Below are 288,358 nucleotides of genomic sequence, written 5' to 3' on the forward strand. Positions count from 1 at the left end.
TTTACCCAAACCTCCCACAATCCAAAGTTCCGACGGTGAGGAGAATCGGATAAATACCCCCTGTCCTGTCCCACTTCTAGTTTCATCATCATTATATTGTGGTAGCGCCTGGGGGCCTCAACCACGTCCGGGCTCTGTTGCACTTGGTGCTGTACACACACAGAGTGGGAGACAGCCCCTGCCCCAAACCGCTTGCATTCTGAACAGTTGAGACAAAACAGGTGGATGAAACAAGCAAGTGGATGAGAGATGGAGACATATTTACAGGATGGATTGCTTCCAAAGGAGCAATTACTGGCATCCTTATTAACTCTCCGACATGGCTATGGAAGAGGTTTTCGTTCTCCTTTGATGAGGATTTATAAGAACCATAATTCATTCCAAAATGAAACCTGTAGCAGGAGGAGCAAGGGACGGTGAAGGACTTTGTGTTGGGTCCTCCTTGGCAGGAAGGAGAGCAGTTGCAGCAGGAAGCCTCCAACAGGGTGAGGTTCTGTGAAGAGGAAAGATGCTTATACAACCCAATCCAAAGTCCACTGAAAGTTGATGAGAGTCTCTCCATTGATTTCACTGGGCTTTGGATCAGGCCCTTTGCCCTTATGAAATGGAGAAAACCCACCCCCACTCTGGGACAGATCCAGCCGTCTGTGTGGACAGATGCATTCCAAATGCTTTCTTCCAAGTAGGTTCTTCACTGAATGCTAAGACGCTATTGTCTTATTACTTCAAAGGGAAATCTCATGAACTGACGGTAAACGAAAGAAAGGCCCAGTTTCATTTCAGAGCCCTTGGAAACTTGGACACACTGACCAGAACAGTGGTCACATTACACTGTCTAATGTGCTCTGAGGATTGCGACTGTCAGTCTACAGGAAAGCGTGCAAAACAGCACCTGCAGGGTTGCTGGGAACACAAGCAACACAGGTGCCACACAAGCAAGAGAGTTTATGGAATTGCTGGAAATGTGAGGACTGTGCAAAACAACAGCACCTATAGGACAGCAGTAAACGTAGGTGCTGGGTAAGCAGCTACCCCTATAAAACTCCAGACAATTCTTGCAAAAGGTCTGCAGTTTAAATGGGGGGGGGGCCCTCTTGGATTTCCACCACCAGCCTCCCGCAAGCTCTGGAGCAGAAGCCACTCCATAACAAAACTGTGGGAAAAAGCTGCATTAGAATCAATAGCCTCATGAATAGATAAAGAGAACACTCCTCTGTCACCAAGCAAACAGTTCCTTCAAAGAATAATAATACAGCCCAGGGATGTTTAACCTTTAATAGCAGCCTGCAAGCTGATTAACGTTTTCCAAGCTAATCAAACACTTTGGGAGTTAGCTACTGTAGCAGCACTTTAATCTGAAAGTAGTGAAGCACTCTGTCCTTCAGCCAAGGAGGTTGGAGCTGGGAGGTGTAACACATTTGCTACTTGCTTGGGACTCACTCTCTGGGTATGGAAGGGAAGGAAAACCAAGTGACTGAGGAAGTGCCTTCCTGTGGTGGGGAATATGACTGCAATCAGTGTAGGAGAATGCCAATAACTCTCCCTCCTAGAGAGTACAGGGAGGGCCTCCTTGTAGCTGCACAGGGGAGGCCAAGATTGCACAGCTTCGCTGTGGGAGGAAGCAGAACAGGAGTGTCCGGCCAGCCTGAGAGCACTAAAAAAAGATTAATACTTCCAGGAAGGAAACGAGGGGAGAGCATTTTAATTTCTGCCCTTGTGGATAAAGGGAAATAATTTCAGCCTAGACCGGGAGCAGGGCCACCAAGAGTGGGTTCAGGCCCTGGTGAAAAAAAATTTTCAGGCCCCCCCAGCAAGGGCAGACCGGCTAAACAGGGCCGATGAAGCCGGGCCCTGGGCCCCTTCCAGAATGCTGGGCCCAGGTAATTTGTGCCGGCTTTCCCTCGCCCTCATCGGCTCTGCCAGGGAGTTCCTAGAGAGAAGCCAGGGCACCAGAATAAGCATGACCCAGTACCCCTCCACTGATCTAACTGGGCTTCTTTCCTCCCCACCCTCGCAGGCTGTGCATTTGTGAATATGGGAGATAAGAGAGGTCTACTGTGTGTCATGTGATCCTGACCAGATTGCTGCTCTCACAACATGCTGGAAGCTGGTGCTCACTCTCATAACAAGGGCCAGGGGAAAGCAAAGATTCACTTTCAGGCTCCAGTTCTGCTGTGAATTACACTGGTGTAAATAAGGAATAACTCTCCTAATTTCAGTGTAGTTCCACTGGGTTTGCACCAGTATAATTCAGAGCAGAACTGAGTCCTCCTCAGAAGGGAGTTTTTGCAGGGGGTTAATGTTCTCTTTTTAATTCTCAAACAGGTAACATTGTGAAACACAGAGATAGGAGGTGGAGAAGCGAGTCTGCAAAAGCAGTCAGGGGCATGTGGTGTGAGAGACGAAGGGAGCGATGAGAAGGTTCAATTTGAGAGCAGAGAAGGGCAGAGAGACTGATGGTACAGAGAAGGGCTACTAGGATGATCCGAGGAATGGAAAACCTGTCCTATGAAAGGACACTCAAAGAGCTTGGCTTGTTTAGCCTAACCAAAAGAAGGCTGAGGGGAGATATGATTGCTCTCTATAAATATATCAGAGGGATAAATACAAAGGAGGGAGAGGAATTATTTAAGCTCAGTACCAATGTGGACACAAGAACAAATGGATATAAACTGGCAGTCAGGAAGTGTAGACTTGAAATTAGATGAAGGTTTCTAATCGTCAAAGGAATGAAGTTCTGGAATAATCTTCCAAGGGGAGCAGTGGAGGCAAAAGACATATCTCACTTTAAGACTAAGCTTGATACGTTTATGGAAGGGATAGTATGATGGGATAGCCTAATTTTGGCAATTAACTAATCTTTGACTATTAGCGGTAAATATGCCTAATGGCCTGTAATGGGACACTAGATGGGGTGGGATCTAAGTTACTACAGAGAATTCTTTCCTGGGTGTCTGGCTGGTGAGTCTTGCCCACATGCTCAGGGTTTAGCTGATTGCCATATTTGGGGTCAGGAAGGAATTTTCCTCCAGGTCAGATTGGCGGAGGCCCTGGGGGATTTTTGCCTTCCGCTGCAGCATGGGGCACGGGTCACTTGCTGGAGGATTCTCTGCACCTTGAAGTCTTTAAACCACAATTTGAGGACTTCAATAGCTCAGACATAGGTTAGGGGTTTGTTACAGTAGTGGGTGGGTTAGATTCTGTGGCCTGCGTTGTGCAGGAGGTGAGACTAGAAGATCATAATGGTCCCTTCTGACCCTAAAGTCTATGAGTCTATGAAGCCCTGGTTCCTCTGGGGCCTGCAGAGGAGCCAATGAAAAATCTGTCCTTTATCCACCAGGTTATAGCTAAGATCAGGCTTGGCAGAATTCAATTTTTTTTATATATATATAATTTTGACAGATAATATGGATGTTTATTTTTAAGCATGTTTTTTATCTATTTAAATGTTCACAGTTGCTCAAAGTTATGGGTTATAAGCATTTTCATCAATTTAAATTTTCAAAGTTGTGGGAAATTTTTTTTTGGGGGGGGGAGACAACAATGATTTAATGAGTAGACATTGAGATTCCAAAAGTTAACACTTTATAACCATTAATGCACAAATTGTCAACATCACATGTCAAAAAATATACAAAGTAAATATCCTTAAATCAAACTCTAGTAAGCTCTCAAGCAGCATTTCCCTTACTTTGCCTATCTATAAATTTATATTTTCATCTATGGAAATATGTTTTCATTGGTTTGTGTGCATACGGTGAAATTGATGTTTACTGACATTTACAGATAAAAAACTAATCTTTCCAAGTCTGTATAAGATACACAAGGATAAATACAGACATTTCACACACAACTGTGTGCCACATTGTAGCTTAGCAAGTAAAATCATCTTTTTTTTTGGAACAAAAACTGGCAGCACTGCTTCAGCCAAATGGAATTCCCACTTCCTGCCCCCTCCCACAGAAAGAAAAGAAAAATCTTCCTGAGACATATTTTTGAACAGCACCAACAACAATATTCAACATCTGTCTCTCTGGCCTCTTTAAAAGAGATGTTTGGTGAAGCACTCTACAAGGAGACAGTCAGAACTCCTGGGTACTAGGGTGCAGTATGATACTACTAGGGTATTAGTAAGTATGGTGCAGAAGTGCCTGGGTATGATGGAGGAGCAGGGTACTGTGGTACTAGTATACAGAATTGTAGTACTAGGATGCAGCATAATACTAAAGTACTAGGGTACAACACCCTACAAGGAGGCAGTCAGAGTGCCTCGGTACTATGGAGGAGCAAGGTACTGTGGTACTAGGTTGTGTGGTACTAGGGTACAACATGGTATTAGGGTATATTCCAATGCAGCACGGTACCACGGTACAAAACCCTACAGGGAGGCGGTCAGAGTGCCTCAGTACTATGGAGGAGCACGATACTGTGGTACTAGTATACAGAATTGTAGTACTAGGATGCAGCATAGTACTAAAGTACTAGGGTACAACACCCTACAAGGAGGCAGTCAGAGTGCCTCGGTACTATGGAGGAGCAAGGTACTGTGGTACTAGGTTGTGTGGTACTAGGGTACAACATGGTATTAGGGTATATTCCAATGCAGCACGGTACCACGGTACAAAACCCTACAGGGAGGCGGTCAGAGTGCCTCAGTACTATGGAGGAGCAGGATACTGTGGTACTAGATTGCGTGGTACTAGGGTACAGCATGGTATTAGGGTACTACAATGTAGCATGGTACCACGGTACAACACCCTACAGGGAGGCAGTCAGAGTGTGTGGGTACTATGGAGGAGCAGGGTACTGTGGTACTAGGTTGCATGGTACTAGGGTACAGCATGGTATTAGGGTACTACAGTGTAGCATGGTACCACGGTACAACACCCTACAGGGAGGCAGTCAGTGTGTGGGTACTATGGAGGAGCAAGGTACTAGGTTACAGCATGGAAGTAGGGTAGTATAGTGCAGCATGGTACCACAGTACAACACCCTACAGGGAGGCGGTCAGAGTGCCTCGGTACTATGCCTGACTGCCACAGACATTTTCTGTTTTATGGATGTGGCTAATTTAACCTGCTCAAGATGAAGAGGAAGCTAGTGTCAAAGCCAGAAGTTCCTCGCTTCTTGGCATTTCCTCATATCTTTAGACAACACCTCCCCACTCCGCTCTCTCCGCAGACTCTTAACTCATGTTCCTTTGTCGGCATGAAAAGCAATGGCATTCTAGTAAGGCTAACCTGGGAGGGACGTCACTTACATCTGTTTGTGGGAGAATTAAAGCTCACACACTGCCAGGACTCTGACCCGAGTCAGACTATAACATTTCTGCATCTTGTTCTTTCCCTTGCCCTCCCAGAGAGTTCAGAGTCCTGTTGTAATATCTAAAATAACATGATTTAAATGCAAAACAAATATATGCTGGTTACTGCCTGCTTGGCACTTCAGATCCTTTTTACACTGGCTATCAGCTGATCTGCGACATAGCTGCACTCTGGAACATGAAGACGGGCCCAATTCTCAGTTATGCCAATTACAGCACTCTGGCAGTGTGCCTTAAAGTGACACTCCTTGACATAGCTAGAATAGTGCAAAGGAGTCTTAGTGTAAATAAAAATCAGGTCCAATGTCTCTATCACTGATCATGAGGTTTTTTTCATTGATGTCCCCATCTGAGACAATGCTGGTAACTACAGTATATGTTTTCTTACACTGCCCCGCAACTGACCTCAGCAATGAATGGCTGGTATTGATAACACTGGGAGCATCATGGCCTCTAATGAGTACCAACTTCCTAATCTCACTGAATTATGAATGACTATTTGAGAATAACACTGCTTGGAATCATGTTACTTAGGATCTCGGGTCATATACATTGCAGTTAAATAATATGGGCCATATGGCATCTTGCCATCTAAAATATTCATTAAGGGCATAAGTGACATGTAATATGTTATTGACTCCTGCATGTTTAAATCCTATCCAGTGAAATCTGCACTAAAGATCTCCCTTAATAGGTAACCTCCTCTCGTAAGGCACTACCCCCAGGGATCCTCCGAATGTACTGGAGTACAATTCTGCCCACCTTTATTTGGGCCTGGGGAAGGCCTCCATGAAAGAAGTGATTTTTGTTGGTCCCTGGAATGATCACTTAAGAAAAGTGGCACTGTATTCATCATCCCCTTTCACTCTGCTTTCCAGCCAGTCCTTTCCAATAACCACTCACTCAATATTTTATAAACACGACAGCCATAATGTTGCACTTTCCTCCCCAGCAGTTTTCAGTTCACTAGGCTACCTTTCCAAGACTGTGACACAGTTCTAATATTAATAATAATAATAATTATTATTATTATTATTACCATTTGTAATGTGATAACACCTAGCAGCCCCAAGCAAGATTGGCATTCCATCATGCCAGGTGCTGTACACATACAAATACAGTCCCTGGCCCAAAGAACTTCCAGTCTAAGAGCATGGGAAAATTATTCCAGATTAAAGTAGGGTCTGACTTTAAAGGGAATCACTATTCCAGAATTACCCCACGTGTTCTAGAATAAGAGTGTTTTTTTCCAAATTAGCTTAAGCCATGTCTCTTGAGTCCCAGTCCGGCACTCTATCAGTTAGATCACACTATTAACTATTATTATATATCAGTGTATATCACCTTTCACAAGCCTCAGAGCATTTTATATAACAAACTATGCACATATACAGGGATCATTGCATTCACTGCTGAAATGCCGTTGCGTGGTATGTTGCAGCTATTTAACTACACAGAAACTAGCCAGCTGTTCAGAACAGGCTGTGGAAAAGGCTTCCATATCCAGTTAAGAGTGCAGGGGGGAATTAGAATGGCTGAATGTAATTTCCAGAAACTAGAGCCAGGACCATGAGTTTAACACACCAGCCCCTAGGCTTCCAGGGGAGCCTTTACTGACCATAAATGGTCAAGGTTTCTTATCTTGTCTCATCCTAATGACAGCATCCCCAGCAACACAATGCCCCTAACACCACACTGGGCTATTAGTTCAGAAGAAAGGGCACCACTTATTGTGTCCACAGCCCCTCTCACTGCAATCCAGGCCCGCCTTGGATGCCTCCCATTCGGATACTTAGCATTCCTAACGATGTTCAGTTTGTGCAGTCTGACAGGATCAGAACACAAGATGGCATGGCTTTGGCTGAGCTACTGCTTAACACTCTGTCTGGCATGACATCACGCAGCTGGGATAAAGCCAGTCACCAGCCTGGGCCCCTACAATCATGGGCATGATAACAGAGAGGTTGACTTCTTTTCTCAGGCCCTAAATCGGAGAAGTCGCTGCTGAGTGATATAAATATGAAGGTGTGTTCATGTAGTCAGACCCAGCATCATTTCTCCAGCTATTGTCCATGCTGCCCATTTTTCCTCTTTCAGCAGAGCTCTTTTGTTCCGTCTCAGATCTGGCAGCTCTTTGATGCTGTTACTAGTAACACCTTAGAGGGGAAAAAGATATGTGTGGGCTTGCACTGGTGTGTGAGGTTTGAAATTTGGGTCTTATTTGTGTCTCCAACAACACTGATATGGCTTGTGTGAACAAGAGCTGAATTGCTCGCTGTTCTGCTGGGAGATTACGAGCACTTCCACTGACAAATCAGAATGGGTGAAGAGATTGTTGAACACCATATCTGTGTAATATGTCAGAACTTTTGCAGTGCCCCTCTGCATATCAATGCAGCTGCTGTGCAGAGTCACGGCCGATGTTCCCTTTTTTCAATAGCTAGGGAACAAAACTAATCCTATTTCTTTTAAGAAATATTTCCTATTATGACAGGGTGAGAATTCATATCACCAGATTCCTCAGTGTAGCGCACCTGCTTTGTACCACATTACCAGTGCATTCTAGCCCTAAAATTGCCGTATATGGCCCTGGGAGAATCACCCCAGTGTAAGGGATATCCTCTATTGAGGCTTCTATGCCCACACACACACACTACGGCTGGCAGAGAGGGCATGCCCAGAGGCAAGGCAGTGTGGCTCCAATGTCCCTTTGTTGCACCAATCCTCAGCTGGGATTTTGGCCCTTTGTGGCTGCTAGCAGCTAGTGAACGTTAAAACACAGCTTAGCACAAGTGGGGCTGGTTCTGCATACAGCAGCCCCAAGGGCTTTACATCACCTTTGCACATTTCCCTTCAACCTGTGCTGAATGCAGGTCAGCCAGACCTAAAACCTGGCATAGCGCATGTGTTCATAGGCCTAATGATAACACTTGGCACTTTCAAAGTGTAGCATGGTTTATCGAAAGACTAGAAAGCACTTTACAATGGTGGGTAGGTATTATTATAATTGATTGACAGGTGTAGTAATTAGACACCAAGAGCTAGGTGACTTACCCAGGGTCAAACGGTGAGTCAGTGGCACAGCTAAGTTTTGTCTCCATTAGAAAGGATATAGCGATATGAGCAAACTCTCCTAGTACAGATGCAACTTATATGGCAAATGACTGCTGTTGCTCGTATAGCTCATACCAGTTCTCCTAATGAAATGAAGGACTATTTTGCTGGTATAACTGTATCTACCAGGATTTTTAAATGTATGGCTACTGTGGTCAGCGGTGTGATATTTTCAGGTCCCCAGGGCTTCTGGGCTCTTCAGACCTGCCATTAGTCTGCCATGCGGGTGGCCAGTGAGCCAGCAGGAAACTCGGTGGGTTTGCAATGTAAAGCTGCATGGCAGATAGGGTTCTGTCAGAACTTCATCAAAATCAAATCTTTTCCACAAACCATTTCAATGTCAAGAAATCAGCAAATTACAACCAAAAAATATTTCATTAAAATTTTTCCAATCAGATCTAGTGCAGACAAAGCCTTGGTATGAGAAGACAACTCTCCTGATCTAGCTACTAGACAACACTGTCTTCAACACCCCGCTGCATTGTCTCTCAGTTCATCAACTGAAGGTCTTTTAAATCAAGTGATGCCAAAGCACATTTAACAGAGCAATTTTGAAATACTGTAAATTGTGGCCTGAGGGTAGGTCTGTCTTTTCAGTGACTATGAGGTGACTCTGATGAGTTTATGTTTTGTTTTATTTGCTGTGGCACAAAAGTAGTAATATACAAGATTTGATGGAAACATCTTGTGGGAGTTGATCATTCAAAAACTGAGTCTGCACTATCTTTACTAGTGTAGTATGCATGCTCGGCTGTGTTTTATGAATGGGCCTATCACAACATGCCTGCGTGCACAGATATCTTCTATTTAGTTAGTATATTTCAACCCAAAGGGTTTTAGAGACAGCATGTGCATAGATCACTTCACCCATTACTAAAATGTCACTACCTCTGGGATGGTGTGTGCCAGCACTGCTAGGGAGGAAGCGAAATGTAGAATGATTTATTGTGATGGGGCTTAACCCCCATCACCTGCAAGGCTAGCAAATGCACCCAGTTAATCATGCTCTGAACCTGGGGAGGTGAATAGCTAATTGGTTCCTGGCCATAATAGGTAGATTGAAGGAGCTCAATTGACATACCTACACACTCTCTCTCTTATCCACTCCCACCGCTCAGGAGGTAGATCCTTCTGGCTAAGAGAAATCCAGAGTGAGGGTTAGTGTTTAACAGGAGAATAAAGAGGAAAGCACGCTACAAGGGCAAGGTAGGCTACTGAAGAGGAAATCCTGAGATAGGGATTTTGCAAGTAGAAAGAGAAGACCTCAGTTGCCCAAGGGGGCAGAAGCATTATTCAGATTTGTTTCGTCTTGTTCATGATACGCCAGAAGGGATTTGAACTCTGTGACTGGACCACAGGGCTGAGACACCAAAGGTCTGGAGCCAGAGGCAAACAGGCAGCAGAGGCCATGGAACTGAAGATACTGTGACACTGCACCTGGACAGTAGGAAGTGCTCCAAGGGGGAGTGTGCCCCACCATATGTTGGTATTAGCAATGGGACCGAGAGGACCCCTCTTGACTAACTACTTTTAAAGATGAGTGACAGATGGACAGACTACGGCTTTTTCCGCCCCCTCTGGGGAATGTGAAGGATGTAGCCTTCATGCGGGCAGCCCAACAGGAGCAGACACATTCTATTTTGTTGCCTCTATTACAAGGGCTGCAACAATAGCAAGAGCCTCAACAGGCTCAGCAAGAACATCTCCTGCCATGCCTAGAGAAGCTGATCCCAGGGACCTGGATAGTTTTGGGAAGGGGAAAAAAAAATTCTGCTAGACCAGTACCCGGCCTGGCAAAATTGGGCCCAAGTGACGACCCGAAAGCATTTTTGTGTACTTTTAAGAAGGTAGCAACTGCAGCAGGAAGGGCTGAATACTCTTGGGCAGCTTGAGTGGCCCCATTCCTGTCAGGAAAAGCTCAAGCTTCCCCTATGCGGGGACTATCTGGGGCCAATCCACGCCCGGTCTAGGTTGAGGGCTGCCTTAAATTGCATCCTTGCTGCAATGGCCCCTGTGGAACAGAATCACCAAGGTCCAAGATTGCTTCAGCTCCTTCCAAGTCCGCCCGCTGCTGACATACAGCCTGGAAGGAGCTTCTCGTGATGAGCACAGGAGCTGCTTACATCAGTGGTATTCCCCAGAGGAGAGGCCTTTTTGCCTTCTTTATGGGTCCTCAAAGGGGCTAATGGGTAATACCGATTCCAGCTATATAAGTGAACTAGTGTGTGGGGAGAAAATGGGATTATCAAACCAGGCATGTTCTCACTGGAGTCAAACAGCAAAACTCCAATTGGCTTCAGCGGGACACGATCAAGTTTGAAGCCCATTAAAAAACAATAAAAGCACCTATGTCACAGGGTGGGCCGGCCATTTAAGGGAACTGGGCTCAGCCTGACCTATGTCCAGTTATCTGGCCCCAGGTGATGGATTTGGGATTGGGCCACTGGCTGAGTCAGGTGATCAGAATCACCTAGTATGTGGGAGGCTGTTCGTTGGAGGGATTATCCCATAGGAGAGAGCCTGTTCTGTCACTAAGGAGAAAAAAGATCCCACAGAATCAGAAGGAACCAGCAGAGGGTCTCTCCACCCAAGCCAGATGAAAAGACCTGCAGCTTGCTCCAGCCAGTGAGTGGCAGGAGCAGAAGCCTGAAGAGGAAGAGGCTTAAGGAAACTCCAGGCAGCAGGAGCTGGGCTTTGGGAAAAGCTATTGAGCCCAGCAAGGAGCTGAAGAAAACATGGAGTCAGGGAAAGACTTGTTTTGATTTAAATTGACATTTGAGCTATGATGTTGTAATAACCCAGTGTTATTGGTCTCCCAGGGTGTCACTATTGGGAATTCCAAGAGGGGAGAACTGAAGTAGTGAAAGGGTCTGATGCCAGATTGCATGATCCTTTTACAACCTAATATAAATGCTAACTTATCACTATAACCTACACACACATCATTAATACATGGATGTAACAAGCAGCTGTGCATAGCATTCCATAGGTCACAGATTTAAGTGGACATAAGTAGACATTCAGCCAAATATCCACTTCAGTGCTCACATGGCCATTCTTGTCAATAATACTTTTCTATACGATAGACTCTAATAGCATGCCAGGAGCCACTACAAGCTGATCAGATCAATACATACACATATTGTAAGCTCCTTAAATATGTAATGCCTCTTTGAATTTAAAAGTCCTTGAGGGATTTCATTTTAATTAGAGAGATACTTAAGGTGTCCATACTCAACATTTAATCTGTCCTAAAAATATACATTTAAAAAAATGAATTCCAATGATACACAGACTCCACCACACTAAGAAGGCTGCAGAATTGTTCAGATCTTAGCCTTTGCCAACAGCAAACCCAAGGCCTGACTGAAGTCAAGAGTGGGGTTTCCCCAATGCAGCTGAGAGCAGAGTTCGAGCCATATTTATTTCCCTCTTGGCACCTTTAACACTGGCCAGAAAAATGTATAATGATCATCATACTTCTAACCCCACCCTCCTCTTGACTTGGCTTGATCTCTTGTTGAAGGCACAGCAGCATGAAAAGTGACGCACGTATTCTCAAGGCAAAACAGACAAAGAATTGACTGAAATTATTCACTCATCTCCCATGTAAATACAGAGCAGCTGTTCAGCTGATACTGGAAAACCGGCCGCATTCTGTTTTTATTGTTGGTGATATAGCTGAGGCTAACTCTGCATAAGATGGGATCTGTTCAAAGCATCTGAATACGAGTTCTCTGGCATTGGATCTAATCCTGCGCACACACACATCGGGGTGAAATTCACCCCTGTACAGACCACCAGCTGTCAAAATAAGCCATAAATGGGCCTTAACTGGTGCATGGACATTGTGCTAGCCCGCTGGACAGGCTGAATTTTGCTTCCCGTCAGTATCTTCACTCATGTGAGTAGTCCAACCAAAGTTTAGAGCCACCTCAAAATTGTGCTGATCTGGCCCACTTCTAGGGTAAATATATGGCTTGCACAAATGTGGTTTTTGTATTGACTTCCACAGCCCTTTCAACAAGATGGCACAGTGCACATAAGGTAGGGTTAAGTCTGCGACTGGCTGTATCCCCCTCTAATGCCTCAATCTCAACTCTTTCACTCCACAATCATCTATTCATTATGTTTTGAAAGCGGAGTCCATAATACCATCGGCCCTTTTACCAAGTCCATCCCAGTTCTAGAGGTATTGCCGACTCTAGCACTTTAAGAATAAGAAATCACTCTAGAACCAGTAATCTCTCTAAAACCAGTATTAACTTTTTTAATCAATCCAGTATTTTTCTCTAAACAAAACAAACTTTTACAAAAACTAAAGAAAGAAATAGGCGGAGGAAAAACTAACATTTGATGCCTGATTTTAATCAAACATGTTACTTGCTATAAAGACTTACAATTTTCTTCCAATATAGAAAGCAGCACCACCTGCAAAGTGACACCGTCATCTGATGAGATCACAACCCTTCGAGCTATGCTCATGGCTTACATGATGTTGTCTGACCCCCTTGAGGTAAGTGTATTGCCATATAGATCACAGCCAGCTGTGCAATATATTTCCTCTCACTCTGTCTCCTGCATGCAATGAAACATTTCAGGGCTTGAGTTATTGTGTAATAATTCATGCCTGGATGCCATAAATGGCACTCAATCTTCAGTCTCTTGCCTAGTAATTCACAACCCACCCAGGTGTGAATTACTAGACAAAGTCCAGTCACTTTCTTCAGTCTGAGAGTTATTATTTAATCACTGGAATATGGGGAGGAGGTGTAAGGAATTCATTCCACAGCAAGCAACAGAGTAGACGTTTACAGTATATAAAATACATATATTGCCAGAGTTTATGAGTTTAAGTCCACGTAACACCTGCTTAGAATATGTGATAAGGAAATAGTATTAGGAGGGCAGATATACCCTGGATTGCCTCTGATTAGCAAAATACATCCAAAAAGCAGCACTACAATGGCTTGAAATCCATTTGTTTGTCTGTTGCTGTCTACCTGAATGTTTGCATTGCAGCCTCCGCTGTGAATGTCTGACACATCTCTCATTGTCACTGAGACACAGAGAGGTTAACTGACATGCCCAAGATCACACATTATTGGCAGAGCTGTGAATAGAATCCAGGAGTCCTGACTCCCAGTTCTCTGTTTAACCACCAGACCTGCACAATGGGTTGAAAGGATTTCTTTGGCATAAAAAAGTAATTATAGATTTGATAGGCCCTGACACAACAGCTGCTCTTAGGAGCTATCTTAAAAGTTCCTTTCAGTGTAGCTGGTAAGAAGGGGTCTGAATTCTGGTCACTAGAACAGATATTCTCTATCCGTTCAAAGCCCACTCTCATGGTGATTTTGTTTTGCTTTGCAAGGCAGTGACCTCTCCTCCCATTCCCTCAATTTGTGTTTCATCAGCAACTCTTATCAAAGATGATTTTGTTTTCCTCCAAGTCATTGATAAAGATGTTAAACAGCGGGAAACCACTGGAAACAGACCAACGTGATGACAATTCCCCATTTACAGTTACATTGTGAGACCTATCAGTTGGCCAGTTATTTAAGTGAACATGCATCACGTTCATTTTATATTGCTCTAGTTTTTTAATTAAAATGTTGTGCAATACCAACCCCTTGCAAGACCAACCCAAAAAGAAGTATTATCATGACTGAGAAAGATGAAAGAGATACTGTCTAGACAAAAATCATCTGCACAATTTTCTCTTTCACATTGTAAAGAGGCTATAAAGGGGGTGCAACCTGAAAGGGTTCCCCAGGTGGTGCAGAATCAGCATAAAATCTCTCTGCCAACCCCCAGTGTATCAGGTACACTCAGAGCACGGTTAACTGCAAGAACAGCATCTTGGGAGTCATGCTCCATCTGAGAACACTGAGTCTGCTGCAACAAATGCCAGGGACTGGGCCAGGAATAGGAGAAATGCAAAGGATATGTAGAGCCACCTCTCCCACATCATTTTCATTTTTAAATATCTAATTACTTTTCACCGAATACTTTTACTTTTTTGCCTTTAATTTGGCTTGGATTGTAAAAATAAGCTGATCAGCTTCACTTGTTTCAAGAAGAGCTCTGTGGAGCTTGAAATCGTATCTCTTTCACCAACAGAAGTTGGTCCAAATAAAAGATTCTCACCCATTTTTGTTTCTAGTCATTTTTGCTTCTTTTACTCTCAAGCACTTTGTATAATCCTATTGTGTTTGTGTTTCTAACACTATAGTCAAATGTTTATGTAATTTTTTTTAATGAAAAATTAGTTTTAAATTCATTTCGTCCCATGTACACACTTTTATTTGAAAAACAACATAAATTGGAGGCTTAAAATAGTTGGGTTTCTCTTTTGAATATTGTAATGAATTGGTTAGTGTATATGTACCATTGGCCTCTACAGTAGAACATCAGAACTACTACTCACTTCTGCCATTGGCCTTATTCTGCTAACAACTAATAGAGGTTTGGATTTGGTTGGCTTTTGGAGCAGAAAGATCTGAGTTCTATCCTTGCTGCCATTGTGAAGAACAAAGATGCACAACCCTGGGACCCCATGAAGCCCTAGCTGGCAAATGATTTGATGCAACATTAATATTTAAAGACACACAAACAAGAGAAGGAACAGGGAATAAAAACAGTCTGCAAAGAAACATACCAAACACAGGGCAAGGAAACTAGTAGAACACAGAGAGAATTCACTTAATATCGCTATGTCCCTTAACACTTTGAAGAGCCTATCCACGGTTATCATGATTTCCAAACGTGGGCCCATTATTTTAAATATCACGGCAAATCAAAGCTATGCAGTGACACAGGTTTTCATATCCCCTGGTCTAGGGACACCACACTACCCTAAAGCATACCATATAAGCCGCTATCCAAGCCAGTTCATATGGACAAATTTAAAATGCTCTCTCTGGACTTTGCTTTTCTCCCTTGCTGATTCAATTTGAGAGTGTTTATTAACTGTTAAAACTTATTTAGCATTTTGTCCTTGCTCACTTCTTTCTTATGCACCTCTTTGTCAGGATGCCATCATTTTCTCTGGGTTTAATTATAATTAATTTAGAGGGAGATAATGAAATTGGGAACAGAACCCAGGTTGTCAGTATCCCTGGGCTAGTGTTCTGTTAATGAAGTGAGCTAAAGGAGCAACTCCAACAAAGCTTAGAGCCCACAGTTAGACCTCTGGAGTAAATTACCCACAATTCCTTGGCAAATCCATAGGAAGGCTACTTAGCAGGACATATGCTGCACATCCTAAGGCATTGGAATAAATCAAAAGATAAAAAGCCAACTAAAGAAAATGAGCAGAAAATAAAATATCAGAGGAAAGGGAAACAGCAAAAATAAAGGGGAAAGGCAGAGCAAATCAAACCACACAATCAAACAACTTGGACCTGCAAATTGTCCCCTACAAAAGACCCAGGGTACAGTACATTCCAACAAGTGTCAGAATTAAACATTAATTTAAATTAAAAGTTGCAGCAAATACATGTTTCTGAGTGTATTCTTCTATCCAGAAAGTCAAGACAGTGGCATAGGCCCTGCTCTACCCTGTAACTTAATTGAGCAGAGAGGCCAGGCAGGGGATGCAGGAGGGGGAAGTAAGAGCACCATCCCTTTTCTCATTCAGCCCCCTGAAAGCCCTCTGCTGAAGCTCTGCAGGGATTTGGGAAGTAGGTATCGGCAAAGTTGCTATCTATGGTATTCCCCCTTCCCTAAGTTTCAGATACCTGCACCTATGTGAATGCTGCTGGAAGCCGCATTGACTGTGACTCAAAGTGAAAACAAATGAAACAGGCTGTTACAATATTTAATAAAATCAGGATGTGGGGAGAAAGAGATTGCAGAACCTTTCATGAATATAAATATTTTCATGGAAATAAAGTTCAATGAAAACAAATATTTGTAAAATGTAAAACTTTTCCTTCCTAAGTTCAGCTAGGGTGACCAGACAGCAAGTGTGAAAAATAGGAACAGGGGGTGGAGGGTAATAGGAGCCTATTTAAGAAAAAGACCCAAAAATCAGGACTGTCCCCATAAAATCAGTACATCTGGTCACCTTAAGTTCAACCCTCTTCTCACTCCACCCCACCCCAAATCTCCCCCCAGAACACAACATTCTGCTAGTGAAGTGATTTTCAATCTTTTTTCATTTGTGGACCCCCAAAAAATTTTGAATGGCGATGTGGACCCCTTTGGAAAGCTCAGTCTACAGAACCCCAGGTGTTCACAGACTACAGGTTGAAAACTACAGTGCTAGTGCCTGGAAGCTAGAAAAAGACAGTGAAAACGACCAGTCTACTTTCACCATCATGCCCAATGAAGTGCAAAATGTAAACAGTATGAATTGTGAAAAGTAAGTTTGACTCTTGTTTTTAAAAAGTGTTTTACTCATTTATTAGTAATATAAAGATACATTTTAAAATATTATTTTACTGTAATGGTACAACTAGTTACAGAAAAAATACTATAGTAATATTGTTTTCAGAAATTTAACATTTGTACTTTTGCAGAGCGTATAATCCACTGGTTCTCCAACTTTTGTACTGGTGACCTCTTTCATATAGCAAGCCTCTGAATGCAACCCCCTTTATAAATTTAAAACACTTTTTAATATATTTAACACCATTATAAATGCTGGAGGCCAAGCGGGGTTTGGGGTGAAGGCTGACAGCTCATGACCCCCCCCCCCACATAATAACTTTGCGACACTCTGAGGGGTCCCGACCCCCAGTTTGAGAACCCCTAGTATAATCCTTCTTGCAGTTCTCCCTTTAATTTGACAAGTCTAGATGCTGACTTAAAAACTGAATGATGTCACATGCTTACTAGTAATGAAATCAGAAGCCATCCAGAATTAAATAAGCTTCTGAAGAGAATCTGTTCAGAGAAGCAGTCTCATTTATACATTGAGCCAGCTGTGTTTAGAAATTCTGCAAGGAACAGTGCTGAGACATAACAACAAGCTAGAAGGTTTCAATTAGCATTGCCACCCATTTTGCACATAGTGTATACTCCCCTGAATGAATCCTCCAGTCCCACATCTCAAAAAAATTATTTTCAAAATCTTTTGAGTCTTGTTTTCTAATTATGAGCCTGCCTCTCATTTGTGGCTTTTTATACTACATTTTAAGGGGTCTGAATTTCCTTCTTAAGTTTGGAGAACCATCAAGCACTGCTATATTTGATAGCGTTACGGCCACAATCTGACATAGCCAAAAATTGGAATGTTTGTTCCGTAATACCCCTAGTGGATTTAGGCATGAGGGAATAACATGATGGCCTAACTAGCAGTATGATTCAAGGCACAAATGCAAGCAATATTGATCCAAACCTCCCAGACCCCACACCCTCCCCTGCACCCCAATCTCCGGCCCCAGCCTGGAGCCCCCTTCTGAACCAAACTCCCTCCCAGAGCCCACACCTCTCACCCTCTCCTGCACCCCAAGACTCTGCACCAACCCAGAGCTCCCTCCTGCACCCAAACTCCCTCCCAGACCCCGCACCTCCTCCTGCATCCTCAGTTTTTGCACAAATTATTTTATTACGTGGCACAGCAGTGGAGGGGTAGAATTTAAAATTTTAATTTAATAGAAATGTGCGGCCAGTGATGACTTACCAAAATTTGTGGAGTGTCCTCTCTGCGAAAATTACTGCCCACCCCTGAGCTAAGAGAATTCAGAAAGTACTTGAAAAGGTCAGGAGTGCAACATGCAAAACAGGGAAGACGTTTGAAGGGGGGGAAAGGAGGGCCTAGGGAACTGCTAAAGACTTACCTATTTTTCCTGCTGTACTTGGGAGGGCCAGGAGCAGCCGATGGAGCATTTAGGACAAATTTTACTCCAATACCTTTCGGTGTTGCTCAGGTGAGGTACCCTCAGACATTTCCAACATTGGTTTGTGTGGTTAATATTGGTTTTGCTGTTCAATATTTTAAATATGAAGGCTTTGCATTATATCACCCTCATTCTCGAAAGCAAAACCTCTCCTTCTGCAACTGTGATTCTTATTGCTACATTAGGGGAATGCTGTAGATAACATTGTGCTTGTCATTCTGTTTCCGGTAATTTATTTTCTACAAAGTTAATATTTTTAATGACTCTCTCTGTGTGTTTTACCAGAAATCCAAAAAAGTGATTCTCACTTGGTAAACAAATATTCTGTAGCATTTCTATTTGTATTTAAAGTACTGTATCTGTTGATAACACTTACCAAGATTTAGAAGTGTAAAAAGAAAGAAAACATTCACACATTCAAATATTTCAATAAAGAGACACTTCATAAAGGTAATTAAGTCAGTCTTCTAACATAGTTCTAAGGATTAACATCACATAAAAGAAAGAGGACAAAATTAAGTGAGAATGTCTTACCAAACCAAGCAGACTCACCGTTTTTAATGATGCCTTATAGAGCTTCTTACAGCAATTCAACAAGCTTTTGATAATAAAGTCTAATTTCCAGGCAAATGATGTGGGACGTATCTGTGCTAGCAAAGTGAGTATTTTGTTTTAAACTTAAAATATAGAAAATATTTCAAGTAATCTGACATAATTAATCAGCTGTGAACATTATCCCTGCATTTTAAAAATGCACTTACTCAACAACCACACAGTTCAGATGATGCACACTACCTTGCATCTGACAAAGTGAGTATTCACCCGTGAAAGCTCATGCTCCAATACGCTTGTTGGTCTCTAAGGTGCCACAGAACTCTTTGCCGCTTTTACAGACTAACACAATTACCCCTCTGATACTTTTCATGAAACACTATTGTACCAAAATGAGAGTTTCCACACCGCCCTTTGCACCAGTTTAAATATATTGGTTTACGTCAATTCAAGCTAAATTAGTGCAACTTTCTAAAGTAGACAAGCCCTTGATTTGAACCCAAGACTTTACTAATTCCCAGAACTGAAGTGAGACACTATTCTTGCTCCCTCGCTAGTTTATATTTTGATGTCACTAGAATTATTAAATCATAAACATAAGAAATGGAAATAATCATATACTTAGACAAACTGTAGGAAGCGTTTTCATATAACTCCTTTAATTAATTAATAGCAAACTTTAAAAAAAATAGCAAAAAAGATCAATTTTAAAGTCTTTAGAGAAAAACAGTACTGTATTTTAACCTACAAGGGAAAAATAAAAGAAATTTAGAATAGTCAAATTGGCATGGTATGACAATACACTGAAAATAGTTTCCTAATGGTAAATCATCATGATTGCTGTTTTCTTACAAAAACACATATTTTTAATTAACACATGAAAAAATAATGAGGCATAGCAGATAAAGGACACTGCTAAAGATGCTAGGCAACATTTTCAAAAGCATCTAAGCAACTTGGATGCCTAAGGGCTTCTTTATACACAAAAGTTGTACCACTTTAACTTTACCTTGATAGTTAAAGTGGTACAGCTCTCCATCTCCCCAGCGTTGGGGCGGTTATACTGGTATAATTATAGATGGTAAGGGAAGAGGAATAAGCAATACCCATATAAGGCACCTTTATACTGATATATTTGCATCCGCACAAGGAGTTGTACTTCTATAACCACTTCAGTAAAAAATTGCATCCCTAACTGAAATAGTTATACCAGTACAAACAGTGTGTAGACCAAGCCAAAGTCCCATTTTCAAAAGTGACTTTGATACTTCAGAGACTATGTCCCACTGACTTTAGGTGCTAAGACCCAGAAATCAAGTAAGGAGCTAAATACTTCTGCGGATTAGAGCCTAAGAGCCTACCTTACTTTTGAAAATGGGACGTAGGCATAAAACAAACAAACAAGGGAAATGCAACCTAGATGGAACTACTATAAGGTGGATGCATAACTGGTGGGAATACCATTCTCCAAGAATAGTTATCAGTGGTTCACAGTCATGCTGAAGGACATAACGAGTGAGGTACCACAGGGATCAGTTCTGGATCTGGTTCTGTTCAATATCTTCATCAATGATTTAGATAATGGCATAGAGAGTACACTTACAAAGTTTGTGGACGATACCAACCTGGGAAGGGTTGCAACTGCTTTGGAGGATAGGGTTATAATTCAAAATTATCTGGACAACCTGGAGAAATGGTCTGAAGTAAACAGGATGAAATTCAATAAGGATAAATGCAAAGTACTCCACTTAGGAAGGACCAATCAGTTGCACACATACAAAATGGGAAATGACTGCCTAGGGAGGAGTACTGCAGAAAGGGATCTGGGGGTCATAGTGGATCACAAGCTAAATATGAGTCAACTGTGTAACACTCTGGCAAAAAAAGCAAACAAAAATTATTAAAGATCTAGACAACATTGCCTATGAAGGAAAATTGAAAAAATTGAATTTGTTTAGCCTAGAAAACAAGACTCAGAGGAAACATGATAATAGTTTTCAAGTACATAAAAGGTTGTTATAGGGAGGAGGGAGAAAAATTGTTGTTCTTAACCTCTGAGGATAGAATAAGAAGCAATGAACTTAAATTGCAGCAAGGGGGTGGGGGGTTAGGCTGGACATTGTGAAAAACTTCCTCTTAGGGTGGTTAAGCACTGGAATAAATTGCCTAGGAAGGTTGTGGAATCTCCATTACTGGAGATTTTTAAGAGCAGGTTAGGCAAACACCTGTCAGGGATGGTCTAGATAATACTTAGTCCTGACATGAGTGCAGGAGACTGGACTAGATGACTTCTTGAGATCCCTTCCAGTCCTACGATTCTATGAGTCATTCAGGCCTTTTTGTAAATTTTATTCACTACCTTCAGAAAACACATGTATTCCTGTCTAGGCTTAAACATCAGAGAGGCAATTGCCTGCTAAAATAGCATGTGATTTTAAAAATTACATGTTCCATTGATCTAATTACAGTAGTAAACAGCAGTTTAACGGAAGTCCCCAGAACAACAACATTCTACCCTCTTGCCAATATGTATGGACATGACATGTACCAGAAAAAATACACTAGAATGTAGGAAACAACCTGCAAATGCAAAACACAATTCAATAACCTAAAAGTCACTGTATTTCTTACTTTTCTTGCTTTCCAATCTATTTCCTTTCCAATATTTTCCCTTCCTATGTCTACGTTGTTTTTTTTCTCTTATGTCGCTTGTATTCTCGAATCATGCATGGCAGTGATTGCATCTTCCCCTTCCTATCTCCCTGCTTCCTTATGTTGTTCTCTTGTTATGCACCAGAGTGAAATCTACAAAGATGCATATTAGGCTCACCGAATAAATGAATGGAAGAACTACACAAGGAGAAAAATAGGTCTGATCACTGCATTGGTGATCGTCTTTAAATGCATATTTTTAAAAGAAATTGCTGGAACTGAATTAGGTGCCCCATTCTGAAGATTTCATGCAGAAATAGGGCACAATGAAAAGTACCTAGTGATTCTAACAACAGAACATCAAGCCCTGACTTACCATGCCTAACACTGAAAGCATAAAAAATACAAGGAGTCCTTGTGGCACCTTAGAGACTAACACATTTGTTTGTGCATAAGCTTTTGTGGGCTATAACCCACTTCATGACATGCATGGAGTGGAAATATACAGTAGGCAGGTATAAATACACAGCACATGAAAAGATGGGAGTTGACTTACTAAGTGTGGGGTCAGTGCTAACAAGGCCAATTCAATTAGGGTGGATGTGGCCCATTTCCAACAGTTGACAAGGGGTGAATACCAAGGGATGGGGGGGAAAAACGTAATGACCCACCCATTCCAAGTCTTTATTCTGGCCTACTTTGATGATGTAAAGTTTGCAAATTAATTCCAGCTCTGCAGTTTCTCATTGAAGTCTGTTTTTGAAGTTTTTTTTGTTGAAGAATTGCCACTTTTAAGTCTGCTGAGTGTCCAGGGAGATTGAAATGCTCTTCTACTGGCTTTTGAATGTTACAATTCTTGATGTCTGATTTGCGTCCATTTATTCTTTTGCCTAGAAACTCCCCAGTTTGTCCAACACACATGGCAGAAGGGCATGGCTGGCACATATATCACATTGGTAGATGTGCAGGTGAACGAGCCTCTGATGGTGTGGCTAATGTGATTAGATCCTGTAATGGTGTCCCTTGAATAGATACACGGACACAGATGGCAACAGGGTTTGTTGCAGGGATTGGTTCCTGGGTTAGTGCAAGCATAGGAATTCACTAGCATAATACAGATATATAACTTGTTTTTCATCAATTGACAAGCTAAATCTTTGACAGCATTAAGATATCTTAATGTTAAACCACATGACTGACTTTATGTATTGGTACCGAAGTGGAGAAGAGCAACTTAGAAACAAGTAAGAAAGATACATCATCTTTCCCCACTGTGATCTAACCAATGTGTAATGAACATCAACTGCTTACACTGGGATGGAAGATATGTAAATTAGAAATGGCAGGACAAATTACAAGCACTGCCAGGAGTATAAAAGTTACAAAAGGAGGAAGGAGGTAAATTGTTCTCATTAACCTCTGAGGATAGGACTAGAAGCAATGGGCTTAAATTGTAGCAAGGGCGGTTTAGGTTGGACATTAAGAAAAACTTCCTGTCAGGATACTTAAGTACTGGAATAAATTGCCTAGTGACATTGTGGAATCTCCATCATTGGAGATTTTTAAGAGCAGGTTAGACAAACACTTGTCAGATATGGTCTAGATCAGAGGCTCTGGACCAGGGGTTTGCAGCCCCCTGGAGGGCCATGAGCAGGTTTCAGGGGGCCCTCCAAAATTAACCAGAGAGCAGGGTTGGCATTAGAATGGTGGGGGCGCAGGGCAGAAAGCTGAAGCCTGAGCCCAGCCATGCAAGGCTAAAGCAGAAGCCCGAGCAACTTCACTTCATGGGGACCGGAGCAGTTGCCCTGCTTGCTGTCCCTTAACACCATGTAAAAAATACACCACTGAGCAACGTAAGTTTCCCCAGCACAAGTGGTAGCATGCATGTCAGAGGGTGAGCTCCTGTCTGTCAACATAGCTACTGCCGCTCATTGATATGGTTTTATTACATCAGCAGGAGCACTCTCTCCCATCAGCACAGAACAGCTATACAAGCAATCTTACCGCAGCACCAGAAAGAGTTCTCTTCTGCCACTGCAGGCCTGGGGGTGTCACACATCCAGCTCAGATAGAGAGGAGTATCGCCCACCATGTGAGTTTATAGTGAGTGCCACTGTAAACTCACTAGTGTAGACACGGCCGAAGTACACGCCGACCTGTGCCACGACTCGCCCTGAGCTTGCATGTCAAGGCACTTCCATAAAACAGACAACAACGGACAGTCATACTTGCAAGCAGCTTGAAGAGCCACTGGGGCAGCTGAACTTCCCCCTCATATGTCCCAGAGGCAGAAGGCCCCGTGGACAGGCCCACCTCGCCCTGCCCAGAGACCCCTCTGGGGCAGCTCTGCTACTCGGGCAATGAGAGAGGTGACCCCCAACAAGCGCCGCTGCTGACTGGGCTCCAGCTCTGCTACCCCCTTCGCCTGGAGCTGGACACTACCCACAACGCAGCAACCACCCGCCCGTCTAGAACTCCCTGCACGCCCCAGGAGAGCCCGCGAATCCACACCCCAGCCCAGCACACGCCTAAGGCCTACCCCACCATGCCCCGCTGCATTGTGGGATATAACGCCTCTCCTTGGCGCCAACCGCCCCCCACGCGGTGTATGGTGGGATATACCCCCCCCCACCCAAGCCGGATCTTCTTTGCGTGGACTCCTCACCAGATCTGTGACGGCCCGAGGCCTGCCGCGGCTGAAGGGAACTTTTTCGAGCGTGGCGAACGTTTTTTCCTAGGTTATACGATTCATTACACGGGGTGGTTTCTTGAGACTGAGAAATGCGCTGCCGGCATTAATAGGGCTTCAAAACCGAGGCTGCTACGGGTTGGACTCCTTTTCTTCAGCCGCGCATGCGCTCTGGAGGTGGAACGATACCGAGCTGTTCGCCAACTAACACTGGGTAGTGGCGGTCGGGAGGGTGGGTCAGCGCTGCGTGGGGGGTGTGCTAGAATCCATGCGCCGGCGGGGCCGCGCGAGGGAAGCGGCAGTCGCCATTTTGAAGCGGTTGTAGGGAGGCGGCGTGTGTAGCTGCTCCCGCGTGCCCGGCCCGTTCCCACCGCTTACTTCCCCGTTCACTCTCCTAGCTTCGGCTCATCACCGCCGCAGCCATTGCCGACCCTGCCATGTCCGGAGGGGGCGTGATCCGCGGCCCAGCCGGTAACAACGACTGCCGCATCTACGTGGGGAACCTGCCGCCCGACATCCGCACCAAGGACATCGAGGACGTGTTCTACAAGTACGGGGCCATCCGCGACATCGACCTCAAGAACCGCCGCGGCGGGCCGCCCTTCGCCTTCGTGGAGTTCGAGGACCCCAGGTGAGCCCCGCCCTGTGCCCTGGGGCCGTTCATGGCGCCGAGACCCAGGACTCCCCGTGGGCCGCACCTCCAGGATGCATCTTCCGACGCCGCACGGCGGGCCGGCCTCAGGCCCGAATGGGCCCTGCTGAGTCCCAGGGGGCTTCCCGCCGGGGAACCGCTTCGTTGCCGAGATATCGCTACATCCCCTCCCCCGGGAGCGGGGGCTGCTTCCCTGTCGAGGCACCGCTACAGCCCGTGCCACCCCCGGGACTCGCCGTGCTCCTGCTGGAGGGCCCGGGGACAGCGCTTCCTCCCCGTCTCTGCCTAGACCTTTCTCCAGCGGCCTGGGCGGGCACCGCCCGGCCTTCACTTGGGCGTGCTCTGCCCTCCGGTCACTACCCACCGGGCCCCCGCTGTCTGCGCCTGCCCGCCCAGGGGGGTGAGCTGAGCTCCCTGGGGCTGGGTGTCAGCTGTTGGGCGCGGGGCGGGGCTGGACGGTGCCTGCTGGCTGTGTTAGGGCGGGAAAATGGCTGCAAGGGAACAAAGGGAGGGAGGTGCGTTGTCCGGCCTGTGCCTCTGCAGTCTGGCGTGGCTGGGCCTTTGCTCATTCTCTCTTCTCGTGCAGGGATGCGGAGGATGCGGTGTACGGAAGGGATGGGTACGATTACGATGGATATCGTCTGAGGGTGGAGTTTCCCCGAAGTGGCAGAGGCACCGGCAGAGGAGGTGGCGGAGGTGGAGGTGGTGGGGCCCCCAGGGGCAGGTATGGCCCCCCGTCCCGACGGTCTGAGTACCGAGTGATAGTTTCTGGTAAGTTGTTTAATACTGTTAGTTTGCTCAAGATAATGAGATTGATTCCTATCAGTTCCAGTGTGGCATGTTTTCAGTCATTCCTTAATAGCAGAGGATGCTACATTTTTCAGTTAGCCATACTGTATTTCATACTGTGTATTTTTTCTTAGCATTGTGCTGTGCAGCTTCTACCTTTTAAGAAGCATAATAGTAATGTTTTTGTGTAGTCTGCATGTTATATGGGTTTCTGCTGGAAGACATTCTCTCAACTCCAGTAGGCAATTCCTTTAGCAGGCAGTGGGGGGTGATGCATTGTAAATGGAAAGTAAATAATGAAAATTTGCATTTGAAGTGATCTGTAACCTGCTTTTTTTCAGGACTGCCTCCAAGTGGAAGTTGGCAGGATTTAAAGGATCACATGCGTGAAGCAGGTGATGTATGTTATGCTGATGTTTTCCGAGATGGAACTGGTGTCGTGGAGTTTGTACGGAAAGAAGATATGACCTACGCAGTGCGAAAACTGGATAACACTAAATTTAGATCTCATGAGGTAGGTTTCATGCTTTTTGGGGGGCCAGAATTGGATACACGGGGCTTAACAATAGGATGTAAAGGTAAGGACACACAGTCTCTATTATACTAACATGCAGGTAGAGCTGAGTCTTTTATAATAAGATTCTCATTTAAAGATTTGAGATCTGTGTCTGTGCTTTTATATCAATGTAATCAGTATCAGCATGCCTGAAAAGATAGCTAAAAACCTTAGACCTTTCAATCGAAAGTTCTGTCTATTTAATAGGGAGAAACTGCCTACATCCGTGTTAAAGTTGATGGCCCAAGAAGTCCAAGCTATGGAAGATCTCGGTCACGCAGCCGTAGTCGTAGCAGAAGCCGTAGTCGAAGCAACAGCAGAAGCCGCAGTTATTCCCCAAGAAGAAGCAGAGGATCTCCACGCTACTCTCCCCGTCACAGCAGATCTCGTTCTCGTACATAAATGATTAGGGATGCTCACTTTTTGTAGAACCCCATGTTGTACACAGTTTTCCTTTACTCAGTACAGTCTTTAATTTTTTAATTCAAACTGTTTTATTCAAATTGGCTGAAGTGTTGAATTGCATTCTTGTGTAATATCCCTAGTGAGTATTTGCTCCTTAACATCAACATTCCCCTCATGTCTTTGGTAAATTGTATTTTAATTGATGTTATTGCCAGGATTGTTTAAATTTAGTTAAAGTTAACTACCCACACTCTGCAGACTGTGGTATTGCTGTGTCAATGTCTCCGTGTTCAGCTATGGTTTATACCAGCTGGGGATGTTGGGATGTTTGTGGTTAACTTGTTTCTTCTGGGGGATCTTATATTTTATCTTGCCTTTTCATGTGTCTTTCTGTAGACATATCTGAAGAGATGGATTAAGAATGCTTTGGATTAAAGGATTGTGGAGCACATGTCAATCATTTTAGGATTGTCAAAAGGAGGATTGAGGAGGATCAGATCAATAATGGAGGCAATGGTATGACTCCAAGTGCTATTGTCACAGATGAAATTGGCAGTATTGACCTTATACCATGGTTAAACAAGTTTATACATACACTTTATCTTGTAACTTTTACAGACACGTTTTAGTTATTGTAGACTACAATTGCTCTTTTCTTTAAAACCATGTTGGCAATTGTGGCTAAATTACATGCTTTTGTATCTCTTCCATTCTAGATTTAAAAAAAAAATCAGAGAGGGTGGGGTATACTGGTTCGGTTTGTCATGCTGCATTCGGTTACAAATGTTAATATTATGTAGTGCTGATACATTTGTAGATGCAGGGTATCTTCAAACCAGATAGAGTATGATATCAATACTGCTAAAATCTGCATGTCCTCTGTGTGACTGATACAGCGTTGCTATTACATTTTTTTAAGTATCAGAATGAGAACAAAATATAGAAAATTTAGCTGGGAATAATTCCTTAAATCTCAACCCTTCCCCTTCAGACTAATTCACAGTTGACTCACTAATATGTTTGAAAACTTCAGTTAGTTAATTTTGTTACCTTTCAGATGGGAATACTAGCTTTAGTTTAGACATATAGTAGGTGGATAGCTTTAGTGATAAACTTTTCCAATATCATACAAAAATTTTTTGCAACCACAAAACCTGTAATACATCTTACAAGCAGTGAATATGTTGGCCTTATCAGTTGACATATGTAAATATTACAATGTTTTCTCCAAATAATTAATATTCCTAAAATTTATCTGAGCATCACCATTCAAAAGTTTGTTTTGGGGAACTGATAGTTATTAATGTACATCCTTATTAATTGATGGCAAACATAACTAATCATTCCCCAGAATCCTATTTTTTCATTACAGTATCTAACTTTTTGCCTCCTCTTTTTTGGTTTTGCTGGTTATAAAGGTTTGGATTGGAGAGGGCTCACTGGATCCCAATCCTTGGAGCTGGATCATTGGATTCAAATCATAATGTGGATAGGATAGGGAGGCTGAATTACAAGGATTCATGGAGCGGGATCAGATTACCAGGAACATAGGAGTGGATTCCTGCCCCAACCAAACCGCATTCGTGTGGATTTTTTTATTCAACTCAATTGGCTATTCCAAAGATTTTTTTTCCTATTTTTGACGATTGGAGCCCTTAAGATGCACGATGGATTTTTTTTTTTCATTTTTTTGGTAAAAGGAGCAAAGCGAGGACCTGGAGAGGTACGCTGGAGCAATCTCCTTGGAAGGATTCAGCACGAGTAGATGGTAAACATTAAAGGGGAAAAGGGGGGTTTGTTTAAAAAAAAATCAGTCATTTCTCTAAATTTAAAGATAAATTGGAGTTAAAGATTAAGTAGGTTTTCAATTGGCTTGCTGCCTTTTTTTCTTTGACAAATAAAATTTTAAAAAAAATTGCATGGTTGTTCTCATTTGTCAAATGTAAGAATCTTAAGGTGGTCATCAACGTCCTGCCACAATGAACTGCAATAAGATTAAAGGTTACACTCAACAGTATTCAGACAGAAGGGTTTTTATTTTGCGTTCCATAAAGATCCATTTTTTACACCAACACTTAATGTTAATCGTTGAGGTTTTAAGCAGGTCACTTGTTTTCGACTTTTAGGATTATATAGAGGATTTCTTAATTTGAAGAGAATACTGTGACGTATATTTTATAGGAAATGTTTTGATCAGTCACTCTTAACAGTGATCAAGCTCACTGAAATTTTTTTCTTTCAAAACCAAGACAAACAAGGTTGGAATGGTATGGTAAGATTTTTAATCTTAAACTGTTGTATTTGTTCTTGCTATTGTAATCTGATAGTTTATTGCATCTAAAGCATCAGTCTCTTGCAAAATGGACATAGATTAGTTATTGAGGGTATACAGGAAAAAAGCACATGTTTTTAGCCAAGTTAACAAAACTTCTTAGCAACATCTTTTTAAAGACAAAAGATGTAGGGAACGTCTTTTAGGGGACCATGCTATAAAAAGTGAGCTTGGTTGTAATCCTGATGAAAGTAAATAACTATATATGGTAGGAGGGATTAAAATATGCTTCAGACTGTTAAAATGCTAAGTAGTTTAGATAATTGGGGAATTACAAACATTGTTGGATTTCATATATAATTAATATGCGCAAAGATTAAATATTATAGGTTGTCAAGAAGAAATCCCAAAAGGATTAAACTTGTAATTAAACTGTGATTGTATTATAGGCTGTTGAGTAATAACAACACCTGGGTCTATTGTTTAGCTCTAGGCTAAGTCCTTTTGATTGCCAAGATGTGTCATTGTAGAACACACACTTTGGAGTATCTGAATGTGACATTAAACTTCTTAAAATGCCTATAAAACATAGCCATATATCATCAGAACTAGCTCACAGCCAAATTTTTCTCCTTTTAAAACTTGCTATCACTTAAATTTAAATATAACTACACTATCAATAAAATCACTATATAAAAACCATTGTGAAGTGGAGTGTTGAGTAAGCAAAAGCAGGAGTGCAATATGTAAGATGTAATTACTGAGTAAAGATCATAATGCTTACAGGATTATGGTTAAATAAGGTGCCAGAATAGATCTGTGTAGTCTGATTTATAGCCATTGCACAGATAGTTTTCATAAGACACTAACAAGAGAGCTGTCATACTATTAGTTTTAAACAGACTAATTGTGTAAATATGTTAAGATTTGATTCCCTTCAGAGGTGGTTGTAGGTTGTTTCCAGATGCAGGGAGGGCTAGCATCCAGACTCGAGTGATCAAGAGGATAAGTACATTGCATTTCAAGGTGAGAATCTAGATTTTTATTCCATGAAATAGATTTGTGGGCACTGTTCTACTATGAAATTACTGGCATGAATGACATTACTTTGTAAAATGTAATGTGTGCTCTTCACAAATGTGGCACAATTTATATTGCATAAATGAGACTGGAGTCTCGCTAACAGATACTATTGTAGAGCTTATCAGTGACAATGAGTAAAAGCATCCATGTGGGAGGGGGCTATAAATAATTCAAGTAGAAAGCATATCACAGTTGTGGATTTAAAACTTTGTATAGTAATCCTATAGTGGGGTGCAAGAAAGAGCAACATTACAAGTAGTTTTCATATATTTCTAAAGGAAGGTGGGGGAGCAGGGATGTTTCTAGTGGAAGTATGGAATGATGGCAGCCCAAGAATGCTGTCATGATGTGTAATACAACCCATTGTGCTTTAGCAGAGCTTCATGCTAGTGAAAGGCATGAGGGTAATCCTGGTAGGGAAGCTGACATTTTTAAAGGACTATTTGAGAAAAAAAAATGCCAAGTTGAAAGTGACCTGACTTGCACCTCCCAGCAGTCTGAAAATTTGACAGGTAAGCAACATGCCTGTAAATAGATATACAGGAAGTTTTACAACTGCTTCATGTGCACTTAAGCTATAGATGTTTAATGTTAAATACTTGAAAATCATTTGCTTCCAGGGTTCTCTCAAAGTGGTTTGCAACCAAAGTACACTTAGCCCTAGTGAAAGACAGCCACCATGGAATGGAGGGCAGATGTGTACTGGCACCCTGTCTGCCAGGAGGAGGAGGAGGACTTACTGGCCTGTCAGCCTAATGTAAACACCTACTCTAAAAAATACATATATTGCCATGGGCTTTTTAATGTCCACGTGAAGCAGACAGTTCTTTCCTTAAAGAATCGCTCAACAGCGTACTTCTAAAACGTTGGAGGATGTTACCTCTTGTAGTTTAAACAGAACAGCAGCAGCCATTTTTTTCATATGTAAACCTAAATAGAAAGAAATGGAATAATTCAGAAGATGTTTCTTTCTTTCCTGCTGACTGCTGAGGAGAGATGATTCAATGGATTGGGTACAGGACATGGCAACTGGTGTTACCTATCCCTGTGTCTTCCATAAGTTTCCTGTGTGGTAATGGGCAAGTCATTTTAATTTCCATTTTCTTTGTAACATGGAGACAATATGTACCTCATTACAGTGTTGAGGCACTGATGTTTGTGAAGCACTTTGAGATCCTGAAATAAAATTGTTGTGCAAAATGCTCTTTTCTTTCAATATTTCAAAAAAGGATGTTTTCCAATCTCTTCTGCAATTTTTAGCCAAAATACACTACTACTGGACTACAGTGGGTTACTGACCTACAATTAGAGAAGGGTTTAAACTGTTTGACGGAGCTAGGAAAAGTGTTATATAGACGTGGTCTGTGTGAGTCTCTCCTCTCATGTCTCCATCTGTCTCCTTGCAAGCCGTTGTCTTTGTATCATGTCTCTTTGGCACCATTGTTACCTTGACTGGAGGAGCCATGTAGACACCTGAACTATCAATAGGGTAAGGTTACACAAGTTGTGGCAGCTGGAGTATGCTCACCTTTTGGCTTTCCTTGAGATCACATGCTTTGTGTTAAACCATGTGACTCTTGGACTTTCTAAAATTCAGGGTGAAGTTTCCTGCTGTGCCTTGGGTATACATATGCTCCAAAGGTAATAGAAGAATAAAGTTTTTAAATTAATATGAAGATTTAAACAATCTGTTTTTATGGGGGAGGGAAATGTAACTTAAAGCTGCCCATATAGTTTTGTTTTTCATAGGAAGGACAACCACTCCTGTGCTTCCATTGGGGAAACATGCCATCACTTTAACATCAGTTATAAATCTCATCTTCCCCTTTTTATGATATGATGGTCGTGCAAGGAAAAATTCACTGAGTTTGAGCATTTTTCTCTCCCAGCAGTGCATGCTAGAGTTTAGAATATGCTATTTTTCTGCTTTCCTGCGTGTGAATCTTTTCAGATATCAAAAGTAGCAGCATCACAATCTCAGTGATGGATATCACTGATGGATATTTTATTTTCTCTCAATACATAGTTTCTGGGTTTTATCCCTGGTTTTTGCAGCTGCTTGTTTGTAATAGAATACATTGTGACAGTACATTATGTACAGAGTTGTGCTGTGGGAGGAGGGGAGATTAAAAAAATCTGTCATTTTTTGAAAAAAATGGGGTTGATACTACTGCAATGTGGACCCTACGGCTGGCTGGCTGGCTGGCTGGAAAATGTGGTGTCATCCCTCTCTCTTCTCTCCCCCCACCCCCAACACTAGATGGAAAAAATTAGCTCCTTTGAAAAATGTAGTATTGAGAACTTTATGAATCTTTGACAAACTTCCTCATTTTGGTTTGAAACTGAACATTTTAGCTATAGTGCCTCATGAATTTGCCGTTTAGGTGCCTAATATCCTCTGAGCTGGGCATTCTCTAGCCAGACATAACTGGAGATATACCTATCTCCTAGAGCTGGAAGGGAGCTTGAAAGGTCATTGAGTCCAGCCCCCTACCTTCATTAGCAGGCCCAAGTACTGATTTTTGCCCCAGAGCCATAAGTGGCTCTCTCAAGGATTGAACTCGCAACCCTGGGTTTAGTAGGCCAATGCTCAAACCACTGAGCTATCTGCCTGCCCCACCCTTGTGAGGCACCGGGGCTGCCCCTCATGCTGACCACAGTGGTGCATCATGAGAATCCCTACCTGAGGTGCATCAACAGAGTTGTAGACTGTGTGGTGGGGAACCTGACCCATAAAGGAAAATGGAGGCATGAGGCACCATGACAGCATTTGCCATTAAAAATTCTTGAGACTTCGAGTGTTTTTTCTAAGAAAGTCCAAATTTCCTCTGGAAAGCCCTTCTGGAGGAAAAAATAATTGAATCCACCAAAATTGTCAAGTAATTCACAGTGAGCCCTATCTAAAAGCATTATGCTGTTCAATGCAAACTATTTTTTTATCTAACATGGTGAGATCACACTTTAAAGTTTCTAATTCTGGTTGTGCCAAACAAACACTTGGGTGGACTTGCCAAATGAACTGATCTGCTACTCTGATGTATCTGATACATAGAACAGCCCCAATGACTACAGTTAAAGCAACAAGGAAATCCATGATCCCCAAGTCTCTTGTATTATAACAATCAAAGATTAGACCTCTTTTTAAAATGATTAATAAAATACTGGTACCCCAGTTCTCCTTTCTGATGTGTTAACTAGAAAAGCCACATGACTCAGAATGGAGCCCTATCCTTTTACATGCTGTTTGTATTCTGTAGTATTTTTGCTCACTGATAGGATTTTGGTTGACTCCATTTCTTGTAGTAGAACATCCAAGTGTTGGTTGCTACTGGGAACATTAAAGTCTTTGACTTTCATAAGGCGTTTTATCATGAATACTTCATCAGTTGATTTCGCCCTCCCCCTCTCAAATTTGCATTCCTCAATTGTCTGATTTCCTGCAATTTAATTTACATCTCAGTGCAGGGTTAGGTGGTGGTGGTAAATATTTCATGCCCCCCTATTTGCCCCAACTTAGTTATTTCCCTCTTCCATAAGTTTTTGTCTTGATCAAATTTATCCACTCTCTAATAAATCTGAAACTAAATGGTTTTTCACTATTGCTAATATGATTATTGGTTTTGAATCCTTTGGGAAAATACCAAACTAATTTACTATATCACTCCATCTTGCTTGATAATAGCTTGTTTAGACTTGTCACTTGCAAACTGTGGCTATGTCATAGAATGATTTGATATTTGTAATGTCCACTGTATTCAGTGCAGAACAACATCCCTAGTTATATCTAAATTGCGTAGTGTAATTAAAACAGTGTTTGGTATTGTAGCTTTACCTTTTAACTAACAACTATGAAAATATTATAAAATATGCACTTCCAACCAAACATACGTTCGTTCCAGTTAATGTACAACCTAAATCAACTTCAATTTTAAACATATTTTAAGTTGACAGTAACTGTGTACAGTTATGAATGAATTAGTTGAAGGCCAAGTTCTGTGCATGTGAACCAACTAATTTTGCAACATTCCCTCTTAAATAGGTATCCTAATTCATAGATGAGGAACAGAATAGATTTAGTGACTTGCTTCTTACGCCAACACTGCAGAATTGGTTTGAAACTAGACAAGAAGTCTGAGTTACGGTATGTCATTACTCAATGCGCTATCTAACCACTACTCAAAGCAGTGTTAAATGTTTGAAACATCTTTAGTGCACAGAATCACAGCAGTGGCACTAACATATAGTTATTAAAAATTTGAAATGCACACAGTTTGCATGAATAATTACCCCTCCATTTTAATACTCTTACCATGTCCTTTAACCCACTTCTGTATTGGCAAGTGGTTTAGCTAAATCTCCAAAAGTTTCCTGACATCCAGTCCAGTAACGATCTGGTAGACCTAATTGTTTTGAGTTTCAAGATTTTTGGCTCGTCTCTATTTAATTGTAATAGTTACAGTCTTGCAACATAGTTTTCTGTAACTCTAAGCATCTTCTTTCTATCAAATGACATGATTGAACTTTGTCCATTATTGATCACCTAGGTCAAATATTAAATCACAAAACAGGCACCATTAAAAAGATAAGCGCACACTGCTGTCACAGGGTGGATTTTAACCTGTGTCCTTTTATCTCCGATGTTTCCCTATTATAGCTGTGGATATCTGTACATTCTCTTGAAAAATGATGCAGTGTCTGCTCAATTCTTTTTAAAGGACAAGTTGGACTATGTAATCTCAGTAAGTGCATTTTGAGCCTTTATCACAAGTCTGACAAGTGTCTGTCACAGTTTTATATGAATTAAAATTAATTCCACATAGATGCCTCAGTGTTAATGTAAATAGAATAACTTGGCAAAAGAGGACAATGAGGAATACATTTTAGAAACAGGGCTTCAGGTTTTGTGTCTCGCAACACATCCCTGTAAATTGCACGTTTGTTTACTATGACCTCACTCCCTTTTGCATGTTGCTAGAATGGTGTATGTTGTTGAGAATGTGGGGAAGAGTGTTTTATAAGGCTCTGAGTTTTGGATTATGGGCTACACACTTTGATTATAATCTCAGCCCTGCTTCTGACTCAGTGTGGCCTTGTGTAGTCCTTCAGAATCATGCATGCTTCCTGCTAATAGCTGTGTACAGGCTCATGATTAACCCTACAGGCTGCTAGACACATTAATGGACAAATATGTATTATTCTGAAGAAAATCCCTTCATAAATGCCAACAAAAGATTATTTTCTTTCTGAGGGCTTTTTTCTTTAAAGAGAAAAAAAAACAAAATGAGCAGTTACAGTTCAGGAAGGATAGAAAAAACAAAATCCTCTTTTGACAGTAGAGCCATCTAGTGGGCAAGATCGGTGACATGCAAATAACTTTAAAAAAAGGTGTGTGGGTTGTCTGTGTTTGCTGTTGTGATGTAAAAAGACAACTTGAACTTGTTAGTGTTCTGTTTGTTTTATTACATTCTCTAAAATAAGAATGTGTGGGAAAACTCAGGTTGATGGTAAACTGTCATACTGTAATGGAAAGGTGAGTGTCTGAAATCTTAACAGTATGCAGCCTGTCAGCCCAGTGTATGTTTGTTCAGGAGTTAAACAGATGTTAACAAAAACATCAATTTTAACAGTCAGCCTAAAATCCTCCCCACAACCTCTCAGTTTTCATTCTGTTATGTCACTTTACTTGTTCTTAAGTTGTTGTTTGAGTTTTCCAGGGTAGACAAGAAATGACTAATGTGTTAAAAAAAAAAAAAAAAAAAAAAAGTGGCTGTCTGGTGGGGGAAGACTTCCTTTATTAAAAACTTTCTAAATCTAAAAAGAAGAAAAAACTGACCAGAAGTATGTTTTACAACCTTCTCTAGGCAGAAGATATATTGGGAAAACAGCTACATGTTGTAATAAACATAACATACCTATATAATACATAAAGGTTTATTTGGCTTGTATGTCCATAGAGCAGGTGCTGTATCCATTAAATACTTTTACATCTGTCTTGTAGTTTACCTCTAATAGCTACAGCAATTCCTCTGCTATTAAATAAAATGTTATCAGAAACTCCGCATTTATAATTCACTAAGAAAATACAATCTATCTGACCTTTAGAGACTACTTGTTCACTAAGGAACCAACTGGATTTATATAGGTATTTGTTCAGTGAGGTAATGCAGTATGGCTATTTTTTCTAAATACCCAATAACAGCTTTTACACCAGAGGTTCCCAGAACTCTTCTGTAGAATACTTGCTGGTGGTTTGCAGACTGTTGCCTGGTCACACGGTGCTGGCTCTCCTTATTACTAGCTGAGCACAGAATAGGGCTGGGGTTCTCAAACCCACTTCTACCAACAAAAATAACTACATTTCCCCAGATGGGGGACTGAAGCTGGAACCCAAGAGCTTCAGCCCCAGGTGGTGGGCTTTGGCCCGGGTCATTGAGCTTGGGCATCAGCTTGGCTTTGAGTTCTGGGCACCAGAAAGTCTAAGCCAGCCCCGGTGACCCCTTTAAAATGGTATCATAACCCACAATTGGAGAACTACTGGATTAGGGAATGAAATGAACAGGCAAAGAAAACAATGCCACTAACTCTTTCAAAAAGAACAAATGCATACTTGCATTAGAGCTTTGAAAAATTCTAAGGCCTCAGCTAAACTTTTTTTTTACTTTTATACAATGATGGTTAAGGATGGGGTGACTTTTTCCCCCCCTACCTCTACACTTGTACGGCTGTAGTGCAAACACTTTATGAGCGCAAATATGCTCATGTTGGTGCAACTTACTCTTCTTCCCATATAAGAATATAGTACTCCAATCTGAACTCATTTACACTGGTATAACTATTCACACATAAGCTGGCCTGACATAAGTAATTGAACAGGGAGGCTGTGGGGAAGAGGTCTGAGGGGGAACCACACCGTCTTACTAGTGAGGGAGTGGGTGTACTGCTTTAGCTGTACCACCGCAGCTAAAGTGATGCAACTTTTCTCTGTAGAGAGATAATTCATGATTGGAAGGGAGATCATGACATCACAAATGGGAGGGGAAGCTCTAAGAAGGGGAGCAGGTCCTGTTAATTGTGAATGAGGTTGGTGATTCACTAGACACTACTAACATGGTCTATGCCAGGGGTTCTCAAACAGGGTCAGGACCCCTCGGGACCATGAGGTTATTACATAGGGGGTCAGGAGCTGTCAACCTCCACCCCAAACCCCGCTTCCTTTCAGCATTTATAATGGTGTTACATATATTAAATGTGTTTAATTTATTGGGGGGGTTGCACTCAGAGGCTTGCAATGTGAAAGGGGTCATTAGTAAAAAAGGTTTGAGATCCACTGGTCTATGCTGTAAAGAATGTATCATCGTCCGGTCAGCTTCCTACTGTCTTCTGCTCAATGAATTGGAAACTCTGCTACTATTTATCCCAAGAACCCTATGAGGTACTTAGTTTAGTATTATTTTTACTGTGCAGCGGGGGGAAGAGGCTGATTTGTGTGAGTGTCTGTGGAAGAGCAGAGAATAGAACACACATCTCACTGAGGCTGGTGCTCTAAGGGCGTGACCACACTTTTAGCACATGGTTAACCTTCCACATCTACTACAAACCATTCCCCACCCACTGAAGAGAGGTTGGCCTGAGATTAGTGAAGGAGAAATAGTGCCAGGCAAAGCCTTGTTTTTTTATCAATGATTGTGATAAATTTGTGATGCTTCTTAACCAGTGGAACAAACTAGCAAAGGAGCTGGAAGATTCTCCATTCCTTGAAGTCTTCAAATCAAGACTGGATACCTTTCTGAAAGATAACAGTTTTTTCCGACACAAATTACAAGGCTCAATCCAGGAATAACCATGAAATTCTGTGACCTGTGTTATACCAGTCAGATTGAGTGAATTATGAATGAAACAACTGTAAATGTGAGTTTTTAATTAATGGAACAGATGCACAAAGCAAAGAAGAGGCTTTTTTCCCCCAAAGTTGCAGAAATACAGTTCTGTAGTATTGTACTGTCATAGTTCCAGACCATTTCACTAAACCCTATTAAAAAAGCAGGTGATCCTTAGTTCAAAAAACTTAAAATCCAAGTATAGCACTAGAACAAGTGTTCTTGGGAGTGTTACAGGGCCACAGGAAAGTGCTGTTCTCCCATTTATTATGTTTTCAATTGTGCACACATGCTGCTAGAAAGATAATGATTTGTTACCCATTACTTAGGGAAGCTGATGTATATCTGCTTCCCCTAAAGCAAGTACATTCAATGGCAGTCTGCTAAAAATTATAAAAGGAGTCTTGTCCACTCAGTAGCCATTTGGAAAAATAAGATGATTAAAGTGATGGTGCAATTTTTAGAACCTGCAAACAATCTATTAGTATCACTATATGACACATCCAGGGGGAGAGGATACAATGGAGAAATGAACAATTTATATATTTCAGTTATCGCTCAAAGTGTAGTAGAAAGGTCAATATCATCCCCCTTTATACAGATGAGGAAAGGGAGGTGCAGAAATCCAACATGATTTACCCCCATCGCAGTCACTGACAGTTCTGTCCTCTCTTGTTCAGTGGACCATGCTCCCTTTCAGATGTATCATATGACATACAACAGGAAATAGAAGTGCACCTCTCAACTAATTTAGGCCTCCAATTCATGGGTTAAAAATTGATGGTGATTTATTTTTAATATTTAAACATTTGACTACACTGTTAAAAACAATAGTATTGTATCGTGTAGCACTCAAACTGTAAGTTCAAAATTTGACACAAAAGAAGCCAGCCCAATCATGTTTTTGTAAGAGGGAATAAAGGTGACATTACGGGAAAGAATTCTCCCCATGAGTAAGGAATAACTCTCAAGTGTTACAAGCAGTAAAAAGTAAAGGGAGGAGGAGGAGGGAGGTATAAACAAGCCCTGGGAGGCTTGTGAGGAGGAGGGCCATGGAGTGAAAAGAGACAAAGCTGAGATTCACAAGGACATCAAAGGCAAGAGAAGATTAGTGAGGATGGCTAGAATTCCACTGGAAACAGGAAAGGGTTTCTGTAGCAGGTGTGAGAAAGTGAACTGAGAAAACCAGACAATAGAAGTCAGTGCAGCTATGGAGGCTGCTCTACACCATGAAATAGAATGAAAAACATGATCTATAAAACAGTCTTTCTACCTCCTGTCTCTCTCATTAGACACAGACAAACAGACTCATTGAACATGCAAGAGACCTTTAGAAGCCTTGTCAGCTTTCCATTCCTCTGCGTAGGATTATACATACTGTAGGATCCCCAGAAGTTAAGTGATGGAACAACAAACTCTGTAATATATCTATAATATATAAAATCATCCATCTCCCTACAAGTGAAGAATGCAGTCCACTGAGATTTACAGATATTAGACTGAACATATATTTGATTGTCCTGCCATTAATAAAAGTACAAAAGGGAATTATGATGTTTAAGTTTAGGAAAACTGCATATGTATTAAATGTAAATTGAGTAAAACTTTGCACATACAGCCCTTTTCTTAAAGCAGATTTAAAAACTAGTCAGTTCTACCAGTTTCTTTTCCCATTTTACATATGGGGAAACAAGCATGGAGAACTTACGTGACTTACTCAAAATCCCAGAGCCTGACTGTGGCAGAATACGGAAGAGAACCTGGGTGTCAAGCCCCATCTTATGTTCTAACCTCTAGATAGCACACTTTACCAGCCTCACTAGTATGTACTTGGAATGGAAAGACTGAGGACTGTAACAAATGTGATGGAAGGCAATCACTCAGACTGAGCATTCATGGGTCTAGAATGAGTCAGCAACCTTTCAGAAGTGGGGTGCTGAGTCTTCATTTATTCACTCTGATTTAAGGTTTCGCATGCCAGTAATACATTTTAACGTTTTTAGAAGGTCTCTTTCTATGTCTATAATATATAACTAAACTATTGTTGTATGTAAAGTAAATAGGGTTTTAAAAATGTCTAAGAAGCTTCATTTAAAATTAAATTAAAATGCAGAGCCCCCTGGACCGGTGGCCAGGACCCGGGCAGTGTGAGTCCCACTGAAAATCAGCTCGCGTGCCGCCTTTGGCATGTGTGCCAGAGGTTGCCTACCCCTGGTCTAGAAAGAGACATGGGTTGATTTCTATGGTTTTGGTCAGAAACCTCATAACTTTTTCCTACTGTGTCATAAGGTAGCCTCATTCAGATTCAAGGGGTCATAATATTTCCAACTACTAGTGTCTATTGTTGGTTTAGGGACTTTGGATCAGATTTACAAAGGTAATTAGGTGTCTAAAGATGCAGCTAGGTGCCTAGTGGGATTTTCAAGAAGAACCTATTTGCATCTTTAGGTGCCCAAATACCTTTATAAATCTGGTCCTTTAGTAATATTCCCTGGCAGTAACCATCTTGGGAATGAGAAACAGTGCTTTCATCATATCTCTGTGCAGAAGGTAACTCATACTGGTGCTGAAAAGACCAAGTTGAGCATGCACACAGAAAAATTGACATAATCAGCGCTTACAGGAGGGGACTGTAGACTGACTGAAAAGATAAGTTTTAAGGCTGGTGAAGTAGAAGTATGCAGAAGTTAAGTAACTTGTCCAAGATCACAAAGTGAGAAAAGAACCTCAAAGTCCTGACACCTCAGTCCTCTGCTCTTATTGTTGGGCCACCCTATAATAGGTTTTGCAGCTACCAAGTAAATGAACTATCGTTTCCCTGCCAACAAATGTCAATCTTTTAGCAAGAATATTCCGAACTGTGGTGAAACTATGGTTTCAATTAGTAATATACATACAATTACCCAGGGTGATTGATTTTCCCAGTGCTGGTCATTATACACTCCTGATTATTGCTCTCTTAATCACAATAATAATCCTATTTTCTTTTCAACAGTTCCTCTTGCTGTCTCCATTTTGTATGTCCATACTGCATTTCCCACATTCCTTTTCCCCATTTCCCCTCCCCCAATGCACATGCATCCACCTCAAGCTTGTCTTTGAGGAGTTCAGAAAAGCAAAAAGTCAAGAAGCTCTTTCAAAAATCCCTACCGAGTCTTGTTAATGAAGCTTCTTTTCTCTGAGTAGCTTCTTGCCGCTTCTTCCTTGATTTCAATAATGCTTAACCAGAGTAATTCAACCAACTTTGCTGGTAATTTCCTGCATCCTGTTTTCCTGTTGAAAAGTGGAATGATGTTCCAGACATCCTAATTATAAAGAAAAGATGAAGTTCTCCACAGAGCTTTCAAAAACATCAGCCTTCCTGTGATAATCGTGTGGCTGCATTTTTTTGTTAGCAGGATCTCCTAGAGACCTTGAGCCACTGGAAAGAAGAGAAATGCAGTGTACAAATGATGCCTTCATTCCCTCCAGGGAGAAACACTTTAGCTGATTGATTGTAGGAGTTGTGTTTCATGGTATCAGAGACAATGATTGCTATGCGTACAACTGGGCAACTGTCAGATTCTTTTTTGAGGAGCTAGAGCCTTTGTATCTTTGGCACCCTCCCTCTTATTATCCTCTTTTACAGGCAAGCACACCTTTCCTTTTAGCTATCATCTCTCCTAGTCAAGGAGGATTCAAGGGTCACCCTTTGGAGCATGTCCGATATGCTTATTAATTGGCTTGGACTTGCAATCCTGTAGTGTAGAGCAGTGGTTTTCAAACTGTGGGTCCCGACCCAGAACTGGGTCATGGAATGGAAGGCACTGGGTCACGGTGCCTCTGGTCAGCACTGCCGACCAGGGCCGTTAAAAGTACTGTCGGTGGTGCTGCCCAGCTAAAGCCGGCTAGTTCCTACCTGTTCTGACACCGCGCTGCACCCCGGAAGCGGCCAGCAGCAGATCTGGCTCTTAGGCGGAGGGGCCATGGACCTAGGAGCCGGATCTGCTGCTGGCCACTTCCGGGGTGCAGCGTGGTCCATGGTGCCAGGACAAGCAGGAAGCCTGCCTTAGCACCCCCGCTGTGCCGCTGACCAGGAACCGCCTGAGGTAAGCCTGCGCCCTTACCTCCTGCCCCAGCCCAGAGCCTCTTCCTACACCCCAAACCCTTCATCTCTGGCCTCACCCCAGAACCTGCACCCCCAGCCCAGAGCCCTGACCCCCTCCTGCACCCCAACCCCCTGCCCCAGCCCAGAGCTCGCTCCCACACCCTGAACCCCTCATTGCTGGCCCCACCATACAGCCCTCACCCCCACACCCCAGCCCTCTGCCCCAGCCCTGAACCCCTCCCACACTGCAAACCCGTCATCCCCAGTTTAGTTGGGTCATGGGCATCACCAATTTTCTTCAACTGGGTCTCCAGAAAAAAAGTTTGAAAACCACTGCTGTGGAGGACATTTTACTTGACCCCAGGTGATGTCCTGGAAGATGAAGAGGGAGAGAGAGCATTTAGCATGTTTATATTCTATATAGCAGTGGTTCTTGGGCTGCTTGCGGCCCAATCAGCACACAGCTGCAGCCCATGTGGCAGCCTCAGGGTCACGCAGATAGTATATATATTGTGTGGATGGGGCCCACATAACACATAGAGAGATGTATATGAGGCCCACAATGGTAAATAGGTTGAGAACCGCTGCTGGCATAACAGCAGATATTATCCATTAGAATCACTAGTACTTTCTTCAAAACTTATGTTGCTGTTCTTGTCCCAATAAGTTCCTGCAATAATAAGTCCTCACCTTGCTCTTAAAAATATTTCCTTTTATCCATTATTAAATGTGTCTCCTTTTAACTTCACTGAATAATTGGAAAAGGAGAGACCAGATTGCAAAGAAGAAAATAAATAAAGCATGGAATTAAGAATACAACTAAAGGAAACTGCTCACTGAGAACGAATTCTTAGGAACGTATTCTCAACTTATGTATACACTCAAGGGCTCTTCACTCCCCTGAAGCTGTGAAATTCAAAGCGCGCTGTGTCTCTATGGGAGCAGAGCATAAACAGAAAGGGACTCCTCTAAAGTAAAACATTTGACAACATTTTCCTAGCATTTCAAGCACGTACTCGTGAGATGAAATCATGGCTGTGCACCTCAGCAAACAGTTTTATGTTTAGTTAAAATATTGCATCTTTGAAATACCTTGAGAACAAATGTATACAAGACCTTATAAAGACTTTAGCCCACTACTAGCTTGCTCAGAAGGCGTGGGCAGCTCATAATCTCTCTATCCCAGTTATCCCAGCTGTAACATGGGGATAATAATCCTTATATGCTTTCATAAAGTGCTTTGAGATGTGCTCTAAAAAGATATAAAATACAATTATCACTCAAGTCCTGCTTGCCACCCTAATATAATTGATGTTTCTGTTAAAATAACTGTCATTAGTAGGCTTCTGAGTTAACATCCAATTGAGTGGACGGGGCAGGTCACACATCTACGTTATTTTTGGTTTCTGTCTGTATGCTCAGACAGCACTGTGTAATGGTGGCACTTCAAACACAACCATTGTTAACTGTTTCCTGACTGATAAATAAACCAGATATTTAGATTACATGCGGAATGAGACAAGATTGCCAATACTTATTTCCTCTCTCTGTGTCTCCCAGGGCATGCTTATTAACTGAGACAAGTAAGCATGAATAATGTGGGTTTGTTTCCTGCACAAACTTGCAGTCTCTGATAACGACTTAAAACTGTGAGAATGTTTGCAGTGCAATGGCATTAGGGATTTGGAAAATCCTTAAGTTCCTGATCTTTGGGCAGGCTGGCCAAAACCAAGTTCATCAGAGAGCAAGGCTGGAAAAAAGGAAACCATCCCTCTCGTGAACCTTGGTCCTGTGGGCTGCTGAGCACCTTTGGTGAGGTCTTAAACACCTGCAATTCCCACTGACAGCAATGGGAGTGGAAGGCACTCAACACCCTCAAGATCCGATCCTTAGGCTGTAGAAATTTACCAGACAGTTCTGACATTGGTTCAGATGAACCACTAGCACAGGGGTGGTCAACCTATGGCTCCGGAGCCACATGCGGCTCTTCAGAAGTTCACATGAGGCTCCTTGTACAGGCATGGACTCAGGGCTGGAGCTACAGGCGCCAACTTTCCACTGCTCAGTCCCTGGCTCTGCCACAGGCCCTGCCCCCATTCCACCCCTTCCCTTCGCTGCATTCCTCAACCTCCTCCCTAGAGCCTCCTGCAGGCCATGAAACAGTTCAGATCAGGAGGTGCGGGGAGGGAGTGGGAGGTGCTGATCAGAGGGGCTGCTGGTGGGTGGGAGACACTGAGAGCCGAGGGGGCGGGGGGAACCAATGGAGCGGCTGCTGACATATTACTGTGGCTCTTTGGCAATGTACATTGGTAAATTCTGGCTCCTTCTCAGGCTCAGGTTGGCCACCTCTGCACTAGCATGTCTGGCTTGGGTTGCCAGTTTCAGTTAAAACTGTTGGAGAGTAAGTCAAAATGAAACAGTAGTAAAAATGGGTCTGGCCATCAAAGCCTTGTCTTCATCATTGCCACTCTCCCCAGCTTTAACACTAATTCAATGTTTGAACCGGTAGAAGTTTTGGAGAAAGGCCTTAGACAATATCTAACCTGTGGAGCATTGCTCATGAGTGTCCCATGGGAGGCTGCAAATGATCTCTATGCAGCTGTCTCTGCAGTATCAGCAATCTATGACAAAGGGGACTGGGTTACTGGGGCCAATGGTGATGACCGGCTTATGCTGCAGGGGCATCTTGTAATATTAATCTTTGATTCACACTGGCACATGTGTTACAGATAGAGCAGACTGATTGCCTCAGGATAGTCCTGAGAGCACTGGATGGTATTTTATTCATTCCAACATTGCAGATGCCCGTGAAGTATGGGGAAGAGGGTAAGATTTGGGGTTTGTTTTTTGGAGGGGAGGGCGGGTTAAGAAGAAATTATCTTGGAAGCTCTACATCTCTTGTATTGAAGAATAGCAGGATAATTGGTGGTACTATCACAATTTTAGGGTAAGTGAGGTGTATAGAATCAATACCATAATATTTGAAGTTACCTATGGCATAGGTCTGTTAGAAGCAGAACTGCTTTCATCAGTATAATAATAATACCTTGCTTTTATATGAGAGACAAGGTGGCTGAAGTGGTATCTTTTATTGTACCAACTTCTGTTGGTAAAAGAGGCGAGTTTTCAAGCTCCACAAAGCTCTTCTTCAGTAGATCTCAAAGCATTTTAACAGCAGAGCAGTGTCATTATCCCTATTTTATAGATCAGGAAACTGAGTCACAGATAGGTGAGTTACCTGAAGTCTGTTTCGCCTGGGGCATATATTTTAATTTTTTTTTAAATGGCTTTTTAGACTTCTAGTTGTGCTATGGGTAAAGGAAATTCCCAGATGTTCAACAGAGACACCCCTTTTATAAATGGATCTCCTACAAGCCCTTTCTCCCTACAGGTTTTCCCACAATGCTGAGGTTCACCCTGTCCCAAAGACAGGCTTCTCCTTCTACAGCTCTGAAGTGACTACAGCTTTTTGGGTCTGTCTGAGGTAAGTGAGAATTTTGTTGCTCCTGTTCCTATTGCCTTGCGAGGTTCTAGACATGCCATGTCAAGGGGAAAAAATAACTCATGGCCTGCATTTATTTTGCTCTTTTATTATTTATTAAGAATGATTCATGTCCTTGTTTGAAAAGAAGTGTTTCTTCCTCTTTGTTTTTAACCAAAGGAAATAGCAGCAGGAATCTCAAGTCTGATCTTTGTGTTTGTCAGGATTTCTTGGATGAATCAGCACTCGTAGCTTTCTCAGTCTTTAATTGAAGAAGTAAGGTGTTGAACCCTTAAAAAAGAGAGCTTTTCTAAGTGCTTTAGTAACAGGTGTTAGCAATCAGTAACAAAAAAAAAATTACAAATAGTCTGAATAGCAATGACTTCCCCCTCTCAATTAATCAAGTTTTATTTATATATGATTTTTGACATCTTCATTCTGTGATTCTAGGAGTTTTTCATTAGTCCAGGGTAGGTAACACCTGAATTTACAATGCAGGAAGAATTTCTTCTCTTCTGTCCCCACCCCCGCCTCCCTTTTAAAAGAAATCAAGGCCTAAATCCCCTTTTCCCCTTCTGGGGGTCACCTTTGCTAAACCCTAGAGTGTTGGGAAGCACTATTCAAAGGGGTCTACAAATTGTCTGAGCTCAGGTGCTGACATTTATTGTAACTTAGTATAGTGGGAAATTGGGCAACATTGTGTAATATGTTTCTATAAGTCACTTGTAGAGAAAGCAGGGTGATGTTTTCTGGGAAGCAGGGTCTAGATTATTTAACTGAACACTTCATTTAAAAAAATAAATGAAGAGGAGATGGGGAAGCAGACTCATTTCTCCTGGTCTGCTAAACTCAGGGAAAGGGGATAAATGGTATCTAAATTTGAACCACCAATGGTCTTTGCTGCTGTTCAGTATTAAATTATACTTGTATCCAGAAGCCCTGTTGTGGGATGCGCTGTACAAAGAAAGCGACAGTCACTGGCCCAAGGAGACTACAATATAAGAAGATAATTGACAGGAAGAGGAGGAAATGGGATACACTTAAAATATTTGCCTGCACTTTAAAAATCAGATGTCGCTTGTGTATATGTATTATAAATAAGTTTAGCTGACACTTTGTCAAGCTGCTCCTCAGCTTAGCCCTCACTAAGGGCTTCGCTTCACTGCAAAGTTAATTCGAGTTATCCACGCCCAAGTGAACTCCAGTGAGAGCAGCCATGCTGCAAAATAATCCTCAAACTGCACAGGGTGATTGTGTTCGCAGCTGACAAGCTGTGCTAACTCAAACTGCAGCCTGTACCTATTGACCGACCAGCAAGCTTCAATTAAAAGCACCACCATAATGGAGTTAAGGGTTTGTGTGTGGTTGGGACTGGAGTTATAACTCAAGTTAATTCTGCAGTGAAGAAGAGCAGTAGTTGGATGATTACCCACTTGTCTGGGTGGTAGATAGATGTGCTGTACAAAGAAGAGATGGTCACTGTCCCAAGGAGACTACAATATAAGAAGATAATTGATGTGAAGAGTAGAGAATGGGATACACAAAATAGATTTCTTGCAGGCACTGTGACAAAGGTGGGACTTGAGGAACGGGTACCAGCCTTATCTCTCAGTCCAGACATGGACATGTTTGGCCTTATGAAGACCTAAACTTGACCACTGAGGGTTTGCAAACCCTCTGCTGCTGTCTCTTATTATTGTGTGTAACCCTAATCCCTATGCATGGGAGAGGTGAAGGTGGTGATCAGGGCTAACTGGTGGTTTTGCAGTTACATGAGGCCAAGCGTATCATCTCCGGCACCCTGCGTCCCGACTCCAGTCCCATGGCTCCCAGTTCTGAGCAATATCGCTTCTCCTCATATCAGACGAGAGGTTACCACTGGCAAGTCACTGGAGAAAGTCTGCACCAACTCCAGTCTGCTGCTGCACAATGACCTTTTTAAACCACCAGCTACACATTTGCTGTCACGTCGCCCATCCGCCATGCCAGGATGTTAGGGTGGAAACACTCTGGCGAGAGGAATGGATCTGTTATAATCCCCAACCAGTCCCTTGTCGCCGATCCCACAATCTGCCCGCCTGGTTTTAACCAGACCCGTCACCAGTGGTCCCTGTTAAACAGGTTCCAGACTGAACAAGGTCTCTGTGCAGCCAACCAGTGTCGCTGGGGCCTTCGTGACAAAGCTTTGTGTAGCCACGGCACAATACAGACGATGATGCACTTTGTCGAGGAGTATCTGCTGACTAGGTCCAGCGGTGGCCTAGAAGAACTGCATCACACCACTGAAGATGCCATCGCTTGGCCAGATGACTATGCCCACACTAAATAAATAAAATCAGGGCTAACAAGGTGTTGGCAATTTATAATTTCAATTCCTGTAACTGGCTGGCTGAATCGCTCAAATGTTTCACATTTTGCATAGTAGAAGTGTTGTGTGAGCCGTTTGACAACAAAGAGCTGTTTATGGTTTCTCATGCGGATTCTCTTCCCATTTGGGTGAAATCTCTCCCTTCCCTTCACAGCTCCGTCTATCCTCTGACTGTAGGGTAGAACCTGAAGGAAAGCAGTGTAAATCTATTGAATATCTTACCTGAAAATTTTAATTAGGGAACATAAAGGCTAGATTGGGATAGTTCCCTTGAGGTTTGCACTATTTATAAATAATCCTAAACCATACAAACACTTCAGTCTATTTCAGTCTATAAATAAAACAATAATCTTACACCTCCATTCGTCTGTGAAACAGCCAACAAAGAAATTTAGCTGAATTTTAGCACATATGAAGAGGTGTTACCAAACACCACAGCACAGGAAAGCAAAGTTAAATTGGTCTTTATTTCAAAATTGAGCATTTGCACTGTTCCTTAATTAATACGCAGCCCAATACACACCCTCTGCTTTCAACTTACGTCCATTCAATTAGCACCCTATTAAGATGCACACTTGACACTGCTCTTTCAGTCAACTGCTGTATTCTGCCTTTTGCTTCTTTATATGTACTCTGACCCTCGCTGTCTGTAATCAAATAAGGAAAAAAGCATCTGGGGAAAATATCCAGCCTGCTAAAACAGTCAAAGAAATTGGGATGTTAGAGCAAGTTTTCCTCACCGGGAAAAAAATTAATGACACAGCCCTGTAGTGAATATTCTTCTTTGTCACACCTTGTACATGGATGCTTAGCATTTTGAACGAGGTTGCAATGTAGCCATAAGGTAGCACATACATTGCCTAACATGTAATAAAGAACCCAAACTATGGATTCATGCACACTCATTTCAGATGTCAATCTAAATTATCTTCAAATTGAATTATTTTATTTACTCCCCACTTGCAGATCACTTATGAAAACATTAAACAGAGCAGGGCCCAACATTGATCCCTGCAGCACTTTGCTGGACATGCAGCTTGATAGTATCGTTTCTTACCATAGCTTTTTGTTCAGTTCTCCTGCTTTTTCAGCCCCTTTATTTATATCTACATTGGTCCAGTAAGGATCAGATAGATTGTATTGACAGCCTGCCAACTCATTTTGATCCTGACATGCAAGACTCCAGTTTGTCCACTCTTGGACCTTTCTAAGCGGAAATGGGTTATTGTAAAAAGCTTTATGATTATGAGTTAACCTGGCTGAGAGGGTAGTTGGTTGACCTGAATAAGAACTTCAAAGTCACTTTCACTTGTCACCTACAGCCAAACTTGATCTTGGATCTCCAGTTTTAGGATTGTATCAAGTTATCCACAATCACAAAAGTATGTGCATCCATTGCACAGTCTATCTATCCATTGCACAAATTGGAATGATTGGCAGTTTCTTTTAAAAAGAGCCTCAAGAACCAAGGGCTACTGCTGCTCAGAACTGAGGTCCATCGGCAACACTGTGAAACTTGCAGAGCACCTGTCTCTATACTGCTCTTACAGGAGGGGAATCTCCTTGGAGCTGGGTGGGGAGTGCAGGAGTGCCACTGTCATACAAAGGAAAGGCCCGTGTAGCACCCTAGAGCTGAATTATGAGCAGGAACTGCTGAGTTATTCAGCACTGCAAGTCTACAGATGATGGGAGAGGTATCTATTATCAGAAGGGTAGCGGTGTTAATCTGTATCCACAAAAGCAACGAGGAGTCTGGTGGCACCTTAAAGACTAACAGATTTATTTGGGCATAAGCTTTCATGGGTAAAAAAAAAAAAATCTTCAGATGCATGGCGTGTCTATAAGGCTTTTTTGGAGCAGGGAGAAATCCCTCTCCACACTTTTAAAGGAACCACCTTCAAACTGTTATTAGCTGCTATAAACAGGAGCTTTGACTAAACTAAGAAAGGAGAAATTCTCGAATTCATCATTAAATCTCCTGTCCCACGAGTGTCCAAATTCCCCACTGGCGACGAATGGCACAAGGCATGAGCTGGCACTGATTAGCCGCGCTCTGTGTACTGAACTGCTGCCCATAGGATAAAGCACTTGGCACACAGAAGACTGAACCTTCCAGTGCAGAACCTGTATTTGCACAGTGCCTTGTGTGCACTCCCATAAACAAACGGTAAATTGTCTGTCATGAAAGGCTGTATTGTGATCCAAAACCCTGAAATTAGGACATCACAAGGGCCTGAAAGCTGAACAAACGAGGGGAACATTTTTAGTCACACCGTTTCAAATGTTTTGACCTATTTAACGCCTGGCTAAGGAACGGGCTGGAGAAAGGAAGCCGTTGAGATCTAGCGCTAGAAAGAAGGAACTATTTTAAAAACGGGACACCCTGTCCCCTCCAATGAAGGTGAGAGAGTTTACAGTCTAAATTGGAGAGCTGTAAATAACCCACCAGCAAAATTCGGGAAGATCAGCTACAACACTGGTATTTTGGGAAGATTTTTTAAACTGAATTCAGAAGAAAAGCCATGCTTTCTACATACACCGAAAAGAAACGAGGGCGCCCGTGCCGCTTAAAATAACCCCGGGCAGATGCTAGTTAATGCTCCGTGTAGCCACGTTTCACGACTCAGACGTGTCTGCTGCTCGACACTCCCTTGTGATGGCTCGGTGGCTTCAGCCGGTGGCGTGCTCGGGCGGCTTTCGGAGCGTCTGGCTCCTCTTCTGAATGGCCGGGCTGTATTTCCCCCCCCCACACACACACACGCAAAGGAAACCCAAGAGCCCCCACAGCGGCCCTGCCCGTGCTCCCGTGTGAAGTCAGGCTCCGCGGTGGGACCGGGCTGCAGGGGGAGATGCACACACCCATTGTTCGCGCTCTCTTCCTTCTCGGAGCGCTCGGGTGCCATGTGGAACCTGCAATGCCCGCCGAGCAGGGCTGCGGTATTTTCCGTCCTCCCCCCAGCCCCCCTCACTCAAAGCAGCACATCCCTAGCGGGCTGCCGGCAAGGAGCAGCGGCTGCAGCCGCCGCCTAAGGGAGCATCATCTCCACTGCTACATCAGCATCCCCTTTCGGGTGCAACTGACTGAAAGGAGGGGTGTTTGTGTGTGTAAGACAATCAGTGCGTGCGTGCGTGTGTGTGTGGTGTGTGTGTGTAAGACAATCAGTGCGTGCGTGTGTGTAAGACACAATCAGTGCAGCACAATGAGAGACGCGAAGGAGGAAACGCAGCGGGCTGGCAAGCTGCGGCTGCCTGGATTGCTGTTTTGTTTTAGTTTCTTCCACTCCCCCCCCCCCCACCTTCAAGCTATAATTCTCTGGCTTGTGTTTAACCCTGAAGGGGGAGGGAGCAGAGGAGGGGAGCATTTGTAGGAAAGATTGGATGTGAGTCAGTCAGGTTAAAAATAAAGGGCGCTGTTAAATGTCTCATGGAAACACACATTGCAAAATAATCCTCGTAATTCAAGGGCACAAGAGCATAGATGCTGGAACCAGGGGTGCTGCCCCTTGCTTGAAGTGGTTTCCATCATATCCAGGGTTTACAGTTTGGTTTAATGGTGCTCAGCACCCCTCCACTGTACAAATTGGTCCAGCCCCCAGGGAAACCTCCCTGTAAATAAGTGAGGAGGGGGCAGGTCAGATGGAGGACACGAGAGGAAGAAATCTTACCCCACAAAGCCCAGTAGCAATAGTATGACCAGGGCCTGCTTCTCCCCAGTCAAAGGCAGGGTAGCAGATCTATGGGATGTGCATGCTGCTGCTTTATTTCAGCAGGGATGATGTGTAAACATGTAGATCTCTACTAAGGGAGGGGGTGAGAGGAAAAGAACTTGTGTGCTCAGTTTGTTTGTTTTTTTAAAGGGGGGGGCATTAATTAAAAATGGCCTTTCTAGCTCCCGGGCATATTTGACTTTCCTGAGTGGTGCATCTAATGGTTTAAAAGGCTAGGTGTGAAAATGAGCATTCACTTGGCATTTTGTGTTCCGTAAACAAGGCTGTTTAGCACAAACCAGCCAGAGAAGATCAAGTCAGCCACATCTTGACAAAAAAGCTGTTCTGTAAGAGTCCATAGTGGGCTACTCTTTAGTGCCTTGAATTTTCAAAATGCACACCAGGCTTTTAAATGTAACAATGAAAAAATGCACCTCTCTAGCACTTTCTGTCCAAGGATAATGAAGTGTTACAGCAGTGGTCAACCCAAAGTGGTGAAAAGTGAGTCAAGTCCCCAATATCAAGAGACTGGCTTTAAAAATCATGTTGTTTTTTTAAATAATGAATGCTGGCTTCTTTTTATTTGCCTTCCAGTTTTGAGCCTTTTAGGGTTAATGTTTTAATGCTTTTCTCCGCAACCATATGGTCTAGGAACGATTTTTACATAAGAATCTATGCTTTCATTAAATCAATTGACTCCAGGAGCTGGGTCTTTAAGAACAACCACAAATATTACCAGATTTTGTGATAAAATTGCAAGACTGAATCAGCAAAATTAGTTACAGCTCACCATGTTTGCATAAATTGGGGAAATATTTCCATTTTACAGAGGGCAGAGAAACAGCATACTATAGAAACTAGGTGATTTGCGCAAGGTCCCACAAATCAATAATGGTAGAGATGGGAACAGAGCCTGGATCTCCCTCAGTCTAAGGACTTCTTATCCTTTCTAGATCCCCTCCCCTCCCCTACTGTGAACAGTGAAACATTAGCAGTGAAGTAATACTGTCAGGGAAGTCTGTTTGTATTTGGATTAAACGTATGTAACTTAATTTTTATGAGAAAAAAAAAATTTCAATGTGTGTGTGTGTGCTGGTGAGGGAATAGCATGGAAAACCTACTATGCTGGGCCTCTTGAGCCCTCCTTACTGAGGCCAAGCTCCCAAGGAATTAGTGATAACAAGCCTGCATTTTTTATACACCCACTGTGGTCTCCCTTCCTAAAGCATGAATGCAAGAAGCTGATGGATCTTGTACTCATTGTGCACCCAAGACTCCAAGTCACTGGGATCTTGGCCTGAATAAAGAGGACTGACTAGGGCTAACCCAGGAGGGTTTTTGCAACTCAATTCCCAGCTTTATTGGGAAACTGCCTTGTTCTGTAAAAAGCCACATGCAGTGGGTATCCTTTAAAAAAATCCATTTGCTGTGCTTCAGTATTTGACTTTACCACTGTATTTGTGGTATTTCCTGCACTTAATGGGAAAACACTGTAAATGTACAACAGCCATCTGTGATGTCTATAACGGTGCCGACTGTACACTTTCAGTGCTGTTATTTAGAGAAGGAACATGCATACAAATAAGAGCAACTAAAGTAAGTAAAGGCAGAGAGCATTAAGCTCTGTGCAACAGTTAGGTTCCAAACCTACTAACGCTTACATGTGTACTTAATGTGACTGCTCATGCATTTAAAGATGAACACATAGTTAAGTGGTTGTGGGACTGTGGCATTAATTTGCATCTAGATGATGCATTAGAGATGCCTTGGCTACAAATGAGCCTCGTAAGTTAAGTGCTTTAATACATATATCAAGAAAATATAAATCTCATGGGAGGGGAGTGCATTTTAGATAATCCAGAAAAATGGCACTGGAAAACAGATACGGGGCACAACCCTGTTTTAAAATAGCATTAGACCACCTACCTTTTGAGGAAATAAAGGACTAGCTTTGCAAAGGTGTGGTCATCCTAAGAAAATGCTTGGGGTGGAAGTTGGGAAGAAAAGAGGGGACTAGGAATGGAAATATAGAACCCTTGCAGTCATGATGGAGATTGTAGCAACTGCAGAGGTAAAAGTTAAAGGGGGATTTCAAGCCAACCCCAGTGGCTGTACCTATGCAGCTATCTGAAAAATGCATGTTGAAGTTTGTTTGAGCAACACAACCCACAATGTTCTATTAGTGGCACCACAGCATACATGTGTGTGTCAGATGATAACCAATTGAACGATTATTGCAGAAATACCGACCCAAGACTGTTAGTTTGATGTGGGACTTTGTGATGCTAACAACACAAAATAAGAGATAGTCCTCGAAATAAGCCACAGGTGGCCTCAGTAGATAAGAGGGAGCATTGGTTGATGAAGTGACGCTGAACTAAAAGTGTAGCCCTTTTAAAAAATTATTATTTTTTCCAGGTTTTGAATAGAAACAAACATGATACTGCATCAACAGGCCAGTCTGGACATTGTTGGGGGGAAAACACCCATAACTGTTGGTGTCATCCCTCCATTTGTGATTATATGCAGGTTTCACATGGAAACAGGTACACCTTGCACAATTTCCATCATTTGGGATAAAATGGTCTGCCGTTTTGCCCAGGGTTGTATATATTCCCCCCTCCCGCTGCTTCTCTATTTTCAAAGGGATTTTACTTCAGAGTTCACACATCTTTTTAAAGATGCTGACATCATGCATGGGAAGCGCGTGCTGCAGAATCTCCACCTGCTGGTGCAGGTGCTGCAGGGAGGAGGAGGAGGAGGAGGTTCTCCCCCCCAAAAAAAACTTTTAAATGTTCCTAATTAATTATGGATATTTTGTATTGTTTCCCTCCGATCTATTTATGGTAGCGGGGGGGAGGAGGGGGAAGACTGGGTTTTTTGAGCGGGGGAGAGGAGAGGATGTTCCTGCCCCCTCCCCATATGCCGAGGGGAGGGGGGGGACAGGAGTTGACCAGCCCTGGACACTCTCCTCTCTCTCCTCCATCTTCTCTCCCGAGCTCAGCTTCCCCAGCTTGGGACGGTCCCATTGGTAGGGCCGCGGGGGGGACGGGCCAGGCTCTGGGCGCTACTGGGCTCCGGCAAGCGGCTGGAGGCGGCGTCCCTCCCCGGAGGCCCGCGAGCCGAGCAGGGTGGATTCACCTCCGCCAGCGGCGGGGCGCCCGCGCTCCTCGGCAGGGCTGAGGCGGGCGGCGCCCCCCGCTCCCGCCCCCCCCGCTCCCGCAGTGGTGCGGCCCGGAGGTTAGCGGAAGCGGCCGCTCGGCGCTGCCATGTTGAGCTGCCGCCGCCGCCGCCGCTTTGTTGTCGGCTCCATGTAGCTGGGGCCCGGGAGAGGGAGGGGGGATCGAGCCGGAGCCGCCGCCGCAGACCAGGCCGCCGAGGCCCGGGAGTCCCCGCCATGGAGGCCAACTGGACCGCGTTCCTCTTTCAGGTGAGGCCGCGGGGAGGCCGGACCCCCCCTTCCCTCACCGGCCGGGGCCACTCCGTCCCCGGGCAGCGGCCGCAGCGCAGCGCGCGGTTTCCAGCTAGGCCAGCGGGCTGTCAGTCAGCGCGCCCGCCCGGCCTCCTGCCCCCCCCTCCGGGCTGGCGGGGGAAGGGGGAGCCGCGGGGGGAGAGGGGATCCCGCGTTATAGCGCTGTGCTGGGCCGGCTATAGCGCGCCTGGCTGAGCAGCGGCAGGGGATTCACGGGGACGGAGCCGTGGGGGGCTTCTCAAATTTTATTTTGTTGCCAAAAAAAATTGTTGCCCTCCCAATTTATTTATTTTTTTTTAATAAAAATGTTTTGTCGATTTTTTTAACCCTTTTATTGCAAATCATCATCATAATAATTGTGGGGTTCCCCGCCCCCCCAAAAAGCCCCACCTCGATGGAGCAAACACTGTGCATGTGAGAGAATAAATTAATCCCTCTTGAAACAGCCGGCCTCGGTGACTGATGAGGGATGTTGTCTTAATTTAAAATAGGATTTAATTTAAAACAGGGGGCGGGAGATGGATTTTCCTAAGAACTGAGTACTACAGAGACAAGTAAGAAAAACCACAGAAGGGGAGAGTAATCCCTCCACTTGCAAACTGAGTCACTGTTTTTGTCTGTATTCAAGACAGCCCTAATGCTCAAAAATACAATACAAAGTTTGTACAATACCAAAAAGGAAACTGTAAAATACCCAAAACTCTCTTGCCCTCGTGTTTGTGAACTATAACCTGGATCCTTCAACTCACTGGCTTGTTCTCTAAAACCTTCTACCACTTTGTAGCTTGACAATGTGAAATATGTAATTGCAACCCTCCCCCCTCTCAGGAGGGCAAAAAAAAAAAAGCCACACACATCACCTTGTGCAAAGAGGATTATTTTACCTTGAAAACTACAAACCTGGACCTCTTGCTTACTCCTTGTCCTGGCTGGCTTTTTTAAAACAAGAAAAACATGACATTTGCTTGAAAACCTGAATGGAATGAATAAATCTGTAAAGCGAATGCTATGTTTCTTTTTAAAGGAAAAATAATAGTCTTGCAGGGACTAAGAGATGAGTCACTCACTTGGGTGCTCTGCCTCTGAAAACACGCTTAGAATGTTCTCTTAAGAAGAAAACAAATCTAACAGTCTGAGCTATTGCAAATTCAAACTCTATATACAAACTCTATTTCATATTAAATATTTTATATTCATTTGTACACCAGATATATGGAACTATATTTTATAGTTTCATAGGTGCCAGTGATGACATGCGCAGTTTGGATAAGGATATATAATTTTTCTCACTCTAGTGGGCAGTTGTGATTTGAACATAAATAAACTTCTTAGTAAAGTTCCCTCATTATAGGGACACCTCCCTTTCTTGAGTTAGCAGTTATTCTGCCTCCCCTCAATACACTGCACTCCCCCTTTCTATATATTTTAAGAACAACTATTCTTAGTGTGGAGTCTTACAGTTTTTTGACGGCTCTGTCTTTTCACAGATATTAGGCATCAGTATTCAGTTGCTTCGTTGTGTTTTTTTGTTGTTAAGTGCAATGTACTTTTGAAATACTGACATCAAACTTTTTTTAGTTTGTTTTTGTGGTAGGTATTTCTTCATTTGATTAAGGATTCAGCAGTTTACTTTCTCAAAAATATAATTAATGGTGCATAACTAGTAAGCATCTTCATAAAGATGTGACATGGAAATTCCCTCCTCTTCCATCCTTCCAGATTATAAAACTTTAAAACCTTGTAATGACTGTTTAGTAGGTCTCGAGTCATTTTTGATAAAACAAATGCTTTACAATACTGTTTATCCTAATGTACCTAAACATAGTGGTGATTTGGTGAAGTTATAGGTAGTATCTTGTTACTGCCTCATCCACCTCATCCGACCAAACAAGAACAAATCATTAGTAGGCTCATAATTTAAAAATCCATTTCACAAATCTGCACCTTTATTTTTGTTTGGTAACTGTTAAATATCACATACTGTGCTGATAATATAGAGAGGCAATGTTTACTTCACATGGCTTTCAATTGTGACATCTGTAGAGGAATTTTTAAAAATAATTAAAAGGAATATTTAAAACCCTGTGTGGATAACTGTAATTCTTAGCCAGTTGGTGTTGGGGAAATAATTAAATGTCTTAATTTTAGTTTTAATGGCAATTAATGTGTTCAGTGAATTTTTATCCTCCTTCCTAATAAAGATATTGGTCATGTTAGGTGTTACCTTGATTAATTTTACCTTTTGAAATATAGATTATACTGAATAAGCAACTTTGGTTCATTTATTTTTTTATTAGTGTTCTAGCACATGCATATTTGAAAACCACTTTGTACCTGCCTGGAAAGTGAAAGTTGTATCTGTTAACGTTAGGAGAAATCATCCCTCAACAGGGCATTCAAGATATGACTCACTGATGCTAATTTGCTGTTCTGACGTGAAGGCTCCAGTGCAAAAATCTCTTAGCCCTCTGGCACTGGAAGTTCACAATGCCACAGCCTATCACCTTGGGTCATGAATACAGTTTTTTTTAATTTTGTTTGCTATCCCTCCTGGAATGAAATTTTGTTTAGTGAGAGAAATACTATGTTTTGCATGGAAGACCTTTTTCCAGGCAATCAAAACATCACAATGTTGACTTTACATTAATGCTACATCAAGTAAAACAGTGAATAAAAACAACTTGCAAAAGGTAGGCAGCAGGTTTGCTGTTTCACTTGTGTGCATTCCCTCCTATAAACATGCAAGGGGAAAAAATACAGCCTGATCCCTCTTAGAAAGCTCTAATATAGAGGATCCGTGGAAACTGAGGTATGCTGCTTGTTGCAGACAGGTTTTGTTAAAAAGGTAATATTGGTAATAATCGGTTGGAGTATCTGAGAGCCAGGTAAGCAGCTCTATATAAGAGATGGTTTCATAGCAGACAGCCTTATGATATACATTGTTCATGTCAGACATTTATATTGGTACAACAGAATAATTGTATTATCTTGCAGTGCTAATGGTTCTTTAAGGCTTAAAAATGTCCTTAGAACTGTATAAGTTTGAACCTTGTCCAAAGGATTTGGACTCCCTATTATCCGATCTGCTAGCTCTCCCTTTGAAATTGTATATCTTGAGCTATCTTAGGATATTAACCACTTGTATTCTGTGTGAAAATAAATTTAGTATGGCCTGACTGGAAAAGGCTCTGAACAGAAAGCTCCAATTAAGTGTCATCTGATTCTGTTGACCGAGATTTTTAAATCTTGTGCAAAGGCAACTGGAAAAAAAATAATTAAAATTGTATGTTATTAGTACATGAAATGTTCTTGTTTTTATATTGTATCCATTTTGGCATCTGTATGTATTACACATCAGCAAGCATCAGTTTATAAAACAGGAGAAAGTAAAACAATACAAAATATCGCTTAGGTCATGCAAAAGCTTGATGGGAGAAATGAGCCTCATGCTGTGCTCTAAGTCAGTGGCTGTCAACCTTTCCAGACTACTGTACCCCTTTCAGGAGTCTGATTTGTTTTGCAAACCCCTAAGTTTCACCTCAGTTAAAAACTACTTGCTTACAAAATCAGATATAAAAATGCAGAAGTGTCACAGCACACTATTACTGAAAAATTGCTTACTTTCTCATTTTTACCAGATAATTATAAAATAAATAAATTGGACTAAAAATATTGTACTTGCAGTTCAGTGTATAGCATATGGAGCAGAATAAACAAGACTTTGTCTTTATGAAATCTTAGCCTGAACTGACTTCACTAGTGCTTTTTGTGTAGCCTGTTACAAAACTCGGCAAATATCTACCCACAGGAGTACATGTACCCCTGGTTGGGAACCAGTGCTCTGTTAGCAAACTCAGGCTCTGAGGGAGTTCCACACTTGCACCATTTGCCAAGAATGCCCTTTCTCCCATCTTCAAGAATGCGTGTTTAGGGTTTGTTAACTGAGGCACGTTGGTATGTCCACACTTAGCCCAACATATTTGTTGCATCCAAAGTTTCTGAATAGACCTAAAAAGTACAGGAACGTGGACCAGTTACCCTAACTGCTTGTTGTAATCAAAGCAAGTAATGCCGTGGACTTTCACACGGAACAGCTTGAGCTAAGCTGTGAACTAGTCTCCCACCAAATAGTATGGGAGTGTTGCAAAGCAGGCATTCTCATCCACATGGGCTAAGACTTGTGTGCACTTTCAACCCATCTTCAAAGAACACTATTATGGTCTGAAGCTTCAGGGTTTGTGAATATGGCAAGACAAAGTGAGTACATAAGCACCCTGAATGAGTGAATGATTGTAGTGTTGCATGGAAGTCTTAAAACTCCTACTTAGATGTACTTAATATTGTAATCATTGCTTCTGATCATTGATGCGCTGTAGGGGCAAAAGAAAAAAGGATTGGATGCCACCAAAATAGAAAGTCACAGATTTCTTCTGTAAATAAAGTCTTCAAAGGGCTTTAAGCAATTGGCTATTGGGTAAAGCTGAAAGGGTATGAATTTGAATATGCTTAATAATGGTACAATCCTGATTCAAAATTAAAGCTGACAGTCCTGTAGGCTCCAAATCATTACCTACTTTTAGTCAACCTGCAAATCCCAAATGTGGGAAGACCATGTAAAATGAGGTACATATCACTTAATAAAGGAAAGCACAGAGGAGTAGTCTTGGAAAGATGTGGCATTAATAGAAATACAAGTTTAAATAGAATTGGTTTCATGCCATAGGCCTGTTCCGTTGCACTGCTGTAACTAAATTGATTTTTTAACTGATCTAGTTATACTGGTGCAAAGCCCTACTATAGCTACCCTTTTAAAACTGGTTTAAATCACGCTTATACTTATTTGGCTTAATGTTACTTTAAGCTAAATAATGTTAAGCATGGTTTAAACCAGTTTGAGTGTCTTTAGTAGGGCATTACACCAGTTTAAGTAGGTCCGTTTTTAAATTTAATTACAGAAGTACACGTTGTCCAATATAAATACCCAGCACCATCTCTGCTACCAGCCTCAGGTAGGAGAGGGTACTGGAAGTAGAAGGATGTCCATTGTGGTCTGATAGAGGTTTTTCTAGTGCTACTCTCAGAGATGCAGCAATCCAGGTTTGTCAGCATTTATCAGTTTAATTGTTGTTTTTTTTTTTTTAAAGAATAACTTCTGCTGTAAGTCTGTGCTCCAGAAATCACCAGATTCCTACCAGTGCTTATTGACTAGCCCCCTCTCTTTTGTGAAAGATTTGGTGATAAAGAGAAAGAAACTTGTCTTTATTCTCATGTTTCCATAAACAAGAGCACCGTAGAGCAATCTTAGTCATTATGTTAATGCCATAGGAACCATAAATATATAACTCTAAATCTAGAGTGTAACAGTCTTGAAACAAATTATTTAAATGCAGTCCAGCATTGACAAAGTAGTGCAAAGAGAGGATTCAAGTAAGATGCCTCATTTCTCCTCGGTTCACTGTGGCTGCAATTGTAATTTTTACAGGATTTTTTAAATGTAACCATCCATCAGGCTAATGTTAACACTGGTCTGCGGCACATTGGTCAACCCCTCGGTGCATCCATAATCTGCCGTCACAGATCTGGTAATTCTCCATATGATCCACTTTTATATAGGGAGTGTCATTGATGATAGAAATCAAGCAATCTGTTAAAAGGCCTGACGAATACCTGGTGATTTGCCATAAGAAATGTTGCCCTCAGGATATTAAAAAATTGTTTCATGTGATTGTACTGCAGAGACTGTGCACAGCACATGGATTTAAATGTAAGTGGTTTTCCAATCAGGAAACCATTGCAGGACTTATATAATTTCTTGTACTTGTTAGTCCAGTGACTTTTTGGTCTAAGATTTGCTTTCCTTTGCCTGTAAATGTTCTCAGCATGTCAGAGTGAGCGCCCACCAACAGAAATTCTGAAGTGTGAATGTTTGATTTTAGGCACATGAAGCCTCACATCACCAACAGCAGGCAGCACAGAACAGTTTGCTGCCCCTCCTGAGCTCTGCTGTTGAGCCACCTGATCAGAAGCCGATTCTACCCTTACCAATAACCCAGAAACCTCAGCCTGCACCAGAAACATTAAAAGATGCTATTGTTGGGATTAAAAAGGAAAAACCTAAAACCTCCTTCGTATGCACCTACTGCAGCAAAGCTTTCAGGGATAGCTACCATTTGAGGCGCCATGAGTCCTGCCACACGGGGATAAAGTTAGTGTCACGGCCAAAGAAAACTCCCACCACAATGGTGCCCCTAATCTCAACTATTGCTGGCGACAACAGCCGAACTTCATTGGTTTCAACTATCGCAGGCATCCTGTCAACGGTCACTACATCTTCCTCTGCGACCAACCCCAGCAGTAGTGCTGGTGCAACAGCCATGGCTGTGACTCAGACAGTGAAGAAGCCCAGTAAGCCTGTTAAGAAGAACCATGCTTGTGAGATGTGCGGAAAAGCCTTCCGGGATGTGTACCACCTCAACCGGCATAAGCTATCCCACTCAGATGAAAAACCTTTTGAATGTCCAATTTGTAATCAGCGCTTCAAGAGGAAGGACCGCATGACCTATCACGTGAGGTCTCATGAAGGTGGCATCACCAAACCATACACCTGTGGTGTTTGTGGAAAAGGCTTCTCGAGGTACCATGTAGAAAATCCCAGGCGAGCTCAAGTATTGGCTTTTCGTAATCAAGAAGGGTTAAACTATCATAGCAAGGGGCTAGGAGAACCAGACATCTTAGAAGATTGGTGAGGGGATAAAGAGCCTTGTTTACTTAGGGTGTGGGTCTCAATCTAAGACTATTTGATCATGACTAAAAGCTGTCACTGTTTTATGGTTATTCAATGTTCTGAAATGACCTGATGGCCTCAGTCCAGGTCACAGTGGAAAGGTGTCCACATCACCGTTGGTGCTAGCTGGACCCCTTGTTAGTTGTCTTTGTAGGGGTCAAAGATTGAATGGGGCATGGAGACTGATCTGTCATCTTGCCTTTAACATAACCCCTTCCAGCTTGAGATTCATTGGCAGAGCAATGTGGGGGAACTTGCATTGCTGCTGGCTGTGCTGTATCTGTTCTGTGACTAGAGCAAATGGCAATCTCTAGAACTGTTAATGCATCTCCTTTTTACAAGTACTAAAAATTCACTAACTGTAGCATTTCCAGGTGTATAATACACATTGCTGAGTTTTAAACTTTGCTGGCTGGGTCCTAGCGTAACAATTTTGCGTTATTCTAGCAGCGGGTTGTTTTATAGGTAAGGGGAGTTTGGGGTTGTTGTTTTTTTTTTGTGCTTGAAAGGGAGGTGGGCTGCAAATGGCAATCAATGCAATGTTCACTGCTGCTCACTGAAGAATCCTTGCTGTCTATTTGTAACGGTACATGTTCTGTTCTGTACCTCTGTTCTTTCACAGGCCCGATCACTTAAGCTGTCATGTCAAACACGTTCACTCGACAGAGAGACCCTTCAAATGCCAAGTAAGGGTTAACATGATTTATTAGCATAAGTTTTATTGTGCAGTTAGTCATTGTCAACTGAGTATTCCACCAAGGACTGGGTTGATTTACCTGGTTCCCTTGAATGCAAGGTTTGGAATATGGCTCTGTCTACGCTACTTGTAGTTAGTGTTGTAGTTAGGATACCAGTGTGGAAGCAGCTTAAGAGGATGATGTGCCTACCATTTGTAAGATTAGAGGCTTATTTGCTATTCCCCAAACCCTATTGTTCAAGTCAATTTTGCCTTTAAAAACAGTGTGACTAAATCCTCAAATTGACATTGATTGCTGAAGTGATGTGTAGGATTTGTTTAGCAATGCTTATGAAAATAAAATAAGAGTATTTTTGCTTGAAATCGAAAGCAAATTGTCATGGCGAAAGTAAGTTGGAGATTAAAAACAAGAGGCAGAACTTGACAAGTGTTGAACAATCAACTATTCTATGGTTTCGCTTGGAATCATCCATGCACGTTCCAACCTGTCTCTAGTGACTCATCATATTATAAGTAAATGCTTTGAATTAAAAGAATAGCTCTAAAGAAATGCTTTGTTTTCCCTTTCCTGATTTTTGGATTGGAACTAAACTAACTGAGTAATACAAAAATCATAACCAGAATATACAGAGAACTCTGTATAAGAGACCTCCCTTGTCTACTGTAGGTATTTATAAACCATCTATCACTTAGGTATGCAAGACAATCTTATTTTAAGAAATTGCTCCAAAGTAGGCCCAGCAGTATAGAGTATTCTTCTGTTCCACACTTATCAGAAGACCATTTCCATTAAGCAATTAGATTATATTCTGTCTCTAAAGTGGTAGCTTGGGATAGGCTTCACTGTAAATCCATGTAAAATCAAAACATTGTCAACATGCCTAAGGTACGGTAGCACCTAGAAAATAAAATATACTTTTAAATGGGCCATGTGGTCCCCAGTGGAATAAGATGATCTACACTTAAAAAATGCTGTTGTCCTTCATGTAGACATGCACTGCTGCCTTTGCCACCAAAGACAGACTGCGGACACACATGGTGCGTCATGAAGGAAAGGTATCGTGTAATATCTGTGGTAAACTTCTGAGTGCAGCGTATATCACCAGCCACTTAAAGACACATGGGCAGAGCCAAAGTATCAACTGTAATACCTGTAAACAAGGCATCAGTAAAAGTAGGTGAACATTTTAAAAACACCTCAGTAAATATGTGTTCTAAACATTTTGCAACATGAGTTGCCTTTGATTTTCTTCAAATGTAAAATACACCCTTGACTTAGTTTAGGTGTTTGCACCTATCAGAAAATAGATCCTTGAAAATGGATTCTTCATGAAACCCCAACTTCTTGAGCTGAAGTTTCTGTGGAACTGGTCTGGAACTAGGAGTTTTGTTTTCTCTCTTAGAGGAATGCCCTGAAGTGAGAGAAAATAGTTTTTCATTTTTAAGTATGAAGATCCTCATATCTTTGTCTTTCAACTTATGAGTACAATTGGATACACCCTGAACTACCCTAACCGCAAAATTAAAAAAAAAAAAAAGCAGACGGGGGAAGTGTCCAGGAGTTTAAATCAGTAACAGAACGTGTGTAGATTTAAAAATGACACATTTGCCTTTTATAGCAAAATATTTGAAAACTTGGCAAGTCTTCTGTTCAGGATTTTGAGCTTGATCTAAAGCTCAGTGAAGCCAAAGACTCCCACTGATTTCCATGAGCTTTGGATCAAGGCTGTCAGTGTTTTTTCCTTGAAGCATTGGACAAAACAAGCACTTCAAGTAAAACATTTTTCTGCATTGCCTGATGCGTTTTGGGCATTGGTGGTATTTGGCTTGTGCGGTACAGGAGGTCAGACCAGACGATTGTAATTCTGGCATTAAAGTTTGTGAATATCCTCAGCAGAAATGTTGAATCCTGAACTTTGGAGTGGCAAGTAAGTGAAGGAGAGACAGGCTTGCTCTCTCAAAAGTATTTGAAATTTAAATCTATGCATCGTGTTGGTGATTTAGGCTGGGATTTTCAAAGGAGTCTCATGAAGTTGGGTGTCTAACCCCTTTAGGTTCTTTTGAAAATTCCATCCGTAAAACATTCAAACAGTATTTTGCCTTTTAGTTCATATTTAATGTGTTCTTTTATTCCAAGAAGTTTGAGGACAGTTGGAATATCTAGTAAGCTTGACAAATATTTACTGAATTGGATGTGGAAAATAAAATGTGAATTGTTTTTGGAGTAGGGGTTGTTGGAGTCTGTCCTTGTTCCCACAGTACCAACTACTCTGCCTTTCATTGTTAGTTCAGTGACCCTAAACAGCTCATGGAAGGTATTATGGGACTCACAAAAGGTAGAGATGAAAGTGGCAGGAGCAGCAATTGTGGCCGGGGAGTAAATAGCTATTTTCTGATGTGAAGGTGAACTAAAAATGTTTTTTAATTTTGATTTCAAGAAGGAATGAGAGGTGTCTTTTTAAGTAATTAGTGCTGTGTTTTCACATAGCTTGACTCAGCTGCCTCCTTGATATCACTGGAAATTTGATCTCTATAAGTACCATAGAAGCCATTCCATTTTAAAGTCCTGTATTTCATTCTTTGTTTATCATCCATGAGATGTCACTCACTCTGAAAGAGAAATCAGGCAGTTCATAGCTTGCACTTCTCTAGATCTTAGAGAGGTAATTTTACTGAAATACAGCACTAATTAAATGTTTTTAAACACTCCTATCTTTCTCTTTTCAAGATTCTGAACATGTTTTTAACTTAAACAAAAGCCTTCATCCTTTCAGTAGAAAGGAGCATACATTTCCAAGGTGAATTTGTGTATGTTTTTACTTGACTGGCGTAGCATGCATGAGTGAGGAGACCAGCAACCAGAAGCAGCAGCAGCAGCAGCAGCAACAACAACATGTAACAAACTGGCCTGGAAAGCAGGTAGAGACACTGAGATTATGGGAAGAAGCAGTCAAAGCAAGGAAGAAAGGTAAAACAAAAAAACATAATCTATGATTGATTTACATGTTGTTTTTTTAAAACTAATCTGTTTTACAAAAAGAAAAGTGTTATAGAGAATGTGAAATGGCAAAAATTGACATGAAAATTAATTCTTGGTCGTAAAAATAAAAGCTAAAAAAAATCTGTGATAACCTTACGTAACACTCACTTCTCAAATGATCTTCTCTACTTATCTTCAATCAGATTCTGCCCTTGAATGTGCACATAAGCCTCCTTTTGCAGTTAATGGGAGCTGTGCCTGTACTCAAAGGCAGAGTTTGGCCTTTGATTTCTGTGTGATTTCTGGACCTTCTTTAAAACATCAACCAGTTGTTAGATCTCAGACATAGACATTTTTTTTGTAGACATCAGTTTCTATTTAACACTTTTTTTTTTCATATCCCCTCTTCTTTCCCATTTTATTTAATTCATTTGTACCCATCGCATAACTGTATTTGTCCAAAGTCTGGTGAAATTCATACTCTTTTTCCATTGCTTGGTGTCCTCCTTCTAATTACAAAATTAACTAGATTAGTCACTATTGCCAAGATACTGCTCACCTCTACCTATCCTATTGTATTCAAAGTTGAATAGTGCCCTTTTGTTGTTTAATGTGCCTGCTGTGTAAGGAATAGATTGCTTCAGTTTAGTGTCTCATTTGGAGTGTGGTTTGAAATCTCCAGTTACCTCTAGTTTATTCTTTTCACAACCCTTTGGTTTCTAATTTCTGTCATGTGTTTCCCTCTGATTAAATGGTTTATAGTTAATTCGTGCTGTCCATTTATTCATTTTAATTAACTCTTAATTTTGAACAATAAATATTTCTCCACCCATCTTTCCCCTCAAGCGCCTCACAATTCCTCCATATTCTATCAGTTATTCCAGTCCTCTTTTTCTGTACAAGGCAGCTATCTCCCTTTGATTGCTGCTGCCACAAAGATTTTTCTGATTCAATGATAGGTTGTTTAGGAACAGCCTAACCTTTTTTCTTATAAACAGTGATAACTTAAAACTATTAGAGTTTACCTGGTTAGTGCTCCAATGCTATGGGGATGAAAGACTTAGGAAAACCAAAGGGAGGCTTGTTCTGCTCATTCTCTTCTATGCCTTGTTTCTACTTCTTTCTTTCTTACCATATGTATCTGTCAAAGTGCTTTTTACAAAAACAATTATATTAAAAAGAGGGAGGGTGGGGTGAGGGTGGGAAAGTATTGTGCCAAGTTTTTCAATAAGAGTCAAACTGATACTGTTTAGTGAAAACTGTGGTGCCTGAAGAGCCCCCCTGATCTGTGGGGAGAGGATGGGAGGGTGTTATAGCTAAAGAAATCACTCTGTTTGGAAGACAAAACTAGACCAGTCAGTTCCATTCTTGTTCATGGTCCTTTTCATGCTGGTTCTCATTAATTAGCACCAAATGTTGTTGATTTTGCAATACCACGGGAATTTTTAAATTGAACAGTTTATTTAATTTCAGGTATTTGTTGTTATAATTGTGTTAAATCCCCCCAGACACTTTTTTTTTCCCCTCCGAACCTGATTATTGACCCTGAACAATCAACAGTGACCCTCAAATGGGGCTAATGTAAACGAAAACACTCTCTGAATACATTTGAATAGCCTGCACGGCAAGGGTGGACTCTTGGCTCTTAGTTTACTTCTTGAAATGTGGATATATAGACTGAGCTTAGTGTCCTACTCTACAAATGTGAAACAAGACACATTTTAAAAAATGCCATAACATTGATACGGAATATATTTTTTCGGTTTCTTTAGCAGTTATCCCTTTCTTTTATCCGCGTCCACCAACCCGCTTCTGTTTTTGGAGCGTTGTTCTATGGCTAACCAGCAGGTGGTGCTGATATCTATGTGGAGTCATCTGCCTCTTCCATGAGCCTTGCTGTATCTTTCCACAAAGTGTCCAGCCCTTGCTGGGACCCAACTAGGAACAGACCCAGGATCCTCCATCTCAGTGCAGGGTCCTCTTGGTTCTTGCCTGTTCAGCCATAGTCTCTGTTGCGAAACAAAGTAAAATATTGGTGTAGAATTGTAGTTAATGTAAAAGCTGAGGAGATAATGGGGGTTATAAGATCTACTGACTGGGTATACTTGAAAATTGCTAAGATAAACCTTACCACGATCAGTGGAAACAATTTAATGGAAATAATTAAGACTGAAATAAGCAGGTAAACATTGAAATTAGCTTTGCTTATCAGTCCCTAATAATGACTTTTTAAAACCTTCACAGAATGTCAGTTCACCTTTGAGAAGGGCTATAGAGTACGTACCATTCGGTATGTACACTTCTTCTCTACTTATAATGTTCCTCTTGAGAGGATTTTTCTGATTGTACAATACTGTTTTTTGTGAACATCAAAACCCTCTTTATAAGACAACCTCACTTGACTTCTCAGGAAAGAATTTTGAATTCAAATGAGCTGCATGAAAGTTATATTTATTGTAGGCTGTAGACTGTTAACAGTTAAGTTTACTAATATTTTCTGAAGAAAATTATTCCAGAACTTGTTCTTGGTTTTTTTTTAATCTTGTCCATGTTTTTTTATGTGTTTAAAACTTTTTGTCTTTTTATGTCTCATTTTTAGAAAGCTGCTAACTTGTGCCCAAACCTCCACTGCTGCTACTACGCCTGTGACTCTTACTACTCCATTCAATATAACGTCCTCTGTGGCTTCTGGGACTATCACAAACCCAGTCACAGTGGCAGCTGCAATGAGCATGAGAAGTCCAGTAAATGTATCAAGTGCAGTTAATATATCCAGTCCGATGAACCTAGGGCATCCTGTAACTATAACAAGTCCATTATCCATGACATCTCCATTAACGCTCACAACACCGGTCAATTTACCTACCCCAGTAACTGCTCCAGTGAATATAGCGCATCCAGTCACTATAACATCGCCTATGAATCTCCAAACACCAATGACGTTAGCAGGTCCATTAAATATAGCAATGAGACCGGTAGAGAGCATGCCTTTCCTGCCTCAAGCCTTGCCCACATCTCCTCCTTGGTAAAGAATCTAAACAGTATTAAAGGGGATTAAAACTGAATCCTTACCAGCAGGTTTTTTAGTTAATAATAATAATAATAATAATAATAATAGTGATGTTAATAATATAATAATAAAGTCAAACTAAATAACTGGCTTAACATGCACCAGTTAAAGACCCTAATAGCATCTTTCCCTGTTGATTTGGCTCATCTTGTTCAAACTAGAGTTTTGTAATTTATCACTTTGTTTAAAGCAAGTTTTACTGTTAGCTGACGATGATGATGTTGAAATAGAAAGGTGGTTACTTGCCACAGTTAAACACCAGTCATTAAAAATCAGCATTACTGTTTTATCCCAGAAATTATAGACTAGGAAATGATTTTAATCCAAACACTAGCAAAGACCCCTCCATATGCTTGACAGGGTGGATGGCTAATTTTAACTTGCCAGTTCTAAATCCACTGATTCAGAGCTAGTGTAGTATCTTTGTCTGTGTTAATGTTTTTTATGAGTAAATGCATTACAATGTTGTCATTTTTAATGCATTTTGGAGAAAAATATGCATTTTACCTTTGGGAATATGGTAATTTCAGGCAGCATTCCCTATGGGAAAGGTGATACCAGCTCTGATATGCAAAGCATATGATAACTTAACTTATCATTCTAACTTCAACATATAATAGGGATTGTGACCTGATATTTGGAGATGTAAATATTAGCAACATATTACCCTAAGGAAATGTAGCATTGTAGTCAACATTTTTTTTAAACTGTTAATGTTTGGTAAGAAACAGCCATGGCTGACAGAAGAGGAGTTGAAATGTCTGTAAACATGGTCTCTAAACAGTCAAAACCCCATGGGACTCTTATCTAGGAGCAAAAGGAACGCTTTGAATCTTATTAAAATATTGCTTTAAGCAGGAAGACTCTGGAAGCGCTGGGGTGTGATGTATATGCCCTCTCTCTCCCAATCAGAACCTGTTGATGTTGCAGCAGGGGACAGATGTGTTAGTTGTTCGCTAGAAGTTTTTGTCTTATATTAAATTGTATACAGTTTTTATTCTAACCACTAACTAGGTAGGATGCCCCTTCAGGACAAGCCAAGAGCGTCTTTAATTTCTCCCGTATTTCTTAATCAAGTGTCGTGCAGATCTGTTCAACTTTGTAAATATTTTCAAACATCATCATTTTTACTTTATTCTTCTATTGTGTTAACACATTTCTATCAATTTGTGGTGTTTGTGGCGTGTCTAGCCCAGAAGTACTCCACAAATGGCTACACATGTTAAAACTACATGTGCTTTTTATTTCTTAGACTGTTTATCTGTACATAAAATAGAAAGCAAAATATAGGGAAACAGATATACTTTTTAGACTATCATGTCACATATTCACATTTTTAAAACTTTGTTTAAAAAAGACACCCTAAAACCAAGACTCTACATTTAAAAAAAAAAAATTAAAAAGTTGTTTTAATCTTAATGAAGTTGAAAGCAATGGAGATTAGTGTGTACACATCTTACAGAATCTTAGCAGGATTGACTAGTGAAAATGGGTTGCTTCCGTTGATACCCTGCCAGGTCAGTAGAAGCAGCAAGTACCAGACTTCTAGGTCAGGGGACAGGTATCTGTTTCATTATGCGAAATCGTTCTAGGGGCTTGGACTACATAGTAAAACAAAAAAATAGAACTTAGTGTAAAATAATTTTATAAATGATCTTTTGTACTTTAGGACATCAAATTGTACAACTTTTGTATATATAAAAGCTTAGGAACTTTCTGTTTAGCAGGAAGGAAACACATTCCTACACTTTTAATGTATATGTTTGTTATAATGTCCATGTAAACATATGCCCTATGTTTGTGCCTTTTAATTAGTTTGTCTCAATAAACAAAAATGTAGAGAAGAATATGTAGCTATGACTTTGTTACCACTGTTTTTACTCCGACAGTACAAAGATCTTTGTTTTCCACAGTAGAGCATTGCATGCAGACAGCTACATGAGTTAAACTGATGTGGCCAAAGGGAGGCATGTAATCAAATGCAGCCCAGCAAATCGGAGCAGCCCAATCATGATCAGGCATTGCATGCTGGGATATGTAGTCTCCAAGCCCTAAACCTCTGTATTACCGATGAAAGTGATATCAACTTGCACCATTTTTACAAACTAGGTACAGCCTTCTAGCACCTGGCAAGCTGCTTCTATGACTCTCAGTTGGGTGAAGTTTGGGTGTCCCTGAGCTTAAAAAAATAAAAGCATTAAACAATATGGAAATGTGTACTAAAATGGTTATGAATTAATTATATAATAAACAACTGTGAGACTTCATTGTATGTTGTCAATTAAGGTAATATTCAGAGTGAATCTTTCAGTCCGCTTCTGTGCTCTGACGTTCACATTTCAGTTCTTACAGAAGAACAAACTCATTAAACACATATAAGGAAATTCCCCATTGTGCTAGAGAATGGATGTTTCTTGAATAATTCTGAAACCACTAACCATACTGCTCTTAGCAGAAAGTACAACAAACAAGGCAAAGGGTATTGTCTTTCCCTTTTTATTTTAATTGGCCCAGCTCAAAGTTACCTGATTTACATCTAAAAGGCTGCATTAACTAATCTTCAACCTGTCTCATTCTTAACTGGTTAAACCATTTAATTTTTACTGAATGCAAATTGTTCTCCTAAGGCGTGCTCCTCAGCTGTCCCTATTCTGACAATTTTACTTGTATGGCCATCTCACAGAATATTTCAAACTACTTTTGATAAAGTTAACTAATTACACTTCATGTATTGCATCCTACCTTTAACCAAATTAGTTTATCTAAAGTATAGAAAGATAACAAGGTCAGCCACTGTAAAGATGTGATGTACTAGGGCCATTTCAGTGCTGGTCTAACTTTATTTTAAATGACAAAGGCACAGTGGAAACTGTTAATCTGGAGCAGCCATCTAGATTTGTTCTCGAGTTTAAAATTTCTACAGTTTATATTTAGACTAGTTAGGAATTGTTATGCTAAATAATGCCCTTGGGTAATCTAAGCCAATATCTTGTTTCTAAAGTAGTTAGCACTCCCCATGCCTCAGAGGAAGGTGCAAGAACTATGCAGTAGGCTGATAGGGGATAATCTGCCTCCTAATTGTGATTGTGGGTATGTTTACTACCCGCTGCAGCAATCGGTTTATCAGGGATCGATATACTGCATCTCATCTAGACATGACATATCGATTCCCCGAACGTGCTCCTGTTGACTCCAGAACTCCACCAGAGCAAACGGTGGTAGCGGAGTCGATGGGGAGCCGCGGCTGTCGATCCCGCACCATGAGGATGGGAGGTAAGTCGAAATAAGATACTTCAACTTCAGCTACGCTATTCACATAGGTGAAGCTGCGTATCTTACATTGATCCCAGCCCATAGTGTAGACCAGGCCTGTGAGAGATTGACTAACTCTGAAGCATGAGGTTTTTTTTAGCCCTTGCAAACTCTTTTGGTGAAATCCAGGCTCCACTGAAGTCAGTGTTAAAACTCCAATTGACTTCAGTGGGGCCAGGATTTCACTTTATTTGCATTAAATACTGTCCTAACTATGGATATTCTTATCAGTATAAACATCCAGTCCTTTGAATCTTGCTAAATTCTGGGCCTTGGTGCCATTCTCTTGTTCACCTTGACAGTTTATGCCTATTAATGCAACCCACTGAAAGTGATGTCACCTGAGTTCTTTCAGGGTCTGTCCCCCTGGTTCATCACCAGATATGACAGATAGATGTCTTATTTTTTAGAATGAATAATACATGGATGATAATGTCAGAGGGAACATGTTAAAGGGTTGGATTTCATAAGCACTTGGCAGTGAGCTAATGGCTTTTAGTGACTAAAACTCTCTTCAATTGAATTCTCAGAATACCTTCTCCCAGAATTCAGATCTAATCAGTGACCTGCCAAATCCTCTGAATGCAAGAAGGGCTAAGGTGTTACTAGGGTCACCTGTGATTTTAGAAGCTATGTTAAGTGACAGTAAAGTAAATATTTATGGCAGAGGCTATCAATGGGAATCGGCTAAACCAGCATGCCTTGGGACTTGGTCCTGTTTTCTTGTTCATTCAGAACTCCTATAGACTTCAATGGCAGTTTTGGGTAAGCAGATAATTTAGGATTTGGCCTTTCTGTAGAACAATACCTGCTACTACAAGTAATCAGCGTGGTATTTTTTTTGTTTTAATAGGGTGTGGATCATTCTACCTAGGTGTAAATAGGTAAACGGATCTTATACTTTATACACTGACTAAAGTCAGCTTGAAGTAATTGTGGGGCAAAGATGGATAAGTTAAATCCTGCTCACTTTGAGTCACATGAGCAAAGTGAACAGAATTAGCCATTGATTTTTGTTAAAAAGTGTAATTCTGACTCATCTGCGTGTACCAGTATTCTCTTCAATCAAGGAGTAGCTAAGACAGAACTGGAACAATACTCCCAGTGTAGTGCTATTAATAACAAAACAAAATCATCAGTGGTTTGTTACCTGACTCTAGAAATACATTATTTGTATAATGTCATATGTTTAATATGTGCTCAGTAATAGATAAGATATTGTGTCTGTGCCAAAGAACTTAAAATCCATTGGCACAACTGGCACAAGACAGCAACCCAGCAAAATAACATAGCTAGCAACAGCACTTTCTATACTTGGAATCTTCCTGATGATCTATCTTTAAGCACACTGTTTTTCTATAGCATCTTCCATCCCAATATCTCAAAAGTCCTTACTCATTAATTAAGCACCATAGCCTCATGCAAACATGAGCTGGTAGTACCCCTTTTTACAGATGGAAAATGAAGGCACAGAGAAGCAAGTTGACTTGGCAAGGTTCACACTGTGCCAAAACTGTAAAAGACTTTGAACAAATAACAGTCTCAAAAGCATGAAAACCCACTAACTGAAAAGAATGTGATTTGCTCTGCGTGCAAATTGTGACTTTGCAATTTAGTGGACGTTATTCCTCAAAAAATACACTCTCTCTGCAGTTCAGTTGTCAGTGCACCATTTAGGCTCTGTAAGGCCAGATGAGGATGGATGGTGAAGTACAACATTTCAGGTGTGGAGCAATTCTAGGAAGGAGGGCAGTTTGCTGAGAACTTGAACTGACTTCTGCATTTTCTTCAACTAGTGCATTTGCAAAGATAGTGTGATCATAAAAGAACAGCTGAACACATCCTTAAATACCTCAGTGCCTGGAAGACTCCAGTTCTAATCTTGGCTCTGAACACGTGGGGCAAGTTACTTCATCTGTCTGCACCTGTCTCCCTATCTGTAGAAAGGGGATAATATTAGTCTCTAGGGCTGGTTAAAATTGGGAATGCTGCTCTGCAGTAAATAAATACACATTTTTCATGAACTGATGTTTGAGTGATGTAACGTTTTTAATACCACAATTTGCTTTTTCAGTTAAATTATTTGAAATTAAAGGGAAAAAGGAAACCTCAATCCAAAATGTTAATTTGTATTTGTTTAAATTCCATTGAGTTTGAATCATAATGTTTTTCATTTTGGATAATTTTATCAACAATTCTGAAATGTTTGAATAATATTATAAAGTGCATATAAATCAGAGCCACATTTAATTTAAAAAAAATAATGATCAGTCCTATTACCTTACTCCCAAAAGTTCAATGAAGGCTGGTTAAAGGGGCTGATTTCCCCCCTCTATGTAGCCAATGTAATGTCATGGCACTTGAGTGATATCCCCCCAGTTTACACTAGTGTACAAGAGGAGTAGCAAACAGAATGCTTCTGAAGTGCTTGCATTGTGTAGCAGTATTAGTCCCCAGACATTAGTGAGACAAGGTGGATGAGGCAATCTCTTATTGGATCAACTTCTGTTAGTGAGGAACAAGACTTCATAGATTCTAAGGCCAGAAGGGACCATTGTCATCCTGTCTGACCTATACAGCAAAGGCCATGGAACTTCCCCACAATAATTCCTAGAGCAGATCTTTTAGAAAAACATCCAAGCTTAATTTAAAATTTGTCAGTGATGGAGAATCCACCACAACGCTGACAAATTGTTCCAATTGTTTTGGGCTTACACCGATCTGAAGAAGAGCTCTGTTTATGCTCAAAAGCTTATTTATTTCATCAACAGAAGTTGGTCCAATAAAAGATATTCCCTCGCCCACTTTGTCTCCCTAAAGTTCTTAAAAGATAGAAGGTGGGGAACACTGTGTTAAAGACAGTAAAACATTAGGGCCTCAGTCTGCAAACACAGACAACTTTACTCATGTGAGTAGTACCATTAAATTCAATGAGATTATTCATGTAGGTAAAGATACTTTGGTGCTTAAGTATTTGCAACACTGGGACCTTGGATTGTAATCATTCTGATGTGAAAATAAGGACAGAGACTGTGTCTTCTTTTATGTTTAGCACAATGAGGGTCTGATCCTAGTTGGGGCTTCTAGCACTATTGAAATGATGAATAATGAATTGAAGCAATAACAACCCAAGAAACAATGAAGAGAATCAATATTTTAATGCTAATTTGCTTGGTGTGTCAAGGTCTGAAGTCATAAAATATGTTGGCGCTACCAGAGGAAATAAGGGTACAGACATGAGAGATATTTTATACCTGATCAGTCTAACAAAAAACAGTTTTCAGTATTTTTCCTCTCCCTGGATTAAAAAAATATTTTTCTGTCTCTGCAGTACAGATCAAATAACATTTGGCCAATACTGAACATATAAAAAGGAGCTCTTTAAACAGAGTAATTTATTTTTCTTTTACAATAAATATTTTTACAAGTGTGGCAAAGAAGAAACCTTCATTATATTTGTGTTTTTGTTAACAGGGTTTTATTCTAAAAAACCAAAAACAACTTTAGCCATTAGAATCAAGGCAGAGGGTGAGTTGCCCATTGATTTCAATGGGAGGTAGATATTAAAATACCTTTGAGAGCTGGGTCCTAGTGATTGGAAACTACTGAACTCTCAGTTCTCTGGGAAAAGGACTTTATGGAATACACATCAGCAAGCACGTTAGTGGTGCTAATGATAACAGAACAGGTGATTAGGAGTCAGGACTCCTGAGTTCTGTTTCCAAATTCCAAATTGATTTGCTCTGTGATTTTAAGGACAAGTTACTTAGAGCCAGATATTTAAAATCACTCAGGGCCTCATTTTCAAGTGCTCAGCACCCGCAATTGGAACTAGATTTTAAAAAGAAGTGCTCCCATATCAGTTCCTAAAAAAATGGCCTGATTTAAACAAAATCTTAGCACCCAATAGGCAGAACTGTTGAAAATCTGCCCACTTATTTTGATGTCTAAATAGCAGCTGAGCTCGCTTGAAAAATCTGACCTTAGTTTTCGGTGCTGAACCCTTCTGAAAACTCTGACATTCAAAAATGGACCTACTACCCACTGCCTGGAAATATTGTAAGAATACTCCCTCGCTTCCCTGTCTGTAGAAGTAAAAACTGAACAGTTAGTAAAGGCCTGAGTTTGATAAGGGACCTGCATTTGCAGAGAGGGGAGAATGGAGGGGGTTTGCTCAGCACTTTCTGAAAATCAGACTCCTGTAAGGTCTTAAGTTGGACACTTAAGATCACTAATCTCTTTGTTGATGTAGGACTCTATTTTTAACCCTAATACACCTCTACCCCGATATAACGCTGTCCTCAGGAGCCAAAAAATCTTACTGCATTATCAGTGAAACCGTATTATATTTAACTTGCTTTGATCCACCGGAGCACACAGCCCCCCCCAGAGTGCTGCTTTACCACCTTATATCAGAATTCGTATTATATCAAGGTAGTGGTGTATTAGCCATTTCAGATTGTAAAAAATGTTTAACCAGTTTATTAAAATGTAATATTTGGAGGGAAATATGTGGTCAGTGTAATCTTTAGAGTACATCTTGCTTTGTAAGGAATATGTGATTTTTTTCAGAGAGAAAATAATACCCCAGTTACAGCTCATTGTAGAGTCCTGCCCGAATCCTTGACAGCTGTTATATAAAATCATACACATTCCATGTTTAATATGTGAGCTCCCTTTTCAAACCATTGTCCTATTAGTTTGATCTGTTTAGATTAAAATGCACTCACAGAATTCCTTAGAGTTTTATATTTCTCACTCCCATCATTGTAAGTGCTCAGTGTCATTAACAGCTAATCCTAGTGCAACAGGGACACTGATGCACACAGCAACAGTATAATATTACTAGCATAAAGTTCCATCAGGCAGTTCCAGAGCAGCAAACGAGGTCAGCCAATGGCTTACTGCAAATTCATTAAAATGTCAAAGATAGTGCTCAAGTTGGTCTGCGTTTAACTTCGTAAAGTTAAATATTTGCAGCAACATGTACCTGAAATTTTTAAAAGTTTTAAAAGTTATAGAAACACTCTCACTCTCACTAACGTAATTGATGCCTATTCTCAAGCACTCACAGTCAGAGCATTATGTATTTTTATCCAGGCTACAGTTTGCTTAGCTGCTAAACAAAGGTGAAAAATCGCACTGGGGTGAAAGTGACCTCTGTGCAAAGGGCCATGATATAAGAGCTTTGTGTCCTTACATTCCCAAGGTAGGACTAATCAGTGCATAGACTCTGTGTTGGTCTCTCTGCACAAGGATGAATTTCACCTACCAGACCAATGCACTGCTTAGGACCTTATAAAATCTGCTTCCAGAAGGGGGGTTAATGCAGAGAAATTACCCCAAACCTGCCTTTCATTTGATGGTGGGATTCTGACAAGATGCTCTTGGGAGCCCCTTGAGATACCCTTCAGTACTGGTATGGAACTAATATTATTATTAATCATCAGGTTTATTACAGTAATGGCTAAGGGCCAGCCAAGGACCAGGCTCCGTGCTGGGCACTGTACAAACACAGAATAATAGGCTTTCTGTTATAACCAGGTGCTCAGACACTTTGATGATGGGAACCATATAAGAATCTTCATAGATAGCTAATTTGGTACCTCAGTGTCTGTTTCAGTGCCACCTGCCCAGATGCAGTGCTAATGGGCACATGACCAAATTATTCAGGGCCAGCTCCAGCTCCCATTAATGACAATGGCAGTTTGCCACAAAATAGAAATAAAAAGTATATCATTGCTTTCTGTCACTTATTCTTTCCACATACATATAATGCACAATGACTCTTTAAGAATATATATCACAAAACCATTCCTGCCTCCATCTTTGTAACTTATTTGTAAAGTTACTAGTCAACATGTCCAGCCTTGATTGATACACAGGGTCATGTACAATCTTTGGCTGTCCCATGCACATCTACTGCTAGGCAACAGGATCAAGGATGCTATAAGGATAAGACACACATACACACTTTGTAAAGGCACTCTTCCAAGTTAAGTTATTTTAATATAGACCAGGATATTATCTTATAAAGTTAATCATAGTAAAAACATAGTAAATTTCTGCAATTATATCCTGCAACCGTTGTCCCTTATGCTATAAGCATGGGCTAAGCAGGGACAAAGAAGTGTCATACTTGGATGTGAGACCTTTAAGGAACTACTAGATGCTGCAGGAAGTAGTCTTGATGACTCAGTAGCTGGGGCACTCTGCCCCTGAATCATTGCTAAGCAAATGTTCCAGCACAGGTCATTGAAGAGCTTTATCTCTAGATGTGAAACCAAGGTCTTAACCACTTGTCATTAAGGATGTAATTCTGTCCTTTGGTAAAGAGAACAAGTTGTGTATATTTGACTTAAAGTTTCCCCTGTAATTTGTTAGAAAAGATCACTTCCTGTCATAAACTGTTATGTGATGTTGATCGGAGCTGTCAAAAACACTGCCAAGTTACACACCAGCAATGACACCTTTTTATATGTGGTTGAAGTGATCCTTTATTATAGACTGCATCTCACATTAAGCCCTTAGGGTGAGGGGGAGGAACTGTCCTCCTCTTTATTCTGTATCCACACCATGTTGGTGCTCAGGAAAGCTAGTTGCATTTGTAAAGGGGATGTCTATAAATTAGGTAACACTTCTTTGGTGATTTTCAAGACCCCTCTTTAATACTGAAACAAACATGCAAAAGTAAGGACCCTCCTCCCCTAATACCTTATGTAATTTACAGACAATCCCAAAGTGTGTTTGGGAGCCTTCAGGACTATGCTATGCCAACATAAGCTCATTCCTAGAATGTTGTTGGGACAAATTCTACTAAAGGCCTTAGTCCCTACCTATTGCTATGGTAACTGACAACCTAGAATTTACCTGACCCTTCTAGAGAAGCTTCTGCAGTGGATTCCATAGTCTCTTCAGCATTAGCACCACAGTACATGGTGGAGCATTACTCCAAGCAGCAACCCGGCACTCTAAATATTGGGCCATGGGGCACCACCATAATGTAAATATTTACACCTCTGCTTCTTAAAAGGTATGTTCCACATTTGGGATAGGCCAAATGTAAATGCTCTTCTCACCCTAATCACTAGCTACATTGTGCACATTATTTTAAATTCTCTGGCCCTTTCTAGTCCCTTTAGCTTCTGTTTCCTGCCACTGCACCTAAAGGTCACTATCAAGAAAGGAAACAGTTCTCTCCTGGTGGAATCCTATTGCAGTGGTTCTCAACTGTACCCACACTGGGATCCTCCCCCATTCCCTTTTCCAGAGGGGGTCTCACCACTCTGGTGAACCCCTCACACTTTGCCGTGCAGAAGGCTGTGCAGTCCTGAATCTCTGAAGCCTGGCTGAGAACCCTCGTCAATTTCAGGGGCCTGCTTTGGGGATGCATTTGGCTCATTGGGTTTTTCCCTAAGTAACCATGGTACAGTGACGTCCCATGCAAGACAAATACTTGCTCTCAGGTAGGGGGTGAGACAACAGTTGGTGCCTGAATTTTAATCAAGACACTAACTCGACTCTGTGACCTTGGGCAAGTTGCTTAACCTCTGCCTCCTTCAGTTCCCCCCTCTGTGCCTGGGGGAGGGGAGTTAATTCCCTGCCCCAGGGCTAGAGACCCGGCACTGGGTGCTGCATTGGTGCCACAAAGACTCGCCTGAGGGAATCCCAGGGCTCTGGCCCATGGGTGCTGCGCCTGTCTCCCCATCCCCGGCTAGCTCGGTCCCACCGGCGGGCCGGGCACGAGGAGCTCCTTTGCACTCCAGGCAGCCGGCCGGCTCGCGTTTCCCTCCCGTGCTGGAGCTTGAGCAGAGCCCCGGCCATTTCCGAGGCGCCCCCGCCCCATTCTCCCCCACCCGCAGCCTGCGAGCTGCGCCGGCGGCTGCGTGAGGGGAGCTCGGAGCCGAACTCCCGGGGAGCTCGCGAGCGCGCGCGCGCCTGTCCGCCCCCCCCCCCCAGCCTCAACGGCTCCCGGGGCAGCGCCCGCCCCCTCCGCCCCCTCCCGCTGCGGGCGGCGCGGAGCCCGCCTCTGCCCCAGCGCCCTCGCCAGCAGCGCGGGAGCAGCCGCCGCGGCAGCCGGGTAAGGAAGCGGCAGGAATTGTCCGTCCCGTGCCGGTGGCGGGGCGGGGTCTTCGGAGCTGCCTTTGTGCGGCCGGGGCAGCCCCGGCTGGACCCGGATCCGGACCCCGCGCGGCGGGGCAGTGCCCAGGCAAGGCTCCCGCGGGTGGAGCCGGGCAGAGGCCCTCACCGGGCTGGATTTTCCTGAGGGGGGTTTTCCAGGCTATCCCGCCGGGGTGGGGGAGGGGACTTCGTTCCATGCTAGGGCGCTGGGGCACCCAAACCGTCCTACGGATCGCGGGCTCCGTCCCCGGCCACATCCCCCGCTCAGCTGGATCCATGTGAGAGCGTTTCCTCCTCCTTCCCCTAGGCTCCCTCTGGGGTGGGGGTGTGCCGTGGGGCCGCCAGCGCTGGGAGAGGGGGGTCTGCGAGTGAACCCCGCGGCTCTTGGTCACTCTGTTTCCAAGCAGAAGAATCCCCCCACCCCCAAATCTCCACCCTCCTTCCCTGGAGCCTTGCTAAGGTTAGCCCGGCTTTATTCACAGGTTGTTGTTAAGCGGTGTTTCTCCTTTCCCATAGCCCTCTTCCTTTGTGTTGTTTCAAAACGTTGTTGTTGTTGTTGTTGTTTTGCAAAGATACCCAAAAAAAAAGTTGAATGGCTGGAAATCAAGTCCAAAAACCTGTAACAGGATTTGGTGTTTTGTCTAGGTAGGCTGTATAGTTTTATAACCTGGGCTGTTTGTTTTAATAGATGGCAGAAGAGGAATGAGGCATGTTTATGGAGGGGAAAAAGTTGTTGTGGAATTGTTGATATGTCTTAAAGGCTTAAGTCCATTAAAATCAACTGATCAAAAAATCTGTCCATTTTCTATCACCTGGGACCAATACTTTACTAATGGGATTTATGGACGATTGCCCTTTAGTAAATACAGGAGTTCAAACAGGTACCCAATGGCAAACTGACTTTTATTCATGTTTATTTTGTTTGTTTTAGAGCTGTACTTTTATGGCCCAAATAGTTTCTAATTGTCTGAATCACCCTAAGCCAATCAGAATGCTGTGTTTTGGTACTGGTATCATAGTGCTGTTGCACATTTGGCTATCAGACAAAGTGACACACCGTTAGCCATATGTTAGGTGGAATATCAATAAAGTAATTGCTGTAAGATAAATGTATGCCACTCTAAAAATATATGCTCGAGTTGCTGTCAAATGCTTTTGATGAGTGACTTTGTTTTTGCCATGGTGTTTATTGAGTGATATGAAACCATTATTCTGCAATGTAGTTATATTCCATAGACCTATCTCAATGAAATTGCTCTCATTCAGTCAGGTCACCAGATGGTTGACCTATATATATCTGGATTCAAAACCGAAATTTCAGCAACTAAAATGTGAGGTATTCAGGAAAAAAAATGACAGTGGAAGTCTTGCAGTAGATATCTGAACATAGTTTTTTCATAGAACTGACTTAACTCTTAGCTCCAGTTCACTCCAGCTAAATTTCCATTTTGTACATTGCAATGTACTGAAACTATTTGGGACTTGGACAGAAGTTGAAGATGGAAAAGAACTAAAATATTATGTTAATTTGTCTACCCTTCACTGCATAGGATTGTTTTCCTATGGTATCTTACCTAGAGGCTTCAAGATTTGTTTTCAGACCCCTCCCCCCATTTGAGTAGTTACACTGAGGCCAGGGGACTGTTCACATGACTAAGGCACACAGGATAGAGTCCTAGATCTTAGACTTGTGGGTGTAATTTTTAATATGCACTTGTGGGAAAGGTTTCTTTTTGACAGGCTGAGCCACAGGAGTCTGTCTAATCTCTCAGATGATCAAAATTTACCTTTCTTTATAGATATAAAAAGTGCTGATGGTGTACCTAGGACCATACCAAACACAATGTAGAGGTAGTTTCTACTTGGAAGGAGCTAACAGTCTAACAAGAGAATTAAGATAGATAGGGTGAACTGAGCAGCTCAGAAGGGCTTAAGAATGGCTAGGATGTTTATATCCTGCAGTGGTTTACAGTAAGCTGTGGTGTTTGGGACTGGCACACTAATTATTCTTGGCACTCACCACATTGCTGTTTGTTATTTCAAGCAGTTAGTGCCCCCTACATGTTTGCGTTCATTTATTTTTGCATGATATAAAACAAAATAAAAACAACACCATGGCAGTAGTGAAAGTAAATGCTTCTGTGATAGTAAGCCGACTCTGGGCATGGTCTGTATCTTCCTCTGTATTTGGACAGAACTTGGCACAGTGGGGCCCTGATCCTGAGTAGGGCCTTCTGGTGGTACTCTAATATAATTAATAATTTTATGCATCTGGAGATTGGCTGCTGCTTCTCAGCTCCTCCAGGATGTGCAATTGCAAAGCATGTGCCACCTTCTAGTACCCATTCCTCTCCCAGAAACATATTCTCACTGATGGAGGTGCTATGCATACTACATATAGCTATATACAGCTATCTTGGTGGTGGTACTTGGGCCAGCTCCCACCAGATTCCACTACCACCTTCCTGCAGGGAGTGCAGGCATTGGTTGCTGAAACACTGTAGTGACAGAACACAGTATAAATGTAGACTAGGAGGTAGGAAGTCTTCTTGCAGCCAACCACACACTGTCTCCTGCTGTAGCTGGCTCCTTCCTCTTTGACAAGGAGCATGTGAGGGGACAGGGTCTGGGGTCTAGGTCATTTCAGGGGGTGTTGCTTTTAATTGCCCCCAGTTTCGTCCCTTTGTGTCTCTTACTACAGGGGAGCTCTATCTGCAGAACTGAGAATGTTATTTGCTCATCTTTAATTTGAATAGAACATCCTAGCAGTTGTGGTGAGACCTTAAAAGGGATCATCTCTAATGCTAGGAAGTGGGAATGAAGCACTTCCCAATAACAGTCACTGGGAGTGCTGTCCTCCCCAGCTTTCTCACGTTCTTAGGGTGCAAATGTTTGGAGATAGAAAAATCCTCTAATTGTAGGCAGAGCTGGTAATGCTGTCTTCTGTTAAGGTTGCTTGACATTTCCCATTACCATACCCTGTTTTCAGTTACATATAGCTTTTCCAAAGTTTAACTGTTTGTGCTAAAATTGTACACGTTGGGTGCCTGCCTCTGGCTCATTTGTTTTTAGAAAATTTCAGTCACAACGGTACAGCTATTTCCAAGAATGAGGCAAACCACATATTTTCCCTTAGCTTATGTTAAAAAAAAAAATCTGGAGATCTTTTCTTTGAACAGCTCTAAGGTTCCGATACTTTGGAGCAGCAAGCTTGAAATTTAGCAGGGGTGTTGACCTTTGTATAGGGATGTGCCTTTTGCCATCTCTGTGAAAATCCACCCAAATTTGACCACGTTCCCCCACAGAGACTTCTTTGATGTTAGCAGCTAAAATCACAGACGATTCCATCCTCACTGAGCCTCTTGCAGCTTCTATGTGTGACTGTGCATGCATCATCTCCAGAGAGTGTCTGAACATGCTCCAGCCTTTAAGGTTTACAGGCAAAGCCAGGCTTTCCCTGTAATGGCTGGGGCTGGATGGGCTGGCCCCGGGAACTGAGGGCAAGGAGCCTGTCTCTCCTGTGCCCTCTCTGACACTTAGGCATGTGGAGAAGGAAGCTGTGTGAGTCAAATGCAAAGGAGACAAAAGCCCTACTAGTGAGGAAGGAAAGGAGTTGATTGGGATAAGGAGTTCTGGGACTGGAGAATTGGTGAGAGAAACTGGGCAGGGTGAAAGGGAGGCTGGAATTGGGAGCTAGGAAGGAAAGACTGGGACTGTGATCCAGTGAGGGAAATGGGGAGGAGAGGTTTTCAGTGCTTGCAGCTGTCTGAGAAAAATGTGAGAGAGCTGTCGCAATCTGGGAGCAGTAGCTTTGCTAAAACAGACTTAAAGTGCACGCCTCAGCCACCTATAGCTTGAATCTTAATAGTTTTTGTAGGTTTTTTTTTGTTTTTGGCCAGGTCTTTGACTCTTTGTGACCCCCTCCCCACCCACCACGCTCACTCTTTAAACACTGCAGGACTGAGAACCTCTTGGCTGGTGGTAACATTGAGATCAGACAATTAGCTGGAGCGGAGGGGGAGGAGAAGAGACTGGGACTAGGAACCATTAAGGGAGGCATGGATGGGGGGAAATCTGACAAGGAGTTGGGCTGTGCGGTGAGAACTGGGACTGGCTGGGCAGAGAGGCTGGGACATGGAGCCAGGGAAAGGGAAGCTGGGGAGGGCATTGAGAGGGAGACTGTTATTAGATGAGGAACCCAGGACAGAAGACTAGAAGCCTTAGGGGTTGAGAGGAGATAAGCGACAATAGGATAAGGAACGGGTGGGGTGGGGGGTGGGGATTGTGACTAGCTGGGCAGGGAGCCTGAGACTGGGATTGAGTAGGCAAGGAGCCAGGGGTGGGAAAGAGACAGGACTGGAATGGGCAGCTTGGCTGGGTAGAAGAGTTTAAGCTTGTGGGGGAATGAACAGAAGAGTATCTGCTTTCTATTACATTCCCCTCCAGAGTCCAGAATGGAACCTAAGACTCCTGAGTCTCGCCAGACCTCTGCTGTCAGCAAATATCTGAGAAACCCACTGGCAAAATGTGTATCTCCTCTCCCACTAATTCTGGCCCACACAGAGGACGATTACCTACAACTGCTATCAGTTACTCCATTAGCTCAAGTGGCAGAAGTCTATGGAGTGGATCTAAAGGTTCTAACCCTGATGGTGACCCATGTCGGTGTTATATTTATGGCTTTTGCGTTTCTTAAAAATCTAGTAATTGACACACACACACACAAGAACCTGTATTAAAAGAACATTATTAAGGTTCCAAAGTCAAGCATTCAAAAGTTAAGAAATGGCAGAATTAAGTTCTCCCCTTGTGCATATACATTATGATACAGTCTTTAATCACATGATCACATACTATTTTGTCCACAGTCTCTTAACACAGTATTGTGTGGAATACATACATTCATTACAGTGAAAAGGTCAATTTATGCAGCATATAGCTCTGCTGTAAACAGCATGCAATCTAAATAGGCAAGACAAAGGGCTAGAGGGATAACAGAGGCACAGGGTGGGGGACTGACTTGCCCAACTACGGTCGCACAGTAAGTGAGTGGCAGGACTGATTCCCAATCCATTGCCCTAACTACTGGGTCACATTGCCTCTCTTTTATATAAATATGGTTGCTGGAGTAGGAGGCCAGCACAGGCTAAACCATTTGCTCCTGCTTTGAGAGAGTGAAGCGCTGTGCACTCTGTGTGACGATCTTGTGTTGACTTCCCGTGCTGTTGGCATAGGGTGTTAAAAATGAGTTGGGCTAACTTGTTGCGGAATGTAATTAATTGGTTGTGTGAGACTAGCTGCACCTCTGTCCCCTTCCTAGTTATCTCCGAGCACACCCTCTGTGGTCTCAGATTTCCTGCCGTTACCTATCTCAGGGTGGAGTTGTGCAAACAGAATCATCATCAAGCGGCTGATGCTCAGTGGTCACCCTTTCAAGATCTTCAGCAAGACGGCTGTAGTGCAGTACATGTTCTTTAACAGAGAGGATGTGCTGTGGTTTAAGCCGGTGGAGCTGAGGACCAAGTGGGGCCGCAGAGGACACATCACAGAGCCGCTAAGGATTCATGGTCACGTGAAGTGTCATTTTGATGGGCAGCTGAAATCCCAGGACACAGTGCTGCTGAATCTGTACAAGCGCGTCTTCCCTAAATGGACTTATGACCCACATGTGCTGGAGCCGGTACCGTGGGTGAGGAACGAACAGCAGCTCCCCGTGCAGGAGATGGAATAACCCTCCAGGCCTAGCGTATCTGCTGTGGTTTGCACCTCCTGCACCCCACATGGGTGCTTGGCTGTTCCAAGCCTCGTGAGAAGTAGGGAGAACAGCCCTGGACTTGTTAGTGCGGTGCCATTCCTGGGGTTTGTGTCCAGCATTCATGCTGGCTGCAGCAGCATTAGATCTGGCTCACAACTGCCTATGCCCTGGCCTCCAATGTCAGTTTATTGCAATGGTAATATATCTTCACCTCAATGAAAAAAAAAATTCTTTAATTCCTAGACTGGGCCCTGCCTTACAGTATACTGTGTATTCACTGCTTGTACCCTGCAGGTCCAACTGAGTTTGGGCACCTGCAGTTCTTCCCTTTGGGAGTCTCTGACCAGTGGCATACAGTGGCCAGACAGTCTCCTTAAACCAAAGCACAGTTTATTTTAGCAGTTAGAGAGAGAGGATTTTAAAACAACAGTTTACATGCATGTCTATCGTACTTAGAGCCATACCATCTCCTGATGGCAAAGTAGGCAGGCCTAGCTTCTCCAGACACCCCAGCAAAGTCCTATGTCTCACTCTGGTTTCCACGGAAGGTTCCTTTTAAACCCTGCTATAGTTCTTTTGTGTTCCTTGGCTCTGTCCTTATGGTGCAAGCCAGTCCTGGAGGTTAGCTGGAGAGGAGGCAAAAATCATCAAAGCTAATAGTCCTGGCATTGTTCCTTAACAGCTCTTAAATGTTTGCTGAGAGGTGGCTATCCTGAGCCATTCTTATCCTTCTGTTTGCCTGTTTTCCTAGACAGGCCTGCATTGCGGTAACCCAGTAGATTCATATAATAAACACTCCAGTAACCAGGCCAATATACAGCATTCATAAACTACAGAGCAACTCCAAATTCATCACATAGGGATAAATGGAGGATAAGAGGAGTCTTAGGAAATCCTTTTAATTTTTATTTTTTTGAGGGTGTTTAAATTAAAACATTGTACAGGTTTGGGGTTTTTCTCTCTAATAATCCAAGTTGGTACAACCTGTCATTATTTAAAACAATAATTCTTTGAGAGGGACAGTAGGACTGAGCATGCTCATTAAGATCTGTAACCCTTCCTATTGATTTTCATTCTGTCAGAACATACACTGTGCTCAGTGTCTCATACCTCTTGCTCTAACCTGGTTTGTGCTTTTATTGGCCCAATATCCAGAGGGTCTTGATGCTTATTTTAAGCATATTGTTGAGTTGCCAATCAATTATCTCCCAGGCTTTGCTTTTAAATCAGGGTTCACAGAAGTGTCTTTGGGGCAACAATTGGCACTGCAAAGAAGTATGAGCTAGCTGGTTAGTTTGTATTGGTTCTAATTACTGCTTTCTCGTGCTATTGTTGTGTAGCAGGTCAGTATAAACGATCAATTATACACAAACTTGTCTACGCAATTCTCTTAGTCGAAGCTTTTGAAACGTGCTGGCATGGAGACTTGAATTGTGTGTCTCAGGCCTGGAAACATATGCCATAGAGATTCTGTGCTGTACCATGACTTCAGTGGTCTCTCTTGCTGTGTCTGTAGTACAGCATTTTGGAGTTGCCAGCACCTCCCACTCTTGCGGTACCCCACTTGGAAGACCTTCAGGATCGGGGGTGCAGTGTACCACCCTGGGAGAAGCCGGGAGAACAAATTGTGATAGAGTCACAGTTCCATCCTTGCTGTCCCCTTGCTGTGGGAGGGAGGAAGTAATTTCACCCCTTTTCATGGAAGGGTTTGCTCCCTGCTGTGTGCCCAGGCAGCTCCTTTGGCCAGTGAGCGGAGGAGGAGCTGGAGCCAGGCTCCTTCCATTCCCTGCCCACTTACAGTGGGAGCATCAGACAAGTAGCCTCTATTCTCCTTCTCCCCACCCACATGGCCAGAGTGTCAACCTCAGCAGACCTCACTCCTTGCCTGCCTGAATAGGGACTGTGACACTCTATTCTGTAGAGATTGAGGAGTTTCCAGTTTCATGCTAAGGCTGTATCTACACTGCGAGCTAGCAATGTGATTTGTGGCTTGCATAGACGTACCTGAGCTAGCTCTCATGGAGCTAGTGAGCTACAGATAGTAATGTAGCTGCAGTATGGGTTAGCTGTGCTGAGTATGGACCCACGGGTTTGTACTTGGGGCATCTAGACTGTGCTGCCACTGCCCTTGCTGTCATGGCATGAGTACGCCTACATGGGCTGGATATCATATCCCTAGCTCATAGAGACATAGCTTAAGTGTGTTAAGGCCTGATACAATAGGAGATGAGATCCAATTGCAAGATCAGGCTCGTAATGAGCATTCCAGTAATGCTTCCAGTCCTGTACCTACTCTGTGCATGGAATACTCATGGAGCTAAGCATAAGAGTTGCCTGAGGAGTGGCTGCAGAATTGGGGCTGTAGTATCAATAAATAAAGCTTTTCATGCGTAACCGTTCTCCTCAATGGATTAAGGGCAGATTTCAAAGGGTATACGGTTATGTATAGGATCCTACCAAATTCACAGTCCATTTTGGTCAATCTCACGTAATAGGATATTAAAAATAATAAATTTTATGATTTCAGCTATTTAAATCTGAAATTTCACAGTGTTGTAATTGTAGGGGTCCTGACCCAAAAAGAGGTTGTAGGGGGCCTGCAAGGATTTTGTAGGGGGGGATTGTGGTACTGCTACCCTTATTTCTGTGCTGCTGCTGGCGGTGATGCTGCCTTCAGTGCTGGGCAGCTGGAGAGCGGTGGCTGCTGGCCAGGAGCCCAGCTCTGAATGCAGAGCCACTGCCAGCAGCAGCACAGAAGTAAGGATAGCATGGTATGGTATTACCACCCTGACTTCTGAGCTGCTGCATACAGAGCTGGGCCCTCAGTCAGTAGCTGCCACTTTCTGGCCACCCAGCTCTGAAGGCAGCAATGCAGAAGTAAGGGGGGTGTGGTGTGGTATGGAATGGTATTGCCTCCCTTCCTTCTGCCCTACGGCTAGTGGAGTGCTGCCTTCAGAGCTGGGTGCCCGGCCAACAGCCACTGCTTTCCAGCTGCCCAGCTCTGAAGGTAGCACAGAAGTAAGGGTGGCAATACTGCAACCCCCCTAAAATAACCTTGTGACCTCTCTGCAACTCCCTTTTGGGTCAGGACCCCCAATTTGAGAAATACTGGTCTCCCCTGTGAAATCTGTATAGTATAGGGCTAAAAGCATACAAAAGTCCATATTTCATGGGTGGAGACCAGATTTCACGGTCCGTGACATGTTTTTCGTGGCCATGAATTTGGTAGGGCCCTAGTTATATGGATAGAATTATTTTTCTGGTAGTTTCTCAGCGTGCTGTGAAGTCTTTATGTTGTGAACACAGTTCTGTTATTTTACTGGGATTTAAGAGAATAATGCATTTTAAACCAATGAAATCTTAGTTACGAACATCACGGAGTTTAGCTTAAAAAATGTGACATGGATCCTTTGCATGCCAAAGTATTTGTGGTTAACCCTTGAGCTCTGGAACTATTTCCATTTTAAAAAGGTCTTGGACTTGATATAGAACAACATAATTAAAAGATTTTTTGGAGATGACATACTCATGAAACTGACCAGCAAATCATTGCAATGATGTTTGTCTTTATTTCCCCCTAAACTGGCCCCATTTATGTTTTTGGCTCTCAGCAAAAAATTTTACCAGCAGTTTAGCCAGCTGATAAACTACCTCTAAGAAAATGTTTCAAAAAATGTCCATGACCAGTTGGGTGCATGCATTGCATAGCTAAGTTTTTTTTTGTTTTTTTTAAATATCCACTTTAAAAAAAGAGAGCATGCAAAATTACAAGTCCTTCTAACAATGAAAATACAGCATTCTGCTGTTACCAATAAAATCAGAGTAGGTGGTAAATATGCCTCCTGCTGCTCCTGGGTAAATTGAAAAAGTACAATACTTAAAACAGTCTGGGTTTGCCACTGGGACGTGCTGAGCATCCTCCAAGATGCTCAATGCCATGTATGTTAGCGAGGATTGAGGATAGTCAACACCTCAGAGGATCAGCCCACAAATAACTGTTTTCTGCCCTTCTTACGTATCTGTTCATTGCTAGTTTAGCAAAATAGGATATGGCTATTTTGAAAAGATAGCTCTGGCTATTCAGTGTATCCCCCACTGAAAATAAGGCTTCGTCTTTACTGCCAAAAAATAAGTTACTTTTATGTGCATTTGCTATATCTCTATAAAATCCTACTGGAGACAAGATGCAGCTCCACCTGTGGTTAACTTCACCCAGCTACCCTGTGATAAAAATGTTCATGCCTTGTTTCCCCACGGATTTTAAAGTGGGATGAGCTATCATGCATTTGCTAACTTGTGGTAAAAATGCACCTTTTTCAGCCACGACAACAAAGGTTAGTTTCAATGGTACACATTAATTTCTCTAAATAGTCCATATGAGTAATAGAACCTGAAATTGGCTCCTGACTCCTTTATGATTCCTCTCTAATCTAAACTATCTAGGTGCTATTATGGCCTGCATTACCATAGTATTTGAGTGCCCCAGAAGTATTCCTTCTCACAGCCCACTGCAGTGAAAGTGACAGCACCCAGAAGGTGTTAGATGCCTTATAGCAGGGATTCTCAAACTGGGGGTCGGAACCCCTCAGGAGTCACGAGGGTATTATGGGGGGGGGGTTGCAAGCTGTCAGCCTCCACCCCAAACCCCACTTTGCATCCAGCATTTATAATGGTGTTAAATCAAAAACACATTTTTATATATTTATAAGGGGGTTGCACTTAGAAGCTTGCTATGTGAAAGGTGTCACCTGTACTGCCTTATAGAATATAAAATGGATCAGTTCCCATCTAGGTCAATTTATATTGAATTAAGAGTAAAATCTGTGTTCCATGACCTAAATGGAATGCACTGCTGCTTAAACCCCCTTCAGTGCTTATGTGAGCTATACCTGCTGATGCCAGTAAGTGAATTCTTCTGGTGACTTGTGTGCATGTGTGTGTTTGTGTGTAAGATGAAGCCAGTGCTTCTGCAGTATCAAATCTGTAAGCCCCAAACCTTTCACTGAACAGCTTGTGTGTTTTGTTCAAAGCCTCAATTCTGTTTTGCAGATTTTTAAAATAATTTTAGTGTTCCTTGCATGGTGTAAGACCCAAGTTTGATGCCAAAATATTTTGCTGGTTGCTTTCTGCTCAGAAAGATTATACAAGGTTATCTAGTCCAGGGGAGCTCTCGAGGTTCCTTCCAGTCCTACACTTCTATAAAAGTGGAGGGAATTCAGAGAAGAGCAATAGAGATCATTAAGGCTAGGAAGCATGAACTGAGGAAAGTTTGACAGGAGGGTAAATGTGTTACTTGGCCAAATGATAATTAAAGCACTCATTGTGTTTGGAAATGGACTGATGGCCCTTGACAGTGGCTATTAACAATAGGGTTCCCTGAATCAGTGCTGAAAATGGTTTGCAGAAAGCTTTAGTAGGGTTCCAATGAGCTACTATTGTGCTTTCTCCAGCTATGTTGGTCTTAAATCTGCTAGGAGTGGTTTCACAGGATCTATTGCTGACAGTTGTCATCAGTCAACCAGTTTCCTAGTTAAGAGTTAGTTTTTTTGAGGGGGACATGGAGTGTTATAGTAAGTCTCTTAAAGGTGTCTTAGATGAGGGGAATTGTTTAGAATGGCAATGGGGGTAGTGGGATGGAGTTAAGAAAAGGAAAATTTAGGTTGAATCAGTGGATTGTGGCATAATCTATCAGGGGAAGTAGTGGAAACCATGTAGTTAGTGTCAGTTAAAAATGCAATTGGACAAAAAAACTAGGAAATCCACTGAGAGGGACAATCCTAGCTTGCCCTGGGGTGGCACAGGAAATGGATTAGTTAACCTAATGGAGGTAAGTTTAAACTACAAGCGCTACAGCAACACAGCTGTGCCCCTGTAATGCGATAATATAGACTGTTGCTACAGCGATAGAAGGGGTTTTCCACTGCTGTAGTAAATCTGCTCCTTAAGAGGTGGTAGCCAGGTTGGTAGACTGAGCTGCATCTACCGCAGGGGTTAGGTTGACCTAACTATGTCACACAGGGCACAACATTTTTCACAGCGCTGAGGGATGTAGCTAGGGCTATCTAAGTTTTAGGTTTTGACCAGGCATAGTTCTTCTCCTTCAGTAAGTCCTGTGATCTACAAATCAAAAAATCTCCCCTGTAGTTTCACAAAGGAATCCAGCCATTGTCTCCAGCTGACATCCACAGCTCCAGTCCCCAAGGTAAACAGGACACCAAATCACATGAGCACACTGCAGTCGCTGTGTAACGGTTTCTTGGCTTCCCCAGGCAATGAGAAGCAAGCTTGCTGTCATCTGTGGGATGCTTGTTTCTGCATGGAGTCCTGACTGATGGGGGATGCTTCACCTTTTTATGGTTCTCCTCTTCCCCACACAAATGCCCAGAGGCAGCACAAGTATTTCAGATGGCCTTTGCCTTGGGGATGGATGTCTCCAATCTGCTAGCTATACGAGATGTCAGCTTAGTGTTTGGCCTGTAGTAATTTATCTCTCTCACTCACACACACACACACAAGCTGTCAATGAGAGTTAAGAATAATCTTCAGAGTGGTAGCCATGTTAGTCTGTATCAGCAAAAACAACAAAGATTCCTTGTGGCACCTTAGAGACTAACCAATGTATTTGGACATAAGCTTTCGTGGGCTAAAACCCACTTCATCAGATACATGAAATGGAAAATACCGTAGGCAGGTATACCAAGAGGGGGTCAGTGAGGCCAACGAGTCTGAGTCCGACTCCAGTGAGAAACTGCAGAACTGGAATTAATTTGCAAACTGAACACCATCAAATTAGGCCTGAATAAAGAATGGGAGTGGATGGGTCACTACAAAAACTAATTTCCCTCTGCTGATACTTGCATCTTCTTGTCAGCTGTTTGAAATAGACCATCATGATTGCATTGGTTTCATTAGCACTACAAAAGTGATTTTCTCTCCCTTGGTTTTCACCCCTTCTTGTCAGCTGTTGAGAATAGGCCACTTCCACCTTAATTGAATTGACTCGTTACCACTGACCCCCCACTTGCTAAGGCAACTCCCATCTTTTCATGTGCTGTGTATTTATACCTGCCTACTGTATTTTCTACTCCATGTATCTGATGAAGTGGGTTTTAGCCCATGAAAGCTTATCCCCAAATACATTTGTTAGTCTCTTAAGAATAATCTTGAGGAAGCAAAAGACTTCTGGAAGGACTTTGTCTTCACTAGGATTTAAACGTGTCTTGTTAGAGTTAGCGGACATGTTCTAAGACTTTGTCTAGGCAAGGATAAAAAATATGTTGTTAGGATGTGTTAGTGAATGACTTGTCTATGTGGGTAAGTGACACCAGTTTAACTTAAATCAGTTAAAATGGTGCAGATTTTGTGTGGACATTGTGATTTCATTGTAGCTTCAACCTGCCCTTAAGCATAAGTGATTAAAGGCCAGTTTATACTGAAATAAGGCCTATGGTGTAGATTTGCAAAGGCACTTAAGAATGCAGATGGGGTCAGGTTAGGTGCCTTAACTCCCAGTGAATTCAATGGGATTTAGGTGCCTAAAACATATAAGCAAATTATGAATCCCACTAGGTGGCTATAGTTATTTATCTTTGTAAATCTGCCTGCAGGCACTTAAAAATTATGACTCAGTGGAAGTCAGTGGGACTAAGGCTTGGTCTACACGTAAATTAATGTCAGCATAACTATGTTGGTCAGGGGTGTGAAAAAACCACCCTGACCAACATAGCCCACAAAATCCCCAGTGTAGATATAGCTATGTCAATGGAAGAGGCCTTCTGTTGAAATAGCTAACCTAGTTGGGGAAAGTGGTGTTCCTATGCCACTGGAAAACCTGCTTCCATTGATGTTGGTTGTCTCTCCACTTTGAGGCTATGCCAACAAAAGTGAGTTAAGCTAAACAGGAACAAGGCACTTTTGTTCTGGTATAAGAATGTCCACACATGGAGTTATACAGACACTGCTGTTGTGCTTTAAGTTCTCACCCTACTTGGACAGCTTGAGATAGCACGGAATAAACCTGATGGCACAGGAGGTCCCACTCAGTGCTGTGTCCTGTGTTTCTATGTTAACTTCCAAGTGTATTCAAGCCCTTTGTCGAGACCAAACTTAAATGAATAGAGAAGTTGGGTTTTGGGGGGAGGGGTGAAGTAAAAAGAGAATGGAAACAGTACTGTAAATAAAGGGAAATGAAAATACAGTGATTGTTACCTGCTTCTTCTCCAGTGCTCAGACTTTCCGTATTTCTTCTCCCCGCGCACCCACACGTCTTCCCATATCTGAGGCTGCTCCATCAGCAAACATTGGCCTTAAGAAAAATAATTCTCTCACCATCTTCTTTGCAATCAATGAGTAAATATCACACTGCTACACCCCTCTCACTTTTTCAATATTTCACAGGGATTAGATGGAGATTTTGGACTTTCTTGTATTCTGTTTAGAGTCTCATGAGTCACATTGTGCTCATCACTGCTTTATTGAGTAATGTGGGGGGCTGAGGTTAGGCTCCTTCATCCAGATTTAGGCACCTAAAGCATAGCTTCATTGTCAGTGGTGCTGACAACACACAGGCCTCACTGGCCACGTGAGGTGTCTAAATTTGGATTTAGGAGCTTGATTCCGGCCCCCAGATGTGATGATGGCATCTTTGGCGATTGCAGAGGGTGCTGAATATGTAAGCCCTTCAATCTATCACTTCAGAGCACAGACTGTGTGAGCTTTTGCAGGCCTCACTCCTGATCTGGAGGAGGGGTGAGTGAAGATTTCCGTCTCTGTCCTGTTCAGTCCTTCTTTGTCTCCCTTCAGAATTTGCCAGGCGTGCTGCATCCATTTTGGTGGCTTTATTATGCACGCCTCCCTACTAAGGTTGGGACTCGAGACCATCCATTTGTCTTAAGTAGGTGACCAACGTCCATCAGAGGGATGACAGTGTTCTGTCACTACCACCTTGAACAGCATTTCAAACAGTAACCTCAAGGGTGGGTGAAATGGTTCAAAAGATCCAGAAGTTACTAGAGCTCAGCTGCATTTGGGTGCCCTGAGTAACACTTCTCACATATGTTTCCAATTAGGGTAAAATATCCTAATCAGGTTAAGTGCCTCATGTTGTGAAAATATTGAGCGAGGCGAAGACAGATGTAAAGATTCTGCAAAGGCAATTTGGGGGGCTTGAGCTGCACAAAGAATTGATTCATTGTATTCTCTCCTAAGGGAGACAGAGAAAATTTAGTCAATAAAATCTGACATTTCTTTGTGTCCACAGCTCTGAACACTTCTGTAATGGCTGCAGATATTTACACTGTCTTTTCAGCCAGATGCCTTTGATGGCTGCTTTTATCTTACAGATCTGCAGAATGTCTTAAATCCAAAGTAATTTAAAGGCCTCACATCACTAGTGATTCTGGTTTTTTGGTTTTTTTTTAAACTGGGATTGACCGTTAGCTTCATGCCTTCTCCTGAGCTCATATCAAGCAGTAACGTAACTAGTTCTGCCTGCTCAAATCTCAGCAATGTTTAATTTAAATCTAATTAGCTGAGCATGTGGTCAGGTTGTCATAGTATGCGCCGATGATCTTATGTCAGTGCGTGTGGAATTCTGCAGTAACTTAAGGCTTCTTAATGTGGCAGGTAGTTTGAATGTGCTACAGGAATGATAGCTATTAATTTATACAGTTTGGAACATACTTTGTATTTTATTAAAATGTTAAGATCAAGCCTCCCCCCTCCTAAAAAATGGCATCAGTATTAAGAGCTTCTCTATATACACAAGTTGTACCTCTTTAACTATCCTAGGATAGTTAATATGGTACAACAACCCCTCATATAGACACAGTTATACTGGTATATAAGAGCTTATACTGATATAGCTATTCCCACAGGGAAGGGAAATAAAGGTATGAAGAACCTTTTATACTGGTATAACTGTGTCCACACTAGGGATTGTACTGCTATAACTGGTATAACTATGTGTTACCAATATAATCAGAAACTGAAATAGCTGTACTGGTACAAAATCTCTCCAGACCAGGGCTAAAATATATAATGTAACAAATAACAAAACTTCCCTAATTTATGCTGATTGTAGCAAGGGCCTTTTATGAAAGAATTTTAGTATTTGTACTGACAATGTGTATTTATTTCAGCTTATATAGTTCACCTGTCATTCAACCTTGAGCATGTCACTTCTTGCCTAAGTGCCTTTATTTTCCCTCTCACCATTTGTCTTGTCAGGGTAGGCAAGCCCTTGCCCTTGGAACACCTAGGCTATGTGCTCACTATGAAGAGGTGTGTTTTCACATGGAGATAGCAGTCCCGTTATGAAACCCTAGTGGAGACAAAGCACAAATAGATTTTTACCTCAGTGTTGTTAGACGAGATCGACCCTATGTACCATGTGGGGCTTACCTATTTGTATCTCTACCCCTGCAGTAGCAAGGATTGACCCCTGTACTGCTCTTGTACATGGCAGGTTCTCTTTGGCTTGCAGGAGGAGTGGAAAGTAATTGACCAGGGTCATGTCAGATCATTGCTGTTACTGAGGGGTTATGTGTAGAAGCAGCAGCAAAAGCATGATCCCTTCCCATGAGGCCTTTCCAGAGGGAAAATAGCTCAAAACAGCAATTCCTATGCCCATTTTGAAAAACCCTCCTATTTTCCTATTGTCTTCACCTGATTTGCTGCATCTTCCATGGGAGCCAGCCATTAGATGTGTGTCTCACCTCTTCTGACCTGCAGAAAATGTGAACCATTGACCTATAGTTGAAAGGTTCTGTGTCCCATTACTGATTGTCTCAAGCCATCTGCCATTCCCTACCAAAAAAGATCAAGCTATAGCGAAGGCCTGTCTACTGTGCCCCACAGTTCAGATGATGGGGCTGTGACTAGCCGTGTGCACCAAAGTGCTGTGCTGTAACTCCCCACTGTGGATGCTGCGGGTGTAAACCAAAAGGTTCCTAGTTTGCGTTAACGTAGGACTGCATTAATGCGAACAGGGAACCTTTTATTTTGTGCCCGCAACGTCGAGGTGGGGGAGTTACAGCAGTGCGCACCAGTTTTTCACACCCGTGTAATCTCAACTATGAAGCAGCATAGATATAGTCTAGATGCAGTTCCAGCATCCCCTCTCCCTCCTTTTCTCATTGGTCAGACATTCCATCATGAAATTCAAACTGCTATACTTTGCTGCATGGATTTATATAACTGGAAAACAAAAATGATAAAGCATTATGAGGACATCCTCTCATCAGTTAGATCAGCCTTCATCTAGCCTAGTATCTAGTGCCTTTACATTTCAAAGGCTTTCTCTAAGCAAAGCATTAAGAATTGGTAATGAAAACTAGATAAAAAAGTGTTTGTTCCTGCCAAATGGTATTGTTCACAGATTTATGTAAAAATTCTTGCCAGGTGGGAGGACAGGTATTTTTGATAGCTGAGCATCAGAGATCCTTAAATGTTCCTCAAAAGTTGTAGGGTGTTACGATAAAGGTAACTGGTCCAATTCATAGTTTGGGGGTGGGGGCAGAGGTGGGAAGGGGGTATATATAGCTCTTACTGAAGGGTGCTTATCATCTATGATGGGATCAAAGAGCCTGATCCAAAGCCCATTGAGGTCAATGGAAAGACTCCTGTTGACTTCCGTGGGTACGTTGGATTGGTCCCTGAATGCATTCCAGCATTTTACGTGGAGGAAAAAAGGCCATTGAAAGCTCTGCTAATTACCTATAAAATTGTGGGGCTGTTGCTTGATTTTGTGCTTGTGCTTTAGGGGACATTAATCCTCTTTGGAAAATCAGCTGCATTTTTTTTTCCAGCAGGTGAACTTTAGAAAATATGCTCTTCAACTGGCAGCAAAGGCCTGGCATGGATTTTTTTTTCTTTTCCCTTTAATCAAACGTTATATTGATGCATTACAGAAGAGGGATTTAGTGTTTCAACATTTGTCCTTGCAGTAATTCAAGCTGAGGGGTGCTTTGTGGCAAAGCTGGTTGCCATGGTGAGTCTTTGCTTCAGCAGCGTAAACATTCAGACTAAAAGGAGCCTTGTCTCTAGTAGTGAACTATTCCATGCTCTCTCCAACCCACAGTCAGCTCGAACTGCATATAGGTAACTAAGACTTTTAGCTGGCTAAAGGCCTTTAAAGTCATAGGTTGCTGTTTAAGGGGTTCTTGTGCATTTTTGAAGCCTGATCCTTAAAGAAAAGTCCTCTAGAATTTAATAGGGATGAAACTGAATTGAATTTTATTAAGAATTTCTACAGTTCTGTAGAAATTACTCTGAAACCCTACAGGCCTAGATTATCTAACATTAGGCTTCCATATTTGACAAAGTTCTTATCTAGGCATCCAAGTAAACAGCCTAATTTTCAAATGGGCAGAATGCTTGGCAGCTTCTCTTAAGTCAGTCCTTCTGAAAATCTGCCTTCTTGCTTAGGTGCCTAGATATGGATTTAGCCAAACTTCAGGTGCCCAAGGCGCTTTTATTTATTTATTTATTTATTTATTTTATTTTATTTTTGGAACAAAAACAATAACCTAAAGGACTTGGACATCTCCCTTCAATTCCTTTGGAAAAAAACCATTAAACAAACCCAACTCTGCCATAGAATTTAATAGAAAATGAGGTCCTTTCTGCAGGATTTTTAAAAAACATCCTTTTTTTTTTTTACAGCACAGTTTGAGTGCTCTGTTAAGTTTGGATTTATTTGGATAGAATTTATGGAAAGGTGATCTTTTTCTGGCAAGTTAAATGACTTTTTTCTGAAAGCTATTGATGTTAAGAGCTTCTAGGACATTGGATTAGGAAGTATCTTTATTTCATACTGTCTCTATTTATTTGTTTTGATTGATGAACTTCTCAATAGGTGCCCATCACATGATATTGACTCCCATTATGCACATTGTTACATAATATCAGGGACTGCTGATCCCAGTTGAAAAAACAGATAAATACCCACCAGCAAGCATAATTATAAAATAATACTTCTCCATTCCCACTCAGCAAATGTATTAATTCCCTCAGCCCTCCTTGTGGGTCTTTTGCTCTTTACACTACAGATTTAATATGAAGGAACTACAGGAGCCCAATAGCATCCACATAACCATATTTACTGAATATACACAACATGAAAGAATTAGGTAATATAACTGTGGGAAATGGTTTTTCCTTTCTGTGAGAAATTTTGAAATTTTTCCCATCCCAAATTGAGACAAAAAGTCAATCTTGAGAATTTTCACAAGTGGAAAATCTGAATTTTTTTTGGATTGGGTCAATTAAAGCATTTTGCATTCAACCTTTTAAACATTTATTTTTATTTTTTATTTTTACTATAAATCAACTTAAATTTCAGAGCAACTTTTAATTTTGTACCAAGAAATAAAACTTTAAAAAAAAAATCCAAACAGGATGTGTTGACCATTTGAACATAAGAATGGCCATAGTGCGTCAGACCAAAGGTCCATCTAGCCCAGTATTCTGTCTTCTGACAGCGGCCAATGCCAGGAGCCCCAGAGGGAATGAACAGAACAGGCAATCATCACCAAGTGATCCATCCCCTGCCACCCATTCCCAGCCTCTCGCAACCAGAGGCCAGGAACACCATCCCTGCCCATCTTGGCTGACCGTTGCTAACCTTTTTCTTCTAAAAATTTTTTGAAATGGGAAATTTTAAACCTGCCCTGTGAACAGTTTTGGTTTTGATGAATTAACATTTTCTGACAAAAAACCCATTTTGTTAAAACAAATTCTCAACTAGCTCTACTAGCTACATAGACAAACTATTGCTTTGACTGGATTTTGTTAGCTTCTAAAATAGAACACGGTGAATAGCACTATAGGGCTCACTATTTAAAGGGATATTACCTGTTCTTATACACTACATTCCTTCCTGTAAACTTGCCAAAGACATTGCAAAACGCAATTTGAGAATCTGATGCTCTTGTTGGGAGAGGAGCTCTGTTTCCCTGTTGCCTTGATGAGTATATTGTTGGGTGCCTTGGATTTTAAAATATTTTATCAAAACAGTTTAACTTTTAAAAACAAAATCCTGCTAATAAACACAGTTTTAATTGTTTGCTTTGGACACATTTCTCCTTCTAGTGCCAATAGCATCAGTGGAAGACGAGTGCTCCAATAACATTTTGTTTTGAAAAAGATACATTTAGAAATGAGCTACAAACCATCCAATTGGCTGAATATTATTAGTGACTTATCTGTGTATTTACATAATATTGCATTATTTTTGGGTGACCCAGATCTCTGATTATTGATATGTTGGCATGGAATTTGCCAGTGTGTGATTCTAACTTGATTTTCTTTTAACTTGATGAGACCTAACATCCCATAGGGAGCTGCATTTCCTACTCTCCTTTATATGTTCTGATGTTGAAAGAAAAAGCAGAATTCTGGATTCAGGCCTTATTGTTGGAAATTTCTACAATTCTGTCAGTTAAATGAGGTATTTACATGGCTCCCTCACTGCAGTATCTGAGCATCTTATGCACATTTATGAAAATATCCATGCAACACCCCAGTATGCCCCAAAAAACCCAAGGCACAATTAGGTTATGTAAATATTTCTGCAGATTCCTACAGAGCTTCAAGTCCCTGGCAAGTTGTCATTAGGCTCTTGAGGTCTCAAAGATCAGAGCACAGGCTCTGACATGGTAACAGAATCCTAATTATACATATAAAATGATGGGGTCTAAATTAACTATTACCACTCAAGAAAAAGATCTTGGAGTCATAGTGGATAGTTATCTGAAAATGCACTCAGTGTGCAGCAGAAGTCAAAAAAGCAAACAGAATGTTGGGAATCTTTAAGAAAGGGATAGATAATAAGACAGAAAATATCATATTGCCTCTATATAAATCCATGGTACGCCCACATCTTGAATACTGCATGCAGATGTGGTTACCCCATCTCAAAAAAAGATAAACTGGAATTGGAAAATGTTCAGAAAAGGGCAACAAAAATGATTAGGGGTATGAAACAACTGCCATGAGAGGAGAGATTAATAAGACTGGGACTTTTCAGCTTGGAAAAAAGACGACTAAGGGGGGGGAATATGATAGAGGTCTATAAAATTTTGACTGGTGTGGAGAAAGTAAATAAGGAAGTGTTATTTACTCCTTCTCATAAAACAAGAACTCGGGGTCACCAAATGAAATTAATAGGCAGCAGGTTTAAAACAAACAAAAGGAAGTATTTTTTCACACTGTACACAGCCAAGCTATGGAACTCCTTGCTGGAGGATGTTGTGAAGGCCAAGACTATAACAGGGCTCAAAAAAGAACTAGATAAGTTCATGGAGGATAGGCCCATCAATGGCGTTTCTAGCCCCTGTTTGCCATGGAATGGGAATGGACTACAGGGGATGGATCAATTGATGATTACCTGTTCTGTTCATTCCCTCTGGGGCACCTGGCATTGGTCACTGTCGGAAGGCAGAACACTGGGCTAGATGGATCTTTGGTCTGACCCAGTATGGCCATTCTTATGTTTTCCCTTCTCCCCCAGTTGGGAGCAATGCTGATGATCCTTAGGGTTCCAGCTACCTGGTATGGGGAGCTAATGTTTGATTTATGCAGTTGTTTGAAATGGTCTTTATTGAGCTTTGCAAGCAGTGAAAAAGAAAATGGGTCAAAAACGCACAAATGGAAGTAGTGATATTTACAGCACATTTGTGAGTCATGGGTGGTGATTGAATGGTTTTAAGACTGAGTACAGGTTGAAGGGGAAGTGATTTGCCCAAGGTCACACAGGAAGCTGGTGGCAGTCAAGGCTGGAACACAGGTTTCCTTACTGCCAGCCTCCTGTGGTCAATCTGCTAGACCACATCTGCCCAGAAAACCGCCCTAACTGCCTTGTGCTTACTAGAGGCTAATCAACAGTGGGTAGTAGATGGCTCTGGGCCATAACTGTGCCTCAGGCCTCAGTTGTCTATACAGACTGTAGTAAGAGGAAGACACAAACATTGGAGAACTTGAATATTTCCTTCCATAAGTGTCACAGTGTAAGAGACAATGTGTGGCCAGACTGCGGGGCATAAGAGAGAGATTAGAGCAGTGTGCTGTACATAAAAAGGCTCTAGGGATGTAGCAGTAAGAGGACAGGGCTACATCGATGGGGAAGGCTGCGTAGATGGGGAAAGTCAGTTCCCGGCATTGCAAGGAAGAGTCAAATGAACCAGAGCTTTCCCCAGCCACCTGGAGTTCAGTTTCTATGATGTGCCAAGTGATCTCAACCCCAAAGGACTTCATTGTTAGTTGAGGCTGTTCAGCACCTTGCAGAGTGGGGCCAGATGAAGGTACCAAAACACACTTTCAGAAGTGCTGCCTGCAGGAGAAAAGATGGATTTCCTGAATAAAAGGTTAGAGAGAGACTGGGTTTTCTCTGTTTTCTTATAGTTCTTATCAGCCTTATTGTCCTTTCACATTCCCTCTTTGATTTCTTGCTAGCTACAACTTTGTTTTACTAGATGTTCTTTTCTTAATGCACATTTAAAAATCTAATTAATATGCTTTACACTGAATGTTCTGAGAGCATTATGAATGTCTTGGAGGTTCTTGAACAAAAGTAATCTTTGTGTTAGGGATTTTGTCCTCGGGTCATCTCATCTTTTTGAGACATGCGAGCATCTTTGAAATGCGGGGCAAGAAGCAGAGTTTTCAAAGAATACACATTCTTCTATGTGTCTGCTTTGAACAACACATTTTCCCACATGAATAATGAAGCTCAATATTTTCCAGTGCTCAGATTGCATGTGAAACATAAGAATTAGGGTAGGATTGGCAAAACACAAGCAATTTAGGAGCACAGATCTCACTGAAGATCAATGGGGTAGATTTTCAAAGGCACAAAAGGGAGTTAGGCACCTAGCTGACACTTGTCTTTGAAAATCTCACCCAAAAGGGTGCGATTTTCAAAAGTCCCCAAGTCCCATGGACACAAAACCCAGTGGGATTTGTGCTTCTAGATCACCAGGGTGCTTTTGGAAGGTGACTCCAACATTCAATCTGAGATCAAGATACAGGAGTTTCATAGAAAACAGATGCCTGCTACACTTGTGTTTTGTTTTGCTCAGCCTGATTTTTCACCTTTATAAATGTTCTCCCTGTTTATCAAATGTAGGCTATCTCAGTGATGTTTCCACAGGGTTTAAAACATTGAAGACATCCTCCAAGTCATTGGTTTCAATGACCCGGGGGTACTGTACTACTTCACCCTTCCATAACACCTTTCAGCTGAGCAACTTAAACCCCCGATAGACATGGTGAATAGATCCTCACCATCACTCAGTGAGGTAGGCCACGATAATTATTTCTGTTGTGCTCATAGGGAAATGGAGGCACCAAGAGGCTGAGTGCAGTGCCCAGGATCACATAGGATTCCTGCCATTTTATAGTTGCAGAGCACTGTTCATCCCCAAGTCTCCCTAAGTGCTTCCCAAACCATGGGTAAAATTCACCCCTGCACAGAGGGCCCACAGAAGCCTACGCATTACTTAGGTCCCATCTCTTTGGAGAAGTTCGTTGGTTGAAAATCTCTCAGTATTGAGAGCAAATGCATGGGGATTGAATACAGGAGCCCTGAGTTGAAGTCTAGTGCTCAGACCCCCAAACCACGCTTCTCATTCCTACATTCCCTCACAACAGCTTCTTCCCTTTCAAGAGTGCTCCCAAGCCTACCTTCCCTTGGAACTCTTCCAGATTCCAGCTAGTTTCTCCTTCCTGAGCTTTGAAGTCTCAGGTGCTGCGTGTGAAGTGGATCAGCACCTGCCCTCGGCGAGGGAGGAGAGCAAGTGTTTCAGGGAAGTCCAAAGTGTCCAGGTCAGTGTTTGGAGAAGCTGCGTCTTGTTGGCATCACCCTGTTTCTTTCGTGAGTTGACTCTGGTATGGACTTGTGTGTGTGTGTGTGTGTGTGTGAAAGTGATATTTTCAGTGCTTGAAAACTCATGAGAAGCTTTTTCTTCCCTCTCTTGTATGCAAGTGTCATAAACTTCTAGCGAATTTCGGTTCTACCAGTTTATCTGCTGGGCTTGTAGGTGTATTGAAATTGAGCAAGGACTTGGCTGTGTAAATAATGGAGTATTTCAGTTTTTTATAAGCAGTCATTCACGTGGTAATTTTATTGATTGTTTTTCCATTCTCCTCCTAATTAGGTTTCTCAGCAACAAACAGTTTTATTTAAATCAAAACAGATCCTTAAAAAACAACAACATTGCAAATCTTAATCTGAGCACTGGTGAAAAGTGTCAGGTGAACGGCCCTGGAGGGTAAAATCCTACTTATCAGGAGAAGAGGGGTCTGTAAGTTTGGCCCCTGAAATTGCCCTGCTATTAGGTGCATCCAGGCAATTCAGTCTACATTTGGTCTTTGGCCTCTGTGCTGACAGTGCCAAGTCAGTGAGGTTGGGGAGCAGTTCACGCCAGTTGAGATGATGGTTTATGTGGTGTGGACATTTATCCACTGGGAGCCAAACTGAAATGGCCAAAGTCATTTTGCCTAGCTCACTGACCTGGCTGGATTTGAGCCAGTGACCTAGAGGTGAAAGACACACAGAGCCAGATCCTCCAGGGTAATTAGGCATTTAACTCTCATTAAAACCATTGAGATTTAGGAGCCTAAATTCCATGAGGAGCTGGGCCACACACTGTCTCTCATTCTAGGTCAGGCACGAGTTATTGGGCTAGCTGCAGGAATTACTAGATGAAATTGTATGGCCCATGTTACACAGGAGGTTTTACTAGGTAATCTTATGGTCCCTTCTGCCCTTAAAATCTGAGAGTTCCATTCAGTGCTGTAGGTACTTTTCATGTATTCTTTTCACTTGCTCCTTGTGATAATCGGGGCAGCGGGGTGGGCACCCAAAGTACTGCTGGAGGGTCAGATAAGCCAACGGATTCCTAAAATGCAACTGCTGGCCTCTCTCTCTCTGTAAGCACAAGGTGAGGGCTAAGGTGACAGATAAACTGCAGCCTTTCATCCCTCTGCCTCAGAATACTTTCTCTTCCTTTATCTGGGAGATTACAAGCCCCAGCAGGTATTAGCACTGTGTTTATTTGCCATCTACAAAAACATTCTCAACTCTCTGTCCTTAGGCGCAGCCTTCCAGCATCTGGCAAGTTGCCATCACACCGCTCAGTGTCACATTTTGATGTAAAAGTCCCTAGGATCTTTTTTTGTCAAAGCTGTAAAGCTTTGACCACCAAGATAATTTCATTGGGCATGAAAAGAACTGGGGGAGGGAGAGATTCTATGCATCCTTGGCCCAAATGCAGTCAGAAATGAAGTTCTTGCAAACCCCTCAGAGTGTTGCTGGCTAGTTATAGCATGTGTTAATTATAGCTCCCACTGCTGAGAGATTGGGATTGGGTGGAGAAGCTGAGTGTCTAGAAAAGCACTCAGGGCCTGCCTTTTTCCAGAGGTGCACTTCAGCTGCAGTTGAGTGCCCTGCACCTTTGACAAGCAGCAAGCCCAGAACATCTAAACAAGAGAGGGGGAAGGGAGAGAGAGAGGCGGATTCTAAAAAGAACCGCCTTTAAAGTGATATTATTTGTTAATTAATTTTCGTCCTTGCTAGTGTCCTGGCTTTGCTGCTAACTAGCAGTGAATGGTAATAGAAAGTCATGGGGAGAGAAGCCAGTTTCCCATCCCAGTGCTGAATGATATGAGGGTCAGCGTGGAAATGCCCAATAATGGGGCTTTCTCGCTTTAGACTTGCCTGTTAAGGATAAGGTTGTGGGGCTTCTCCCAGGGCTGCTCCTTAATTTCCCCTGCGGCTAACTCCTTCTCAGTCTGCTTGAGAGAGAAGGTGGGGGGAGAGGACAGTGCTGGATGTTGACAGAAGTGTTGGCAGATACCTTGGGTTAGCAAAATGGACCCAAGCCACAGAACCTGGACCCAGGTCCAAGATCAGATAGTGGGACCCCACCACCATATCATTCGGGAGGTTTGGAAACCCAGCTTTTTCTGTGTGGCTTGATCTAGCCCTTCAGAAATGTCCACTAGAACAGCAAGATGAACTTTATCTGCCTAGTTCTTCCTGTTGTCTCTCTCTCTCCTCATTGCGTTTTGTCAGCTGCTGAAGAAGGCAAGGAGCTGATTCCTTGAGAGTCAATGTATTGGATGCTCCAGTAAACTAGAGAGGAAGCTAATCCCTCCCACTGTGTCACATCCACCCCGACTGCTCTGTTTTAGCATCTTCTGGGCAATTAACATGCTATGCTGGCCATTAGACATAATCTGAGCCTGGGCTAGGAGCCAGGAATGCCTGAATTTCAGTCTCTGGTCCAGTACTGGCTCTCACTGTGACCTTGCACAGGTCACTTAGCCCCCAGTTTCCCAACTATACAATGGGGATAATTGCCTCTGTGTTACGACGGTTAATATTTATAAATGTTGCAACTTTCCCCATGTAGGGATCATCAGCAGGGTTTGAACTGAGAAACTTCAGCATCAAACCAGAGATCTTGGCCATTTGATCCTAAGAAGTAACTCCATCAGCGGGGAGCAGTAGCAGGCAGTTATCCTCTGTGGATCAGCTACCAAGGGGAAGGAATGTAAAACACACTGAACAATGGGTAACATTAAGTTATTACATAGTAGTTAAAAATGAATGTCTTTGGGTACCATAACTTTTCCTTGTTCCCTGTATCCAGCTTATAGGCACACCTGTATCAGGGCAGTTAAGATGCAAATCAAAGAGCGCAGATTACGAGGAGGCTGTCCAGAGTTCTAATCAAAGAATGAATTACAAGCTCTGACATGCAGTCTTTTTAACTAACATCTTGCATGCCCAAGCCACAGCAAACCTGGCCTTCTTTTAATTGCACCATGGATGCTGATTCAGACTGGGTTGAATTTGTTCTTAGCTCTTATAGATGACTGACTTGTATTACTCTTGTTTACAGTGTGTATACCCACACAGAAAGGGTGCTTTGAACTCATACACTTTATGCAGATAAAATGTCTTTTGACATTGATGGGAGCTCTACTTGAACAGGGAATATGGGATCATGCCTTTATTCTTGGTTTATGTTTTTTTTTATATCTTGTAACATTGGTATTTTTTTAAAGTCCCAACTCCTGGAGACATGGGATTGTGTAAAGAATCTCAGGTTACATTTAAAAAAATCAATTTCTAGCCCTGATATTTGCTGTGAAAGACTCAGAAATGTGACCCCTAAAGGTTCAAACACCGGAAGGGTTTTTGGGGTAAAGAAACTCAAATTTGTTGTTTTTTAATTTAACCTTATGCCATTCTCATGATTTTTTGGGGACCCAACACAACTTTTGAACATTTGGGGCTGGCAGTACTGCAAGAGCTATTTCAAAACAACTGCTTTCTCATGCTGGTCCCTCTCATCACTAAGCTGAGTTTTGTTCTCTGAACTCCTGGATGATTTTGGTACCAGTTCTTATACAAGTGAGGGTCTCACCACTCTGGCTACAGAGTTTTAGAGCTGCTGAACATCCACAGCTCCAGCTGAAGCCAATGGGATCGTCAGGGAGTCTGCAATTCAGGCTCCTAGTGCAAGCAAAGCCAGGGTTTGGGGCCTGCAAAGCCCACTGCACAGGTCTTCTCTCTCACCCCATCATGAATCTGGAGACCTACCATTGTCAAGGGTAAATTTCAGCTTTCATTTAACAATGGCAGTAGATCTTGGGCCCTTCTCACTAAGATCATAGTGCTAGAAATGGCAAAACTAATGGCTGGTGAAAGTGTCCATAAGCTGGATACAGGAAACAAGGGAAAAGCATGGTACCCCCAGTCACAGGTAATTTTGTCTGTTTTAACCCCGCCACTCCAGGTTGGCCTTTGGGACTTGTGAAATCCATAGATTCCTTAATTTCTGAAGAAAGGTTCAACATCTGACAGTTAGGTCTAGGGGCTAATGCAGCATGGTCTACCATCGATATTAGGAGAGCTGTTGCAAGTTTCCTCCTTGCAGCTGAACTTAGACTGTCAGGGTTGGAAGAGACCTCAGGAGGTCATCTAGTCCAACCCCCTGCTCAACACAGGACCAATCCCCAACTAAATCCCCAAATGGCCCCCTCAAGGGTTAAACTTATAACTCTGGGTTTAGCAGGCCAATGCTCAAACCGCTGAGCTATCCCTCCCCCCTATTGAGCTATCCCTACTCTGCTAGGCATTTAGTATGGCCTCTAGCCACAAAAGGGCAGCACAACAGCAGGGGAGACAGTGATACCGAATGGACAATGTGTAGTACTTGAAAGCAAGGAACTCCTAGGTTCTGCTCCTAGCTCTGACACAGATAACTTTATTGGAATTAGTCATATCGCTTAATCTTTCTGTTGTAATGGCTACAATACTGCTTGACTATCTCACTCGCTGGGGGTGTGTGTGCTGAAATTAATTGGATATAAAGATTGCTCTAAGTGCTAAAATGCACCAGAGAGCACACAGAAACATCCAGAGATGGGTGACCTCATGGCCCCCAGACATCTAGCTTATATGGACAATTGTCTCTAGACAGAAATACTTGTAATGCTGGCAGCTATGCATGTACCTCTGCAATTGCAGCTGGACTCCGCTTTTCCTGCAGTGAGAAGTTGGGTAAGACTACCTGATGCGTGCACACTTTTAATGTGGCTTGAACCAGGTAATCATAGGGTAAGATTTTCAAAAGCACTCAGTGTTGGCCAGACTGTAGTTCTATAGAAGTCAGTCAGAGCAGAGTTAGACCAGTGCTTAGTGTGTTTGCCTCTAGAGTCTAGTGGACAAGAACTGGCTGTTGTCTGGTGGAAATGGGTAGGAAATCATTTTGTAGGCCTGAGCACAACTGCTAGAGCCAGCTGTGAGGCAGGCTGGTGAAGTTAGCTTCCCCATCCCTCTCTAGCAATGCAATGCTTTGCTAAGCTACCTCCTGCGCTGTCAGTGCTGAGCAGACACTGCCAAGAGTGCTGAGCTGTGTGCTATGTTTGAAATGTACTCCCCTATCCACTCTGGGCTAGAGCCACCTACGCCGTTTGGATCCAGTAGTGCAGATCACCTCACTCTCCTGTCTCCAGCTATTCTGCAATATTTCAATCACCCTCGTTCATTTGCTCAGAGAAACAGTAAGCGCTCAGGGCAAATGGAAGCAGGGGAAGGATGGATATGATGAGTTAAGGGCTATGCGTGTGTGAGCTCTGCAGTTGCCTCTAGAATTTCTGACGCTTTAATAAAAGTTGGATTAGAATCTTAGTCGCAGTGCTGAACACTGTGTGTTTGCCTGTGTGTCATTTTGCTTCTGTCAGGGACTCTTTCCTCATGTGGGTTTTCCCCTTATGTTAGTGGTCTACCTGTTGCGGCGATTTGACGCAGATGCACTGTCGCTTAGCCACAACAGGAAGAGCATGTGGCAGTGAAGAGCTGCAGCAGCTCAATTGCTTTTTCGCGCTGTGGTGCAGAAGTTGGCGAGAGAAGAGCTGAGCCTCTGACTCACCTAGCATGGCACTTGTTTTGGGCAGTGTGAATGATGAGAGAAACAGCCTTCTCTTCCTGAGACGAATGTAATCTGCAGAGGCTGGGTGTGAGTAGCTGTGTGAGCTGGTGGGCTGAACCACCAGCTGGGGAAGGGGAAATTGTGCTCCAAGCAATGGCACCACTTCATTCCCTTTGCTCAGGATTTTTCTGGACTTTAGAAAAAGATTCAGAACAAAGTGTCCCACCTGGTGTTGCAGCCCTTTAGAGCCTTGTCTGGCCCTTGTTTCCAGCCTCTCACAGCCCTCAGGTTTCTTCACAGTCCTTATAACACTTCTTCCAGGGCTTCCTGGCTGAATTTTCATTCCAGCCAGGTCCTGCTTCCTGCCCTCACAGATGTTGAGAGTGCTTTCCCTGACTCTGGGTACCTCCCATCTGCTGCTGTGCCCAGGAGGCCAGAAGCTTTGTGTGGTTCCCTCTAGGGCAGTGGTTCCCAAACTGGGGTTCATGAAATGTTACAGGGGGTTCTCGGGAAAATATTCTCTAATGGCTGACAGAGCTGTCCCTAGGGACCCTGGGCAGCACAGGGCCAGCAGCCTGGGGCCCCTGGACTTCCAAGAGCTGAGCAGATCAAAGCAAGCATATCTATCACACTGAGGAGATTTAAACTTCAAGACTCTTTATAAGAAATGGAAAAGGAGATGGATATTTTTTGCTGTTTTTAAAATTAAATAGGCAGCTAATATTGTTTTAAAAATTATTATGAAGGACAAGTTTAAGCTTTGTTGTAATGTGTGTTGTTTGCCTAGACTGCTCAGGACCTGAAAGCTTGTGTAGGAGGAACTCTTTGAGTTGTCTTCTTAAATAGCTTCATGCTGTTTCACATCTGGTGCTCCTTGATGAAACATACAAGCCTTGTTGTATAACAGGTTTATTCAAAGTGATACAAGCTACAAAAGTGAGATCTTGGAAGAGTGTTGCCGTTTTCATAATGTAATTAAAATACTGTAATGATAAATAATAATAAATAGTGTGTAATAAGCATGTCATAAAAACAAATTTTATATTTCCAAGATCTCTGCTTTTATAATATATACTCAGGTAAAGGAGAAAATCCCTGGAAATATTCATTTTTAGGAGGGGGTTCGTGAGACGTGACATTCTAGTGAAAGGGGTTCACAGATTGTTAAAGTTTGGGAACCACTGCTCTAGGGCACGTGACTGGGAGCAGGCATGGGAGCTGCAACTACAGCTCCAGTTTCAAAGGGCTGCAAAAGATGTACTGAGATGCACACATGCTCCAAGGCCCTGTTACGAGTCCTTATTCCATTAATTTCAGTGGGAGTCCCAAGCATGAAGCCACTGCAGAATTGGACCCAGAGAAAGTCAGACTTCTCAGCTGGGTAAATACAAGACCACTCCTGTAAGTCTTTGGGAAGCATATTGGCTTGAAGTAGGATTTCTGTTTAGAGGTGAGATTTCCACTTGGTGATTATGCTATCTGTATGCTGGGACTGTATGTTCAAGGTGAAGGCTTTGCTGCAAATTTATCTTGGCTATACTTGTTGAAGGCAGTGCCCTTACATTGTTATGGGGAAGGGGTGTCCACACTAAAGTCCATGCTACAGTTCAATGTGGGCAATGGCATTTTGCTTGCTCAAAATAGTCTCCTTTCTAATTTCAACTGGAGAAGCATATCAGTATTTTTCCGCTTCTCTGTGGGCTATTAAACAGCTGCCATTTTCCACCCCAGAAGTGGCTGCACTTCATGGCAAGTGAGTGAATGCTGTATAGCGCATACAGTCTGTAAATTGCCTGGGATCCTTCTGGATTAAAGGTGCTGGGCAAACATAAATTTATTATCTTTGATGCAGTTTATCGTGTAGGAATTCTTCTCACATATCTTCCCCCAGACTGTCTTTGCATCTCATTCTAGCCCAGTCATCATGGAATTAATGTTATTTATTTGGGGAGAGGCCTGGGTAGGTAATTCATGTAGGTGGCCAGTATTTTAAATTCCAAGGGCAGACGGCACAATGCAGGAGCATTCCACTTCGTTCTAATCTTGTTGCCTGATGAACTTGCAGAGACAGCAGCTGCATGACGATGTCTCTTCACCAGCATGCTGCTTGCCTACCAGCTCATTACTTTCTTGGTACTTGCTATGCTGCTCTTTGCCCTAAGAGAGCCCAATTCAGCAGTTATCTGAAACTCCATCCCAGTGCTGTTCAATTTGTCGTGCTTAAAGCAGTCTATGTATGCTGGAGAGTTTGAGCCACCAATGTGCAATAACTTCTTTGTGCTGACTTAAACATAGCTTATGTTAGCTGGTTAATTCATAAAGGCCACTGCACTCTTAATCTCTTTGGTTCTTGCTTGTTTTTAAATATTGCATGGCATGTATGGATAAGAACATAACATAAGAATGGCCATACTGGGTCAGACCAAAGGTCCATCCAGCCCAGTATCCTGTCTACTGACAGTGACCGATGCCAGGTGTCCCAGAGGGTGTGAACCTAACAGGTAATGATCAGGTGATCTCTCTCCTGCCATCCATCTCCACCCTCTGACGAACAGAGACTAGGGACATCTTTCCTTACCCATCCTGGCTAATAGCCATTAATGGACTTAACCTCCATGAATTTATCTAGTTCTCTTTTAAACCCTGTTATAGTCCTAGCCTTCACAACCTCCTCAGGCAAGGAGTTCCACAGGTTGACTATGCGCTGTGTGAAGAACTATCAGAGGGGTAGCCATGTTAGCCTGGATCTGTAAAAGCAGCAAAGAGGCCTGTGGCACCTTACAGACTAACAGACGTATTGGAGCATGAACTTTCATGGGTGAATACCCACTTCATCGGATGCATGTGTACCTCTATCATATCCCCCCTTAGTCTCCCCTTTTCCAAGCTGAAAAGTCCTATTTCTGTTCTGTAGAATAATTCCAGTACGGAAATATCATTGAGATAAAAGGCTCCTTGCAGGGAGTTTTGTGTTAAGTTTTGCTCAGATATATGTGAGACATCCAGGTTTAGCAGTTAAGAGCAGGGCATTGGGAATCTTCTCCCATCTCTTCCTCCGTTTCCTGTTCCTAGTTTGATTGTGAGCTTTTTGGGGCAAGGACTGTCTTTTTGTTAATGCATTTGTAGAGCACCTCGCACAATGGGACCCTGGTCCCTGAGGGCCTACAGCAATATAAATAATTACATACTAATAACAGTTATTAGCTTGGCCACTGATTGTCAGTGTTCTCTGTACAACCCTGGGGAAAGTAGTCTTTGGGGTAAAGCTGTAGAGCTGCTCTTTACTGCCCCAGGGCCAGGAGATGCATGTTTGAGTCCCAGTCCTGTTCCCCCTGCAGGAAGCATGCTTTACTCCTAGGGAAAAGTCAGTAGTGATCCAGGTCTTGATGCAGTATATGACCTGCTTATGGGGTTATTGCATGGAGAAAAAGCAATGCAAAGCTCTGTGCTTAAGGTGATTTATACGAAGTACAGCTGTGTGGTCTTTGGAAGCAAGCAACCAAGTACAGAATGACAGCATTTCCTGAGCAAGGCTATAAAACAGCTTATTGGTACCAGAGCTTTTTCCAACTGGGATGGTCTGTTGTGTGACAAACAAAACTACTTGATGGGGTTTTGGTTTGCAGTGAGGAAGGGCAAGGTACATGCCAAATTGTTATACCTTAACCACAAACCCCTTAGAGATGAACTCGCCTACCGTAGCTTAGGGGCAAAGCAGCTGGGCTGTAGCAGTGGGAGTTTTGTTAGCTTGTCTCATTCCTGATTAGTAAAGCACCAGTGCCATGGCCAGTCCTGAGCAATCGACTGCCAGCCTTGTAAACCAATATAGCTGGAGAGTATCTCTGAACAGTATATTGTATTTAGTTGTCCATATGTATGGCTATAAAGAGAGTGCCTGCTTGCCAAAAACAGGGGAAATGGAAAACACTCTTATTTCCCTTGCTGAACTTGAACTCTTTTGTGTCTGGGAATTTCCTAATGCAGCACTTTGCAAAGAGTTACCTACCCCATCTACATACTGTCTGTCTATCTGGGGTATTCCTGTGGCCCCATCACTGGGCATTTGAGTCTTTAATGTATTTATTCAGACAACACCCTGTGAGATAGGACAGTGCTGTTATCGCCATTTTACAGATGGGGAACTGAGGCACAGCAAGACCCAGGGTATGTTCTCACCACAGAGTTACTTCAGGTGATTGGCACTGGGTACCAGCTTGAATGTAAGCGGTGCTTAGGCTTTAGCCTATAGCCCAGGATGGGGGTTGTGTTTCAAGCACCACCACATTTGAGTGAGAGAGTTTGTGTGTGTGTGGGAGCCAGGTTAGGGGCAACACCTGAGAGAGCCCCCGTTAACAGCAGTGAAGACAAGCCCCCCATGACTCATGCAGGGTTACTCAGGAAACCTGTGACAAAGTAGACCAGAACCCAGCTTCCCAAAGTCCTAGGTTAGTGCCATACACCTAGACCATCCTTCCACCACATGTAGATTCGTAGATTCCAAAGCCAGAAGTGACCACTATTACTCTGTCCTCCTGTTTAACACAGGCCACAGAACTTCCCGCAGAATAATTCCTAGAGCAGATCTGTTAGAAAAACATCCAACCTTCATTTAATAATTGTTAGTGATGGAGAAGCCAACACAACCCTTGGGAAATTGTTCCAACGGTTAATTGCTCACTGTTAAAAATTTATGCCTTACTTCCAGCCTGAGTTTGTCTACCTTTAACTTCCAGCTATTGGATCGTGTTATACCTTTGTCTGCTAGATTGAAGAGCCCATTATTAAATATTTATTCCTTGTGTAGATACTTATAGACTGTAATCAAGTCACTTCTTAACCTTCTCTTTGTTAAGCTAAATAGTTTGCGCTCTTTGACTCTGTCACTCTAGGGCATGTTGTCTAATTTTTTAATCATTCTTGTGGCTCTTCTCTAAACCCTCTCCAATTTATCAACATCTTGAATTGTGGGTGCCAGAACTGCACACCGTATTCCAGCGGTGGTTGCACCAGTGCCAAATACAGAGGTAAAATAAGCTCTCTGCTCCTACTTGACATTCATCAGTTTACACATCCAAGGATAACATTAGCTCCTTTGGCCCCAGCTTACACACAACACAGAAAATAATGGTGTCTCTGACCTGAAGAGTTCACAATACTCAGTTTTCCCCCAAGGGCTGCTGCTAGCAACAGAGCACAACTGGCACTTGCACCTGAAATCAGTTTTGCCCAAGTATGCCTTCCAAAACAAATGCAGAGTGCCCTCTATGTGGGATGCGGGGGGAGAATCTATAGCGGTTGACTGTGTTATCTGAAGCTGTGCTGCTTATGGTAAAAATCTGGATGCATATCCAGTATTTTCATGAGCAACTATAGTAGGAGTAGAAAACTGTTGATGAAAGATGATGGAGATTAATTGCTTGCTCCTTCAGGGCTTGTCTACATCAGAAAGTTGCAGCGCTGGTGAGGGAGTTACAGCGCTGCAACTTTGAAGGTGTACACATCTGCAGGGCACCACCAGCGCTGCAACTCCCTGTTTGCAGCGCTGGCCGTACTCCCGTTTTGTCTCGGGTGTAGAGGATCCAGCGCTGGTGATCCAGCGCTGGTAATCCAATGTAGACAGTTACCAGCGCTTTTCTTGACCTCCGTGGAAGGAGGAAGCCTCTGGTAATCAAGCTGGTTTCCTTTCCCGGTTTGCTCTCTCGGTCCCGGAGCCAGCCAGCAAACCGCAGGGAAGGAGACCTGCTTGCTCGGGGTTCCGGGACCGAGAGAGCAAACCGGGAAAGGAAACCAGCTTCGCCGCGGTTTGCTCTCTCGGTCCCGGAACCCCGAGCAAGCAGGTCTCCTTCCCTGCGGTTTGCTGGCTGGCTCCGGGACCGAGAGAGCAAACCGCGGCGTTCCCGGTTTGCTCTCTCGGTCCCGGAACCCCGAGCAAACAGGTCTCCTTCCCTGCGGTTTGCTGGGTGGCTCCGGGACCGAGAGAGCAAACCGCGGCGTTCCCGGTTTGCTCTCTCGGTCCCGGAACCCCGAGCAAGCAGGTCTCCTTCCCTACGGTTTGCTGGCTGGCTCCGGGACCGAGAGAGCAAACCGCGGGGAAGCTGGTTTCCTTTCCCGGTTTGCTCTCTCCTCCCGGAACCCCCCTTGAAGCCGCCCAACAGCGCTGCAGTGTGGCCACATCTAACACCACTTGCAGCGCTGGTTGCTGTAAGTGTGGCCACTCTGCAGCGCTGGCCCTATACAGCTGTACTAATACAGCTGTAACAACCAGCGCTGCAAAATTTTAGATGTAGACATGGCCTCAGTGTAAACCTCCAACTAGACAGGTCCCCTGGGCATGCAACTCACATTGTAATCATCAGGTAGTCTACATGCTGATGACTTGCTGATCAGGCTAATGTCTCCTGCATTGCAACAGGAGCCCTGGATGCAACTCTAGCATTGACTATGTGTGTTTACATTCGCTAATACAATCCCCCTGGCTTCAGATGAAGTCTGGATGCGGGAGCTGGTATGGGGAAGAGTGAAGGACTAATTGTTGTGCTTTGTTTCTTTTGAGACAGAATATTAGACAATAGCCACACTATGCAGCTTTTAAGAGACATGGCTGTGTTGCTGCAGCCATGCTGTTAAAAGGCGCACAGTGTAGCCGCGGTTTGTCGGCTCGCCTGATGACAAAAAACTTCCACCGTCAACAAGTGGCATTAGCTTTGTCAACTGTTCACACCGGTGCTTGTCATCGGTAAAACTTTTGTCTTTGGTGTGTGTGTGTGTGTTTTAACACCTCTGAAAGACAGAAATTTTGTCCTTGAGTTGCCAGTGTAGACATAACCTCTTAGAGATTCCTTGGGGTGGGGTGGAGTGGAGGGGGGAGATGATATGGGTGGGGTGTAAGAGAAGATGAAACTGAAGGGTGGTAGTTTGGGAACAAACAAAAAGAAAACTCTGCTTCCAGCGTGTAGTTCCTGTGGCGTTCCCTGCTGTTGAGGTTTGTGGAGTCAGACTCTGTGGCCAGATTTTATAAAAGGGCTTGGATAACTTCATAATAATGATTGTGCAAACTGAGACAATGACACAGATAACCGAATCCAGTGCTTCTGTATGATGCTCAGGGGTCAAAAAAGGAGCTTTCCCTCCACCTACATCATTATGCAGCTGGGTCTGTGCATTATGTTTGTCTTCCTCTGAAACATTAGGGAGCTGATTCTCATTTCTCTTGCGCTGTTGTAGCTCACTTGACTTTGGTGGAGATGCACCTGGTTGACTCCAATGTGAGATCAGAATCAGGCCTATGGTCTTAGCTACTGCCAGAGGTGGGGTATTGGGACTGTCTATAAACTGATTATGAAGTTAAGGTCCACCCCATGATCTCAGACAGCATGGCTCTGATTCAGTTAAGTATGTTTTAAACTCCCAGTGGGATTAAAGTATGTGCTGAAGTGCTTTGCTCAATTTAGGCCATACTGCTAGAAAATTGTCCTCCTGATAGACAGTAATTGACCTCACAATGAAAAGACTCACCTTGTTTTGGTTATGGGGCAGAACTGCACTCTCTTTTATACCTTAAGCATAGAAACACCGAGTGGGGTCTGTAGTTTTAATCTCTTCAGATTAGAAACATGTAGGATTGGAACAGTATCTTCATATGTATTTGTACAGTGCTTCGCACTACAGGGCCCTGATCTTGACTGGGGCCCTTGAGTGTTACCATATCAACATGTAAGAGCAATCTGTAGCAGTGCTTCTCAAAGCTGGTCCGCTGCTTGTTCAGGAAAAGCCCCGGACGGTTCGGGCTGGTTTGTTTACCTGCCACGTCCGCAGGTTTGGCCGATCACGACTCCTACTGGCTGCAGTTCGCTGCTCCAGGCCAATGGGGGCTGCGGGAAGGGGGGCCAGCACATCCCTCAGCCTTTGCCACTTTCCGCAGCCCTCATTGGCCTGGAGCGGCGAACCGTGGCCAGTGGGAGCTGCGATCGGCCGAACCTGTGGACGTGGCAGGTAAACAAACCGACCCGGACCGCCAGGGGCTTTCCCTGAACAAGCGGAGGCCTGACTTTGAGAAGCACTGATCTATAGCATAAAATCTCCCCTAAACTCTAATGGTGTTTGTGTCCGGACGTTGCCCTTTACAGGATCAGGCCATCATGTCTTAAACCTGCAGGCCTTGGTGGCTGTGCTATTTGGGGCCCTGGGATGAGGACATCTCCCTGCAGCATGAGCTCGCTCCATCCATCCATCCATCCTTTAAAAGACTACTGAAAAGGCGGCTCTCTCTTTTAGGACTTATCTTCGCTGGTGGATTGCCACATGTTTTAGCCTTAGTGTTTTCATTAACTCAACCCCTTTCCACACACAAACCCATCGGTCATCATGTGCAGTGATGAGAATGCGATGAGTTAGCTGGCATGATGAGAGCATAGGGTAAGCTCTTTGGGGCAGGGTGCATCTTTTTGCTTTGTGTTTGTACAGTACCTAGCACCGTGGGGTCCCGGCCCATGAATAGAACTTCCAGAACTACCTCAATACAAAGAATAATATAGGGCATACTGAAAGCAAGCTTGCTTGGTCAGCTGCTAATGCAAGCTTTCCAGTGTGGACACAGGTTAGTGCTGCAACACAACAGTCGAGGGCTGGTCAAGCCTGATCCTACAGGGGGACTGAATGCTCTCAACTCCCAGTGGCTTGTGGCTCAGCTGCAATAAGATTACAGCAGAGCCATAATAATGGTATATAATGTTGTTGCTGCTGAACTGTGCTGCACTTTTACCACTGGGAAAGTCAGCACAGATTAATTTGATTAAGAAATTAAAATAAACACCAACTTCTGAATGAATCTGAGCCCAATCCCTGTTTCCTGGGTGGGATGAGAGTAACAGCCATATCTTGTCCTCTGCCTCCTCCCGCCCCAGGCTTTATTTATGGTGGGAAGAAAAAGCAATTCTGTAACTTTCATGCTCCCCATAGTATATTTATTTGAGCTCCAAGGCAAATGAGTGGGAGTGCTGCCCCTTTAATTAATGTTCCCTTTGGAGACAGCTGGTGCAATTCCTTTCCTTTTAAGTCCACTTTCATTTGCACATGGCTTAGTGACCTGCCATTCTTGCAAACATGGAGGCTCTCGGGAAGGCAGAGTTCCCGCCTCCCACATAGCATAGGGTTCCGCTTGTATTTCTATTTATCAGCATCCATGTGACAAGTAATGAGGAGCACTCTCCTTTTGATAAGGGATCTCAGAGGGATTGCAGGCCTGGGGAGCCACAGCTGTCTTCTCGCAGAAAGCAGAGTAGCTTATTACTAAATATTCCATGATTTCATTTGTTTCCTCTGTTACTTGAAGCCTATTAAAGTCTAATGGGTTTCAATTTGGACATCAGAAAATATAGTCAGAATAGGAGAGACTTTTTTACAGTTGCAATAAATTTGGTAGGGAAACTGCATTCATTTTTAATACACACTTTCCTTGAATACAGAGCAATTCCCAGTCATTTTCTATCCTTTCAGTGTGTGGAAAGAGCTTAGTTGTTTCTGCCTTCTTTGATATGGTACTCCACCCATCCCCCTTTTTTCAGCATGTCAGGAAAACTTTTTCTCACTCTAAAAACTCCGCAGAAAATGGGCTGTTTGCTTTTGTGCACTGGATTTTCAATAATGACTGAGAACTGAAGCAATTTTTTTAAGAGAATGACTTTGAAGAAGCAGAGTCAAATCCTCACAAAGGCCACAGTGTCTCACCCAGAAATTTGTTTGTTTTTCTTTCCTGACAAATGTGCATTTTCTTTTTGGCAAAGATAATTTTATAGAGATTATTTGCAGTCATTTGTACTGCTGTCCCCAAAAATCATCACTTGAGGGGGCTGGGTGCAATATCATGGCTTAAAATATCAAGATTTTTTTTTTTTTTTTTTTTTGGAAAGTCATGATATTTTTGAATTCTCTTTATTTTTGTGTTGGAGCCCTGAGGAGTCATGGTTTTAAGTAAAAGGGTGGAATTGATTAGTTTAAGCAGGAGACACTAGTAGTGATGAGAGGAAGGATGGTCTAGGGCAGGGGTTCTCAAACTTCATTGCACCGTGATCCTCTTCTGACAACAAAGTTACTACATGACCCCAGTGTAATGTGGGAGAGAGAGGAGGCTGGAGCATCAGCCCCACTACCCTGGGTGGAGGTGGAGCTTGGGCTTCAGCTTCAGCCCTGGGTCCCAGCAAGTCTGATGCTGGCCCTGGTGACCCCATTAAAATGGGGTTTGGACTGCTGGTCTAGGGGTTAGGGCAGTAACCTATTAGCCTGGGACTTAGGTGACCCAGGGGTCAGTTCTCTGTACTAACAGACTTCCTGTGTGATCTTGGACAAGTCACTTAGTCTCTGTGCCTCAGTTCCCCCTCTCTACAATGGAAATAATAGCCCTGCCCTGCCGTCAGAGGGGTGTTGTGAGGATAAATCCATGAAGGTTATGAGGTTGCTCAGATACTGTGGTAATGGGGGCCAGATAAGTTCCTAGATACTAGATTAGTTATAGGTCTGTTTATAAAATGCTGACAGGTATAGAGAAGATAAAGTGGATGCCTCTCTTTTTATAATAGGAGAACAAGGGGACACTCAATTCAAATAAAAAGGCAACAAATGTCAAGCTCTTTTTACATCATGCCTAATTAACCAGTGGAACTCACTCCTTCAAGATGCCATTGAGGCAAGGAGCCTAGTAGGACTTAAAAAAATATTAGACATTCATATGAAAAATAAGAATATCCTCAATATTAGGGTGGCTACAGGTTTACATGGGATACCAAATCCTAATGCTTCAGGAAATAAACTAATCACTAAGTGCTTGGGGTTAGGAATTTTTTTCCCCCCATGACTGGGGTATTGCAAAATACTCTGTTTATGGGGAGTCTTACATCTCTACTGAAGCATCTGGTACTGTCTACTGTCGGTCACAGGATACCAGAATAGATGGATCATTAGTCCGTTCTCGCATAGCAGTTTCCCATCTTCCAGCCTCCAGAGTGGTATATAGTAAAATTGGTCTGAAGCGGTGTTACGTCTGTTTTCCTGCAGTAGTTTAGAGCACATGAGTGTTTTTTAAGCCTAATGCAGCATCTCACAGTGACAGTGTTTTTGCCCCTGCAATAAACTGTTATGCACAATTCTCCAATGCTGAGGCAAAGGACCAAAATCTCAGATTTGAGCCTTTGCTGCTGAAAGATTAGGCAAGGCTGAGTTACTGGAACCTGGCATGTGTGTATAGAAACTTTTGCTTAAGCCAATCCACCTGAATTTAAATTCTGGATCTTGCAAACTTCAGATGATGTGTAGAAAGAGAATCCTTTCTCAGAGAATAAAATTCTTCTCTCTGTTCAATGGCAATCAGAGAATGTCGATAACTGTAGCCTCTACAGAGTGGGCTATGGGGCCATTTTGTCTTTTTATAATACACCTCTACCTCAATATAACGTGACACGATATAACACAAATTCAGATATAATGCGGTAAAGCAGTGTTCCGAGGGGGTGGGGCTGCGCGGTCCTGCAGATTAAAGCAAGTTCAATATAACGCGGTAAGATTTTTTTGGCTCCTGAGGACAACGTTATCTCAGGGTAGAGGTGTATTCCTTTTTAGTGCATGTTATCCTCTTTGCATATACAAAGCAAAGAAATACTGTGAAATTCACACCAGGGCCCTGTAAAAACTCTGTATATTAAGGACCTGAGCCAAAGCTTATTGAAGTCAATGGAAAGATTCACATTGACTCTTAGGGGTGTTGGAACAGGGCATAAGGCCCAAATCCTCAAAGGTGTTTCAGTGTCAGACTCCTACTGAAATCACTGAAGTCAATGGGAGTTAAGTATCTAAATGTCTTTGAAGATCTGGACCCAAGTCCTTTAGAGCCTTTTGTGGGCTCTTTTGCACTAGGGTGAAATTCACCATCAAACTCAGAAAAATCTAAAAACGTCTTTGAATCCCCACATTGAGTGGCAATGTGTATGAGATGAATGTATCTATTCTTCATTGTCCTTCGATCTTGCCACAAAAGCTGTTGGCTCCAAGAGGACATGAAGGAAGTAGGATGAAGACAGAAAAAGAAAGAGAACAAAGGGAGAATGTAAAAAGGATGGATGTCTGGGATCTTCCCTTTTGGTACCTGGGAGGACACTGTAGTTTCCCTTTCTCATCTGTTGTAGTTCTAGCTGAAAAATAGGCCGTTTCATAATCTGGTCTCCAACTCAGCAAAAACAACCTGCAGATGGAAATTGGGCATCTTCCAATAAAAGCTGAGCAGATTCTTCAGAGGTTGCAGCCACTTATGCCATCCACTCAGCCAATGCTAATTGACAGTAGTTGCCACATGTATATTTACTGCCTCTATTTTCAAATATTGAAATAATTATCTTATGTCAACCAAACCATGTGTGTATCTGCATAATTTGTTGCTAGCCAAGTACATGTGGAATGGCAGAAAGTGGTGCCCTTAAAATAACTTTGTTTTGCAATGTAATATGCTCATCTTTATCTGACATCTTTTCTTCAGTTAGAAGGTAGTTTTAATACTAACCTGCTTTTTAGCTGCTGTGTTCTTGCATTTGCAAATAGATTTTATTATTCCAAGGGGCTGCCTCTGTATCTGTTAATATTCCCCGTTTAAGCAAAGCCCAGCCAGGACACATAGTTAAATGGGTGTCTGTGCCAGCTGTGTCTGTCTGTCTCTGAGATGCTGCTGCCTGTGCTCCTGGCGTTTCCTTTCAGCTCTATATCTGGTGTTATTGCTAGAAAATGAGCTCTGACTTCGGGAAATGATATTTCTTCTTTCTGTCTGACAGCTTGTCAATTTCTCATTTGCTACTCTGTCCTCTTGGAAGGCCACACTGAGGCAGGGATAGAAAGCAGGCCTTTATTAACTAAGGCAAATGGATGCATTTAAGTGTGTGTTTAGTTATACATACCTGTTTTAAAGGTTCTTTTGCTGTCCAGTCACATGAAAGCAAATTTTTAACTGACTAGAAATAAGAAAATAGTTAGATCGTCTCTGGAGAATGAAGCACGTCCCATCTGTTAGGTAAGTTGCAGTGATATTCAGTCTTGAAGCAGATTTTAACATTTTACCTAATTATAGAGTCAATTATAACTATCTTCTTTTTCTCAATATTTTTATGCAGCAGTTTACAGTTGACGTAAATGTAACATCCCCAGAATATGTAAATATCCTTCAGAACATTTAAGGTGTGGTGTGCTGAATTGCATTCTCATTCTTGATCAGGCATAGCAGCATCTTCAGACCTTATTTTTCTTCATTCTTATGTCAAAGCTAGAGGTACCTGGATATTTCTGGCTCTCTGTTATTAGGTGGAATTACTTCTGAAGCTTGCATTTCTTAAAATTAGATCAAGCAGTGAAATCCAACTTTTTGAACTGGTTCACTCCCTGCAAACCATGTCCCAGAATGCTTTGTGGGGCTATAAAACTTGGTTAGAAAGTGAGTGATGAGAAAACAAAGCAAGAGCAGGTACAGGGAAGTGATAGAAACTGTTTTCACAGGGGATTTGAAATGAGATGGAGAGTTGATGGGAAAAGCTGTTGCACCAAGAGTATCCAGATTGTGTGAAGGGACAGAGTGGAAATGAGCGAGACAAATGGGGAGATCAGAGAGGGGAATATAGAAATACTTATGTGGACTGGATCTTGCAATGGAGGAAGTGGTGTCAGTGGAGTGTGGGGGATAATGCAGTTGTGCTGTTTACATGGTTGTGGAGGCAAGCTGCAGCATACTCTATTTGCTGGACTGTAGAGCTGGGATTTAAGGAAACAATAGAGGAGTGGCATTGCAGGTTTGGATGAAGTATCAGGGAGTAGCCGTGTTAGTCTGGATCTGTAAAAGCAGCAAAGAGTCCTGTTGCACCTTATAGACTAACAGACGTTTTGGAGCATGAGCTTTCGTGGGTGAATACCCACTTCGTCAGATGCAAGGCAACGCAGGTTTGGATGAAGATTGCAGTGGAATTAAGGGAGTGACATACCTGGATAACAATGCAATGCATAGGTGAATGAATACCATTCTAGTTAAGATTTCTGTGGCAGTCCTACAAACGGCAATATTCTCTTAGAAATGCAGATGTAGCAGTGGTTTTGTTATCCTGTAGTGATTAAGTCCATTATACTAGCACCCTTTGGAGTCGTTGCCCAGGTCGAGGAGACAGATGTGCTCATGAACTCCCCTAATATACATTTGGGACTTGTTCTCCATTTAACAGGATTTCTTCCCTCTAAGATTTTAGGGAAAGATGGGGACAAGCCTCCCAATGGTACAAGTGCAGCCCAGGTGGTATAAATTTATAAGCTTAACAAAAATGCAGTTAATTTATTTTGTTATTAGTTATGATTAAGATCAAGATTGGAGAGAGGAGGGCAGAAAAGGGAATGGATAAGAATGCATGTTTGCTTTCCCGTCCCTCAACTGTCTAAGGCGGTCCCATGGTACTCATTTGGCATCCTTGCACATAGATACAACTTATATCATGCTGTCCCTTATGCATGGGAGGAGCTCCCTGTAAACACCCGCAGAGCCACCTCATTGTCTTTCTATAAATCCCTCCTTAAAACTGACCTCTGCTGTGATGCCTACAGAAAGCTCAGCTGCTGATATTCTGGGAACACAGCCTATAATGCTGACCAATATTGTCTCGTCGTTTCCTTGTGCTCTCCCTCTGTTTGTTGTATTGACCTATTATATCTCATCTTATACTCTTAACTATAAGTTCTTTGGGGCTGGGACCATCTTTTTGTTCTGTGTATGTACAGTGTCTGGCACAATGGATCATCTAGACACTACTACAATACAGACACATCTCTACCCCGATATAACGCAGTCCGCGGGAGCCAAAAATCCCTACCGCATTATAGGTGATACCCCTTTATATCGGGGTAGTAGCAGCAGGCCTCCAGCGGTGATTTAAAGGGCCTGTGGCTCCCCACAGCAGACAGAGCTCTGAGCCCTTTAAAGCACCCTCAGAACCCTGCTGCCAGAGCCCCGGGGTAGCAGTGGCAGGGCTCCAGTGGTGATTTAAAGAGCTCCAGGCTCCGGCTGCTGCGGGGAGCCTGGGCCCTTTAAATCGCCGGCCAAGCCCCGCTGCCGCACTTCCGGGGTAATAGTGGCAGGGCTCTAGTGGTGATTTATAGGGCCCAGGGCTCCCCGCAGCAGCCAGAGCCCTGGGCCCTATAAATCGCCTCCCGAGCCCCGCTGATGGAGCCCCGAGGCTTACTGCGCTATATGCGAACCCGTGTTATATCTGGTCTCATTATATTGGGGTAGAGGTGTAGTAATTAATCATGTCAACATTTAGGTCTGTTCTAAATTGTGAACTACCATTGGCGGACAATTGACTTTGCTCTGGGTTGGCCAAAATATCTGGACTGCGATGCATTGTGAATTATATGTGGACATTAATTATGCTAATTAAAAATTAATTGGAAGCATAATGGGGTTTTGGGGAAGACCTTATCCTTACTCAGTGGCTGACCATAATAAATCAGCACAGGAGGTGGTGGAGGCAGCAGCAGCATTATTGTTTGTTTGTGTCTAGGCTGAACCCAGAGCTTTCAGGCGTCTGTCGAAATGAGACGATGGAAGGAAGCCATCAGCTTCTCTTGCCATTGAGAAATCTTATAATCTTCTAGCCTTAATCCCATCTATGTGGGGTCGGCTCATCGTGTCCTTCTCCATTCTAGTCTGTCTTGAAGCAGTTCCTCGTAAACTCCTCGCTAATCACATCATTTGTATGATAGTTTTAGGTCTTCCAACCCTTCTCTTACCCTCCAATTCTAAATTTAACACCCTGTTTCCTATATATTCTTCTGACCATCTCTTCATGTGTCGAAATCATGTAATCCTGGACCCTTCAACTTTTCTATAATTAGTACCATCTTCAGATATGCCCTAATGTATTGTACCAGTTCTTTTTTTGCAATTTGTCCAAGCTGTGCTTCCAAGTTTGAAAAGGGTTTTAGAACCTATTTGAACATCACACTGACTTTAAATCCAGTTTAATCTCTCCATGTATTTTCCATGTAAAATTCTTGTCTGTTGTGTCGGGATGCCAACAGAAACAGCAAACTTTAAACTACAATTTTTAGTGAACTGTAGCTTTATCCTCTAAGAGCCCAAATGTACCAGAAGATGTAATATCCCTTTTTTTTCAAGGTTCATTGGAAACATTTCTGTTGTTTCCCTGGAGGATGGATATCTGACACACTAGTGTTAATTAAATATCCATCACCAGGAAGTTTAGTTTTCCAAGGAGCTTCTCCTTCACTGAGCCATGTCACACTGTGTGAGGGCGAATAAAAGAGGAGGGCTATTTTAAATAAGATGCTGTGTCACTGCGTAGCAAGAATACAACACACACTTACTGTAGCTGTACCTAGATGTCAGTTCAATGCATTCACTGGATTTTGCATGTGTGCCAATCAAATGCCTATTGGCTTTGAGACTGAATTACTCCATTTTTTTCTATCTGCGGTTTCAAGTGATACTAACTTATAAGTGTGATCCTTGCAAGCTAAGTAGGGCCATGTCAGGTTTGTATTTAGATGGACGATCTGTACAGGAAACACCTAAAGGCTGCAGAAGTGGTGTTGGTGACACACTGTTAATCTCCAGGTCATACCTAAACAGTGCCCCCGCAAGTGGATTAAGAAGTGCTGTACTGCTGGAGGTGTCCTCTTTCAGATGGGCCTTAAAGGTGAATTGCTAGTGTCTTTTTTTTTAAATTGGGTTTATGCCATCTTTTGTTTGTTCATGATGTATAAAGAAGTCCTGAACGATGGGAGGGAAAGGAAGGGGTGGAGTTTTTGTTCTAAGAAAGTATTTCTTTCTCTTCCTCCCCTCACCCTTCTTGTGGTTTCCTTTAGAAATACCAGGAATATCAAGCCCGAACTTGAACATCTATGCTGCTGTTTTATAGCCCCGCAGCCCGAACCCAAGTCAGCTGAGATCGCCAGCTGTGGGCATTTTACTGCATAGTAGACCATACCCTTAGACATGGTGCAGCCATGTGGGCGAGAGACTTGATTTTTGTTTTAAAGCCTAGAATCTGGAGCACAGAATGGCATCCTTGGCTGCACATCCACTTATCTTCTCTCACATATTACTCAGCCCAATCCCTGCTGCACCTTCACCTCACCAAAGAAATCTCCAAACTGCAAATATGATGACAAAAATGCAGGATCTGAAAGATATTTAACATTCAAACTTCACCACCACCTGTGTTGATTTGTGTGGCCCCCCCCCTCTTCGAACAGGAGGGAGTTGTGCTTTCTAAACAAAAATGGTTTATGCAGTACACATGGCCAGAAAACCAAAATTGTTCTCTTCGCCTGCGGTTTCAGTGACCCAAACTAAGCCGTTGCAACACTCTGCCCAGTGATTACCTTTAAATCTTTTTATCAGATCTTAATGGACAGGGGTGTGTCCCGGTAAATAATTTACAATACCCATGAGTGTGGTTTTTACTCTACTAATTTTGTTTCCATAGAAACGTGTGCAATCTTTCTGCTCTATGTTGCCTTAGGCAAATCAGTAATGATTTTTTGCACATTAAGCAGAAGGCCCTTACACTCTGAAGGCAGGAGAACAACAGTCAGAGATGTTTGTAATTGCAAACCATTTAGGTGCTGCAGCATAATACATGGTGTCTTTCCTGTGCTGATGGCTTTAAGACTACATCTTAGTACTTGTTGTGTGGTGGTAAATGTGTGTGAGGGTTTTTGTGTAAGGTGCCAGGGCCTGTTAAAATTGTTGGTGTATTTACATGTGTGTTTTGAATATTTTTGTCCATGCCAACCAGCGCAGCAGCCCTGCTGGCATGTTAGTTTGAAACAGCAACATGCTTCATTATAGGCTCAACTCGTGCTAAACAGCTTGCGGGAGGCGCCTGAGTGCCATCAGCTCCCAGTGAAGTATAGGATTGAGCCCCATGTCTGTTTGCCAAGCCGTGCCCATGTGTATTTGGGGTTTTTTTGTTTGTTTTTGGGTTTGATTTAGATAACTTCAGATTAAGGAAATGACATATAAAGAAAGAAAAAATATAAAGTCTTTAATCCCATGTCTGCACTTAAAAGGTTTGCTGCTGTAACTATCCTCACAAAATGTCCTAGAACAGGTGCCAATATAGCTAGTACCAGCTCCCTGAGTGAAGTAAACTATACCAGCAAAATCACTTTTTTGCCAGTATAACTGCATCTCCCCTGGGGCTTTTGTCAAAGTATCTATATTGGCACAAGCTGCATCTCTAGCTGATGTTATGATGCCAGCAAAACCTGTTAGCGTAGACCAGACCTAATGTTCTGGATCTGATTGAAACCCAAGAGAGCAGGTGGAAAACCTCCTGCATGTTAAAAGGAGCAGTGCAGAGTAAAAACGATGACATTCCCTTTTGGTTATGCAGCTACATGTGCTGTAAGGCCCAGCATGAGAAGCTGCAGTTCTTCGATAAAATAGGCACTCTGATACAGTAGGGATGGGTGCCAATCTGAAGGAGCATAGAAATGTTAACAAGAGTTCAGTTACCCAGAGTTAACTTCTGTGCTGTCACCCACCTGGCCATGACTTATTTTGAGCGTGGTCCTCTCCGAACTCAAACCAGAATGGTTCTTTATGTTTCAAACAGGTTTGACAAATTTTAACTTGTAATTATACCAACCAGGGGAAAATAGTCTCTTGTGCTTCCTGATTGTTGTTGTTATAGCTCAATGGTTTGAGCATTGGCCTGCTGAATCCAGGGTTGTGAGTTCAATCCTTGAGGGGGCAATTTAGGGATCGGGGGCAAAAATCCATCAGGGATGGTCCTGCTAGTGAAAGCAGGGGGCTGGACTTGATGACCTTTCAAGGTCCCTTCCAGTTGTATGAGATAGTTATATCTCCATATATCATCATTTGGACGTGTTCTCGCAAAATCACCTCATCTTTGTTATTTTGAAGGCAAGGAGGACGTGATCCTGCAAAGCGGTGAGCGTTCACAGCTCCATTGATTTCAGCAAGAGTTGCAGTGTAAGCCAAGTAATTCCTTATTTACCTGCTCAACGAAAAACTACAGGGAAACAGTCCTTTACCCTCTAGATCCGGTAAGTCACTTCCATCTCCAGTTTCTGAGGCTCTTGATTTGAAATGGCAAATTAATATTTGAGAATCAGCCAGGATAATTAGCCCTAGAAGAGTCTGGTTGTTAAGTATTAAAGATTTCCCTTGCCCCCCACAGTGGATTATCTTTCATTTTCTCCTACAGTTTAGCAGTTGCTGACCAAGTCTGTATTTATTCTGACCTTCATTATTGGCTCCCAAGAGTGGCTGATTACCTCTGTCTCTAAAGAATGATTTTATTTTACTACACATGGCTTCCTATTACTTTTGTCTTTGGAAACAGTGAGGGTTTATGCTGGAACGTAGCACAAAAGAAGAGGGATATGTATTTAAAGATGGGCTTGTGTGACATGTGGCACAGGGACTTTACATTACAACTGCAGCTGAGTTTCCCCAAATAGGAACTAGCTTTAAGTACTTGGTTATACAACTGCCTGCAAGCCACTTGCTTTGCAGTGTAGTGTGTCTGAGTAAAAGCCACAGCATATGTGGGTCTTTATACTGAGCTCAACCCTGAACACTGATGAATATGAAGCGTTAGCGTGATTCAGATGTTAGACAGTGGTGTCTGAATCTAGTTGAAACTAAACAAACAATTCTTTGAGAACTGGTGGAATATAATGTACAGAGAAAGGTCCAATCAGCAAATGGCTGCAGCATCTTATTTATTGTTTGTATGACTTAGGAATAATGATGGAATAGTAGCTGAATGCCAAGGAATAGGAGGAGATTTTGCACTTATCTGGAAGGATTTAAAGTATTATGTGAGGCTGAGTCCTTTCAATACATCTAAGGGTTTTTTAAGGCTGACAAACTCCCTTATATGGATGGTGTTATACCTGGCTGACAGATTGGTAAACTGAGGTACATTTAAATGACTTGCCTACGGTCTTGCAGTGAGGCGGAGTCAGGAATAAAATCCAGGAGTCTAGACTTGCAATCCAGTGCTCTAGCCTCGAGATGACACTCTGCCCTAGGGATGCTGGAAGGTGTTGCTGCTGTGTGGTGTGCCATGTGGATCTGCAATCTGTCTCACTACCTGCTCTGCATTGCATGTTACTTTGCTAACTAGATTGCATGGTAAGAAATCTGACTTCTGGAATCTTAGGCAAATGGTTCAGTGACTGCTTTCCCTTCAGCAAAGAATGCCTGCTCACCCCTTAGAAAAGCGATATGTTAGGTATAAGATACAATGGAGATAATACCCCCATAGTATTTTTCATAGACCCGGAGGTTTTCCCAGTTGTCTTCGTCCAGAATTTTCTCTTCCTGCTTCCCCGACTGAGTGCTGCCTCAGAGGTGGATGTGTTTCAGTGGTGCTCTGTGTGTGGATAGTTTATGAAACACTGTGGGAACCTTTAGGAAGAGATTCCCTATGTCCATAGAAAATGCTATTGCTGCAGGGTAATTGCTTATGACAGAAATGGTGGTTTCCCAATTTTGAATCTTGAATGCCCCTTTGGACTCTTCTGGGCTCAGAGAAGGATTTTTATAAGTGAGCCTGCAGATGTGAATGGAAGAGTAAGCTGCAGTAAGAAAGCATTCTAGAGCAGCATGTGACATAAGAGCAATAACTGGCTTTGAAGTGATTACAAAAAACATGATCACTGTTTTGACTGTGCATGCCACACTCATAGGAACATAGGGTTCCTATACTATATCACACCAGCTGTACATCTCGTCTTAGTATCTTGTTTCTAACAGAGGCCAGTGTAAGCTGCTTCAGAGGACAATGCAAGAAATCCTGCAGTAGTCAGCTGTGGGATAACTTGCCCATGTGGAAAGTTTCTTCCTGACCTCTATGAATTTAGAAATTGGCTTATGCCCTGCAGCAGTATGGTTCATCTCCCTTCCAAAACTCTTGTGTTATGTTTTTGTTTTTTCTTTTAAATCCCTAATAGAACCACTCTGGATATTCTTGTTATCCATATAACATCCTATGTTTTTCTGAACCTCACTAATCTCCTGGTCTCAAAAGACGTCTTGTGGCAAAGAGTCCAACCGGTTAATTGTGCATTGAGTCTCCTCCTCCCCCAGTATTTATCAACTAACTCCCAACTGTGGCAGAATCTCAACAGATTTGCATATAAGGTGGTTTTTGTTGTTTTTTAGTCAACCAGCTATGACATTGCTTTGCGGTGCAGAAGAATCCTAGTTCCCCAAAATGACTCTTGGGAGATACTTTATACAGAACAGTATCTAAGTCTCCTTATTGTAAATTGTAATGAAATTTGTCTCCTGCTTTGAGGCCTTTGGGCTCACAGAAATGTGTGCCTACCACACTGATATAGTAATTAACCATCGCCTATATGTGGTATTTATAATTTACCGATCATATATATTTAAAATTTACTACTTCACACCTGCATAGCTTTTCATACAAGTGATTCAAGTGTTACCAATGCTGCACAACACCCCATAAGAGAAGTGGTCTACATTTCACAGTTAGGTAAACTGAGTCATAGGCCTCAATTCCGCAAACTATGTGAGCCGTGTTTAAAACTTTAAGTCAGTGGGATTTAAGAACATGGTTAAGTGATTTGCTAGCTTTCCCAAGGTCACACAATGAGTTAGTGGGAGAGTTGGGAATAGAGTCCAGGAGCCCTGACTCCCAATCCCCCTTGCTCTAACCACTGGACAACAATCCATACCTTATTATAAAAAGCAAAGATACTTTAAACATTCTGCTGGATTGTACCTCTGGTTCTCTGGGGGTTTTTAAGCAGCATTTTATGGATAAATATCACTTAAAAACTGATTGTTGTGTGCATGTTTTGTAGATTTTTTTTTTAAACAAAAATATTTGTTGTTTAATTTTTAAAGTAGCATAACCAGCTGTTCCATAGAGACTGACATCAGAAGTAACCACAGACTGAGAGCAATAACCAATTCACTAGCTGGTAGTGGAAGGGGGCACATAAAAAGCCAAGATGCTATATTAAATACACATTGTAGCCAGATTAGTAATATTGACCCAGCTGTTTTCCTTGTTTTGAATGGTTATTTCCTTGGATTAGAGTAAAACAGTAGTCATGGGCACAAAAGCCTCACGCACAGCGGAGACGTCAAAACGAAAGAAATACTAATAATAAAGAGCAAGGCTGGTCTAGTGGTTAAAGCCCTGGACTGTGACTTGGGACACCGGGGTTTAATTCTCAGCAATGCCACAAACTCTGAGTGACTTTGGGCAAGTCACTTAATGCCTCTGCCTCAGTCCCCACTGTGTAAAAGAGGGATAATTATTCTTCCTTTTGCTGTTTGTGTCTTGTCTGTTCAGATTATAAACTCTCTGAGACAGGGACTGTATCTTCTATGTATATGTGCACCCAGGACAATGGGACCCTGGTCTCAATTGGGGACTCAAGGTACTACTGTAATACAAATAATAAACCAGTCATAAATAATATAGGATAGATAGAGGAAGTAAAGATTAGGCAATTAAAAAAGGGCCTGATTACCCCCTTCTGAGGGAAAACCTACTGGAGGAGTCTGGAGGGGGAGAACAGGGGGGAATCTACATAAAGTTTCCCTTGCAGAGATATGCTGTATGAGGGTGGGGGGCAGGGGTTGTGCACTCCATTGAGGTTGTTCTGTCCAGACTCCAACAGTCAGTGGTTGCCCCAAAGACTCTCCGTCATGGAATTGGTGAGGAATTAATTTTCTTTCCTCCCTGATCCCTGCAGTGTGGATGAAGGGACAATATTAATTTCCTCCCACCCGCCCTGCTTCTGGCTACCTATTGCCCCGGGGTCCTTACACAAGCTCCACTGAGGAGTAGGGGGGCCTCTGAGAGGTCTCAGCAAAAGCTTAGGAGAATGTTGCAGTGGTGGTGGATGAATTGCCCCATCTGTGCAAGAGCAGTGTGGCCCATCTATGGACCAAGGGAAATATGAATGAGTCATCCCTGAATTCTTACCCTGAATTAATTATTTCTCTGCATGATCTTAATTGAGGGCTTAATACTGCAGGGTTCTGTAGTGGGAATTAAGGTCACTCGGTACCTTGCAGGATGGGGTCCAGGACTGGTAGTTACTTTGGGTTTGGTTTTGCTTATAACCCCACTGAAGTTACCCTGGCATAAGATCAACACTGGGTCCTGTCTGAACATAGTTATTAACGTAAATAAACAAAAGGGGCCATATGGGCTGGTGCTCAGCATCAGTGTGTCTTGGAGGTATTTGGAAAGCTGTGCAACCTCTGCCTGCTATCAAATTTCAAAGACCTCCTGTGAGGGGTAGAGGGGAGGGGCGTGAGAATCCACAGCACAAAAAGCACACACTTGAGGAAGTTAAACGAACAACTAAAAACTGTGCCAGGAAAGGAGGGTCACTGGGATGGGAATGGTCAATATTTAGTAGCCTTTGATTGTGGCCAAGAGTGACAGCATGTTATGTTTGTGTAAATCAGTCAGGACTGCTGTCCACTAAGAAGCTTATAGTGGATTGTTAGTGACTCACCTTAGTGTCATTGGTTTTTGTCAAGAACATGACTTAAAGGCTGCTTTTGAAGAAAAGGCATTTCTCCTCTGCTGTCCCATCTCCCTTTTGTGAGGAAGGATGTGCTGGGGAAAAGGGAGATTTTCAAGCATTGTAGGATAGGAATGAGTCCTTGAAAATCCTAGTCCCTTTCAATTAAATTGCTTCAGCTAATGCTTAACTAGAAGGACAAGGTGTCTCATTAAATTTCTATGCTTTGCAGTTAATAAGCGTTCTGCTTGTAATTTGGAAATGCTTGCTTCCTGCTGATTTTGACTCCATAAGGCAATGGCTCTGGAGAAACAAGTGTGCACGTGCCTTGGGAAGGAATAGCCGCTCCAGCTGTCTGTTACATTTAATGTTCCAGCTGTGCCCTTCAGTTCAGTGGCATATTTAGGAAATTTGTACAGAAATGACCAGGCCTAAGCAATGTTACCCAAGGATTTATATGGCTGGGGATTGGCTGGTTTTGATCACATGCTCCTGCATTTAACTGCTTGCCTGCTGCACTCTTTGCATCATGCTGCACATCTGGATTGTTGGTTTGGTTTGCCCTCTGTGCTGACGTGGAATGTACAGTACATTGAGTTCTACTGTTGTGCGTTCCGTGTTTCAGGCTGTGTTGAGGGCCAATGCAAAGCCCATTGAGCAGCATGGTAAGGATCCTATTGATTTCAGTAGGCTCTAGATCAGACCCTGATGAAGCACCTTTCCTCCAAGGACGTTTTACTAAAGCATGCATTAAACCTTACAGCACCCCATCAGGTGTGTACATACTATTTCTCCCATGTTACAGATGGGTAACTGAGGCCTTGGCTACACTTGAGAGTTACAGCGCTGGTGGTGGCTTTACAGCGCTGTAACTTACTCCCCGTCCACACTGGCAAGGCACATACAGCGCTGTATCTCCCTGGCTACAGCGCTGGTTGTACTCCACCTCCAGGAGAGGAATAAAGAGAACAGTGCTGGTGCTGCAGCGCTGGGATGCCAGTGTAAACAGTGATTAATGTTACTATGCTGTAACTGACCTCCGGAAGCTTCCCATAATGCTTTTAAGTAAAGATAACACTCTTTGTTTTGTTGTGATGCCTCTGTTTGTTTTGTTGTGAACTTGGGGCTCCCAGAGCTGCTTATCTAAAAAACAAACACAGCTCCTGTTTGCAGTGAATGAGCAGAAGCAGGCAGGGGGATACCTTTGGAATGTCCACAGCTAGTGTTTGCTTGAGGAGAGAAGCAAGGTGGGGGGTCTGTTTTGGAGCAGCTGCTTATCTGGTCTGTGAGGAAAAAAACAGAGGGCTATTTGCATTTAGTGAATAAGAGAGGGGTGGGGGAAGGGGTCGGAACTTGCAAGGCAGAGAGCTGACAGTGTCGGCTCCAAAAATCCACTCTCTCTGTCTCCCCCACGCGCCCTGTCACGCTCCACCCCACCCCCCTCTTTTGAAAAGCATGTTGCAGCCACTTGAACGCTGGGATAGCTGCCTATAATGCACCACTCCTAACACCGCTGCAAATTCTGCAAATGTGGCCACGACAGTGCGCTGGTAGCTGTCAGTGTGCCACACTGCAGTGCTTTTCCTATACAGCTGTACGAAGACAGCTGTAACTCCCAGTGCTGTACAGCTGCAAGTGTAGCCATGCCCTGAGGCACAGTGAGGTTAAGTAACTTAGCCAGCAGGTTGGTAGTACATCCGAGAATAGAAACAGCAGCCCTGATTCCCAGTCTTGTCCTATCCCCCCGAGGGCACTTCTTCCTGCTCTTCTCATGCAGACAGACGCTGTCCTGTGCACATCCCCCAGTGCCTCTGGGAATACTAACTGTCCCACAAGTGTTAACAGTCAGGAGTGCTACCTGCTCCTGCTGTTGCCAGGGGGGTTAAAAAAAAAGACAGCTGCAAAGCTAAGCGTAGAAGCAAAGCAAGAAAAAAGGGGGCAAGGCTGCCTCCTGGTGGGCTCACTGGAGCACTGCGGTGAATCATCCCTTTGGCCTGATACAGCACTTGGTATACCATGACTGGGAGGAAGTGGTAAAGGCACTTTGGCCGCTAGGCCCTAACAGCTCAAACATCCAGTGGGCCCCAATAACTACTTCAATGACTACCTCCCTGCCTTGCTCCTCTCCATCTGTCCTTCCAGCTGCCACAGAGCTTTCCCCTTCCTGTTCGTCACTGACCCCCAGAGCAGGGCAGCATATTCCCCACAGCAGTTAGGAGAATGCTGCTGGAAGGCATATTAATCAGGGTCCTGGACTAGCACATGTGCTGCTACTGTCTACTGAGTGGAATGTCAGCCCGGCCAAGGGCATGTGATCATGCTATGGCCCTCTATGGGGCGGCTATGCCTCCAAAGTGAATGTGGCATACTGGTGGCTAACAGAAATCTTGCTTGTGGTTAAGTAAGAGTCATGTTTTTTCCTGGAGGGGAAGTTCCCAAGTTCTGTTCCCCTGCTGCTGTGTTAGGTGACTGTGGCACAGCTGGCCACTAAACTATCTTTGTAGGTGGCTGTTTTTGAAGCGCACTGGTGCTGGAGTCTCTTTAGGTTCTGATTTAAAGAGAGCGTGGGAATTCAGTCATCTTAGTGCCCATGTCACAGCTGCCTGTTCCATGTGGTGCAGTTCTCAAGGGTGCTATAGAAAAGAGAAGAATACAATGAAAGAGGGTGCGTGTGTGTGTACCACTACTGCCCACTGTGCAGGATGCATTTAGGACTTCTCAGCTGTGTATCATAGGCCCTATACTGCTAACAGTTGAAAGATTCCCATTATCCTTACACTACAGTATTCTACAGTAATGTTCCAAAACGCTACCCTACAGCAATGTACTGTAGCAATCTGTGTGATCACTGTACCATTGCTACAGTATTGTTTTTTGTAGGATTAGCTCCACAGGCATGGACCTGTTTTTGGGGAGAGGAGTATCAGCGTTCCACCCCATGCTGCCCTCCTGCTGTGGCGCATAGGGACAATTATGTGGGGCGACTGCTATTTTTGGGAGTTGGCTAAAAAGATAGAAGATCACCTTCTGTGTTGAAAGGTAAGAGTCTCAGTAGTTGGTGAGCAGTGCAGGGCAGAGCTGCAGGCTGCAATTAACAGCAAGCTCTGTTTCAGGTTAGCTTGAAGCAAACCTGATAAAGCAAAAGTCAGATAATTTAATCACTAAATGTAAGGTTTCTTTGCTTTGATTAGAAGAATGATGCCACATCTGTGAAGTTCCTTGCAGACCAGAAATTTCTTGTGGTAGAGCTCTTTGGCTTGTTCTGCATTTCTGTCATCTTTTCCTCATATGTGGTGTTCAATGCGCTCCATGTTTATTTGACTTGTAAAATAGGCTGGAAACTTAAACTGATTTCAGATGGCGGCAAATGCATTTTGATGTCAACAAGGAAAGCCAGAGGAGGAAAGGTCTCTCTTCAGTCACCTGGCAGAAGGATTTTGTATCTGCATCTTTGCTTAAGGTAGCCTCTTGCATTTAATTTATTTTACATTGACACAAGTTAGATTTTTACAGAGATTCATTTAAATTATACAAAGGGATACGGGGTTACTCTTATCATTCACAGTTGCTTGACCTATTTTTTTTTTAAACCCCTTCTTGGAAACCTCATTTCATGTTTGAATTCCCTCAACTATTTTAGGAATGTCGGCCTACCAAGATCAAATGACCTTTGATGAAACACATGCAAAGCAGCCTTACAGGGCAAGGAACTTTTTGATTAAGTACCTGTGCTATCTCATTAATATAGACTTAATTTAGAACTAGGGCTGCAACTCTACCATGGCAAATATGTGTGAAAACCATAGATTAGTCATGGTAAAAGTACCAAAGGCCAGATATTTTGTGGTGGTTAATCACCTTTGCTTATGGGATCAGTCTACCTTTAAATGTAATTTCTTTTAGAGCAGGATGTGTGGTGTTTTTTTTGTAGGGGTGGTTTGTGGACCAAATTTGGTCCTGGTATAAGCAGGATGCAATTCCCCACTTGGACATCTATGTATCCTCTTCCCCCGATATGATACCAAAGCCCTAATCCTGTAGTCAACTCCATGCAGGGCTCTGTGCGCTTGTGGCACCTCATTACAGAAACAGGGCCGAAGTTTCCAAGCCTGGGTGATGGGGAAGATAGGAAAATTTCCAAGTCATAGAGAGAAGGAGGACTTAGGGTGGGGGAAGGTGAGTTTAGTTTAGCATTATGCTTTAGTTGGATTTGGCTCAGTGACTTTTAATTGAGCTAAATTGCTTTATAAACCTACTGGGTGCAGTGCAGAGCTGACATCTGTTCATCCCACAATGGTCTGCCATAAATCTGTCTCTGAAAAACTGAGTGGTTTAATTGGGAAGAATTGGAGACAACTTTATGAGTGACAAATGCCTGGGATGGAGCAGCATCTTCAGTGGTACTCATTATTTTTGTTGCCACAATCACTCTTTTCATTTATAATTTAATTTAATGCCAGAGATCCCAAACTAGAATAATCTTGTTGGGCAAAATTCCTTGGTCTGTAGCTGTTGAAATATCTGATATCAGGTGAATCCAGGACTTGAGAGGAAGAGAAGGAAACTTTTTTTGTTTGTGAGGTCAAAAATATAAACAAGTTGCTACATTTCCTAATATAGAGAGACATATCTAACGCTTGAGGCCGGAATTTCCAAAGGAGCCTGCGGTGGATTTGGCATCACTTGAAGTCTTTAAATCAAGACTGTATCTCTTTTAAAAAGATATGTTATAGTTCAAAGCGTGGTTATTGGGATGGATGCCAAAACTGTTAGCAGAAGTTCTTTGGCCTGTGTTATGCATATACTTGGCAGAATTAGATTTTAATTTTTTAAAATTATTTTGACAGGTATTAGAGATGTTTATTTGAGGGAAATTTATGCAATTGGGTAGGCAGTCATTTAGTGAGAGTAGACATTGAGAGTCAAAAAAGTTAAAACTTTATAAACGAAGCACAAATTGTCAACATCACACATTAAAATATACCAAGTAAATACAGTATCCTTAAATCAGCATATCATACTTGTTTTTAATGTTCATTTGCTAGTCCATTTGTAATAAGTCCAAAGTCTAAATTACTGAATTTTGACTCTAAGTTCTCAAGCAGCATTTTTCTTTGCCTGTCTGTAAATTTTGATTGTCATGGATAGAAATATTTTTTTGTTGGTGTGTGTATGTATTGTGAAATCAATGTTTACTGACATTTAGCAATAAAAATATTATCCTTTTGAAGCCTAATTATGCTGGAGGTCAGACTAGATGATGATGATGTCCTTTGAGGCCGTAGAATCTTTTAATCTGTAAAGGCTTTAAATACTCAAATTTCACTGGAAGTTGGGTGCCTACCACCCTCAGACCCCTTTTAAAAAAAAAATCCTGCCTTCTCTTTTAAAAATCGATGTATAAAATATATTAAATACCCTCTTGCAACACCACTTGTTATGTAGGTAAGATTAGTGAGCCAAAGACCTCTGAACTATTGTTACAAAGATACAGCTGGTGAGGGGGGGTGTGCCCGCATGTGTGCACATGTACTGCCCTCTCCTGGTTGGAACTGAAACTTCACAACTGTGTCATAGGCCCTGAATCACTAAAAATTATAGGAGAGTCTACTTTTTCCTCAAGTGTTTTGGGAACCAGAAGCATCTAAGTTCTTTCTGTGCTGTTACCATGATGTGCTGAGTGGTGGTAAGGTGTGGCATAGAGACAACTGTGAAGGCTTAGGTATCTGTGTATCTGTTACAGTGTCATAATGGGTAGAGAAGAGCAGGGCACAAGAGCAAACACTGGGAAGGGGATGCTTCTCATGGAGGAACTTAGTATTTTTACTCAGAGAGCAAAGAATAAGTGATTTCCCCCATTTTGGTCATCTCTTCACTCTGGCAAAGGTTTCAGAGCTAGGAATGAAGAGTTAACAGGATTTGGCAATAGTCTAGATTGGGGGAGGTGGAGAGAGATGAGTATAACATGCCAAGTTTGCATGCCTGGGTGATGTGCAGGGCAGAGAGATTTCCAGAAGGGACAGAGAGGGGTGGGCTTGGGGAGGTTAGCTTTCACCACCTGGAATTTGTGCTGGCAGCAGGATGCACAGGAGGAAATGTGAAGGAAAAGCGCTAGGGATGAGACTCTGTCTAGGAGAGGAAAAGGCTTGCGGTAGAGCACAGAAATAGTAATAGAAGTCATGAGAACTAGTGTGGCCCCGCCAGCAGCAAGGCAGGAAGAAAGGAGGGAAGGGACTAGAGACAGAACCTCAGGAGCACTAGTGATATTCTTTGGAGTTTAATGTATTGATCTGGGATTTTAAAAGGGCAACCTAACACGCTACAGTGTAAGGCAAAACCTCTCCCTATCCTCCCAAACAATCCCCTAAAATGTAATGAGAACTATGCTTAATTAAATTGGGTTTGGGCTTTTATTTAAGGAAAATCAGCTCCCTGCCCCAGAACTAGTGTCAAAGCCACATTTGCTTTGTAATATGTCAAGTTAGTGTCTGATTTCACTCCCAACCCGTTTTTTTAGGCTTAAAAGTGTGTTAGTGTTCACATCTGAATGATGACAGAACTGTAGGATCCTCCTTCCACTTGAACTGCTTTTACATTGAGCCCATGTTCCTATCACAGATCTGTGCTACCTGACCCCATCCCAATGGCTTGCTGGAGAATGTTAGGTGCTTTCGAACCCGCTGTCCAAGAGGTGTGCCACATTGCTGGCATTCTTCTGTTGCCTAGTGCTAAGATAAGTACAGTCGGTATTGTTGGGCCTGCTGATGACTCCATACCACTAGGTTTCAGCAGAGGCTGAGGGTCGAGAAAATCTGTTCTGTGTACTTCTTGTATTCAAACTTTCAAGCAACAGATTGCCTGCTCCAGTGCTGGGAGCTAACACTAACGTAATTAACATCACAGCATTGTTTTTGTTTTATAAACACAGCCATTCTAATTGGACGGAAGTGTGGGTAGGAGAGCCCTTTCTAATTGCTGATTAGGAACATATTGGGAAAAGTGCAGAGGCGGGAACCTAACAAAAGTTGAGTTGCCTGTTGCCGTGCTCAGTGATGTCTGCCGGCTGCTCAGATTTCTAATACTACTTGGCACTTTACATATTGTCTCTTGATCTTCAGAACACTTTCAGCACCTGCACCCTCTGAAGCAGGCAAGTGGGATTAGATGGGTAAACTGAGGCAGACAAGTTCAGTGCCTTGCCCACAATGACAGAGGAAGCCAGTGCTAGAGCTGAGATTAGAACCAGCTCCCAACCCTATGGTCCAGTCACTACAGCTTTACAAATTATTCTGTTTTATATGTTCCCCCATTACTGTAGTATCTGAGTGCCTTTCATGTGTATTTAAGATAACACCTTTTAATGTATTTGTCCTTACAACATCTCTGTGAGGGAGGGCAGTGCTACCCACCCCATTTACAGATGGGAAACTGAGGCAAAGAGAAACTTCAGTGACTTTCCCATCATCAAACAGGAAGTCTGTGGCAGCGCATGGAATTTAACCCAGGTCTCCAGAGCTTAATTTGTGCCACAGCTTGCCAGGGCTCAACCCTGGCATCTCTAGGCTTGGCAGTCCATAGCCTCAGCACCTCTGGCCTTGGTGCATAAGTTTATGAATATAAAAAGTTGATTGAGCCCCGGCACCTCTTAAATTACAAATTAAGTCTGCAGGTCTCCCAAGTCCAAGACTGGTGCCCTGACCGCTTGCCCATCCTTCCTCTCTGTTAGCGTGGTTACAATGATAATAAATTTGCATCTCTGCAGAAATCACTGGAGTGCTGCATGTTTTCTTTCCTTGTGTTTACGTTGCAGTAGCATTCAGAAGTCTCGAGCCAGGAGTGGGGCCCCATTGCACTGGGACACTGTGCAAATATACAATAGATAAGACCATCTCCGCTGCATAGCTGAAGAGGAGGGTGTAGAATAGAGAGGGAAGGGTTACGGGTAGACGCACATGGGGTTATGTAGACCGTTAATTGCCTCCTTCCTAGCCATTTCAATCAGGCAGTTTGCTGTAGGTCTTCTGGTATGGACAAGTCTTGTCCTGAATGGACACTACTAGAACTCCCCTGCAAGCGTGGGAATGTCCCCGCCAGCATGACCTCGTGCGCATACTGTGCGGAGGACGCCATTTAGCTCTACCAAATGGTGCTCCCCAGGCAGCGTCATGCTGTGCGGAGAACACCATTTTGATAACAAAATGGCATCCTCCATACTGCCAAAGTGCTGGTATGCTGTTCCAGCGTGCTCTGGCCCCACTGCAGCATGGCCTTAGGAGGGCAGGGTTGTCGTTGTGCTGAAATTGCCTGAGAATAGGTAAGTCTCAGACAGCAAAGGCAAAATGTGGAGGGGGCAGGTTGGAAGAAGATGAGGAGGAGATGATGGCAGAAACATCTAATAGAAGCTGGTCTCATTGGCACTGAGGGAAGGAGGTTTCATTTAGCAGGGAGTGATGCAGCAGGCAGGCAGAGTTGTAGGAAAGAGATCTTTATCGAGCATGCACGGGGGCCTGTGTTAAATGCGAGGGGTGCATTTGTTTGGTAGTAGCAAGACACTGAACTTGGGTTGGGAGCTGGTTCTAATCTCAGCTCTGGCACTGGCTTCCTTTGTCACTGTGGGCAAGGCCTTACCTTGCAACCCTGAGCCCCTGGTGTCACACCCAGCTAGGTTCCTTCTGAAATCTGATCCTCTTTCCCCATTGCCATTCATCGTACTACAGTGACTCCTCACTTAGTCGTCCCAGTTAACGTTTTTATATTGCTGATCAATTAGAGAACATGCTTGTTTAAAGTTGTGTAATGCTCTCTTCTAACGTCGTTTGGAGCCACCTGCTTTGTCTACTGCTTGCAGGAAGACCAGCCCCTTGCAGCTAGCTGCTGGGGGCTTGGAACCGATGTGGACCGGCAGCCTCCTATCAGCTCCCTGTGCAGCAGCTGCCTGCAGTTCAGCTGTCCCCCCCCACTGCCATGTGCTGCTCCTGCCCTCTGCCTTGGAGCTGCTCCCCGAGACTCCTGCTTGCTGTGGGGAGGGGGGGAGGGCAAGAAGAGGGGGGCTAATGTCAGGGTGTCCCCCTCCCTTCAACTCCTGCACCCCACTTACCCCATCTTCCATAGAGCAGGGGGGACAGACCAGGATTCAGGGAGCTTGCAGCAGCTGCCTGTCAGCAAGCTGATCTAATTAACAAGGCAGTGTACTTAGGGGAAATGTGTATATCTCCCTCCATTCCTGCTGCCTTGTGTAGAGAGAGAATTAACCCATGAGGGCTCAACCAATTGCTAGTTCATCATTTAGCAGTAAAGGAAATATCCCACCCTCTGACTCCTCCACCTCAATCAAGCTTCACAATCATCATCACATTTCCACCACATGTGTCTGAGGAAGTGGGTATTCACCCATGGAAGCTTATGCTCCAATACTTCTGTTAGTCTATGAGGTGCCCCAGGATTCTTTGTTGCTTTTTACAGATCCAGACTAACACGGCTACCCTTCTGATACTAATCATCATCACTGTGTACCAGTATTAAATTGTTTGTTTAAAACTTATACTGTGTGTGTGTGTGTGTGTGTGTGTGTGTGTGTGTGTGTGTGTGTGTGTGTGTGTGTGTGTGTGTGTGTGTGTGTGTGTGTGTGTGTGTGTGTGTGTGTGTGTGTGTCTGTCTATCTAAAATATTTATATATCTTTTGTCTGGTGCAAATTTTTTCCCCTGGAACCTAACCCCCTCATTTACATTAATTCTTATGGGGAAAGTGGATTCGCTTAACATAGTTTCGCTTAAAGTTGCATTTTTCAGGAACATAACTACAATGTTAAGTGAGGAGTTACTGCATAAAGGGGTGAACAATGGCATGGAGAAGTGTGGGGTGAGTAAGGAGGAGCTAAGTTGTGAAGGGCATTGGAGATACAAAGCAAGGAGGCACTGTGTTCGGAGATTTGGATTAAATTCCTAGTTCTGCCACAGATGTGCTCAGTGACCTGGTGCACGTAGCTTGCTCTGCCTGAGTTTTCCATCTGTAAAAAGAGGTAATGATACCTCATTTCTCCCATCCTGTGTTTGTCTTATCTATTTAGACTGTAAGCTCTTCAGGGCAGCAACTGTCTCTTGCTTTGTACTAGGCGCTATACATATGTAATAAGGCCCTAATCTTGGCTGAGACCTCTAGGCATTACTTTAATACACATAATAGTAAAAGTTTGCATTGTTTGCAGAGCAGAAGTCAGGGGAAGGAGACATGACCATAGCAGCAATACAAACCTTTGGGAATTTAAGGGCCAGATTTTATAGGTATTTAGGTTCCTAACTCATGGAATTGAGGCATCTAGATACTTTAAAAAATAAGGCCATATGTACTTAGTGAGACAAATCTGTTTCTGCAGGGTCTGAAACGCACAAAAAACAAGCCAAGGTGGTGAACAGAGTGGCTTGCTAATCTCTCGGTTATGGTTTCCCCTGTGCACTCAGGTATAAGATGTGATAAAGTAAATAAATTAAAAGCTGATTTCATGTTAGGAGGTTTTTTTGCCCCACAGTGGTACAGCCAGTATTCTTATTTTACTCCATGTCTGGCAGACATCCAGCAAATAGCATTCTGTATCTCTGACTACATCGTTTCTATAAGCTCTTCCTCCAAAAGGGGTGAAAGACCATAGGAGAGGGTGTGTGAGGACTCACAGTTCTTCACACCCACCCCCTTCCTGCTGGAGAACTAAGATCCCTGTCCAGCATTCCCCGTTAAATTAATTTCTACTCTCATTGCTTCCTGCTGCTGCCATGTCCAGTTCGTTTTCATTCGGAATGAGGAGGTGGGAGAAATCAGAACTGTTAAACTCAATAAATGAAGATCTCCTCACTTGGTTTGGACCTGTTCTTGCTGCCACAGTGATTCTGAGCGGGTGTGGAGCAAGGGGCTGAGCTCTTCCTGGCTATCCATGGAGATCAGGGGGCTTTGGTCAATAACGAGTACTTTCAGATGCTTCCTGGATTTTGACTTTGCTGGAGCAGAATGTGCAGGTTATTTTATTTTCCCTGCTAATGACATCTGGGGATTGTGGTGTGAAGTGAGGTGCTCTCAACATTAATGTAGGGAGGAAGGCATGTCAGGTGAATGCTTAAGAGAGAATGAGAGAGAGAGAATGGAGCAATGTGTGGATGGAATGCCTCATTTGGCTTTGTGTGCATGTATGTGAGAGAAAATGGAGATATTGGTATAGAATAGTGAGGGCTCATCATCTCTTTCTTCTTTGAGTCCTCCTGGACTGTGTTTTCCCTCTGCTTTAGTCAGCCTCACACTCCTGGTTGTGCCTTTATACATGATGAAATCAAAGGAGAAGAATGGTCTTGTGGATAAAGTATTGTCTGGAGACTGGAGAGATCTAGGTTCAATATCCAGCTGTACCACAGACTCCTCCTGTAACCATGGGCCAGTCAATTTGTCTGTGCCTCTGTCCCCAGGATAATACTTTCCTTCTCCCCCCCTATGTCTGTCATATCCCTTTAGGTGGCTCATGCCCTGAAGAGCTTACAGTCCCTTTGTGCAGAGCCCATCAGAATGGAGCCCCAATCTGGTTTGGGGTGTAGGTGCTCTTTTAACGCTCAGAATAAATCCTGCCAGCCTGGTTTGTGTATTAATGTAATTTTTTTATTTACACATACCTTAAACTGTGTTTTGCTTAATGCTTGCAACTTTTCCTGTATGATCGTTCTGCTGAAATCATAGAGCAAATTTAGTCATGGTTAATTTGGAATTCCTGGTGGTCCTGGTAGGGATCTACTAGTGTTAGGACTTTTGGGTATGTGAAATATCAAGAGAGATCAGGATCTTTGTTGTACTGAGAGTAAATTGGGTACTTTCTGAAGGCATGCTGATAGCTCCCTTACCACTCAGGCTGGAAGATGCAGCCCTCACACATTTTCCTATAAGCAGCTGTATGCAGATTTATGTTGTGATGCAAGCTGTATTTCACTTCATTCTGGTACACATTCTAAATCTGTTTGCTTGTCTCCTTAATCTCTCCCACTCAGAAACACACACGCACTCCATTGACCAGAATTGCTTTACAGCTTTCAATAATCATCTGTATTTTCTCCTTTGCCCTGGTCTGAGCTTTACATGATAAGTTCTGGTAAGATTTTGTAATTTATTTTTTGCAAAGGCGTGTGCACGATATGGATTCTTGAACAGGGCATCCTTTCACTTTTATCATGATTGCTTTTTACTTTTAAAAAGGGCTTAAACCCTGCACTTTTAATATATGATGGAAAGAGCATTAACAGAGATCCTCTTGTACTTATTTTGTTTCCATGAAAAAGGATTTGATAGAAGCAATTTTCCCAGGGTGCAAAACCTGTATTTGTGCATGCACGCTGTTACTTTTCAGTTTCACCTCAGAACAGAGGATATTTTAGAAAGATTAATGGGATACAAAGGCTAGATCCTCTGCTTTACTCCCATGAAATGTAAATTTTTAATTTGGTAGAGGAAAGTGCTATAATTTTTGTTTACAATCATTTAGTTTTTAAACCTAATTTTAATTGTGTTATGAATGCTGCTGTGCTAAAACTTGCAGCTGCTGAGCAGCTACATTTCGGTACTGTTAGTTCCTTCATAAGAAAACCATTTTATAAGGGTCTGGGAGATGGGAGAGCATTCTAATCAGTTTAGCCTAAGCTGTTTTTTATCATCATCAATGATTTGCATATCCAGTCTAAAGAGAGGTTGTCTGATAGTTTACACCCAAATTGTAGATTGTCAAACTTAAAAAAAAAACCAAAAAACACAACCATCTTATTCATGGAAATGTTTTCAGAATTTTATTTAAATTAAGATTAAATGTTTTAAACAGATATTTCTAAAAAGATGCTCTATTAGAACTACAAGTTATTGGGTGCAATGCAGGTATTACTGGGTAAAATCTCTGGCCTACCAAATTCATGATCATGAAAAATATGAAATATAGTATCTCCCCATGAAATCTGGTCTTTTGTGTGCTTTTACCTTATACTATACAGATTTCACGGGGGGAGACCAGTGTTTCTCAAATTGGGGGTCCTGACACAAAAGGGAGTTGCAAGAGGGTCACAAGGTTATTTTAGGGGGGTTGTGGTATTTCCACCCTTACTTCTGCGCTGCCTTCAGAGCTGGGTAGCCAGAGAGCGGCAGCTGTTGACCAGGTGCCCAGCTCTGAAGGCAGCGTGGACGCCAGCATCAGTGCAGAAGTAAGGGTAGCAGTACCGCAACCTTGTGACCACCCTACAATTCCTTTTTGGGTCAGGACCCCTACAATTACTATACCCTGAAATTTCAGATTCAAATAGCTGAAATCATGAAATTTACAATTTTTAAAATCCTCTGACCATGAAATTGACCAAAATGGGCTGTGAATTTGATAGGGCCCTATCTATGATGCACAGATGGTCACTATAGATCATCATCATGTTCCCCTCTGGCCTTAAAATCTATGAAAACAGGGAGAAGGAATTTTTGGTTTGGGTTTAAATACAGAGTTTTACAGCCCAACCATTGTGCTACTGCATGCGGTGAGGCAGACCATATTAAAGTGGAGCGGACAGGTCTATCTTCTTTGTCCAGGGTGAGAGGGATACAGAAAGGAAACAAATGATGAAAAGAAAATTAGATGTATGTTTTAATACAAAAAAATTCCGTAGAATAGGCAAATATTTTTAATTGGCCAGTGTCTCTTCAAGAATATTCTTGTATTCTGGACTTTTCTTCCTTCCGTGGTTGCTTTTCATTCTGCCACAAAGACAAGGGATGTACAATTAGGCCCAGATCTGGAATTATGCACGTGAGTACTCCCATTACATTCACAGGCATAAATCTGTGTAGGATTGAGGCCTTTGTTAAGAACTCCTTTGCTTCTGGCCCTGTTCATCCATCATTATTTACATTCCTCCATGCCCCTGCCTGACTGGATATATAAACATGGGATCAGTTAGACCTTGCTTTTTGGTCCTAGAATGAAATGGAATATAAATGGGACTAGAAGCTCATTGTTGCTAGGTGAACTGAATGTTTCCTAAATGCTGTGTGTGAGCACTCCATACCAGCCATATGTTGTCCTAGCCTGCAAAGGATCCTTGAAAGCATATCTTCAGATGTGCCTCAGTAACACCATCCCAACCTTTATGCAGCACAGGCAGCTTGTCAAAGGTGGCAGTGGGCATGACCTGTCACCCGTGCATCTGCAGTGCATCTGTAAGTAAGGACTGCAGAGATACTGAGGATCGATTGATTCTCTGGTCCTATTCAACATCTACATGCAGCCACTAGATGACTAGTCAGAGGACATAGATTCAAGCACCAGCAATATGCAGGTGACATACAGCTCTATCCTTCACCACATACAACTATACAAATGCCCCCCAGGTGGCCCAGTGCTTGTGAGATCAGCTCATGGATGAAGAACAGTTCAGGTTCACCTTCAGCCAGCAAGACAGAGGCGATGCTGGTGGGCAGAGGAAAGGACTTTGAAGAGTTTTCAGCCATGATGCAGTCTCCTGTGGTTGAAGGCACCCATAATTGGTCAGTTCAGTATATAGCTTAGGATTGCTCCTGAATTCCTTGCTGAAACTAATCTCTTAATAGCAGCACCCACAAGTTCTGCTTTTTGCCATCCCCCGTTGGCTAGGGAACTCCATCCCATCCTAGTTAACAATGACTTGGCATTAGTTATACATGCTTTGTCATCTCCCGCAATGCAGTATATTTGGGCATGAAGCCATCAGCCCTTAGGAAACGTCAGGTCGTATGGAACACTACAGCATGTATCCCCAGCAATGTGGACTGTCACAAACCCATCAAACCTGCCTTCTGCTCTCTACGCTGGCTTCCCATGGAATACTGAATCAAGTTCATGCACTTGGTCCTTTACCCTGGGCCCAGTCCATTGAAAATATCTAAAAGACTGCCTAAAGCTCCAGAATAAGGACAGGGGTCAGCAGCTCCACTCCTCCAGCACCATGGAACTTCCTACCAGAAGGGTAAAACTCATCTGTGCAGGAGACACAGCTTACTTGAGGGCAGATCTGGCACTGTGGAACAAACTCCTCCAATTACTTGGGGCCATCACAAAGTTCCCCATCTTCTGCTCCAGGTGCAAGGTGAATATCTCTGACTGAGCTTTTCTAACACACACACACACACACACACACACACACACACACACACACACACACACACACACACACACACACACACACACACACACACACACACACACACACACACACACACACACACACACACACACACACACACAGCAGCTTGGACATTTGAAAAACAAATTCCAAAACTCTACCCAAAACAAAGCACTACGCTGCACACACAGTTCTCCCCACAGGGGGAGAGTGAGAACAAATCACGTTCAACAGATGTTAGTCATGTTGCTTATGCAAGGTGTTCAGATATCTTGGTGATGAGGGCAGTATAAGAACCCATGTAGAATAAAATAGAACCACAATCTTCTCAGGCCATATACACTCAAGCCATACATCTACATGGTTTTGGACGATCCCGATCCTTCTAGCACTATGACCTGCTTCCTTGCTGCTCTGCCAAAGACAGTGTGCTGTTGAGCCTTCCGATAGGGTTCAGAGAACATCTAGGCAGAGTTGTTTCTCAGCATTTACTTACCCTGTCTTTTCTATCCTCCACTCTGTAAAGTTGCTTTTGGTCATGGCTCCTCTCTCCTTTCATATGACCATTCCCACGTTTTCCATAGTGCATGGAAAACTTGTATCTGCTATGCTACTGAGTGGAGCAAGAATGGAATATCCTGTAGTACCCATCGCCCTGATGATACCCCCTCTGCTGAGAGCCTTGTCAAGATCCACAGTGGTAATCAACCATATTGCCACTTACTGAGATAGAAACAACCGAGCTTCCTGTGCTCCTGGGTACTGTTAGGGCTCTGTACCATTTATGGTGGGCCTCTGTTCTGTGCTGACTTTATTTAATTATATGGTGACTGCAGAGTGTGTTCGATAGTGAGGTCTTAATTCCACCTCTTCTTCAGGGGGTAGATGAGGGCTAAAAGTAGTTTAAAAGCTGCTGGTGTCTGATGGCCCAGAGAGACTAGTGGATGACGAAACAGCAGTAGGAGGACTCTGTGAGCAGGGGGAATCTGCATCCTCCTCCATGCTACAGAGGAGAACTCAGCAGCAGGTTAATATGGTTCACTTCAGTAGGTGAGCACATGGGTGAACCAGGGATTATAGTAAGTGGATCTCTGTATAGAGACAATTTAGTTATGGAACTGTTACACCTGTTCGTTTTTTTTCTCTGTGTAAATCTCAGGCAGCCATTTTGTGTTCACTTCAGTGCAGGAAGGACATGTGCTGTGTCCTCTCTTCTGGAGACTTTACTTTTGTTCTGTCTTATCTGGTTATCGTTTGATCTGAAACGAGTCATTCCAGCTGATGGCTCTTTGTGTACGGCTAACCATAACTGTGTTTAGTGCAGATCCAGGCAATTACAAAATGGTTCTCAGGAGTGCAGCTGGGGATGGGGTTACTCCAAAACTCTTGTATTTTCTGACGATTGTGTGATTAAAATTGTAGCCTCAATGTTATGCTAATGAACGTTTTTTGCACTTGATATAAAATCTAAGATACAATTCCTAATAAGATGCTACTTGGCTTGTACACTTTCTTTTGGATGGGATCAAATCAAAGCCTAACAATTCCCTGTCCTTAGAGGTCCAAACTGGGCAGATTACTCCAAAGCAGGCTGCCGAAAGACTGTTAAATGTTGCAAATTATGGATATGTCTCCCTCTTTGTAGGGGAAAAAAACCTGTCGTCTTGCTGTCATTGCAAAGAGTCTGTTTTAGCTCCTACACTGGTGGAGTATAATGTGTTTGGGAAGCCTGTTATTACTTATCCCCTTAACTGCTTAATGTGTCAGAAAGTAGCCGTATCCTAGTCTGCACCAGACAAATTTATGTTTGCAGACATCTGTGCAAGCAACATCGTACATCTCAGATGCTATAATTAAAATGACCCTTGTGTTCTCCCACCCTTTAAACATTGGGATGTGATGATCTGTCTTTCGTTCCCTTTTAATTGCTGAAGGAGTAGGGATTGGAGGGAGAATTTTTTTAAAGCATTGAATGAGGCGTACATGCCACTTGCACTGCTCCTTCCTATTGGGAAGTAGCGTAGTTTAACGGTTAGAGCATGGGACTGGAATTCAGCGTTGGGCTGTGTTTCTGACTTGCTGTGTGACCTTGATGACATATCATTTCACCTCTCTCTACCTGTAAAATGTGGATAACATCTGCCTCTAAAGGAGGCTAAATTAATGTTTGCAGAAAATGCTTTGAAATCCTACAGTGCCATAAGTGCAAAGCACTATTACATTATTATAAAGAATACAGGAGAACATGATGGTTAAATACACATTAATGAAAGCTCAGAGCTGCTGCGTCATTGATTCAGGGCCTCAGATGCAAAGATAAGCAGGATGCATGTTCCTTTTCGACGTGGAGAAGAGTGTGTTATGTTACTGATGGAACAGACTCTCCTGTGACTTATTTAGGAAATTCCTATCTGTAAAATTCAATGTTTCACTTGGGAAACCACAGACAAGTCTCAACGCTGCTGATTTGAGTCAAATAGCCTGTCTTCACTAGAGAAATAAGTAGCGTTTAACACAGAGTTGTACTACAGTGAATATCTAATGTGTTGTAAAGACTTTACAAATGATCATGCCAAACACAGCAAAACATTTAGAGGAGGAGAAAAAATCTATTGCTTGGTTGGGAAGATATTGAATGTTGCCAAACTGTGGCACAAATAGTATATTGGGGTGCGGTGGGGGGTAAGGAGAGAATTTCCCTGGCTTTCCTGCTAAAAATAAATCCCAACGTCTCATAAGGGGAGCAGTTGTAATAAATTGGAAAATATTGGCGATGGGCCTGATCCAAACCCCATTGAAGTCAACAAGGCTCTTTCCACTGACATTGTATCAACTCTTAGAATATTCCAGTGTAGCAGTAAGGGTCTGATCCTGGAAATGCCCTCAACTCCTACAGAGAAAAGATCAGCTACTTTGGGTTAGCAATGTAACTCGCAAAACTTGTGGGTGATATATAATTCAGCACAGAACAAAAAAAGTCTACGTGTGCCTGGATAAGGCTCATGAAATGGATGTTGTCCCAGTAACTAACCCGTTACATTTGTAAATAGCACAGTTGCTGTTGGAACGTATTTGCGGAGATAACTTACAAGTATAGTATGGCAGTAGAAGAGGGAAAAAGACTGGCCTCATTTCGCTGAGTTTAAGTGATTCCATCTGTTGTCTGAACTGCAGCAGATGCTTGGGACTGGAATGTTCTTATTTGCCCTTAAAGCCAAGATTTCCCTGTGTTTGGAGGCCCATAAACAGTTGGTCGCACCTCTGTTACAGCTGTTCCCTTGCTTCATCTAGGCTACTACACCCTGTTGTCCCCTCTCTCCCCCACAAGCTGAGTGACTGTTTTTCCAGGGTGAAATTACCAGCTTAGCAGACCAGCCAAGATCATTAACTGCTCACGTATGGCATTCTGGACATCTGAAATCTTGATTTTGGAGAGATTCATGTACGCACAACTTGGAAGCTTTAAGCATTGTGTTTGGCCTCTTCCTTTCATCACACCAATTTCCAGTCCACCAAGGGGTAACTTCTGAGGCCTTTCTGATAATTAATCACATTTACCCTAGTCTGGAGCTGACATTTGAAATATTGTGTCTGTCCCTTTTTGTTCTTTATGGAATTCTGATTTATCCTTAAATGGACAACTGGAAGTTCTAGGGTCAGCCTCCTCCTTCAAATGGAGTCAGGTGTTGAAGATCTAATCCTAGGAGGTATTAGCCAACCTCATCTCCCACAGATAAAGTTCAGCTATGTAGAGTCAATATCACTCTGTCACACACTGGATAAATTCACAGCTCTGCAGTGTAATTGCACAGCTCAAATAACAACGTGTATGTGGAGAACATGTGCCTTCAAACCAAGGAAGTCTTATCTGTCTTCCATTTAGCATCAGTAATTAAGGGCTTCTTTATGGTTCAGTCAGTCATGCTCTTGGCTCCATTTCAGAATGCTTTGGGTTTGAGTTCTGCACCAGGACTCTACAATCCAATACTCGCTCTGCAAGGCATTAGTAGAAGAGAGCCCTTTGCTGTTCCATGAGGTCTTTGCATTTGTTTCCATGAGGTCTCTCACCTTGTTCGTCTTTCTGATTTATCACAAACTCCTCCACCCTCCCAGATCCATAATAGATGTATCAGAATTTTAAAACCAAAACATGAGAGGCAGGAGGCTGACTTTGAAAATTCTGATCCATATCTAAGTTTCCTTCAAAGCTGGGGTATGTTTGCCAATGGCTTCAAGCTATTAGGAAATCCATTCAAGACAGTTGAAATATCAGATATATGGAAGATCAAACAGCGGCCTAGAGATGAGTGCTTTTCAATTGCCAATCAGGTCCAAGGATGATGTCTTGAAGGCCCCGTCTGAATAGCAAAACCAGCCACATCTGTATGTGGACTGTGAAAAATGATCACGGTTCAGCTGTGTTAGAATGATACATCTGCTGATGCATGGGCCTTTAGTCTTGTTATTGAGACAGTGAAAGATCTAGCCTATTTCTGTGTCAATACTAGACATTGTTTCTAAAAACATCCAACTGTTCTTGTGCTCTTCCCCTCTTCCATCACAGTAGTGAGGAGTCTGCAGTCAGAAAGTAACTGTTAATGTTATTGAAAATGCATAAAGCAGGAAAGAATCCAGCTCATTCTCCTTCAGCTATGTTGGCTCTTCAGGACTCAAAGGAGTAAACAGTAGCTCCAATCATGGACCCTTGTGGTAGGTCCTCTATAACAGACTTTGCCAGTGAAGCTAGAAAAGAGGATTCCCAGACACCACCTCTGTAGCATAAAAAGGGACCATGGCTGTGTAAACCTTTTACTAATTGCAGTTTAAAATATTCTGTTTGGCCAGCCTAGCAGCCTGGGTTTCTTTTGCCAGATGTGTGAAACATGGTGCATAGCACTATCAGACACAGAGATCTGGGCTCACTGAATCTGCTGAGAGCAGGGGGAAAAAACCCAAGCATATTTGTTGAGTATGCTTTTATTAATCTCACATGAAGATAAAGGATCCTCTCCTCCGCACCCCCCACCCCCGGGCTTTCTTGGTAAACTCTGCCTTTTCAGTTTAACAAATTATCTCCAACTCAGTTGTGTTTTTGCCAACATCTCTGTGGAGTGCCAGTTGTTACTGCCAATGCATAGTGTGTCCTCTCTAAGGAAGACTGTGACTGGAGACTTGAGTATAAACTAACAGAGAACCAGTAAATATGGCCTCTGTGAGGCAGGACCGGAGAATAGAACCAGGACTTCTGTGTTCCATTTCCAGCTGTGTCTTCCTGTGTGACATCCCGCAAACTGCTTAACTTCTCCGAGCCATGGTTCACCAGTGTGTAAAATGGTTATTAAAATACTTCAGAGGGTTGTTGGAATACTCAGTTAATGTTTGCACATTGCTTCAAAATCCCTTGCTGAAAGGGGCAACAGAAATTAAGTGCTATTAACACGCTTAAATTTTCTTTAATTGCTCTTCCCAATTCCAGGTCTCTCTGCAAAAACATACACTAGGTGAATTTATCGGTGGATTACTCTGATCAGTTTCTAAGCCCTACTTTGTGGTGACAGTGAGAACATCTTTTGCTTGGCATGTTGGTCAGTAATACACAGCGAGGTAGCATGTTACTTGATGGGCACAGTGGGCCAAATTGTGCCATCAGTTAAATGTGTGCAACTCTGCTGTCATCAGGCAGAGGGTAAATGAGACCACAGTACACTAGCTGGGCGTTTTTATTCATACCAAAGAGGAATGCCAGTTTTCCACTTGCAGTTACTTAGAATTTTGCTGCCTGCGGAAGCTCAGCCCCAGTGTCAATTTCAAATATATTAAAGCTATTGTTTAAAATCAAATTTACACAAGTTAGGAAGGAAGGTACTGTACATCTGGGGTCAGGCTTGAGTTATGAGAGGTTACAGGTGTCAGGTATAAGTTTCACAAGATACACACATAGCATATAACCAGCATAGACCCAGATTGGGGTGCGGGAGCTTTTAAAGTGTCCGTAAATAAGTGATCTCTGGTAAACCACCCATTAGTACTATTTAAGTACTCCAAACACTGGTAGGGTGGTCTAATCAGATCTCTTCTGCTGCAACGCAATCCATGCTGTGTTCTGTGGAATGCAGCTTGAAAAGTGATGTCTAAGTGCTGGAGTTTTTGACTGTACTAATGATCGGATAAGCAGACCCTGGGTAAAATAAGTCAGCCCTTTTTTACAGTGAAAAAGCAATTATTGTGTGTACGTATATGTGTCTGTTACTTTTTTCTTTTTTTAAGGCTCAGTTTAATTTCATCAACAGAACATAAAACACCTAGCAATTTAAAAAAATACTTTTTCTTCATGCTGCTATTGGTGGATTTGCCTCACAGTGTGTACTATTGTTAAAATTAATTTTACAGGCAAATATAAAGACTAAGGGATATCTTGCAAATATCTGTAAGTGGTATGTAGAGTTAAAAGAAGCTTATATCTAGAAATGAACCCGCACAACCTGAAAAAACCCCAACTGGTACAGAAATTCAGCAGCGTCTTTTTAGCACCACAGGTCCCCAGGAACATATCGCCTTGGCACTCAGCTTGCTGCACTGGTTCTCCATTCAATGCAGAATCCAAATTGAAGTCTCTGCTTTGGTATGTATAGCCCTTTGTGGCACTGGGTCTAGCAGCATCAGAGAACTCCCTTCCATCCATGACTTGCCATGACAGCTGCATTCCCCTGGAACAGTGAAGTTGCCTACCAAGAGAGGGAGACTTAGGAGTTTTGGAGGAAGAACTTTCAGAGCAGCTGGACCTAGACTGTGGAACTCCCTCCCACAAGAGATAAGAAGAGGCACAGAATGAAGCACTCACAGAATTAAGTGAAAAACTCATTCATATTTCTTTGACTTCAGTAACTTCTACTCCCACATGTATATTATATACACACTTGTATATGTAGAAGTGTATGTATATAAATTATGAAAAATGATGATATTGTTAGTTCTGTTTTTAAATACTATCTATCTGAAGGTCTCCCATTACCATAGTATCTGAGTACCTCACAATCCTTAATGTGGTCATCCTCGCAGCACCCTTGTGAGGCATGGACTTGTTTGGAAGACATTTGGATAATCCAGCAACAGAGCCACATAAATACCCAGATAGATGATTAAAATTGTAGTGCTTTGTGAGCTAGATGCAAGCACATGTTCTTTGACACAAGCAGAACCTCATGCCTCCCAAGCAGCCTGTCAGTCTATCAGGCAGATGTGTGTTTGGGCATTTTCTAGAATAACTTATCCCCCCACTCCCCCTTACGGATTTTCTGCATGAAAGTTCTTATATAAGAGCAAATTATTATTATTTATTATTGCAGCTAGAACTCCTATGGGTATTATGCAGTTGGTTGGATTGTAGAATAACAGCATTAGGAAATGATTGTGTTGACTCTGCTCGGTTTGAATATGCAGGTATTAAAAGAGAGAGTTTCTTTCCTGTGTTGTGATATAATGATAACTTACTTCCGGGTTCTACATCAACACCAGTTCCACACGGGAAGGCAATAGCGACATCTTGTCAACCTGTGGTAGTGAATTTGGTCTCACAAAAGCAAGAGGGGCAAACAAAATGTGCTGGGTTGTCATGATCCTTAGCCCTATTCTTGAACCAGAGATCATGCATTGTCTGCTTGCTAGAACGATTTACATGTTGGGTTTTAAAACCAATGAAGTGCTGAGGAAAGGATAGTAGGTTTTATCTTGTTAATACAGAGATGCTGTCCTCTCCCCCTTGCTCTCCTGAGTGTTAAAATGACCCCCTAGAACAAAGTGCATGAAAATGTTTGAGAGATCTAACACTGCTGTGATTTCACAATTTGAACAGCACTTGCAATATAAATCTTGAGGATCATAATATTGCGTTGTGCTATATAACAAGCTTGAGAATGGAGGATGCTCTCTATTTGCATTATAATGAACCATTCTCTTCCAAGGGGTGTCAAAAACAATTGAATTAGCTAATGAGATTTTACTTGAACCATCTGCCAGTCCCCTTCCCTTTCCTTGGGTAGAATGCAGTGCTGTGACAAATAAATGGACCTGTTTTGAAGGAATTGTAATTTTCTGTATTCCTTTGATCAGTGTGATACTTGCTGTAATATCACTCCACAGGTTTTTTGTACAGGGAGAGCTGGAGCTAAAAGGAGCTGATATGGTTGTGACCTGTCATGTGTGTAGCTGTGGATGTCTAGTAGTGTCAGCTCCAAGCATTCAGAAAATCATGAGATAGGCTTAAAAGTCATGAGGGGGTTTAAAAAAAAAAATCAAAAGTGGATTCTATTTTTGTTTGTCCTCTTTATTTATTGAGGATCAGGCTTGCAAACTGCGCTGTGCAGCCAGGAGGGGGAAAAACTGACACAGTTTCATCTTTCCTATTTTAAATTGGTTCCAGGAACTGGAGCTATAGGAAGAATGCCAGGTTAGAGAGTAGCCTAGCAAGATACAGGGGAAGCAAAAGGCATCAGGTCTCTATTTTGGCATTTTACTGAAAGCTTTATCTTCTGGAGTCATATGGTATTATGTGAGGTGATAAATAATAGGATAATTCTTTTCTGGGAGCAAGGGGCAAATGAAAAACAGAGGCAGGCTCTGAGCAGCCATGGACAGAAGCAGAGACTGAACTCTGAGGTAGGGTGTGCGCGCGTGCGCGTGCGCATACATACACACACACACATACCCCTGAGTACTATATGCTGCCTTCCTGTAATCTATATAATAGGATTCCAGGATTGCCACTCTGTATGTCATTGTAGAATCTCTGCTAAGTCAGTGTGAAGCAATAGAAATAGCTGCAAGCGTGGCTGAGAGCTCTTTTTGTTCAAAATATCACCAGGTTCAGTCATCATTGGGATTCACAGTCTGTTACTCAGTTTTTAAGTTCTAAGCTGTTTTGACTTTATGGATTACACCCATGTGGTATATAGCTACAGTAAGGCGTGTATCTTTGCCAGGCCAAAAGTCTTAGACCATTGTGTTAACAGAAGTAACTTAACCAATCACCATCCTTACTCTACAACTGTCTTGCATGCAACAATTTCAATGATTATATGAAGGAGGCTGCACAAAGGATGGATTTCTTGACCCAGCCGCCACCCCTGTGCTAGTCTTTTTAAGGTCCAGGACTCCACTATTTGTCACCTGGTCTAAATGCAAACATAACTTAGATTTGACACTTCTCATGGAAAGGGTGGATGCTGACCAGCATTCTGCCCTCCAGGAGGCTCGCTGCCCAGCCCCTCCCGAAGTCCCTAAAGGCATACACATTGATGTCCAGGGACTTACGCTTGGCCTGCTGTACCTGGTTGAATGTTGCCCTTAATGTATAGTTTAAGAACATGAGGTCTGACTTGGATCTCACTGAGACCAGTGTAAATCAGGTTGACTTCCCCTGAAGTCAACATGTATGTGAAAGGAGAAATTGGCTCAGAGCCTTGTCTTAAGAAGCAAGTGCAGCATTTAGATGTTACTTGGCTTTTGAGGCAATACTGGTCTAGCTTGGAAAAAAACAGGCAAGTATTAAAAAGGGGTGAGGCTCCTTTGGTTCTTGTTCCTCTGCTCTCTGGGGTGCGGGACAGGAGACTAGGGACCTTATATGCCCCTCTTTGGGCCACATTGGCTGGTGTGGTGTAGTGTTGCTTTTGTGGTTTCTTTTTGCTGGCAGAGTAGTGTGCAGGGGCTTCCATCCCCTCTGGAGCTCTGGGCACACCCCCTTCATGCTACGATGCAGTTTGAAGCGCATCCAGCTACTCAACCAAAAGTGGGTGGAGTGAGGGTTCAAAGGGTATGGGACAGTAGGAGAAGTTTGTTGAGAGCAGGCTAATTTGGAGGCTTTTGAAGCTTGGGGCTATTGTCTGTTGCTTTGCCCCTACACTTTGAGGTGACAGAACAGTTCCTTGTGCTCTAGGATTTGCTGCTCCAATGCTTAGAGCAGAAGACTTGGAGACAGGGCCCTTGTCTCTGCCACTGACTCACCATGTGGCCTTGGGCAAGTTGATTAACCTTTCTTAGTCTCAGTTTCCCCACCTGTGAATGGCTGTAAGAACATGAACTTCATGAGTTAATCGCTGTTTGTAAAGCACTCTGAGATAGTTGGATGAAATACTCTATGGAACTACAAAGTATTATTATTGGGCTGAGTTCATTCCTGGAGTAACCCCTTTGACTCCAATGGTAAATTCTATCCCATTAAGTCTAATCAGGGTACCCTCCTTCACCAAGTTAATGAAACCTTATGTAAAAACCCTCACAGGTTTATTTTCTTTCCTGATCCAAAGTTATTTCCATGGGTTTGTTTTGCTGCATTAAGTGCTGTTTGGGGGATTTTGGGAGAAGAGAGGTTTTTTCCCAATGTTTCACAGATTTTTCTCGTACCATTCTGCCCAGCTGTTCAACCCTATTGTCATGTGAACCTGAGCTGAGATGTGTCCTGCCCCCTTAACGCGGCGCTGTCTTTGTGCACTCCATTTCTTCTCAAATGCCTTTGGTATGTTTCATTTCCCTCTCCTCTGGGTGCCCTGTGCCTTTCCTGCCTGGCAGATGCAAAAGCCCGTGCAACTGGAGGCTGAGAGATGGTGAAAAGGAGCTGTCTCACTTCCCCGCCACTTCAGATGGCCTGCAGGGCCATAACAGATGCTCTCGCTCTGCGTTATTAAAGCTCTCATTCGTCAGCACATAGTGGCACTTAGAGTCGGATGCAAACAGCCCCAGGAGAATTGTTTGTTCTTTGAGGAGCTCGAAAAACTGGTTCCCCAGCACTTTTAGACATTCCCGTAATTGAATATAATCTGCCATTAGATTAATATCTCTCCACTGTTCACTAGTGAATCTGGTATATAGCTGTCCCCCAACCTCAGCTTCTCTGTGATGCTAAGGCTTTGGAGGGTTTATAGGTAATGCATAATTTGTCCATATTGTTCTCTGAGTCAGGTTAACAGGCTGGATACAGTGACCTATAGGCCAGGTTCTTTACTGCCAAGTAGGACATATCTGGGGGAGGAAGGGAATGTAGGAGGCAGTACTGTCTAATGATTAGTACTTAGGTATCTGGGAGCCATAACTCCTGGGTTTCACTGCCGTCTTTGTCACTGACTCTTTTGGTGATGTAATTCCTGTGTACCTTGCTTTCTCTGCCTGTAAAATAGGGATATAATAAAAGTTTGTAAAGAATTTTTGAGGTCCCCAAATGATTGGACAATGGGTAGATAAGAGTTACAATCCTGATGTTATAAATGGGTAGCCTGAGGCATAGAGAAGCTAAGGCTGAGGTTTATTAGTGGGATTAATTTTAATGAGATTTGGGTGTCCAGATCCCCTAAGGTGAATTTTAAAATCTCAGCCCAGATGACTTGTCCATGGTGAGACAGTGGAACAGAACTCAGAAGTTCTGACTTTCAGTACCTAGCTCTAGCTACCAAATAATATCACACCATATGATTTCCTGAATCACAAACTGTAGCATTTGAGTACGTAAAAATGTCCACTTTCTGCGTCTGAATGTTTCCACTGAAGCTGTAAAAACCTATACTGCTTATTGCGCGTTGTTTTCCAGCTGTTCAGTGAGTGTGTTTTTTCTTTTATTCGTTCCATTATTTTACATGAGAAAGCAGTTAGGCTGGTAATGGACAAGAGCGCTCATCTTTACTTTTTTGAAAATCAGCATAACCTTTGACTTTCTCTAACCTCCTGGCATCTCCCCAATGCTTCATTGACTTTACAAAAATAATGATCAGTAGTGCAGTAATTCTAAGAACCTCTGATTCCTGTCATCCAGTCTAGCTGGTTTGCGTTCAATATTTCCAAATATTCTTTTACTGTACTTGCTCCTAAACATGAAATTCAAAGAAGACTGTCAACAAACAAGCGATATAAAGAAGTGTCAACAAACAGAATATGAGGAAATACCCCAAAATAACTATCGGTAAAGATAAAGATCTCACCTACCTCATAGAGAGTTTGTTGTGATCTTAAATTAATCCGTATCTGTAAAGTGGTTTGAAATTCTCTGATAACAGGTACTGTTGAAGTGCACGGGCTAATAAAGAAAGATATTTTAATGGATTTACAGTAAATCAACCATGATTATCATCACTGCAAATTGTGTCCCTGTACATATATAAACTTAGGGGCACATGAGGGAAAAGGCACAAATCTGTGGTTAAAATGTATCATCTCTGCTCTAATACTTCTCTTCAAAGGCGTCACTGACAGAGTGAAACAGACTTCAGAGCAAACTTTTTCCAAACTACAGCGTATTGTGTCATCCATGGTTTTGGAAATAGCTGAACACCGCAATCCTTTAGTGTTGTTCAAACCAAGACATGCCGTGGAGTCTTGTTGACATGTAGCATATTGTATACATACCTAATTTTAAAAATATTCTGACCAGAAGCTTTCAATTATTCAGTCCGTTACTGCATTTAGACATGCTATTCACCATGGACTATAATTTAGATGAATTGTCCCAGTCTCCCATATCATGTTGACTAACAGCTACCTTGGAAAGGAATAATTGATATTAGAACAAGCTGACTTGGTCTCTTGCTGACATGGGGCCTGATTTTGAGTAGTGGTGAGCACCCAACTGAAATCAATGGACTCTTTGGGCACTTGGAATATTGAGCCTGTGTTCTTCACATATAAAGCAACATACTAGGATGCTTTCAGGCTCCTCCCAGAGGGTGTCGTTCCCCCCTGTGCAGAGGGCCAGTACACAAATTATGCACAAATTAAACCACCAAAAAAGGGTGCATAGGTCTGTGACCATGGTAGATTTCACACACACATGGAAAGGGAAGAGCCATCTAAAGTAAAATTAGACTGTAAGCACCTCTGAGCAGGGACCTCTAGCACAATGTAAATAATTTATCTGCGCACCGATAGTATTAGGCATGCAGCAATTCATAGATTCTAGGGCCAGAAAGGACCATTGTTGTCATCTAGTCTGATCTCTTGTTTAGCACAGACCATAGAAGTTCCCAAAAATAATTCCCCCCCTGCAATACCATATAGGTTAGAAAGGTAGTGAGTAGGGCTTGTTTTATCCTTCCTCTGCTTACTAAATGACCTTTCACAGTTGCATCAGGCATAGCATCTTTTAAACAAGGCTAAACCTCATAACTTACTGCCATTTTTAAAGGATACTAAATTAGATGCCCCTATATGACAAAGACAGATAATATCAACTGGTTTTGTTTAAGATGCATTTAAAATAAAGAGTTTACCACTGGGCCCCTTTTTACAGAAACAAGCTCAGAAAGACAATTTTTAAAAAATTCAGACAAGATGCTTCACTTTAAGCATATGCTACAGTGTCATTGACTGCATTGTAAAGTAAACATGTGCTTGGGCTTCCTTCCTGAACAGGAACGTTTTCCTAAGCTGGGGGCTAAATACTGACTTGAATGGGAGTTATGTCCTAGTAAGGAATGTGTAAATCCTGAGGTCTCTGTCTGACAAGTTGTTCCATGTGGGCAGACTGTGGCCACAAATGTTGGGATCAGAGATTTAGTAAGGACATGGGATTTGGCCCAGTGTAAGAAGACTAGCAATTGACTAGATGAATCATAAGCAGTGGCTAGTGTGGTCTGAATGTACCTTCAAGTGACATATTCATATGCATTTTGCCATGGAGTATAAACCAAGCTGTAGAGTTCCCTTGTTGTCCAAAGAGCAGACTAACACCCAATCAATGGAGGTCACTTGCTCTTTCTTTGTGTGGTTCTAGGTGCTTAAAATTCCACTTGTCCTGTAGGATCAATTCCATTGACAACCACTGAGTTCTGGTAAGCAAGTAACCAAAAAAGACCCTCTCTTTTATAAAATATTTGGAATATTGAGGTTCTAAGACTGTAGCAATTGCATTTTTGTCTTTAAAAAGCTGTTCTTTATATTAAGCTGCCATGTTTTTGAATGGCCTTCTTTGTATCTCATGGGGTGATCAGAATAGCACACAAGATCCCTTGCAGAATTCGCACAGTTTAACCGCAGGTGTCAGTAGGGTCATTGCTAGATTGCTGTTCTTCCCTGGTCAGAGGTTAGTAATCAATTCATGAAGAAGAGGCTTCCACCAATTCAGTTTTTTTCTGAGATGAGTTTAAAAAGACTCTGTTGTTGTTTGTTTTTTCCTTTCTTTCACCAACATCAGGAAAGCATAATGATCATGTGTTGGCTTATAATGTGAATTGACGTGATATCATCAGCCTAGCAGGTGGGAGCACCAATGAGATATTTTCTTGTTGTTTGACTTGAGAGATCAAAGTGTTTGTAGCACTCTGTGTAGTTACTACCTCATGGCTGATATCCTGGCTCACCACTGCTTTTATTTCTCTTCAGTATTCATTACTTTTGGAAACATCTGTAATAGGTATTTTTATCTAATCAGCACATTAGGTTTTCTGGACTGCACTCAATCTCTCTTTGTGACTGTCTCGGTAGTTTAAAATAAAATGTAAGTATGAAGGGGAGCCAGGAGCCAGAATGTAACACAGAAAATGTATGTTTCCTCACCGGTTACCACGGTTTCTCTGACAAAGGAATTCCACTCTCTTGGGATTATGCACCATGGTACTTCGCTGTTTTAGGGAGTCAGATAATTAGATGGTGAAGCAGGACAGGCCTCTTAGTAGCTGCTACATGTTCAACAGGTTAACAACCAAACATGCAGGCCTGGGTTCTGTCTACAGTTTCATGACTTAATGCCTTTGAACGAACAAAGGGAAGGAAATATGGTCTAGTGGCTAATGCAAGGAAATGGAAGGCATAAGGGCTGGGTTTCATTCCTGGCTCTGCCTGAGATCACACAGTGAGTCTATATCAAGTCCCTTAAATTTTTTACCTCAGTTTCCCCATGTGCAAAATACTTCAGATGTAATGCTTGTGAGTTGTCAAGCTCTTTTCATTTTTTGAGTAGAAGTTGCAAAGTATAGGCTAAGCCCTGTAAGATGCTGAGTGGCTCTTAACTCTCATTGAAATTAACATCAGGATCTCTCTGTTCTCTGCCATGAACCCCTAGAAAAAAACTTGACAACAACTAGGCTGCTAGTGTATCATGCTGATAATATTGTTGCATTGTTTCCCTCTCAGACTATTTGTATGAATCTGTTGTCTCTTGTACTATTTACACTGTTAAGTGTTTGGCTCAGAGACTGTCTTTTTGTTCTGTGTTTGTAGAGTACCTAGGACAGTGGGGTCCTGGTCCATTAATAATAATTAATAGGTGTGTCATAATTTTAGGCCCCAATCCTGCAGTTGGATCAATGTGGGTGTAGGGAATTCTTCTAAATAGTTCTCGTTGCAGGATCTCTGCCTTGGTTTGGAAAGGCAACAAATTAGTTTAGGATGGATTTAGAGCAACAGTCTGAGGAGACATTAACCATTTAAAAAAAAAAAAATCCAAACAGAGACCTTTCTTTTCAAAGAACTAATGGAAAAGTGTCCTATATATGCAGCATAAACCAGCAACATTAACAAGACCGAATGCTCTTGTTGTCCTAGCGTAGGTGGAAGACTAATTAATAAATCTGGTGGAATGTGAGAAATGAAAAAATCCCAGCATGTTAAATTAAAAAAGCAGGAGGAAATCCAGCAGAGGAATACATTTGTGAAATGTCACAGTTAACGCATGTCTGGCTTTGCCCAGTAATAAGTGCTTTCTCATGTAGAAAAGCTTGTTTACAGTAAGAACATCTCTCTCCAACGACCTGTGCAGGATACAGCTTGTATTGGTCAAGGCGAGGTGCTTTGATGTGAGATTCAGTGAACACTGGCTGACCTATCAGACACTGGGTGAGGATGTGGTGTGTACTGCTGTCTGCACTGATGACCCGAACAACTTTATAACAAAACATCCTTCTTACTTTCCCTACATAAACCCTGATTTTCAGAGCCCTGCTGTTAACCTGATATATTGGGCCAGAATTCAGGGAAAGTTTGTTGTGGGTAGGTTAGGTAGGGCAGGTTGGTTGGGAGCAGAACTTGATTGAGTAGTAATGTGATACGGGAAGTTCTACTGATATTCCTCATGAGTCATATTGGCACCTCCCTGTCCTTTCATATTATGTTTGGAGAGAGGCAAAGGATCTGGAGCTGGGAGATCCGGGTTCTGTTTCCAGCCTTGCCATTGGGCAAGTCACTTTCCTTTCTCCATGTTTTCGCTTCCCCATTTGTACAATGTGAATGTCGTATAATTTATTTTATTACTGTTACTATATAACATGTTCGATGGATTGATGGCAATTCTGTTTGCAGTGACCTCAGGTTACCAACATACAAGGTTGCTGCCCGCTTCCCCACCCAACCCACCTACCTTGCCCCTACACACTGTCTGCCTGCTGGATCGGAACCCGCAACTCCCTACAACCACCAACCTTGGAGAAATAGAAGTATTGCATTTGTCATTGGATGCCAAAGACAGCAAGGCCCCCACTACCCTGAATCCAGTGTTGGAAAATGTGTCGTCGTCTCTACCCCCCCCTCCCCCAATATGGATCGTGTCACACAGCTACAGAGCTAGATGTCAAGGCCAGGCTGAGGGTGGCCACCGTGCACTGGTCAGTTATCAAGCTGTGATAAGGAGACATGTCATGGAGTTAGGGTGAAGCCAAGTAGGGTATTAGGAAGTTGGAGTCAGGCACTGAGTTGCAGGCAGGAGACATGTAATGGAATTGGGTTTGAGCCAGGTCAGGATACCAGGAAGTCAGGGTTAGGCACCAGGTTAAAGACAGGAAGCAAGTAGTGGAGTCGGGGACGAACTGGGGTCATTGCACTGTTAAACAATAACAGAATATGAATTTAAATATATTGTAAATATTTTTGGATGTTTCTCTATATTTTCAAAATATATTGATTTCAATTACAATGCAGAATACAAAATAAGATGGAAGAAGAGGGGGACATGGGTGCACTCCAGAATGCTTACTAAACAGAGTGCTCCTATGAGGCATCACTGACAGAACAGGGCATTGTTCTAAAAAGAGACTTCAAACAGAAATGCAAAATTAAGTGCATCCATCTAATGTTTCTGCAGGGCTTAGTACAGTTCCCTGGAGGGATCACTACTGCATTGTCATTGTTCTTTGCTTGGATACTGGGTTACTCTGTGCAGCCTATTAACTTGCTTGGAATAACTCAAGGTGTAAAAGCCTGAAGCTTTATTGCTAACATGAATTGGTTAGTATGAGGAACATAACTTTCGTGCATAATACATACACATGATAATCGAATAGTTATGCATGGATGACTTAGGAGGTTATTGCTCTGCCTAATGGTTTTGAATCTGATTACATGATGTTTTGCTAAGGTCCTTCTGACATTTTTATTTTAAAATAATTGAATTTGGGTTCTTTAGTAATTAAATACAATTTCTGAACAGTTGTCTTGAACTCTCCACATGCCAATTAAGAAAAAGCCTTTGAAAATGTATATTATGGACCAAAATTGTCCTTGGTGTAAGTCTGTTAATCAGTGGAGTTAATCTAGAGATGAATTTGGCCCTGTGTCTCTAAATGAAAGGCGGGAGCTATATAATCTGTTTATGGTAGGGCAGTCAAGCGATTAAAAGATTAATCATGATTAATCACACAGTTAATCATGCTGTTAATAATAGAATACTATTTTATATAAATATTTTTGGAGGTTTTCCTCATTTTCAAATATCCTGATTTCAAATACAACAGAGAATGCAAAATGCACAGTGCTCACTTTATTTATTGTAAATATTTGCACTGTAAAAATAAAAGAAATAGTATTTTTCAATGCACTTAATACAAGTACTGTAGTGCAATCTTTTATCATGAAAGTTGAACTTACAAATGTTAAATTTTATGTACAAAAAATAAAAGCATTAAAAAACAAAACAATGTAAAACTTTAGAGCCTACAAGTCCACTCAGTCCACTTCTTGTTCAGCCAATCACTCAGACAAACAAGTTTTGTTTACATTTGCAGGACATAATGCTGCCCACTTCCTGTTTACAGTGTTACCTGAAAGTGAGAACAGGCGTCCACATGGCACTATTGTAGCGTGTGTTGCAAAATATTTACGTGCCAAATGTGCTAAACATTCATATGTCCATGCTGATGACAGATTCTGCTTGATAACGATCCAAAGCAGTGCAGATCAGTGCATGTTCATTTTCATCATCTGAATCAGATGCTACCAGCAGAAGGTTGATTTTCTTTTTTAATGGTTTGGGTTTCTATAAGTTCCGCATCGGAGTGTTGCTCTTTTAAGACTTCTGAAAGCATGCTCCACACCCCATCCCAATCAGATTTTGGAAGCACTTCAGATTCTTAAATCTTGGGTTGAGCGCTGTAGCTATCTTTAGAAATCTCACATTGGTACCTTCTTTACATTTTGTCAGATTTGCAGTGAAAGTGTTCTTAAAACGAACAACATGCTGGGTCATCATCTGAGACTGCTATAACATGAAATATATGGCAGAATGCAGGTAAAACACAGAGCAGGAGACATATAATTCTCCCCCAGGGAGTTTAGTCACAAATGTAATTAACACTTTTTTTTTTAACGAGCATCATCAGCATGGAAGCATGTCCTTTGGAATGGTGGCCAAAGCATGAAGGGGCATATGAATGTTTAGCATATCTGGCATGTAAATACTTGCAATGCTGGCTACAGAAGTGCCATGTGAACGTCTGTTCTCACTTTCAGGTGACATTGTAAATAAATGGTCAGCATTATCTCCCGTAAATGTAAACGAACTTGCTTCTCTTAGTGAATAGCCGCACAAGAAGTAGGACTGAGTGGACTTGTAGGCTCTGAAATTTTACATTGTTTTGATTTTTGAGTACAGTTATGTAACAAAAAAAAAAAATCTACATTTGTAAGTTGCGCTTTCACAATAAAGAGATTACACTATAGTACTTGTAGGAGGTGAACTGAAAAATACTATTTATTTTGTTTATCACTTTTATAGTGCAAATAAAAATAATATATAGTGTGGACTGTACAGTTTGTATTCTGCGTTGTAATGGATATCAATATATTTGAAAATGTAGAAAAACATCCAAAATATTTAATACATTTCAAATGGTATTGTTTATTAGTGCAATTAAAATGGCGATTAATAGCGATTAAATTTTTTGAGTTAACTGCGATTAATTGACGGTCCTAGTTTATGTTTTAAAGTGAATCTTGGATTTGGTGACTTTTCCCAATGTTTGATTTGCCGTGTTTGCAAAGTGTTTATCTGCTGTTCTGAAATTGTCAAAGTTGGTTTTACTTACTTTGTTTAGAGAGGCAATTCTATATAAATAATAACACTGCAGCTGGAAATTTTGAATGTTTTTCTTTAGATTGTAACTCTTTGGGGTAGAAAATGCCGTTGTTGTTGTTGTTTGTTTAGATGGTAAGCCCTTTGGGGCAGAGGCCATCTTTTTGTTCTATGTTTGTACAGTGCCTAGGACATCAGAGTCCCGAGTCCGTGACTTGGGCTTCTGTGTGCTACTGTAATGTGAATAACAATGAATGATTGGCTGCACAGGTTTTTTTTTCTGGACACGTTCTTTTGGAAGCTATCGTGTTCCTTTGATAGGGAATCCAATAGTTCCTTTTTAAAAAGCAGACTAACCTCCTCCCTTTAGAGCTGTTATTCCCATGAATTTCTAATGTGCAAGGGAGGGATTTATTAAAGAAGAATTTATAACCGCGCCAGAAGATAGATATGATGACTTGGAAAGGGGAGTAAGGCAATGTGTTATCCGAATTGTGGTGACGCTGGTTCTTTTTGTGGTTCTTGTTCTGAATGAGAACACTGAACTGCTCTTTCTCAGTAGCAAATCCAAGTGCTTGTGTTTATACACATGTTCGACAGTTTTAAAATCTCCCTCTGAAGCTCCCTCTGCAGAAAACTGTGTTCGTTTCCATAAGTGCCATATAAACATGTCTGCTTAGTCGCTGTGAAATGTTAATAAATATTTGAAAATACAACCTTGTGCTGTTTAGGGAGAATGTGTGGCTTAGTGGTTAGAATGGCACTGGAAGCCAGAACTTGACAGACACAAAAACACAATTGTGGTCTGTTTAGTCATGCTTTTCCTCCCAGCTTAGAAGGTAAAAGTATATTTCTCTGTCTACCGATGCCCATTACCATGGTATCTGCATACCAGTTGTATTTCTTTGCCCGGAGAGATGTGTCCAAAGTTTTGGCAGACCTAGGCCCCATTTCCAGCTTTGTTTCACTCCTGCTTGGTACTTGAGATAAGTCTGCTTATTATCTGTACTTAATGTGGCTAAGGTAGAATGTAGAATTAGTTTAATATATGCAGCGTCCTATTCTATCCTGGGAACTGTCTCCTGCCTTAGACCTTTTGACAGGATAATAGGTAATTAGCAGCTAGTAGGTACAAACAGTCTTTAACCACTGTGATACTGTTTGTTAAGCTCCATGGCCTTGCTACTGGCCAAGCAGAATAAACATACAAAGTGTAAATGCCCTATGTGTGCTATGAATGGAGCTGGTCAGAGCTGAAGGGGTTATTTTTTGTTTTTTTTTAATTGTGTTATTTCCCTGTAGAGGCTTGGAAAACACACCCATTTTCACTTATTTTTTTAAATCAAAATTTTGATCAGAAACATTCTTGACATTTTTTTGAAATGTTTCATTTACTGAAAACCAGGTGCTTCACACATTCTCTCTCTCCCTCTCCCGCAGTGATTTCAAGATAATTTTTGACAAGCTTCCTGAAATATTTAAAGGGAAGTCCACATCTTTCCACCAAACCCCCCTTCTTTCTATTAAAAAAAACTTTCTGATCTGTTTTCCCCATGATTCTGTTCCAAGTGTGTTTTTGTTTCTTGTTCCCAGGTTACATTATGCTCCAGTGTCTCAGGAGTTTGTCGTGTTGCTGAAAACCTGTCCTGCACAGGACCCCAGTGGAGAACTGCTTGGAACCAGGCCCCTCCATGTTGGCACAGCAATTCCTGCTCTTCTGCTGAGGCATCCTGAATGTCTCCTCTTTGTGTGCTGGATACCTGGGCAATAGCGTTAAAGGATGGCTATGTAGCTTCTTGACCACAAAGCTGGCAGACGGTGCCCACTACTCCCACCTCTTCCTCACCTAGGATTTATAGTCTCTCTCTCTTTTTTTTTTTTTTTTACATTTCTAAAGTAGGTTTTAAAAGATTAAACATTTTTCAAAAACAGTTCTCAAAAATGACAAGCCTGTTCCGGCGGAGCAGCAGCAATGGCAGCTCGAGGAATAGCTCTTCCGCCCAGGAACTCAACAACAGCCGGCCCACCAGGCAGGTGCGACGGCTGGAATTCAACCAGGCCATGGAGGATTTCAAGACTATGTTCCCCAATATGGATTATGACATTATTGAATGTGTTTTGAGGGCTAACAATGGAGCTGTGGACGCCACCATTGACCAGCTCTTACAGATGAATTTAGACGGCAGCGGTTATGATGACAGCTCGGACTCAGATGACAGTATTTCCCCAGAGGTAACATTCATTACCCCCGCACCTTGCATGGGTTTTGTTCACTGGCATCCAGGAGAAGGATTGGAGTTCTTGTTTATAGACAGGGACTGTATGGTTGGACTCCTGGGTTCTCTTATCGGCGTTTCCTGTGTGACCTTGGGCAAGCAATTTAGCCTCAATATACTTCAGTTTCCCCACCTGTACAGTGATTATAATACTGTCCCGCTTTACAGTGTGGTTTTATTAACCAGTGTTTTAAAACACCATGATATCCTTAGATGAAAGGCACTGTATTAGGCTCCAATTCAGCAATGCATTTGAGCACACACTTAACTTTTAAACATGTGCCTGGTCCCACTGAAATCATGTGCCTGTGTGCAAATACATTGACTTCACACATTTAAACTTCCGGTTCAATATAAATACAATGAAGTCAATAAGACTACTCATATGCTTGACAATTATGTGCCTGTTTCCTGTATCAGGGCCTGAGTGCAGAGCATTGTACTTCATTCTTTGAGTTGCATTCTTTCTCTCTATATATATTTAGGAAGTGTCTGCTCATTCAAGAAATGTACATGTGCATATTACACTAGTATAATGATCCATACCCAACCAGTGTATTAATTAAAGGGATCTCTTTTCTCATGTCATATTTGCTGCTAGATTTTACCGTTAGTGTATTCTGAATTTTTAGGTTGTCCCTCAAGAGCTAGATGGATTGGTAGTAGAATATAGACATTCTTTTTTACCTTTGTGATTGGTTCAACTGCAGCTTGGATGGGTGATCACCAAAGCTGATTGCATTTGGCAGCCTTTGCATTGCTTATATGCCATGAGAAGGTGCAGTTAGAGTGCCTGGTCCAATAACGCTGGGGCTGAGGGCAAGAAAACTCATCACAGTTTGGCCTTACATTTGAAACTGAGTTAACTGAGTCTTTGTCACTAAAAGCAGCAAAGAATCCTGTGGCACCTTATAGACTAACAGACGTTTTGGAGCATGAGCTTTCGTGGGTGAATACCCACTTCTTCAGATGTATTCACCCACGAAAGCTCATGCTCCAAAATGTCTGTTAGTCTATAAGGTGCCACAGGATTCTTTGCTGCTTTTACAGATCCAGACTAACACGGCTACCCCTCTGATATTTGTCACTAAAGAGAAAGGAAGGAAGCAAATCTTTTGAGTAAGAAGTCATCATATTTCCTTAGTTTTCACAGCAGAAGTGTCTCAGCTTTGCAATGCTATTGTCACAGGAAATGTCAGCACCGTTTAACACATTCTCTATATTCAGTTCTATGCTCCTCATGTACCTTGAGATTGAAGGGTGGCTATGATCAGGATTTCTTTGTTGTAAGCAGGACAAATGCAAGATCTGATAAAGAGAAGGCAAAACATTGAAACAAAGTAACTAGGAACAGCATAGCTCATTCTTAATGACCCTAGAACAGGGGTAGGCAACCTATGGCACGAGTGCCAAAGGCGGCACGCGAGCTGATTTTCAGTGGCACTCACACTCCCCAGGTCCTGGCCACCGGTCTAGGAGGCTCTGCATTTTAATTTAATTTTAAATGAAGCTTCTTAAACATTTTAAAAACCTTATTTACTTTACATACAGCAATAGTTTAGTTATATATTATAGACTTATAGAAAGAGATCTTCTAAAAATGTTAAAATGTATGACTGGCACGCAAAACCTTAAATTAGAATGAATAAATGAAGACTCGGCACACCACTTCTGAAAGGTTGCCGACCCCTGACCTAGAAGGAAACCAAGGTGGTGAAGTGAGGATGCATCTAAATGTTATGGGAGGGGTTAGTTTGCTCTTAATGCATGTTTACAGCTCTCCCTCCCCCTCCATGTGAGCATGAAGTACGTGAGTGTGTGTTATATACATTGCTCATTGTGTGTTATATACTTTTCTCTGTGTCTTATTTACAGAGAGTGTGAGTCTGTTATAGACCCCAGTTACAGAGCCTGTATCTTCACCTTGAGCTGTAGATACTCATGTTTCAGGTCTGGCATTCCCTGGTTCAGTCCCTGTGTCAGCCAAGATAGTGGCTATCACATGTACATATAAAATATCACTTGGTGAGTTCCCTGTGCTGGGGCATAGCAAGCCATCCCTTTCCTATGTCTGCCGATAAACAGCAGTATGTTCCTATGTCCATAATAAAAATGAAACAGAGTTAAAGTTCTGACTCCCAACACTTACTTGCTTTAACCTCTTAGTAGAAAATGATGACATGAGTGCATGAGGGAGAGGATGGAGAAAGGAAATTCCATGGGGCATTCATTTAGTTTGTGTCATTAGCCAGAGTGAGCAAATTTCCAGTCCATAACTGGATGGATGGTGGGTAGGACCCGGGGTATCAAGAGAAAATCAGAGAGCTACTGAAACAGGAAGTGTTTATTGAAAAAAAACAGCTATTAACTGAAGATACAAACAGATTTCAACACAGCTTGAGTTCCAGCTTTGTCTACTTTGTTTACTAGGGAACATGTGCCATCTGGAACTTTGTGCAAGAGCACAGACGCATCTAGTGGCCTTCATATGTTTACTTCCAGTCATACTATCGTAACATATGGTGAGGTATAGAAACTATGGTGAAGTAGTTTAAGAAGGAATTCTCTGGGTCTGTAGGAATTGCAACTCTCGTATCAGAGTGGAAACTGTGCATGTAACTCTCACTCATTGGAATGAAGTTATTCTGCGAACAAGTAACATTTTAAGGCATGTTGAGTGGCAAAATGCAAAGGCATGTGTCTGATAGCTTCAGTTGCACTTTCTGATGGTGTAACCACTCACTCTATTTTGATGAGTTTTGTTTCATAGGAACAAAAAGTAGGAAGAAAAGAATGGTGGGTGGGTGGGTAGGAAGAGTGAGAGCAGAGAGTTTTACCTGCAAAAGCTGATAAGGACAGACTTAGCAAAATGTGTGTCAGGCTTAGCAAAATGGGCAGCTGGAAACTGGCTTCAGATTACAAGAGGCTCTTTGACTATTTATGGATTAAAAACAACGTGACAAGACAAGGATTTCTAAGAAGGGAATTGTGGCTTCCAATGTCAAGGCAATGGGACCTTGCAGGTGCTGGGGGTCTAATTTCTTGTAATTGGAGTCATGCAATCAGGAGAGAGCTGTATTGTTTGTGACTTGGGCCTCGATCCTTGTTAACCATATCATTCTGTCTGCTGTTGGCATCATGTGCACCATCCTCCTCCTTCCCTTCCTCATCCTGTCTCCAGTTGCTTTGTGCCTGCATTATGCATCAAGAAAGCAGGCTGTGTTCTCCAAATTGTCTACAGGTAAAAAGAAAATGTTCTCATTCTTGGATTCTTGGTCTTTCCAATGGTGATTCCACCGTTGGGTCATCTTGGATGTTGCCTCACATAGAAAAAATATCTAAGTAAAATAAATATCCCTGCCTTTCTTTCACAGTTACCCTTGGATCTTCCAGATGAAATCCATGGGGAAACCCTAGGTGGACTGTTTCCAGCAGGGGCCTCCAAAGCCAGAGGGCATGCGCACTTCAGTAACAAGCTAGTAGCAACAGCCAAAGCCTGGGGGGCACTTTTAAAAGTGCCCTTTCTGAGTGCATGTGCCCCTGAGGAGAATTGTAGAGAATTACATACCTAAGATTTGCAGCTGGAGCTGCCACTGGTGCACATTCATCTCCCCGCTCCCAAAGAACTGCACAGACATCTAACAACATGATGTGTCATGGTGATATTTATAGCAAAGTAACATTGACAAGTGATTAAAGCAGGGGACTGGGAAGTCACACTTAGCTCTGCTACTGACATCACTGTATGACCTTGGGCAAGTCATTTAGGCCCAGATATTTAAAGGTATTTAGGCATTCCTGTGCCCTGTGTTGAAACACCTAACTGATTAAGGAGTTTAAATCTCATTTTCAAAAGGGATTTGGACACTTAGGAGCCAAAATCCCATTGACAGTCAATGGGCCTCTTACTTATCTACTTCACATAGAGAAGTTGGAAGACTCAATTAATACTAGTTTGGCAATGTAAGATCCTCTAATGTAAAGTGCAAATTGTTTATTAACAACAGTCCAGGACTCCTCATCATACCCACTGATATTACACTGCAATTTGCAGGTGAGCAAAGTATATTTCTTTTTATAGCTGATTTTGTGGTTGAAATTAGGGCCTCTGAAAAGGAAAGTCTTCTACCCTTAGCCCTGTCCCAGCAATAGTGCAAGCAGGCACTGTACAGGCTCTTCTCCTACATACTTCAGCCAGTGCCCCTCAAATCGGGATCTGCAACACCTCCTGCTATTCCCGTCCTGGTTCCTGCATTGCTCAGTCAATGTATCTCAATCCTGAGCTCCCGTCCTCCTCCCCATTTTATTCCAGTCATGGGTGTTTTCTGAAGAGAACCATCCATCACAAGAGTAAGAGATGTCAGTGGTTAGTGTCTCATTTATCCTCAGATTCATTTTCATATGTGATCTCAATCCATATTTCCACAGGGGAGAGGCTTTGTCAGTAACCCAGCTGCCGCATCTGTTAAGAAACTACCAAACTACATGTATCAGAGGGGTAGCCGTGTTAGTCTGGATCTGTAAAAAGCGACAAAGAGTCCTGTGGCACCTTAAAGACTAACATTGGAGCATAAGCTTTTGTGGGTGAATACCACTTAGTCATGCGTGTGTCTGACGACGTGGGTATTCACCCATGAAAGCTTATGCTCCAATACATCTGTTAGTCTTTAAGGTGCCACAGGACTCTTTACCAAACTACAGTAGCTCAGAAGAGTAAATAGGTCTCTAAACCTCAAGAGCCCAGTTCTGCTGACACTTCTCTTTATGTAGAATGTGACCCCTGCTCGAGAAGATAAGTCATCACTGTGGAATTTTACGTAGGGCTTGTCTGCACTTAAAATACCGCAGCAGCACAGCAGTAGTGCTTCAGCGAAGATGCTACATATGCTGATGGGAGGGCATCTCCAGCTGGCATTGGTACTCCACCTCCCCAAGAGGTTCTAGTGCTGTGTCCATCAGGGGTTAGGATGGTTTAACTGGATTGTCCACGCCCCTGAGCGATATAGTTATACTGACCTCATTTCCTAATGTAGACCAGGCCTTAGGGTATGTCTGCACTACAGCGGTAGCATGGCAGCTATACTGCTATAGCGTTGTAGTGTAGACACTACAGTGATGGAATGAGCTTTTCTTTTGCTATAGCAAACCCACCCTTTTGAGAGACAGTTGTTAGGTCGATAGAAGTAGTCTTCTGTCAACCTAGCAGTGTCTATACTGGCGCTTGGGTTGGCTTAACTACATCTCTCAGGGATGTGAATTTTTCATACCGCTGAGCCATGTGGTTTGTTTGACCTAAGTTTTAGGGATAGAGGAGGCCTCATGTTCTGTTGCTTGTTCTGCAAAGGAGCACTAAATGAACTGATGCTCAAATAAATTTGTTAGTCTCTATGGTGCCACAAGTACTCCTGTTCTTTTTAAATGAACTGAGTCATTAGCACCCAGTAACTGTTTAAGGGCTATTCCCAAGTGCATGTGAGTTGTCAAGGTACGCAGCGTACTGGGTTTTGTAAAGTAGGGGTACATCTTCGCTACCGGCCGTATCGGCGGGTAGCAATCAATTTCTCAGGGATCGATATATCGCATCTCATCTAGACGCAATATATTGATCCCCGAACGTGCTCCTGTCGACTTGGGAACTCCACCAACGCGAACGGTGGTAGTGGAGTCGACAGGGGGAGCTGCGGGCATCGATCCCGCACCGTGAGGATGGTAGGTAACGCAGTCTAAGATACTTAGACTTCAGCTACGCTATTCATGTAGCTGAAGTTGCGTATCTTAGATCGATCCCCCCCAGTGTAGATTAGCCCTAGGTCAGGCTATGGGTCAGTCTGGAGGTCAGTCAGTAAAATATACAAGAAGTTCAGAAGCAGGTTGCAGTTTGATTAGTGAGGCAGGCACACATTCGAGTGCATGGTTCAATCAATGAAATATGTGGCTGGATCAGTTTGTTTTAAAAAGCACTTGAGGTCTGAACCAAAACCTCACTGAGTCAGAGGAAAGACTTCCATTGACTTCAGTGAGCTTTTGATCAGGAAGTCTGTTCCTGGAGGGCATCGTGGGGATGGGAACCGAGATGCCTTAGTCTTCAGTGGCAGCTCATATAAGTGACATCACTGCTGGTGAGAGATGCAGAAAGCTAGAATCAAATTAAAGACACAGTTACCGGAAGCATCAACTTTTAGAGGAGGTCAAGAAGCAGCTCCTTGCCTGGTCATGTTCCTCCCCCAAGAGATTACAGAGGAGTTGGGCACCTAACAGAGAAAAATAAGCCTGTGTTTAAAATCAGTTCAGTGCGCTGCAGCCATCTTCGTGGGGTCTGTGTTCACAGTGCAGGACTGCACGTGCAGAGCAATGCAAAGGTGTGGAGAATGCACTTACCTCCACACCATTCGGGGTGTGAACTGCAGACTCTCCCTACGCTGTGAGGAGAAGGAGTTACAAGGGAGAGAGATACAGGCAACACTAGGAATGACTGCACTGTGCAGCGCTTCAGGCCACAGTCAGCAGCCTGCCAGGAGTTGCCATGCTAACTGCTTGATCCTGGAAGGTGCTCACTTTTCTCATAGAAGTCAGAAGTTGCTGAGGGAGGGATTTATTTCCAAAATCACCGAAGTGTGCGAAGTTCATGTCTTTCTAAGTGAGGTGCTTTTGAGAATCCAACCCTGAATGCTTAGCCCTTTCAAGATTTGGGACCTTGATTTGGGCAGGAATTGTTGCACACTCTTAAAAACCAAAATTAAATGCACCCAGCCCTACCTGCTGGTGCTTGTACGGTATCTGCTTTGCTTGTTTAGTTTCACCAGTGATAAATACTATAACTGATCAGCTGAGGCCCCTGAGTCCTGGTGTCCTACTACAACTTGTGTAATGGGAGAGATGTTATCCCTACCCTTTCCTCCAGGGAGTAGAGATTATGTGTATTTAGCTAGCCATTTTTCCACTAGGTGGTCAAGTTGTCTCTGATAACTACAAGTTTCCCATCCACTGATTTATTACAATGTGTCTTAAAGGGACACTGCTGGGTTTGGCAGCCTCACATTAGCTTGCTGTAAAGTATGTGATGGGCCTGATTCTGGTCCCATGTTGACATTACACTAGTGCAGCTCCATGGACATCTATAGAGTTGCTCCTGATTTACACCTGTGTATGTGAGAGGAGAGGATCGGGCCTCCCTAGTCGTATTTTGCATTGTCCAAGCTCTCCTCTGCTGACCTGTGGCTGTCTTTTATTCTCTCTCCTTCATTTATTTGTGTAGATTTTGGAGCGGACACTGGAACCTGACAGTTCGGATGAAGAGCCTCCTCCTGTCTACTCGCCCCCTGCCTATGATATGCATGTCTTTGACCGGCAGTATCCACAAGCTCCACTGAGCCCCTCTCCCAGGTAAGAGCCACAGTGTGGAGTCCACCCCACATGAGTCCACTGCCTCGCAGGAAATAGCCAGGAGCAAGCTTGTTCTGGGTGACCATAATGGGGAGCCTCTAGTGTTGGGGTCACACTCTGAATCTCTGAAAGGACACCGTTGGGGTGGAGTAAGTGCATTTCAAGATGTTTCTCTCACTGCCTGTACTTTCCTTTTATAGACTGGAGTGGATTTGTTTCCTTAACAAAAGGTTTTGTCTCCCATCCATATACGAGCGTGCTTGGGAATGCCAGCCTATGCATGTTGGCTTGCTGCTGTGGGGTGGTTGGGAGGGCCGGGCCACATAGGCTGGCACAGTGCTGAGCTTGAAATGGTAGTGAATCAAACCCACAGGATTAGGAACACCAGTTCATAAAAATGAAGCAAGCTAGCAGATAACAGAAACACCAGGCTGCTTTTGTTTGGGGCTAGTGATGATGTTGTGTACACTTTCCTTGTGGAGGAGGCTCTGGTAACGAAGAGAAGTGCAAAGCACTAGTGATGGGGATTCTGACAGCTCCAGGAATCTCGCCTCCTCAGTGGGGATGTTTACAACAGGAGGGCAAAAATTGGAACCATTTATCTTTGAGTCTGATCTTTGCAGGAAGGGCAGGATGGGTCTGGATCTATACCGCACCAGACAGAAAATCAAAACGTGGATGAGCAAAGTTTAGTGCAATTGCAGCACAAAATTTTTCACCCTTCCTGTAGTCACAGTGGGTTTTGATGGAATGTTCCACCAGAAGGAGTGAGACTGTCCTGCAGCCTTCTCCGTCAGGATAGAAAGCTTAGCATGAATGGAAAAGAACCATCTTTTCGCCTGTATTGCTAATTAGATGGGCTTGCACATGATTCAGTACGCTGTCCTTGCTGCTGTCTGCCATATATTCTATTTCACCATGTTGCTTTGGCCAGAGGTTCAGTGTTTTTGAAAGGCAGATGCACCAGATACATTCTGAGGCTGCACAAATGGTGCTTCCCACTGCGTTTTGGCTGGCCTCTTGTGGGGTGGGCTGATGAGAGTTAATTAAGATTGGGTGAGATAAAGCCAGAGGGGGTGGATGAAGATCACAGCTGGGTGAAAATGTCTGCAAAGCTCTAGAAACCCAACAGCTGAAAGGCCCAGAAAATAACTCATGGATTGAATGGAATGTCAAAAATTAACTGAAAGAGGTGAGCTGTTGTTTCATCTAAACAACAGCAGGTGGTTTCTCTCATTGAGCCTATTGCTATTCATCACTGAAAACAAAGAGATTTTATAGTCAGAAAATCTAGAGTAACAGAGATGGTGGCTATAGAAATAGCACATATGTCTTTAAATGTAGACAGCCCACTTCATTCCTCAGGCCAGACTTCATTCATTGTTCAATATGTCCTAGCAATCAGTTGTCACATACTCAGGAGTAAAATTTGACCATAACCTGAGATGCTGCACTCCTTAGGAACACCTGAAAATTAAGATCTCTTCCTATATCGCTTGGATGCAAAAACAATCAGGAACCTCCTGGGGAGCAGACCCTGTGGTCCTTCATACATCTGTCTCTGGTGTTTGCTCCAACTGAAAACTGCTCTATGGCCTGGGGCAAAGCTGCTACGCTTCGGTTGTCTACATGGAACTGAATTTGGCCACTTGTATTATTAGTGGCTGCTTGAATTATACTCCAGTCTGTGTTAGTGCACGTTGTTCTGATAGGCCTTCGACAAGATGCTATGACCGTCAAGTCTGCCTGGAGAGCTGTGACAAGTGAAAATCAACCTATTACATTTCCGGGTAACTGATGGCCCATTTTAAAACAGGAAACAACTTGCAGCACCAACCCTAAGTTCTGCTTACATTCAGGGGAGGAATCCCACTCCTGCAGACTGGTGTGCGAGACAGTGGCTGAGCTCTTGACATTCACTGCTGGAGAGGCGTACACACATGGTAAAGGGCCAGTAGGATAGTCTGCACCATGAGGCAGCTGAAAACTAGGTTCTTACAGAGTGGAAGCACCAGTGGGGGAGAGAGTCTAACACACTGAGTAAATGCAGGAGTCCATCGCTGCACCTGCCTCTTTGTCCGCTTCATCGTAGATCCTGGACCAGCCTCAACAGGGTACGCTTTGGCTTATCCAGAGTAGCCGCAACCATAGCCAGGCACGCATTTCCTCCATGAGCTGTGACTGTGGAGCAGTGTTGCAGACAATAACTCATGTAGTGGAAGTGTGCCCAACCCAACATCTGGAGGGTGATTTACCCCTTGCCTCCTATGATACAGAGGCTCTGATTGGCTTATGAACCTGGACTGAGCTCTGTTTTCTCATATGAGAGGAGGAGGAGCAATCGCTAAATTGTACTGTTGATTAGACGAGCTTATAATGAACTGGCCAGTAGGTATGTTCAAGTTGCAATAGTTGTCCACTGCCGTAGTAGATATGGTGGAATCAAAAGTGCTAAATGGTGTAATGAGCCCTGTAGTGCTGAGAGCTCACTGAGATTCTCCTTTAGCTTGGCTGGAAGGGGCTTGGACTTCTGGAGCAAGAAGATCCAAATTTTATCCTCCCTGTTGCTGTGATGTTCTGAGTGGCCATGGGATATGTATCACTGTGACAACTGGGGAATTCCCGCTGGTCTGGGATTTGATAAATTTTCATAGAGCATAAGGCCAGAAGAGACCACTAGATCATCTGAATATCACAGGCCATTAAACTTCATATATTTACCCCTGCATTGAGCCCAGTAACTTTGCTTGGCTAAAGCCTATCTTCCAAAAGGCATCCAGACTTAATCTGAAGACTCAATCCACCACTTCCCTTGGTAGTTTGTTCAAACTTACTGCTAAAAGTGGCCTGTTTTCTAACTGAAATTTGTCTGGCTTTCACTTCCAGCCATTGTTTCTTATTCTGCCTTTCTGATCTAGATGAAAAAGCCCTTTTGTAGCTAGTATTTCTCCCTGTGAAAGCACTTAAATATATATTACATTTGTGGTGTCTTTTCTGTCTCTAGTTTGCCTTATTCTGTGATATACTAACAGGCTATCCAGTGCATCTAGGCTAGAAAAGCTTAGTTTTCCCCGTAGAGCATAATACGTAGAGCATAATAGTGTGTGTGTGTGTGTGTAGTGTAATAGAGATGATCACATAGCTTTTCAGTGCAACCACACACCTGTTAGCTGTATACTGTAACTCTGAAGTCGCCTTTTTGGGATACCAGTGGCTGTCCTCCTGCGGTTCCACACATTACTGACCTGAGGGCAGCCTTGACAACTGGCAGAGAGCCCGAGGCCTGCGCCTGGTTTGTACAAAATGGATTTATCCAGCTAGCTCACCTTTCACCATGAAGGTGGCATGGGGCTTGCTGGTTTGAACCAGCATTGTGTGCTGGGATCTGTAGTTGGGTTGGTCTGTCTCTGCTGGTTCCATAAAACCTGCGGCTGCTAAGGAGGCTGGCTTAGGAGAAGCAGGCTCCTCTACAGAGTGTGGCTGTGGAGGGTCAAGTGATGCAATTCACTGATGTAGAATTGTCCTGGGGGTGAAGGGAGAAATATGCTCTCCCTGTTCTTTTAATCAAACCCAAACACTACTTGATTCTTCTCCGGCTGATTCTTGCTGTCCCTCCAGTGCCTCTGCAGGATGGGTACAGTCAGAATTTGAAAGGGGAGCTCCAAAGTGGGAGTTGCCTGGGAAAAGGCTTTTATTTGTTTTCTTCCCTGTGTGTAAGTAGTAATGAAGACATTAACAGTCACACGCAGTCATCATCACCTCTTCCCACCTCTGCTGACTTTTATGCTTCGCTGCAAGCCCTGACAATAAAATCCACAGCTCCTGAGCTCTTAGAGAAAGCAAGATGTTCTTTCTGCGTCAGCACGAAATCTGCCAGAGTGGAGTTCGTCACCTTCCTCCTCTTCTCCTCTGCCCCCTGCCAGCTTTGTGCCTTCTTTCAAGCTGCCCTGTACTCCTCTCAATTAACGTACACCAGACCCCCACTACCCCTCCAGCTTCAAACAGCTCCTGGAAGCCTGGTAGCTAAGAGCATCCGGACTCCGCTCTGCATTTGTTCTCAGCGTTTTGCCTGCCTCCCGGTGCCTGTGGGTTGTTAGCTCTTCAGGACAAGGATTCAGTTCTTTGAACAGTGCATCTTGCTTTGTGTAAAGCACCTCATATGCTGACTTTGACAGATAAATAATAACTTCTCCTGGGAGGCTGTTAATTGGGGAAATCCTTGACACAGAGCTCAAGCCTGTCCCACATGTGGGGAGGTTTGGAGTTTGGGGTAGGAGGGGAGGGGATGAACATCCCAGAAGCAACTCCCTCCTCCAGAAAATGCAAAATAAAAGAAGCCAATATCAAACTCCCAGAAATGCAGGCAGCACCACTCAAGCAGTGGGTTCAATTAGGCTGTGGAATAGCCTCCCCAAGGAAATGGGGTCCAGTGCTCAGAGAGTCTAAAACTAAGCATTAGGAAAGATACAACAGGGGGACAGTTCTGGTTGTGGAGACCTAATGGGTCTCTTCTGTGTCTGTGTTCTGTGATTCTGGGGAATGCTTCAGCAAATAGCCCCATCAGAACTCCAGAAAGAATTGACCAGTGCAAATGAAAGTATTGAGAGACTGATAGGCAAGAAATGACTGAGCAGGAAGGTCCCATGTCACATTATCTGAGTGTACATATAGGAGAAGATAGGAGAAACGGTGAGCAAGGCACAGCTCCTGCACCCACAGTGTAATAAAGGGCTGAGGATACAGGCCACCCATGTATCCAGACTGTCTGCTGTGATCGGTTAGATCACAGAAACCCCCTTGGAACTGCCATCTGATGTGTTGAGACTACCTCTGAGCCCGTTTTCCCTGACAGGAAACCGTGCCTTGTTTGAGCCAGACACGCTTGCCTGTTGCAGACACAGACCCACGGGTCTGAACAATGTCCCCCGAAAGCTGCGGACTTTACTGAAGACATCTTAAGAAGTGTTCCTGTCTCCAGCACTCAGATGCCTGTTAGGTAATAAAGCAAGTCCTCACTCACCTCTCCAACACCCGAGGTTGTGCGGAGTTGGAATATGGGCCCACAATTCTGTCAGAGACCAGACACAAATGCGTTGATCAACGGGCTCACACTAACCCCAAAGCTTTAGAATAAGTGTGGCCCCTTTATTAGGGGTGAGCATCAATATTTATACACAGAAGTAAACAAAGTGATTAATAAAAGATAATGGTCATGCATAATCAATCAAGATTTTACAGGAAGAGCAAGTTTAACAAGTAAATGCATAGAGATAAAAAGGCTAATGGCTACTTGAGGAAGGGGGTGTCATGAGTAGTTTGCAGGTCAGTGCTTTGTTCAAAAAAAGGTTCAGAAAGGATTATGCAGAGACGGCCAGTCTGGGTGTTTTTTGGCTCCAAAGTTCACCAAAAGTTTAGACCCAACATTCCTCCATTTGTAGCTTTGAGATAACTATTAATCAAAAAGCTACACCCTATTTCAAGATCTCAAGGGCCGCTTGGCAATTTCAGCCTGGGCCAATTCGAAGAGAGTAAGGCTTTTAGCTGAAGTGGGAAAAGAATAAACTGACTTACATGAGTTTATGAGGGAGGGGACACACTGAATACAGCAACACAGTATTATAAGGACTACCATGGCCCCAACAACACCCACCAAGAGGTTTTTAACCCACCCAAATCCGGGCAGCCAATTCCATAAGGCTCCCCACCAATCATAAGGTGGCTGGCCAGAGGAGTAGTTTTTAGCCATTTCCCTTAGGTGTTTGGTACGTTGAAAAGTGTCAGAGTAGGTGTCATTTACAAAAACACAGCATTCTTCATTTATGAGGGCGCAAGTTCCTCCCTGGGCTGCTAACATCATATCTAAAGCCATTCTGTTTTGCAAAGCCAACTGGCGCAGCTGGGACATTTCCCCGGCCTGGTTCTCAAATAGGGTTGCAGTTTCATTGGTCAAAGATTCTAATAGTCCCTGTAGACGGATGATGGCACCCTTCAAGCTAGTGTGACCAGCCCACCGCTGCCAGGACAAACCATCACGGAGATTAATATCTCTGTCAGTTTCACGGATGTTACGAACGTGGGGAAAATGAGGGGGAGTGAGGGAGATCCGAGAAGGCGGTGCTAGCCATGCCAAATAACATGACCCTGCCCAATCAGGGGAGAGAAAATAATAAGCCTTGGGCCCGCACACCCAGTATGTTCCATATAATGCGTTTTGGGTATTCCATTTTTCAAAGTAGGAGGTAACCCACCACCCGTTGTACCACTGTTCCCCTGGTAACGCAGAGGGATCGTTGTGTGAACTGCAGAGGCACAATTTGGTAGTGTTGTCCTCAAAGGGCAGTGTAGTACTGCTTGAGCAGTTGTAGAAGGCAATTGTGTATCCTTTAACAATTAGTTGGACACCTTCGAGATCTGAGCAGGGCTTTTTAAAAACTGACTCTGAAAACCTGCCCCTCCATGAAAAAGTTGAAAAGGTTGGATCGGGGTGAGGGATCCACATATGGGATAAGTGGGATGCGCAAGGCTTGAAGCCAAGATTTTTACTAAAGGCGGTGCCATTAAAATATATGTTGCATTTACTTGTTCCCACAAAAGTTGACCCTTTTTCTTTAACAAAACACAGTGATCCTGTTTGATTGGTTACCCTGAGATATTTGTTAATTGGCACTTCTGTTTTGTCCCATGTAAGATTGGGTTGGACTGGATCTTTTATTCTAGTCGGTGGCATCCAAGTCATATTAGCAGTGGTTAGGGGAATGGGTGTGAAGGGGAGTCCCTGTGCTGCATTTACTGGAAATTGAGTACATACCCAGCAATCACTTCTATTTCCTAAAATACGAGTTTTAACCTCATGGGAATATCTAATAAAAGCATTATCTTCATAAGCAGAAAATAAACTGAAAAAGCATAAAAAACATACAGTTGTCAGAATAAAGGGTCCTCTCATTTTTTTCGAGTTAATTTAAGTCTAATGTCTGAGAGAGGTAAGCTGGTCCACTGGTCGAAGGCAGTGTCCTCAGTGGTGACAAGAGCTGCTGGTCCGTCACTGTGGTCCACTACGGCTGGCTTGACGTGGGAGTGGTGGATCCAAGATTTGCGTCCTTCCAGGAACACTGCAGTCTGGGTTGTCAAAAGAACCTGGTGGGGTCCAGTAAACCTTGGCTGGAGGGTGTCGTCACGAACGAACTTTTTGGCCCAGACGAAGTCCCCTGGTTGGAACGGGTGGATTTGTTCCTCCAGCGGCACGGTCTGGGAAAACTGCGAGGCTTTCCAAAGGGTACGGAGGCGAGCCTGTAGGGAGAGAAACTGACACGCAGTCATATGATCCCCTCCCAATAGTGAAACATCAGCACGTGGTAGCGCCCCGCCTTTGAAAGGGGGGTGTCCATAGAGCAGTTCAAAGGGGGATAATCCCAATGCGTGGGTTGGGCGAGTACGAAGGTGAAACAGGACCAAGGGAAGTACCTGAGGCCACTTTAATCCTGTTTCCTGACAGTATTTAGCCAATGTAAACTTAAGTTCCCTATTCATACGCTCAACTTTCCCGCTAGACTGGGGGTGGTAGGGTGTATGAAAGGAGTGTGAAATGCCCAGTCCTTGTTCTAAATGGCCAAGGACATGACCAGTAAAGTGAGGTCCGCGATCTGAGTCGAGCACAAGAGGGATGCCAAAACGGGGTACAATATCTCTAAGGAGAATCTTCGCCACTGTGGCAGCAGTACAATTAGCAGTAGGAAAAGCTTCGACCCAGGAAGTCAGAGGGCAAACCAAAACAAGGAGGTGCTTTTTCCCAAAAGCCTTTGGCATATCTACAAAATCAATTTGAAGATGTTGAAATGGAGCAGCAGGCGGAGGTCTTCCACCCTTAATTTTGTTAAGAGGTGGAGCAGGTCCATTACGCTGACATGTGCTGCATGCTTTCACTATTGATAGGCAATAGGGTTGAATGCCTGGAGCATACCAAAAGCGAGCGATAGTGTCCACGAGGGCGTGCGTGCCGTAGTGACCCCCTTTATCATGGTGCCAGCGAACTGCCACAGGGTATGTGGAGCGAGGGAGGCAGGCTCGGCCATCTGGCATAAGCCAGGTCCCTTTGACCAGAGTGGCCCCGAGGCTTTCCCATGATTTTAGTTCAGCAGCGGGTACTGGTACGGGGTGCGGTGGAGTAAAGGAGGAGGTTGCAATAGCCAATGTGGGCATGGCTAAAGGTAAGGTGGCAGCCTTCTTGGCGGAGGCGTCAGCCAGGGCATTCCCACGGGTAACGGGGCTGCTATCTTTAGTATGGGCCCGGCAGTGAACTACAGCCAGGACGGAGGGTTTTTGGAGGGCGTCCAAAAGCTTGTGGATGAGGGGGAGGTGCTGAATGGGTTTACCGGCAGCTGTCTGGAAACCTCGAAACTTCCAGAGGTGGATATGACAATGCACAACTCCAAAAGCATATTTGCTATCAGTAAAAATGGTAACGGTCTTACCAGCGGCCAACTGGCAAGCTCGGGCCAGGGCATAGAGTTCAGCGGCTTGGGCTCCCCAGTTGCCTGGCAGTGAGGCGGCCTCTTGAATGTCCCATTCAGAGGTGACAGCATAACCAGTGAAACGCTTGCCATCAACATAGAAGGAGCTTCCGTCCGAGAAGAGGATGCAATCGGGGTTGTCCAGTGGCACGTCAAACAGGTTGTCTCTTATCTGTAAGATGCTGTAAACTACTTCCACACAGTCGTGCTGGTCCTGGGGGACTGGCAGGTCAGGAAGCAAGGTAGCTGGATTAAGGGGTCCACACCTTTCAAAAAGTAGGTTAGTGTCTTCTAAGAGTTCGGCCTCTAGCTGTTGCTGACGATGGGCCGAAAAGACTTGGGTTGTGCCCCTACGCAGAAGGGCTGACAAGGCATGAGAGGTCCAAACCGTGGTAAAATGACCCAGGGTTAGGCTCTTTGCCTTTGTGATCAGCAGGGCAGCTGCTGCCAGAGTCCGGGTGCAGGATGGGGTTCCCTGAGCGACAGGGTCGATTTGCTGAGAGTAAAAAGCAAGCGGGAAATGGTGGGGCCCGCTCAGCTGGGTAAGGACACCACTAGCAATTCCGCCCCTCTCGTGGACAAAAAGGTGAAAGGGTTTGCTGTAATTGGGGGGGCGGAGAGACATGGAGGAGGCCACACTGTCCTTGAGTAACTGAAAGGCTTGAATAGTGTCCGGGGACCACTGCAAAGGGTCAGGAGCAAGGTTAGCAGTGAGTCGGTGGAGCGGTTTGCTTAACTCCCCGCAGGACGGCAACCAGGGGCGACAGAAGCCAATTAATCCTAAGAAACCTCGAAGTTGTTTCTTGGTGTTCGGTAGAGGGCAGTTTTGAATAGTCTTTATGCGGGCTGGGTCCATCTGTCTTCCTTCTGGGGTTAACAGGAAGCCCAGATATCGGACCTTCTGTGAGACCCACTGAATCTTTTTAGGGTCTACCTTGTGGCCTCTGGTGTGTAGGTATAATAAAAGTGCCTTACCATCGATGCGGAGGGCAGCTTCTTCGCGATTACCTAATAGGATGTCATCTACGTATAGGACCAATGTGGATCCCTGCGGACTGGTGAAACCTTCCAAGTCGTGGCGGAGGCACTGGCTGAAAATCGTGGGGCTGTCTCTGTAGCCTTGAGGAAGTCGTTGCCAGACATAACTTTGTCCCTCCCAGGTGAAACCAAAGAGATACTGAGAGTCTGGGTGCACAGGAATGCTGAAAAAAGCTGATTTTAAGTCAATAACAGTGAACCACTCAGCATCCCAAGGGATTTGGCTGATGATAGTAGCTGGGTCAGGAACTACTGCATGAAGAGGGACCACATACTGATTAACAACTCGTAGATCCTGTACAAAGCGCCAACGAACAGGGTCTCCGTCCTTTTTAGGAGGCTTTTTGACAGGCAGTATAGGGGTGTTACAGGGAGTGCGCTGAGGGCGGACTAGCTTTTGCGCAATGAATCCCTCGATAATGGGGCGGATGCCCTCCCGGGCTTCCAGCGACAGGGGGTATTGAGGGACTGATGGGGGGGTTAAGGAAGGCTTTACCTGAATCCTTACGGGCTCTGCCGAAAGGAGCAGGCCAACATCAGTGTCAGAAATTCCCCAGAGGGTTGAAGGCAAGTCAGTGAGGTCAGGGGAGAGAGAGAGAGGTGTTTCCCAATTACCCTGAGTAGGGGCCGAATCTCCTAATACTGTCATCAATAATCCTACCCCTTCAGGAGTGCAGGTTAAAGTAGCCTCAAGCTTACAGAGTAAATCCCGGCCCATCAAAGGGATCGGACAAGCTGGGGAAAAAAGAAAACGGTGAGAAAAACATTTATCAGCATAAATAACATTCAAAGGCAAAGTGAGTCCCAGAGACTGTGGGTTGCCCTCCACCCCAGTCGCAGTTTTAACCTCAGAGGATAGCCAGGGAGAGGGGGCATGATTTAAAAGAGAGAAAGCAGCCCCAGTATCAATGAGGAAAGAGACAGGCAGTCCCTGGACTGAAAGGGTTAAACGAGGCTCTTTGCTGGGAGGGCAGAAAGTGAGAAAGGAGCCGGCTAAAGACATTAAGGAAATAAGACCATCACATTGTTTGCCTTCGCCCCCGGGGTACCGTCATTGAGGAGGCTGAGTTTGCTGCGGCTGCTGCTGTTTCCCGTAGTTGATCCAGGCCTGGGGGATGGGCTGAGCTGGTGGTGCAGGGGTGTATTCCTCACTTGTATAAGCATCTGCGGATGCAACCAGACCCTCTGGGCGTCCCCAGGGGCATTCACGTTTAAAGTGACCAGGCTGTCCGCACTGAAAACAATTTCCTGATGGCTGGGGTCGCCAGGACCCTCTTCCCCGGGCACCCTGGAATCCCCTGCCACGGCCACGGCCTTTGCCTCGAACACCACCGTGAAAAGCTAAAGCCATCAGCTTATATTCTTCCTTTTTCTCTTTCTTTTTACTACTTTCCCTTTCTTTCTCCCAGGCAAAATCAGCTACTTCCAACACTGAAGTGACTGACTCACCTCCCCAACCAGGGCGAAACTTTAAGAAGTAATCCCTTACAGGGGGCACCGACTGATTCACAAAAAATGAAATAAGAGTAGGGTGGTCTGCTTCTCTCTCAGGATCCATCTGAGTGAACATTCGGGCCCCCTCCAATAGCCTCGACCAGAACTTTCTGGGCGGCTCATCAGATTCCTGCCGAATCTGCATGAACTTAGCCTGATTAGGCGAGCGGCGAGCCATTTCCTTGAGTCTCTCTAACAATCGCTCTCTATCTGTTCGCAGCTGAGTCAGCCTTAGCTGAGTCCAGTCTAGGGGATTCCAGCCAGCGGCCAGATCCCGCCTATCCATCCAAGTAACATTAGCTGCATTGCTATCTCCCCATGTCCTTTCTGCCATCCACAATCTACTACGTTCTTCTCCAGTCAAAACTCTACTTAACAACTGATCCACATCCGTATAAGTAGGATTATAACTTAAAAACAATCTTTCTAGAAGTTCTATGATCTTTCGGGGATTTTCCCCAAAAGACCCTGACAACTGTCCCCACTCTTTCAAATCCCATTCTAGCCATCCTTTATATTCCACAATACTAGCATGTTGCAATCGTCCATCATTGCTCATATAAGGTTGATCGTGCACCTGTAAAGGCATCTCTATAACCATACTTTTATTATTCGCAAGAGATTTGACAGAGACATCCTCTGGGCTATCCTCAGGGGGGGGGCATGCACCCTGCTGTACCTGCTTGGACCTAAGCCTAGTAACTACTCCTCCCGAGGTTTGCCCGTCCAATTCCTCCTCATCCTTCTGCACAAATTCCAATCTGGGATCCTGCAGATTCCCCTCTGCTACAAGGAGAGAGTTCCCCTGCGGAGGAATAGGGGCAGGTGCAGAGGGGACCAGCTGACGAGTCAAAACACGCCGTGGTCTACACCCTTCATCGAAATAACCTGGAGGGGGTTCACTCTCGGGAGAGTACCTGACTGCCATAATTTTTAAAGATTTCCACAGCTCTGCTGCTGTGTCCCAACAAAACCAGTAACATAACTGTCCCGGATGGTCTTTTTCGATCTGGCTCTTTACTCCTCTTAAGGCAGCCTGTTCGAAAGAGCCATACGAAGGCCACCTCATCTCCGAGTCGGCCAATACCGCGGTATACCCAGTCCAATTCCTTACACATAGTGTGTACAACTTCTTCCTAGACATTCCTGTCTGTACTGGGAGTTTCCCTTCGTTCCATAACTTATTTACAATCCCCAACGGACTCTCAAGAGGCACGCTAGTCCCTTGACCCATGGTGTCTGACAGGAGCCCTCCAACTGGCGTTTACCCTGCTGTCCAATACACGACCCCTCAATATTGAATTGGCTAGGAGAAATCTCCTGTGGCGCCTTGCCAATTCATATATGAGTGGTCCGACCACTGGACAGAGGTACCGCACCAGAAGGAATCCCGGACGAGCCCCCAAATTGTTAGGTAATAAAGCAAGTCCTCACTCACCTCTCCAACACCCGAGGTTGTGCGGAGTTGGAATATGGGCCCACAATTCTGTCAGAGACCAGACACAAATGCGTTGATCAACGGGCTCACACTAACCCCAAAGCTTTAGAATAAGTGTGGCCCCTTTATTAGGGGTGAGCATCAATATTTATACACAGAAGTAAACAAAGTGATTAATAAAAGATAATGGTCATGCATAATCAATCAAGATTTTACAGGAAGAGCAAGTTTAACAAGTAAATGCATAGAGATAAAAAGGCTAATGGCTACTTGAGGAAGGGGGTGTCATGAGTAGTTTGCAGGTCAGTGCTTTGTTCAAAAAAAGGTTCAGAAAGGATTATGCAGAGACGGCCAGTCTGGGTGTTTTTTGGCTCCAAAGTTCACCAAAAGTTTAGACCCAACATGCCCAATTCGTAATGGGATCCAAACCCCAAATAAATCCGTTTTACCCCATATAAAACTTATACAGGATAAACTCATAAATTGTTCACCCTCTATAACACTGATTAAAGAGGTATGCACAGCTGTTTGTCCCCCTCCCCAGTATTAATACATACTCTGGGTTAATTAATAAGTAAAAAGTGATTTTGTTAAATACAGAAAGTAGGATTTAGGTGGTTCCAAGTAATAACAGACGGAACAAAGTGAATTTCCAAGCAAAATAAAACATGCAAGTCTTAACCTAATACAGTAAGAAAGTGATTACAGATAAAATCTCGCCCTCAGATGTTTCAAGAAGCTTCTATCACAGACTGGATGCCTGCCTAGTCTGGGCACAATCCTTTCCCCTGGTACAGCCCTTGTTCCAGCTCAGGTGGTAGCTAGGGAATTTCTCATGATTGCAGCCCCCTTTGTTCTGTTGCACTTCCTTATATATCTTTTGCACAAGGCAGGAATCCTTTTTCCCTCTCTGGGTTCCCATCCCTCCTTCTAAATGGAAAAGCACCAGGTTAAAGATGGATTCCAGTTCAGGTGACATGATCACACGTCACTGTAAGACTCCAAGCCCTCATTCCTCCCAGCATGACTCACAGGAAGGCCTGCAAGCAAATAGAACCATCCACAGTCAAGTCAATTGTCCTGGTTGATGGGAGCCATCAAGATTCCAAACCACCATTAATGGCCCACACTTTGCATAACTACAATAGGACCTCAGAGTTATTTTTCATATATTTAGTTTCAGATACAAGAGTGATTCATTTATACAAATAGGATGACCACACTCAGTAGATTACAAGCTTTGTAATGATCCTTTACAAGAGACCTTTTGCATGAAGCATATTCCAGTTACATTATGTTCACACTCATTGGCATATTTTCATAAAATCATATAGAGTGCAATGTCACACCTGCCATCTACATACATCACTGATAGTGATGCCTAGGGTGCTGTCAATTCACATTCATAGGTTCCATTTGCAGCCTGCGTTCTTCACCCGTTGCCGAAGCAGACAAATTTGACATGCAAAAGAGTCTGCTGCAACGTCCAGCCTTACAAAGCAATTCAGTGGTAGGTTTAGTGCAGAGCAGGTCAAAGGATTTCTTGGTTAGTGATGTGCCTTCTGCTCTGTAGTGGCCATTACAACACTGCAGGGGTCACTTCCATTTGGCTCTTGAACTTCATCATCTGGCCAAATCTAACTGTCAGCAGTTACCCCACAGGGGCTTGTTTTTTCATTCTCTTTCAACGGGACTGAAACAGACAAAACTTAACTTCATGTTATCCTTAAAGGTTGACACACCCAGTCACACCACTTGGCTTATCAAGTCTTGTGTCCTGCCTCAGCTCTGGCCCTATGCCTGAGGGTTTTAAGGAAGCAAACACGGCCCTTCTCTTCTCTTCCTCTTCCACCCCCCCCCCCCGCAAAAGAACGCTCCCAGGCAATTATACTATGCTGCACTTTGTGGGGTTGAGTGGGTGTGATTTACATAGTTAAGGCATAACCCTCTCAGTGTTGCCAACTCTCACAATATTTGGTGACTTTCTTAAACCCTAGATCCTCGTGTCATTATCTGAGAATCTTGAGCAACAAAACAAAGTGTAAATGTCCAGCAGAGGAAAGCTTGAAAACATGATGACACCAAAAGGTTCAAAAACTCAACGGCAAATAAAAAGAACCTAAAATTAGTTACTTTAAAATTATTTTTAAGTCAAGCTTGTGATTCTGGGGGGAAAGAGGATGATGGTTGAAGTGATTGTTTTGAATTCTTGATGTGGGCCCTCAATTCCTAGTCAAGTCAGTGGGAATTGAGGGTACTCACACCTTGAGAAGCTGGGTTCTTAGAGTTTGCAGACTGAGCCAAAATGCAGAAATGATAGCTTTCTCATCTCGGTGTCTTTTTTTTCCATGGCCTACAGGATTGATGTACCCAATTCCACTGGCCCTCAGGTGCACAGACGGTACAGGAACTGGAATCCACCATTGCTAGGCAACCTTCCTGATGATTTTCTTCGCATCCTACCCCAGCAGATGAACAGTGTGCAGGTGGGAGGAGAATATGTTCAACTGTATAGCACCTAGACTCCTTATGGTGACAAGTTCAAATCCTAGCAGGGCTGGTTCTGTTCTTCATCTTTCTGAAGTAGATTCACTGAGCAGTTCATAGATTACCATGAAGGGGCATTTCCAGTGAAAACCTAGTGATGCTGTGAGGTTAAGTTCATCCCAAAATTTAAGATGTGCCAAAATCAACTTTTTTATAAACTGTAGAAATATCAGAACTTAAAATTCAGCTATCAGTCTTCTCCTATAGGGTTTACCACCCTAACTTTTCAGCAGGTGTGGCCTTTTAAGTATAGACAAGCCCTCTGGCTTCCAAGATGCATCATGGCAGTTTTCATAGGAGTAGGCATTCCATGGGTGTCCCTGGCCAAAATTTCCCTTGTCATCCTCTATTATACAATATGTTGCAGACTGGCTGCTGCCCTCCCACCCCAGAGGTAAGCTTCATTTTAATGGTGCCATATAAATTAGGGTTTGTGAACTGCCTTTGGACTTCAGCATCAATACTTCCGTAGCATGGTCCTAAAACTCTGTAGCTAGGCATCTCACAGTGTATCAATTTATGCATCTTGATAGAGCTGCAATAGGGAGCTGTCTCCTTCAAGAAGCAAGAATGACCACTGAGCTCTAACTACTCTCAGACCTAAATGAAAAGCTTATTTCTTCCACTTAACTTTCCCACAGTTTTTTCTCTGCCCACCCAACTCCCATGTATATAAACAAGCAAATCCATACCTTAAGATGTCTCTCTTATAGGCTGGGAAAGGCGAGGCAGAAAATGCAATGAAGGGGGCTAAATTATAAGTACCCAGTTAGACAGCTGGATTCTTCCCTTCCCTTTTGGCTCTGCCACAGTTTCATAAATTATTGCCCTTGAGCTTCATCTTCTCAGGCTATATTACCTTTCTGGGAATAGAAAGCTGCCTGTTCACTGGGCTCTGGGGGAAGAGAGGTCCTGGTGCCTTTTTCCTTCCTCAGGAATTGTAAGCTATTGCTTTATATGGCCCTCTGAGACCAGATACAAATCAGATAAATATGGTAGGCAAGGTGAGATTGCTACTGGATGGAATGTTTCTCCTGCTTCCTATTTTGTATGCACAGATACATGCACGAGCAGGGAAATGAGATATAGGGCTTGTCTACATCAGAAAGTTGCAGCGCTGGTGAGGGAGTTACAGCGCTGCAACTTTGAAGGTGTACACATCTGCAGGGCATCACCAGCGCTGCAACTCCCTGTTTGCAGCGCTGGCCGTACTCCCGTTTTGTCTCGGGTGTAGAGGATCCAGCGCTGGTGATCCAGCGCTGGTAATCCAATGTAAACACTTACCAGCGCTTTTCTTGACCTCCGTTGAAGGAGGAAGCCTCTGGTAATCAAGCTGATCTCCTTTCCCGGTTTGCTCTCTCGTTCCCGGAACCCCGAGCAAGCAGGTAAGGAGAACAGCTTGCTCGGGGTTCGGGGAACGAGAGAGCAAACCGGGAAAGGAGACCAGCTTTGCCGCGGTTTGCTCTCGCGTTCCCGGAGCCACCCTGCAAACCGCAGGGAAGGAGACCTGCTTGCTCGGGGTTCCGGGAACGAGAGAGCAAACCGCGGCGAAGCTGGTCTCCTTTCCCGGTTTGCTCTCTCGTTCCCCGAACCGCCGAGCAAGCGGTTCTCCTTACCTGCTTGCTCGGGGTTCCGGGAACGCGAGAGCAAACCGGGAAAGGAGATCAGCTTCGCCGCGGTTTGCTCTCCCGTTCCCCGAGCAAGCAGGTCTCCTTCCCTGCGGTTTGCAGGGGGTTCGGGAACGCGAGAGCAAACCGCGGCGAAGCGGGTCTCCTTTCCCGGTTTGCTCTCTAGTTCCCGGAGCCCCGAGCAAGCAGGTCTCATTCCCTGCGGTTTGCTGGGTGGCTCCGGGAACGCGAGAGCAAACCGGGAAAGGAGACCAGCTTCGCCGCGGTTTGCTCTCCCGTTCCCCGAGCAAGCAGGTCTCCTTCCCTGCGGTTTGCTGGGTGGCTCCGGGAACGCGAGAGCAAACCGCGGCGAAGCTGGTCTCCTTTCCCGGTTTGCTCTCTCGTTCACGGAACCCCGAGCAAGCAGGTCTCCTTCCCTGCGGTTTGCTGGGTGGCTCCGGGAACGCGAGAGCAAACCGCGGCGAAGCTGGTCTCCTTTCCCGGTTTGCTCTCTCGTTCCCGGAACCCCGAGCAAGCAGGTCTCCTTCCCTGCGGTTTGCTGGGTGGCTCCGGGAACGCGAGAGCAAACCGGGAAAGGAGACCAGCTTCGCCGCGGTTTGCTCTCCCGTTCCCCGAGCAAGCAGGTCTCCTTCCCTGCGGTTTGCAGGGGGTTCGGGAACGCGAGAGCAAACCGCGGCGAAGCGGGTCTCCTTTCCCGGTTTGCTCTCTCGTTCCCCGAACCCCGAGCAAGCTGGTCTCCTTCCCTGCGGTTTGCAGGGGGGTTCAGGGAACGCGAGAGCAAACCGCGGCGAAGCTGGTCTCCTTTCCCGGTTTGCTCTCCCGTTCCCCGAACCCCCCCTTGAAGCCGCCCAACAGCGCTGCAGTGTGGCTACATCTAACACCACTTGCAGCGCTGGTTGCTGTAAGTGTGGCCACTCTGCAGCGCTGGCCCTATACAGCTGTACTAATACAGCTGTAACTACCAGCGCTGCAAAATTTTAGATGTAGACATAGCCATAGAGGATGTTAGGATTTGTCTCAGATAGTGGAATTTGTCAGATGGTAAATTGCATTTTCAGCCATTAGATGGGAAAAATAAAAGCTGTGCCACTTCGGCTTCCCTCACCGAGAGGCTTTGCACTTCTCCCCATGTCAAAGCCAGGTCCAGCCCTGGTTTCATATTGATTTAGCCATCAGAAGAATGCTGATGATTAATTCTTATATTTAAAGTGAGGCTCTGACTATAAAAGTGGTTTCATGGGATTCCATGTTCATTGTGACTTTCTGATTTCCAGATTAGATGTGCCCAGATTCCAAGTTAAAAAGAAAAACCACAAACTTTTTCTCTCCAATAGCTAGTCCTGCTGACTCAGCCTGAGATCTGAGAGTCAAGCTGGGTACTTTCCTTTTCATACATCACTAGCAATAAAGCCAGGCCAAACTAACCTCTCATTGACTCCCATGGTGTAGCCTGATTGCCTTCAGTAAGTTTGCACATGTGTAGTTGATTGGAACTTGGTAAATACTTCTTCTGATGATGATGCTCAAGGAGGAAGAGAATCTAGCTCACTATCCCACAGCTGAGTTGGCTCTCCTACAGCCAAGGAAAAATGTATGCACCATATCGTCAGCATATCTGCTGCTGATTTTGCTTGGTAGCAAATATGTTGGGGAAGAGAGTGCTTTTTTCACAGTTGCTTTTCCCAGTAGAGATTTTCACTTTAACCAAGATCAGGGCTGAAGCTCTTTGGTAAGGCTGAATTACAGATGGGAGTACAGCCTGCTTTTGTCCAAACTGTGCTGATTCTGTTTTAGATGGGGACCTTAATCTTCAGTATTGATATTCCAACACCTTTCACAAAAGTTAAAGCCTTGATTCAGCAAAGCACTTGTGCTTCAGTGTCATTGAAGTCATTGGGACTTAAACACATGCTCAGTGCATTGTTGAATCCTGGCTTACAGTCACACACACTGGTTACTGTAATGAGCTGCTCAAGGCCTTCATTGACTCTTCCTTTATGTCACATGCTTGTCCAGAGTTCACAAAGTTGCCATCAGACTGTGCCGGGCGAGGGCAGCCAGAGATCCCAGGGCTCCTTGGACCAAGAGAGGAAGTGGAAACAGTACCTGGAAGATGAGCGAATTGCGCTCTTCTTACAGAACGAAGAGTTCATGAAGGAGCTCCAGAGGAACCGGGATTTTCTCCTGGCCCTTGAGAGAGGTGATAAGCCATTTCAGAGACTTCTGTGTATGCTTTTCATATGCTTGAATTCCTCCTTTGCTGCAACTTCCAGCCCTTGGGTCTCATTTTCCATTGCCCTACACCTTGTGTCATCATTTATACCAGTACAAAATGAATGAAAAATGCGACTACACCACAATGACAACGTTTCCCACCCATGTTGCACTTATGCTGCATTAGTGTAAATAACCTGCAGTGCTATGGAAACTCAGACCCATTGGAAGCTAATGGCAGGGGCACTTTCTGTTCCTGCTAGCTTGGTTTAGGAGTCTTGCTCAGAGGTTTCCTAACTCTGCAAAGTCTTTCCATCTTCCCCACAAATTAATACCCCTTTTATGACCATCAGACCTACCGAAGCATTGGGTGAAATCCTGGCAAAACTCCCCTTGATTTCAGTGAGGCCACGAATTTCATCTTTTGTCCTCTGATTCCTCCTGCCACTTCTTCCAAAAGACCTAGACAAAACACTCCATCAGCTGTGATTGGTCTCCAAAGGTTGGGCTTTATCATTACATCCTTGTCCCCCCTCCCCCGATATTGCTGTTTTGATTATTTCCCTTTTAACCCTCTCTGCCTACAAAAAGGATAATTCTACTAGGGTTTGGTATATGATCACCTCAGTCTTTTAGCATTGTAACCTCTGTCACTGTTAAATACTGCTGGGTTTCCCAGAACTTCTCACCACCTTCTGTCTAGCGTGTCTTGCTAGCTGTTCTCAGCAGCTTTTCTGATGACACTACAAGGAGAAGTTCAGTGGTTTTGGTGACTTGAGGTCTCTTGAATTACTTACCAGCGCCCCTTGCCAGTTCCTCTCTGCTCTGTCCCTTTAATTCTGAACACACAGGCTAATATATTCCTATCTGGCTCATCTCACCAATCATGGTATTTGTTACTCACAGGTCTCACTCTTGGTTTGGGAAAGCTCATCCTAATGCCTTAATTTAAATGCTCAGCCTCCTGTCCATCAGAGCCAGAAAATCAGCTGCTCACTTACGATTTTCATTTTCTCTCCTTTGCCATGGTAAGACTAGCATTTTCCAGCCTGCTTCTCTAATCTCTGTCATTAAAACATGGGTGGTGCATGAAGCTTAGGTGAACAAATAGAAACCACAAAATACAATACAAGGGCCATGTGATACATTTCATTCATTGTACATCTTAGACTGCCTTGCCTACAGCTCCACCTTGAATCCATCTCCCCCAGGCCTGCTCCAATGTTCTGAACCGAACCTCTGAGCTGCTCTGGACAGACAGCATTCTTTGTTTTCAAAAAGCAGTTTAACAGAAATGTTTCCATCTTTCCGTGAATATCTGGGATTGCCCCTCAGTGTTATACTAGCCTTATGTGTTGGATTGCCACTGTTACCTCTTCTGAGAGGTTTCAAATGGTGCCTTATACTACTGATTGAATACATATATAGTGAATATATGTTCAGTGTATATAACATAAGTGGAGAGAGGCGCACATGCTGAGTTAACATGGCTGCTGGACCCTCAGGCTTTACCTTGCCTGACTTTTTACGATTGAACTGAACATTGCAGTAACATAGCTTTCTGTACAAAATAGATGTGTGTGTGCATGCACGCACACTGTCCAACAGGTCCACCAAGCCTTTGAAATACTCTTGCTGGAGCAGTGTTCTTCAAGTGAGACTACAGCCCAGTGGGTTTTGCACCACTCAAAAGATTTTCATACGCGCTGTGCTCTAGCTGTCTGATCCTTTCAGAGGAACAGTTGTGAAGGAAGTGGGATTGCACTTGTTGCTTGACTGCCTTGTATGTTGGTTTTGAAGGGGGTCTGAGCTTATACGACTGGGATGTGGAGGCACAGAGTTACCACCAATTAGTTTTATGCTTTACATGTGCGGAGTGCTAGCATTCAGAGCCTGCGGCGGTGTTGGGGCACAGTTCATTTCCTCTCTTGATTCCTCAAGCATTATGTAGCCTCACTTTTCCTCTGAGGGACACAGTGGAGAGAGCATGTGCTATGCAGCACAGCAAAAAGACTGTTTGGAAAGCACTTGCCCAGTTTTCTTGTGCTATCACTTACTGCCAGCTGGGATCCTGCTCCTCGACAGAACAGCAGACAGCACTTCAGACCGCGTTTGCTCACTTTGCTGACAGATGGAACCCAGAACAAAGCAAACCAGGCTGGGACTGCAAACTCAGAGCAGGCAGCATTGAGGTCTTGCTTAACTGCACTGCTTCAAAACAAAGCTGCACATTTGGGATCCAGATCTCAAATGCCCCCATAGTTTCAGATTAAGAAAGGGCCTTCAGCCCCAGGGTCTTTATTCAGCCTCTCTATAAAGAGAGGTGCCTATCTGCAAAATCTGACCCTGGATCTCGATTTAAACATACCCAGCATTAGAAGATGTATTGATCTGGGGTTGTGATTTGTCTTTAAATCCATATTTTCAGAAGCATGAATATCCTCTTCTGACACCATCAGAGATGCATGCAGTTAACAGACATGAAGATTATTACCCATTTGTTTTTAATCTTTTCCTGACAAGAGTTGTCAGCTTTTGAAAGTAAAACCATACAAGCCAATTTCTTTAAGTGTATTTCGTCGTGCTGGTGACATACCAAGTTTCTGAAAATGCTCTCACAAATCATACATCATTAAGTCCAGTCACAATATATAGCAATTAATTTCAGCTCACACTATACTTTGGGCCTGATTGTCCTGAGTGCTGATCACCTGCAAATTCCTATTGACCTCAGATGGAGTCAGAGGTACTCAGCATTTCTGACAATCAGGATGCTCTTAATTGGGTGCCTACATGTAGATTTAGATGTCTGCCATTTAGAAACCTTAGTCTGAGCATTTGTTGCCTGAGTTGATTATATTAGCATGGTCACATTTTGTGCTATTTCATTTTCATTCAAAAACCCAGCCTCTGGGTAAAGCAAATGCTTGCTCGGTGATTTGGATTCAACTGAGCCAGCCAGCCCAAATGACTTCCTGTTTTTAACAATGCTATTGGTGGGTCTCAGTGCCAACTCCCAGCTATCCAGCCCCACAGTGTGGTCCCTGTAGGGATCAGGAACAGTGACAGAACCGTGTGGGGAAGCTGGCTCTACTGCCTTCCAGGCTTACCTAGCCTGTGGATGGAGGACTTCAGCTTCTGGGCTGTTAGTTCTGCCCCTTTCATAAACCATAAAAACAAATTTAAGATTAAGAAAAAAAATTCCCCTGCTCCTGCCCCAGACTCCCTTCCTCATTCCAGACCTTGTTACATTGAAGCTGTAAAACACCCTTGGCAGTGAGTGCAATGTAATGCCTGGCTAGGTCGAGGAGAATGGAATAAATGATTCAGGGTTCCAGGGCTTATTGAATGTTTTTTATTTTTCAGATCGACTGAAGTATGAGTCAAAAAAATCCAAGTCGACCAGTGTTGCCGTCAGTAATGATTTCAGCTTTTCTTCTATACAACCAGGTAATTTACAAGCCATGCATCAGCATATGATCACAGAGATCTCCTTGCAGCTGCTCTCGTATTTCTAAGGCTTCTGCCATTGCGTTGTCTGCAGAAGGCCACGCTGTGGGTAGGTCTTCGCTGAGGGGAAAAAAAAAGTGTGTTCTAACCCAAATTAGCCAGCTTGGGTTAAAATAGCAGTAAAGACATGCCAGCTTGGGTAGCAGCTCAAGTTCAGCCCCAGGCTGCTTTATCAGTTTGAAGTCGATCTGCTAACCCAAGTTAAAAGCTAAACTGCCGTATCTTTACTGCTGTTTTAACCAGAGGGAAGAACACACCTTTTTTGCAGTGGAGACATACCTTGTGACGTGAATGGCAGAGGGTGAAAGCCTTCCTTTTAGTGGCTATTGGCACCAAGCCCTTTTCCCTCTCCAAAACGCCTTAGGAAAGCCTGGAAACGAATTCTCCCCCTGGGGGTATTGGCAGGGATGTTGCAGGAGACTTCTGATGACTGTAAAAATAGTGTGATGTGAGTACAAGTTATGGGGGAGATTTTCAGAGGCACAAAAGGAAGTTGGGACAGCCAGTAGGGGTTGAGTCCCTATCTCTTGTCTTTGCTTGGAAAATCTCCCCCTTAAGTTTCCTGTCCTGCAGCAGAGAATTTCTTTTTTATCTCAGTTGCCTGAGCTGCTGCGAATGGGCAAAATGGCCCAGAAAAGGGTGGCACACGTTTGCTAGCCTCTTTGTACTTCCCCCTGCCTACATGACACTGTATTAATAGCGCCTGCGCTGTCTCAGTCCCTCAGCACTCGCAAAGCTTAGGTTCCAGTCAGGTTGCAATAAGGACAATGCCATTTTCTACTCCGCTCTCTCTTCTGTCCTAGGTCTAGAGTCCAGCACATGCCTTGAGCTCTGATCATATGAAACTTGGAAACCATCATTGCTTCTACACTGGCCCAGGGCTAAAAGAGCCCTCGTCATTCCCCATCTTAGTCCTTTTCTCTCTTGCCACGCATGGCTCTGTAGATTTTGCTGGGGAGTGGAGGTATAATGAAGAGAACTCTGATCTAGTTCCCAAGTATAACAAAACATGCATTTGTCTAGCCCAGGAGCCGGGGATCATGCCTTGCAGGCATACCAACTATCTGAGTAATCTTGATTAACCTTAGGGACTGCATGGCAGCTGCCCCCAAAGGACAGAATTAGCATTGGTGTTTGTCAGTATCTTTATGTTGAACTACAGAGCAGGACACGGCGAATGAAGCTATTCATTGAGGCTTGATGTGACGATTTTGGCTAAGGTTACGGAATTTCAGTTGTGCCCAGATTTGATAAAGGGGGTGCGAAGCACAAGGATACGATTAACAAGGAGCTGTGACTCACCCAGATCAGCTGCCTGCACTAATACAGCTGAGACTTTTAAACTTTCTCCATTCTTAATTAACTGTCTATGTCATCATGGTAATGTGAATGATCTTGGAGCATGATCTAATAACCAACTGAGAAATAAAATTAGCAGATTGGGTGACTTGGAGTCGCTTTCTCTCAAAGAAGCAAGAGGCTTTTTGTTCAGCAGAGGACAATTTTTTTTTTGTATGAACAGACATTGATGGATGGGGCCTGATTCTGCAGGGCCTTGCACTTTGTGTAGTCTTATTGCTTTCACTCCTGTGCATCCATTGTGTGCAGGAGTGAAAGCTGTCAGGTCAGAGTGGTAGCACCTATAGCTGCTCTACATTCATTCTGCACAGGTAGCAAAGTTGTAGAGCACTGGAGATTCAAGCCCACAGGCAAGGAGAAATCACCCACAGCTCCATTGAAATCAACAGAGCCACAGCTGTAATCTCTTATCTGTAACTCTTTTAAAGGGAGGACTGTACTGGAAGCAACTAAATGTGGAGGGTCATTTTGATCCCAAGAGGCCTAGGTGGCACTGTGCCTGCTGGCCTCCATCCTGTCTCCCGTCCAGTCTCCCCTCCCCCAGTATCCAGCCCTGTCTGCATCCCACCTGGCTTCTCTCACTGAGACAGAACAGACTATCCCTTTGTGCACTAGGAACTGCTGGTAATTTCTCCCTGGTCTCCATCTTTTATGTGTGCTCCTTTCTTACTCTGTCTTATTCAGCCCAGGACAGAGATGCTTGCCAGCTGCTTTGTGGCAGGGCCACTGTTTGACTGGAGCTGGAATTGGGTCAATGGTGATGATTCAGCTTAGATTCTCTGCACATCCTGCTCCACCCCAAAAAACCCCTAGTGACCAGATTTTTGCATTTCAGGTGACATAGCCCCTGTAACCAGCGAGGCCAGCAGTGCTGTGTCTGAAGATGCCTTATTCAGGGACAAATTGAAACACATGGGAAAATGTGAGTTTGTTTCTAGGTTCCGTACTGGCAGAGGGAAGGCTGCGTGTCAGTAGGTGGGCAGGCAGAGGAGGTGAAGCAGTAAAGATTCTTTAGCACTGAATCTAGTGCTAAGGCATTTTTCTGCTAAAGCACTCTGCATGCATGTGTGTGTATGTGCAAGCCAGTACCCAGGTATGCACAGATCTGCGAAGATACGGGATTCTTACCACCCCTCCAAGCCTCAGAAGTCATTCATGTTTGTCAAGCCACATCGTGATTCTAACAGGGCAAGGCACGTTTAGCTGGGAGTTGAGCTTTTGGTTAGAAGGGGCTTTAATGCGTTGTGCTGTGTAAGACTGCATTAAGCCTGGTGAGAATGAACTAGGAGTATCAAATAGGGAATTCCAAATTGCACTAATCCGTCTCCAAAGCTTGGAGCAGATTGGGGTTTGATTTCCATTTGCCTTCTGTAATCCTGGACTTCTGGGTCCTCTGCGCCCATCTGTGCTTTTCTTCTGCCCTGAGTGCAGCCCTGGTCAGAGATAGACCAGCCTCCTCTGTGCCAGTTGTTTCAGGAAGGGCGTTAATAAGAAAAGCAAAACTTCAAGATATTTCTTCCTCTGAGCTTCCCAGCACGTTAATAATATTTGCCTTCCCATAGTACCTGGGAGCCCCCGTCGCAGACCAGACTCCCACTGTACTAAGTGCTGTACAAACAAGAACAAAGGGACAGTCCCTGCCCCCAAAAGCTTCCACTCTAGCCCTGCCTTTCATATCTCTCTCTCCCGGACCCTAAGCTCACTGGGGCAGGGATGGTCATGTACAGCACTTATCCCCATCTGTCTAGGCTGGAGATGAAAGTGGGGATGATACCAGATCTCCAGCAAGCAAATGGATTAAAACAGTAAAGGGGGAGGGACGAGGCCATGATGTAGGCTCCATCCCTCATGAAGAGGGTCCCCGTGATGTGGGGGAGCAGCACTGCTCCCTGAATTAGTTTGTTCTTCAAGTGGAATTGATTTTTCTTTTCTTCCCACCCCACCCCAGAAGATGACAGATGTGGCTTGGATGGATTTTCTCTGCCACTTGCAGGCAGATCAGTTAGGAGTCTCTGCCTTTGTCTACTGGAGATGAGTGGGGTTTTGCCATATATAGGTGCTGCAACTGGCCAAATTGCTCGGGCTGCTCTGACATCAGATCTGGCATGCTCCTTCATGCTGTGTATGCCTGTCTTCGGTGTATGTATTGTAGGGCATGACTCCGTATCACGGATTGGATTTTGCTTCCTGGGAACAGAAGCAAATCCTTTCTCACTTCTGTTTAAATAATAAAATAGAGGCTAGAGAAGGAGGGGTTAATAGAGACTCTTCCCACTCTTTCTTTCTTTCCAGCAAGCCACAGGCTACTCTCCTGTTGTAAAATAAATTGGGCATCTCATGCAGTTTGACTGACTCATTGGCCACAGTTTATTTGAGCTTTGTTTGGTGTGGGGTGGGGGTGGAGGGAGAGAGAGAATTTGGCTTAGTCATGGATGAAGAATGTCATGGAAATCACGTTCAAAAGTCTGAATAGTCAGACCTTTTGTGTAGTCCATTGAATCCTTCCTGCAGGGATCAAATTATGTTCTTTCTGATCACTGAAACTAGTACTAGTGCCTGGAAAGGTTTATCGGTCCTTGGTTTCCTAAGGCTAAGCAGTAAGGCATTGTGCATTCTTCATTCAAGCAGGCAAATTCATCTTGATTCATCCCCTGTCCTGCAGCATGCAGAGGATGCATCAAAGTCCCATCATCCCAAATGGATGGCATGGGAACCTGGCATCTATCACACTTGTTGTTTGCTATCCACTTTTGATGGCTGGTTAAGAGCAAGCCATTCGCCTGCCTGTTTCCTTTCAGCTACACGCAAGAAGCTGTTTGAACTTGCCAGGGCTTTCTCAGAGAAGACCAAGATGAAGAAGTCAAAAAGAAAACACTTACTGAAGCACCAGGTGTATCCTTTCAGAATGTGGTGCTGTCATCCCACCCCTTGATCACACTGAGCTTCCTGGGGTTGAGTCCCAGCTCCCACACCTTGGAACAAAACTCTGCTGCAGAGGGCTCAAACGAGGCCTATGCCGGGGTTCTCCACCTTGGGGTCATGGAAAGGGTTAGGGGGACACAACCATTCTGACCATCCCATATTTCTCAATGGGGGAGGAGGTGGTTTAACAGGATGAGTGGGGGGAGGATCCTGGAAGGCATGGGGAAGAGGTTTCTTGGTATAGACAAGGTAGAGAATCACTGGTCCATGCACCACTTAAATCTCACTTAAGCTCCGAAACTAGGGCAAAGATTTGTGCATGTGGAAGGGAGCTATAGCTCAGGGAGAAAACGATGTCAGTAACCAAAAGGCACATGTTTACAGCCTTCATGATCCAAGCCACAGTGAACATTCACGGCTCATCATGTATGCAAGTTTGGATCCAGCTCTGAACTTCCCTGAAGTCTTGGTGTGTTTGGAGCTGATATTCTGATTTGAGCCAAGCTAAGATGATTCGCTTGTTGCTGAAGCCCCCTTGAAACTATATTTTGTGGGGAGAGTTTCTCTGGTGGCATGTTAATTTCAAAAGCACATGTGCTAAATAATTATCATGCCAGTCCTAGGACACTGCTCAATACCAGTGATGCAAGAGAAACAGTGCTGGTGACTCATCCATCAGCTCTTCGTCCCCTTCTTTTCCATTTTCATTTTAGCTGGCACACGCATAAAGACCTAGAGGTAAAAGGGCTTTGTTATCCCCAGACTCCTCTCTGTAGGGTGGCTGCATTAATACTGTCCGAAGTATGTTGCCTTGGTACCTGAGTGCCACTGTCATGGCCTCTCTGATCTGTTATGACCTGGATCTCATGCCAGATAGCAGCAGAATGCAACTGGAAACATACCTGGGAACTACCCTGAACCCTTGGAGTCAGTTGTGATGGGCTGCTTGCAAGTCTCTGACTTACATCCCAGTCTGTTGAACATTTTCCTTAACAGAGAGTGCAGGATGGGGACAGCAGCTTCCACAGCTAATCTTCTCGATGATGTTGAAGGACACTCATGCGGTAAGACAATGCTTGTTTCTGCTAGAGAGCAAGTCTCCAGCTGATTTGCCCACTGCTGTGGTATGTGGGGGTATGTGACCCCAAATAGCAGGGGCTGCACACCAAAAATCAAGCTTCCTTCCTTGCAGATTCCTTCCTGCCTGTGATGCTAGCTGTTTGAAACCTGTTCCCCGAGTCACACTTTCCTAACGCAAAGAGCTGGCAGGCCTGGACCATCCCTGTGGCAAATGTAGAGTGAAACAGGAATAGGGGAGCTCTCTCTGCACCAGGAACAGCATGGGGGAGCTCTCCCAAGCCAGAGACAGGATGAGGAACTCCCCCACTTTTTAGCCAGGCTCCTCCCATCTCTCTTAATTTCAAACCTTGTACTGTACAATGGAAACTTCTCCACCCATGTGTTAACTCACCAAGGTGTATGAATGAGGTTTGAGGTGAGCAAGCCCTTCCTCCTGGTCTCCTTTCCCCATGTGTTCTGACTGTTCAGTCCCCTGTTCTCTTTTAGTTCAGCTCCTCATCACATGACGGGATCACCAAGCAAAATGAAGTAGGGCCTCCTTCCCCAAGGGCTAGGAACCCCCTCTGTAGGTTCGGGTGGGTAACGCTTGCCACGGCTTTGCAACAGGTGTGCACAGATTTAACACACAGGTTCTCAAACGGGGTCGGGACCTCTCAGGGGTCATGAGGTTATTACATGGGGGGTTGCTAGCTGTCAGCTTCCACCCCAAACCCAGCTTTACCTCCAGCGTTTATTATAATGTTAAATATATAAAAAAGTGTTTTTAATGTATATGGGGGACTCACACTCAGAGGCTTGTTGTGTGAAAGGGGTCACCAGTACAAAAGTCTGAGAACCCCTGAAATAACGGAAATGTAACCAGGTGGTGAAAGGTGGTGGATCGGTAGTCCCGAGACCTGAAGTCCACTGTTTGTCTATAAGACAACACAACAGCAGTAGCCTCTTCCCCTGACCCAGGAAAAGCACCACAAGGGGTGAGGGGGTGGTACAGTCTCCATAGCCCATTCACACCAGGGCCTATCTTCTGAGGCAGCCAACCAAGGTGCCAGCTGCACAAGTGGGCACTCATGCAGTAGGAAATGGGCTGATGCCCACCTACTCATTTCACATAGGACATTGAACTGCCATCTAACAGTAGTGGCTTTGTTCACTGCTAGCCCAGGGCAGGTTGGAACCAACCAGTGACCCAAGAATGACAGTCACCCATATTCTTCTGCAATTCCCAGGCCCTTCCAGTCCCCTGACACTGCTGCAGCTTTCCCACCCAGCTTGTTTAGATACAGGAAGGATCTCCTGAAGTTCTGACCACACAGGTCTGTCTCATGCCTTTCAGATGAGGATTTCCAAGCAAGAAGGCAGCAGCTACACGAGGAAGAGGAGAGGCCAAAAGAAGGACAATAAATGGTAAGAAGTGTTTGGGGAGTAATGTGCAGCTAGTTACAGGAATCCGCTCAGCTATCCTGTTGCAAGCCCATCTCCCCCCTGCATCCCCCGTCAGTTGAGTGATGTAGATTAGACAATTGGGCCAATGGACCAGGTGCCAGCCTAAGAAAATTCAAAGGATCTGTTGAATGCTGTCATGGAGAAAACAAGTTCCTTGAGCAAAGTTGGCTTCAGCTGTTTGTTCTTCCCTGGCTTTCCCAGGATGGATTACTTCCTCTTATTTCAGCTACAGCTGATAGCACTGGCCCCACAACATCCTTGATGACTTAGAGTGAAAATCACCATGCCTCAGAGAGGCCGTGTGGAGTTCTTTGTGCTATGTGTTAAGGATCTAAGTAGGTTTTTGTGCATAAAGCCTTACACATGGGGCTTGCATTGGAGTGAATATCACCCACAGGGACTTATTCTGCCATTGTTGTTCCCACGTCTGCCCGTTCAGCCCCATTAACAGCTGCGGTGTGGATAGCAACAGGTACTTTGACCTTTGTATTGAAGAATGTAAGAGAAACTGTTGAGCCAAATCTTCCCTGTTTTTTGCCCTCCATGAAGAATGTATGTGGGTAGACTCAGCATGAGGTTACTGATGAAAGCCATGCAGAGGCTCCAATATTCATGCCTGCCTGTTCCTATGAATCAAGTTCAGTGAATCCTTGTGGGTTGGTTTAAAAACATCCAGTGCACAGTGACAGGCTTTGTTTCAGCACCATGAGTGAAGCAGCTTTGACTGAATTACACTTCTTCCTCTCCCCCTCCCTGCCCTTCTCTTCTAGATCCCAGATCCATTGCCTGAACTGGGCTTTATTTGTTAAAGTCTTAATAAGAAGATGGCTGCAAAGAAAAAAGCAATTTCCTTGGCTCTCCCCACTATCATCCTCTTCTGAAGTACAAGTATTAAAGTGAGGCACACATTTTTCTTCCCAGCGGGTTTGAAGACACCTCTTTCCTATCCAGCAAATGCAACCAAAACTCAGCAGCTGATCTGAATTTTTTCTCAGTCACTGCGGTGAAGATAACGGATTTCAAGCTTATGGGAATAATGGCCTATCCCCCACCCTCTTTGATATAAACATGGTTTGGATATGAATTAAAAACAATAATAACAATAATACATTGAACAGCTGGGCTCTGGCTTGCCCATTTTTAAACATATCACTGTAGCAATCTGTGTAACTTTACGCACATAAAAAAAGACCTGAAAAATGTTGTTTATTATTGTTGTTACTAAGAGTTAATAAGTCAGGATCCAGATCAGGTAATAGGCAGGATAACATAAATTGTCTTTTTAAAAAGAGAAGGCCTTCTCCTGGGCATCTCACACTGAATTAAACCTTTGCCTCAGGCATTGATAAAAATGCCTTGAACTAGACACCAAGCTGGGGCCAGTTTCTCCTCCAATGTACCACTTTTTCTAGCTTTGTGCTGCTGCTCTTGTGATATTATGGTACCTTTACAGAGCAGGAATAGGGGGTGGGAGAGGGCTGAATTTCAAAGCTGTTTTGTTCTCACTGCTGATCTCTGAATGAGCACATATCCCACGGGTTCTCATTTGGATTGTTCATGACAGTTGGCTGCTCACTATGTAGCAGGCAATGAGTTTTGGCTGTCTGGAAACACTTACCAGATTAGATGGGAGGGGATTGTAGATGGGGGCCTTATTTGATTCACCTCTGAGTTTGTACATCAGAGGCTAAATCCTGCTTATTGTGAGTCTCACAGTTGACTTCAGTGGGATCAGAATTGGGCCTCAGGTTGAGACATGAGTGGGTTTTCTCTAGCTGAGCTCTCATGGTCTATGGGGACAGACCTGAGAGCAGTTCTTATAACATGAAATGAAGAGGAGATTGGTTCAGAGCTCGCCCATCAGTGTGAGGATGACATTCCTCCTCCAGGAGAGAGCTTGGAATCTGGTGGCACAGTGGAACATTGTGGGAATTAAAAGTAATGCTCAAATCGTAGAAATTGAATTGGCTAAAAAAATAAAATAAAATAAAAAAATTCCTTCTCTGTGCTACTAACAGCAGTGTCAATAACTGAAATAATTCCCCTCAAGCAAGTTTTCTTTTCTGCATCAATACTGTCTATTTACTTCTCAGCTTGAGTAGAGAGAATAGACTAGTCCATCTCACTTTCTGCGTCCCATGCAGTAGCACAAGCGCTGCAACATTTGGGTTGCAAAAGCAGCAGGAAGACGCACCGATCCAAGCAATCAGTCCAACAAAAACCTATTTTCATTGCCTTTCTATTAGGCTTCGTAACAAAAGCCCACATTGCAGACTTAAACTCCCTGACAGGCTCCTTTCAAAATCTGCTGGAGAATCTGTATGCCTTTGAAGCATGTGCCAAGACTGATTCTTTTTAAAAGTTGCTGAGCATGAGGCTCTTGTTCCATGCACCTGGCATTCAATCAAGCTACTCAATGGAAACATGAAGGCAGTGGTGGGTTTCCTCGTCTGGGCCTGAGTAATTTGATACTGTTCAGAACTAGTAGGGATGAGCACAAGTGGATTCAGGCACACACAGCATTTCCTTTCAGGTTTCAGAGTAGCATTTCCTTTCAGTGCAGGACTTTGAGTCTGTGTGGCATGGAGTTTCAAGAGGTTCCTGATGAAAGGGTCCATGTGTCTATTGCTGAAGAGAGACATCCTCCTGGCAGAACGTGATTTGGATACTACACTAACACCTCGACTGTCGCTATTGTGCCCCTGACCTCCCAGTCAGAACATGAGCTGCTACAAACCCCAAACAGTACAGTGGGCAAGTGCATGCAGGCTTGAATCACAATGCGGACAGCAGCCATGCCTTGGGATCCCAGCAACTTTTGTGGTTCTCAAACACTAAAGATCCTCTAAAGACTCGACTCCCCCTCCCCACACCCCGAGCCTGTTTTTGGTGTCTGTTCCTTTAAAAAAATAAAAGGGAGAGGAGCATCAATGAGTCTTTTGGTAAAACTTCCTGAGTGGCGGGAGAAATTTGTCTGCTTCAAGGACCAGAATAGTTTCAAATGAGGCCATCTGTGCTCAGACAAGAATTCAGTGGCTTGGAAGCTTCTGCAGCACTCAGGATATGAGGTTCCTGGAATATGCTTTCGAGGCTGTTCAGAGAAAGGAAGTGACTAAAGGCCTGATTTGGGGAGCTGCCAGGCACCCACTGGCCCCTTTGAAGTCAGTGGGCGCTATATTGCTCAGCAGCACTCAGGGTAAGGCCCCAAGTGTGTGTGTGTATGTACAAACATATTGGTTGCTAAGGGTGAAGCTGGAGCGCTACCACTGGAAACAGAAGGGCTTTTGGAGGAGGAGTGACTTTTATCCCCAGCCTTAGAATTGGAAGGTCTGTTTCTCCCCCACCCCCCTTTTCCTATCCTCAGTTGGCTCCTACTTTAATAAGTGCTTGGCTGTTTCTCCCTCTCCTAAAGCAGCTCTGCATGTTTGGAAGAAAATCAAGCTTGGAATCAGATCAGCTTGTAAAAGTTCCAACTCCTCTTGGCTACTGAGGGCTTAACTTTGAGCTAAGTTTCCATGAATGCAAAAAGGCACCAGCGGCCAAACAAACAGAAGCTTAGACTCTTGTTGGTAGGAAACTGTGCTGCCTGTCCCATCAGAAATGCATTTTTATAAGAGAGCTTGGTCTCCAGGAAGTGCTTTGTGGATTAGAGGGAGAAGGAGGGGAAAAATACAAATGCACCTGTCCCTCAGGACACACGTGTTGTATGTTAGCAGCTGCCCTGCTGCTAAATTAGTGCTAGTCTTATTGAAATCTTTTACTCCTTGGTGTCTCTCTAGAAATCAGGTTGTGTTATAGTACAACCTTATGGAGTCATGTTAACTAACAATGTGTTAACAGTCACTATAGACAAGGACAAGGTGTGCTTAACATTTCATCAACTAGTCATGGGTAAAGCTGACTAGAACCGTAGGGTTAACCATGGCCGGCTGACACAATGCTTAGCACAACTTCTTCCTCTTTATGCTGACTTCTAAGACATTGTGTTAGTTAACATAGCTCCCCAGGTCATCTTCTTAATGCAATCTCAGGCTATAGCTACACTTTTAAAAGCCTGCAGCGGCACAGCTGGAGACTAGCCCAGAGGTGGCTTATTGCATCATTGTTCTATTACGGCTGATCTGGAGATGTACTGAACACATCTGTGAGGTGCTGAGCATCCTCTATTCTAGTGGTTCTCAACCTGTGGTCGGGTCTGCAGACTGTGTCTAAGGGGTCTGCGAAAGACTTAGACTGAAAACTACATATACAGACAATAGATTTCCAAAGGGGTCTGCACCTCCATTCGAAATTGTTTAGGGATCTGTAAATGAAAAAAGGTTGAGAACCACGGCTCTCTTCAAAGTCAGTTGGAGGTTTGAGTGCTCAGAACCCCCCAGGACAGCCCATACTGAGATGTGACGCTCCCTTGACCCACATTGTAAGCATATAAAAAGCCAGGCAGAGTAAAAAGTATTTGGTGTTTTTTAGAAACTTAGCATTGCAGTGAATGGGAGGAGAATAATATTGTTACGTGACTTCTTTGAACTGCATTTGATATGCAGGGGGGTTTATATCTTTCTGGCTTTGTTTAGACTAGGATCTAAAGGAAGGTGTGGTGTTAGCATGTGGTAGCTAACAAGTGCTAGCTATTAAATGTCTAGTGTAGACAAGGCAGTGTACATGTTAACATGCATAGTTTAGCATGTGTTAACAGAATACACTGCCTTGTCTATGCAGGACTTTTAGGAAGTGCTAGCTAATGTGTTCTAACAATGCACCTTTAGGGTACGTCTACACTATGGGATTATTCCGATTTTACATAAACCGGTTTTATAAAACAGATTGTATAAAGTCGAGTGCACACAGCCACACTAAGCACATTAATTTGGCGGTGTGCATCCATGGTCCAAGGCTAGCGTCGTTTTCTGGAGCGTTGCACTGTGGGTAGCTATTCCGTAGCTATCCCATAGTTCCCGCAGCCTCCCCCGCCCCTTAGAATTCTGGGTTGAGAGACCAGTGGCTGATGGGGCAAAAATCATTGTCGCGGGTGGTTCTGGGTAAATGTCATCAGTCATTCCTTCCTCCGGGAAAGCAACAGCAGACAATCATTTCGCGCCCTTTTTCCCTGGATTGCCCTGGCAGACAGACGCCATAGCACGGCAAGCATGGAGCCCGTTCAGCTTTTTTTTTTTTCTTTACAGTCACCGTATGTGTACTGGATGCCGCTGACAGAGGCGATACTCCAGCGCTACACAGCAGCATTCATTTGCTTTTGCATGATAGCAGAGACGCTTATCAGTCATTCTGTACCGTCTGCTGCCGGTGTAAATTGGCAATGAGATGATGGTTATCTGTCCTTCTGTACTGTCTGCTGCTATCATGGGTGCCTGCCCCTGGCTGAGATCGGCCGGGGGCACAAAGGCAAAACTGGGAATGACTCCCCGAGTCAATCCCTCCTTTATGGTTTCTAAAAATAGTCAGTCCTGCCTAGAATATGGGGCAAGTGTACTAGAGAAGCAGTGTATCAGAGAGCACAGCTGCTCTGTGTCAGATCCCGCAGAAATGATGAGCTACATGCCATTCACGGGGGATGCCCCTGCAACAACCCCACCTGTTGCTTCCCTTCTCCCCCAACCTTCCTGGGCTGCCGTGGCAGTGTCTCCCCCATTTGTGTCATGAAGTTATAAAGAATTCAGGAATAAGAAACAATGACTTGTTAGTGAGATAAAATGAGGGGGAGGCAGCCTCCTGGTGCTATGACAGTCCAGGCAGGACATTAAGCGGTGCAGGGGAGAGGAGCCCAGCATGCCACTGGCAGGACAGAATCTTTTCTTTACACAGGAAAGGGAGGGGGCTGATGGAGCTCAGCCCCCAGTTGCTATGATGAAGATGGTTACCAGCTGTTCTGTACCATCTACTGGGAATGACAGAGAATCATTCCTATTTTCACCCAGGCGCCCCCGGCCAGTCTCACCTGAAGCCAGCCAGGAGCACTCACGGGTTGATAAGAAGGACGGCTACCAGTCCTACTGCACCGTCTGCCACCGGGCAGGGGAGAGGAGCGGATACTGCTCTTCACTGCTGCAGCATCGTGTCTACCAGCAGCATCAGTAGACATAGGGTGACATTGAAAGAAGTCAAGAAACGATTTCTTTCCCTATTCTTTCACGTGGGGGAGGGAGTAAATTGACGATCTATTCCCTGAACCACGGCGGACAATGTGTTTGAACCCACAGGCATTGGGAGCTCAGCCAAAAATGCAAATACTTTTCGGAGACTGCTGTGGACTGTGGGATAGCTGGAGTCCTCAGTACCCCCTCCTTCCCTCCATGAGCGTCCATTTGAGTCTCTGGCTTCCCGTTACGCTTGTCATGCAGCACTGTGTAGCCTGTAGATTTTTTTTCAAACGCTTTGGCAGTTCATCTTCTGTAAGGGAGCTTTGATAGAACAGATTTGTTTCCTCATACAGCGATCAGATCCAGTATCTCCCATATGGTCCATGCTGGAGCTCTTTCTGGATTTGGGACTGCATTGCCACCCGTGTTGATCAGAGCTCCACGCTGGGCAAACAGGAAACGAAAATCAAAATTTCGCAGGGCTTTTCCTGTTTACCTGGCCACTGCATCCGAGTTCAGATTGCTGTCCAGAGCGGTCACAGTGGTGCACTGTGGGATATCGCCCGGAGGCCGATACCGTCGATTTGCGGCCACACTAACCCTAATCCGATATGGTAATACCGATTTTTAGCGCTACTCCTCTCGTCGGGGAGGAGTACAGAAACCGATTTAAAGAGCCCTTTCTATCGATATAAAGGGCCTCGTAGTGTGGACGGGTACAGCGTTAAATCGGTTTAACGCTGCTAAAATCGGTTTAAACGTGTAGTGTAGACCAGGCCTCAGATCCTAGTCGTGACGCAGTCGTTTTGAATGATGTAACCCTATAGCCATTTCCAAATGTCCCGGGGGCACCAAATACCATTGTAATGGAGGAGAAAGGGTGATTTTTTTTTTTCCTTTTTAAAAATTCAGGTCTAACAAGCGAAAAGGTCACAAAGACAGGTTTGACAGTTGAAATGCATTTCTTCTAGAAAAATGTACAATACTCAGTGATGTTTGTATCGCTTCTATACGAAATGGTTTAAAAACCAAAAAAGACTTGTGATGTTTGTGAGTGTTGCTATTTTAGAACTTATTTCTATAAGTATTTTTTTCTTAAAGATGTTTAATAGTAATTCATATAATAAAGTCATGTCGTACTCCTAATGCCTTGGTTTTCTTTGCTTTTGATTTTTTTATGGCCATGAAAAAAAGAAGTGAAACTGAGGATCGAGTGAAACAAATTTTTCTTTCATCTCCGTTCTGGACACTGCTCTCAATGGCTCATCTGTTACCGAATGAGTAGCTCTTCGAAGTGAGGGATTCTTATTGCCTCACTCATGGTGACTGTGTAGTGCACAATCCAGTAGGTGGCTCCAAAGAAATAGGAAGGAGGACTTCTCTGAACAGACCGACTGCCATAGTAGAGCTCCAACAAGCTCTTGCCAAAGTGATCTGAACTACAGTTGGTCAGCAAATGGCTTTTTCCTGCCCCCGGCTGAAATTTTTAGACTATAACTCCTGTGATGCGCCACAGTTTCTCCTCGTGGAGACCAGAAGCAATGCATCATGGCCATCCCTGGCTGTGGTGCATCATGGGAGATATAGTCTATCTGGGAAGCCTGGCCCATAGAAAATCAGGGACATGAAGTGACAACATTACAACTCCCAAGAGGCACTGAGGTAACATATCCAAACTGAAATATTTCAGTTTTCGTTGAAAAATTGAAAATCTGAAAAAAAAAAATCTGCAAACACCAGGTGCTTTTCATATAAAACTTTTTCATTGGTTTTCAACCTATTTACCATTGTGGGCTGTATATGTAGCTCTCTGTGTGATATGTGGGCCGCATCGATGCAATATATCTACTACCTGTATGGCCCCAAAGATGTCACAGCTGCAACTGTGTGCTGAATGAGCTGCGGGTTGAGAACCACTGTTTTATTTTATTGTCCAATTTTCTGTTTAAAAATTAACAGACTTATATGGAAATTTTTTCATCCAGTCCTAAATTGAATTCCTGGGCAGCTAATGGGTTGTGGGGGGGTTATAAACTGTAACATGAAATTTTTACTCAAAATCACCCTGCTTTACAGTACAGGAGACTCGTAAACCCAAGGAAAGCTTTTCCTGGAAATGTGATCCCTGTCATAAGCAGCTCGCCATTCTCTTCCTCTTCCAGAAAGACACTGAATGCTTTGCCACTTGACCTTGCAGGAGCAGCAGATTGGTGCAGGGAGAGCTAATGTTAGTTGTGGTAGTCACGGACTTGTCATGACTCAAGAATACCTTTTGTGAAGGAGCTCAGAGCACGGATCAAGAAGAAAATTTTGAAGCTTTATCATGAGGGGGAAAGCGCTTGAGGAATTCTGAATCAAACAATTGTAGCCTCTGACCCAACTGCCTGCTGTCAAGTCCTGCAATATATCTGTCTCCATCTTTGGTATGGAGGGGAGCTGCTGGCAGTGACTGCAGGGTCAAGGGGAAGCAACATGTCCTGAGACCTCTTCCTTCGATGGGCAGCCCCTCCATATCAAACGTGCATTGACCTACATCAAGCTTCTAGCAAGTTACCAGTGCAGCTCACGCTTGGACCAAAGATTCTAAGGCAGGATTTAGAGGTGAGTGAGAGGGCTTTATGTCTCTGATCGTTCATCACACCCTGGCTCTGTGCAAAGCCCATCTACATGAGTTTTGCACAGGCTGGGGTAAGAGTCAGGCGGGCCCATTGACTTTAGGAAACATTAAGGAATGATTTCCCTAGTAAATGAGTGATCCTGGCAGTTGCATTCTAGTGTATAGGGCATGTACCATTCACACCCTTTCCTCTGACATATATGTAGGCATTTAGGACCTGATCCAGTGCAAGTCATTCCATTGAGTTCAGTGGGCATTAGATGGAGCTCTTAGCCAGTGAAATCAGTGTCAGATCTTCTGTAGCTGGGCTTTATTTATGAACAAGAATTGCTGACCCAGGCTGCTCAGGGACAGTTGTGACATCAGATGTGTGTGTGTGTGTGTAAGCTCACAGCACATCTACAGTCAGCTATATTAATGTGGAACTGCATTTTATCAAAAATATGGTGTTACCCACTTAATGCTGAAAATAAGTCTCTAGGGAAGAAGTGCGTGCAGTTTCTTTAAACTGTTTCATTGTCTGGAATACATCAACTCCCCCATGTCTGTCAAACATACATTCAGGCTCCTTCACATTGTCTTCTAGTGGAAAGGGAATACATTTATTATAAGGTATTATTTCTGAAATATGTGTTCTTAATTTTCAACACCACACATTTACACTCACTGGCTGGATCAGTATGTCTCGAAGTGTGAAACGTTATTGAAGGTAGACAATTTAAAGCGAGATGGTGCTTGTGGATCTCACGTCCTCAGTCAGTGACAGCATATTTGCATTTTCCCAGTGTGTGCTTTGAGTTCTAACACCTAACATCTCCTAAAATTTTGAAGGGCAATCTGAGCAAAACAGACAGTTTTGGCAATGCTGTTGTGCAAATCCACCAGGAATGCCTTGTAAGTTGCACAGTTCTGGTCTGTTATAAGTTTGGGATAAAGCCTGTAATCAGGCGAGTTGTGATTACAGCAGCCAGATCCTCAACTGGCATATGTAAATCAACATAATATATCTATGGAGCTTTGCTGCTATACAGCAACTGAGGTTCTGGCCCACTTTGTTGAGGAAGATTTTTGCCTGGCTCAGGTAATCAGATAAGTGCGCCTATAAATATGATGAATGAATGGCCAGAACCAAACACATGATGGAAAAAATATGAATCTAACGTTATGAGGCTGTCTGATTCTGAACTTGACAACTTTTCGCAGTTTGGCCTCTGTTCAGAAGATCTAAATCAATGCAGCATCTTTGATGGATTATTTTTGGGATGACTAGAGAAGCAGGCATTGCTCTTACTTTTCATGCCTTCATATGCATCTTTTTAAGTCAGCCGTTGCAGGCCGCAATACAGTAGGTGCATTGGCACACGGCTGCAGGCTTTAATGCTGACTTATTAGCATTCACTGGCCTTTAAGACAACACTAGCCTCTTATTCTTGCTCTGGAAGGATGCTCTTGTATTTAAGGTGCAGGATAAATAGACAGCTCCAGACCTAACTGTAGCCAATTAGTTAGGAGCCCTGAGCTCCCTTCCAGAGTGTTACTGGCACTTGGATACCAAAGTGATGGGACCATACAGGTACTGGATCATTCTGCTTTTGTAACGGGGAGAATTATCAGCATGAGAGGCGCTTTAAGCCAATGTTTGAGTTCCCCCAACACAAGCATGGATTAGCACTTGCAGAGAGGATCATGGATTCAGAGGGCTCTCCTAACAGAGCTCTCTGTTAATTTCCTCTGAAGCACCTGGCATTGCCTACTGTCGGAAGACAGGATGCTGGGCTAGATGGACCATTGGTCTGACTCAGTAGGGCCGTTCTTATGTTCCTGCTCTTGCCTTCCATGGTATATTATCCTGTTTGCCTCCTCTGACCTTGCCTTCATTTCCCTGAACTACAGCTGGGTGCTCTGCTGATTTCCAGTTGTGTTAGCCCTCCCTTCTCTGTTAAACATGTTGGTTCCTCACTAGGACTGGGATTCTGTTGCCTTGCAGTGGCCAATCCGTGAATTGCACAAGGATGGTTGTTTATTTTTGGACAGGCCTTTAGCTAAGACTGAAGCCACACAGCAAGGGGCTGCTAGAACTGATCCTTTTGCTTATTGTCCTTTGGATTTCTACAGAAAATCCAAGCCTTTTGGTGCCCCTGCCCAGCCAGCAGAACTCAACTCCCAGCTTCTCTCCCCATTGGAGACTTAACCCCAACTTGTATAGCAGCCCATGCAAACTGACCTGCCTTGCAGCCTATCCTCAAAGCCACCAGCCCAGCAGTATTTTGGAGCAGCAGGGAGAAGCAGATTCCAAAGCTGAGGGCCCCTTGCAGCGAATGTTCTGTCTAATAAACTTATGAGGAGTGAAGGCGGTCTCCAAAGCAACACTCTTAAGTTCAGTTTGTAAACCAACAGGCAGCCAGTGCAGATCATGTGTGTAAGATTAACCTAAATGTTTTGTATCTAAAGACAGTTGCTATTATTAGTTCAGAGTTTATTGCTGCTTGAAAGAACTTCCAAGGCTTGGAGCTGTGGATAGAACCGAGGTCTCTACAACGAGGGGTCTTGGTTCTGCTACTGACTGGCTCTGTAACCATGCCCAGATCACATCTCATCTCTCTGCCTGGGTTTTCCCTCTGTACAGCTGCTGAAATAAAGGTCACTGAACTCACGAGCGAGTTGTGAAATCTCCTTCATGAGAAAGTGCTTTTAGATCCTTGGGTGCAAAGTGCTGGACAAAGTATTTGTTATCACCTTAATTGTAAAAAGCATGAGAGGCTGAAAAACTGAAAGCTTCAGCTGAAAAAGTGAATGGAAACTTCCTATTGCAGCAAGTAATTTTCATCATTAACCCACCAACAGTGCAGTTATAAATAGTGGGAAATTGGAGGTTTGCAAATGAGTTTAAAGGGTTAGTGCCTGCTAACTCCTTAGTGTGGCCATGAATGCAGTCCTGGACAGCAATCTGTAGTTTCCTTTTTAATTCTCTCTCTCTAATGGGGGAAGTTTGTTCCTCTGCGAAATGTGAATTGAGATGATATAATGATCCCCAACTAAAACTCTGCATCCAAATCACTCTAAACGCTCAGGCGGTTGTGGATCGGGATCCAAATTTTGTTGCTTGAGGACAATCCCTAAAGTGGATTTATTGCCTCATGTGTTTATTATATTTTGAAGATGGATTGAATGGCTTGTGTCTGAAATTACAATGTGTATTTTTCACATTGACCTATCCATAATTAGAGGGAAACCGAGGAATATAGCTAATAAATACAGATTACTTCTTGATCTCTGTTTCTTGGAAGTCAGGTTCATGGAAATACTGTAACGGTGAGAAGGTTATTTATGCACAGCAGATAACCTTGGTGTTGCTGTGAAATCCATAAATGAAATAAAATTAAATTAACTAAGAAAATCAGGCTGGATGAGCCAGCATCTGACAGGCTAAACATTACATCTGCTGCCACATGGTGGAAACATAAGGTACCACCTGTCCTCAAGAAAATACCCCATAACAGCCAGGGCTGATTCTCTGTAGACTAGCCCCTAGGGTGATCATTTTGTAAATGTGCAAAGAGCCTGTGAAATGCTACTATTCGATATCCTTTCTCGCCCCCTTCACACAAGGGTAAGTGACAACGCAAGCTGCAGAGCAACCGAGAACCTGGCCTCTTACTTTAGATCCCCAGGCTTAACCATTGTCCAAAGTTGTCCTTAAACTGGAACATTGAACAGCTGTCCTCAACCATAATAACAGAGAGGTGTGGCCTGTAGAATACACAAGTCCTTGTCTGTGCTGTTCTAGCTTGATCCTAGCATTGAAGTAGGCGGGCCTTTGTAGAAATAATGGTCCCTTCTGGCCTTTCATACCAATGACAGTCTGACTCCATAGGTCTCACCTCTATAGTGCAACAAAGACAAGAACAGCCTCTGGCTACTCTGGAGCCTCTAATTCAGTTATTTACCTTCTCCAGGCTTCAGTGTACTAGGGCAGGGTAAGTATTAACGAACACATAGCTGAATGCACTCAGACCCTCATATGGAGGGAACCATGTAGCTGGGGTAAATGCAAAATAGTATTTGGAGGTGGGGAGTGTGAAGTGAGAGAGCAGGAGGAAGTGAGCTGCAGCCTCAGCAAGGCTACATGATTCTGAAGTCATCTGAGCTTCATTCTTAGACATATGGTATGAGCTTAAGGACTTTAATTTGTGTAAGTTGCCAGACATATGGATGCTGTACTCTTGCACTCTCAGATGTGCTTTCTTCCTAAGGGAAAGATTTAGTGCCTGTCACAGTTACTGTTCATTCACTCTCTCATCCTTTTGAAAGAAATAGATAAAAATTATACAGGTGTCCCTCTTCCCAGGATTGTGCCTGCCCTCAGCTCGGATGTCCTTCATCATCCACCCGCTGAGATAGGAGTCTGACCAGGCTAAGGCAAAACAGATTAAACAAATCAATCATAAAGGTGGTGTGTCCAACAGGCCTTGGTACATTTTTACATGTGTTTGGTGGATGTAATGTGGTTATGACTGTTGGCTTCAAGTCTGGGATTTTGCTATCAACATTCTAGACCCAGACACTTCATTATCTTCACTGACAATAATTCTTAAGGCCAAGAGTTTTGGAAGTACGAGCCTAAGTCTATATTTAGGCGTCCAAATAAGTGGCCTGATTTTCAAAGGTGCTGCCTGTCACAGTGTAAGGGTAACTGCACCTGTATCCTGTGCCTCCATGGTCCTCTCCAGGAGTGCCCAGTCTGGTCTCAGGTTCCTAGCCATCACCATCTCTGGGTAGGGACCCTTGTCCCACTCCCCTCTGGCTGGGGTTTTTAAGGCTGCACAGTCCTCTGCCTTACACTGTAATATTCTCAGCAAGCCAGTGTGCCTAAAGGCCAGCACCTGGGCTTTGCTTTCACCCCCAGGGCTATGAACAGCATACTGCCAGCAGTTACAAGTTACCACCCAGCTCTTTCTAAGCAAGCATCTTTATTCCTAAGGTAAAGCATTTCAGAGAAACCATAATAAAAACAATACACAGAATTACTCTCACACTACACATGCCAGGAATTGCCCATCACCTTATGGGGTACTAGTAGGCCAAAGTCTTCCCAACCCTTCCACAAGGATTGGGGCCCCTGGACAGAAGGTCCTAGCTGTTTGCTGGATCAAAAAGAAGACTCTGTGTCACTTCAGGCTCATCCTTTTATACTAAAAGCCCTTTTCTTTGTCTTCTAGTCTCTGGAAAACCCATCTTGAAACAGTATATGCAAACCAGTCTGGAGGTCATATCTCTCTCGAGTTTTCAGTGACTCACCTTCATCAACTCCGTTTTTTCTTCCTGTAGCAGCTGTGATAACCCTCCCCCATGGAGTATAACACAATCATACATAAACCATTCATAACCTATATGATATTGTACAAAGCTATTGCACGGGATTGCAATATCTGTCATGCTGCCCACACAGGAGCTCGTGTTGATTTCAAGTGTTGAATATTGGGCGCTCAGCCCTTTTTGAAAATGAGGCCATAAAATGGAGGATGGGATTATCCAAAGTGTTCAGTGTCAGCCTAATTCTGACATCAGTGGAGCTCCCTACAGGCTTATGGCTCTATCTGCGCCCATCTCAATGCAGGGACTAAAAATTGCACCAACCCATTTTCACTTCTAAATTTTGACATACCTGGTACTGCTGATTTTGTGATTGCAAACTGTGGTTTCCAATCCATCTCTCCTTGTTTCTCATGCAGATTCAAGTGTGCGTGTGAGAAAAATCACAAATGCAACTTTAGGGGCTGTGCCTCTGAAACTTTGCTGCATTTGATTTCCATTGACATATCCTCTTTTAACCATCAAGCACTCAGAGGACAAGCTGAGTAGCCTAAGGAAATGGCAGTTACCAGGCATTACTGGCAATAGATAACATACTAGAATAGTGCAACACTGAAGGGTATGGCTACACTTGCACTTCAAAGCGCTGCTGCGGCAGCGCTTTGAAGTTTCGAGTGTGGTCGCAGCGCCAGCGCTGGGAGAGAGTTCTCCCAGCACTGCACGTACTCCACATCCTCTACAGGTGTAGCTTGCAGCTCCGGGAGCCGCACTCCCAGCGCTGCGGCACTGTTTACACTGAGGCTTTACAGCGCTGTATCTTGCAGCGCTCAGGGGGGTATTTTTTTCACACCCCTGAGCGCGAAAGTTGCAGCGCTGTAAAGCGCCAGTGTAGCCATGTAGTGTAATGTTAAGTCATTCATATGACTGTGCCTGGGCTCCTCACTGGATGAATTGCCATTGACAAAGAACTCACCCTACTTTGTAAAAATGATTTATTTGCAACACCACAATGCTTGGTTCTCAAAGACAGTGTTGTAATAGCCAAGGGAGTCACACTCCCCCCCGCCCAATGAAAGACACTGTTTAGATATCAAAGCTCTTTTTGTGGAATGGAAGGGTGATCAAGGCAAGGCAAGGTGTGACTGAAATTATATTCCCTGCCGGAGATATTTCAGGATGTTTAATCATAGGTGCAAAATGTAATTAGAAACAAATCACAATGTTGACTGAGCAACAAGCCACGGTCAGGCTATTTTTAGACTGCCAGAGAAATTCCCACTTAATCTACTCTGTCCTAGTAGTGCTGATTGCGTTTGTCCTCCCATGTCCTTTTCTATGTGTATGCCTGGCATAGTATTTGAGCCCTTACCTTTATAAACATTTCAGTATTGGGCCTTTAAGGCTTTATATATTTTTTTTAATGTTTTGATTTGAGAGTATGTGAAAGTTGCTGGCCTGATAGCACTGAGAATGAAATATTCTCTTTAGGAATATGGTATGTTGTGAACTTCCCCCATAATGGCGTCTCAGGCATGCTTTATCCCTGATGTGGAGGAACCACCCTGGGGGTAGGAAGGGTGTTAAGCCTCTTCCATCTATGGCTTCTTTTCTGAGGGTGCCCAAAAAATTGCCAATTAAAAATGATTGGGTGGAAGTTTTATGATGTAGATACCTGGCTGCTAGGAACTGGTATAAGACTGCCAACTCATTTCACATTGGCCATTAAATGACAAGACTTTTCTATTCCTATCATGCTGAGCTGGATTTGAACCTGCAACCTCAGACTAAAAGGTTCATGAGTTCTCTAGTCCCATGAAATTGTATCAGCCCATATGTAGAGGGGCTGCAAAGCTGCCAGAGCTCCTCTTGGGAATATCCCTGTTAACAAGGGTTCCAAAACAGCCCTGTGTCAGACCCCTTGCTGCCCTCAGTATAGTGGCATGCAGGGAGCATAGGGATATGTTGTGGGACAGTGTGAGCACTAGCTCCAGCTATTCAGAGCTGCTGTTTCTGGAGATGTTCTACGTTGCACATGGGACCATTCTGCTCCAGGGTCAGCACAGACCCCATCATGTCTTCCCTTTGGTTCCTACATTTAATTCAGCTTAGCCAGAATTAGAGATCATCCTTTCTGAGAGCAGCCCCGTCCTTTTACAATGGTAAGCCCTCCATCCTTTCTCTTACTACGCCGTAGTCCTCCATGCTCCAGCTGATCTTTCTGCTCAGAGCTTGAGCCTGCTCTGATGCAGGGATTAGTTTAAAGAGCTTGTGTGCTCAGGCTCTGAAATCATGTGTGCACAGGATCAAAAATTGTGTGTATGCACGTGCATGGGATCTGAAATCGTGTTACGGATCAGAAATCTTGCCATATCAAATGGGCTTCTGCCCAGTTGGGATCATTTAAAACAGAGAGGGTTGGAGATTTCCTGGGGAAGCAGAAGGGGCTGGCACATATGACTATCCCCACATGCCATGTGGCATCCACGGGAGCTAGCCCTGGGTCGTGCCGGCCTTTGGGTTTGGCCGGGAGGTGTCTTTGTGGTGTGTCAATGCTCTGCTATTGTTGCCAACCCTCCAGGATTGCCCTGGACATTCCAGGAGTTAAAGATGAATCTTTAATTAAAGATTACATCATATGATGAAACCTCAGGCTCTAGGAATACGTCCAACCGAAACGGGCAACCCTGTGCACCCCAGGGCACGAGGCTGGGTGGGCAGCCTGCAGGCTCAGCTCCTCCATGCCCAGGGGACAGCTGCACAAGCTTGGGTGCCATGACCACGCAGGGGTGACAGCCTGACATGGCCTGGGGCTGGGCTGGGGCTGTCACTAACATACGGGATCGCAGCTGCCTCCCCATCCAGACCCCATCGGTTGGGGGATACCCATAGCAGGACTCTGCCATTGACTGCTTCTGCCTGGTTTATCAAGCCGCCTCGGGTTCTGCTCGGCCATCGGCTACCTCTACCTGGCTCCTGGAGCCGTCTCGGGAATCCACTCGGCCATAGGCTGTATGGGCCTGACACTAGCTCGGTCATCCGGCCGGCCGCTGACTTCCGCTTCCGGGTGAAAGTGCGGGCCGGGGCCTGCCGGTGGGGAGGCGGTTGTTAGGAGCCGCGGTTGCTAGGGGCGGCCTAGGCCGGACGTGGGGAAGCAGCATGGCGGGGAGCCGGCTGGAGAAGCTGGGATCTGTGTTCACCCGGTACGGGGTCACCGGGGCCGGGACTGGGGGCTGCTGTCAGCGGGTTCTAACTGCCTGGGGTGTGAGAGGGCAAGTTCTTCCCCTCCCTGCTGCCAGGGGCCCCTTTCGGGGGGCTCCGCCTCTCTCCCCCGTGTGGGGAAAGGGGCTGTTCCCTCGGGGAGGTGGGCGAAGGGGCTGTGGGAGGGCAGGTGCCCCTGAAACTGATATATGTGTGGGGGGGATGGGTGGAGGTTGTGGGGTGGGGGATAGAGGTACTGTATGTGTAGGTAGGGCTGTAGGTGGGCAGGTGCCTCTGAAACTGATACATGTGGGAGGGGATGGGTGGAGGTTGTTGGGGGGGATGGGGGTACTGTATGTGTAGGTAGGGGCTGTAGGAGGGCAGGTGCCCCGGCGCTGCCCAGTACAGTGCAGGTTCCCATGGATAGGCTGTGTCCCTTCTCTCTTGGGCCTTTCAGCAGGCCTGATTTCACCTTGTTCCCAGCTCACGTTCTTCCTGCTCCCTCTGCATCTCTCTCTCTCCCAGGACGCGGGACCTGCTGCGTTCTAGGGTGCTGGCCGAGGCTCAGAAGCCCTTGTGGTTCGATGTGTATGCTGCTTTCCCTCCACTGAGGGAGCCCGTCTACCGGGAGCCCCGTCAGCGCTATGGCAAAGTGAAAGATGTCATCCCTCCCATTCTATACCAAGAGGATGAGATCCGAGCGTGAGTTGTTCCATAGCCTTCCATCTCTTTCAAGTTTTCCTGTAGTACAGTCACAGTAGTATCTACACGGGGGTGGCCAAATCATGGCTCATGCAGCTCTTTTACAGTTAAAGTGTGACTTGTGGAGACCCTCACACTCTCCTTCCATTCTCCACCTACTGGGGGTGTCGGGGAAGAAGCCTGGGACTTCTGCATTGTGGTGGGGTAGGGGCTTCTGCCTAGTGGGGAGGAGGGTCTCAGAGCTTCAGCCACGTGAGGCATGCCTGCTGTGCCTTGGGGCTTCAGCAGGAGTGGGCTTGAAGCCTCAGACCCTGGCAGGTGCCTCCTGAAGACCCAAGCTCCAGCATGCGGGCTCCGGCTCTCAAACTTCTGAAGATTGTCATATTCCACTCAGAGTGTCAGTGAGTTCTGATCTATGCCCTGAAACACCCAGGAGAGGTTTCAGTTTCCCTTTGAAAATGGCAGTACGCTGCAGAGGGTGACATTGTCCAGCAGATGTACCTAGCTGTCACATCTTACTAGGTCCATTGCTTCTGTTTGTAACTTATTTATTTGTTTAGAATTTTTAAAAGCGTCTCTTCCATGTTTAAAATTATAGATTAGGAGAAAAATACAACTGCTCTTTAACCATTGTTTGCCTCTGGGATACATAATTAACTCTTATGTGCTTAGCTGTTCATTTGTACAATAGGGAAATTATTGCCCATGAATCATAGAATATCAGGGTTGGAAGGGACCTCAGGAGGTCATCTAGTCCAACCCCCAGCTCAAAGCAGGACCAATTCTCAACTAAATTATCCCAGCCAGGGCTTTGTCAAGCCTGACCTTAAAAACTTCTAAGGATGATCCTTCCATCTTGCATTTGTGGATGTATGTGGTTATAATCACTGAAGTAGACCTGAAAACCATCACTTTAGATCAAGGCTGGTTTAGAGTGGAAAACAGGCATCTGCAGCACCACTTCAACCACCTGGAGCTCTTGTGAAGCGCTTTGTGTCAACAGAATGCTTGTAACAGTTAACAAGTGTTCAAGAACTAGTATAGTTGCATTTATTCTGAGTATCAGTGGCCATAGGCTCTTATTTATAACAGGTTACCGGGAGCAAGGGCCACCCAGGTTCTACTCCTGTCATGGTTATTAATTTGTTGTGTGACCTTTGGCGAGTCATTTTACCTTTCTGTGCTTCAGTTAACCCGTCTTTTTAAAAAGTGATAATATTTCTGTGCCTCCCAGGTGTGTAGTATGGATTAAAAAGTGCATGTTAAAGTACTTGTGAGATGCTTGAATGAAAAACAGTATGTAAATGTAAAATATAGTGAGTGGGAAGAGTAGTAGTTAGGGAAATCATCTTTGCTCTATCCGAAACTAACTGTTCTCTGGCTTTACAAGTTCATTAACTTCTCTGCCAGAACTTATCACCTATACATGGATTAATGCGAAATTCAAACTGTGTTTATTTTATTGAATAGGACATTTTACGAAGCATATGGGAATGGTCCAAAAGCCTTTGAACTGTCACGATTAAACTTTAAATCCACCTGCCAGAGGTAAGCTCCATGTTAGAATTAAACTAGAATTAGCTCTTCAGTTTGTTTAATTAATGGACTAAAATGTTTTTTTGTTACTGTTTGGTAAGTAACAAACATCTTGAATTCTAGGTTTGTTGAGAAATTCAATGAACTGCAGAAAGAAGGAAAAATTGAGCCGGAAAAATTGTTTGAAGAAACAGGAAAGCAGCTTTTAGCAGAGGGGATCATTCTACGAAGAAAAGGAACAGCAAATGTATGCATTATTTAAAAAAAACTCAGAAAGGTGGCTGGTAAATTGATACAGAACCGCTTTTTAGGTCACTAGTTTATATGCATCCCAGGACATTAGTGACAAAGGCATTACTGTTTTATGGCACCTGAGTGTCTACATAAATTGACAGGAATTGGGCCCCCTTCTTGGAAGTTTCAGCAGAAAAGTCAAGAATTGAGGTAGACATGGAGAATTAACTCCCCTCTTTGCCATAGAAGTGGTCATACCATGTCAAGGTTGAGGTACATTTCTGGGACAGAGAGTGCACTGTGCCTGAATGGAAGATTTCAATCTCCAGATCTGTCAAGCCAGTACCTTTCACAAACAGTGCATGTAAAGAACAATAAGGGCTATTCTGTCACTTTGGCGTGTACACTGACATATTAATCCGCTTCAGGGGAAAATATTTTTACAGTTCTTAATTTATTAAAAAAATATTTCTCCTATAAAGGTGGTCCTAATGTGTCAATTCCTAATACATTAAGTGCTTGTAAAGGGTAGCAGTGTTGAAATAAGTGAGATTTTTGGTACAGTACTTAGAAAATAAATGAGATGCCTTTACAAGAATGTATATGCTAATAGAATATTCTTATGGCTGTGTGCATGATATTGTTATAGAATACAACATATACTATATAACTGGGATATAATTATGACTGGTAAACTGAGCACCAGCACTGTTTTTCCTCTGCAAAAGTTGCTGAGGAAGAAGGATGTGGTTAAAGTTTAATAGGAGGAAGAAGAAGAATTGTTGCTGGGTGAAGAAAAGTTGGAAAGATGAGAAATTCAGTTTAGTTGTGACCTTTCTCTTTTTTTTTTTTTGTCAGCCTTTCCCAGATCCCTGACAGGTGGCAACCCCTTTCCACTTATATTTTATGCTTCTCACATTTAGTGCTTTGAATCTCCTCATACCTTAACTCAGACTAAGATGGATAGTAAATTATAGTCTTGATGCTTTATTTCTTCAAGTGTCTATGCATTGGGCTCTTCTGGGGCACACACTAGGACCACAGCTTTCTGATCAACTTTTCATGGAACTCTTGGGGCGGGGGAATCGGGAATCTTTTGTAGCTGTACTTTATGGTGATCGTCTTCCTGTAAACTGTAGGTAGCACAGCAGACTCGTCAAGAGGTCAAAACCAGAGATCTTGTATTAGAAATGAATCTTCAAACCATGTTGGAGGAGAGACAGGAACAGAAGCAAGACCAGGAGGAGGAGCATCTCGAATCAACAGACATGACGAAGGAAAATCCTTTGTCCTAACAGTTCTACGTTTCTCAGCATTATTGTCTTGGCACGTGTTGTAACATGTTTATGGCCTCTGAACTGTTGAATGCCAGTAGTTCAAACTGTACAGACTCTTTGACAAGAAGATATTTACTCAAGGGAGGCATGATTTAGTTGTCCAGCATTGATGCCTCTGACCCTGTGCAGGACACTTAACTCTTCTGCATCAAGTAGGAATAATTCTTTACTTTACAAAGGTCTTGAGGATTATTTTTCTGAATTGCGCTCTGAGATGAAAAATGTCTGAGAGATAATAATGGCTTAGACAATTAAACATACACCCTCCTCAAGTGTGTCTCTTTTTTGTTGCGGTGGGGCTTATCTTCTCACGTTGGATAGGATAAATGATTTTGTGACTGTCTCATCATTGTTAAATAAACAATTCTTCCTTTACTGTAGAAGTGGTGTATGCTTTTACCTGCTGAAATATATGTGACTGTCATCGTTTAACTTTTAGTAGAGAAGGCCTACTTTTATAAGGCCTACTGTATCTATTAAACAGGGCATCTGTTAGTCTTCTAGTTATGTTCTCCTAGTTCACTGCTTTCTTTATTCATACTCTCCTAAACCATAACAATACCCATAAACGTAATCTTGCAATGGGCCCTTGCCTTAACTCTGTGAGGCAGTTGATAATCATCTGTGAAGTGAAAGGTCAAGATTATACATAGTTGTTTGAAGAAGACAAAGAGGCAGGAGCTTTTAGTGAAGTAGGCTGGTGGGAGAGGAGTCTCTTGGCTTTGGGGGTGGGAGGTAGAGAAGAGAGAAATTATGAACACAACTATTGACTTGTACTGAAGATTAACCAATTAGCTAACAATTGTATTCAGAAAATGTCTTCAGTATTTGTTAACATCCCCTGTTTACAATTAGGGGTTTTGTGTTTCAGTGTAAACCAAAAACAATTATTCAAACATCTATCCTATGTATTTTAACAATCAGTTAAAAAAAATAAACATTAGACATCTCCCCTCTTCCCTAGAAAATGGCAAGATTCCAATGGGTTTCATGCCTGGGTAATCTATGCTTTTTCCTGTTAATGAATGTTCTGGGTGTTTCGGTTCACTGTCACCTGTAGCAGCAGTGCCATAAGCAATTTTTTCCTCATATGATCACTGTGTGTAGTTTGGCAACACAGGATGCCAACCAGAAATGGGGTTTAAAATGCTTTTGAGTGTAAACTCTTGTATATTTCATTTCTTTTGAAAAAACTGCAGTCTGCTCAAATTGATGTAGCCACCGTAGAATGGTGAAACTACACTAAGAATTTTCAGCACTGCTCCCCCCCCCCCCACTCCCGGCCGCTATTCTCCTGTAAAGTTAGATGTCATAGTTGTAAAAAATTATACTAACATTTCTATGGTGGTTACTGCTAGGCCACTGGTAGAAAAAATGCTAGTATAAACAGCTGAGAAGGTCATGGTTTCAAGAGAGGAACCAATAGTTCTGCATCTCCCGCAATGCAGTGTTGTCTCCACTGTCCTGGTCTGGACTCTTGTCAAGGTGTTTATGGAGACAGTTTATTTTGAATGTTCTCTCCTTTGCATTTATTACTGTGGAAGATGTTCCTAACCTGTAAATAATTACATGAAGTTTCCAAACAAAAACAAATTTGTGTGAAAGGAAAGGAGTCATGAATGAAATCACATGGAACTATTTGTGTTAGATTACATGATCTCCTGTTTAGTCTCTATCAGTTACTTCTGTAACAAATTGCTGAACTTAGAAATGAGAGGAAGTTTTTTCTTTTCAAACTGCTGCTATAGCAAGGTCCAGCCTTTATTTATTCAGCTTTGCTCTCTGCCCCATCCATCCTTCTAACCATCATAAGCAATGAAGATGTCTGATTGCAAAGTCAGGGCTAGATTAAAACCTCACAAACTGCCCTGTGTATGTAGCTATACGGCCCCAGGACCAGACAAGAGAAGCAATGAAGACTCAGAGTCGATATTTCTCCCTTACTTCTCTGGGGGAGAGGGGAAATTATTTTAGCCCATTTTGAGCCTGTGCCCCTGACCAGCTGCTCTGACCAGTCAGTGGAGGGAAGGAAGGCGAGCAAATGTCTTTCTCATTTCCTGCCTCCTCTGCCTCATTTCCCCTTCCCCCATTTGCTCACAGTAGGGAGTAGCCTGTGAGTAGTCCTGGCTCTCCCCCGCCCCCGTGATTAGAGTCACAATCTGAGGAGGGGATTAAGGGAGACATTATTTTCCTTTTCTCCCCTGCGTGACTGAATAATGGCTATAACTATCCAGCTCCTACCCGTCAGTTTTGATAACTATACATAAGAAAGGATCTATTACAACATGCTCTTCTGTACTGTTGCTGCGTTAGATTAGTAGTGCTACATGTAGCCCAAACTTGATTTATAAACTAAACTGCTATGACATGGAAGATAGAAAGGAGATGAGTATGATGATAGTCATTTGGCTGTCAGATTTGTGATCAGTGACATTGGACACTGTGCCATATTCCAATATCACGTAGCCATAGGTCTGCAGCTGTATAATTCAGTGGAGTGCATGTGTGCTATTATTCTGAAGTGGGTAATATGGCCCAATTAACTGGAAAGATTAGAAATGTATAAGTGAGTGTACATGTTAAATGAGCAGGCAGGGGTCAGGTCTCCCTGGTGATGAGGGAGGTAGTTGACCCTCACATGGCATAGATAGAGAAATTGCTTTTAGGTAGCTTGCAGTGTAAAAATAGCCTTTGGAGTATATAGCGCAGTTTGTTGGCTGACCTCCATATTGAGGATGCTTCCAGCTGAGACAAGCAGTTGGGGTTGTTCTACTGCATTGAGGATTTGCTCGGGCTAATAGGTAATGGGGAATCTGGGGCCATCAGTAAAAGACATGAAGTTAAGTATTTTATACAATCAAGAGTAAATACTGTTGGGAACAGAGCTCCATTTTTTATACTTAACACTTGATGGATGCATTTGCCATGCTCAGACTCAAACATCAGTCTCTGTGACCTTAGAAGAGCTCAACTATTTTAATTAAAAGGTTCTAAGCGAAAGCCTGGGGTGAGCTATTTATTATTTATCAAGCATTTACCTTCCAGCAGTTAGCAAAAGGTCAGTAGCTTCATCCGAAGCTTTGGGTTTTTGTTAAAGCTTAGATGAAAAAGATACGCAATCAATCACTCCTACTTTGGGCATGTGTGTATTCAGGTCACTACTAATAATTATTTTGGCTTTTAGGACTTTGTACCAACACGTGCAGTGAGCGTGTGTCCCTCACTGAGGTATATTTCCACAAAAACAAACACCGGCTTGTGATTACGGTTAGTAATGAGATATTGATTGTTTGCAAATGTCACTGTGGAAAACTTGGTTGGCATCTATCATGTTCTCTTGGCTTCTGTCCACTAGATGGAGCTGAAGCATTTTCACTATTTACAGGGGTCTAGGTTTAGGTCAGCTTCCTTTTATACCTTTGCAAGTTTTGAGGAAGTCTGTGTGAGTGAACAGTGGGAATTTCAGAGAATCTAGGGATCCAAAGGAGCAAAGTCCGTTTATTTTATTGCACAGTAGACAGATGTGTGAAGGGGAGGAAAACTCATTTTTTGGTAATTCTGTTAATGAATACATGCAACGGTGACGATGTTTCCTCTCTCATATCTCTCCTCTCACTTCTTCATGTATTTTCATTGTATTCCTCATTGCCTGAGAGCCTTAATGAGCATGCATAAAGTAATTTCAGATACACAGATGAAAATTGCTGTTCATGTGCATTGTACTAGTACTAACAATGGCCCTGCCTTTTTATATTTGTTACTGCAGTCTCATACTAGCACCGAAAAAGCAAAACATCCATCAAAAAGAAACCCGCCATGCTCCCTAGGATCTGGTGTCTGTAGGGATATTTAACTGTTGTAATCAGAACTGGAGATGATGTAATAATAGAGGTTCTAACTAAACGTGGACATAAGAAGATAAACTGCATTGTTTGATCCACTTAATCTACTGCCTAACAACTCTGGTGTTCTGAGAAAGGCCTCTCCTGGTTTTGTGTAAAAGGAGCAGATGTGACCTTGTCATTTGCCCTTCACAGGACAAGATCATGCATTCAAATAATTTCCTTATGCCTGGCAAACCTGGCTTCCGGTATTGTGACACTCATTAATGACTGGAGCCAGGCTTTAGCTACCTCGGAATCCTACACCCCATTATAGATCAGCCATCTGACCTTTGCTGAGCTAAATTGCTGATCTCTTTCTTCCTGAAAGCTAACCAGAGGGAGTTCATGTAGCAGCCCATCTGCCTGCCATGCTCCACCAGGGCTGCTGAGCTACTTTAAGTAACGGTATATGCCAGTGTGTTGTTTACTAGGCTCTTCACTCCTAGCAGCATCCAGAAATCCTATTTTCAGGCAATAGGAACTGTGGGTGCTCTGCCTCTCTGACAATAAGTTTCCAGGTTTCTCAAATTGGGTACCCAAAGCTACTGGCCATGCTTGAAATTTTTGGCCTGCGGGATTTGCCCAAGGTCATGCAGGAAGTCATTAGATCAGAACCTACAAATCCTGATTCCCAACATCTCCCGCTTTAATGACTTGACCACACGCTCCCTACAATAGCATCCTGGTTGCTAGTTTGCTATAATGGTATTAGCAATAAGGTAAGTGATGCAAATATACTGAAGGTCTAGCACTATGCCGGAAAGAGAGATTTCTGTATGTCCCCACTGTTTGACTGTAAATGCACTGATTCTGCTACTGAACCCCATTGTCTGTCTTGGACAGTGGCATGTTTTGTGTACCATGTTACAACCGAGTCTCACGCTGTTGAGTTGTTATAGATAAATCCTTATAGATAAATCAATCATCAGAATTAAGCCTTTTAGAGAGAGACCCTATTACTCAAAGTGTGGTATCATCCAGGAAAGAACTAGCCCAAGGTGGAGTCATGCAGCCTGTATAAACTGGAGAGGCTCCATTGATGTTAATGAGATTAGCTGCATAAATTGTAGGAGCAGGCCCTGAATTTGGGCAGCTTCTTAATATAATAGGCAATTGTCCCTGGTTTACAGATGAGTAAAGTGAGGTACAAACACTGAAGTAATGTGTGTGAGGTTGCACAGCGAGGTAAAAGCAGTGAATAGAACCCTACAGTTCTGATTTCTCATCCCCTGCATTCACCACTAGACAAAGCTAGACTGCGCTGGAGCTTGGATATGCATTAGTGAGCAGTAACACATCTCTAACTATATTATTAGGCACACGCCGGAAGATTAAATACCATCCATGCTATCCCACGGTGAGGTCAGTGGAAGTAAGAATTACAGGAGCAGTCCTAGATTTGGGGCACCCAAAACAATTCACCCGCTCTGCTGAACACCAGCTGATCAGGCCTTGCCAGCTCCATGTTTTACAGAGAGCTGGGTAATAAGTTATTTAATATCATCTCTTTTTAGATAAAAGCTGTGAATATGAACCCCAAATGCTGGAACTCCAGCACTCATTACAACCAAAATAGCATTGTAGAAAAATGCTGTTCTTTTTCAACTGGCCTCTAATATTCCCACTTGTGGGATTGGGGCCTCCTGGTGCTGAGTTACGGAATCTTCTAGAGAGCTGTGTCCATTGGAGCTTTAGTTTCCTGTGGGGTGGTGAAGGTGTCTCATTCTTCCTACACAACGTCTTCTGAAAGATACGGTGAGATTTCCCAAAGGGTACGAGGGCCTTTCTTACCCAGGAGCACGACAATCTTATAACTTGGTGCTTCCTTTGCACCCCTGGAATTTAGATAGATTTTTATCAGTGTAACTTGCCGGCTCTCCTCAAGGAACAAGATTTGAGTACGTTTTCGTTCTTTCTTTCTTTCATTCCGATTAGGGTCTACGCCGGCAGATTTTTGACGGTTAGGAGGGCTAGGCCTACGAGCTGGTTATTTTACACTCGTTTGCCAGGAAAGTGGTTGTGGCGGCAGCGGCAGCTCTCTGAGGAACTGTCAACCCAAGGAAAACTGGAGTCTGAGGCTTCTGTATGTGTGATATCCCCACCTGGTATGAGAACACCAAGTAAGTGGCTTTATTAACACCTACTTCTCAGGAGAGCTTTGCTTCAGCTCTGTGCCCCGCTGCTTCTTAGCAATGCCCTCTCTAATGGCATCTGTTATGTACAGTGAGCATATTTATTTAAAGCATATCATTTGAACCGTAGGGTTCATAGAATCATATAATAGAATATCTGGGTTGGAAGGGACCTCAGGAAGTCATCTAGTCTAACCCCCTGCTCAAAGCAGGACCAATCGCCAGACAGATTTTTGTCCCAGATCCTTAAATGGCCCCCTCAAGGATTTTGCTCACAGCCCTGGGTTTAGCAGGCCAATGCTCAAACCATTGAGCTATCCCTGTTTTAAAAACACTAAACGTTGCTTCTATAGCGCTAGTGATTTACATGGTACAGTATAAGACATGACACAATTTGCTAATTAGCATTATAAACTTCCATCGAGGAAAAAACATTCCCTGCCCCAAAGAGCTAAGTCTAAGATAAACAAGACATGGGACAACAGTTCTCGGAAGGGAGAGTAGGGAGAGATTATTGATGAGCAGAGGAAGGATGAGCACAATCCTGGAAGAACCAGGTTAGTAAACAACTAAAGGTCGAGAAGTTGGGTTTTGTTTTTCAGAACCTTTTCAGTCAGGTTTTAATTGTTGCGAAACCAAAACTTGGGGTGGGTCAGTATACTCAGACTCTAGACATTTTGGGATTTGCATACCCTGGCCTGCTTTTGGCCTACATAGCCAGCGATCCAAGACGGTTGAGTCTAGTTCCCCTTGTGGCCCCTAGTTTGCCATCGGGCCCGTGGTTTGGTAGCAGAGAGCAAGGGTTTAGGTTCTGTCCCGTGGAAAGGTTGGCACTCTGCTGTCCAGCGATATTGGAAACCAGTCAATATTTACTGTTACCCAGTGAAATTCATCCAGTGCAGAGAGGCAGCACAAGTCCTTAGGCAACACTTAAGCTCGCAAAAGAGGGTGTAATTGGGACTTAAGTGGTGCAAAGGCCTTGTGCTGGTTCTTCTGCACAGGAGTGAATTCACTTATGGTTACTGCATGATAACTAGGACTATGCGGGGAACCTGATAGCGAATTATTTTCATCTAGATAACTGTGAGCTAAGTCTTTGTTTTAATGAATAGGGCCTAGTTGTGAAGTGATTCAGGGAATGGTGTCAAAGGGGGATGTTGTGTTGTGCTCCCAGTTAATGGGAGTTCATTAAATCAGAGCTCTGAGAGCTAATGCTGGGGAATGTAAGAACTTTACTGATCCAGTCTGTGCTGCGTGGGCACTCACAGTGCCCTGACTAAACCTCCGCAGTCCTGATCCAGCAAGCACTAGGCTCCGTGTTAAAAGCCGGGCTGGATTCTCGAGCCCTATCTTTTTTGGTTGCTCCTTCTGTTCAGGGATCTGGAAATCTCCCCAGGATATGAGTGTCCTGAGAGTGTCCCCCACTATTTTGAGGCACCCATGCATAAGGAGTGTTTTGGAGGGTACCCACAGGAGCTCAAGCAACTCTGCTGTCCTCGTCTTGACCTGTTTCCCTGTGCTACTGCTTGTATGCATATTCCAAGCTCATTCTGATGTGGGCTAATATTATTATCCTCCAGAAATTAAAATGAAGACTGAACCTATAATGTTTCACTGGGAGGGAATTGGGGTTATATATTCCTGTGTAGAGCAGCATTCTATTTCAGTCATAGCATTTAATTATGATTGGTATGTTAGTGCCCACCAGAGCATAACAAATTGTCATTATGTTATTCTGCTGAGTCTAATTTAATTGGCAAGTTGTCACAAAAGCAATTATCCGTCATTTATTTTGTTGCCATAACCACATCTTGGAGAGCACCTGCTGTCTGAAGTGGCGAGGCTCTGCAGTCTCTTGGTCCTGGATTTCTTCCACTTGTCTGACACAAAGACACCGTTTCCTCCTCTTATTTAAAAATAACCTAATTTCCTATTGTGGTCTCATGAATTCTCATGTGTGAGATTGGAAATGCCAAAGGAAATTCATGGTGCAGGTAGCAGGATGCTGAGATGCTCTGTCTGCCTTTAAAGAGGAGAGAGGTGCTTTGCAGCACAGACATGATCACTTCTGCATCTATGGGTTGTCTACCTACCAAGGGATTTATTTCTAGAGAGATGAAGCTGGGCAGCATGGCCTCATGGTTACAGAAAGGGACTGGGATTCAGGACTCTGGCTCTATTCCTGGTAAACTGGGCTACACTAATTTTTACCAGCTGAGGATCTGGCTTACAGTACAATTTTGGTCTTAACCTTGCTGTGATTCAATTTTACCCATCTGTTAAATGGGTATAAAAATGCTTACCTATCTCACAGGGGATCTGGGGACTTCCTGAATTGTTTGAGGCTACTTGGAGATTCTCAGAGGAAAGGAAATATATGCTGTGCAAAAAGTTACTATAAGCTTCTTGGAACAGTGCTGTATATATTGGCTAGAAAGGAGTGATTACGTGATATGGTGTGGCACATGCCTGGGTCTGCCCACGTACGGGTACATGGGCTGCTGTCTGAGAACTCAACAACCTCCCTGTCCTGGCAGTGTCTAATTCTGCTTTAATGAAGTGGTCCTGACTCCTGCTTATTCTTTCCCTCACACTGCCTTAAATCAGGGGGAACTCCATTGAGGCCACAGGTGCATTTTCTGTTACCTTGCACCCAGTGTGATCCCTTATACTGGTGCAAAGTGGATATAAAACACTAAATCCAAAGGAGTTATGCTACCCAAACCCTGGTGTAAGTAAGTATCAGACCAAATTGTTTCAGTTGTGCATTTGTAATTGCAGATGTTGTGGCTAATCCATAGGGTCACTGCAAAGACAGCGGCAGGAGAATTGCCAGACCATTCCTACCATGTTGAACATAGGAGGTGCCAGGAAGTGAGTCATCCCAGGGAAAACAATTAATCTGCTCTGTAGAGAGAATGCTCTGTGGAGCTCCAGCAGGGGACCTAGTGTCCATGTGGTGTGTAAGGGAGCGGCATGAATTATAGAGGCTTGCTCCTAGCTCATGATTCAGGATCGGATTTGTATTATGTGTGTAAATCATAGTCTGATGAATAAGTCATGGGACTAGACTAGCTCTTCAGTTTTGAAAAAGTCAAAATGAAATAATGAGTGAACTGGATGTTTAGAGAGAGCAAATTCTGAGTCGCAATAAATAAAACCCTCAGCTTTTTTATAAATCATACTGGGGAGATACAGACACAAGATTATCGTAAAAACCATGAGTTTATTTCAAATTTGTTTAAAATATAGAGTTCTTAATATATGAAGATGATATAAAGATGGGGGGTGGAGGGTGGTAGAGGGCGAGAGAGTGGTTCAGAGAACCAGTAAAGACATATGGAGCTTTTCACTTCTAAGCTGAATCCATCCCAGCATTGAACAGGATGAAAATCATTACCATCTAGCCTGTGTGAATTGAATTTGGTGGTCTCAGCCAAGTACCTTGAGGACATATGTCCACCTCGCAGAAACCTGCCACGTTTGACATCCTTGTTGACAGTCCCAATAAACTAAGTGGGTCGTGAGACTGGAACTTGTCTCCCACCATTGTGAATTGCTCCTTGAGAGCTGAAGCCCATTAGCAAAGCAATTTGAGAAAGCCGTACCGATGTTGTTCATACTGTACCTGTCTCTGGCTCATCAGAGGACTTCAGCCTCCAGAGCTGTCAGTCTTGCTAGTTTCATGAACCACACCTCCATTGGGGCTCCATCTATCTCATGGATTTTAGATTGGCTGGCTAGTTTCAGGAGCACTAAATTAACTGGAAATCAACATCAAACACACTGAGAAATGTGTTGGGGAGCTTTTTAATAAGCAACTCTCTCATAAGTTTTCTGAGTTTAGAAGGCTGGCAGGTGAAGATTAGTTTTTTACCTAGCAGCTTGGTCTGGTCAAAGCCCTATGAGAGTCATTTTGCCTCTCTGAGCCTCATTTTGCCTGTCTGTAAAATTGGGACAATTATAGCTGCTTCACAGGGACGTTGTGAGGTTAAACTTATCAGTATTTGTAAAGCAATGTGTGTTCCCTGGATGGAAGACACTATATAATTGGAAAGAGTCATTAAGACTTAACTAGAACTTTTCCTTCTAGTTGTATCTTCCTTGATTGAAGAATAGAGACCTCTGTATTTCAGTTCAACAGCAATAAAAACCTGCCCTTTGTCAAGCACTGACCTCACCTTTCATGGTTAGAGAAAGGGGTTTTAAGGTTCTTCAGGGAGAGCTGGTGCCACTCCCACTTAGCCAGAATCACTAGCATCTTACCAGTTTTTCCTCCAACAATGTAATCAGCGAGGGAACCAAATGATGAGGCCCTTGTGGGGACACAAGTGCTATCAACTGGCTGTGTCTGTGCACAGCCGACATCACTCAGTACTCCGTGGGGACACTTTTAAAGAATCCAGCCCTCTTGCGCATGAGCGAGACCCAGGAAATGACAGTGGCGGCTGTTAGTGTATATAAAGCCATTGTGCAGGGGGAGACTTTTGGAAATACCCAGTCATCTGGCTAAACGAAGGGCCAATTGGGTGAGGCTGCTTGCGTTTCAGCATTGAAGTAATCAAGGGCAGTCGGTAGAAAAACATAATGCGCAGAAGTCACCTGTGAACATCCTGGGTCAGATTCAGCCCCGTGGCAACTCCACAAGTCAAGGGTGTTACTCCTAGGCCAGGAGTGTATTTGGCCCCATCTATTTAAAGAGATACAAATGGTTTGTGATGTAGTGATGGCGGCTTTGGAGGTAGTATAATGAAGTAGGTAGAGCAGAGAACAGGAGAGCCAAGACTTCTAAATTCTATTCCCTCCTCTACCACTTGCTCACCTTCTTCACTCTGTGCCTCAGTTTACCTGTATACTATATAAAACAAGAAAGCTTAATGAATGAATGTTTGCCACCTGCTTTCAAGGCCTCAGATGGAAGTATTGTTATCATAATCTGTGGCAAAACCCATGAGAATTTATGGTTCAAAGTGGAGTTTTGTGTATTGGTTCCTTTAATTTGTGTGTATGTGTGAATGGGCGGGGGGGGAGGATTAAGCTTTATTTTTAGTAAAGATCATAGAGGTTTGCAGAAAAAAGAGGAAGAATATTAAGGTTACAGTCTAATGCTTCTTCATACATTGCTTGTAGTGAAGGAAAAACTGGCTCTATTTGAACGGGTTTGGCCAGTTTTGGCTATGATTCCACTGTGGCCAGTGTTTTATGATAAAAAATAATGAGCGCTTTGAATATCAGTCAATATTTCTGTACTACGCAAGGGACAGTCGTAGGTGGAATGAGAGACGAGCCTCCACAGACGATAATTTGTCTTGACAGGTCAGTTCCACTGTTGTGAGCTGGAAAAAATTGATTAGGGGAAATGCACATTCTCTGTCCCCAAATTATGTTCCCTCTAATATTAGGAGAAATAATAGTAATTAATAATAGGGCAGTGGCTGTCCATTAGTATCTGTACAGCACAACAGGGCCCAGGTCCTAATTTGGACCTTTGGTCACTTCCATAATATAAATAGTGTTCTGCTAACTCCTTTTGTCACAGCATCTCAAACAATTAATTAAGTTTTACAGACTATTAATTAAGCTTCATCGCAGCCCCTTCTGGGAAATAGTGTACAGAGGGGGGAACTGAAGCACTGACTGGCTAAGTGACTCACACCAGGTTAATGGTTAGTCCATTGCGGAAATGGGACTAGAACCCAGACATTCATATGAGCTCATAACTGGGCATTGTAAATTCTGAGTGCACGTGTGCCCACGCAAAAGTAATTTCACATAAGACAGAGCAAGCCGGATCTAAACTAGGAACGAAGACACAAGGAACTCTTCCCTCTAAACACTGAGCTTGCCAGCTCCTCCCCACCCACCGAGTTCAGCACTTTCAAACAGTATTACTATGACCCAAGAGCACACGGAGACCTTAGTAAATGAGTAAGTGGAGCCAATGAGAGTTTTCCCATGCTTCTTGAGCTGGAGTGACAGTTAGGATGGGGAGATTAAGAACAGCCATCTGCTCATCTGCCTCTGGACCATGAGTGTTATGCGGGCAGACGTTTACTAATCTCTTCCCTGCTTCGTCCTGACTGCACACACAAAAACAGTCATCACTGGGTTGTTTTGAAAGGAAGGAAAAAGGAAAAGAAAACCACACACACACTTGCAGTTAAGGGGGACATAACACCAATTTGAACAAACCAATTTCTTTTTCCTAGTGAGTCACTCAGTCTAGAATTCCCCAGCTCCCCGCCCTGGAAAATTACCAGTTTCCTGCACGTGTGCAGCAACTCTTATTAAAATCCATCATTGCAACTGTTGGCTCTCGGAAAGCTGAAAGCTAGCGAGGCTCTGTCCGCTCCCTGTGCTCCGTGATGGAACACAGAGCATCCCTTCTTCACTTCCACCACTCCTGAAGGCCAATTGCCTGAGCTCACATTCAATGGAGATGTCATGAGTGGCTTATGTTATTGTAAATGAGGTCATTGCCGCACAATGTGCCTTTCTCCCATTCCTTGTCTGCGGAGAGGCCTGACTGAGTCATCCTCTGCCACTAGATGTTTGGGAGCAAACAACATTGATTTTGGAGATGCAGGGGGCAAACAGGACTCGGGAATGTTGTGTTTAATTCAGTACGTGGGGACAAAGCCTAGCCCCTTCTTTGGAGGGTGCAGGAGTTGCTGATGACAGCAAAGCTGTCAGTATTGTAATGCCAAGTGTGGCTGGATATGCAGGATTCACACTGCGCTCCACTGAAGCTGCCCTGTATGGAAGAGGGCTTTTGGGAGAGGGAAGGCCCACATCTCCATGACTGAGAGATAATGTGCGAGTGAAAGATCTTATGGCCCAGAAGTCTAACACTTATTATTATTTAGTCTGCAGAAGAGAAGAATGAGGGGGGATTTGATAGCTTCTTTCAACTACCTGAAAGGGGGTTCCATAGAGGATGGATCTAGAGTGTTCTCAGTGGTACCACATGACAGAACAAGGAGTAATGGTCTCAAGTTGCAGTGGGGGAGGTCTGGGTTGGATATTAGGAAAAACTTTTTCACTAGGAGGCTGGTGAAGCACTGGAATAAGTTACCTAGGGAGGTGGTGGAATCTCTTTCCTTAGAGGTTTTTAAGGTTAGGACAAAGCCCTGGCTGTGATGATTTAGTTGGTGTTGGTCCTGCTTTGAGCAGGGGGTTGGACTAGATGACCTCCTGAGGTCCCTTCCAACCCTGACATTCTATGATTCTATGATTGTTTGCAGTATAGTAACACCTAGAGGCCTTAACTGATATAGGGGCCCAGAGTGCTAGGCGCTGTACAAACTCATAGTGAGTGACAGTCCCTAGTCTGAATAGCTTAAACTCTAAATAGATGAGACAGACCAAGGATAGAAGGAGAAAAGAGAAGTCACAAGTGAAGTGACTTGCCCAGGCCACACACCATGTTTGTGGCTAAGCTGGGAATAGAATTCAGGTCTCCGGACTCCCAGTCCAGAGCCCTGCCTAGATTTATTACCGCAGATTCACTCACAACATATTGACATTTTTGCATGCAAACTCAGGTAACTGCATGCCCAGCTGCACACTTGACATACAGTTATATGACCTATGCATGCAGTGTGTGAGATTTTGCTTATCCAAAGGGTTACACTTGAGGCCACATCACTCATCTTACTATGATGGTGCACATGTATTCCAGAGTCCAAGGAAGAAGGAATTGTGGGACTTGCTTATGAAATTATGAGAATTTGATCTCTACTTCCACAATTCCCCGTGACACCCTCAATGTCTTTTAAAATATCCTGAAATGGGCTGTTGTGAGAGCTATGCCAGGAGCTGTGGGTTATGTACCCAGAGGCCACTGTACCCGAAACAATTGAAAACAGCTCTAGAATAGACCTGGGGCTGCCATGCAGAGCACCTTTGGCTGGCTCACTATGGCTAGAGCGAGTGCACTAAATCATTTGTGCTTAATTCAGTTGTCGCCACCTGTGTTTTACAAATGGTTCGATTCTATAATGTAGACACAGCTTCAGTGCCAAATTTCCCTTCTTTACCTACCTCTCTGTTTTTTGGGCTAACTTTCAGGTTTAGCTCAGTTTGTGTTTCCCATTCATGCATGCGATTGTGCCAACTGTCTACCAAATTGAGACTCTCAGTCCTGAAGGTATGTAAATATACACACGCTGTATATTATATATTGGCACAGAGCTGGAGGCAGCTTGATCCATTGCCACATATTCAGATTCACTGTCCCAGATTTCATTCATTTGTCCCTAAAAATCTTGCCAGCAGACGAAGGGGAGTTTGAGATTAGTGCTCAAGGAGTTAATGAAGACAATCAGATCTGCTACAGTGTTTGACTTAGATTATCATCATCACCCTTCCTCTGTGGTTTGCCCATGCAGTAGAGAGGATGCTTCCAGCCTTTTCAAATCCAGGATCCTGCAGTTAAAAAGGAAAAAAAAAAAGGCAGAATAGAAGCTCATCTTTTTTTTTTAAAAGAGATTAAAATATTTACATATTTACAGGTATCTGATATTTTTCTCCACTGGAATACACAGACTAGATGAAAGCCAACAAACAACTGTAAGCATTTACAGCACTACAAAGGACCAATCAGGTTTCAACTAGTGTTTGTCAGATCTCTGGCATGACTAGAAATGACTAGGCTCACATCCTAGTTACAGGGCTAGGCTTTCCCTTCTGATAGCTGGGACCTGCGCTGAGCACAATTGTGGATGCAGGGAGTAGGGAATGGATGGTGCATGGTATTAGTAAACAGACTATAGGACCCTTTGCTTCTTGGCTACTGATTCAGATAGTGTCTAGATTGATAGAGATCCAGGGTGAAATCCTGACCACGTTCAAGTCAATGGGAGTTTTGACATTGATTTCAATGAGACCAGGATTTCACCTTGAAAAACTGGTAGCGATTGAGTGATCCATATGGAATAAGTTTAGTGGCACTCAATCTAGCTCCCAGATGGGGAGGTCTAGATGCATAAACTACCCCGACAGTTGGCACTGATGGGCTGCCTGGTTCACTGTTTAAGCAGAGAAGCCAGAGACTGAGGAACAGATTCAGGGCTGTGCCTCTTGGGACAAGGGACAAAGGTGGTGCTGTAAGCCACCTCTGCGCGCTCTGGATTCTGGGCTAATGGGGGGACTGAAGCAGTCCCTTAAGTTAAAGCAGCCAAAGGGATGAAGTATTATCTCCAATTTACAAATAGGGAGCTCAGGCAGAGGAAGTAAGTTCCTTGCTCAAGGTCACACAGGAAATCTATGTCAAGGCTGGAAAATGAATCCATGTCTCCCAGGTCCCAAGCCAGGGCCTTAACCACAGTCCGCCTGTCTGTCTTAGGGTATCTCTCCGTTGCAGCTGAGAGGTGTAATTCCCAACTCTGGCAGACAGATCAGCATGGCTGAGCCGACATGAGTGGTGACTCATGCTAGCCACCTGAGTTCGTACCTAGCATCTTGGAGAGGATTTCACTCAGGACAGCCAACTCTTCCCGCTACAGCCACACTGCTATTTTAAGCATGATAGCATGATAAGAGCGAACATGCGTACATTTACCCAAGCTGGGAATTACCTAGCTGCAGCGTAGCCGCACCTGTAGAGTTTTATACTGCCACCCAGCACCACAGTGTCTGAGTGCCTTACAAGTAAAATCACTAATAACAAAGTTCCTCGTGGACTTCACGGCATCTCTGACATGTATTTTTTTTTTTTTGTAGGGAAGGCAGTTGGGGGAAGAGAGGGATTGGGGAATAAAAAGAGTGTTTGCATTGTGAGTGTCATTTGTGGTGAAAGGCCTTCTCAGAAAGGAAAGCGTTGCAATGTATTGTGCAGGTGGTCAGACTCTGGATTTGCCTGATCTCCTCAGGGAATTTGTTCCATAGCCAGATCCCCTCAGTTGAAAATGTGTGTCCCCAGCTCTCTCACACTTTGTCATAGGCTTTGCGAGCTGCATTGTGCCCAAGGAGCGCAGCTGTTGTGCAGATTCATAGATCAAAATGTGGTATTCAATGTAGTTGGCACTTGATCCATTAATTACGCTGGCCCAGACTATCCAGCCTTCCTTAAAGAGTATAACAAAAATCCCAAAGACCACAAACCAAATTGGCAATTATTTCAATATATGATTCCACCTTCCTGGGGCACCAGGCTAGTATATTCCACTGATTGTCTCAGTGTCTAGGACTAGAAGAAACGGCAGTCCCAGCAGCACTTTCCAAAAGCCTTTCTCCCCCGCAACCCTTATTCTCTCTCTCATTATTTTTATTTCCCTCTGCCCTTTGCCTGGCATCCATAGAAGGACCACAAGTAGAAGAGTAATAGAGACAGACATCAGTATCCTGAGGCAAAGAGCTGCTGTTTAATTTAGTGACGAATGAGTCTTAAATGCAGCCTCACAGCCAATGCACGCAGGTGCTGTACACGTGAAGAGAAAACTCAGAACTAGGGCAGTGCCAGTCAGATATTTGTGTAAGTGATTTATCTGTGAAGTTCCTAGGGAGGGGGAGCCACATAAAGATCTTGAAGCTGCTGAGTGTGATAAATAACTCATTGTAATGTATTATTTAGCAAATTACAATGAAAAGCAAAAAACAGATATTGAGGAGAGGACAAATATGTTCCCTTGCTGGCAAGTTATTGACTGTTTGGAGCCACGAAACAGATATTTAAGAGGGTTTAGGAAATTCCATGGCTCCCCTTATGAATAAATCACTGATCTGTAGACATATTTATTGGACACCCCACTGCCATGCTTAATTCCAGGGGACTGGATGGCTCAGAGAAATGGTAATGGGCTAGAGAGCTTTTCATCTCTAGCTTTCTGATTTAATCCAGCTCTGATTGACAGTTGTATCCATCTGGTGACTTATGTGAAATGAGGTTGGTGGTCTCAGCCCCTCTCCTGGTGGGCAGGGGTCTGTATCACTAAAATCACCACCAAAGCTAGCACTAATTTGGCAGTTTCAGCAAAGGCCAAGGACCATTGAGTGAAGTTGCCCATAGAGGTGGTCTTCCCAGCTTGGGGTTGAGGCTTATTGATGGGGAAGCTTGCACTGGTGCTCTTTATACTGTTGACAGAGAGAAGACTTCAGCCTCCAGGGGTATGGGTCCCGCACCTTTTGTGATTGCTAATTCTATTTATAAGGTGCTACACACAATCCTGAATTTAAATAGGCTGTGTAAAGACCGGGGAGAAAGGAAGAGAATGTTGGGAAAAGACAGTGACACAAGGAAAGGCTTAAAGATACAACCAGAATAAGGATTTTCTCCATTTTTCCTAGGTACTCTTTCACAGTGAATATTAATAGGATTTTGAGATAATGGATATTTTAATGAAAACTGAAATTTGCATGTAATATCCCAGTGATTTTTGAGAGACGTGAAAGGTCATGTATTTCATAGCAGACAAGATTGGTGGGTATTTTTTAAAAAGCTTTTTACTTAAAAAAGAGTGCCAAAAGTTTTCATTCTGCAGAAAGAAAGAAAGAAAAGAAACGTTTTGTTAGCTACTTACGTGGGAACGTACTAGCATGTCAAAACCCTAGCTAGCATGACTGAATATTCATTCTTAGAAAGTCTGACGGTGTAGACTATCAAATCCTAGAACCAGAGAGGTTATAAATTAAAGAGACTTATTATACCATGTAATCTACCCCACCCAGTGTCAAAGCAGGATTGTTCCCATATTAATAATTAGTTGGCATCAATATATTGGACTCAACCTTTTAGTGAATTTTTCCCAAGATTCCCACTCTAGACTAATTGAAAGTCACAGAATAATTGATTGTAGACTAATTGAAAGTTTTCAGATGAAACTCCACATGCCATATTAAATTGCTGTCTCAGTTTTTCACACCCAATTTTTTGGCATACACAAAATCCGCTCCTGCATATGGCATTTGCATGTGCAAATCACATGACAAGGAACATAAATATAGATATCTTGGTATATTTATTTGTGTGTGTGTTTTCATGTGCCAAGGAGCTATTTATGGGTATGAAACAACAAGAGTTCAGATCTTCTCATGGTATTTCCACCCTCCAGGAGGTGAGATGCCGTTAGATGACCAAACTCAATTGATTTTGGCCCTAGAATGCCTCCCTGAGGCATTTAAAAATCCCATATAAAATATATACACTGTAAATACACTCAATAATACTTTGGATTTTCCATCTGAGAAATCCAGCATGCTTTATAAACATTAACCAATTAAGATTTTGTAACTGCTGTGGCATACCGTGCTAATTTCCCCTTCCCATATGGAGAAACGGAGTCACAGAGACGTAAAGTGACTTGCCTGTGGTCACACAGTAAATCAGTGGCACAGCAGAACATCTGACTCGTTGTCCTGCTGTAATCACTAGAGTCCTTTCACTTCTTCTACAGAACTTATCAATTGGAATGAGCAATTGCAGGCTGCAGAACCCAAATCTTAGGGTTTTTCAGGAACATAAACTTGGGCTGGCAAAGTCAGAAGCTGCTTTTGAAAAGCTGGACAATAATGTTCAGAACAAAATCTTTATCTATCTGCTGTGTGTATCAATACATGATAGAATTCTCTTTTTGTTCACTGGTATCTTACTGATGCTTTAAAAATTTCAGTACAGTCAAAAATAAGCGGACCAATTACCTCTTTTATTTTAAAGTCCTGTTCAAAAAAAGAAACTATGGGCTGGGGGTGGAGCATCATATCTTAGTGCAGGGATAGTCAATAAGTGGACCATGGGGAAAATCCGGGCCATCAGGTGCTATTAAACAGATGCCAAAATCTTTGTATTTATTTGTTCATCATCATCATTGTAATTGCGATATGAAAATGTTTCTCTGGAGTCTAGACTTTGACTAAACCTTGACCAAGAATTTTGGCCTTGACCAAAAATAAGTGACTATCCCTAAACTAGTACTTTGCTGTTGGTATTGATGACAGAATCTAGCCTAGAGGTGAAAGAGATATAGCTGAAGGCTGCCAGTGACGCAGACCATTCTTTCTCTCATCAAACCTCTACCAACAATAAATCAGTCCATTTCAAGTTTGGCAGTCCTAGTACTTAGGTTCCTTGAGCCTGTGCAGAATATTTGCCAGCAGGGGGTGCTGTTTTCACACTAGTCGATCCATCAGAGTCCAGCAAGATTGTGGTGTTCAGACAGTGCTGATATGAAAATAGAAATAACAAGAAGATAACTTTATTTTAGCTAGGGCTTTGTATTTGCTTGTTCCACAGTCAGATCATGGGGAGGATGAAGCTGTTATTAGGGATGATGTTTCCCATGGCGTCTCAGACTCCATTTCCACTCTTCATTGCAAAGACATTTAAACTTTTGTGGTCTAGGGGGGAAAATGTTCTCGTATTTGTGACCTCTCTGGAAATTCAAGGGGCGAATAAGAGGAATTAACCAAGGCCAGGGAGGATGGGAAGACTGAAGTCTGGTGGAGATGGCACCATTGGAAGCAATGTACTCGGAGCCCCATTCTTTTGAAAATACACGAAAAGCTCAGTGCCCTCAAAGGGTTAACAAGCAACAGCAAAGTGCAGACAGCCCACATGCAAACTTTCTCATCATGGTGCAGTTATTGGATTGTAGGCACTATGATGATGTCAGAGAGGGCAGTCATGGGGTTAACCCCTTCAATGCTCTTCAGGCTGCAGCACGTATAAGAAGAGAGAGGACACTTGCAAAGTCCCTTGTGAGCTGATGCTGGACTCGCTTGCCATTTCTCAGTCAGCCGCAGTTCTCTCTCCTTGCATTTTTGCTTTTAAAGCAAAAGAGTTACCAGCTGGACTTGGGAGGGCAGGAAGGGAAAGTGAGGGCTGTACTGGGGAAGGACAAAGAAACCCAAATGTCTTGGGACTTTTATACACACACTCATAAATGTCATTCATGACGTGATGGCTTCTGCACAGCTGTCTGTTTCATGTGACTGCTTAGTGTCGGCAGGGACGCCACATGGCACACCAGCAGAGCTGACAGCCTGGGAGACAGAAAGAAGCCTCCTTAACTCTTTCAGACCTTTCCAGAAGGGAAGTCACTTACTGGGATATCAGGATATTTCCACCCCCATCCTCACCACTCTTCTTTTTGGTTAATTTGTCTCGTTTAAAAAGAAAAATGCCCCCCCTCCATGTAAATTCACTCCTTTCTCATCCACTCACATATATCTAGACTAAGTTCTGGTTTCCTCTGGGCAATCAGTGCTTGGCAAGAGCTCTTGTATTATTACCTAGAGATCCCCAGCTGCTGGAATGGCTCCTTGGAGTCAGAGGCAGCCAGGTGCAAATTAGAGTAGTCCTGAGGGTGCTCTATGTTGCCATGTGGAGGAGGGGTTAAACTGGCCCCCGACTGGTTCCAAGAGAAGGGGAACTGCAGAGATGGCGTCGAGCCACTTTTATCCCCATCCCTTTGATCTTGGGCTGTGACCACATGAGAACACTTCCTCCTTGTGGTGTACGATTGGAGTGTAAGCATGGCACAGACAGGGCAGTCTGGGCTGAGATTGTTAGGAGGAGGGTTGGAACCAGAGCGGCTTCCTTCTTTCTGTGTGGAAATTGACTGGAGTGAGCTGCACTTTAACCCTTGGCTGTAACAGCCCTTTCCTTTGGATTGTGGCTGTGGGAAGCCCTGCTGTGTTTGTTTGGGCCCAGCAGTGGCTAGGACACTCTTCCCACAATGAAGCCCCCAGTATAGCAGTGTTTAAACTCCGCCTCTACATGCTCAGACCGTATCATCTCTGACTGGCCTGCCATGGAACCTTGCAGAAAGGATCATGTCAGAGCCACCATGCTGTTCTCAAAAGGAGTTGTTAGTTTCATGTTCTAGCTGCCCACATTGCTAGTGCCCCGTGGCCTGTTTTACTGCATATGCTCCAATCCCACTGGAGTGACTCTCATTGGTTTCAGTGGGCCTGATCCAACGCCCACTGAAGCTTCTGACTCCAGTAAAATGTATATTTTTACTGCCTATCCCTCGGGCCCGGGCATAGACAGTGAAACAGTTGTACGCTTTTGCCATTTCATAGTTCACAATAACAGCATTTACTTGATAAACAAGTGAAGAAAAACAAGAAAGAGAGAGCCCAGGCCCATAAGCCTGATGACTGAATTCTCTCCTGAGCCAAGAGTCTGAGTCAGAAGGGAATATTCCAGCAAATCTTCCTCTCTGACTCAGAGTCTCAGTGGGAATCTGTCCCCCCCAAAGTTTCTGGCAGTTATAATGAGTCCAGCAGAGCCTCCTGCTGGTGGCACTACCCACCATGCTGTTGATGAATTACACCCTGCTCTCCAGAAGTGGCAGCAGCACTCGGAAACACTCTGTGAAGGGTGGCTGACAGTGGGTGTGTGATTAGGAGAAAGAGACAGAGGAGGCAGCACGGTCTTAGTGGACCAGGCATGGGACTGTGAGCAAGGATCTCCAATCCCAGCTCAGAGGTGGCTTTGGGCAGGTCACTGAAAATTTGTGTCTGTTTCTTCATCTGTAAAGCAGGGGTAGTGATACTCAACAGACTCACAGGGGTAATTAGGGTGACCTAATGGTGATGGTTGTGCACTGCTTTGAAGATGTAAAACACTAATAAGTAACATGGTCACCATTAAATAGTCACCAGTTACCCCATACTAGTATCTGAGATATCACACTTGTGTTCTCTTCTTAGCAGAGGAAAGTGCTGCTGGGGAACAGACACCAGAGTGTGGTAAACATAGATCTGTTAATGGCAACATCCATATTATTAGAACAATAGTAGCCAGAGATGGAAAAGTTCATCTGCTCACACTACTTCAAATTTAGGATACAGTCTTCTAATCTCTCTCTCTTCTCTTTCTCTTTTTTCATCCTTCCCTTTCTCCCTCTTTCCTGGGCCTCTGATTTTGCCTCAACAAAAAATTGCTCATGCATTTTTATAGCATGTAGACATTTGACGACTACTTGATTTGTGCCCACAGTCACTTAAGTGCTAGAAAATTAATCCATGTTATTTGGCCTCTGCAGTTAGTTGCAGGTACAAGATCAGAGGCTGCTTCTGAAAATCAGGGAGTGGTTGGAATCATTTAAACCCTTACAAATACAGGCTGGCAAAATGTCATCCCGCCCTTCTTTTCTACTGCCCATCTGAGAGTCACCCTCAGCATAACAGCATCTTACTCTATTAGCCTTTAGGCTGTTCCCCTACACCTTAACCTAGAGCAAATTCGACTCCAGTCTGGATCAGCTAATTGATGTTCGCAAATGAGATGACGTTGGGGAAGGATGATGGGTTTTCCTTTCTCTTGCTGCTCCCAATATCAGTCAAATTGATTAACAGGAAAACTGCTTGTGTGCACCGCCTGCTCCCGCTGTCAATCTGAGGGATGCTGACTACGCCCAGCAAAAATGAAAACAAATGGATTTGACCTTCCCATACAGTGAACCCCTTTAAACTCAAGATGGCTGCTTATTAAGAGGAACACATAAGAGTCCATTTCATATTATTTGAACTCCTATCCAATTATTTTTTTCTCTCTCTCTAGCTGCACAGTGGAGTCTAAGAAACAAAGGCGTGGAATAGAATGGGAACATTCCAGTAAGGCCTGGCTATGCTCATGGTAACTGCAGAGCTGAATAGCCCCTGAGATCAGGGGCTAGAGGAGAGCCCTTGAATGCTGCTCCCTTTCCCTTGAAAGATGGTCTTGTGTTTGGGGCTCTGGACTGAGACGCAGGAGACCTGCATTCAGTTCCTGGCTCTGCCCCAGACTCCCTGGGGACCTGGGGCAAGCATCTTAGTCTCCCAGTGCCTCAATTCCCCATCTGTGAAACTGGGGAAATTAATGATGCTTCTCTACTTCACAGGGAGGTGCTTGCGAGGATGAATTCATTATGAGGAGCTTGGATGTTATGATGATGGGGGCCATACAAGTAACTAAATAGATATATACACAGCTTCCAGAAAGTAGGGAAATGGCAAATTGCATCAAATACAGTTAGGATTCTCCCTCATCAGAATTCAAACCAAAACATTTTTCATGTTTCTTCCTGGTTCCAGCTGGATTTGAAGATGAAAGTGATAAAATGTCAGAAATGAGGCGGTTAATTCTGGAAAAAGACAAAAGACACTAGGTGTTTTCTTCACTTTGTATTTATAAAGCCTCATCCGTTGGGTTTTGGTTTTGCAGAACTACAGTCAAACCCAGGGGTAGTTCTAATCCAAGTTCTGCTTAGTTGATCCTTCCAAAGTTCAGGATGACACTGATAAAAGAGTCTCGCCTGGGCCCCTCTTTAGATCTCAAGGTATCTGCAATGAGATTTTTGAGATATTAAACACATGGGCTATTCATGCTCCCCGATATGTACACGTGTATCCATCCATCACTGTGATATACTCATCTTCCTATCTGTGATCTCTTATGATTTGTATTGTTTCTTTACCCAGTTTATATAGCAAGCTCTGAGAGTCAGAGACCATAGGCCAAATTCAGACTGGGAAGTATCTGGGCCAAATTCCAGTTAAACGGAGTTGCAAGTCAATCAAATAAGTGGTGTAAGTGGTAAAGTAGTGTCATTTGCACTGATTTGTCGGTCATGGGGTGTGCAAAATGAGTGTAACTTATACAGGTTGGTGTGGGAGGGAGCAGGAAAAAGAAGTGATGGAATAGGAAAGTGTGCCTGTGAGGTTTTATTCAAGTATAAGGTGCTTTGAGATCTTCAGACTGCAGGTGTTGCAGAAGTGCAAAAGCTGGACACACTGGCTGCTGCCCTCACTTCCGTCTTTATAAATATCCTCTTCAGTTGGTTGGAATGCAAACTCTTTTATCATAGAAATAGTTGAAGATGCCCACTCTTCTATTTTCAAAAAGCTGGGCCTATAGAGACCAGCCAGCCAAATATATGAAGCAGCTGATCCACAGAGCTCCAGCTTTGCTGCATTCAGTGATTTTGAGCAGCATTCAAGGGCAAAGTGTGGATCACAAACTCCCAGGGAGAGATTATATTAGTCATCTCTCAAACCGTCATTTGATGCAAAATGAGAAATTATCTTGTTATGTCATGGTATCTTATCATCCCGACCTGGGGTGAACACAGCAAAAGGAGAAGGTTGGGTGCCACCGGCTAGGGTCTCTGACTAAAGAGCGAAGAGCTGTGGGGAGGAGAGGAAGAGAGAGAAGGTCTCTTACCAGTTTGAAGCATTGAGAGTCAGACCATCGGACTCTCCCCCCGCCCTCCCTTATACAGCATTTGACAGCATCACAGCAGGCCTCCCCTGCTCAGATCTAAACTGTTCATATTTCTTCTTGTGAGCGAGTCTACGGGAGGCAGATGTGTCTGTAATGGGAAATGTTCGGAGGTGACTGCATGTGGACATGCTGAGCCTCTGTCAGGGCTGGGAAATGAGCAACGGATACTCCAGAAGAGAGGTTGAAATGTACAGTGTACACCGTTCTCCTGTGCCTCATCAGGCAATGCAGCTCGCTTCAAGTTCAAAGCTGCGACCTTGGCATGCACTTGTGCTCTCTAGTGTAGCATTCTTCGTGGGGGAGGGAGGAAAGCGGAGAGTTATTTAATGGCTCAAGTTAAAAAATGTGTAAAAGATTTTTACATGTAGATTAAGAGACTGGGTGTCTCCTCAGTGGGATCCAGGTATCTTTCACCTCTAGGTCAGTGGTCTGAACAGAGCCCAGTCAATAGTGACCAAAATGCATCAAGTCACCCTGAGGGTAGCCAGGCCTACGCTGTGGTTTACAGCTTTTCATTTCCTTGGGGCAGATTATGTGATGGCGACTGATATGTTCTTTTTTTTGTTGTTCTTCATCTTGATTAACCCATGACTGCATCTCTCTACCTGCTGGGTTTGTACCTCTACCGTGGCGTGAGTGGGCCAATGAAGCGGACAGTCTGCATACTAACTGCTGTTACTGCCTACCCTCCTGCCTCTCGGGAGTTAAATCCCCTTGTTCTATATGTTGTTTAGGAAGAACTTGAATCAGGACTGGGGTTCAGGATCAGTAGCATGGTTATAGTAAGATTTCAGTTTAACTGACCCCCTGAAATGTTTACTGTCTTGTGCCATACCCTGATAGGATGCAGAAAAAAGGGCATTTTTCAGGTTAGCTGTAACTCAGATAAAATATATTAGGATTTGGCCCCAGGAATTTGAATCTGTCCATTCCTGATATAAGTGGGTGCGATTCCATTGATGTAAATGAACCCACTTACATTGGGGCTGCTTTTGATCTAAGAGAAGAAGGATGGTTTTCAGGCTAAGGCACTGGGCTGGGATTCAGGAGACTTGGGTTTAGTTCTTGGCCCAGACTTCCTGTGTAACCTTAGGCAAGTCACTTAATCTTTTTGTATTTCAGTTCTCCACTAGTCCTTCCTACCTCATAGAGGTGGTAGGTGGCTAAATTCACTATTGTATTTACTTAGACAGTATGGTGATGGCAGCCATATAAGTCCTGGTCTACACTAGAAAATTAGGTCAGAATAACTACATCGCTCAGGGATGTGAAAAATCCCCCCCCACCCCCCCCCCGAGCATCATAGTTAAACCAACATAATCCCCAGTGTAGACAGTGCTAGGTCAAGGGAAATTCTCCCACTGACCTAGCTACCGCCTCTCAGGGAAGTGGGTGCCTACATCAATAGGAGACCCCCTCCCGTTGGCATAGGTAGTGTCTACACTGAAGCAGCACAGATTCACCACTGCAGTGTTTTAAGTGTAGACAATCCCTTGGACACTGGATGGATAGATAGATGGCGCAAAACTTCTAACTACAAAAAATAATTAAATCAATCCTTACAAATCTTTCTTGGACCTTGGAGGTGCCATCTTTGCTCAGCAGGCATCCAAGAACATTTCTACTTCAGTAGTCTGTAAAATACATCTCACCTTGAAATAAGTAGGTGCTGGGTTTAAACAATGAGCTTACAGCCCATGACAAACACAGTACTTCAAAGTTCTGCCTTTGACTTGAATGCTGTCCTATCAAAATGATCTGTGGACTACCACCAGTTGGGTTTATTGGCAGCAAAGATAATGTAGATGTTTTCGGTTGTACAGAGGAAGAAAAGATAAGGGAGAGGAAGAGCCAGTAGAGAACTTGACTGAGTGACTAAGATAAATTTACTGTACTACAGGAAATCGAAATGTGAAATAAAGATCTCAAATAACTGAAATATTTAAAAAGATAGAGACGTTAGGTGCACGTGCTAGCCATTCCAAGCAAGTCAGTTCCTGGCCAGATGATCCTTTATCAATCCATCACCCAGCTGGACTGAACATTATAAAAGAGAATAGAGTGGAAGAAGAATTGAAATAGAAACTAACCATTAAATGAAACTGAAAGACAGGTTTCCTACACAAAATAGGATTATAACTGAGAGAAAGACAGGAAGTTTTGCTTTTTGTGTATTTTGCTTCTCCTTCCATTTTAGTGAAAATTTTTCTCTTGCATTGAGATACAGCCAGTGGTAAGGTGACTTCAGCCTTTCCCCGGGTCAAGGAACCCTGCCTGTGAGGCATCTTATCTTGTCTTTCTCTGGAATGCAGCTACAGTATAGCAAGAAGGAGCAAGGACTACATGTCTAAGCATTCCTTGCCTTTGGCAGTCACTTAGCACTGAGTGGGACAGTGGAAACATGAGGGGCTTCAGTGCCTGACAAAGGAGTTGTCTCATTCATCCACTGACAAGTCACCTTCTCAACTGTCATTAAGAGCCCAGCTGTGACACTGCTGCATGGTTACTGATTGCATTTCTCTATCATTACAAGCTGTAAGGGCAGCAGCGAGAGCTGTTATCCTCCAAAGGGGCAGTGGCACTTCTCTCTTCCTTCTCCTCAAAGTAAAGGCTTAATGATCCTTAAGGAAAGCAAACCCACATCCTGGACTGCAAAAAAACAAAGCACCAGTGTTGATCAGGTTATTTTAATACAGTCTAATGTTCTACATTTGCATCCTGATTTTGATGACCAAGGATTCAGACTCTGCCTGCGTCCCTTTTTTTCTTTATCCTCTCCTTTTAGCGTCCCCTCTCACCCCGCGTTTGTCCCTCCATTTAGCTAATCTGCTCCGAATAATATGCCTGCCCCACAAAACGAAACGAACAAAACACCCCCAAAACTAACTAACTAACTGAACTAACATGACACTTGCAGACCATCACATTATTCGTTTTGCTTGTACGTTGCATCCTTTCCCCCCACCCTTTGTCTTGTCTATTGTAAACTCTTCACAGTAGGCCCTTTCTCTTATTTCTACAGCCCCTGTCACGATGGTGCCCTGATCGCTAGGCACTACCGTAATACAACATGAGAATGGCCATACTGGGTCAGATCACTGGTCCATCTAATCCATTATCTGACAGTGGCCAGTGCCAGGTGTTTCTGGCAATTGGAGGTTTAGAGACACCTGGAGCATGAAGTTGTGTTCCTGACCATCTTGGCCAGTGGCTACTGGTGGACCTATCTTCCATGAACTTATCAGATACTTTCTCTAACTCCTTTATAATTTTGACATTCCCAACATCCCATGGCAATGAGTCCCACAGGTGGACTGTAGATCGTGTGAAGTACTTCCTTTTGTTGTAAACCTACTACTTATTAAATACAAATTCTTAATACAAATAATAACAATAACGTCTGGAATCAAACAAGCAAGTTTACCAATGAGGAAAAGGAAAGGAACAGTTGCCAATTTTTCACTATATGTTGGTGACATTAGTTTCTCAGACCTCTGAAAAGACAGGCATTGAAAAGAAATCAGCCCCACTCAATACCAGTAGGTAGGTTTAACAGCCAGCTACAATATCTAACAATATAGGTGTCTTTGTCACATGTATAAATTCCAATAGCTAAGTACTAATCATGTTGGACAAGGCATGATATATTCCTAGGGGCCATTTGCTGCTGCATAGATCAATTTGAGTTTCATACCATGCTAATTGTCAGATATTTGCACTCTCCCCTATCCAGCATCTACTTTTCATAGCTGCCACAATATCCCAATTCCCATTAACAGTCCTTTAATAATCTACATAACCTACTGGAAATTTAATCCAGGGAAAACCAGGCTCTTTCTTATATCGGTTCCTGGCAAAATAATTAGGAAGGAAATTATTTGTCTGGTTTCTTGTAAAGGCGCACACACTCTACTGCAACTCGCAGATATATTTTCCCTCACTAGTCTTAATCATGCCCAGTGCTTAGCATTCTTAGAAGTTGATAGGAGTGCAGAGGGCACTCCGCACCTCAGAGGTTCAGGTCCGGCTTGTCTTTCCCTGTCCATGTTGTCCTTTTCCAGGTATTAAGCATTGAAATTATGTTTCTAATAGAGAAGTAGCAGTGGCTGCTTTCTGTGCACAGCTCTTGAAACAATTTTGTTTAGCTATTAGAGCTGCTGTGGGCAGCTCCCACATGGTTTTATAGCGTGCTCCAGCAAAATGGCAGCTGTTTTTTTTTTTTTATTGTAACTGCTTGATGGTTTAAAAAAATAATACAGATTCCACTGGTATTAGCAGGGGGATTAGGAGTAAACTGGGCCCTGAATCACAAAAATTGCATCAGCAATTGCAACAGCACCTTCCTTCCTTCCAGCCCCCCAGGCTCTAAGTGTGCTCTTGACTTTATCCCACTCCTGAGCTCTTGCTCTTCCTCCTAAGAGGCAGCCCTCTGAGCACGTGTCCACTCCAGCAGGCAGCTGGTCAGCTGTTGAGCTGCACAGTCTACCTGCGGCTTTGCTCATACTCACTGCATCATCCTGGCCCTCTGGGAGCAGAGCCCAGATCCCAAGTTTCATGAATCCATTCCTCCAAGTGCTGCTTTGATAAGTTAATCTAAACATTGCTGAGATACAAGGAGTTTCTTGGTCTACATCTTCTGGTCTGTGTCTAATATCTTTGTGTATTGTTATCACAGTTGCTAGGGCCTGAGGAGCTATATTAAAAAAGTAAAATAAAAGGCATCCATCTCTGTCCCCCACTTGGAATGTCTTGCAAAGTAAGTTGCATAACTTATATACTGTGCAAAATTCTGCTTCCTTTCAACTCATCCAGAGGGGCAAAGGGAGGGGATCTCTGACTTCCTAAAAAGAGAGAGAATCCCACTTGTGAAGCTCTGCCTGCATCAACTCTAACTCCCCCTCAGGATAGCGTTGTCCACACCTCTTCTGGGCCTCCATCCCATCCATAGGTACATATATGGTTCCCAATTCCGAAGTATCTGAACATTTCACAGTCTTTAATGTATTTATCCTCACAGGTAGGGCAGTTCTACTGTGCCTGGTTTACAGATGGGGAACTGAGGCCGGATTTTTAATGCTATTTAGGCAGATCAGTGCCTAGTGGGATTTTAAAAAAGAACCCAGGTGCTTAACTCTCATTGACTTCAATGGGAGTTGGGTCCCTGGGTTCTGTTAAGCATTCCACTAGGCACCCATCTGCATCTTTACACAACTAAATATCTTTGCAGATCTGGCCTCAAGTGACACAGGAAGTCTGTAGCAGAGCAGGGAATTGAACACGGATCAATTCAAATTTTACTCAGCACTTCCAAGCTCCTAGGCAGCCAGTGCCTCATCTATGCCATGAATTTCTTTTTACTATTCATTTTTTTCTCTCCTCACATCTATACTCCATCAGGTTAGAATGTGTAGGCCAATTCCTCAGTTGGTACAAACTACTGTGAAATCAATGGAGCTGCACAGATTTAGACCAGCTGAAGATTGGGCCCAATGTTTCTACTTATAGGTCTAGTAGCCTGATTCTGAGATGTGCTGAACATCCCCCATCTACACTGAAGTCAAGTGAAGTTATAGGTTTCCAGATCCTTTCAGGAGTAAGCCCTATTCTCCTTCCCAACATTTTGTCAGAGATTTGAAGTATAACATGGAAGAATGATGCTGGGTTACAGAAACTCCATTCGGTGTACATGACATTTGACTTTCTCATAAATGTCTAGAGAATTCCATTGTGTGTGATACCTTATTGTTTATCCTGCACATACCTATAACACTTCAGCAAAGCAGGAATGAGTAATCACTTCAATTGTTGCAAACGTTCTGTTGACAAGTTCTGGGTTCTACATGTTCCGGTTGCCTAACCCTCTAATGTAAGTCCTGTCCTAATACTTCATCTAATTCACTTTTTCCTTAGGACTTTCTGGGATATTATTAGGTATTTGATAGAAATACATCTGCATTTCCAAACCAATACTTATTAAGAGCCTGATGTTTTCCATTTAAGTATATTGCAAAACTGTCTTCAGCAGGAGCAGCAATGGGTCCCGTGTCTTGAAAATGTCCTTTAGAAACCTAAATGCAGAAGTGAAAGAGTTTTAAAATGTTTCTTATTCTGGTCCATTTTATTTTGAAGCAGTGAAAGGGACACTGTTAATTCTGCTAAACCCAGTACTTAGGATTCCAAAATATAAATAAAAGATTTCATGAAGTGTTTTCAGTTTTAATGAAAATGGATTTGGGTTGGATTTAAAATTTCCTTTGGGGTTCTCGAAGTTCAAAATTACAAACTGTGCTAGTACATGAGAAGCCTGAAAGTAAAACTCAGTAAAACTAAAAATGAAATGGATCGATTTAGTTTACCATCCAAGATGAGTGAATGGCAACAGCAAATCGCTATCAGACATGGTGAGAAGTAAAGTTATTTTCTGAAATTATTTTCAATTTTAATAATCTGAGATGTAATTAATAATACAAGCAAGGCTATTATAAAAACACATGATGCCTATTCTGATATTGGCTCTGGCCTCTAAATGTTTCTTGGAGGGAGCGTTACTTGGTAATTTCAGCAAGAGAATTGAATCATGACTCCTGGGTTCCATTCGAAGCTCTGATTCACTGTGTGACCATGGGCAATCTCTTTGTGCCTCAGTTTTCCTATCTAAAATATTTCCATTGCCTCTGCTGAGAACTTTGAAACTCAATTCACATTTGTAAAGAGCTTGGAGGACCTCAGATTGATCTATTCTAGTCCATCTAATCTATCTATGTGTTTATACTCTGCTCATCACCGTAGTATCTGAGCTTGTAACAAAATAAAAGGTTTTATAGAAATACAAAAAAAACCCATCTATCTGTCCTCGTGTACAAAGACTAACACGTCACCATGCAAAATGCCAACATGGTGTATATTTTGAGATGAGACAACTTTAGAAATGTCCAAGGTAAAAGAAATGGATGCTTGTTGGGACATTGTTACTTATCATTATCTTCAAATTACCCAACATGCTGGAATTGGATTTAAGAACGAAGTATCAGTATAAATGCACTGAGGGAGCTGGAGCTTTTCGAGTCATGCTGTAGAGCTGTCTGATAGCCTTTGGATTTCAGAAATTAGGCAAACAGAGCCAGCATGCTGATCCAACATATTAATTGTTTGTTAACCTTTGCATAACCTTTAGAAAATCTTTGGATGTGTGAATTCAGAGCCCAAAGTACACTTAGTTACTCCCAGGATACAAATGAATGTTCACTAGGGGTTAAGATTCTCAAGCTCCAGTAAAAGTAGGACTGGAAGAGGGGGGTGGAGAGTGAAGGTTGCATACAAAATGTGGCTTATACATTAATATCCTTCAAAAATATCCATCTACAAACTATATGTGCTAGAGGGTTTGATCTAACTATAAAGAGGTAGGATCCATTAAACAAGGCTGATGCAGGTTTCTATCCTTAAATGCTTGTAGTCAGTCTGTCCTTTCCAAGCAGGCAGACTTTCACCCTCTGTTTGCCAGCTTATGCATTCTTTCCATCTAAATTTCCATTAGCTTCCATCTAGATAGAACCAAGTTCTCAGCAAGTGTAAATAGATGTAGCTTCATTGGCTTCAATGGAGCCATATAGGGTTACACCAGATGGAGATCCGGTCCATGTTGTCCAACCTTAACTGCTGCCTATGTGTATTTTCCTATTTGAATCTCTCATTGCCTCCTGGCCTGGGCATATCCTGTGTCAGTCAAGCAGAATTCAGGACCAGTCAAGTCATAGCAGTGCTGGTTGAATCAACCACTGAAAAATAGTCTCTGTTGAATTTTCTGAATGGTAAATTCCTACTTGTTTCTGAATTCTGGAGAACAAAAGGTTCAGCCCAGATCTGTTTACGTGCGAGTTTGGCTATTTGCCTAGAATAGTTTGGTGCACTTGTAACCCACAGACTTTCTGGGTCTGGCATTCTGTTCCATCGAGTGGTACCGAGACCACTTAGAGACCAGTTCATGAGCCTTCTGTACAGCCTTAGCTAACAGTCAGCTGGTTTTTAGCTCGTGCTGTAGAGGCTCAGGCACTGAGCTCCAGAGGTCTCAGGTTTGCTCCTGCCTGCCAGATTACACACTTTACTAACCCTCCTTCCACATTTAATTATTGCAACATGCCTTACACTCAGACGAGCTGATCTCTCACTGTTTGGCTTTGATGGCCCTATGCTCTCCATTAATGAGTAACATCTTCTTTGTAACAAATTGGTTGGTGTATGTGTTTCTGGTACAATTGTCTCCTACTGGAGGGAATCAGATCCTATCATCTGTACAGGTTCCCTCTGTTGGCTGAACTAATGGAGGTGCTCTGTTTGGTCACTGGGTAGATGCTTGCAGTTTTGGAGATGAAGGCCATTAATTCTGTAATGATATTCCATCTCACATTTATATCTTTCCTTCCAAAGCTAGGAATTTCTTCATCTAAGCAGCTGTTAAATGCCAGACGTTGACTGTGTGGCCATTTAGGAGGGGAAGTGAAAGATCTCATGTCCAATTGAAACTGCAGGAACGTCTTAATGAGTACAGTTGGTTGGAACATTTTTTTTCCTTGGGAAAATTTAAACTTTTTAAATGAAAAAATGTGAAAACACTAAAACTGTAAAATTTTCAGCTGAAAATTGATATAGTTTTGGTTTGGAAGTTTTCAATTTTTTGCTGAAGAAGCTACAATTTTCAAGGAAAGCAGACACTTTTCATGAATGTTTTTATTCAGTTGAAACCTCATTTTTCCTGTTTTTTAAAAAAAAGTTTGGAACATTTTCAACCAGCCATATTAATGAGGCTGAATGTTATTGCCCAAGGTGAAATTTGGCCTGGATATCAATGTTAACATTCCAGTGAGAAGTGTCTTGCAATATCTAAAGCTCACAAGTGGCTGCAATCTCAGTTTTATTTCTCATCTGAATAATGGCACTTCCCACAGCACAGTGCATTGTGGGACATTGGGGTAGATACTGACTCAAAAAGAAAAATGCAGTCCATGAAAAATGCTATCTGCTAAAGCAAAGTTGTCTATTACTTTCATCCTCTTACCATTGTCTTCACTTATTCTCTTCCCCGCTGTGGTTACTCTATGAAGTACGAGGGTCACTCTTTCTTAGCCATTATTATAATTATTATTCCTTAGCACTGTACAAAATATAGAAGAGGACAAAGTCCTTGCCTGAATGAGCTTATAGGTTAAGCCAGTCCTTGGAAAGTGGATGCTACTAATCTACCCCTTGTTTTTCTGCTAGCTCCCATCATGTTGGAGGCAATCACAACTCTGTGCTGCCACCAGATTGTCTTGTCCATTCCAATGATCTTTAACTCCTCTTTTCACTGAACAATCACAAAGACTTTCTCATCATCCAGTTGCATTGCAGGTCTTTTCCCATTTTATTGCTTTGCAGTCCCTGTATTCCATTCAGTCACATCTCATCATCCCTTTTCTCAAGCCATTTGTAACCCTGCTTTTTCTGATGCTATCAATTTAGTTGTAGCTTCACTTCCAAGCTACCATCTGTCACATGAGAACCAGAAGTTATTTGAGAATTTGGTTGAGCCTTTAGAATCCTTGGTGAATGCAAATGATAATCTTCACGTGCACCGTGTGAAGTGAGCTTTCCAAATGTATGGCTGGTTGGCCTTTGTAGGAGTTGAAGGTCACATCTTAGGAAATTGGAAAGACGATTTCCCCTTGATTTGCAAGAAGGTGTTAGGTTTGACCTGGCAGCTTGATGTGCACACAACTGTATTACATGAAAAATAAAAAAAAATATAGAGGGCATAGGTAAGGTTGTTATGGGACTGTCTGTTAATAATGTTCATGTGTAGATATTTGTGAGAAATGTACGAACTACGAGAGTATTTGATTCTTTACCTACATTATCTTAGTATTTTCTTTTTTCTTTAGTAATAAGAATGGTAAGGTGGGGGTTTTTTTTTGCATATAACATTCTTGGTGTCTGTTTTTTGGTTATATTTATGGTATTTATTATAACAAGCTTATCTTTAAGTTAGCAGTTCTTCTTTTGCCGGGGTTGTAAATTAGAAATGGGCCAACTTTGGTGTGAGGGGAAAAAGTGGGACTGGAATTCCAAATCTTAATGTTGACACTTAGGCTCATGTCTAATGTGTATGTATCTATTCTATGCACTCACCAGATTTTAAAAATCCAGAGCCGTTTGCTGCTTTGCTTCTGCACTTACATTCATTGAAACTGTGCCGCATTAACCCATTGGCTAATGGATCAAACGAGGGAGAAAAAATGCAGGTGCATGATTTTTGTCAGCAAAAGTTCACATTTGTACACACAGGCTGCTATTTCAATGCAAGCAAATAGGCGCATATCTGAGTGAAATGGGTGAGTTCATTCTCTTGTGTCCTGCTTTGGAAATTTGGCCGTACCAGTTCTGCAGCATTATAGCAAAGAATCTCTCAATAAAAAAAGCCACCAAATCCCTTCCAGCAGCCCCCTTACTTGTAGTTAGGGACAAGCTGGGATACAAATCTACCTCTCCCTAGCCTGATGCACAGCAGGTGTCCCTATGGACCCTGCTGCTGCGCAATAAAAGTTCCCTTGTGCGCTTTAATCTACTCCTGTTTCAAAGCAGAGTAGATGAAAGTGCATTACAGATCTTTTAGTGCATAGTAGCAGGGTCCCCGTGGACACTCACTGTGCAGCAGGCTCCAGATTGCCGTGAACTAAGTGTTTATATAAAAAAAGCCCTCAGTCTGCTACTCAAACTCCTACTAAGCCTTCACACCAACTGTGTCTAGATGCTTTCCTTCCATAGGTGCTGGAACTAGGCTGCACCCCGTCTTGGTTTCCATCATATACAGGGTTTACAGTTTGGTTCAATGGCTCTCAGCACCCCCACTATAAAAATTGTTCCAGCACCCCCGGTTCCTTCTGACATTCCTTGTCTTTAGTGGGTGCCTCATATATCTGTTCCTGTCCCCTATACACTCTTTAATCCCTTCCACAGTCTTATCATATGTCTTCACTACAGAGTGAACTTGGGGTCTTTCCTGGGTGTTGCCCCTAATTCCCTTTACATCCACACAGAAAACCCTCTCACCCAAGTTAACTGGTGCTTTCAAACTGGGCTGGCTAGGGTGTTGCTTTCACTTGGACTGGCAACTCACTGACTTTGCAGTGAGGATTCAGTCTTAGCCATTCAATTGCTGAAGGTCCTCAGCTGACTTCCCACATTTTCCCTCGTGTCCAGAAGGCTAGACAAGTTCTCCTACAATTCACTGGGAAAGAATCAGAGAGTGGCTCAGTTTATTGCAGCACAAAGAATCATGGGATGTGCCCCCAGAGCTCCTAGGGACGCACGCATGTGAGTGCAGTGTCAGTGAGGACACACTAACTGGAGTATGACTTTGCAGCGTGGCTGCCTACCCCTGGGTTAGGCTAATTTGGGCACTGATCACCCAAGTTAACTCTGGAATGAAGACATAACCTGTGTGTCCTTTAACACAATGGAGATAAATCTGAGAAATAAATAAGGGGAATTTTAGATGTTTGGGAGAATTAAGATCTGGGATTTTGGATCAAACCTTGTGCTACTTAAAACAATTCATGCTTTAAGCCTGAGGTAACCTGGATTTACACTAGGAATAATTTAGTGCTGGATAAAAAAAAAAAAATATATAGGGGCTATAGATCAGCCAGAAAGAAAAAAATGTAAGACTATAAACACAAATGCTGACTTAATATGAAACCTAGCTCTTGCTATTGTTTCAGGTCACAATTCAGCAGATTTAAGCATATGATTAAGTGTAAGCTGATGCTTAAGTCCCTCTGTGTTTAACAAAGCACTTAAATACATGCTTAAGTGCTTTGCTGAATTGGACTCTCACTGGGGGCATCTGTTTTTCTTTGTGCAGGAGAATTAAACTCAGAATAGGTATCATCTATTAATAAGGCTGCCAGTATCCTAGCCAGTGCCTGAGCTCATCATTTTTCTATATATGAGCAATTAAACTGCACCAGGAGGCCAGTATCTTTATATCATCACCTAATGATAGTACAAAAATATTCAGGGGAAGGAAGAAAAAAATCCACATCCATATTTATTTGGCAAAGTTATCATCTTCTATTCGAAGCCCCAACTTAAAACATTTCTGGCCAATTTCCAATTCCGATCTGTTTTTCAAGATTGGAAAACAGCTGTAGTATCCTTTATATTATACTTCTGGAATGAAATGCCATTTTAAAGCTGTAAATGAACTCACAACTGGTATTAAGAAAAAACAGTCTGCTTTCTTTGTAGCAGTCAGGGATACCTTTGATCCCGCTGTTAGGTTCCTCTTTAAAAATTATTATTTCCAGCATCACACACTTGCCTGTCAGATTAAATTTTTTATTGTACTAAAACAAAAAGCCATCTGGAGCTCCCTGCATTCTGCTGTCGGTATTGGTGAGTGGCAGCATGTCCTTTCTCCAAGCTCTGGTGCTTCCATTGCTCCCAAGGTCTTTTTTTTTTTCCTCCCCGGTCCCTGGTGTTCATCCCCTCATCCTCTAAGTCACTTTAGTTCTTGATTGTGTTTCTTTGGTCTCAGTGCCTTTACCTTAGGCTTCCAATCCCTTGGCCACACGCTTCCCAGGGTAGCAGCGTAACTAGAAAGTGAAGAACAATATGGGCTGTCAGCTTTTATTAAGCATTTGGGAAAATCCATTGCTATTTCAGGTGACTGTATATGTTCAGTCAAACACCTCATTTACCAACTTCTTCATTTTATTTCATAATCCCTAAGGTCCCTCTTTAGGCTTTCAATACTTTTCTCAGACCCCAGATTTTAACTGAAGCTATTTATCATTTTCTCCCCTTTTTTCCCTTCTCCAAATATTAGCTAAACAAAACACATGTAATGGAGAATGGTTGGATTGTCAGGTTTCATAAAATATTGTAGGAATCTGTAGCTGCTTTAACATGTCTACATCAGCTCTGCTCGGCCTTGCATAACTGAGCTAACAAGGTATCTCAAGGATATTCTGGTTAAGTGTTTGTAACATAAACAACTAGCTAAGAGGAATGTATCAGAGGGGTAGCCGTGTTAGTCTGGATCTGTAAAAGCAGATAGCTTTTATAGCTAAGAGGAAGATGGCTGGGGCGGGGCACTGAGGCGGGGGGTAAAGCACACAGCTCTTTCTCTTAAGGACTTGAGTTTGAAATTCTGCATGTGGCATAAGATGATTTTGGTAGTCGCCGTGTGGTCTAGTGCTTAGCGCACAAAAATGGGAACCGGGATCCCAGGCTTCTTGTTTAGGCTCTGCCCCTCCCCCACTATGTGACTTTGGGCAAGTCATCCAGCTTATCTGTGTCTCAGTTTCCTATTCTGTAATATGGGATACAATGCAGTCTCAGTTATCTGAACCTCATTTACCCAAAACTCTGTTAAACTAAACAGGATCAGCCCTTCAATGTGTATGTATTACATTGAACAGACTGTTGATTATCCAAAATTATTTCATGGTATTCAGAAAATGGATACTGTACTGTCACAGTGCTTGCCTGTTTCTTCAGAGTGCAAGAAGTGAGAGGTGTTTGAAGATCTTTCCAGGGAAGACACTGTACTAGTGCAGAATATTACTAGTATTCTATCAATAATCTGCAGCAATTCATATAATTGATAAACTCCCCACCACAAAAAGAGCTAGCTCAGGGTGGCCATCTCTTTTAGTGAAATGCTTGTGGCAGAGGAGTAGTGACAGGTGAATAGACTAGGCTCATGTCATAGTCTGAGTCACCTTTATGAATCCACTTGTACCACCTGTGAATTCTTGGGGTAAAAAGGCTTTAGTGATATTGACTCCAGACTCCCAGAGCCACAGAAAGCAAGGAAAGAACAGAATAGCAGAGAGCGGTTCCTTGCAATGAGTGGTGGTCTGATTGTGGCCCCACAAGGCTTATATGTAATGTGTATGATGTGCGGCATATATACCCACTGCCCAAAGTTGCCACTGCCTCTGCCTCAGACAGATATGAGATGATGCTTTGTATACTACCTAAGCTTACAGTTTTCTAACATCACCAGAAATATCAGTCGGGTATCTACTGCTCTGGAGAAGGTCCAGTTCACCTCCACGAGCATCAAGAATATAGATGTAGTGGGTGGCAGTTTTTTTATATGTCAAGGAATGTACCTGAACAGTGAAGAGATTAGACAAGTGAGCCTAGTAGTTAATAAATTTGTTTGTCTCTAAGAGCAGCAAAGAATCCTGTGGCACCTTATAGACTAACAGAGGTTTTGGAGCATGAGCTTTTGTGGGTGAATACCCACTTCGCTGGATGCATGTAGTGGAAATTTCCAGGGGCAGGTATATATGTGCAAGCAAGAAGCAAGCTGGAGATAACGAGGTCAGTTCAATCAGGGAGCATGAGGCCCTGTTATCTCTAGCTTGCTTTTTGCTTGCATATATATACCTGTCCCTGGAAATTTCCACTACATGCATCCGATGAAGTGGGTATTCACCCACGAAAGCTCATGCTCCAAAACGTCTGTTAGTCTATAAGGTGCCACAGGATTCTTTGCTGCTTTTCCAGATCCAGACTAACACGGCTACCCCTCTGATACTTAGTCTCTAAGGTGTCACAAGGACTCCTCATTGTTTTTCCTAGTAGTTGAGCACACTTTCCTTTTGTTGAATGTGCCTTTTGCTGTGGTGTCGTGTGGTGTGGTGTGCTATGCAGTCAGCATCTGGACACTACCATGACTGATGCAATCTAAATAACTAAGAGAGAAATAGGATTTGATTGTCTTCAGTTCTGTCCCTGAATATCACCTCAGGATTATGAGTAGCAATAGTTCACCTGCTACCTCAGACCTGGCTAGTATGACTGTTTCACCCTGATTAGGTGTAGGCAGCCGGGTTCCGTGCTCCTGATGGGCAGGAGTCCTCCTCTGGCGAGCGTGGGCCTTTTAGAATAACAGCTGACATCAACACAGAGAAATGCTGGTGCTGCAACAATTTGCACTTTGTCTCAGGCCTCTGGGGAACAAAGAGTTCATGTTTCAGTGATGCTCCTATCTGAAGTTTTTCAAGCACAATTACTTCTCACTGCACTTTCTACTGCAGGCTACTTTCCCCTCCTCCAAACAGGCCCTGTCTTTAAAATGGGCTTCTCTACCCTTCCCCCCCTGAAATTAGAAGTGTTTGAAATCTTGATCTGAATGTTGTGCCTTGAGTCCATCTCTAATAGTAATATAACTCCTTCCCCCCCTCACCTCCGGGTGTGTGTTTCATTATTCTCACTATTAGGATATGAAACAGAGGCAAAGAGAGGAAATTCAACCTCAATTCATGTTGCCTTGTGAGTAGCCTAAAAAAATTCCTGCCAAGAGATGTGGGTGCTTATTTACCCCTTTATCTTTGCAACTCTTCAGTCCAGGTGAATATTTCTTTACCATTTGTACTGCGAGAAGCGGGTGAGCGAGAGAAAAAGGAAAGGAAAAATATCAATATCTTCTATCTCCTAAAACCCAGTAACTAGACTTTGACACTTCTCTGCCACTTCATCATCACAAAGCCCCAACTCTCTGAAGATTAATTGATGTAGGCCACTCAACCTGTTTTCAAATCCCTCTCAGTCACCATTTAAAACCCTCTGATTTATTTTTTTTGATAAAGTCACCAAGGCTTTTTATGGATTCTCAAATGATTGTCCGGCTTGACAAATTGGATTCTTAAAGCTGATTCTTTAGAGAAAAGGATGTGGTTTGACAAGACAAGAAACAGCTCATCTTTGAGACAGGAGGATAAATAAATAAATAAAAAATCCTATTCTTCCACTCCAGTGTTACTCAATGGGTGTCCGGCTTGTCACTGATAATCTTATCTTTCTATGATAGGTAAGGAACAGGACAATGGAGCCCTAACCAGGCTGTAGGCCTGATAGGCCTCTGATTAATAGGACTGTCCAATAAGCACACAGCTTTTGGGAAGATGATTAATGACATTTGATATGAACTTTGACCCCTCCCCCCCAGCAAACAACACACTGAGAAGCAAGGTGCAAATAGATGGCACAATCTGCCAACCGTGATTGATTGATTCCCACCTCCCTTTTGTGTGTCTGTTGGAAATAGCAGGGTCTCAGCAGCTCAGTCATCACCTCTGACTTGGACTGCAGCTCTTAAAGCCACATTGTTCCAGAGTGACTCAGATGTCGTTTCCAATGGAATTTTTGTTACCAGGCCCCAAACTCTACCCCCCACCAGCATCCCGTACAGACCAAATCATCCTGGCTTTGAGAACTGCTGAATCAAATGCAAATGAAAGGCTGGACTGGGTACTTGTGTTTAGCCAGAGGATGCCAAAAACTAATTTATGTTAAACAGGGAGGGACCTAATGGACCAAAGTTTCAAAGCTCCTAAATTGAACATGCATGATTTGCATGCACATCTGTTTGCGAAGGCGAATGAGGTACTTTATATGCATGGTTGCCCATTTTTTGTAGTCAGTGTCCCTATGGATGCACCAGTGTAAAGGGTGCATGTGATGATTCAGTCAGAAAGTCACATCTTGGAGAGCAATGGCCCTGCTGCAAGGAGCCTGTAATGTAAGGATTCCATCTTGCAAAATGATCAATGGCTTCATCTGGAGTTGGGGCTGCTCAGCACCTCGCAGGAATGCTCAGCACCTCACAGACGGGGTCTTGTATTATGGATAATACAGACGAAGGGATGGTTGAGAAGGTGGGCGAAGATGCATAATGACACTCACATGAATTGTTTTGTTTGGCACACATCCTGTTAGTTGTGGAGTTTTTTGTTAGATGAATCGTATGTTAGGAGTACAAGGTCAGGCACAAGAGCGGGAACAGATGATAGAGTAGAGGACATTAGCGGTGAGCATAATGCTGAAAGAAGTATGTTTTAAGGAGGATGTTGTGGGAGGAAAGCCTCAGGTTGCTCAGTGCTGGCGCAGGAGATAGGCTGAACTCAGAAGCTGAAAAGGGCTGGTGAGAAATGCAGGGAAAAAGAAAGTGAAGGGGAAAACAAAGAAAATGAGCGACATTCTCAAAAGTTACTAGCAATTTGGGGAGCCCCACTCGAGACACCTTCGAGGGGCTTAATTTTCAGAATGTTTTGAGCCCCTGCTCTCTAAAAATCAGACCCTTTAAAATGTCTCAAGTTGGGCACCCAGAAGTGGAGGTACCCTAACTCACTAGTCACTTTAGAAAATGTAGCCCAATGCGTATAACATGTACATGTAGAGGATCCTCGAAGTTAGAGCTAGGCAAGAGCTCTTACATTGTGTCTGCCCTCCTGATATTTTGGATCGTGGCCCCTGGCAGAGGATATCTTAACATATGAAGTGGCTGAGCCCTCTAAACTATGCCTTCAAAATGTGTGTGTGTAAAACAGCTCATTGGGAAGAGAAGCACCCCTTAGCGGTGGGGTGAAGCTTAGTGATTTAATATTTATAAAGTGCTTTGGGTAAGTGCAAAATCTGATAATCAGTCTGAAAGTGGAGCTGAGTCTCTCTGCCCTTGCAGAGCATGAGGGATGGTGTGAACACCATGCTGCTTTAAAAGCCCTGCGTGCAGTCAGCTCTGTCCCTCGATTACTTCCTACAGAGATAGAGGACACAGTGACAGGAGAACTTCCAATCAAAGCCTTGTCTTTGGGCTGGTGGAGGACAGGCTGGTTTTGCTTCTCTTCTTGAAGATAAAGTTCAGAGAAACCTGAAACCACCATCCAGGACAGGCATTGACCAGTAATTCATCTCTGGTTCTGCAAAGTAATCGTGGGAAGGTGGTCTTGCTCCTGCAAGACCACCCCGTGCTTTAGCAGGTGTTCTGGGTGGAATCATGCCCGTGGCATTCTTATTGAGGCTACAAGAAGGCAGGAAGGTAGGGGTCAGGAAAAAGGACCTTGGCACATCAGTGCCTCAACATTAATTCTAACACAGGCTTCCAGCAGTCAGCCATCCTGGGCAGGGCAAGATATTATGTGCTTTCATTTAAATAACGTCTTAATTGTAGGTTTCAGAGTAGCAGCCGGGTTAGTCTGTAGCTGCAAAAAGAACAGGAGGACTTGTGGCACCTTAAAGACTAACAAATTCATTTCAGCATGAGCTTTCGTGAGCTACAGCTCACTCCTTCAGATGCATGGAATGGAACACACAGACAGGAGATATTTATACATACAGAGAACATGAAAAGGTGGAAGTATGCATACCAACAGGAAGAGTCTAATCAATTGAGATGAGCTATCATCAGCAGGAGAAGAAAAATCGTCTCAATTGATTAGACTCTTCCTGTTGGTATGCATACTTCCACCTTTTCATATTCTCTGTATGTATAAATCTCTCCTGTCTGTGTGTTCCATTCTATGCATCCGAAGAAGTGAGCTGTAGCTCACGAAAGCTCGTGCTGAAATAAATTTGTTAATCTCTAAGGTGGCACAAGTACTCTTGTTCTTAATTGTAGGTTGTATCTTTTCATTTTGTAATTGACTTTCTTTACTTTGAGTAATTCACACTTACACTTCTGTTACTCAGAGATGCTGCTATCACACCAGTCCTCACCTGTACGTACTTTGTGTTGTATGATACTTTATGTATGTATGTATTTATTTATTTATTATTATTTTATTTTATTATGATGACCAATTTGTCCCTGTGGCAGAAAGACCTCATTTACCTCTTCTGCAATAAAGAGAACTCTCCATGTTGTTTTCAAAACCATTAAGGCTTTGAAAAGTCCTCTGATTTTTTTTGTGTACCAGAAAGCCTACAGGGCTTCAGAAGAAAATGCTGACACAGGTCGGCTAATGCAGAAGGAGCACAGACCCCCCTGCTGTGTCTTACTGAATTGCAAATGTAGCTTCAGACTAAGGAATGAGTCATTTGCTTGTTAGAAAACATATGCACAGCACTGGGGATCTGGAAGCAGATTTCAGTGCCACTGATCTCTGGCTGTGGTCAGATTCTTGTTGTTGTCTTCCTGTCAGCCAAGCATTGTTTCTTGGAGGCAGATATCCACTGACATAAAATGCAAACACGACTTCCTGGAGAAAGGCAAAAATAGATAGTGTGTTGGCTAAATTCAGTTGGGGACCTTGTTTACTAATGACTTCGGCCTTTCATTGTCATCATCATCATCATCACTCAGTTCAGAGACAGTGCATGAGCTTGCAGCAAACAATGCAGCTAATAATGCAGCTAACAATGAGAACTACTGTATATTTATATGGTGCCACTCATCCCAGAGGATCCCCAAGTGCTAAGCACACAGGATTTATCTTCTCCACTACTGAAATGTAGCCAGCTGGGGGGTGAGAGTAGCAGCCAACTGGTGCTGAGCAGTCGGGGACATGGAAAATGCTGGCTGGGACATGAAAATTGCCCTGGAATGTTTAATAGCCACACAAAGCAGGTGTAACCCACTGGTGATTGTATGTTCTGGGTTCCCCTTTGTGCTGATGAACAGAGGATATCAGTTGTTACAGCCCACAGGTCCAGATCTTTAGTTCAAGATCTAGTGGTTGATGGTTTTAGCTCTGGAGGTCCCTGTTCACTTTCTGGCGTATCGGCCAAGATGGCAATTGTCACACAGGGAGGACCTAAGTTTTTAAGGTGACAAATGAAAGACTCACACATAGTAAACTGCAGGGAGCATGAATGTATTTGCTTCAGAAGGAGGGAGGATCGAGTTGATCGTGCTGAGATATGATGCAGGTCTGGGAAAGCTGGGTATTTCAAACCATTAAATCATCCCTTTCTGAACGTAAAGGTACAAACCGTATACAAACCCCTTGGCTCTTCAGAGAAAAGCCACCTAAAGGCCCAGAAATCTGTTCTCTTTTCCCCTAAGAATTTAAGGACTCTAATCTAAGAATCCTGTGCTGCTAACTCAGAAAAACTTCCGTTGATTTCTGATTTTTTTTTCTTTGGCTTTTTGTGGCATTGCTGAATGAGAGGGAGGAACACCTCTTACAGATTACTGCCATCAGCAGCTGCATACAGTCACTTCATATTTATTTATGGCCCTTTAATACCATCCACAGATGCTCTTTGTGGTCCCTGGAGCTGCACAGTCATAGTGGAAATGGAGAGAATCTCCTGATTTTACATGGCTGGCTAAGGTTTCATCTCAGATATGTTTAATTGCTGGACACACACTTCAGCCCTCTGGGAGATTTAATTAGAAGTATGGGGAATTTATTTATAGAATGATGGAAACAGATGGTCTGTCTTTGAGCCAGACAGGTAGATTCAACGGTTGTGGGTCCAGTCCTGTTCAAGGTTGACTTAGGATAATAGTTAAAATCTTGTCCATGATGATATTGACTAGGAGTGATGCTCATTTCTCACAAAGTCAACTGGCTCTCAACATCCTTTTGATGTTCCTTGACCCCCATGAATGCTCCAGAATAAGGTATTTTCTTTCTGATCTCCATATAACCAGAGGGTTCTTTAATCTGATACCTTGTAATAAAGCCTTTGTGGATGTCCCTGCTCTTTGGAAGCGCATTGAGCTTACCATATGGCTGGGGAATACGGAGGCTACATTTGTGATGTGATGCTAATTAATTGGTAACTTTATCTGCCCTGTCTGTATTTTTCAAAAACAAGAAAATGCTTGTTAAAGTGCCATTGTACACAGAAAAGCACTTCTGTAAAAACAGCATTATGGAGTTCCCTGTTTATTGTCTCTCATGGTCTTCCACATCAAATTTACTAAGTTTGCAGATCAAAAGATGCAAAAAGGTTCCTAGCTTCCATTACTGCATTGTTGATGCACTAGGCAACATAGATGCCAGTACATTTTCCCCATCTGCATTAGCTCTGCAACTCTAATGGGGTAAGTGTTTTGTTAGTAAATTAAGTGTTGTGACTTGAGGACATGCACGGAGCAGATATGGGAAATAAGGAGGTGCCATTGTCACACTCATTTTCCCAATTACAGCTGCAACTTTAATTATAATACTCTGCACTTCTGTAGCACCTTTCATCTTAAGATCATAAGGTGCTTTAAAAACTATGGAATACTGAATGAGAATGAGTCTTCATAGTAGGTAAGGAAGTATTATTATCCCCATTTTATGGATGGGGAAGTTGTGGCACAAAGGAGGACTATGCCAAGGAATACAGCAAATCTGGGAATAGAGGCCAAACCTCTTGACACCCCACCCTGTACTTTGGTCTCAAGAACGTCTTTCCTTTCTCTTCTGTGTTAAGTAGACAGACGGCTTTGGAGTCTGAGGACTGAATAATAATTATTGACTATCAAAGTAATCTTACTCTTCTGTGCTGTGTAAGGATCTCCCTGTTATCAATAACCCTTTCTAATAACGGATCATGTGTATTAATGCTTCTACTTGGACAGAAATTCCCAGTGGTTCATTACTCGTCACATGAGCAGGGCCGGCTCCAGGCACCAGCACAGCAAGCAGGTGGTTGGGGCGGCCAAGGGAAAGAGGTGGCATGTCCGGCTCTTTGGCGGCAATTCGGTGGCGGGTCCCTCGGTCCCTCTTGGAGGGAAGGACCTGCTGCTGAAGTGCTGCCGAAGAAGAAAGTGGCGCTGTGGAGCTGCCGCTGACTGCGATCCCGGCTTTTTTCCCCGCCACTTGGGGCGTCAAAAACCCTGGAGCTGGCCCTAGACATGAGTACGCTTCATCTTATGTTTCCCAGGTGAGCTGAGTGGAAATGGCTGGAGCTATAAAGTACCGATTTCAGGAAGCAGTGATCCAGTGGCCTGCAAGTTAAGTAACTTGGGAAGGATGTGATTTTTTTTTTAAGTCCACATAATTCTTGTTGACATCCCAACAGGCAGACATTGTCTTCCACTGTGCTACAAAGAAGTTTAGCTTTATGTTACTCAGACTAATATTACGGCAGCTCCAGGCTAGTAAGGGCCCACAAAATTGTTCTGCTCAGACCTTTGTCTGCAGGTAGTTCAATGACTCCTTCCTGTACTACCTGGTGTAAAGCAGAGAAAATTAAATTTACAGAACACTCCTTGGCCCAGCCTCTGCCCTATTCCACTGGTGTGAATCCAGAGTAATTCTGTTGACTTTAGTGAAATTATGCTGGATTTACACTTGCTTAATTTAGAGTAGAATGCGGCACACTGTTGGCAAATATTATATGGTCCCACAAAGACGTCCTATGTATTTTAATTAAAATGCTAGCAGGGGTGTGTTTGTGGTTGATGGATTACATTAATCTAAGTTTTAAAAGTTGTAATACTGTGGAATGTGGAGCCTGAATGACCCCTTACCATTTTCTCAAAAAATATTTAATCATTAGCCTCTAGAGGAGCGTCAGAGCTCTAGAACAAGGGAAAAGAGGGGGTGGGGAGGCAGGCCAAAGGGAGAGTGTGTGTGTGTAGAGGGGGTGGGGGGAACACATGTTTGAGATCTGAAAGGAAACTAGGCCAGAAAAATGCAGCAGATTGTTTCTAAAAGGAGGATACAAGAGGCTTTGATATGGATATGTTCGCTGCCTTGCAAAGACACAGCACTGGAGAAGCTCTTTATCAGTGTCAAATTATGACAAATGACATTGGGGGAAAGTCACGGGGCTGCGGAACATTGTCGCAGCTGCAACACCTTGGAAATTATACAGGTATTTTTACTGTTCCGTGCCTTGGGGTTCCATTTCAGCCTTAATTAATCAGAGAAAAGGGATTGTCTTCTTCTCTATTCTTTTTAAGTTATTTTTGTAGCACAGCACATAGCGGCTAGGATGGATGGGGGAATTACACGTGGAGACATTTGGGGAAGATAATGGCCCATCCTTAACAAGCATAAAAATGCATTATTGCCTTGGTGACAAGAGTAATTACAAAATGTGTCATCTGCCCTCATGTCAAGAGGAGTGCGGTGCAAAAGCAAAATGGGAGGGGGGCAGGGGACAGTAAACAACAGCAATCAAACAAGGGCAGTAAAAGCCGGGGACATTTCCTGCACTGTTTTGCCGGAGGGTATAAATGGTACAAACCAGTGTACTGATTAAAAAAAAAAAAAATCAAGCCGGAGTTTCTTAACATTACCTCCAGTTTCTTTTTTAAGAGTTCTCTTGAAGCCTTGTCTATATAAATGTTGAATTATACGGTTCTTTGACTCTTTAGTAGAAACTGCTCTGAATTACATTTTTTATGTAATCTGTTTCATTTCCACCATTCTGCTGTATCTCACAGAGGAATATCTGTAACTGTCAACTGACACATTCTTCCGTTGCTAGACTGCTGTGCTGTATCTTCTAATAAAGCTGCCCTCTGTTCCACTACAGGGCAGTAATCTGTAATGAAAATTCCATGTGAGTGGTTAGGAAATGGGGTTTGAATCTGGGTATTATGCATTAGTTTCATATTATTCTAGGCATATATATAGTATTTGGGGGTTTTAAAAAAAAGGGATTATTTCCCACCAACTGTATTTTTATGGGAACAACATCGTAGAAACATAGGGCTGGAAGTACCTCTAATAGAGGCATGTGAAGTACGTGTAGCCAAGCCCTCAACCCATATGAAGCTTTCCTAGTTTGATTATCCACTCAAAATTCACAAATATGCTTTTCAGAAAGGTTCAATTAACTCTCCAGCGACTTTAGTAGAGCTGGTTGTGTCAAAATTACCTCCCCCTTTGGTACTTTTGCTTCCCATATACATTAGATCCTATAACTAACATTCCCCCTCTCCTCCACATCTCACGTATCAGATCATGTTATATATATGTGATCCTGTTCTGTGAATTCTTCTTCACCCAACCAGTGTATCTTATAATCTTCAAAGTGGTTGGGTCTCCATGGATACTTGGGGAACTGAGGATGTTGGTAATCCTGAGTATGAATTTGATTCTCCTCTGACTTACATGAAGTTAATAAGGGATAACTTTATTGAAGCCAATGTTTATCTTTCAACCAAGGTTCTCAAAGTACTTTAGAAAAGCCTGAAATCACCTGTTGGAGGTAGTTATTCCTATTTTACAGATGTATAAACTGAGGCACATTGGAATGAAATGACTTGTCCAATGTCACATGAGCCAGTGGCAGAAATGGAAGTAGAACCAGACATCCTGACACCCCTTCATTTTCACTAACATCTAGACTGACTTCCCTATCTCTCTCTCTTCTGTATGGAAATATCCATATCAGCATCCACACCTACTCCTGTAGGCAGGGAGTAATGAAGCAGGGGGTGATTTTGCAACGAAGCCAAATATAAATGATGATACATTTTAACGTTCATTTTTGATTCCTTGAAAATCCCATGGGAGAGTGTGGAGTTGTGTTGGAGTGAATAATCTAGTATTTCCCCATTCACACAGAAGATGTGCTGGAGTTGTTGTGTATTGGTTTTGTAACAACAACACTTTGCATGCTTTATAGGCATTTTTATGGCATTTAGAAAAGCCATAATATCTGAACCCCTCCTAACGCTCTTGAAATTATTCTTACACCCTGTGAAGTGGGAAGTAGTATCCCTATTTTAGGAGGAGAAACTGAGGCAGAGAGATTCAATTGCTTGCCCAAGATCACACAGGAAATCTGTGGCGGAGATGCAAAGAGAACCTACATCTCCAGACTCACAATTATTAGCTTAATGACCAGACCATACTACTTCCATTCTCTTCCATTGTAGCCCTTCCATTCGAGGCACTCTAAGCACTTTACATTCATTCATAAATTCCACACAACATCCCTGTGAACAGGGTGTGTATTATAAATATGGTCTCCTTTCTATTAATGATTATTTATATCCCCCAAAGAGAATGAAGACTATGCACTTTCTTCACTTACCAGCAGGTGCCTCTGCAGTCAGTGGGAATGAATAGACAGACCACGGGAATGTCATGGTTGTTATTATTACTTTTTACATTTGTAAGGATTTGGGGGGCCGGCAGGAACTATTGAACCCCAAACATACCATGCAGAAGTACTGTCTGTACTAAATGGTATTTCTTTTCTTTGCCCTGAACACACATTGAACGCTTGTATAGTTCACATGCTTTCCAGGGTGTTTCTATGAACACTAAAGGATAGAAATTATTTTGTTTTGTTGTTGTTTTGGGGTTTGAAAGCAACCTGGTCCTTCATCAGACGATGGCAAATCCTGGAGCCCATGTATGATACTGCAGCTTTAATTACTTAGCCATGTTCTGTCATCATTCTCATGGAAACTAAGAATGTATGGGGTTATAGCCTCTTAAAGTTCTTTGACCAAAGCAGTGAGTGCAGGCACAAGTGAGGTTACTGCAACATTCTCGAGGTTTTATCTGGAAGAAAGGCATCTTGGGCCTTCCCCTTTCCTTCCCTAACTATATTTAGCTCTTCCTACTTAAGATTCTTTCAATACCCTCCTTTTCCCCCTCTTGATCAAAACAAGGACCTTGCCCAAGATATTTCTAGGATGAGTGAAAGTGTATTTTTAAAATTTGATTGCAGTTGTGTTTTCCAGGGCATGAGTTCTACCTTCATGTTCCCCTTAGAGTGTTGAAGGATCAATCAAAACGAAATTAAACAGACAAGAGTTGCAGCATACTCGTTCTTCCCAATGGAGAGAACAAAAGTCCACCTTTGATCTATGGAGGAAAAAAATGCTCTCTCGGCACTGATGTCACCAGAGAACTATATTTAGGATCTTAATAAACCAAATCCAAAAACCCACATGGTTTACAAATAGTTACAGTTGGCTCAGTGTCAGATGAACCTGCACAAATCCTGTCGTATGAAACTAATCATTAAAAATAATATTAGTTACTCTTTGTGGAGGACTTTGAAGATGTAGAGTGCTATACATGGGCCTAATCCAAAGTCTGTTGAAATCAATGGGAATCTTTTCAGAGACTTCAGTGGGCTTTGGATCAGGCCCTGTAAGAGCTCTGTGGTGTTAATACCATTATTGTATTTCATGGTGCTGATGTAATCAGAACTTTCTTCTAGGTCCCAATCCATACAAGAGGAGCTTTACTCCCATATGGAGTCTTGTTGACAACAATTAGCAGGTCAAGGAGGAATAAGGGTTGACCCTTAGGGTGGCTCAGGATGAGCCCTAATGTGGGGGGAAGGACAGATTACCCGACAACTGCCTGATGTGTTTGATATTGGCCACTGTTAGAGATAGGATAATGAGTAGATAGGTCTAATCCAGTGTGTTGTTCTCATGGCCTGTGCAGATCCCTTTGCAGAACTGGGGTCTTCATTTAGTTCCTGTTGGCACTGGATTTTAAAGACGCGAATGGCTAGGCATTGTTATTATGTTCTCTTCCGTGATGCGTTTGTTCTCAGAGGGTTATACAGGTGAAAGCCTTATTTTATGAACTCTGATTTGAGGAAATGCCATTTCATTCCCAAATGTTTTTGTGTCCCCTTCACCTGAGATTAGGTTACTGTACCGTCTCTTGAGCTTACCAAAGCTTGGTGTCACCCAAGTCTTATGCAAAATCAAAGCTCTAATGTATTTCAGAGTCATGTGGTAACAAGAGGGCTAAATTTAGTGGGATCGTTGTGGTATTAGACTTTTCAAGCAGAAGCAAAATTCAGCATTATTATTATTCCTGCCACAAAAGAGAGAGAGGAATAGCTTAGTGTGATACACTGGGGTATAACTAGGCCTAGTGGGATGAAACTAAGAAAAGAACATTTAGACTCAGTCTCAGGAAATGTTTGGCAGTGAGATGTATTAGGCTGTGACACAGTCCTTAGGGAAGCAATGGAAATTCTGTTGCTTGGGTGTTTTAAAACTAAACTGGACAAAATACTAGAAAAGGTGCTATAGAGAAAAGTCCTGCACTAGTGGGGAGGTAGCCTGCAGGATCTAATAGGTGTGTCCTGCCTATGACTTCTGTGATTCTCTGATAATGTATATCTAGCATCATAGGGGAATATGGTGCTTTAAAGAAACAAGGCAGGATTCTGATTTGAGCACAGTCAAGAATAACTCCACTAATTTAGATTTAAACCAATGTATGTGTCTGACACCAGACTCTGGCTCCCAGTTTAACAGTGTTTCGCTCAACAGGCCTGCAGTATGTAAATGAACTAATGCCACCAGTGTTACAATTGGCTGAGCTGCTCCTGAGGTCACAATCCCATTCCTTGGTCCATCTGACCTTCACCATTGCCCTGAGAGGAGGACTTCTGAGAATGTGATGGAGGACATGTCCGCTTGAGGACATGATACCACTGACTCACAACTGCTTTTCACCCTGCTACTTCAGATGGCAAACCAGATCCAATCATTCTTTGAGACAAGCACAATAGCACTGTGTAAAGAAGAGACTATTCCAATGACCCTGGACATGCTGAAGAGTAAAAAAGTGGAGACAAATAATCCTCAAGCCAGATGCCTCCTCTCGACGCTGGCATCGGCCATGTGCAGCCAACATGCATCAGATGTGGAAAAACTGCAGCAAGAACTGAAAAACGTGCAGAGGGACATGAAGGATTTCAAGCAAGAGGTGACAAGGGTGATCTGTAAAATAGAAGGCACCCTCAGCTACATGATGGAGGTGGTAACAAGACTTGAAACCAGAAGCAACTGTGTCGAGCAGCAGCTGAGGGAAGAAGAAGACAGAGGCATAGTACGGAACAAAGTACTCACATTCTTGCTGCCGAGGGAGAAAGAACTGCGGGAGAAATGTGCTGATCTAGAGAGGAGGCTTTGGAGGAAAAATGTCTAGGTATATAAATCCTCAGTGACAAAGGGGAAAAGTAATAGTGTCGTACCTGAGAACCGCTCTGGACTCACAAGCAAGACTGATCTTTCAATACTAAGTGTAAGAGCTGAGCAGTTATGCTAAAACCCTCGCTATTTGGAAACCAAGCTATAAAAAGAGAGTCTTTATACCATTCATGATTTTATATACCACTTCTTCATTTGCCGTCTAAACTAAATTGTCCTGAACTTTTCACTCTCTCTTCAGACAGAGGACTGTCCATTACTTTATTTTGTTGCCCTTCTCTGCTCCCTTTCCCATTTCTGCCACTACTGCTAATGAGAGTTGGGGGCATTTGGAACCTAAAAGGATCAGGCCTTATACATTTAGTGTTCTGCTGACATCACAAAACAAGAGTGATCTGTGTCCTCAGATCCACCCCTTTGGAGGTGATGTGTGTGTAGAGTCACATGGGGCCTAATCTAAAACCTACTGACCTCAACAGACATACTCCCAGTGACTACATTGAGCTCTGGAGCGTGCCTGTTACTCCCACTTACCTGTGCCTCGTCTCTGTAATGTAGCAACTGATGCTGCATTATTGAGTTCAGTGACACAAGCATGTAGAGGAGGAGAGAATTTAACCCTATAGAACAAGGGGGGCTTTGGTGCTAGTACAGGAAGTTACCTTTGTTCTCCAGCTCTGATTTCCCTTCCATCCTCCTATACCTTATTCCTTCTTGTTGTCTCAGACACCATTGTCTGGCCCCAGTCTCTTCCTCTGAGTCTCCCATAATAGCATATAAAACATACAAAAATAACTCCAGTGTTGCTCATTTTCCCCCACAGTTCCAGAATAAATAGAAAAAGAAATTTTAAAAAGGCAGCAGCAGCAATGGAACAGATCACAGATGGTGATTTTTTTTTGGTAACACTATTTCTCTCTAAAGTTTTTTTTTTCCCCTTTGACTCTGCACAGGCTCCATTCTTTTCCAAGCTCTCCCCCCGGTCATTGTGAATGGTGCTGCTGCTGATCTTATGGATATTGATCCCATCTCACAAAAATGTGTTGCAGCAAAAGGAATTCACCCTGGTGACCTTCAGCTCGCTCTCTGCTAGGAATCAGTGACGCACAAACAAATGGCAGAGGCCATATGGACTGTGGGGGAAAGGGAAATATTTGCTGGTCTCATTTTATGGGATAAACCTTTTGGACAAATCTAGTTAGATCCAAGTAGCCTATAAAATAAAAAACCTTATTTCCAGAATTTATCATCATGTCTCCAATACCCTTTCATGTAAAGAAAGGCTCTGAGTTCATATTTTCTTCTTATCGATGAAGGGGAAAGGAAGTCTTGTAGTTGAAGAACAGATCTGGGAGTCTGAGGATCTGGATTCTGGTTCTGGTACTGCATGACCTTGGATAAGTTACTTAGCTGCTCTGTGCCTCAGTTTCCCCATATGTAAAACGCACCCCTTCATAGGGGTGTTGTGAGACTCAGTTAAGCCTCACAATCTCCAAATGGAAGGCTCTATAGACAGGAAATTTTATGGTATTGTAAAATAAAATGTCTGGTATGCCTCTAGCTATATGTATGTTAGCTGCAACATCCAGGTCTGGATCCAAACGCTTCCAAAGTTTGTGGGGGATTTAATCATGAGTTTTGACTTAGGCCCATTTTTCCTGTAGCTTTAATAGTTACAGGTGAATCAGACTTTAAAAGCTGTCTGAACTGTCTGCCTCAAACTTTGTGGGTTTAGATATAATGGAAACCCTTCCTTTCCAGATCACAACTGACTCTGGAGATTGATTAACAAACCCCTAACGACCCTGTTTTTGCCCTATCTCTTCATCAGATCCTTTTCCTTACTCATATAAAACAACTTATATTAATTATGTCTCCTTTCATCATGGAGAATTTCAAACATTGCAAACTATGTCTCCAGTCCTATAAGTGAATTCATGTGGACAGATCCCTGTACCTGTACAGAGTCCCACTGAAGTTAGTGGGGACCTCTGCACACATCCCAGGGCAAGATCAGATCATAAATATATACAGTAACAGTAAAATGCAGCCACATCTGGGTGTAGTGTGGTAGTCAGTGCACTGCACATCAATGTGTGGAGGGGAAATTTTAGCCAAAGCCACCAGCTGAAACCCTTCCTGGAACAGAAATTGCCACAGGATCATTAATCTCTCTGCAAGGGCTTTGGGTTTTAGGTCTTAGGAAAAAGTCCCTCACATCTCACATTGTAAAATACATGGACCTGAGATTATGTACCTTAAAGGATGAAGGGCTGAGTCAGAGTGTGTGAATTCAAGCCGATCTTTCCACGACATCTAGGTGTTTCCAACCTGCACATACACATTTTCTATTTAGATTTATGTTGTACCAACATGGGCTGGCTCACAGGATAACAGCAGGAAAATATTGCCCTGAATTGGGGGGAAAAAATGTTGTGCTATCTTGTAAGGTCTCTGAAACCAAAGACTGACAATGAGATGCACAATGGAGGGAGCTGTTTGCTGGCCCCAGCCTTAACCCTGCAATATGGGGCATGCAGGCAGACCCCTATGCTGAAGTCAGTGGGGTCTCTGAAGTCACATGTCTCCACCCTCATTCATTACACTGCAGGATCAGGCCCAATGTTTGTCACTCCTTTTGCCCTCCGGCCTGGTAAGTTTCTGCTTTATTTTCCCTCTGGATTTGGTAAGGAATGAAGTGTATAATGAGGCAGTACAATAAGTACATATTAATTTTCTCCATTTGCCTGTAGTGACTCCCGTCTGTTCCAGCTCCTGTACAGTGTTTTCATCATCATCATTATTACTTTAGAAAAACCAATTAAATTTCACAAGATGGAAAAACAATGGACATTTTTCTAATTCACCTTCAGCCTTCTCATTTCTGTTGCTCCAACTGCACCAGGGATCAGTATTCTGATCAGGAGAGGTTTCATGGGGAGTTAAGATGTCTTCAGATTGACTGTGAGGGCTGCTGTGTAAAATTCAGGGTGGGGTGTGTGTGACCAAAAATAAACTGGACAGTGCAGCCAAACAGGGATTCCTTTAACTGGAGCTGCTCTAATGGCTGGGGCAATGCACTACACATGTGCACATCAAGGCAGGTAGCTGCAGCTGTGTGTGTAGCTGGCTTGAGGCAGGCAGGGAACCAGCTTCTAGCTAATTCTCTGCCCCTAACTCAAGTGGAAGGGTGTAAGGCTTCCGGATGGCCTATTTTAGGGATCACCGAACTCAGCACTGCAGAGAGGAGCTGGCCTGGAGGCCCTGGCTTCCCTAGAGTTTGGAAAATCATGCTGGGTAAGTAAAAGACTGCACGGAGGGGATGGAGGTAACGAAATGTGGGCAGGGTTTGGGGTCTAAGAAAATGGCACCTGGGGGGGGAGGGAGGCAGGGGTGAGTCAGTGGAACCCAAGGGGAGGAGGAGTTGTTATTTGGGCAGAGCCCAGAGTATGTGGAGATTTGCTGGGGCTGCTCAGAGTGTGGATATTGGGAGGCAGAGTTGGGACTAGGAGCAGTATTCTGAGCTAGTGTATTGACTAGCCTGGAAGCCCTCTTTCTCTCACCCCTGCCCTATGTGGATTGAGAAGGGAAATATGTAAGGGGCTGCTTTAGACTTGTCCACCTTCCTTATCACCATAAGGCAGTAGAGAGGAAAGGAAGGGAGAGATGCTGGAGAGATGGAAATGGGAGAGGTGGAGAGAGATGAGCTGGGGAGGCAGGATGCAGGGAGGAAGGGAGCTGGGAAGGGGAAGAGAGTTTTTATTTACTCCAGTGTTTGGAGCATAGGCTGTAATGTAGTGGGGTTTCCCTCCACTCTCACTGTTGCAGTGAGAGCAGTCAGTGGGGTTCTCTTGTGATTGCTCAGGAGAACAGTTTAAAAAACTTTTCAAATGACTGTGTGTGTATTTAAAATAACATCCCCTCCGGTATTCTCAATAGTGAAAGAGTTTAACTTGAGATGGGAGGGATGGCCCTTCCTGCATAGCAGAAACTATCTCCAGCTATCAAGTACTTCTGAAGAGCCATGATGGTTGTCTTTGAAAGGCATCAGATTGTACCAGACAGGCTGGATTTTCAAAGAAGGCTACCAGGGCAGGATGCCCTTCTGTTTGATTGCCATGAAAGTTTGTTTTTTTTGTGGTTCTCCATTTCTCTCCAGAATAATTCAAACGCTATTTTCACCAGCTGATGGTTTAAGATGTAGCATTTGCATTTGGATCCAGGCTAAATTCAGGCTGAGGCTTGGAATTAGGATTTGAGGGTGAGGGTTTGCTAGTGCCAAAATCTCAGCCCTAAAAGTGCATCTGAACCCTGTCTGGAAAACAGCCTGTCTGTGCTTGAAAATAAACCAGTAGAGGTGGATTTGGAAGCAGGGGCTTGAATTTGATACTTGCTACAGTTCTCTCTCACCCCCATTTCTCCAATGTAACATTGGTGGTCCAGGGTCTAGATATTGTGTCCCACAAGAGAAACAAAGCACTCTGAGGCCTCTTCAGATTTTGAGGTTCAGATGCTCCCTTATTCACATGTGAAGCCCTCTGGAACTCTGATGTCAACTGATACAGGTACTTGGCCTATCTGAATGATGTTTGAATTGTGGCTATGCACTCTATTGCCTGAGAGATCCTGGGACAGTGACCACTCAGCGCTTCCCTTGTTTAATGACAAGTCCACCCGCCAAAATCACAGAACCCTTCCTTACCTCCACTTTATCTGGTAGGAAAGAAGTTTGGCCAATGCAGGCTTATTTGTCACCAGCAAGATCATTTTCAGTTCTAATTGTATGTGGACAAGCTTCCAGGCTTACTTATTCCTATTTGAATTTAATACATCTATGCTAAACTTACTGTATTAGACCTCTCCAGGGTGGATCAATATTTAATGTGGAATTTACAAAGATTGACTTGAGGACGCATTTAAAATTGGAGTAATAGCCGCAGGTGGCAATTTCTGAGATGCAGCAGCAGAGTTTGATTTTTTAGTGAGGTGGCATTTTGCAAATTTAAAATAATATTTAGGAATGTGGGGCTGGCTGCAGTGATCTTGCTGCTTAAACTGTTAACGCTTCAATTGTTTTGTTTATATTCAGTATTAAACAATGATTCACGATTAATTATTTATCTGCCATGTGTGATTGGTCCAGATCCTCTCCTGGCCATTGTATGCTGTCTGTCATGGCATTGCTCACCTTAGGTTAAGAGGTGGTGTGGGCAGCCCTGAAATGAAAAACAACTCTATATACCGAGCTTTTCTGTAGCGCTTTTTTATCTGATCTCAAAGCACTTTGCAGATAGGTAGATGATAAGTATCATCAGCAGCAGCATTTTCCAGAGGGGGGAAAGAGGCACAGAAAGGTGAAGTGGTTTGCCTAACATCACCCAGAAGAGTGAGGACTAGAATAAAGATATCTCAAATCCCAGGCCTAGCTCCCACTCCTGTGTGTAAGCTCTGTGTCTAACTATGGTAGCTGGCCAATGCTACATGCATTTGGTTTCCCATTGTCCCCTCCTGGGAATTTGGTAGAGTCTAATCCAAAAGATTTGTTTAAATGTCAAAGACTTGGCTTTATAAATGCTACAGATGATAAGCTTGTATCATATACAATATGATCTTCACTGAATTGCACTGACTGGAGAGAGAATTTTCTGGAGTCCAATGAACTCCATCCCCAAATCTACCCTTGCGGTGAAACACAAGTGAAAAGCATTAAATCATTTGAACTAATTTTCATTGGCTGATCAAAACCTCTGTGGATGGGATGTTATTTTTTTGCCCCTTCTTGAGGGTTTCCTTTTGAAAACCGTAACTCGTTCCAGTAAGTAATATCTGTATGGTGCTTTGAATATATACCTCATTAAGTATTCCTGCTAGTAGTAGTAAAAGCAGGAGTTGCCCCATAGAGAATGGGTTTGTGATGTTCCAGAAACAGACCTGAGATTTTGCTCTGTAGAGAATCAATATGCAAGAGAAAACTAGTATGTATGTATGTGTTTAGTATGGATATTACTGAGGTATATGCATATGGGGCACTATCTATATCGTAATACTCTCTGTATATCAGACTAATAATATTTGCCGCCAGCACATATTTGTATTGTGTTACCTGGCATTCTCTGTGTCACTTTGTTATTAGAATATTTGAGAATTGGACCTGTCTTCTCTTCCCCTCATCCCCATAAGTTCTTGCTGTGATCTATTGATCTTTACTAAAGCAATGAGACTTGGATAGGGTATTATGCATACACATAATGCGTGCGCACATGCTAATCAGATTGCTGTTTTATCTTGGCTTGGTAGGGCTGTGTGAGCTACGTTAATAAGAGCTGACAGATTTGAAATAGCTGATCCTAAATTGATTCAGATTGTGAATGCAGCAATCACTAGAGGACTAAGCCATGGGACTGAATACAGTGACTTTCCAGTTTATGGTCTGGAGCCTTTTATCTAAAGATGTAAAGGACAGTTCCAACTAAATCCAAAGAGTGACTTTTCTGTCCAGAGTACTGCAGGCAGTGAGTTCTCCCCATGTCAAACCCCTGCATACGTCTAAATCTGATCTGATTTTACTTATACAGCAGAAAAAGAAACTCCACAGCATAGGATTGTTAGAAACCACAAGTGGTGGTACCTTCTACTTGTGTACATATGGTATCTACAGTTCTCATGAGTATGTGCAGGGCCGGTTCAAGGAAGTTTCGCGCCCTAGGTGAAACTTCCACCTTGCACCCCCCTACCCAGCTAACCCTGCCCCCCCCCACAACAGCTAACTCAGCCCCCCTGGGACCCCTCCTGCAGCAGCTACCCCCCCCATCGCGACAGCTAACCTCTCTCCCCCCACATCCCCCCACTGCAACTAACCCCGCCCGGGGAGACTCCCTCCACCCCCCCGTGGCAGTTAACCCTTCTTGGGGAGACTCCCCCCATGGCAGCTAACCCTGCCTGGGGAGACTTCTCCCCCACCACCACGGCAGCTAACCCTGCCTGGGGAGACTTCTCCCCTCCACAGCAGCTAACCCTGCCTGGTAGCCCGCCCTAGCTCACCTCGGCTCCGCCTCCTCCACTGAGCACGCCGGCGTTGCTGTAATTCTCCTCCCCGCCCAGGCTTGCAGCAGTGATTGGAGGAGACTTAGAGCTGGACTGTGTGCTCAGCGGAGGAGGTAAAGTGGAGGTAAGCTGGGGCAGGGAGCTGTTTCCCTGTGCGCCTCCCCCCAACCTGTTACAGCAGGCAGCCCTCCTGGCGCACCCCACCACCCAGCTCACCTCCACTCCACCTCCTCACCTGAGGGGACTTTTAGGTGCCCCCAACCACTAGGCCGCCTAGTTTGCCTAAACGGTTGCACCGGCCCTGAGCATGTGAGATCAAGACATGAATTGGTGGCCTGAGAATTCTCATGCTGGGAGATAGGAATGCTTGTGGATCTGCCCAGTTCTCTGGGTGACCTGGGAAGATCACTGAGCCTATTTTTGTTTTCCCATCTGTAAATGAATGTGGCAATAACACCCTCCTCACAGGGGATGTCAGGAAACGGGATGCAGTTGAGAGCATTACTGTTTGTACAGTTATTTGAAGATAAGCCAGTTTCATGGCCCAAAGTTAAGTAAAATGATTGATCTTCATGTCAAGTTATGATTCTACCCAGTAATGGGCGACAGTGAATATACCCACTCACTGGCACGTGTGCTCGCGCTCTCTCAGCCCCACCACCACTACAGCCAATTTTTGCCAGCTCTTGGTGTGAGTATGGGGATATTTGGTGCCTTTTCAAGCCCATGGAGTCACGTGACACACATCAGTTTTCATTTTTTTAAAAAAGTTTCTAGCTTTCTTGGTTACAGAGAAAAGTATGAAAATGTAACAGAGTGCACTATTAATGCTCAAAAAGCAGAAGGCAAATAAAAAGAACTCAGACTTATTATTTTTAAGTTAATTTCATGACTTTGGGAGCCTGACTCAAGATTTTTTTTTTTTCAGTGCTTGGGGCTGGCAACAGTACACATCATTAAATTCACTCACTTATTGTAAATAGAATGCCTTCTCGTCTATTATCAGCCCCACTGCGGATCTGCAAATACATTTAAATAAATGAGCCATTAAATACATTTCTTGTAGGGGAAAAGATCGCTGTAAATACTTGTACTATGGGGGGAAAATAATCTTTTTTTCTTATCTAATTGTTCTACTAAGATGTTGCTCATTTTTTGTATAGCTATAAAAATTAAAGGCAGTTTGTTTCTTATATAGGGATAGAGCACAACATATGGTAGTGACAGAGGTGTTCATAAATATGAATGTTTTCGTATTTTAAAAAAGGATGAAACATGTTGCTAACAAAGAAATTGTCTGTTATTCAGAACACCAATTATTCCCACTGGAAAACAAGGCCTGCACATCCCCCAACAGGTGTACTCTCACTGAGACCCCCCTTCATGAATATAGAATGACAATTAGATGTTTTATTTAAAACTTTGATCTCCTAAAGAAAAAAGTCCATTTATTTTCCAAATAGTCTGGTTTCTCCCGACATTTCAGGTGACTTGTTACTACTCTCTGTGAGTTGAAAGAAACTGAAATAGCCAAGTGCTACCTTGGTAAAACACAGCTCGGTCTAAATCAAGACAGGAAAGGATGCTGTTGTGGTTAGGGGTCAGACTGGGACTCAGGACATTCTTGGTTCAGTTTCTGACTGTGCCATGGGGCAAATCAGTTGATCTATATGTGCTCTGTTTTGGGGATACTAGTACTTTTGTTCTCTGACCCTGATCTATCTTTCCTATTTATATAGGAAGCTCTTTGGGACATGGACTATGTCTGTACAGTACCGAGCACAATGGGGCACTGATCTGTGGGTCTTTTAGATGTAATGTAAATTATAAAGAGCAAATTAGTATAACTGGTTTCCTCATGCATACACCTTGATTTCTAGAGCACTTTAATCTTTGACCTATCTATGCCTCTACATGCAACTGTAGTGTAAATGTTACATAATAAAACACCCATGTAATTCAAGAAACCAGGTTAGACCATAGTTATGCCATGTAACCAACAGAGAGAGTGGAGCATGGGAAAGTGTGTTTAAATAAAGAAACTGATATTCACTGCAGCAATGAAGTTACAGATTGTGCTCTTTATTAATAATACTTATATTTTATATCTAGAGCAGCCTCCAGGCTCTCCAAGCACTTTGCAGACACTAATGATTCAAGCCGAAAACACCCCAGAGGCATTATCTCCATTTCACTGGTAGGGAAGCTGAGGCATGAAGAGATAAAGTCCCTTGTGCAAGGGCGTGTGATTTACTGGAGGAGCTGGGAATAGAATCCAGGAGTCCTGATCCCGATCCCTGGCTCAGGCTAGTAGAAGTCAACACTTCCTCTTAAGATTCTGTAGAGATTCCTTTTATTATATATATATTATATCTTAAGGAGTTACCTGGATGGATACGGAAGGGATGGAGGATCTGTTCTGTCACTAAAAAGATGGTAGCTACAATGCAGGGCAGTTAAAGGCTGGGAGTAGGGGA

At 43.3% G+C, this 288,358-nt stretch overlaps 5 protein-coding genes across 25 annotated transcripts in view; all 5 read left to right on the plus strand.

Moving 5' to 3' along the window:
* Nucleotides 1-24,118: 24,118 nt before the first annotated feature.
* Nucleotides 24,119-29,457, plus strand: SRSF1 (serine and arginine rich splicing factor 1). Its single transcript, XM_030536826.1, is given in 6 exon segments — nucleotides 24,119-24,809; nucleotides 25,417-25,601; nucleotides 25,961-26,133; nucleotides 26,383-26,457; nucleotides 26,459-27,096; nucleotides 27,999-29,457. Coding segments are annotated over 5 exon segments (750 nt in total). The 5' UTR covers nucleotides 24,119-24,615; the 3' UTR covers nucleotides 26,582-27,096; nucleotides 27,999-29,457.
* A 25,261-nt stretch (nucleotides 29,458-54,718) lies between these two features.
* VEZF1 (vascular endothelial zinc finger 1) lies at nucleotides 54,719-70,725 on the plus strand. The gene is given in 8 exon segments (XM_030536827.1): nucleotides 54,719-54,885; nucleotides 60,864-61,561; nucleotides 62,334-62,397; nucleotides 63,399-63,582; nucleotides 65,242-65,376; nucleotides 67,633-67,655; nucleotides 67,657-67,682; nucleotides 67,988-70,725. Coding segments are annotated over 8 exon segments (1,593 nt in total). The 5' UTR covers nucleotides 54,719-54,852; the 3' UTR covers nucleotides 68,418-70,725.
* A 9,056-nt stretch (nucleotides 70,726-79,781) lies between these two features.
* CUEDC1 (CUE domain containing 1) lies at nucleotides 79,782-208,948 on the plus strand. 7 transcript variants are annotated; one of them, XM_030536560.1, is made up of 13 exons: nucleotides 103,316-103,469; nucleotides 106,061-106,222; nucleotides 110,408-110,540; nucleotides 168,678-169,316; nucleotides 176,616-176,743; nucleotides 191,583-191,709; nucleotides 195,415-195,598; nucleotides 198,979-199,062; nucleotides 201,317-201,403; nucleotides 203,280-203,373; nucleotides 204,409-204,467; nucleotides 205,817-205,887; nucleotides 206,697-208,948. In XM_030536560.1, the coding sequence occupies exons 4-12, from the start codon at nucleotides 169,026-169,028 to the stop codon at nucleotides 205,882-205,884; spliced, it is 1,122 nt and encodes a 373-aa protein (XP_030392420.1). In that variant the 5' UTR covers nucleotides 103,316-103,469; nucleotides 106,061-106,222; nucleotides 110,408-110,540; nucleotides 168,678-169,025; the 3' UTR covers nucleotides 205,885-205,887; nucleotides 206,697-208,948. The 7 variants fall into 7 exon arrangements, with proteins under 7 accessions (XP_030392423.1, XP_030392426.1, XP_030392425.1 ...); XM_030536559.1 differs by having other exon boundaries at nucleotides 110,408-110,491; XM_030536563.1 differs by lacking the exons at nucleotides 103,316-103,469; nucleotides 106,061-106,222; nucleotides 110,408-110,540 and adding an exon at nucleotides 79,782-79,850.
* A 14,042-nt stretch (nucleotides 208,949-222,990) lies between these two features.
* On the plus strand, nucleotides 222,991-232,317 carry MRPS23 (mitochondrial ribosomal protein S23). Of its 3 annotated transcripts, XM_030536754.1 has the most exons (6): nucleotides 222,991-223,154; nucleotides 223,678-223,854; nucleotides 225,325-225,402; nucleotides 225,514-225,637; nucleotides 230,146-230,228; nucleotides 232,162-232,317. In XM_030536754.1, the coding sequence occupies exons 1-5, from the start codon at nucleotides 223,111-223,113 to the stop codon at nucleotides 230,221-230,223; spliced, it is 501 nt and encodes a 166-aa protein (XP_030392614.1). In that variant the 5' UTR covers nucleotides 222,991-223,110; the 3' UTR covers nucleotides 230,224-230,228; nucleotides 232,162-232,317. The 3 variants fall into 3 exon arrangements, with proteins under 3 accessions (XP_030392614.1, XP_030392615.1, XP_030392613.1); XM_030536755.1 differs by lacking the exon at nucleotides 230,146-230,228 and having other exon boundaries at nucleotides 222,992-223,154; XM_030536753.1 differs by lacking the exons at nucleotides 230,146-230,228; nucleotides 232,162-232,317 and adding an exon at nucleotides 226,764-227,341 and having other exon boundaries at nucleotides 222,998-223,154.
* A 467-nt stretch (nucleotides 232,318-232,784) lies between these two features.
* CCDC182 (coiled-coil domain containing 182) overlaps nucleotides 232,785-288,358 on the plus strand; it is a 132,593-nt gene continuing 77,019 nt past the window's right edge. For 8 of the 13 annotated variants that reach the window (XR_003996984.1, XR_003996982.1, XR_003996983.1 and 5 more), the window contains exon 1: nucleotides 232,785-232,965. Coding sequence is in view for 4 of the 13 variants with exons in the window: in XM_030536758.1 (XP_030392618.1) it covers nucleotides 278,374-278,835 (462 nt within the window). In the remaining 9 variants the exon portion in view is untranslated. Of the gene's footprint in view, nucleotides 232,966-273,585; nucleotides 273,779-278,174; nucleotides 278,836-288,358 lie in introns of those variants that run through there. The other 5 variants (XM_030536758.1, XM_030536756.1, XM_030536759.1 and 2 more) reach the window with 3 other exon arrangements.

Source organism: Gopherus evgoodei, chromosome 17 (genome assembly GCF_007399415.2).
Source record: "Gopherus evgoodei ecotype Sinaloan lineage chromosome 17, rGopEvg1_v1.p, whole genome shotgun sequence".
NCBI lineage: Eukaryota > Metazoa > Chordata > Testudines > Testudinidae > Gopherus > Gopherus evgoodei.

Coding starts and splice junctions, on each gene's coding strand:
- CUEDC1 (XM_030536563.1), top strand. CDS start 169,026: ATGACAAGCCTGTTCCGGCGGAGCAGCAGCAATGGCAGCTCGAGGAAT. Junction 191,710..195,414: donor AGCAGATGAACAGTGTGCAG/GTGGGAGGAGAA, acceptor ATGCTTGTCCAG/AGTTCACAAAGTTGCCATCA. Junction 199,063..201,316: donor CTTTTCTTCTATACAACCAG/GTAATTTACAAG, acceptor TTTGCATTTCAG/GTGACATAGCCCCTGTAACC.
- MRPS23 (XM_030536753.1), top strand. CDS start 223,111: ATGGCGGGGAGCCGGCTGGAGAAGCTGGGATCTGTGTTCACCCG. Junction 225,403..225,513: donor TTTAAATCCACCTGCCAGAG/GTAAGCTCCATG, acceptor CTTGAATTCTAG/GTTTGTTGAGAAATTCAATG. Junction 225,638..226,763: donor GAAGAAAAGGAACAGCAAAT/GTATGCATTATT, acceptor TGTAAACTGTAG/GTAGCACAGCAGACTCGTCA.